This window comes from Anas platyrhynchos, chromosome Z (assembly GCF_047663525.1).
Source record: "Anas platyrhynchos isolate ZD024472 breed Pekin duck chromosome Z, IASCAAS_PekinDuck_T2T, whole genome shotgun sequence".
Taxonomy (NCBI): domain Eukaryota; kingdom Metazoa; phylum Chordata; class Aves; order Anseriformes; family Anatidae; genus Anas; species Anas platyrhynchos.
This window is the reverse complement of record NC_092621.1, coordinates 26943782-27232139: the sequence shown is the minus strand read 5'-3', so window position 1 is coordinate 27232139 and position 288358 is coordinate 26943782. Positions and strand designations below refer to the sequence as shown.

The 288358-nt window shown below is 41.0% G+C and overlaps 4 protein-coding genes across 10 annotated transcripts in view; 3 read left to right on the top strand and 1 right to left on the bottom strand.

The window, feature by feature from the left end:
* BTF3 (basic transcription factor 3) overlaps positions 1–4772 on the top strand; it is a 6171-nt gene extending 1399 nt beyond the window's left edge. Inside the window, exons 3-6 of the mRNA XM_027446669.3 lie at positions 1109–1222; positions 1422–1623; positions 4090–4146; positions 4682–4772. Coding sequence (XP_027302470.1) covers positions 1109–1222; positions 1422–1623; positions 4090–4146; positions 4682–4728 — 420 coding nt within the window. The 3' untranslated portion in view covers positions 4729–4772. The remainder of the gene's footprint in view (positions 1–1108; positions 1223–1421; positions 1624–4089; positions 4147–4681) is intronic.
* A 19300-nt stretch (positions 4773–24072) lies between these two features.
* On the bottom strand, positions 24073–32168 carry ANKRA2 (ankyrin repeat family A member 2). Its single transcript, XM_005011626.5, has 8 exons — positions 31718–32168; positions 29499–29657; positions 28059–28124; positions 26615–26712; positions 26321–26446; positions 25888–25954; positions 25716–25796; positions 24073–24632 (listed from the first exon to the last, which is right to left on the bottom strand). The coding sequence occupies exons 1-8, from the start codon at positions 32151–32153 to the stop codon at positions 24577–24579; spliced, it is 1089 nt and encodes a 362-aa protein (XP_005011683.3). The 5' UTR covers positions 32154–32168; the 3' UTR covers positions 24073–24576.
* A 14-nt stretch (positions 32169–32182) lies between these two features.
* Positions 32183–42174, top strand: UTP15 (UTP15 small subunit processome component). The gene is made up of 12 exons (XM_027446436.3): positions 32183–32399; positions 32647–32739; positions 32827–33011; positions 34154–34332; positions 34992–35117; positions 35729–35864; positions 36839–36923; positions 39270–39419; positions 39617–39718; positions 39921–40054; positions 40563–40621; positions 41145–42174. Exons 1-12 carry the CDS (start codon positions 32310–32312, stop codon positions 41366–41368), a joined length of 1563 nt encoding a protein of 520 aa, XP_027302237.1. The 5' UTR covers positions 32183–32309; the 3' UTR covers positions 41369–42174.
* A 5330-nt stretch (positions 42175–47504) lies between these two features.
* Positions 47505–180031, top strand: ARHGEF28 (Rho guanine nucleotide exchange factor 28). Of its 7 annotated transcripts, XM_038170830.2 has the most exons (38): positions 47533–47645; positions 56299–56342; positions 62075–62118; positions 83331–83478; positions 85353–85646; positions 96160–96343; positions 98227–98407; positions 102120–102192; positions 106291–106337; positions 107732–107792; positions 126015–126145; positions 128018–128319; positions 131162–131357; positions 132318–132429; positions 134040–134120; positions 135097–135136; positions 135374–135497; positions 136915–137047; positions 137405–137460; positions 138962–139013; positions 139463–139610; positions 139716–139834; positions 141423–141563; positions 142035–142285; positions 143201–143323; positions 143692–143809; positions 144705–144959; positions 145936–146012; positions 146713–146891; positions 147528–147622; positions 148465–148647; positions 152739–152858; positions 153661–153761; positions 157427–157465; positions 157555–157602; positions 159414–159893; positions 162628–162928; positions 178963–180031. In XM_038170830.2, the coding sequence occupies exons 3-38, from the start codon at positions 62086–62088 to the stop codon at positions 179121–179123; spliced, it is 5187 nt and encodes a 1728-aa protein (XP_038026758.1). In that variant the 5' UTR covers positions 47533–47645; positions 56299–56342; positions 62075–62085; the 3' UTR covers positions 179124–180031. The 7 variants fall into 7 exon arrangements, with proteins under 7 accessions (XP_071887240.1, XP_038026754.2, XP_071887241.1 ...); XM_072031139.1 differs by lacking the exon at positions 56299–56342 and having other exon boundaries at positions 47505–47645; positions 85353–85643; XM_038170826.2 differs by lacking the exon at positions 56299–56342 and having other exon boundaries at positions 47505–47645.
* The last annotated feature ends 108327 nt before the right edge of the window (positions 180032–288358 follow it).

Genomic DNA, 288358 nt, shown 5'->3' with positions numbered 1-288358 from the left:
AGCAGAGCAGATCACTAACTTGACAGTAGCAGGAAAGGAACATCACACTTCTAGACAAAAGGCTAAACTTCTGAGCTGTAATCCTCCAAGTTTTAGTTTCATGTGAATTTGTCAGTTGACGTTTTTGTAAAGATTTTAGCATCTAGCCAGTTTCTTAACTTCAGCCTCTTCACACTTAAAAGATACTGCAACCGTTTATTTATGCAGCAAGGCAGCACTGCATTTTCATGTTGTTACTATGTAGAACATAGGAAGCTGAAGTAGGAAGACTTAGTTTCACATGTTCCTAGCCATTTCTACCTTGGATTTTACTGAAGCTGTATGATTGTTCCAGCAAGTATTAGAATGACACTTTTCTTCTATTAGAATGACACTTTTATTCTTTTTCATAGGTATAAATGTCTTCTAATATGGGACAGTTATTTCCCTGGAGAAGCTTACAACTCTGTTTGTTGGGGAACTAAAGCTTTGTTTTTCTTTCTGAACAGAGGTGGTCTGAAATACTATGTGCAAGTATTTTTAAAAACATGTATTTATAAATATTTTGGCAAAATGAAAGTGTTCTTTAAATACGTATATGTAGGTCCATCAGATGAAGATGTGTATCTGGAATAAAAATTGAATTTTGGTCTGTTCTCATTCATACTCTCCTATGAGTGAGAAAATAATAATATATCGATAACTCGGTGTTCTCTGACTTCATGAAATTTTGGCTACAACTTGAGAACAGTGATCTAAAGATACCTTGAAAACAACTGAAGTCTGTACGCAGCCTTCAGTTTTAGGCCAGTGACAACAGATCATGATCAGCGTGCAGTTCTTCTCTTCTAAGTAGGATGCTGCAGAATCCCTATCAGAATTGTAAAGTTTCTCTGGCGATTTGTTTCCTAAAACATCACACTTCTCACAAGCATTTGGAGGTTGCATTATAGCAAGGGAGGGATTGCAGCAGTACAGTTGGAGAGGTGGAGTTGTGGACTGTAACACAGAAGTGGAACTTGATGTATGAAATTTGATTTGTAGATGGCTAATGAGTAATTATGTGGCCCTGGGGATTAGGGTTTATGAAGAATTGTTTCAACATTAATTTACATTTTTTTTTTGCAAGGGTACTGCCCGCAGAAAGAAGAAGGTTGTCCACAGAACAGCCACGGCAGATGATAAGAAACTTCAGTTTTCTTTGAAGAAACTGGGAGTGAACAATATTTCTGGTATTGAAGAGGTAATTCCTTCAAATGAAAAAGCACTTTTCAGTACAGATATGTTAAATGTCCCTTGCCAATTTAATTTTAATGCATTTTAAACCTGTCTGTAAATCATCAGTAACTCCTCATTGAGCTTTAGAAAATGCAGCTGGTTTCTAGTTAAATTGAAAAACCACACTAAACTTCTTGAAATAATGTTTGTTTGTTTTCTTGCAGGTAAATATGTTTACCAACCAAGGAACAGTCATTCACTTCAATAACCCTAAAGTTCAGGCATCTCTGGCTGCTAACACTTTCACTATCACTGGCCATGCTGAGACAAAACAGCTGACAGAAATGCTTCCTAGCATCTTAAATCAGCTTGGAGCTGACAGTCTGACCAGCCTGAGGAGATTGGCAGAAGCCTTGCCCAAGCAACGTAAGTTGAAACTTGAATGCATTCCATGCTGGCAGCTGACATGGACTTATTTATACAGCTGCAGTGAATTTCGGTGCACTCTTATTGTCTGCAAGCATATTATGACATAAAGAAGTAGAGCTCTTAGATTTTATTTATAGCTCAATTCCAGCAAAGAGCATAACCAAATAAAGCAGAGGCATTTGTTTCTCAGTGTATCTTGCAGCTGGTCTAGGACTAGAAAGCTGCAGCAAGACTTGATTTTGTGGTTTCCTTCCTGATGTGGCTACCATATTTTGACATACCTATCTCTTTAAAGCTAGATAGATCAATGACCATGGAAGGCTTTAAAAATATAAACTTCAAATGTTTATTTTGATGCATTGAATGGAAATACAAGTGGAGTGGAGGGACTGAAGTACAGACATGTTGCTTTTGCTTTGTACTGTCATAGGTGTGGTGAAGGTATTTCTTTTTGCATGGGCTTTCTGGTAGCTAAGAGGGAATTACACAATACTCACAAGAAAATACGTTGTAATTTGTGTGTGTAGAGTAGTTTAGGACTGGCATGAGCATTAAGCTACATATACCAACTTCTATTCCAGCCTTAAATTGGTAAAACAACTTGAACATCTGTTCCCGTGGGTTGTCTGGGAAAAGCAGAGGAAGGACTTAAGTGTGGTATTTGAAAAAGGTGATGCTGTCAGAGCTTGAGAGTTGGTAGTGTAAGACAGGCTTGTTGACCCTGTGTCCATATAGGGTCTTTCTGTGTCTTCTCAAACATATTAAGTCTGTTGCTTATAGAATGTGGAACATTGTAAACAGAAAATGCAAGAAGCTTATGATGTCCAGTTGCTGATATTAATGGACTTGATTGTTGCATTTATTTCTGTGTTTTGCTGCAAGCAAAGACAGCCTCTCTTTCCATTCCTCAAGTCGATACTGATTCACTCCAGTCTATTTCCCAGCAAAAAATAAAAAATTAAATTGTGCCACAAGTAGTCTTCAAGAGGAAATAAACCACTTATTTCCCCATGAAGCTCAGTTCCCTCCTTTGTAACGTTCTTTCTGTGGCTTCTTTGTGGTAGTAGTAGGACTCAAAAGAAGGAGAATCCGAAAGTCTTAAACTGATCCACTAAAGATTTGCTTCTCATAACAAGATGGGTATATTCTGCACAAGCTAAATTGGACAGTTTTAATAGTGGAGAAGCTTGTTAAAAGTGCTTGCTTTGCATGATCTGGTAAAAGGTAGTTTATTTCTGCTTTGGGTGGATGCCAGGGTAGTTGCACAAAACTTTCCATTCAGTATTGTCTGCTGGGGTTGGAAACCTGACATCAAAGAGTAAAGCATGTGCAGTGATCCCATTTGCAGGTGTTGAAGTGAACTTGGTTTGGTCTTGGGGATGAAAAGAAATTGCAGACAGTTCAGGAGGAAATAAAAGTTTGCTTTTGAAATGGATTACTTAACACTAAGGATGTACTCAAGCTATAATAGCTTTCTGCTGTTAAAAACAAAAGGATGATTAGCAGTGACCTTGTTACAAGCCCCTTCCAAGTAAATTTTACGTATTCACCTACTTACGTAGAAATGAGGGTACAGTAGTTTTGGTCATCTGGTATAAACTTGTCTTTTTCTTCATGCTTTTTTTTTTTTAAATCAGAAGGGTTAATTAGGAAAAAATGAAGTAGTGAAGAGTTTGATACAACTTAGCCTAGGTAGCACAGCTAAGAATAGCAGTAAAGGCAGTGGCACGAGCACCCAGGGACCTGAAATGCCTATTCTTAGCATTCTGCAACTGGAGTTTGAGAGATACTCATTGGTCTGCTTCAGTGGGCATGGTTAAGTCTCAGCAGCTCTGGCAAATATAATGAGAATAATAAAGATTCTGAATCATCAGAGAAGTGGACCAGAGCATGTGGTTACCTCAAACAAGTAAGGGTAAAATGGTGCATCTGGTTCCATATTCCTCTAATTTTTCCAGAGAACTGTAGTGTTTTTGTGTCTCTAGTCATCTGCATGTGCCTGCAGCTTCATAATTACACTATTGTTTTTCTTGAATGTCTTAAGATCATACGAAGGACTCAGATCTGTCCTTTTGCATGGAAATTGTTGATGTCATGAAATAGGTAAACTTTGAGAACTACTGAGTAGTCGGTGAACGAAGATGCTTTCAAGAGAAATTGGTAGAATAAGTCTTCGTGTCGCTGGAAATGACTACCATGCAAGGCACTCAATACATTTAGGTAAAAGTTGGTGTCAAGTAAACTATCATCTCTTTGAGCATGATCAGTAACAAAGGGAATGGTAACTTCTTAGGCTAGTTGTAGGTTTTTTTATTCAGCAGGGAAACTGTATAGAGCATTACAGCTTAACTTACACTCTTTTATAACGTTTAAAAATAAATAAGCAGAAAGCAGAACAACTTTGTAACTAGGGTGCTTATGGTGAGCTAGAATAACACTTTTTAAACTACTTGCTCTTTGCAGCTGTGGATGGAAAAGCACCACTTGCTACTGGTGAAGATGATGATGATGAAGTTCCAGGTAAGAACAAACATGAAACTGAGAAAAAGGAAGTGAGTTTTGCTGAGAGACAACTTATGTACCATAACATTTGGCCAAGGACAGTAGGATATTGACTGATTACTCTGTTTCATAATTCCTGTGGACAGGTTATTTCATTATTTTCAGATACCGTGCTAGATTAGATGAATAATTGGTTTGGGATAGCATTTTTGTCCTGTGCAGGAGTAATAGCTATGGCTGAGATAATTATTTAATCTTCAGTAAAAAGGCTGGGAGAGAACTACCTTTCCCGTATCACTTTGTTTAGTTGTGGGTACAAGTGAAGTTAAATGATTTTAGAATTGTGCTTTATAATGAACCACCTAAAACTTAGTTCTTAAGCAAGAAAATGAAGTCTGAAAAGCTCTTATGTTATTTGACTTGTGTTCTATAAGCTGTTGTTTGTTTTTTTTTAACCTCATAAGCACTTGATATGAAGTAGAACTTCAGAAAAAATACATTTGGCAAAGCAGAAGTGGTTCAAACTCTAATTTTGGTGTTTTTCTTTCTCCAGATCTTGTTGAAAACTTTGATGAAGCATCAAAGAATGAGGCAAACTGAACTAACTGTCACTTTCCGAATAAAGTTAAAACTTGAAAAAGCTACATGGAGCTGCTATTTTCTATTTTGACTGCTCTTGTTTGACTTCATTTTCTGATGATCTCAAGATCTATAATATTTGGAAACTCCTTCAACCTGCAGCTCCTTCTAGTTATTGCTTGTACACAATATTATTTTTGTGGCCTGGTTGAACAAACCTATGCTTTGAAATAGGATTGCTAATGAATCTATGCCTAGATACATTTTTGAGTAACTTGTATACAAGCAAAAACCTCATCTTTAATGAACTTTGGCATACAATAAAAAAAATACAAAATAAAATTTCTGGTCTGGCTTCTTGTCAGAAAAGCAGGAAAAGAATTATCTGTAAGTATTAAACTGTTATAAGAGGGCTTGTTTTTCTGCAGAGCATCTTCTTCATGGTGTTAGAAAAGTGGGTTCTAAAAATTTCTGTGCTTAAATTAGCATTTTGGACTTAAACAGAGATTCTTAAATAGTGCTTCTCTGGGTTCCAGAGAATGAGGTTTGTTTCTTGGTTATAAGGAAAAGTTCTTTAATTCCAGTATAACCTTTGCATAGATATTGCCCCCAGGAGTGAGGGTTCAACTTTACATTTGGGAGTCTTTGATGTTAATGATAGATCAGGTAACTTCTATAACAAAAACTAAGCTTCGGATAGAGGTTAGTGGTTGAGTGCTCTAAGGTTGTCTCTTTAGAGCAAATATTGCTGGAGGAGAAATTCATCCTGTCTTGTGCAGGATAAAATGCAGGACAAATTTTTTCATAAGAGATAGCCACAGCATCAAGTTTGCATTTTGCCTGAGAAAGGGTGGGGATGTCTGACTTGCCGAACATGTTTAGCGTGGTGTAAGTCAGCTATTGGGAAAGAGTGGAGGAACTTGTTCAAGCCATGCCGCTCTCTCAAATGGTTTGAACTGAGAGCAGTTGGATGCGAGCATGACACAGCTGGGTTAACAACAAAACACTTCCAGTTTACTTGTCTCAGTTTGCAAATAATTTATCAGTAATTTACACTTTGTTTAGAATTAATCCAAATGAGAAAGTGCATTAATTGAATTAATACTTGCCATGTGACATCTGTGGAAGTATGGGTGGTAGGTACACTCCCAATCAGGAAATACTGGTGTATCTTAAACATTCCTAAATGGTGACTAAAGACCAAGACTTAGTCAAAGTGTGTTCTTGTTTATAACAGACTCTAAATGGAATTAGTTTTCTTGATAATACTAATCTTAATGTCTCACACTGAAGTACTCAGCCCTGGACTGAATGTTGTCATTATTTCCTCTCAGTAAGGAGTTTAGTTATAGTCTTCCTAGTCTGTCATTAATTGCCAGAATCTGAAAATAGCTGTGTTAATGGTTCTCATTAGATTGAACTTATATGTAAGCATATTGTAATTGTGCCATTGGGGACTCCTGTGTATTCTTACTCAACAAAAACAGTTTCATATCTCCATTTCACATATCTTGCTTGCATTTCTATTGCCATTTTTCTTTGTCTTTCTCTTGAAACAGAGGTCTGTTTGTTCTCATAGCTTTTTTCAGGTAAAAACTTGTTCTAGTTCTGTCATGTTAAGCTTTGTAACAGCTAGATTCCAATGCAGTAGTGAGCATTACTGAAATTCTTCAATTTAGCAATGAATTTTCAGAAACATCATCATAATATATTCATAATATTGTCTTAAACTTATACCTTAAAGGCTCTCCTGTAGTCTAGAAATTAGTATCTTCCAATAGAAAAGCAATTCATTTTAGAAGATAGCTTAATACATAGTTTTACTGTGTGTGTGCATATATAAAAACAAACTTTGTATAATGGTTTTTAAAAGCGTTATTTTTAAAAGTCTACAGGATAGCGCTTGAGTTATTACAGGTTGCTTTTTTTTTTGGTTTTGTGAAGTTGAGGTGTGGTGTCTCCTAGGAAGTGTTCCAGTGAGAATTTCTTGTAGTCAGTAGCACACGTTTAAGAAACATGACCAAGAAAGATCTCTTGAGCTGTTTTAAAATGTCCACAACTTAGTAAGTCAGATACTGAAATCAATACCTGAGTAGTGTATTGCTTGCTGGTGGCGCAAGGAGTTCTTGCAGTTCACCCTTACTTCTGTGAAGTTTAGTGATGAGTGTTTTGAGTGTGGAAAATAATACAAATATTTAGCCTCTTCTAAAATGATTTCCTTCTACCTCTGCTTCATCAGTGTCAAATTTAGTATAAAGGTAAAAAACAAACAAACACCTTTTTGCCTGTGACTTGGCTGCTTGTTGTAACTCCTGGGTGTTGTACATCACACGGCTGTACACGACCTTACCCATACTAAAAACTGAAGTGGCACATTATAAGAGAGTATTGAGCACTGTGGGACAGGAAAGTTTTAAAGAAGAAATTGATTAAGCCTGCTAAGCTTTGCAGTTGTTCTCAAGAAAGCTTGTCCACAGTGTGGGAGAAGAAACTGAAAAACCTAGGTGTATGTTGGAGCCCATTAATATGTGCCAGTGGTACTCAGTCAAGGAAAACAATGTAATCAAACAAGGGATTAGTGAAAAATAAGTGTATTAGGTGTTATATGTGGGAGGTGAATGGGGAAAGTTTGTATTTTTCAAGGCTGGGGGAAAAATAATTGTGCTTGAGGAACCGGAATGTGGAAACTGATCATCCTATTTGTGAGAATGGATTCAAAGATGTAAAATTAGTGTTAATATTCAGTGCAGATCAAAGAACCAAAGGTAGACAGGGAAGTCCATATTGATGTTGATTAGGTTACAGCCTTAAATAATTGGCAAGTTGGTGGCATCTGTTTAGAAAGAGAGATTTTAAGCTTGGTGTTTCACAACCCTGACAAGTACTCTAGCAAGTCTCGGGCTTACAGAAACGTATGAAACGTGGCTCCTCGTTTTCCAAACCTAGTTTTCATCCCTCCTCAGATCCATAGTTTCTGTTGCATCCAGCACTTCGTGAGAGTTCATGAAAATGTTTTCCTTTTGATGTGATTGTTGAAATATCCTAACCTAGAGCAGACCAAGACCAGACCAGATGCTGGAATGAAGTATTTTTACAGAAATGGATCTTTCAGTGCAGCTGAATCAAGCTTACTTCATGGAGCTGAACATTGCATAGCATGAGGGAGTATCATGATTAGTTTGACTGTGAGTCAACCTCGAGAACTTTAAAGTGGGTGTATGTAGAAGCTTTGAGAGCCAGGGGTATAATTATTTCTGTGTATTCCAATTGACTGTACACTGTGGTCTCATGGTAGTAAAAGCTATTTGCATTCTCATCGTGAAAGTTTTCAACTGACCTCTTAATATTCTGCCTTCTGTCAGTTCATACATAGGTTATTTTAGTAGAGAAATGTTAATAGAAGAGAGTTTATGTAATACTGTACTGTCTTGCTATAATTTTTGTTTGCTTGTTTTCTTGAAAGAAATAGATTTAACAGGTGCAGCTTGTATATTGTCTTTATGTTGCAGTAGAAGTATTCTGGCAATGAAAAAGCCGTCCTAGCAAAGTTTGTGTAGTGCAAGTAACACTATATATATATTGATAATACTTCTACAGGAGGGTCACTGTCCAGCCTTCCGCGTTACTAATGCATCCAAACAAATCACTGGTTAATTAGCAGTGTAAGCAGTAATCAATGGTCATGCAATGCACAGTGATTTTGCTTCTGATATCCAATAACCAACATTTGCAACACTGAGGGACTTGATGTGATGTACAGGATACTGGGAGATACTAATGGACATTTCTGCTGCACTTGAAATCCTGATTCTGCACTTCTGTTGAATTGAGTGAGTAATACTGATTTTGTTTGGTTGGTTGTTTTAGGTACTGAAAAATGTTGATTTGGGTAGTGCTCTGCTCTCCCACTTAGAAGAAAACTGAAGTTGAGTTTAACAGGTTTTGTTTTTTTCTGGTTAGAAACATATACAATTGTTTATGGTGTTGCCCCTGAGCTAATAACATCTAGTGGGCTTAAACAGGAATCTAAAAAAAAAAAAAAAAAATCAGCCACATACATCTAAGTCTCCTGCTGAAAAAACAGTATGCAACTTGTGCCAAAGCTTGTGCTCAGCGCAGTGGTGTGGTTTTAAAATGATGCAATGAGATAAAGCTTTTAAATGCAAGGTTTGAAGGTGTTTAAAGCACCTACTGAAACATGGGGAAGTCTAGGTTTAAGCCACGGGCCCAGGAACTGCAGCTAGTCCTGCTATGCATCTTTCCTCTTCTAGTAACTGCATTAGACAATTGTAAAAGTAGATGTGTATGGCTTCAGGGTCAGATATTCTCTTAGTGTTTTGTGGGCTGCTGGTAGGATTAATACCTAAACTAATAATGAATTGAAGTGGAAAAAAAAAAATGAACAAATGTCACAGCAGAGAGGCAGGCATCTTGGATTGAAGTGTCTCTTACAAATGTTTACCCTGGGACAGGTGTCATCCAAAGCAGCAGCAAGGAATTAGTGTGATGTTTAACTTACTGTCCTTCTGTCTGCTTTGCGCTGCTTTGTGTTAGGAAATGGTGCAGTTCTTCATGGTTTGGGGAAGCTCCTCAGCAGTGTAATCATAGAGTAGAATTTTAACAAGCTGATTATGCAGTTGGGTTTTGCCTTTAGCATATTTTGGGGGCAGCATCTGGATAAACAATACCCATGCACATCTGTGGCATTTCATGCTCCAGTAACTTCTACCGAGGGGGATGATCTTCAAGGACTTTTATTATTATTTTCACTGTTCGTAGAAGTCAGAGTAGCCTAGAGGTGTTTTAGGATTCACTGAGTCGTCATCTTCCACCAGCATACAAAATGGAGACTTGTTTAGGTGTGACCTAGTGTGTGTCTACACCACTGGTGTCTAGACTGACATCTGTCAGGAGCTGTAGGCTAGATGAATTTTCATTGTCCTAAGCGTGTCAGCCCACTCATGTTCATAGAATAGTCACTCTACTCCCATTATATATGCTTCTCATATTTTAGCATAGCCCTAATTCAATTGCCTGTACTTTGAAAATAAAGTGCTATTATTTGTTTCAAAATATGGACTTCAGCTTTGTTTTCCAGCTTTATCCCATCTCTATGTCTTTCCTGTCTCATTAGGAGATACAGTATATTTGACAACTGTATCAGCAAGACTAAGTTAAACTACAAGGGGGACTTGAGATGTCAAAATACAGCTACTGAGGTAGAAAGATGCAACAGTATACTTTCTAGAAGTCTGTAGATGCTCTTGATATTGTCACATTTCAGCTGTGAGAAATAAAGCTGATTTTGCAGTGGAAAACTCTACTAACCTTGCATATTCAAAAGTGATTGTGCGGGCATGACAGTGGTATAGCAGTGGGGAGTATGTTAAGCAGGTAAAGGGAGCGCTCCACAAATAAGGAGGATACTATTCCACTGTTCCAAAATAAGGAGGATAGCTAAGAAAAACAGAATGGGCAGTGTGAAATCAGTAAAAACAAAAGTCATGGGTCCTCTAATCATGAGGGAAGGAGGAAAAAAAAAGGGGGAGGGGGATTAACAGTTGGTCAAATAAAATTGTGCATGTATAGTACAGAAAGGTGTCAAGTAGCTTGCGAACTTGTAGTGCTCAGCCAAAGAGGAAAGGGGAAGAAATCAGGTGTCAGGTAATGGGTAATATAAGGTTATGATATACTTCCTAGTTTGCGCTCCTGCTTGCAGAATGTCTGCCATTGCAATCACAAATAAAATAGCTTCGGAAGACTCTGTCTGAAAAATTGAGGTATTTCTCCCAGTGTCCCCTGGCTGGTGCCCACAGGGTGCCCAGGCCTGCTCAGGTCTAGGCTCTGCACTGCTGGCACGATGAGAGAGGGCTCTGGAAAGAGTGGGGAGCCTGGGCTGCTCCCTCTCCAACCTCACAGTGCTCTCAGCCGCTCTCAGCACATCTGTCACAGGAGAGGGGAGGACAGGCCCCAGCGCCAACCTCCTGCCACCATCTTCCTTGGCTTCTGGAGAAGGGCATTCATGACAGGGCCAAGATAGAAATCTTCCTCGGAGTAAGAGACCTCCCTCTGCACAGCCCAAAGCCTTGTGGCTGGATGGCCTGGTGCCGTTTCTGAAGCTCCCTGTGTGCTTCCAAGCCTGGGACACCTGAGGGGATGGGTAGTTCTGTGTGGGGAGCTGAGCAAAGCTCTGGGCACAGGAATCAGGTTATGATATATTGGGACCTCCTCCTTGCAGGATGCCTGCCATTGCAATCATGAATAGAATAGCTTCACAGAAGATTCCATCTGAAAAAAAAAAAAAAATTGAGATTTTTCTCACACATGTAAGCAGGCAAGCATTATACTTATCAACAAAACTCTTTTTAGAAACAATGGCAGTCTTGTTAGGTCTATGATCTTACCCATTATTCATGATAAATCTCATATCACAGATAGAGAATAGCTAGGAAACCTGTTTTTATGATGTGTTTGGAAGCAACTGTGCTTTGAGCCTGTAGGTTATAAAATCTTCACTGAGAGGATGATGAGGCCCTGGAACAGGTTGTCCGGTGAGGTTGTGGATGCCCCATCCCTGGAGGTGTTCAAGGCCAGGTTGGACAAGGCCCTGGGCAACCTGGTCTAGCGGGTGGCATCCCCTGCTCATGGCAGGGGGGTTGGAAACTAGATGGTCATTAAGGGCCCTTCCAAGCCATTCTACAATTCTATGAAAATGCTTAAGACAGCCTATGTCCATCTCAATGGTAAACCTAATGGTGATTTAGAACGGCTGAGTCAAGACATCAGATGGTATAATAGGTTTCCTGAAATACTTTTGAGACAGATGCTGGGATCTGTATGATACTAGCCTTTATGGTAGTATCCTTTATGGATACTGTATGGTACTAGCCTTTAAGCTGTGTTTTCCATTTATGAAATAGAAATGCTGATGTGCTAAAAATACTTGAGGGCTATGAAAAGCATGTCATGTTTCTGTATTTGCTGTGTTTTTATATAAACACTAAAAAAAATAAAAAAGCATGCAGTTGGTCTATGTGAAGAACCAAAACAATATTCCCAATGATGTGGGTCAGTATTTCTTTATTTACTTATTTTTAGAGGATTATTTATTATTTGGAGATTACTTAGGCTGCTTCTTGCAGAAAAAAAAAATGAAGTATATGATGCAGTCCCATAGCTCTAATCCCCCTTGTTGCTGTACCCAGCTTATATATTACTATCTGTTGAGCTCTGAAAGCTTCCCTGATCTGCTAGTTTTTGTGTGTATGGTTGACTCTATCAGTGTTCATCTGCTGAAGACTGACATGCTCTACAGTCCTATATGCATAAAGAACTGCTGGCTTAATTTGGTGACAAATCAACCTCAACAGAAAGATCTATTCAGACGTCATTCCTAAGGACTAACCCCTAACAATATCTTTGATCTTCAAAGCTCCCAGTGGCTGGATTTCTTATTCACCCAGTTATACATTCATTGCCAGACAGAGCAGTGTACTTCCTGAAAGCATATGTGCTGCACAGCAGGAGGTGCATGCAAGCGGAACTGTTATAACAATACTAATGATGATCAGTCTAGTGACGGGCTATGTCTGCACTCTGGTGATTTATACCATTGTTGTAAGAGAAAAAAAAAAATCTGGTCCACAATGGTCAGGACAAACTGCTGGAATGTCCCTAACAATCAGCTCCCTCATGAAAAATGCACAATAGATTTTAGTCTATGGCTGTAAATACAAATGGTCTTTCCCTCTGTCTTTCTTTTCTCCTTTTTCTGCCTGTTTCCCTTACTGTCTGCTTCTCTTTCTCTCTCTCTCTCATCCCTTAGTCTTTACAGTGTCATAAGAATATGCAGTTCTCATGCTAGGGATTATGTACCGCAGTGAATGTGAGTTTCTTGGAGTTAGGATGAATTTTCACGGTTGCCCTACTTCTGGCCTCTTTGTTCCAAGAAGTCATAAACCGGTTGAAAAAGCAGTAATTTTGGCCATTGTTCTGGCTGTGAGTTAAGTAGCATCATCAGGAGTTAAAGAAGTGAATTTCAAGTTTACTTAAAGTTTACAGGAAAATTGTAAGATTATGCTGCAGTAAAACAGCTCTGGAAATCCCAGACTGATGCTTGCCATAAATAAAGCTTTACTACATTATTTCTCAGCTGAGGAAGTGTAAGATTGAATGGCCAATCTCTGCCTCTTTGGAGCTAAGCAACAGTGTGTTTCTTTCTGCAGTAGTAGCATCTGCTGGCTTTTGTCTGAAAGAGAGTGCCACAGGGGAAAGTTTGCAGCACAGGTGGAGTTTGTCCCTGGAGCCACTGCGGGGAGCTGAGATCACCCATCATGGGTCTTGGAAAAGGTGGAGGGTTCTGTCTTGTCCTTGACTTTGCACTGTGGGTACCGGCTTTCTGGGTGGTATGAGGAGGAAGTGTGAGGTACTGATATTTTTTTATACCAGTGAAAAACTCACAGGCTGAAGGGAGATGAGGCATACCCTGAGAAGGTCTGGCAGGAGGTTGCTGCTCTCTGCTATCACAGAAATTCAAGTAGGGAATTCAAAGTACAAGATAGATGAACAAAGAAAGCGACAGAGGGGAACTAGTAACTGGCCCTGGAGAAAACGGGAACAGACAGAGGAGTGTTTTACAAAATGCTCGTCACATTTACATCCAAATAGTAATGCTAGCACTGTACTGAATTAACTGTTCGCTTGAATGAATCCTGTCTGGGTGGAGATGTGTAGCTGTAAAGTTATGTTCCTTTAGGAATCACCTTAAAACAACATATTAACTTCCTTTAACCAAACATTAACGATCTGGTTATGGTTGTTCTTCACTGTCTGTTCTTGGTTGTTTTTCAAAAGCAGATTTTTTCTAAGCTTTTAAAAAGTTGTGTGTAAAGTTCTATTTTTTTCCTTGGTAGGATTAATTCTTGTCTATACTATTAATCTTTAGGAACAGAAGTGCTTTCTTCTTCAGCTTTCATTTACCTCCCTGTTAGACAGATAAAGGCTGTCTTCAGTGTCAGGCTTCCAATCTACTGCAGCCAGCAGCAGCCATAAATGAATGTTAATTCTGATAAGTGTCCTCCTACCCACTGCACTGCTGACTGGAGTTCATCTGTTGTGCAGTCTCTCTGTTAAGTAGACCAGAATACTTTGCAATATCAAATGTGAATGAATGAGACAAAGCCTTGTGCAGCTCTGAACTGTTCTTTCTGTTATTACTACATCAAACTGTGCAAGGCAATCTGCTTTGTGAGGCACGGTTAATGACATCTATCATTACATGCTGCACATTCAATTTGGCAAAAAATAATTTCCTTGATCAGAAAAGACTTGTTTGCTAACACTTTGAAGTGCAGTATGTATCAATAAATTTCAAATGTAAAATACTGTAATGCTCCCATAAATAAAAATAAAAATATTACTTTGGCAAGTGATTTTTACAAAGTCAACATGCAGTTAGATTTTGATCTCAGAATTTTCAAAATCCTCAGGTCCAGTGGCATGCTGTGGCAAGGAAAAATAATGCTGTATCCAGACTCAAGTATGTTGTTCAAAGGTAATTCCTAGTGTCTTCTCCCTGCCATCAGTGGCTGCAAAAACCCTTCACTCAAAATTAGCAGGCTGATATTTCAAAATCTGGCTTGTGAAATACTGCTGGTTGTTCCCCACAGCACCTTCACAAGAGCCATAGAAAAATTCAATTCCACATTCATTGCTTTAGCAGCATAAGGTTGCACTATAGAAAGGGCTCTTAATGCAGGAAAAGAGTTTCTCAAAGACGATCATCTTCACCCTTTTACCCAGTTTTATGGGATGCTTAGTGATTATCTAACAGTTGTTTGAAATTCTACAGCAAAAAGAAGAAAGAAAAATTATATTTTACTGTCTTAATTCACATCTTTCCATCTTATCTGAAAACAAAACAAAACAAGAGCAACAACAACAAAAAAAAAAAAAAAAAAAAAAAAAAAAAACATTTTCTAGGATATACTTTCAGGTAATAGATAACCATTAGTCAATTTATTTTGCATAAACTCGGTATTGACTGCAGTTTAAGAAAAAATACAAAGCGGGTACTGAATATTTGTAATTTAGAAAAAATACTTCCTGTAACATAATAAAGAAAAAAAGTGGTTTTTTTGTTCCTTATGCATACTGAAACAGAATGTTTCTATTAAGGATGTCTTAGAAATTAAGCAGAAATGGCTCAGGTTATGGTATTCCAAGAAAACTGTTTGCATTATATATTTTCAGCAATCATGGAAGGTCATTTGTTTCTACACAGGCTTTTGAATCTCAGTATTTCTACCATGTAACTTTACAGTGCTTGCCACTTCATATTGCTTTAAAATTACTTATAGTACATTTTTTCTAGATTTAATAATTTCCCTCTGTTTTCAAAGTATGTTAGACTTACAGTTTATTTAATTTGATTAAATGATACCTAGATGTGTGATACAATAAAACTGGTATAAACCCTACATAAAAAGGTAGATAATAGTTAAACTTAGCAAGGATTTCACCAACACCTGCAGGTTGTTACAAGTTCTTGCTTCAAGTGTCTCCTTTAAATTTTGTTACACTTGAGATTTCAGCTTTCAGAAAAATGGGTATTCTGTTCTCTCACAAAAAAACAAAACCAAACAAACAAAAAAAACACATTGCAGATTTTAATTCTGACCTGATTTACATCTTTTACAGATCACACATTTCATTATATGGAAAAACTTGGCCACAAATTGAGGTTTAATCTATCTTGTGTTGTTGCTCTTTCCCCCTGCACATCTTCCTACTGTATATTCAGTCACTCTGAAATAAAAAAGCTACTATTTTGAATCCATAATTTCTCTGTTTCTGACCCAAAGAATGAGTCTGGATTACCCAAGCCATCCAGCTGGGGGCTTTGTTTGGGACTGCAGTACCAATACTGTAAGCAGTATTGATTTCTGTACGGAATTGACTTGCGGAAAACGGATTCCACAGTCAGTAAGATTGTACAGTAGGTGTGTTTATTCAGCGCTGGGCAGCACAAGGGGTAGTCCCACTAAAGTCATATGTATCTTGTCCTTTTAAGAACAGTCCTCCTTATCTCTGAGCCCTTGGTCACAGTCCAAACCATAAGGTTGGTTTGATCTACCTGGATACCTACCTGGGTAGCCTGCTCTGAGGAACCTGCTTTGGCAGGGTGGTTGGACCCAATGATCTTTTGAGGTCCCTTCCAACCCCTACAGTTCTGTTCTGTGATCTGGTTCTTGCGGTCCCAGGGGCTTCTGTTATCTGGAGGCCTAAGCGCAGCACAGGCACATTGCAAATGTAGCACATATTAAGCAATGAGTGTTGCCTACATATTCATTCTTAATCAATCACTCTCTAATTTCTAATCCCATGTTTCAGTCCCCCCTTTTCTGGAAAATCTAGTAATTCTTTTACTTAATACAAAAATTCTTCTTCCAAGTCTTTATGATATATGCCCCTCAATGCCTTGCCATGTATTTTCGTCAAGGAAGTTAATATCACCATTTGTTGTAACAATTTCCAATTCCAAGATCATTTCCTTCCTCCAATTCTGAGCTCACCTTAATAAGCATTCTGAGCTGTGCCTTAATGTGTATGACTGCTACCTTTTCAGGCAGCTGAACTACTTCCAATAATCTCATTATTTAGTCCGTATAGATGTTTATTTTCCAGATTCCATTACATCTTTGCAAGTGGTAACTGCATACACAGCATGTCACTTTCCGCTGATGATGTAGCTGCTTCCATATTTCCACATCATCAAAAGGAGTGTCCTTCAGATCTGGATGGCTGGAGCAGGTAGCTTCAATGGTCTCCAGGCAGTCATGGTATAGTGGCTACCCTTGGTTTCTACTGATTTCAGGAACCTTTGTGGGGAAAGCCAGTGACTGGGCCCATGTCCTATGCTGGTATTCCCAGGGCAATGTTCTGTTTCTCATGGGAGAAGAAGAAAAATGGTTTATTCACATCTGGAAGTCCCAGAGCTGGGGCTGACATGAGAGCCTTCTCCAGTTGGTCAAAGGCTCGCATGGCCTCCTTTGTCCATTGGAGGTCCCTGTTCCCATTTGCAATGAGCACATACAGCGGTTTTACAAGCAATCTGTAATTGTAGATCCACAATCTGCACCATCCTGTCATTCCCCAAAAGGTTCGTAGTTCTTTTATTGTCTCAGGTTTCAAGGTTTGACATGTTGCTTCTTTACAATCTTGCCCCAAGGTCCATTGTCCAGCACTAACCTCATAACCCTGGTAGCTCACCTTCTGCTTTACCACCTGAGCCTTCTTCTTCGATACCCTGTACCCCTGTAGTTGCAGAAACTTTAGGAGGCTTACCGTCCAGGCCACACGTGCTTCTTCTGTCTGGGTGGCTGTTAGGAGATCATCTGTGATCTACGTACTGCAACAGACTTCCTTTTCCTGATGGGGCTTCCCAGGTCTCCAAGTCCTTTGCAAGTTGTTCTCTGAACAAGGTGGGTGAGTTCTTAAAGCCCTGAGGCAACCTTGTCCATGTGAGCTGTGTTTTGTGCCCACTTCTTAGGGTTTTTCCAATCAAATGCAAAGATCTTCTGTCTGGCTTCATGGAGAGGGAGGCCAAAGAAGGCATCCTTCAGGTCTAAAATGGTAAACCAAGTCAGTTCTGGTGTTAAACATGTTAATCAATTATCGGGCTAATTCCTTCTCTTGCTTCCTTTTTCAAGAAGTACTGTTTAAATGCATTTTTTTGCCTTCCCTGGTACATTAGAAAATCATTCTCCACAAAACACTTGACTTAGGATTTCCTCACTAATTTCCTCTTTGGTCTCAATTGCTTTCAATATCAAACTCAACACTTCCACATGTCTTTGATCATTTACCTCCAGAATAATCTCCCCATTTTTAAATGAAATGGTTGCTTGTAATCTTTCCAATAAATCTCTCCCTATGAGTGACTCTGGGGAGCTGGGCATGTACAGGAACTTGTGAATGCCCCACTGTTTCCCATATTTGTATTTCAATGGTTTGCAGAAATATGCTATTTCAGATTGGCCAGTTGCCCCCTTCACTACAATGTCATCATCCCCCACTGATACCAATGCTTTATTTAAAACTAAATATGTTGCTCCCACATCTACCATAAGTTCCACCTCTTTTCCCTCCTTCCCCAGCTTCATTTTTATAATCTGCTTTTATAACCTTTTTATAATCTGCTGGGGTAGATTCCCCCAGTCCTCTTCAGTCATCTTTTGCATGCGCGACCACCACCTCCCTTCCCCAGTTCCCTTTTCCATTTCTTTTCTGTTCTGGGCATTCATTTTTCCAATTCAATTTCCAAATTTCTTACATAGGGCACATTGCACCTTGCCTAGCCTGGGCTGTTCCTGTCTGGGCCTCCTTTTTCCTTCTTCCTTAATAACTCCTATCAGCCTCTTCTGCATGTTTAATTTTGGAAGATAAACGTCCTCTCTCCTTCCAGATTGCTCCATGTGCATGCACCACACCAAAGGCATATTTAAAATCTGTCTAAATGTTAGTCAGTTCAAAAACTGTTATCAAGGTGATGATTTCCACCTTTGGGGCTGATGTTCGTTACCGCTTATCCTGTGAGGCAAAATCCTTGGTGGAGGAAGCTGCTGCCATCTATATACCAATCCTCCACATCTTCTAGGGGTATTTCCTTTAAGTCTGGTCAGCCGGAGTATACCATGTCCGTGGTCTTGATGCAATCATGAATGGGTAATCTGGAAAGTGTTATTAAGGAAAGAAGCTCCCTTAACCAACAAAAAATTCAAACCTCTCTCTTTGTTCCCTAGCTTTATTTCAACCAGTGGACCTGCTAAGGTAAATGTTCCAGGTCCCCGTCATTCCTGACTGTTATAACTTTATCCTGCAGCCTAAGACAATTTTTTTCTGGTATCACGGGCCAATTGCCCTAGAAAGAGGCTAGCCAACTGCCTCTGTTTTCTGAAGCCAGGTCCATTTTTTTTTTTTTTTTTTTCACTGCATTTCAAAGTTGGTCCAAAAATTCCATAGGGGTTTCTTTTGGACCTTGTTGGAATGAATTCTCCATTCCCAATTTAACCAGATTTTGGTATAACCGTTCATAATTTCCGGGGTGATTAGGGTCTCAGTGGGGGGTCGGTCAGGGGAATGCAATCATCAACAGTTCCCTGAGTGGTCCCACTGGCAATCTGAGTTCACACATGAACTCAGGTTGTTTTAAGAGTTAGCTGCTTTTCTGTTTCCATGACAGCTCTCTGGGACCCATCATGGTCCCTCTGCCCCAGAGGGCTCACACCCTTGATTTTGAGATCTCAGCCTCCGGTCGATGTGGAACTATTAACATTCCTACATCCTCTTTCCCTGCTCATTCAACTTCAAACAGCTCTGTCAAATACTACATGCCACACAACCTTTAACACCTTCAACAACCCTTTTAACACTTCCTTTATCTTTCTCCAGCCTGTAATTTTCTAATGCCAACACTAAAGTCTCAGTCTGAGGCCAACTTAATTCCATACATTTTCCCTCCAAGATGCTGAAACAACACGTCAATATACAACATTTCATCCTATTTTCCTTCTCTCCTCAAAAACAACAGTAATTGCAAGATAGTGTTATAGTCGATTGATCCATAAAGTGGCCATTTAGTTTATACAGTGGCCGCCATTGACTGCAATACTTAGTGAAAGCCCTCTTGCTTTCTGTGTCCCCCAGTTCTAACAATATCCTTCGAATGTGCCAATATGCACCCAAGGGAGCTTTCTTTAAAACGTCTCTTTTTTGGATATTACCCATTTCCTTGATTTCCCATTCCCTTTTATTTATTTATATTAGGTACTGTCCCTTGTTTCAATTTCCACGTAAAACTTATTAGTGCGGGTTTTTACTATCTTTTCCTAATCTTCTTCCCAAATATCCCAGTTCTCTGGGATTAAACTCTTCTTTCCACATACAAACTTTACTATTTCAGATTATTAATGAGCCCCATTCCAACCATAAATCCACAGGACTTTGGGAAAACAACTGAAGCACTCAGCCTTCTGTCTTCTAGACAAAAAAATACCACCTGTTATAAATGAAGATACAACTCAATCTGAATTTAGTAATATTTATAAAAGACAAGTAAACAGCGCTGGGTGTGTGGGGAGTCTACACTCTACCAACATGCACACATGAACATTGAACATTCTAAATATACAGAACATTGCTTTTACATACAAACCTGAGTATGTCTATACATACGTACAATCAGAAAAGGTAAAAGGCAAGTAAACATAAATATGGTAAAGTTTTCCGAATTATAGCAAGTGTTTAACAAACAATCCTTTAAGTCTATTACTATTAATGTCCATGTCCGGGGGAGCATTGTTAGAGTTGGTAATCCTGATTGAAGTGCTCCCATATCTTCCATGATTTAACAGTTTCCATTTTCCATTCCTTTTCTTGATTACAAACACTGGAGAACTCCAGAACAAGTCGGGGGAACAATATGTCTCGCTTTAGGTTGTATACTATTCTTCCCGGATTGAAGAAAAACATACCCATCTCCTCTTCAAGGACAATAGGGCCTAGGTCAAAAAGCACGTCTAGGTCAGCAGGGGATCATCCAATTGCATCTTCAGTGTTCGTACAGCTCTGCAAAGCTTCTGCTCTGCAAACTTCTGAGTCTGTGGACTGTGGAAGGACCAAGGCCCCACTATGCAACTCACTGTTCGATGTCATCTTCAAAACCAGGGGTTCTTATCGATGCAAGCCAGGTCTAGAAAGACTGCATCTACCTCATTTCAATTGTTAGGGGTAATCCAAGTGTTAGAAGACTGTGGAAACATTGTATTAATGGAGCTGTTACTCCAATAGGTTAAACAGAAGATAGAGAAACGTAGGCACTGTGGGGCTCATTTCCCAGAATTGTAGGGGTTGGAAGGGACGATCACAACTGAAACTGCAACTGAGTTGTTGATGAAGCTGTCGAACAAGATGGGACCCAGCACCGACCCCTGAGCTTGTCACAGGTCTCCAACCGGACTCTGCTTCACCGATCACCACCCTCTGAGCTCAGCCAGTCAGCCAGTTCTCAACCCACCTTACTGTCCGCTCTTCTGTACCACGCTTTGTCAGCTTTGTTAGCAGGATATCGTGGGAGACAGTAGCAAGAGCCTTTCGTTTTTGTTGTGTTGTTGTTGCTTGGTTTGGAGATTCACATCACGCTCCATGATAGAAAAGTTTAGCGCATCAGCATCCCACTGGGAAGACACAAAATGCACTCCCAAAGTCTTTCCCCATCTCCTTAGCACTGGAGGTGCCTTAAGAGGAGAGCGGTCATGGCTGGGCCCTTGCAACGCTAGTGAATTCTATGAAAAGTTGCATTCGGCTGAAAAGTAAGTGAATGACATGAACGTGATCTCAGTATTTGAACTAATGAGTTAAATGTCCACTCTTGCAAAAATACTCAAAGAAATAATCCAATAGGTTACGTGTAGTTAGGCAATCACAACTGAAACTGCAACAAAGTGCCGATGGTGAGAAACAAACAACAAAGCCGTTTCCTTCTCTGACAGCAGAACACCTTGCTCAGGGAAGACCCCCATGTGTCGCCTTCAGAAAGCCTTTGACACCCTCCACCTCGTGCTCCCATCAGCAGGTTGAAGAAGGTGAGAGGGAGCGGCTGACGGAAGACTGCTCTATCCAGAGCGTGGGGTCGACTGTGAAATTTTCCACTGAAATTGTGCCCATTTCTGAGGATTGTATTTCAAGGAACACACACACCGAGCAGAAAGCATCCAAGGAACCCAGGAAGTGATGCTAAGAAAGACCCTTCTTAGGATCAGACTTTTAGGAAACATGGTCTCTAAGGAAAGATTAAACATTGAATTAATGGACTAAGGCTTTAATGTCAAGAGCAGGCAGATCCGAGATGTGGAGAAGGATGCTGCAAGTAAAAAGCGAGCAAACTTCTCCCCAGGCCATAGATTTAGGACAAGGAAGAAAGGACTTCAGATGCAGCAAAGGGACTTTAGGCGTTACTGTGTGGTGCTTTTACTTGGGTGGGCAGCCAAGTTCCACCACAGCCGCTCTCTCACTCCCCCTCCTGAAAGGGAAAGGGAGGGAAAATACGATGCCAAGGGCTCAAGGGCTGAGATAAGGACGGGGAGATCACTCAGCAGGTATTGTGATGGGCAAACCAGACTCAGAGTAGAGAGACAGTAAGATTTTTACCCCTCGCTGGGTCAAAAGGCACGTCCAGGTCACCAGGGGGCAGAACAGCAAAGGCCTTCGATGGCTGTAGCAGCAGAGGGGCCCATGGCGTAGCAGTCGGATCAGTAAAGGAGCCCGCAGCTCCCTCACTGTCTGGCAAGCCACACGTGTCTGACTGTGGTCCCACAAGGCTCTTTAAGGCCTCAGGGACTGCTCGCCAGGTGCCGAGCAATCCCACTGCAACCTTGTCGTTTTTAGTTGCAGAGTCCCACACCTTGACCTCAGTTTGGTCTCATATTTCAGGCTCATAAACTGTCCGATCGTTAATAAGGAGAATAAGCTGTAAGGTTACCAGGACAGTCTTTGTTCCTAAGGACGTCTGATTCGCCATAATGTGCAACTGCTTACCAGCGAGGGGCAGTTGTGTGCACGGGTCCGCTTCTCTCAGCTCCAGCTTCTCTCCAGCTCCAGTGTGCCTGTTTCCAGTGACTTTCAGTACGAGCTTCTTTGAGCGGTTTGCTGAGTCTGGCCAAACCTGTCTTCATGAGGCAATTAATGTGCCTGTTCCCGTCCTGGTTTCCATTCTGCCAGCCTGTTCCTCTTTACTTCTTTTTCCTGCTCATTTGTTGATGTAACTTCATGTTGCCTTTCTTTTCCTTTTTTTTTTTTTTTTCCTCTCTTCTTTCTTGAGGGCAGGCTCGCTTATACCTGTCTCTCCACAGCAGTTCTTTTCAATACAACTTTTCATTGCTCAAACAACTTTAAATGTAACAACAACAGCAAACACCCAGCAACATCCATGCCTTAATGGCTGGAGAACAAGAGAACCATTTGGAGAACAAGAAACCCGAGACTGCATGGAGTCTCCTGAATCACCCTTCTTTGTTCCCTCTAAACTCTTTCATATTCCTGATGGCCTCGTCGTTAAGAGTCTAATGTTATCTCAACCATGGGGCTTTCCAACCCCCATGGCCACATTCCCCAATCTCCCCCTTCTTTATTAATACCAACCATTTCCTTGACACGAATTACCACTCCATATATGACATTTATATGCAGTAAAGAGTTACATGTGCATGAAGTTTCGCAATACGCCTATACATATTCATAACCTGTCCCTGCTTTGTATTAAAATTAGTTCTAAGGAGTCATTCCCATAAACTCCTCCCATCTGTGCTTGCACATTGTATTCTGGTGGTGGTATTCGGGGGGGATGAAGGTTGATGACTCTTCCTTGTCACCGCTAGTTGACCTCTGGTCTTTGCACAGACTCGGTTGCTCCTTGGCTCATCCATCCGCAGGACCAGTTTCTACCAGTTTCTTAAGAGAGCCTCACGCTCTTACTTGGTAAGTAAGACCTTGGTGACCCTTACTGACCTTGGTAAGGGGCCCAAGGCTTCTTGCTTTAGTTAATTTGCACAATGCACCACAGTTAGCAAAGACACTAAGTAGCATTCCAATTTAATGCTGTCAGTGCTCTATCACTACCTGATAAGATTCTCCTAACTCCCTCTCTCAGAATGATTTTTTGAACTGAAAATAAAACACAATGGGTATACTAGCTGTATTTTTACTATTGTAACTTACCTGGGTCCATTTACATCTTTTGAGCTGCTGGTGGAGAGCAATTTGAAGCTTGCACTTACTACACATAGACTAAGAAAGGAGGGGCTCAGAGGTGTATTTTTGCATACAGATACCAGACCTCTAGTGGACACAATGGCTAAATGCTTAGGTAAACATACGTGAACAACGCATGAGGGATGCACATGTATTGTCAGGGGGAAAACAAACTTCTGAAAAGTCTATTTCAAAAGCTTATCCATTATTTAAAATAACATATCCCATCTCGTTGTAGTTTTAAGTGCATGAGTCCCAGGAAATCAGTTAACATTGCCTGCTTTTTCAACTATTTTCAAAAAACATAGTTGCTGCAGCTACACTGGGGCATGCAACAGACCACACATCAGCTGAAGAAGGCTGGAATGCAGCACTTCGGGCTTTTGTTCCCACACTGTCTGCTGTTCAGCCCTTGCAGAAAGGATATTTAGGGGCTAGGTATTCTACGCTTGGATTTCCTTATATCAGCTAAATTTCTACCTAGATCACTCTGGACGAGTTGTTTCGAGAATACAAGAAGGCAGAGAGATGTGTTAAGAAATCGACCAGGAATCAAACTACCATCAAAGTCCTTCAATTTATTACTAACTTCTTAAAAATCATACAAAGACAAAGACAGACACAATAATACTAACTGAGGATCTTGAAAACCATCACAAGTGGGTACCACTAACAGTAAAGACATCTGTATTCTATGGCGATATATTGCAGTATCTAAATTATTGTTTTCTCATGAACACATATCAACGACAAGATCAGGTAGTACTCTTGGCACAGCACCACCCAATGCACTCTGTATGAACATTTACACGGTCAAACTTTTTTTTTTTCATGCAAGACAAACAATCTTTTCTTTCAAAGTTATATAAAATATTTTCAAGAAAAAGGATGACACCAAACATTTCTATGAAAGAAGAAGCATGTTTAAAAGCTTAACTAAAAACAGCACATAGTTTTACTGAGGTAAATTTACAAAACAAACAACCCTTGTCAATCATGACAGGGCTAAAAAGAAATCCAAATCTCCAAGACGAGAACTGACAGCCACAGAAGAGCCAGCTCTTATTCCTTGATGCTCTGTAGTAGCCTTAATAAATGTGACTCAATAACCTGTTGAACTAAAGCAGAGAAAAAGTCTGGTTAATCAGTGTTCAGTGTTTTTTCCAAGTCTTTAGGTACCTACTATTTTGTTTTAGGAGATGCTGACTTGTCCTCTACAAACATTTAATAAAAACAGACAGGAATAAATTCACTCTGAGAAGGGAGTTTGCATCCCTTCAGAAAATAAAAGCCTCATATAATTAAAAAACAATACACTCAGTAAGGCAGACAGTTTTGGAGGATGATGATCTGTTCTCTGGTTTAAATAGGCAGATAGCTACAGAAAGCAAATTTTAAAGCCTATACACGGAGAGTGGAAAATGAATGTTTACTTATTAGGAACTACTTCTGTGGAACATTTTGAGACTGAACTCTGGCAGACCTTCACAGTCCTACACCTAGATGTGTACAAGCCAGAAGTTACTGGCTTGTCCATAAGCACAGGGCTCTGCTTGGAGAAACTACACGTGCATCATTTTTGGGTTCGGTTCTAGATTCTGTAACAACAGACATTTCACAGCTTTCAAAATGAAGGCAGCATGAGTTAAAAACAACACAGTCCTTTCTCTGCCACTTTGTTTTCCAGAGCCAAGTAAGGTAGACTAATTCACTCACCCTCACACTATTACTGCCTGCTCTCACGATGAACTAGATGAACTAGAGCTAGAGCTAGTATGACAAGCACAGAAGGTTTTGCAAACTACATCACACCATACCAATCACACAGGGGTGAGTGGTACAGGAGGGCTGCAAGCTCTATTAGTATTGTCCTGTGCAACTCTGATTCCTTGTACAGAGTTCGGGAGCAGCTTAGTTCCTCATGCCTCAATCATGGTTGCAACAGCCCTACACACTGCTGTCAGTGCCCGCAGATGTAGATCCACACCAGTGACATATTCTCAGTAGGGACCTGGTTTTCTGAACCAGGAAGGAAAATCGCTCATTTTGTGCTGGTACATTTAAGTGTATTAAGGCTTTTAGGACAGGGATCTTCTTACGGCTGCATAAGGAATAAAACTCTATGAGGTTATTGCAGCAGCTGCATAAACAAGGAGTAGCAAAAAAATAAAAATCAAGGAATGTACATTTCCAATACTCACCACTGCGATAGCCCAAGGCTACAGCCAAATCCATGGAATTATAACCAGCATCTGTTTCAATAGTCGGATCAGCACCACTTTCTATGTAAAAAACGAAAAGAAAGTCAGATTTCTAACCATGCTAACTGACAGCACATCACTGCTGATAATTCAGTTTGGATAGGCTGCTTACCAAGAAGAATTTTTACACATTTCACATGATTCCCATGCACTGCATATAGCAGAGGTGTTCCTCCATTCTGCAAAAGCAGGAAAAAGCCTTAGACACTTAGCAACCAACTATTCTGCAACTTTAATTCCTCAGCAATCTAGCATACTTATCATACATATCAGAAACTTTTGGTCCTTTACAACTTCCATCTTTTTCATCTACTGGTTAGAATGTAAGCAAGGGTTCAGGATTAGCCTCACTCTCTTTTTACCAAGAAGCCATAACTAGTAGGGTTAATTTCTCTTTTGTTATCAAAAAGCATCCCATGTAAGTTTGGGGAATGTCAGATCTTTCAGATGAGGTAGAACAATTTTCAAACCCAAGCCAATGCTGTGCCCTGCTTCAAGTGTCTGACCAAAGTGCACACTGATGTAAATTCAGTCTAGAGACTTACCCAGTCATATTCGTTGACATCAACTCCACAGTCCAGCAGCATTTTCACAATATCTGTGTATCCTTTACTGCAAGCCAGTGAGAGGGCACTTTCTCGACCTTTTCCCAAAATCTGAGGATCTGCACCCTACAACAGTAATAAAAAGAAAAGCAAATGAACCAAATTTTTTGAAGTGACATTTTTACAGAGAACTTCATTTTAAAAGTTTTAAGCATACAGCAGCATTGACAAACTTAGAAAGGCAAAATAAAATACAAAGTAAATTAAGAAATTTAAGTGTGCTCTTTTCCTTACGTTCTGGAGGAGAAATTCCACCACTGCTATCTGCCCATGAGCTGCGGCCCACATCAGAGGGGTAAATCCTTCTTCATCCTTATGATTGATTACATTTTCTGTTTAAATAAAAATATGCAATTTATGAATCCCTCTCACTAATGCATTGTAGGAGCTGGTAGAATGAATGTATTGACATGTTCATTGTGAATGGACTGGTGTATAGCAGTGTGCCTTGAAAATTGTTGCCATCTTAAATTTAAAAACAAACGTCTATCCCAGAGGTGGTGCAAATATTGTTATTGAAGGAAAAAAAATCCAACTGACTGAAGTAAAATCTAAGGTTTTTTTTTTTTTTTAAAGTTCTGCAAATCAAGCTCTGTTTTTACTTAAAAGTATTACAAGTTGTCTGTAATATGGGCTTTATCTTTGGAGAGAAGTACTGCTTGAAAAACAAATACGTACTGTATTATCTGTACTATATTGTAGAAAGCACACTTTCGAGAGTCTTGTAAAGAATTATCTTGTAAAGTAATACAGACAGCAAAACCCCATTGCTCCCAAAGTTCATTTAATGAATTGTCTGTTTTATAGAAAACAATTAAGGTCTACTTAAAGAGCTGATGTAAGAAAAAAAGAATATATACATACATACGTATATATATATATACACATATATATATCAAGTAGGTGACTTTTTAAAAAAATATCTAAATAGTTTAAAAGTCCCATGTTTGCCATAGCACCATAATTTTAACCATTACCAACATTCCAGAATCAGTTTGCTTTCAATACAGATGACTCACTAGCAAAGTATATGGACTGAGTTACTTTAAACATGCTTTCTACAAATGTTTTAACAGAGATGGACTGAAAGAATAGCTGGTTAGTAATATCGGAATAAGAATATTCTATGAACAGTTTAATATATTATGAAGAATTTGAATTTTGTAAATGTATTATGGACTCACAGTTGTCACACTGAAGAATAATATACAACTTGGAATGAGTAGGGCTATTATATTGGAGGTGTGGTCCATATCTAAAATTACCAAACACACAGCTCTCTATGTTGATCAATAATATAGAATCAGAAAGCCCTGATTAATAGAACGTGTTTTAAATTATTTAAAAAAAGTTTACCTCTTTTGACAGAACCAACAGATTCTAATCCCTCATCTCCATAGGTCATGGAGATCATACAGTGGGAGAGCACGGGGAGGAAGGGATTCCTCAACTCCTATTGATATTAATGTTTCATTTTAAACCCAAATGATAGCAGTGGGTAAATAGAAGACTCATGTAAAACAACAGTCCACACCTACAAAGAAGAGGTATCTAAAAAATCCTTCAATTTGTACCATATTTGGAGATATCTTTAATACAGCTTTGGGGAAAAAGTGTGCAGCAGGTTGCACATGTGCCAAAGATAAAGAGGATGTTATTTAACCTTCCTTAGACTCACCTTGTTCAATGCGCGTGGCCAGATACAACATTTCTCCCTGAGCAGCCAGCTGGTGAACTGATAAAGCTACAAAAAGGGAAGCGAAATCAGGTGATATGCACACCAGTTTTCATTCTGCTGTTTGGAGCTGGGCATAATACCTCCATTGGCTTGAGCTGTATTTATCTTGTATTTAAGAGCATGGATGGATTTCATTTTATACTCTAAACTGGAATCACTATGTGAAAAACTAAGATGTTTCTGAAATGCCTCAAAGGTTTTGGTAATTTTTAATTAATGTACAAATTAATAGAGAAAATAGAGATGCTTCCTGTTAATAGAAAAAAAAAAAAACAAACAACAACACTAGAAAACAGAGATACTTCCTACAACAACTCCTGCAGGCAACATACTTCACTCTCTGTTGTTTGGTCAGCAACCCAAGATCATGTTAAGAACATTTATCAAATGAAAATAAGCATCTTTTGATAAATTAAGGCTGAGTGGTTTAGAAGTGGCATTTCTAACATCATTATTATAAGTGACATTTCTAACATCATTATTGTAAGAGGTCACAAGCTACCAGGAAACCTGTCATGATACCTGTTGATGTCCCTAACATGACTCTTATTCACTACAATGTTGAATAGATCAGACATTACAGAACTATGCACAAAACGACATCTACAGATACTTTTTTCTTAAATCCAAAGTACCAAGCATTAAAGGCAGCAGAATTCTTAAGGAGTTACAAAGAAATATTCTCTAATCCTACAGTTAATGCTGCACAGATGCATGGTTCTGACAATTATAAATACAGGCAGGTGTGAAAGGTGCTCAGGAGGAAACATATGCAATTTATCTGTCTTATATAGCAAGAAAACTAGCTAATGGTTACATAATACATAAATATTCAGTGTCCCTCTTTCTATTCACTGAATGAAAGTTTGATTTACTTCAGAAAGACTGACTATTTTACTCAGGCTGAGGCATATGATACAGTTCCAGATAAATTTTTCCCATGCAAACAGTTTTTTTTTTCTTTAAACATTGGTCTTGCTTAGTTTGAGAAAGATGTACAGTCAAGACTTAAAAATGATTTTAAAGGAAAGCAGTTCATAGGAGATTAAGTAGATTATGAGTGTAGTTTATAGAGAAAATGCTTGAAAGTCAAGAAAATCATAAATAACAGCTTGAAGCTTTTTCTGTACTTTTCAAACCAAGAATTGTATCCTTTCTGGAAAATACACCTCAGTCACAAATTCGGTACATATCGTATGTGCATTATTTTATGGCTGGAAGCCTGTAACACTAGACAAGATTATTTCAGTGTTTTCTTCCTATATTATAAATAACAACACACACACACACACAAAAAAAGGAAAAATGGAAAAAATCTGACAAGCATCTAACCTGCAGTTCACAAAATAATAATTAACAGTAAGACAGAAGGATACTTACAATTTACAAGCAGAGGTGTTGTAGAGACTTCGTTTCCCCTGTGTTTGTTAGTTAGGGTAGTTGATTGTTTTATTGGTGAGAAATGCTTAGTAGTTGATGGAGTATAAACGTGCCTTACTTGGATACCAGGGGAAGGAGAAGTATGGATGTTGCATTCAGCTACATTGAACAGAGAAAACAGACATTTTTTTTTTAATGCTAGGAAGGGAAAAAAAAGAAAGCCACAGATTCTAAACCAAAGTAGAAAACACCACTACCACAAGATCTTCCAAACCTACACTAAGGAAGCTTTGCGACATGTACTTTTTCCACCATGTATCATACAGGTTGATCAAAGGGCTGTTTTCATTTCTGGCATAAAGCAACATTGATAACCCATATGTTAAACACAGAGTAATTTCACCCAGAAACTATTTGTTGTCTAAGTAAGATAATTCTTTGCTTAGATTCCCAACACATCCAGCACAGATTTACCAGGCAGGATGGCTCCACTTCGCATTCAGTATTCTTACTAGCACTCTCCAGTACAAGGAAAACATGAATCCTGCAGTCACGAGCCACTCAGCTCAATACTCTACCTACTCATTGACCAGCGGACCCAACCTTCATTGGTTGGGTGGACCTTCACTGCATTTCTTCACTAAAACCTTTTCAACTCCTCTTGGATAAAACTGTGACTACATTACGGATGTCTTATGAACATTTATCCAGTAGGAACAAAGACTTTCCGAACTAGCTAGCAGAAAATGCAGAAGCAAGTCACCACTTAGAATTCAAAAATCACACAGTGCTGCTGTTTTAATCAGTACTGACTTTTCTAACTTTGTATCAGAATCTAATAGCAAGTTATTACAGAATAGATAGAGCATCTTGGCTTCCAATTCTTAAAACAATAGCTTTTGGTTTTGAGAAGTAGCTGAAAAGCCAAATAATTTTTAAGAAGCTAGATGACTGAATACTGGAAAGACATACTGAAGGATTAAATTTCAGTATTTGCTAAACTGATTTGAAACCAGTGTGCACCAGTAATCAGTGACTGCAAGCTAATTAACATGCACACTGAATACACACTATAGCGAACCTCTTGGTCATCAACCCAAGTGCAAGTTTCCAAATGGAACCAATTAGAAGTACAGGGTAGAAGGATGAAAATAAAATTACATTCTGTTTGCCTATCAAACAGCTACAGCTGAGGTTATCAAATTAAGAGACCTACCAGGGATTTTTGACCTGCGGTCTCTGGATCCGCAGGACTACTTCTAAAGGGTTCACAAATGTTACCTAAGAAAAAACAACCCTATTGCTGATGGGTCTAAATTTGCCGTTCAGGTCTGCAGCTCCACTAGAAAGCATTTAGGGCCTGCAAATCAAAAAAGTTTGAAAATTACAATGGCTGAACTGCAGCCAAACAACACAAATCAGAGAAATCATGAAAATCCACAATAGGTCTGTTTGTATTTGTTATAGGAAATGGATCAAATTTAGTATCATGAAAAAACAAATGACTAAGTGTCTGAAATATTAAAGCAAGCACTGCAAAAACATAATTATTAATACGTAATAGGAAGAAACTCTAATTCCTTTCTCTATTAACACGCTCAGCTATTCAAAAGTATGGATCAATTCTTACGAAGCTGGACAGCAGTGGTTAAATATCAGCTGCAGGGAACAGCCTACAGAATTACAGCACTGTTCACCTTCAAATACTGTGAAACTCAATCAGCAAGACAATTGCTACGAGAACAGGCTTTGTCTATCCATATTCATAAGACAGAGTCAACCGCATCACCTGCTATTTGGACATCACACCAGTGAAAAGACAAAATGTGGTCCAGAACACTACTGTAGTTGAAATGACCGCACAGTGCTTTTAGTAGTATTTTGTAAAGACGCACGTAGTCAAGAACGGGTAGTGTGTTATATGACTTTGTAACAGGGCTTGCTATCAGAAGAAGTAAGCTTGTTTTTATCATTTGCATCAGCTTTTAATAAATTAAAGGCTTTTTCTGCCGTTTTTTCAATTAAAAAATGGAACAAAATAAGCTTGGGAAAAATTAGCTTAGGGTAATAATTACTAAGACACGTATAAAAAATGGTAGCAGAACGGATCGTGGAAACTATCACACACACACACACATAGGCAGACACTGTTTCGAAACGCAGCACCCTGAGAGGATGCAAAGAGCCCGCACACAACAGCCGGCACGGCGCAGCTCCACCTTTAAACAGGACGGACGCCACTTCCAGGTCGGAGTTCACTTGGTCCTGGATGTTTTTGCTGTCCTCCTCGTTCAGAGACTTGACGAGCCGCGAGCAGACGTTCATGTCGAAGCGGCTGGGCAGGATGAACTTCATGCCCATGGCGACGCCCTGCGCCTGCCCTTCCTCCGCGCCGCCGTCCAGCGCCTGCTCCACCTTGATGTCCGCCATGGGCGCCAGGCTGTAGCCGCCGCCGCACTCCTCCACCACCAGCTGCGCCCCGGCGCCCGAGCTGCCGGAGGGGGCCGCCATGGCCCCGGCCAGGCGCCAGGCGCGGCGGCTCAGGCCATGCAGCTCTCCCGACAGCGCGCAGCGTGTCGCGACAGGCGCCCTGCGCCGGCGGAGGCGGGAAGGGAGGGAAGTGGCGCCACCCCGCGTGGCGCGCCGCGCTGCCATTGGCCCGCGGGAGGCGCGCGCCGATGACGCGCGCGGACACGGGGCGCGCCACCTCTCCGCGCGCTGCGAGCGGGGCGCGCGTGGCCGCGGCCCCGAGCCCCACACCGAGCCCCCGCCGAGCCTCGCCCCGCGCCTCGCCCCGCGCCTCGCCCCGCCATGGCCTCCTACAAGCCCGTGGTGGTGCCCGCCGTGCCCAAGCTGGGCGAGAAGGTGACGCAGGACACGCTGTACTGGCAGGGCTACAAGGTACGGCACGGCCGCTCCGCCAGCGGGCTGCCCGCGGGCTGGAAGAGGCTGCTGGGGTTATAAAAGGCGTAATGAGCGGGTCTGCTTTAGCACAAAGTGCAATAGAAAGTGCTAGAGGTGGCCCAGAAGAAGAGGGGCTTCGTGGGGCAGCGCTCACGGGTGGTTTGGTTGTAAATATCCTGATGGATTAAATGATTTAATTTTGATACTCACGTGTGTTTAATCATCTTTATTGCACCTCTTTTAGACGCCTGTTCAGATAAAAGAATTTGGTGCGGTAAATAAAATCGACTTCTCCCCGGTTCCTCCCTATAACTATGCTGTTACAGCCTCCTCAAGGGTAAGTCACTTTTTTTTTTTTTTTTTTCCCACATTGTTTCTCAGCTGCTGTCACATGAATGAGCTTACAGTTGCTTTACTTTTCCAGGTCCATATTTACGGTCGCTATTCTCAAGAACCGATCAAAACGTTCTCTCGCTTCAAAGATGCTGCCTACTGTGCCACGTACAGGGATGATGGCCAGCTTCTTGTTGCTGGCAGCGAGGAAGGCAGCATTCGGCTCTTTGATATTAGTGGAAAAGCACCTCTGAGGCAATTTGATGGCCATACGAAGTAAGGCAGTGTTTTGTTCTTGGCGTGCATAAGCTTGTCTGGTGTATTTGACTGCTGTCTGCTTTGCCTGTTGTTGAAAACCTGGGTAGTATTCATCTGTGCTGCTTGCAGCTTCTGCGACTTTTACTTAAAAGGAGATTTTAAAGCTGAATTCCAAATGAGAGTGGTGATATTAATTTTAGCTCTAAACGTGTGAGTTGGGCACATGGAAGACTAAATACATACTCTAATTAAGGCGAATGTTTGCTGGTACGTCGTGTAGACACATGGTAAGCAAATTTTATTTCATGCTGGGAGAAACAATTGTAAAAACTGGTTAGAAAAGCTGTGAAGAACTATGTGAGAAAGAGCAGGAATCACTTAAAAAAAAAAAAAAAAGAAAAAAAAAAAGGGAAGTGTATGCCCCTTGGTGGAGAAGAAGTTGGAGGAGGAATCCTGATCTTTCAGCCTGAAGAAGACAACAGTAATAATTAGATTAAACAGATTGCTGTATTCTGGAAGACCTAAAACTGCTTTATCTTTCTAGAATAAAAACAACAACAACCCTCCTTTACAGGAAAGCACCCATGCGGAACTTGAGATTGTGTTTCTACTTATCTGAGCTCTCTGGTTGCAGATAGGGTATTATCTTAAGTCCTAATCCCTAGGTTAATTTAATAAAATCTAAAGTGTCTGTGTTTCCTGTCACAGTCATTCTCTGTTGGGATGTTAAAATGATAATACTGATTTTGGTAGGGATTCCTAAAGGACAAGGAGAGTGTCCGACACCGTCTTACTTAAGGCTTACAACTTTAAATAGCTTAAAGCTTACAGTTTCAAAAGGACTGGGCTAGTACACAGGCCTCCAAGTAATAGACGCAGAATTTACAACTCTTGAATGAATGAACATCCAGTAGATCTGTAAAACTCTTAACGCAGATCATAGCAGTGCTCAGATTAGCATCTTGTGTGCAAGATCCTTTTCTGGCTGGAACTGTACAAGGTGAACTACTTTTAACTTCTGAAGTGAAGCATTTACTAATTTCCAATAGTAAATGCTTTGCACTTTCAGACGAGAGAGAATCCTTTCCTTCAGCAAGCTCTTTATTTGTGGAAATAAGAGTACACTTTTAACAATGGCTGTTGTGCACTTTGGTTTCCAGAGCTGTTCATGTGGTGGGCTTCCTCGCTGATAAATACCGGATATTTTCAGGTGGTGATGATTATTCATCAAATTTGTGGGATATTCCGAGTGCTACAGAAATTGTGTCATACACTGAACATACTGACTATGTGAGATGTGGCTGTGCAAGTAAATTGAATGGAGATGTCTTTATAACAGGTTTGATTTTATTTTTTATGCAATTTTTTTTTTTTTGGGGGGGGATAGAACTGAATTAAAAATACAGTAAATTTTTAATACAATAGCATGTATTTTATTTTAAACATCAATAATCTTCCTATTCAGGGCCTACTTTGTTGTTTCCTTGTTACTTGCTTTTCATAGTTAATGCTGGTGTTTGTAGGGAAACCAAACGTTTAACATCTTTTTGCTTTAGCCTGTTAAGCTTAATGGGGCTATTCTGACTTGCCTTTGAGAGCTGAAGATGCTGTGAATGCATCCTTTAGCTGGGAATGATGGAAGTGTTTTATCGGGGCACTGGAGAAGAGCACTATTTCCTCTGTAGTTTGTACAGCCTAAAACTTGCAGACTCAGAAATGAAATGCCTTATAAGAAGTTTTTAAGACCAGTTGCTTTTGTGTGTGTGTGTTTTTTTTTTTTTTTTTCTTCCTACCAGCAACTTTCTATTAATCTGACTAGAATTGGAGGCCTTATGCTGCCAGAAGGCTATAAATTAAGTAAGCCACTAGGCGTTTTAAATGCATGCTGTAAGACTGTTTCCATTTGTCTGGAGCTCTGTTAGATGGTAACACTTGGCCGGTTTACTTCCTGAAATACTTAAATTATGCAACTGAAGCTCTTTATGGTGGTGTTTGCAGGTTCCTATGATCACACTGTGAAGGTGTTTGATGCAAGAGCAAAAAGTAGTGTCATGACAATAGAACATGGCCACCCAGTGGAGAGTGTGCTTCTTTTCCCTTCAGGAGGGCTGCTAGTATCTGCAGGTACTTAAATAAAATCAACTTTGCTTTCTGCTGGGCCTAATTTGAGAAATCTTTCATCTGTCTCTTCCCTGTGTGATGCTTTAATTTGGCCAAGAAGTGGTAAGTATGTAAAAATTAGATTTCTTGAGGATCTTCCTTAGGAACCAGTGTTGACCTGAAGGTTGAAGGTAGGGATCTTATCTCTGATTTGCTTCTCTTGTGATTAGTTAAAAAATAGTAGTACACTTCTAATGATGCAATGCACTTTATTAGCCCAGTGCTGGCCTGAAGGAACGTATTTAAGAAATATTTTGCCTGCATCTTTCTCTAAATTATGCTTAGCAATGTTTTTTAGTCTCTTGCTATTGCATGAGAAGTCTCGCAATCCAGTAGTGTTTAAATCCTTTTTGTAAGGAATACATTGAACCATTCAGCTATGCCTGCAAAACCACCTGAAAAAGAACAGTCTTGTAATGTGTCTTGTCCCAGGGGATAGCCATGATGTATGGAGAGCACAAGCAGGTGCAGAAAACTCCATTACAAAGGATGCAATGTGTCATTTCTGTGAAAACTTTTTCAGAGAAGCATAAATGTGTGCGTGTCCAACTGTTTTGTGCGCTTCTTTCTCATAGGAGGACGTTATGTCAAAGTCTGGGATGTACTGAAAGGTGGACAATTGCTAGTTTCGCTTAAAAATCATCATAAAACTGTAACTTGTTTGTGCCTGAACAGCTCTGGACAAAGGTTGTTATCAGGATCCCTGGACAGGTTGGTATATTTTGTAACTTTGTTTTGCCTTTTTCTCCTTTTGTTTGTTAATTGCTTGGGGGGAACTTCTGAGTAAGCATTTGGTTTTTCGAACCTCTAAACTGACCTTTGCTCTCCCAATAAGAAAACTGTTCTTATTTTACTTCAACACAGTTCAATACTGGTTAGCGTTTACCTTTAAAAGGGACCATTTTTGGTGTATCTGTGTTGTTGCTTTTTGTCCCTCTTAAAGTGACTCTGTCAGTGGAAGGAATGTACCCAAGGCACAGAGGTGATTTTTTTTTTTTAAATGTTGCTGAGTTCAGTCATACAGTCTGTTGTCTCTGAGACATCAGAAGAATGAAGTGGTCTGAAGTGACAGTGGTCTGTTCTTACTCCCTGCCTTCCCTCTGTGCTGTACTTCCCAGGCTCCCTCGAGTGATGTGGGTGGTCACAGAGCATGAGCTATGAAGGGTTGCATTAACTATGTAGCTATGGATCATTCAATGCTTATAACACTAAAGTTCATACTTGTAAGATAGTGTTTAGTTTTCTCATTTGTTAAGGGTTTTCCACTTTCAAACAAATCATTAAAGGGCAGCTGGATGCAAAAATATCCATGGATTTAATTGCAGAAATGATCAGTAAATCTTCCATTTAAAACTAAGAACAAGTTTGAAGAAACACTGTCTTAGTGCTTCCTATTAAGTGTTGCTGAAGTCAAGGCTATGTCTGCCTTTGGTTTCCCTTTCTGCCCTTTTCACTGTTTTCATCTTTTTAGTATTAGGGTAAGTAATTCTTTCTTTTTCTTTTCTGAATCTTTTGCTAGAACCTTTCTGTTATTACAGGAGAGGTAATAACTGAGAAGCTTGCTAGTAGTCTGAAGAAAGCTTTGCTTAAATACTCAGTTTCTTTAAATGATCTCCTAGAAGCTGAGAGCGATGAAGTTTCTGTGAAGGCATTAGTAACAAGGCTTTGTCACTGTTCCTGTACAGGCATGTGAAGATTTACAGTACGACTTCCTACAAAGTAGTCCACAGCTTTAACTACGCAACATCTATCCTCAGTCTTGCGTTGTCAGTAAGTACTTTAGAAGTCTTTATAGGCAGCATAATTGTTGATAAGCTTCAAATCGCTGAAGTAATTGATTTTTGCTTTCATTGTCATTAGATGTTTCACAAGAATGCTGAACATATGAACTAGAATCACTGACTGTATTTCTCCTGGGTAAAAATTGCATTTAGAGGTTTAAAACATAACAGATTAAGATACCAGGTGTTACCTGTATTCAGATCTATACAAAATTGTGTGTTTATCAGGCACCATATATGGTGTTGGGGAAGTACACAGCTTAGAAGGGAAGTCCTTTATGATGAGTATACACATCTTCTGCTTTTCAGGCACCTTCTGAGTCTTCTTGTATGGCAGTGATAAAAGGAAAAAGTGGGTTATTTGTTCTTTGAGAGATCTAGAATAGGATAAACCTGTCTTAGAAGTTGTTGATGTTAGAGTGGTCTGAGGAAGAGAAGAGGAAAGGGCCTGGGGTACAGGCATAAATGAGGGTCTGCCAAACCAGCTGTCTGACTGTCTTGGGAACAGAAAACAAAGATGCTTATTTCTCCAAAGCGTTCCAATGGATAACTGACTGACTGGGCAAAAATTTGAAGGCCAGCACCTCTTTTTCTTAAAGCAGTACTGTCATGATGCAATCACCCTGCTATATAACCTGTAAAAGATACGTAAAAGGGACTGTGAAGGTCTTTGCTACTTTGCTGTTGTGATCTTCTGGAACCAAGGGGGAAGGGGGAGGGTTAAGGGTGACAGAAAATCTTCCTTCATGCCCTACTTTGTTCCCAAGAGAACTAGAGCTTGAATGATTTTGAAGTAGGTGAAGACTGTAGTGGTGCATATCTGTCACAGAACCACAGAAAACATATACTTCAAGCCTCTGCTGCAACTGCAAAACACATGCCATACCTGCAGTTTGGCATCTCTAAAGCTGTGTATATATCTTTTGAGACATTATCTTTTTGTTTCCTATTGACTAAACACCTTATTAAGCTTTAAATGATCATATGAGATCATAACACTGGCTATGCTGTGTCAAACCAAAGGCTGATCCAGCCCCAGATTCTGCTTCCAACTGTTGCCATTAGCAGATGTTTATGGAAAGCTGAAAGCAGGACAAATATGTAAGATAAATATGATGTTCTTCCAAACTCATTTTCAGATGAGAAGGTTGCTGATGAGAGCAATTTCTGTGCAACTCAAAGAATTCCTCTAGCATAAACCTGTTCAGTCTCCCCATTAGCTTGTACAAACTTTTAACCTTCAGTAAATTCCTAGACGAAGAGTTCCATGTCTCTTCACACAGCAGTTAGCAAGGGTGCCTCCTTTTGTTCCATTTGAACCTTCAGTACTGTCATATGATACCCTTAAGAAACACTAAGCAACTGATCTCCATCCATGCCTGTCACGATTCTGTAGGCTTCTATAATATGCCTCCTCAGCGGTCCTTTTCCCATGCTAAGGAGTTCTGTCTCAAATCAAGCCAACTTTTTATTCTCCTTATTTTTTTTTTATTTTTTTTCTACTCTGATTCTGCTTCTGATTTTTGAGAATATGACTTGCATAGGCTGTAAGATGTGGGCAAATTATGGATTTATTTAATGTCATCATGACCTATTTTTTATTTCTTATGTAGCAATTTCATTTGCTTTTTCTTAACATCTGTTGACCGTACAGCTAAAGTTTAAAGATCTCATATAGTTATCTACTATTACTAATGGGTCAGAACCCACTTTTATATACGTAAAGTCAGTATTTTTTCTCTCATGCGTTATTTAAAATTATGACCTTTATCATCAAATAAATTTAACCTTTTTATGTAGATAAAACAAATGGCACTGGCTGATGTTTTGAACAACTTTGTCTTGTTTCTGAAAATGCTACTGATCTGTGTTAGCTTTCTCATAGGTGGTGTTTATGTCTGCTGTATAGCATGTAGTATCCAAAGGCAGCTGTACACCATTTGAAAAAAAAAAAAAAAACACAACAAAACAAACACAACAAACCTATCTAAGATTATACTTGCCTGTGGTTTTGTGAGAAGGATGTTAATGTGTATTTGAATCTTGCTGAACTAGTCATGCTGTATACTTCTTTATATTCTTCTCTAATATACCTTATTATTAGAGGCTTATTAAATAGATAATGTTGCTTAGGATCATAGCTTTGAAGATGGTCCTTCAAGTACAGGGAGTTTGACAACAGAACCCCATAGACGTGGCTTCTAGCTTAAATCTTCCTACGATACTGTGATTTGAGTTTTATTATTACACATAAAAGCTGAAAACTGTGCACAGTAGTAATGCATGTGTTGTCAAATAAAAAACTAGGTTCCTAACTGTGATTTTTGCATTTTAGCCTGAAGATGAAACCATAGTTGTAGGCATGACCAACGGGGTGCTAAATGTTAAACACAGAAAACCTGAAGAAAGCAAAGAAAAGTCTCAAAAGAAGAGACAGCCAGCGTATAGAACCTATGTGAAAGGAAGAAATTACATGCCAAAACAGGTAAGGTGAAGTGAGGAAATGTATCTTGAAGCACTCAAGGTTTTCTTTTTTGTTTTTGTTTTTTTTTTGGTGTGCGCTAAGTTGAAGGGAGGCAAGACACAACGACATACAAGCTTGTCCATAGCAGTATGTTTACATTATATATCTATGCAAATTCATTGTGTCTGTCTTATTCTGAACTTGTATTTCAATTCTAGGAGGATTTCTTTGTCAGTAAGCCTGGAAAATGTGTTTTGAGGAAATACGACAAGCTATTGAAGGGCTTTCAGTCATCCAAGGCCCTTGATGCAGTATTGGAGGTAAGCCTTTGTTCTTGTCTCATCAAAGTAGTGTGCTGTCATTTAGAGTGGATTTTTCTTTTGGTGTATAACTAGAGAGCATTCAAACCGCGTGGGTTCCTTATGAGTCCTTTGTTCATTTTATTTTTTGCAAACTGATATCATCCCTGTTTTCTGTATGATGATGTTGCTTTGATGCTAAACTCTTCTACTGTCTGTCCAGCCACACATCAGGCTTTATACTCCTGAAGTTACGGTTGCAGTTATGCAGGAACTAAACCGCAGAGGAACACTAAGGAGTGCGCTTGCAGGCCGAGACGAGAAGCAAATTAGTCTCCTCCTTACCTTTGTGACAAGGTATTGTTTTACTGTACTTACTCTGACAACTTATTTTGAGACCCATATTTCTTACTAGCTTTTGCCACAGGGGCTCAGGAGATGATGTTTGTAGCACTGATTGAAATTTCCTGTGCCTTTTGCTTTCTCATGCCAGGGTTTGCAACTTTGGCTGTAGTACTGAAATAGTTTACATGTTAGCACAAAATGATTTTGCTGATATTATTAGAACCACCAAAAGAGACTATTTTGTCCCTTTGCCACACATTTTACCCTCAGTCTGTTACTTTTTGTCTTTTCAATGCAACCCATGTCTTAACGTACCTGAGGCTTTTGCCGGTCCTCCATTCCCTGCTGTCTTTGTGAAAAGAGGAGGGTAAATACCACATGTAGCTTTTTTGACTCATATCTCTGATCTGTGAAGTCTCTTCTCTAACAAAAATGTTGTCTGCATGCCAGTATGATAGAACTGCTTGTAGCTGTTTCATTTGGCAACACAGTACAATGATGATGTGTTCTAATTTTGCAGGCGTGTAATTGAACCTAGATTTACTCCAATACTGGTAACTGTTGCGGATATGATCACTGGTAAGTACCACACAGAGAAGACTCAAAGCCCAGCAGCTAGTTTGAAAATAAGGTGAAAAATGCTACCGTTTTTAGAAACTATGCCTACATAATTTGGTTTATAAACTCAATGGCGATGAACTGATCCAAAAAGAAATTTTGCTAGACAGCATTGATCCTGGAGACAGTATAAATCAGATACTGTCTGTGAGGTACTTCATGGTTTCTTAATTTTTTTTTTCTTAATTTTTTCTTCATGTTCCTGTACTTCTGTAGTACAAGTGACTTTGTCTTCTCCAGTGAGGTAAAAATAGAATTTGATATCATAAAAACTTCTTTTTCTGTTAGTTTGACTTATGTATTACTGTGGGTATGTACCAATAATTAACACTGTTTTTCAGAACACCAGCAAAGTTGTCTTACTTGTCTACAATGTTGGACTAGTGCCAGGTTCTTCAAATGCCTATCTAATTAGCCACTATAATTTTTACATCATTAATGTAAAAATTAAGATGTCTATCTTAAGTGACTCTCTTCTTTACAGATATTTATCAGCCTGTGCTTGGACAGTCAGCAGTTGTAGATAAACAATTCTTGAGGCTTCAGGAAGCCATAGGAAGAGAGATTGACTATCAAGAGGAACTACTAGAAGTTTTGGGAATGATGGATGCACTATTTGCCACTTTGACTAAGAAAAAAGCTACGTATCTAGAAGAGAACAAAAGTAATGGTCTTACAAAGACTCTGGATCAAGATACGTGTAACTAAGTGATGTGCACCACAACAAATTGTTACTAAAACTATATGGACTTGAAATAGATGACCTGTTCTACTGATAACTTTTTATACTAGTGACTTTCAAAATAAGCCCCTCTCTGCACAAGTTCTGTCTTGCAGGATGTGTTTTTGAAGAGGCCAATTTTAGAAGACAGAAGAAGAAGGACTTTTTCAAGATTCTCCATGATGTATTTTTTTGAACAACTAATGGATTTTAAACTTTTATTCCAAAGCTATTTAACTTTTAACAAGTGTATTGTGTATCCAGTACTAAGTCACAATTTGATTTTGGAAAAACAATCAATTTTTACTTTTTGTTTACCAGAAAATAATTACAAGTTTGTCTAATTTAAACATGTCATCATCCTCATTTAAGGTTAGTGTCCCATCTCAGGTACTTGGACACAGGAGTAAAACCATGTATGTATTTGATATAACTTGATAGTGTTGTATTTTCTTTCATTGCTTTGTCTGCACTTCAAACTTCCATAAATTCATAGAAAACAACAAATTAAGAAGAACTAGTACATGTAGGTGTTTTTTGTACAGTAGAAGAAATATGCTTCTATATTATTGGAAAAACGCATTTCTTTTTTTTAAAGAGTGTGTATGCTTAAGACTTCTAATTCTCAAGGATAAAGATAATCCTTGCATGTATGGGGAAGTGAATTCAAAATAAATGTAGTAAGTAAATAAATTGTACATCAATGAGGAAATCAGTGCAAGAGATTTTACTTAATTCTATAACTGTTGTTATACAATAGTCTAATTTTTTAAAGAATAAAATCATAAAATCACTTATGTTGGAGAAGACCCTTTTTCATCAAGTCCAACCATTGCCTAATGCTACCAGTTCCAGTAGTAAAACATGTCCCTGAGCGCTACATTCACACAAAGTTTGTATCAGTATTCTAGGGTAGTTTTTTTGTTGTTGTTTGTTTTAAACTTCACGTGAAGCTGAAGTAAGTTCGTACATTTTGGAGAGAAGGGTGTGCCAAAAGCCACACATGTTTAGGGTGATGTAAAGCTTCATTTGTAGTCTGTAGGCTGAAACTTACTGGGATACCATAAGAATTTCCCTCAAAAGGAATTTGTACGTGTCTGGCAGTTGGCAGTGAATTATGTTTATCAGTATAACTTGGGAAAATTTTCCAAGTTTAAGTATATTTAGGTAATATTTTTTGAGTTTTACCTAAAATCTTATTATTATCTTCAACCTGGAAAATGTAGAATAGTACCTGGTCTGCTGTAAAGTTAATATGTGACCAATATATCTTCCTGGCTACTGGGATTTGTTAGTTATATTTTGAAGGGCACAATGAGGAGCATGTTTATGCAAGCTTTAAACATTTCTCAATGCTTTTTTGTTTTCTTGGTGCTCACTTCACTAATTTTATCCTATTGCTGCTAATAGAGTTGAACTTTCTTTTGTCTTTTAGGAAATCTTACTTTTAATTGTGTGACTGAATCAGGCAGTATCTTTTAGAAGACTTAACAGAACATAAGAGTTCTGGGGTGAGAAGCTCTTCCTGGAGCCCCCTCCTTCCACATCTCTTCAGTAGTATCTGTGGAAGGTGGATGTTTCTCTTGACAGCCGAATTTTCCGTGACTTGAGGACCACAGCCCTTGACATCATTGTCTGAGTTTTTATTGATGATCTTCCTATCTGAATTATGCATTCATTGTACTGCCTTGAAGTTTGATGTGTGGCTTGCAGCAGCATAGTAAGGAGTTGCATTAAAATAGTGGATCAGTTTGATCTTGCAGTAATTTGATTAATCATGAGGTTTCCCATTCACGTTGTTCTGTCAAGTGAGCTTGCAGAGGTGGCATCTACACAAACAGAAATCTGATCAAAAGGTGGGAAAATACGCTATTTTAAGAGCTTCATTTCTAAGAAGATTACTAAAATCAAATTTTGAAGATTTTTAAACAAAAGGTCAAACGATTTTTTGTTACTTAAGTTGTGTCTTGAGTTCTGGATTCACTGCCTTTGTGTTGAAGGCTAGTATTTGTTCAGGTGAAAGCTAGTCTGCCTGTAAAACTTGCCTATTGTTCGTGACCCTGTTTGTTATGGAAAAATACGGTCTTCTTTCTCTACATTTGGTCGTTTTTTTTTTTGTATTGTTGTTTTTTTTCCATTAGGCCATTTTTTTTTCAGTACCTATGCAGCTCAGAGGAGTAAAAATAAGGCATATTACTATTAATAAGGAACCTGTTGACATTCTGCAGCAATAGCCTGTAGTAGAAGGGGCTGAATGATGCTCAGTATATTGTCTGTGAAGATCTTGGTAGTGGTGGTTGCTAAAAGGATGCTATGCAATCCATAATTAATTTGACACAGGAAACAGTAAAATGTGAAGGAGAAAGAGGAAAGCCAGTGGAAGTGTAGTATTAAAGTGAGTAATAAAGCAAGCAAATTCTGAATGTTTAATACTGTAGGTGTGAGGAGTTGGATATAAATGAAGATGAAAATATTTTTGCTCTGTACGTACGAGGTTGCATTCCTCCATGAGCAGTTGCGTGAGCTGTCATAGATTATTATTATTTTTTTTAATCTTTGTTACTGTCTCAGGGTATGTGCTCATTCCAGCCCTTCTCAAATTAAATAGGTTGCAGCTTACAGAGAAGTCACTTTTACTGACTCTCTGATGGAAATCTGGAGTTGAGACAGTGTAAATCAGACTGTGATGTGCAACTATAAGCAGAAAATTGCACATCTAGGTTCTAAGGTTTTGATGCAGAATAGGTTTATCTATACTGTCTGGTATTTTAACCTTCAGCCAGAGTTTTGGTTTTAGGTCTGAAATCTAATGAGTTCACTAAGAGCAGAAAAGGCTGAATTGTGTCAGGAAAGATTTTAAGTGCGTTAAAGCAGACTTGAGACATACCTTACTTAAAACAAAACAAAAATTGCCTCTTTGTAGGTTCCAAAAATATTTTTTTTTTGACCCTGCTCAGAGAGAGCAATCTCTTGCAGGTTGCAGAAGTACATCCGGATGGTGAGTTTGGCCTTGGTGTTGCCAGCAAATAGCCATCATTAGTCTTCAGGCTCTTTCATGTTTCTGCATCTAAAAACAAACAAAAAGGGTTTTAATGGCTCTAATGATGCTTGTGTAACACAGGCAATTCTTGCCAAATACTTGATTTAGATTTGCATGCCTACTTGAGCTCAGAGTTAGTGCAGGTTACAGTTGCAATGTTTCTGGTTGCCCTGGATAATCATCATCTACCTTTCACTGGCATTCCTTGGTTGGAGCCTGTAATGCACTCCAGTGAAATAATGCAAAACAAGAAGAAGTTTTTACAGAAAAAAAAAATGACATTGGATTTCATAGGATACTGCATTTCAGTATTTAAAACACGAATTTTGTACCTGCAGAGTTAACTTTTTAGGGAAGATCTCACACATTTTACACCTGAGAAAGAGAAGTAACACTAAAGAAAAAAGCCCCCTATTTAATTTTTGGTTTAAATTTCTCATTTAAAATCCCCTTTAAAAATGAAGGTAGAGAAAAAAACAACATGGTGTATAAGAACACTATGTTTTAAAGGTATTTGAGTGTATGTCTTGATTTTAATCCTTGCCTAGAGAGCAGTTTGTAGTTTCTGTGACATATTCTGAGGGAAGGTGATGTAAAATTAATTTACTTTTTTTCTTTCTTTCTTTTGAGAGTAGCTTTGCTTTCTGGAGCTTACTGTACCACAACTAACACCTCTTTAGGTCTTAAGACAAGGATTATTTCAGCGTTCTTATTTATGTAAGAATTTATTCATACTATAATATTAGAAGTTTGCATGGAGAAGTTTTTCCAAGCTACATGTATGTTACTTGGGAGGCAGAAGGGTATTATGTAGTAGTTGTGGTACAGTAGGGTCCAGAAACTGCCTCTCTGACTGTGCTTCCCATTTCGTAAAATTGTTTGTTGCATATGAATGCTAGGCATTCATTTAAATATCTATGTTCTTATTAATAAGTAATGTCAGGTCAAAGATTTGGCTTTAAACTTCTTTCTTTGCTTTAAACTTCATTTAGTAACTGATATGTAGAAATGATAGCATTAAAAACATTATCCTATGATGGAAAACAGCAAAAAGTTCACCTTGAACTTAAATTGCAAAACAGTCAAAAACCCTTGCCCACATTTATTCAAATATTGCAATGTGCCAATTTGTTTCCCATGTCACTGTTCTCAAGCAGGCCATTGTCTTCAAATACTTCTACAAATCGCAGATAATACTGATCTCTCTTTTACTACTGCAGCAGAAATAGGTCTGCACATCAAGAACTGAATAAATGTTAGTCAGTGATGTACAAGTCCTGGGCAATGGTTTTCACGCTGATGTCAGGACGCTCTGTGCAATCCAAAGAGAGTCTCCAAAGTCTGTGTGTTTTCCTCGCTTTGATACTTGGGTTGGTTAAGCAAAACTTGTCATATTGCATACGTATCTATGTACATACAACAAGCTTACCTAGATGCTTGTTTGCATGATGGAAATAGCCAGTGGATGTATCACCTTTGCAATTTCAGTTGTGGATTTGTTTTAGTAGGTGCATCACAGAAAGCTCCTGCTTCCTGGTTCTCTGAGCAGAAGTTTGTCAGGTATGTCATGATAAGCTACATGGAGAAAGGAAATGAGAAGTTTCAAATTTTGAAGACAGACGTACCGTGTAAAACTGTGAATCTTACTAAAAAACAGGGAAAAGCCAGATTTTACTGGCTTCTTTCTCTCTTACAGGGGGTTATCTTCGCTACCTATGCTCTGTTGCAGCAAATACATAATCTTTTAAAAAATACCTGCTGAGACTATCATTCATTTAGATAGGTGAATGAAAGCAAATTACAGAAGTAAGATTACATCGAGGGCATCTGGTAAAATGACAAAAAAAAAAAAAAAAAGAGAAAGTTGAATTTTTTTTATTATGAAATTTGAGTCTGGTGGTGATTTTGTGCTGCTAACTCGAAGCTTTCACTGTATTTACCAGCCTGGGTACAGCTTTTCTATTAGTTGAATATGAAACATACAACCCTTCTAGTATAAGATGAGGAAAATGTCAGCCTCAATTGTGTTACTGTTTCCTGTGCATGCTTTTTTGGTACTGTAAAACAAACAAGCAATCTGTGTTGATAGTTTAATGTGTTTACTATTCTCATTTCAAATTTTTTTATTTTTGTTTTAAAGGGAAATCAAAGTAATGGAAATACTGATCTGAGACAGGCTACAATGAGGGGTGTGTGTGTGTGTGTGTGTGCACAAGAGAGAAAGGTATGTTATTTGCTTCACCCTCTGCAGTGAAGCAAGGGGTAGGCCTGCATACGTGACCTCAAACTTTTTCTTTAGGCCTCAGAGAGGAGTCCTTACCCACTATACCCAGTGAATCTGGGGGAACAAACTGTCTTCTACTGTTGCCTTTTCCTAGCATTTACTCCACTCCTTGTTGAAATGCCAGCTTTTATTATTTATTTATTTGTTTATTTATTCATTCATTCCTTACTTCCAAAGAACAGCAGATCATGACACCTTTTTTTTTTTTTTTTTTTTTTTTTTTTTTTTTTTTGTTATTGCTGCTTTTTTGTTTGTTTATTGCTTGATTTATATTTGCGCTCATATTACTGCCTTTGGCCAAGGAGAGTTCAGAAGTCAGCGCACCTGCAATTATCCCTCCGGGTGTGGAAAAAGAGTGCAGGATATAAAACAAGCACAGCAGGAGCACGCTTCCATAGATGATACTCTCAGAGGACTTGTATAAGTGGTGCTTCAGACGATGCTTCCCAGCGAAACAATTCTCCGTGCACTGCTGACAGCACTTGCACGAGCTTTTTTCATCCCCACAGCACCGTGCAGAAGTGCTGCCGTTGCCCAGGCAGCATGCTGTCCCCCTGCCTGAACTCATTTCTCAGCTGCACGAGAAAACTGCGACCCGGCCCTGCCCCCAGCCCAAGCCTGGGGTACTCCGCGCCCCGTCCTGCCCCTGCCCGGGCTGTGCAGCACCGCCGCCCCCTTTGCGAGCACCGCTCAAACCACGACCCCCCCGCGGCTGGCAGCGTCCCACGGGCCGGGGCAGGGCCCCCGGGGGCTCCGCGGCCGGCAGAGGGCAGCGCTGCGCTCCGGGAGCCGCCCGGGGGCCGCCGGGGCCGCGCTGGGATCGCCCCCGACGGGGCGGCGAGGGCGGGGCGAGCCTGGACGCTGGCACCGGCACCGGCATCGGCACTGACACGGGCATCCCCTCCCCGTGCGGACCTCACTCCCCTCTCCTCGCGAGCAGGTAAGGCCGAGAGGGGGGACACCAGCCCTGGCACGGGGGCCCGCAGCCCCCGGCGGCACCTGCCGAGCGGCGACCCCCGGCAGCCCCCCGCTGCCACGGCGTTTGGCGGCCGGGACGCGGTGCCGTGGGAAAGGGGGGTGCTGAAGTCCCGGGGGGGGGAGACGGAGGTGCTTTTATACCCGTAACTATAACTAACTTTAACTGCATCTGTCGCACAATCTGTATCAGTAACTATATACAAGGCTACATCCGTAACCATACCCGTATCTATAACTGTATCTGTGACATCTGTATCTATATTATCCGTAGCTATAACATCTACGTCTTATATTATCTATAGCTGTAACTGCATCTATATCATCTATATATTTGTGTTTGTTCCTTACTTTGCCTGCAGAGCTGCTGGTGTTTTCTCAGCTCATGTCCTCTCTGAAGCCTTAGCCTCCCTGAGCCGGAGCAAAGGAGTTTTTTTTTTTTTTTTTTAAACTGTTTTAACTAAATATATAAAAGAATTGAAAGCTTTCCTAACAGCAAAAATCATAGAAACAGATTTTAAAATGCTTTTATGCAGTGTTTTGTTCTATGGCACAGTGTGTGCAGCTTAGAGCTGCATAATTTTCAACTTGAACGGTGGTTCTTATGCAAAAAAAAAAAAAAAAAAGTCTGAAAATCTTCTGCGTTCTTATGCATTTACTCCTACGTCTGCATTTTGGTGGTATACAAAAATGGAGGTAGTTTTCACAGATCGTTATAAGACATGCAAACATGATAAGAAGCCCAGCAGATGACATACTTTAGTTCTCTCTCTTTTATGGAAGTAATTTACTCTCTGCTGTGCTTTGCAGAAATAGGGCTTCAGGAGGCATTTGATTAAAAGGGACTTTTCCACATCGTTGAAAAATGAACTGTGTTCTGAAAATTTGGTATAAAAAAGTCATAACAAAATCTGGTTAAAAGACTCGTAAGTGTAGTATTTTTCTTTTTCCAGAGCAGTGTTTGAATATTGAATGCAATAAAGTAAGCAATCATGTTAGTAATATCTACCAGGAAACTCATCTGGCCTTCTCAGTTGACGTGTAAATTGGGCATTTCTGCCAACATTTTGTTACGTAATATCACACAGGAGTATTCTTTTTCTGGGTCTGAAGCTGCTGCTGTTTTTCCGGAGAAGTTCCTATTGTTTCCCCCAAGAATAGTTCCTTTGTGCGGCTGCTTCGGAAGGGTATGGTGTGTAAAATGGCTCACCGTCCTTTTGATCTGAATAACATGTTGAACAAGAATTTGTACCAGGATATAGGAAGGACAGCTCATGACTAATATGGTGACTCAGAAGATCCAGTTCCAATTTTTGGCTTTGCCAGCTGAAAGCCAAATCTCTGCATGTCTGTGTGTCAGTCAGTTGGCACCTGAACATGGAGATTTTCAGTTTATAGACTGGGGGAGATGTGGTAATCTTAGAGCACGTACATACATTCTCTGTGCCTCGTACAAGTAAGTGTTTCACCTGCTAGCATGCTACCTAGAAGAGCAGGCAGAAGTTTTATCGCAGTGAAAGTTTGTGGCCGAGTTCACTTCTGTAGCACCTTGGGTATTACTGCATCTATATACTGTATCTAGACCATCTTGTCATCAATCAATCTTGTCATCGTCTTGTCATCTTGGGGATGCTTTTTGATTTTTCCTCGATGCTGTTTGCTGAATTTTTTCAGAAATTACAGATTTTTAATTAATGTCGGACTGACTAGTTGAACTGTGTGACTTGTATCTTAAAGGCACCGTTAAGGTGGATGCTGTTAACATGTGGGTACTGCTAAACTACCTTAATGATTAAAGGAGAGCTGTGAAGTAGAGTACTCACCCTTCTGAAGGGTGAAGCCACTTATTTGAATATCAGAATATCTAATGACTTTTGACATCAAAAATGTCAACTCCCTCTCTATTTTTAATGGCTGTATTTTGTTGTGCTTTGCACAGCCTACGGACAACACATTTAGCCACATAATAATGTGAAGAAATTTTGCTAGCAGAATTGTTTGCACACTAGTTATGATATGGGCTAAGTAAAGAAAATTGTACCTTCATTGCTAATTTAGCAGGGGAAGCAGCTGGAAAGAAGGTCTGTGCAACAATATGCTGACTAAATTTGGCTGGAAAAGAGTCAGTAAACAGAGAGCTGTACCATGACAGTTTTATGTCTCATCTCAGCGTGTGGCCGTATTCTGGAGAAATCAGGGAGAAGACTTCCCAGCTGAATCTGTCAGCTTTGGAATTGAAATTGTGTTCTAAGTTTATGTGTATTGGTAGGAGAGTGGAACTTGTCTGAGCTTCAGGCTTTCACCTTCACACTTTCAAAGATGAAGGAAGAAGTAAGATTTTAGGAGCAAAAAAAACCTGCAGAGCTTGTGAATTTGAATAAACCTATTAAGATTTTCAGGCAATGATCTCTTTCACTTTCAATTTGAAGTTTGGACAAGGGGGAAGAGAACTGTATAGTTTCCAGGAAATACATTTAAATAAGCAGTTTGCCAGTGTTCAGTGTTACAGGGTGCTCCACATAGTTGAAAATATGAAAATATAGAGGTGAAGTCACCCAGACAAGCTTGAATTCTGCTCTGCAGAATTTGGATAATCAGAAAGCGGGACCATCTCATATCTCCAAAGAGAGCTGAGATGCACTCCGACTGTTTCTGAGTTCAATAAGCCGTGCTTTCAGGGCAGTTAATTTTAGCTGTTCGTGAATGTGGACGAGAAATTACAGGAGTATTGCTGTACACACAATGTGTTCCCCCTAACTTTGTTTGTTAGTTCTAGCACTTCAGTGGATGACCAGGAATGAGTGATGATGAAGCATTGCTGACAGCAGCATTGGAGCATGGATTTGGTGGCATTGGTAAAAATGAACACTTCTGATCCACTTTTCTACTACCTTCTCAGTGAACCACACAAGTGTAACTACACTGTGTAAACCCTTTAATGATATAATTAATATTATGACTTCACAGTAGAGAACCTAGAAGGTGGTGAACTCTAAAACCATTAAAACAAAATCAGTAGAAAGCAATTTTCTATGTCAAAACTGTCATTAAAGGAGTAGGGGAAGTGAGACAGATGTCTGTTTTTGTATTTTAGGGCCAATTTGTTTTTCTTTTTGTCTTTTGGAAATGTATAACCCAAGATTTCTAAAACCTAGAACTCTGTATTGGTTTTAGATGAAATGAAAATGCTACATTAAGAATGTTAATACAGGAATGCATAGAGAATAAACTTTGCCAACTTCAGGAACTAGCTGCTGTCAGAGAGGCACTTTTCTAGGGTAGTTTTTGTTGTAAAATCCAAATCATTCTTCAAAGTGTAAAAATTTGTGACTTTTTTTGGAGAGTCTTTAAATATTTTCTCTATGAAGAAGTACAGTAGCCGTAAGTGAGGTGATGTTCTTTGGAAGACTTAATACTCTTTTCATCTCCAATTGTTGAAAAGAGAGCTATTAAAAAAGGTGTTTAGCTGCATTTCTTCTATTCACATGTTTCAAGAGCAACTAATGTTTGGTGAAGTAATCAACATTAATGCAAGCAGCTTCATTATAAATTTATTAGGCAAGGGTTCATTTTACTTCTCAGTTTGAGTAGTGTTCAAAAAGAACTAAGAGAGTATGCTTGCAAAGTTTTTAACTGAGGATTTTGCTTTGTCTCCTCTCCACCCTCCTCATGCTATAGATCTTCATAAAAGCCAGGTGTCAGAATGAAAGATCAGTCAAAAAACTTGGCTACAAAGGTGCAAAAATTTGTATTTTGGAATGCAATATTTAGCATGGGTACAGTTTCAGCTTTCTACTTTTTTCCTGTCTTTTAATTCTTCCACTGTCTTTTAACCAGATTCAGAGCAAGGATCTGTACATAAAATGATGTTCTGTACTAAACTACATTTGATCTCTGTGCAGTGCATTTCCTGGTGCTTTAGAAGCAGCGAGTGAGCCTTTACCTGTGCATGTATAATGTAACTGGTGGAATCAGTAAGTAAAAAAATACAGTTTGGTTCAGTTGCCATATTTTTTGAGAGGAAGCAGTGGGATGAACATTATTAATGGAAACCAGCTGCTCCATGAACACCATACTAGAGTAGCACTGTTTTTAAAAAGTATTTAGATATGAAAAGTATAAACACTATGTAAAATTATTCATATCCATCTTAGAGGCTGTTTTTTGGGTTGATAGAGCACCTACCCCTATGGACTAATGAATTATACGTAACAGTAACACAGTGATAAAGGTGCTGTGTAACACAGCCATGCAGAGGAAGATAGCTAGGTGGAAGCCCTATTAAAATGCTTGTAAAAAGCGCAAAAAGTCTAGCAGCACAATGCACAAGGCTTTTTTGCTTAGAAAATAATGATGCATTTTCAAGCACCGTGAATTATAATTCTAGGGATTCCTGCTTACCTTCCAGTAGAGTCTGGGTGGCATCCACTCTTACTTTCTTGTTGCTCTACTTGATCAGAAATCAAGATTTAACGTGCTTGTTTTGATGGTAGTAATAAGACTGTAATTCTTAGTGTTAATAAACATGAGTTTAAATATGTGCTTCACATATACACAGGAAAAAAAAAAAAAAAAGAAAAGGAAAAAAAAGAGGAAGAATTGAATTCCAAGCCACCTATGAAGTATTACTGGAGGCTTATTTGACTTTCAGTCAGTTATATTGCAATACATGAATTGTCAGTAGTGATCTGGGGCACAGAAATGTGGGATGAAAAAAGCAAGGCAGCAGGAGAGCCCTAAGTTAAGTGAGGGTCACACCAGTGGTGGATCACAGAGAACCATCAGGGCGCGTGTCCTGTCTTCACTTTCTCTGATTCTTTCTCCCATTGTTATGCACTTCATTTACAGTGAAGAGGAGAAAGTTGAATTCTGAGTTGTAAGCCAGGTAGCTGTAGGATCAGTAGGTGGTATCTTCTGTTCAGGAAAATAGTGATGATACACAGTAGGTGCCAGGACAACCAAACAATAATGAAGGGCTGAAGGGTCACCTTGTCGGCTAGCAGAAATGCCTTTCCACTGAGATTCAGATAATGCTTTCCTTTATCTGATTTCTTTGGTGTGTGTAGAATGAGAAGTTTGATAACTGAAGTCTTTTCCATTAAAGTGCAGTTGAGTCAATGTACTAATGGAAAATAAAAACTTCAGGTATCTTCTTCTGGCCTTTTTAACATGTTTTGATAGTTGGGGAAACCATGCCTTAAAATGCTGAAATTTGTGATGTTGAAAGAAATAGAAGAGTCCTGTGATTAGCAACCAATAAATTAGATGTTGTGAGAGCAAGAGAAAGGTATAGGAGGGATTATTTATATATCTTGCACTTTGATAAAACCCACAATACTTGTTGATGTTCATTTCAATAAAGCTTAAGCTTGTCAGGAGACCAATAATAGCATTTGATAATAGGTTCAATGGACAGTGAAGATTAAAAAAAAAAAAAAAATAGGTAAACCATTTTATTTTCAAGATTTTTTTTTTTGTTGTTCTTTCTTGTATACTTACTTCTACTTGGCTGAAATGCTCACCACAGCAAATACTTCCAGTACATCTAATACTAAACTGAATCAACCTGGAAGCTAAAAAGGTATTTCTGTTTGTGTAGATGAATTCTGCTTCCTGCTGAAGTAGATGTGAGGTTGGTGTTTGTGGGCAATGCCTTAAACTGGAGCTGTTTGCCTGTTAGGTGCCCATCCCACTGGTTTCTGAGTCAGAAGCACATATGTTGGAAGAGTAGTTGAGGTTGTACTTTGTGGAATGATGTGTATCTGTTGTTTCCAGCTAGATGTGGAGTCTGTGCTTGCTGCTCAGGGTTGGATTCCTCCTCAGTTGTCTGTGTGATAGCCCTTGGCTGCTGGGGAAAGTGCTGTTTGGGGACCTGAGCTGCACTTGGAAGAGGCTTGGAGGAGATGAGTGGCAGGATTCCCTCCGGTCCCTCTCTCTGAAATGGAAATTGCAAAAGAGCAGCTCAGTAGCCAGAGCTGAGTATTTCCTCCCTACGTGCATCCTCTTCCTGCCACTCCCAGCTGCTTCCAGCAAGCAAACCAAGTTACAGTAAGCCCCAGATGGAGGAAAGACGTGAGACATTCGTATGAAACCTTCCTAATCAGCCAGCACTCTGAAGAGTGAGAGGAGCAGAACCGTCCACTCACTGTTGACAGTTACTGGTTTTTCTGCAGGAGGCAAAAAGGGCATCATTAGGGATGCTTTTGTCTCCAGGAAAAAACATTATAGGCTGGATTGTCAGGGGAGCTCATGTTGAAAATACTGAGCGTATTTCTGTGTGGTTCTAGTCAGCGTTCAGCATCCAGTGTTTTCTGAGTGCTGTACAGGAGAACACTGATTGCCTCCAATGACCTAAATCTCTGGGCTGTTTATCCACTCAGGATCGATACTGAGCTAGGAGCTTGGTGTTTCAGAATTACCAAGCTCCCACAGCATCCACAGTGGTCACAGCACTGAGCCTGCCAGAGTTCAAGAGGCATTTGGACAACAATCTCTGGTTCATGGCCTGATTTTTTGGTGGTCTTTTGGGGACCCAGGAGTTGGACTCAAAGATCCTTGTGGGTCCCTTCCAGCTCAGGACATTCTATGATTCTGTGATCCACAGGGTGACATAAACAAAGGGTGAAGGGAACTAAAATTGGGATAGCATCATATCTCCAGTGAGTTATGTTCGTATTAGCCAATAAAAAAGGCATTTATTGCATAGGTGATAATGGTAATTCCTGAAAGGAAGGGTGAAATTAAGCCTTTTTTGTGCACGCTTGCAGCACAATATGGAGACTAGGCTACAAAGATACCTGTTTTCCTCATCCTTTGCAGAGAAGGGTATAACATGCATCTCATGATGCTGTACAGCTCAAGCTAGTCATATGTCAGAAGTAATTCAGAGTAGGTCGAGTTCTGTTGGCATGGCATAATTATTTGATTGTGCTTATATTTTTTTTACAGAGGAGATGGCAGAGTTTAGTTTGGATGTGCTCCTTGAAAGAGGGAGGACCACTGCAGGTGAAGGGATTTTGTATACCATTATAGAGCAATGGTGCAAAAACATCTGGCTGGCATGTCTCTCATTCATTTCAGCCTACCATTAAATGATGCGTGTGGCAGTAATTGTGAGCTGGTGACAGGTCAGGGACAGAAGTCAATGTGCTTCACCTGTCCTGTAATGTGACACTTGCTAGAATCTCCATCTTAAATGCTCCTTGAAGACTTAATGCTATGGTTTTTTAGTTTCTATTGTAGATCTGCGTTCTTCTGTGCAAACAGAGCTGTGCTTCCAGTGCTGCTTTTCCCAAGGCAGCGTTCAGGATGCTGGTGCTGGAAACTGCAGAGCTTTGTCTCCGTCTGTTAAAGCGAGACACCTTGGAGACAGCTTCAGGATTCCTCCTGCCTTGGAACATAAGAAACCCGTCTGCCTGTGTCTAGCTGCTGACTAGGCTGGCTGGATTAAAGTTTCCCTGAGACCTTTTTCTTATGATATGAAAGTGCTGTTTTGCGTTTTTTTTTTTTTTCTCTCTCTCTCTCTCTCTCTCTTTTTTTTTTTTTTTTTCTGACTGAATGCTTGTGGCCAGTGATTTCTCTTTTGAAATTGCACTAAAGTCAAACCGCAAAAATGTAGGTACTTGTGAATATAGATGAATTGACAAGTACTGGGAGATGAGCATTAACAAACTCCATGGTTTAAATGAAATATGTGTGTATGTGTGTGTGATTTTTGTTTTTGATTGAAACTCTGCATTTAATTTTTGCAGCTTGTTGGAGGAGAACTTCTCAAATCCTATCTGACTCATAGCAGGCTGTACCTATGCATTAACGAGAAATGTGCTGCACAACCCTGTTGTTTTTGGAAACTGTTCAGCTGTAAAAACAAGGCCACATCTGAGCTGAGGCAGCCTCCTCTTAAGACAGGCTCTTTTTTTGTGGCCCGTTTCAGTGAGTGGAAGAAGGCTCGAGTGTAGCTGTTGAGCCCATCCTGCTGTTTTAAAGTGATGTAGTTGCTTCTGATATGCTTTTCTCATTTGCAAGGAATGGTATTTTTAGGGTATGAATTTTGAGGTTGTATTGTGTTTGAAATATAATAATAGAAATCAGTATTGCTATGATGGCTGTAATTATAGTAATTCCAGTGACTTACTGTGGCAGTAATTTGCTGTTCAGGGTATTTAAGGCAACCTGCCTTGGGCATAACTTCTGTGAAGTTTCTGAATACCAGCACTAGACATTTGGGATATTGGTGTGGAGTAAAAGGCTGCTACAACTTCATCTCTAGGTCAAATTCAAAATTCCTTTCTTTGCCTCCGGAGATAAGAAGGGCCCAGCACTTCATCTGCTGCCACTAGGAATGTCTCTGTGGCCAGGCTCTGCTGTCTGCTGACCTTTTTTTATTTTACTGTGCCAATCATGTGAAAAGCATGCAGCGTGTCCATGAAACCAGCCGCCCCTACTGCGGCATCATTGCACCAGCCTCTCCTCGCACCGGGGAAACTTTGGGCAACTGGGTGTCTGATAAGTTTACTATGCTTTCTTTTATTAACTCTGGAAGATGCAAATGGGATAGGGTGATATTGGTACCTTCTGATTTGTTGTGTAATAATTCTGCTGGTTTATTCTGTTCCCAGGTGCTGTGAAAATGGAGTTGAGCTGCACTGAAGTACCTCTTTATGTAAGTTCTACAATGTCAGGCTTCTGCCCTGAGAGTCGCTTTCTTTTGGGTAACAGCTCATTCAAACACAGAGTGAATGAAACCAAAAAACATTCTGTAGCTGTCTGCGACCTTAGGCAGTTGAATGTTGCTGTTGAAAGCAGGCATGTGTGGGGATGATGGTTTATAATACTGTAGCTCCATTCTCTGAAGTAAGTTTAAAATTATTTCTTCTTTAGGATAATTATTTTATTCTTCAGCATTCTCAATCTCAGTTTTCAAAACAGTTATTGTCTGTGAGGAGGTGGCACTCACTTTCTAGTTTCTCACAATTTACAGCTACTGTAAATAGCTGTACAATTATACAATTCTAAACTACCTTTCTCTCCAGTTCCTCAAAACACAAAATTGTACCTTATATATATATATGTATATAAGTTATAATAATAATGTTATAATAATAAGTTATATGTTATATAATAATATATAATAATAAGTTATATAAGTTATATAAGTATAATATATTAGTTTTATATATCTTATAAAACTAATATATATATATAAAACTAATAGATTGAAATTGGTAATCAAATGTATTTTTTTTCTGCAAAGTGTGAAAGTGTGAAGTGATTGGATATAATAAGTAGAGCTCAGAAGAGATCAAAAATGTGTTAAAAGATGTGAGGATATGCATTAGTTACATTTAATTTACTGGGATGTAATGATGGGAATTAAAACTCAGGCAACCTAGTAATTATTATTACTAAACCATGGCTTATCTTTTTTAGTTTGTTCTGCCATGGTTTTCAATGAGAATGGTAGTAGGGCTACTGAATGGTGTTGTATAGGGGAGTAGTGGGAGTGCACTGAATGGGAATGGAAAGAGTGGTGAAAGATGGAAATAAAACAATCATCTGATTGTTGTGATAAGATAGGGTCGAAAATGGAGGCAGGCATTAATAATCTGTACCCTGGAGTACTGAAAGAATTTAGGATTTTCTAAAACACCAAGAGTTTTCTTCATCTTTGTCAATTTAGGAGTGGGAACCTCAGGCTGTGGAAAATTAACTGCAGTGTCTGTAAAGGTGAGGTGGAGGTTTGTAAGAACTGCTCATGTTGTGTGCAAGGTCTCAACAATTTTTAACAGGAAGGATAATTAAGAATGTGGTGGTAATTGATATCACTTAACATAGTTTTATCAGAGGTAGCTGCATCAGACTAATCTGATATCTTCCTGTAATAGTTTAACTGATGGGCTAGACAAGGGCAGTGTAATAGGCTTAATCCCGCTGATTGAAATGAAACATTTGATGCCACGTCTCAGAGGAAATTATTCTGTCAGATGAAGGTGGAGACTAATACTGGTCCTATAATCCGGATAAGGATGTATGGATATGCTATGGGTTACGTTGCAGGAACACTCACCAGGATGGAGAGAAAGTTACTACAAGTGATACTCCCTAAGCATAAGATCTAAGGCCAGTTATGCTTAATATTTTGATTATACACTCGTGAGCCAGATGGAGGTTTGTGAGGTCTGTGCAAATCTGTGGACGTTATTGTATTGTTTAATGCTGAGGAGAATTCAGTTACTACATGGACAGATTGGACTTTCCTACCTCTTACTTACTCCAAAGATTGGACTTGCCTACCTCTTACTTACTCCAATTAATAAGAGCATTTGGATACTAATTGTGATAAATCTGTTATGAAGTAGGGGCTTATCAGGTGGAGGCAGAGGAGGTTGGGCTGTGTTAGTCACTTACAGAGTGACAGGGGTGAGAATGTGATTTTACCTGGGAATGCTCACTGTAAGCCTTGCACAAGTGAGAGCCTGTCCTGGACCTGAGTGTTGCTTCGGGACTTGCTGGTTGTGGTCTGCAGCCGCTCTGGTGAGTTAGCATCTGAAAGCGTTGCATCTTCACAATCCTACCCCTTACAATATTGTTCCTAATGTGAGTGCTCCTCAGCGCATCCGGGAAGATCAAAGAGGTCTGTCTATCTTGAGAAGTCCTTGAGTTAAGGTATTTCTTTTCTCTTAGTCAGATCCAATTACTTTGTCAGTTCTGGAAACTCCTTCCCACTGCTGCTGTCATTTGCATGACTTTGCTGGAGAACACAATCAAGTCAGCATTCACATTACCCTTTCCACTGAGATTCAGATAATGCTTTCCTTTATCTGATTTCTTTGGTGTGTGTAGAATGAGAAGTTTGATAACTGAAGTCTTTTCCATTAAAGTGCAGTTGAGTCAATGTACTAATGGAAAATAAAAACTTCAGGTATCTTCTTCTGGCCTTTTTAACATGTTTTGATAGTTGGGGAAACCATGCCTTAAAATGCTGAAATTTGTGATGTTGAAAGAAATAGAAGAGTCCTGTGATTAGCAACCAATAAATTAGATGTTGTGAGAGCAAGAGAAAGGTATAGGAGGGATTATTTATATATCTTGCACTTTGATAAAACCCACAATACTTGTTGATGTTCATTTCAATAAAGCTTAAGCTTGTCAGGAGACCAATAATAGCATTTGATAATAGGTTCAATGGACAGTGAAGATTAAAAAAAAAAAAAAAATAGGTAAACCATTTTATTTTCAAGATTTTTTTTTTTGTTGTTCTTTCTTGTATACTTACTTCTACTTGGCTGAAATGCTCACCACAGCAAATACTTCCAGTACATCTAATACTAAACTGAATCAACCTGGAAGCTAAAAAGGTATTTCTGTTTGTGTAGATGAATTCTGCTTCCTGCTGAAGTAGATGTGAGGTTGGTGTTTGTGGGCAATGCCTTAAACTGGAGCTGTTTGCCTGTTAGGTGCCCATCCCACTGGTTTCTGAGTCAGAAGCACATATGTTGGAAGAGTAGTTGAGGTTGTACTTTGTGGAATGATGTGTATCTGTTGTTTCCAGCTAGATGTGGAGTCTGTGCTTGCTGCTCAGGGTTGGATTCCTCCTCAGTTGTCTGTGTGATAGCCCTTGGCTGCTGGGGAAAGTGCTGTTTGGGGACCTGAGCTGCACTTGGAAGAGGCTTGGAGGAGATGAGTGGCAGGATTCCCTCCGGTCCCTCTCTCTGAAATGGAAATTGCAAAAGAGCAGCTCAGTAGCCAGAGCTGAGTATTTCCTCCCTACGTGCATCCTCTTCCTGCCACTCCCAGCTGCTTCCAGCAAGCAAACCAAGTTACAGTAAGCCCCAGATGGAGGAAAGACGTGAGACATTCGTATGAAACCTTCCTAATCAGCCAGCACTCTGAAGAGTGAGAGGAGCAGAACCGTCCACTCACTGTTGACAGTTACTGGTTTTTCTGCAGGAGGCAAAAAGGGCATCATTAGGGATGCTTTTGTCTCCAGGAAAAAACATTATAGGCTGGATTGTCAGGGGAGCTCATGTTGAAAATACTGAGCGTATTTCTGTGTGGTTCTAGTCAGCGTTCAGCATCCAGTGTTTTCTGAGTGCTGTACAGGAGAACACTGATTGCCTCCAATGACCTAAATCTCTGGGCTGTTTATCCACTCAGGATCGATACTGAGCTAGGAGCTTGGTGTTTCAGAATTACCAAGCTCCCACAGCATCCACAGTGGTCACAGCACTGAGCCTGCCAGAGTTCAAGAGGCATTTGGACAACAATCTCTGGTTCATGGCCTGATTTTTTGGTGGTCTTTTGGGGACCCAGGAGTTGGACTCAAAGATCCTTGTGGGTCCCTTCCAGCTCAGGACATTCTATGATTCTGTGATCCACAGGGTGACATAAACAAAGGGTGAAGGGAACTAAAATTGGGATAGCATCATATCTCCAGTGAGTTATGTTCGTATTAGCCAATAAAAAAGGCATTTATTGCATAGGTGATAATGGTAATTCCTGAAAGGAAGGGTGAAATTAAGCCTTTTTTGTGCACGCTTGCAGCACAATATGGAGACTAGGCTACAAAGATACCTGTTTTCCTCATCCTTTGCAGAGAAGGGTATAACATGCATCTCATGATGCTGTACAGCTCAAGCTAGTCATATGTCAGAAGTAATTCAGAGTAGGTCGAGTTCTGTTGGCATGGCATAATTATTTGATTGTGCTTATATTTTTTTTACAGAGGAGATGGCAGAGTTTAGTTTGGATGTGCTCCTTGAAAGAGGGAGGACCACTGCAGGTGAAGGGATTTTGTATACCATTATAGAGCAATGGTGCAAAAACATCTGGCTGGCATGTCTCTCATTCATTTCAGCCTACCATTAAATGATGCGTGTGGCAGTAATTGTGAGCTGGTGACAGGTCAGGGACAGAAGTCAATGTGCTTCACCTGTCCTGTAATGTGACACTTGCTAGAATCTCCATCTTAAATGCTCCTTGAAGACTTAATGCTATGGTTTTTTAGTTTCTATTGTAGATCTGCGTTCTTCTGTGCAAACAGAGCTGTGCTTCCAGTGCTGCTTTTCCCAAGGCAGCGTTCAGGATGCTGGTGCTGGAAACTGCAGAGCTTTGTCTCCGTCTGTTAAAGCGAGACACCTTGGAGACAGCTTCAGGATTCCTCCTGCCTTGGAACATAAGAAACCCGTCTGCCTGTGTCTAGCTGCTGACTAGGCTGGCTGGATTAAAGTTTCCCTGAGACCTTTTTCTTATGATATGAAAGTGCTGTTTTGCGTTTTTTTTTTTTTTTTCTCTCTCTCTCTCTCTCTCTTTTTTTTTTTTTTTTTCTGACTGAATGCTTGTGGCCAGTGATTTCTCTTTTGAAATTGCACTAAAGTCAAACCGCAAAAATGTAGGTACTTGTGAATATAGATGAATTGACAAGTACTGGGAGATGAGCATTAACAAACTCCATGGTTTAAATGAAATATGTGTGTATGTGTGTGTGATTTTTGTTTTTGATTGAAACTCTGCATTTAATTTTTGCAGCTTGTTGGAGGAGAACTTCTCAAATCCTATCTGACTCATAGCAGGCTGTACCTATGCATTAACGAGAAATGTGCTGCACAACCCTGTTGTTTTTGGAAACTGTTCAGCTGTAAAAACAAGGCCACATCTGAGCTGAGGCAGCCTCCTCTTAAGACAGGCTCTTTTTTTGTGGCCCGTTTCAGTGAGTGGAAGAAGGCTCGAGTGTAGCTGTTGAGCCCATCCTGCTGTTTTAAAGTGATGTAGTTGCTTCTGATATGCTTTTCTCATTTGCAAGGAATGGTATTTTTAGGGTATGAATTTTGAGGTTGTATTGTGTTTGAAATATAATAATAGAAATCAGTATTGCTATGATGGCTGTAATTATAGTAATTCCAGTGACTTACTGTGGCAGTAATTTGCTGTTCAGGGTATTTAAGGCAACCTGCCTTGGGCATAACTTCTGTGAAGTTTCTGAATACCAGCACTAGACATTTGGGATATTGGTGTGGAGTAAAAGGCTGCTACAACTTCATCTCTAGGTCAAATTCAAAATTCCTTTCTTTGCCTCCGGAGATAAGAAGGGCCCAGCACTTCATCTGCTGCCACTAGGAATGTCTCTGTGGCCAGGCTCTGCTGTCTGCTGACCTTTTTTTATTTTACTGTGCCAATCATGTGAAAAGCATGCAGCGTGTCCATGAAACCAGCCGCCCCTACTGCGGCATCATTGCACCAGCCTCTCCTCGCACCGGGGAAACTTTGGGCAACTGGGTGTCTGATAAGTTTACTATGCTTTCTTTTATTAACTCTGGAAGATGCAAATGGGATAGGGTGATATTGGTACCTTCTGATTTGTTGTGTAATAATTCTGCTGGTTTATTCTGTTCCCAGGTGCTGTGAAAATGGAGTTGAGCTGCACTGAAGTACCTCTTTATGTAAGTTCTACAATGTCAGGCTTCTGCCCTGAGAGTCGCTTTCTTTTGGGTAACAGCTCATTCAAACACAGAGTGAATGAAACCAAAAAACATTCTGTAGCTGTCTGCGACCTTAGGCAGTTGAATGTTGCTGTTGAAAGCAGGCATGTGTGGGGATGATGGTTTATAATACTGTAGCTCCATTCTCTGAAGTAAGTTTAAAATTATTTCTTCTTTAGGATAATTATTTTATTCTTCAGCATTCTCAATCTCAGTTTTCAAAACAGTTATTGTCTGTGAGGAGGTGGCACTCACTTTCTAGTTTCTCACAATTTACAGCTACTGTAAATAGCTGTACAATTATACAATTCTAAACTACCTTTCTCTCCAGTTCCTCAAAACACAAAATTGTACCTTATATATATATATGTATATAAGTTATAATAATAATGTTATAATAATAAGTTATATGTTATATAATAATATATAATAATAAGTTATATAAGTTATATAAGTATAATATATTAGTTTTATATATCTTATAAAACTAATATATATATATAAAACTAATAGATTGAAATTGGTAATCAAATGTATTTTTTTTCTGCAAAGTGTGAAAGTGTGAAGTGATTGGATATAATAAGTAGAGCTCAGAAGAGATCAAAAATGTGTTAAAAGATGTGAGGATATGCATTAGTTACATTTAATTTACTGGGATGTAATGATGGGAATTAAAACTCAGGCAACCTAGTAATTATTATTACTAAACCATGGCTTATCTTTTTTAGTTTGTTCTGCCATGGTTTTCAATGAGAATGGTAGTAGGGCTACTGAATGGTGTTGTATAGGGGAGTAGTGGGAGTGCACTGAATGGGAATGGAAAGAGTGGTGAAAGATGGAAATAAAACAATCATCTGATTGTTGTGATAAGATAGGGTCGAAAATGGAGGCAGGCATTAATAATCTGTACCCTGGAGTACTGAAAGAATTTAGGATTTTCTAAAACACCAAGAGTTTTCTTCATCTTTGTCAATTTAGGAGTGGGAACCTCAGGCTGTGGAAAATTAACTGCAGTGTCTGTAAAGGTGAGGTGGAGGTTTGTAAGAACTGCTCATGTTGTGTGCAAGGTCTCAACAATTTTTAACAGGAAGGATAATTAAGAATGTGGTGGTAATTGATATCACTTAACATAGTTTTATCAGAGGTAGCTGCATCAGACTAATCTGATATCTTCCTGTAATAGTTTAACTGATGGGCTAGACAAGGGCAGTGTAATAGGCTTAATCCCGCTGATTGAAATGAAACATTTGATGCCACGTCTCAGAGGAAATTATTCTGTCAGATGAAGGTGGAGACTAATACTGGTCCTATAATCCGGATAAGGATGTATGGATATGCTATGGGTTACGTTGCAGGAACACTCACCAGGATGGAGAGAAAGTTACTACAAGTGATACTCCCTAAGCATAAGATCTAAGGCCAGTTATGCTTAATATTTTGATTATACACTCGTGAGCCAGATGGAGGTTTGTGAGGTCTGTGCAAATCTGTGGACGTTATTGTATTGTTTAATGCTGAGGAGAATTCAGTTACTACATGGACAGATTGGACTTTCCTACCTCTTACTTACTCCAAAGATTGGACTTGCCTACCTCTTACTTACTCCAATTAATAAGAGCATTTGGATACTAATTGTGATAAATCTGTTATGAAGTAGGGGCTTATCAGGTGGAGGCAGAGGAGGTTGGGCTGTGTTAGTCACTTACAGAGTGACAGGGGTGAGAATGTGATTTTACCTGGGAATGCTCACTGTAAGCCTTGCACAAGTGAGAGCCTGTCCTGGACCTGAGTGTTGCTTCGGGACTTGCTGGTTGTGGTCTGCAGCCGCTCTGGTGAGTTAGCATCTGAAAGCGTTGCATCTTCACAATCCTACCCCTTACAATATTGTTCCTAATGTGAGTGCTCCTCAGCGCATCCGGGAAGATCAAAGAGGTCTGTCTATCTTGAGAAGTCCTTGAGTTAAGGTATTTCTTTTCTCTTAGTCAGATCCAATTACTTTGTCAGTTCTGGAAACTCCTTCCCACTGCTGCTGTCATTTGCATGACTTTGCTGGAGAACACAATCAAGTCAGCATTCACATTACCCATGAAAGACCTTTCTGATTTGAAGTTCCTTAGACATCATTAAGCAGTTTTCTGGCCAGCTGAGCTTAGCAAAAAATTGTTGAGTCTTTCATCCATTATAAAGGACAGAGAAAGCATCTCTTGGGGAGACAGGGAGCATGACAGATATTTGCATTGCAACAAATGCAGTTATTTCTGATGTGTTCCAGTCCTTTTTAAAGGGGATGGTGAAAATAGAAAATACGACATAATGACAGTTGCATGCTGTTCACATGCAACTTAAAAAATAATGGCAACATATGGTTATAACACATTATTTTCTGCAGAAGTAAGGTGAGTTTTAGTAGTAAGTATTTTTTGTTGTCAGAAAAATTTTTCAATTAAAGTGATCAAAAGGTAGGAACTAATCACAACCTTCCAGCCTCTACAAAAATGTGGGGTTTTGTTACTAGAGAGAGAGAGGGAGATCTACTGTATGCTAGGTCCAAAATTAGGATGCTTTTCACACTGTATTCAAATATACTTGGTATCTGTCTCAGGTGGATTTTATGCCATTCCTAATTCTGAAAATGTCTGTCTGAGAGGCTTGCATTTTGTGTAAAATTACCTTAGAATAACTATATTTCTGTGTTTATAATACAGTTGTTAATATTTTTAAAGATTACCTGCAAAATACTTTTTTGACTAGCTGTATTTGAGCAACTCTTACAAAGCTGGAGGATGCATACAGCACTGTTATTTCAAACCGTCCCACTGTGTCATTGTGGAATTTCTTCACAAATCTAACATAGCATGTGTAATCTTGTCAGGTGAGTGAGAGCTGTTTATTTTCTGTTGCATAAGAGGGAATGTATTCAGAAAGCTCAAGGACTTTGCTGGGTAATATGATTTTTGTGAAATATAATTTAAAATACTCTATGAAATTACTCCATTTCAAAACTGCATTATTTTGATACACTTCTCCTTGTATATAATTTTTGTAGCAGCAATACGATTAAAATCTAATTACAACACACATAAATGTCATGGTTTAAAAAATAAATGGTAATGAAGCAGAAAATTAAATATTTCAAGCACATGTTTTTCAGTTAATTTGAGGAGTCTGTTTCCGGCTTCTAGACAGCAAAATCCTGGTAACCACATCTTAAAATTAGTCTTTATAAACCCATCTGATCTTTAAGACTAGCCGAGTAGAAACTGATCCATCATCTGTGATGTCTCTTCTTTCAGTCCTAATAGTTTGTTGCTTCAAGAAGAACCAGAATTGAAATAGCCTTTTCCCTTCTCAATTGTGTTTTTTTAACTGATACAAATCAAATCAGATTTATCCAGTTCTTTCTGCAAGGATCTCAGCAAGATGAGTCTTTTCATTTTACAGCATAGGAAACACAGAATATGGAATAACCCTGTCCTGTCCTTAGACAGCCATCAGTTTCATTGTTGATGCTAAAAAAAAATATGTAAAAAGCAAATATTTGCTCTATAACACAATTCAGATATTAAAAAAATTAAAGATGGTAGTTGTTCCTCCTATTGAATGTTGATACTAGTGTGTAAAAACAAATCCCTCTAATGGAAATTCTTCCTTCTTATTTAATGGTAGGTGATTTCTTGTTGTTGTTGTTGGTTTTTTGTTTTTTGTTTTTTGTTTTTTTTTTTAAGAGAAGTATTATTGATCATCAGGGTTGATCTTTGACATTGGAAAAGGAATGTTTTGCTGCCATGGGGCAAGCAGACCGTGGGAGCAGTCAACTCTTGAGAGCAGAAGATGAGTGATCTCAGAAGTTTGTAAATTATTCTTTACTGAGAGCCCAGTAAATGTCTCCCTTGGGAGTAACAGACAGAAACAGAGAGATGTAGAGTCACAGAGGGTATTCACAGCAGTTCCCTATAGATGACAGAGGGGCCTCATCTTCCAAGGCAATGCTGGAGGCTACGTATCCATTCTTGGAATCATAGAATATCATAGAAAAATTAAGGTTAGAAAAGACCTTCAAGGTCATCTGATCCAACCATCACCCTACTACCACTATCACCCACTAAACCATGTCCCTACACACCACGTCCAACCTTTCCTTGAACACCTGGGAACTCCACCGTCTCCCTGGGCAAACCGGTCCAATGCCTGACCACACTTTCTAAGAAATGTATCCTAATTGTTTTAATTGTTGTGCTCGTTGTTCAGTTATTTATTTGGTGAAGAGTAGGGACATGACATTTCAATTTTTCCACACACCAGGAACATCACCTGAATGCCAGGACTTTTCAACTATGATGGAGAGAGGCTTGGCAACTACATCAGCCAATTCCCTCAGGACCCTGGGATTCATGTCATCAGGTCCCACAGACTTATGCCTGTTTAGATTCAACAGGTGGTCTCAAACCTGCTCTTCACTTACAGTGGGTGGGACTTTGCTCCCCCAGCCTCCATCTACGGGTTCAGGGAAATGAAAGACTTGGGAGGCCCACCTACCAGTGCAGACAGAGGCAAAGAAGTTGTTGAGTGCCTCAGCCTTCTCCATGTCTGTTGTTGCCAATTACTCACATACAGAAACTCACTTCTAATATAAGAAATTAGCCACCTATAATCACTTACATGCTACTGGCTGAGGTGGATCCACATCCATTGATTCCTCCACATCTTCTGGTGGAACCTGCTCCATGGGCTCCATGGTGTTTGGCAAAAGGACGAGCCAGTCCTTGCTTGGGACTGCCCACACGGGATGCCTTGCATCTGGAATGTTTTCAGGCCAGGGTGCCGAACCAGGGGGTCGTCCAGGTCCAGGTCGCCTAGGTCCCATGCCACCATCTGGTTCATTTCCATGCATGGATTTGACACTGCCGTCTGTTTTGTGGCCATGGCTGGGTCCCACACAGTATTCTGGACGATAGGCACACCTCTGCTCCCCGTGGCTGTCTGCCTGATGCTCCTGCCATCAGCCCTCACCACCATTGCACCACTGGTTAGGCCCATGCCCCCTGTCGCTGTATGGCTGAGGGGGCAGCCTGTTCCCTGCATTGTTGTGGTGCCAGTGGTACTGCTTATACGTGTCTCTGGGCTGGGTGCCAGACGTCCCCTCGTCAGTGAGTGGTGGGCCAGCTGCAGGGGTCCTGCTTTATAGGGCCTGCAGCAAAGGCACAGCAGTGGTGGCCACTGTGACCACAGCAAGGCTGTGTGGTGGAGAGGCCCACACATGGCCAAGGATGGCTGTGTTGGAGGCGGCCTGGAAGATGCCCTCACGTGGACAAGGAGGAGCACTAGGGGGGCTGAGGGCCCCTTTTGTGGGGCTGGCTCCTCCAGGTCATTTGGCTTGCCAGAGAGAAAGGCTGCCCCTCGGCCACAGGGAATGTCCTCCACCTCTCATCCTGTGCCCTGTGTTTATTTTTAACACTGTTTTTTTTTTTTTGGTAATTAAAATTAATTTATGGAAAAGAACAGAAGCACAGTACATCTTCAGCCCTAATGCCCATGTGCACTTTGTGCTCTGAGTGAAGAATTTTTTCCTCACATCACATTTAATCTAAATCTCCCCTCCATTTGTTCAGAGCCATTATTCCTTGTTCCATCATTATACTCCCTGATACAGTCCTTCTCCACTTTATTTTAGGCCACTGTTATGGGTTAGGTTAGGTGGCAAAACTGCAGGACCTTGCAAATTGCATCCTTATCTACCATGTTCCACACGACTTTTGCCAGCTCAGGTTCTAGCCTCTCATCAGTCTTAGATTGATCTCTCTGAGTGTCCTCTTCTCCAGGCTGAACAGCCCCAGCTCTCTCAGCTGGGAGAGGTGCTCCAGTCCCCTCATCATCTAGGTGTGCCTTTGCTGCATTCTGTCCAGTATGCCCATGTCTGGAGACAGCACTGCAGGTGTGTACTGTGGCTTCACCCCTCACCACTGCTTGAGTAGAGGGGAAGGATCACCTCCCTTGACCCAATGGCGATACTTTGCTTAATGAAGCCCTGGATAACATCAGCCTTCTTTGCAACAAGAATGTCTGTTTGGGTTTGGTTCTCAAACTGTAGCAGCTTCTCTGTTGAACTGTAGGTTGCATGGAGGGAGGCACGGTTATATATTTGCTGATGTATCAGTGCTCTTACAAAGGTTGAGGGTTGAGTGGTTTTCCCTCTGACTGGATCAGGTGTGCCTGAGGTTAGGACATAGTGTCAAGCTGCTTGAAGCTGCAGAGCATATTGGTGCCTTCAGGTTGTCCCACTTCGGAGTGAATCAGTGGTTCTCTTTGCCTGGTCTGTGCTGCAGAGTGATGAGTGTGTGAAGTTTTCCAGTCACCCTCCTCCATGTCTCTCCCCACCTTCCCCCCCCTCCCCAGCATTTTTTCTTGTATCAGTCTTTAGAGTTCATGTGGTCAAATGTATTCTTTGCTTGTCCTGCTCTTTGCATGTTTTGTTTGGGTTGGTGATTTGCTTTTGGTGGTGTGATGTGGGCTTGATTCTATTTTCCATTGCTGTCATAATGTCAGTGCCTGTTAACTTTTTTCTTTGGAGGTCACAAATATTCTTTTGTGGTCAGGAAATGTTGTTCAACTTCATCAGCTCAGACCATCTTTTGTAAAGGTAAGTGCACTGAAGTGCACTGAAGTGCACTTACCTTTACAAACCTAACAAAGGTGTGATAAAACACAATCCAGTCCAGGTTTCTCAGATCCTAACTTAGTGGTAGGATGGGGCAGCATCCTAACTCTGTAGCCTTTAGCCACTTAGATGTTAAAGATGTCTGTATGAAGAACATTTTCCTGTGTTTTGCTTTGCTTTGTTTGCTTTGCTTTGAAAAGTGAAAACTGCTTCTAATGCAAACTGTTTGAGGCATATTCATGACTCAAGTGTATCCCATCTTATTTATGGTGCAAAAGACAGGAGTGCAGCTGCTTTAGATGCAGGCACATCGAGCAGCTGCTTCAGACCATGGCTGGGCAGAGCTGTGCATTGGCAGCTGAGCATAAATGTGGTCCCCAGCAGCTGTGCGTCCAGCTTTGCTCCCTGGTACGCACTCTCACAGGGTAGCAGGAGGTACTCCAGCAGCAACTTGGTGGCCTCAGCTGGCCTTCCAGCTGGACCTGCCCTGAGCAAGTGGAAATGACTGTGTGGCTTCCTTGCTGCTGGTTGCTGGCAGCCTCCCTGCATTAAATGCTGCCCAGGAGCTGCAAAACTGGAAATTAAGTGCTGGTTTGGGCAAGACAGAAGCTGGCAGCTTTTTTACTGCATGTGATATACTAGTAGCCTATCCCTACAAAGGCATGCCTGATTACAGCCTACCTCCATTAATTATCCCTTGGATCTCTTCTATTTCCTTCCGTTATTACGTAACAATTTTAAAGTTCTTGTGGTCTTGTTACCTTTTTCATAGGAAATGCCCTCCTTCTAGGAGTGTTTGTGCAAACACCTGGGCTACCGTCGGGCTTGTTAGCATCTTCACTGTTTTCTTAATTAGTGATATTTTTGTTCCTCCAGGATGTGCAGGCATAATTGTCTGGGATCTGAATGAAAGCACAACTGCTTTTTCACAGGCACCTTGGTAATTGAAGGTGTCTGAGTAAGTAATAGGACAAAGTGAAATAACGGAGTTATTTCATACCCTAGGGGCCCAAAGAACAACAACAGCAAATTCCTGGACTAAATTTTAAGGTTCTTCAAAGCAATGAGCGCTGTATTTATTGACAATTTAACTGCTTGGGTTTCTATGTGAAGGAAATACGATGAGACAGAATTCATTCTAAAAGGTTGTAGCCAACGATCAAGCGAATTTCCAACCATTGAATAAAGACACAAGCCAGTAGACATTGGCTAAAGAATGAAGCAAGGGAGCTCTCTCCAGCTAGTTATTAGTGGTCATCCTTCCTTCCACCTTGTTTTCTGTGGCCTTTGTGCACCCACTGTTATACTGTCTGCACAGCAGTGGCACGGAGGGGAAAAATAATTGTGGATTTTCATACTGTACACTTCACGTAAAATACTTCCAGGACAGTTTCAGAATATGAATGCCTGACATACAGCTAAGTAAATTAAAGACAAAAGTTTTAGGTTAGGGATCAAAGTCCTCTCAAAAGAGTAGAGAGCAGAGTGGTAGAAAGTCTAGTTTGAAAAGAGTATATCCAGGAAATGGATTAATTTAGTGCTCTGTCAGGAACTTCTGTTTGTCTGTGCCGTTTTTACCTCAGTGGTGAAATTTTTCTGTAATGCTTGCTGTTGGTTGTCGTTGCTCCAGCTAAAGGCAACGATAAAGTACACTCTAATATTCACACAACCCTGAATACTTTTGACATTTTTCAGCTCTGCTCTGCGCTCCATGCAAAACATGATTAAATAAACACTGTTTTCATTTTTACTCTAGCAGTATGTCCAGGAATAATTTGAGCGTATCTTCTGTTGGAAAATTTTCAGAGGTCCGTAGGCAGAGGGACTATAAAAACACTTAGTAAGGCAGTTAAAAAGTTGTGAATCATCTTGTTTGTCAGGAAGGAATTCTGTATAGTTTTATAATGTACATCATTTGTGTGCCTGGTTACAGCCAGAAGGACAAATGGGCTGTGATTATTATCTTCTCTACGAATGCATGGGTCTCATCTGTGTGAGAGTTGGGAAACAGAATTAATATAAATCATTCAACAGTGTATTCTGTTTTTGAAATGTGATTGATGTGAAGGTCAAACTAGTATGGGATTCCAGTGCGTTTTTGCATGGTGGAAGTGGAAAGCAGCAGTAAGCCTCACATATAGCTCCCATAGTGAGCAGTTGGTCATCTGCCTTGCCAAACTCCATGTCTTCCTTGTCCTTCCCAGCTGAACTAAAAGGAGTTGAGTGGGAAGGAGGTCTGGGAAGGGATAGAGTTTCCCACAGTGGATAGAGTACAGATTTTTTTTTATTACTATTATCTTTTTCTGCCCTTGCAATGTGTTCAGTCTCTTCTGGCCAGCAATGTGGGGAAAGAAGCCCACTTCTGCCCCATCTTGCCATCTTCTGCTTTCAAGTTCCTTGCTATGGGAGGAGAGAGGTTTTTCGTTGCAGTGGTGTTGTCCACATCTGGGCCATGGTCTGTGTGTTCAACCAGGCTGAAATCACTGTCCTGTTAGACGGTGACTTTGAAACGCAACAGAGTAATGTGGTTTAAAATGTAAATGTCTGTCAGGCTTCCAGCGTGTGTTTGCTCATGCACAGTGCTGTGTTTGCTGGCCTGGTCCAGCACAGAGTCAGTGGGTGTTTTGTTGCTGACCCCTATGGGAGCCTGGTCAGGTCTGTCGTGGGCGGCTTGCTTGGGGTGCTCACAAAAGAGCCTGCACAGTGGTTGGTCTGTGCTTGGATGCGTAGCTGCTGCCACAATGAGACTCAGGAAATACATGTAAAACAATGAGATCTATTTTAAAATGTATGGAGGAAAAGAGTGGGTATTTCAAAGCACGTTCATCAGCAGTCAGATCATTTTTGTGCCCATACTGTACTTTTCTCCTTCCATTTTTTTGTCCATGGTCAGTCCTTAAATTATGATTTTTCTAATCAGGGACCTGCATGCATTTGTGTATTGTCTGCAAGAGTAGAGCCCTGATGTCACACAGGACATGAGAATAATAACTAATCCAATTTATTTATTTTAAATTGAGCCAATTAAAAGAGGTAACTCCCTTGTTTCAGTTAACAGTTACTTGTCAGAATGGATGTTCATTTTTTATTAATGTCCCTTGTTGTGGAAGGTTTCTGACCTCTGTATGTGAACAGCTCAGTCTGAGTGTTCTTAATTCCTGTATATGATTTTAAACACAAACATAAATTGTGTTGCCATTGACATCAACATACTGAATGATATTTTTAACAACTAACCAGCAAGACTGTTAATACATGTTTTGGCACTGTGTATTGCTTGAAAAGCTTTTTTTTTTTTTTTTTTTCTTTTTTCTTTTTTCTTTTTCTTTGTAAAAAGGCATCCAACCTATTTTTATTAGTATCCAGCAATTCCAGAATGAGATGATGTGTTCTCTACTTGTGTTTTTTACTTTGCTATATGGGAGACTGAAAACTTTTATCCACCTTACCTGTTATCACACTTTTGATTCAGCATTAAACACAGCCTTAAGGTTGCTAGTGACAGATTCAGAAAATCACAGCCACGTGATGCAGAGTCCTGATCTGATATAAATTTGCTCTGCTGGTACAGACTGTTTAAACACATGGGCAGGTTAGCTCTGTACCAGCGGTCAGATGAGGTGTTGACTGTTTTCCTGCTGCTAACATGCAGCAGGCATAAAAAGCACAAACACGGTGTAAGCTGTGTATTGTGTGCTCTCACTGTTTCGACAAAAGTGAGATTTTATGTCCATGTCTGTTGTGGGTCAGACCAGTGTTGGCTGGATGTAGCTCATGGCAACTCATAAATGTTCAGCCCTGTGTTTAGATGATAGATTAATGTCATTTCAGGCTTGTCTTTAAATAGATTGAAAGAAGCAGCTTATCACTTATGAGCTACAATGAGGGAAAAATTACTGGATGCTTTCTCTTCTGAATCATTCTATTCATCTTTATGATTTGCAAAGTCAGTTGGGGGTTTTCTTGCTTTTGGCTAAATTTTGAGTTTCTGCAGCCAAGCCATGGGGGAATCCAGCCACATACTTGTGATCCTATAAAGTCCTTGAATTTCTGAGCTGGGCACCAAGAATATATTCATTCCTGAAATGGCTGATTGTTCAGGTTATGCTAGATTTATTTGCCTCTTGATCTTCCTTTCCCCAGGGCCCAAGCCTTGCAGTTCCCAACACAAAACTTGTTTTTTTTGCGATTGGCCATGAAGAAGGTCACTATCTAAACTAGGGAGGCAGCAGAAGGTGTATCTTAATTTGGAGCACCAGCTGTGGGAAAATACCCGTGTATGCAAGTTCAAAGACCCCCACAACAGCCAATGTGCTTCAGTTTGTCACTGAGAGAGGAGGATTGCAATAAGGAGGATTGCACACACAATTTAAAGACTGATCATCTGTTAAAGCCTAACAAAATAAAACATGAACTTTCATTTCCCCTCCTATTCAAAATAATTAAAAAAACATCCCGCTTCAGAGGCATTAACAGGCTAGAACTCAACTTAGGCGTGAAAACACTGGTACTGAAGGCTCTGCTCCATTTAGTGCAGTCTTCTGTTACATTGCTGGCCATTACGTTTCACCCAGTTACTATGTACGAAGGCCAAAGACTTATAAGGCCAAACATCTCAGCTCTTGAAAAAGCCAAAGCATGTGCTGGTTGTAGAACGGTAGAGGCCAAGCAGAGCATTGCTTGGGTGGGAAGATGTTCCATGTTTGCACCAACCTAGTGCAAACTGACAGTCTGCAGGGTGCTTTTAGGACATGTGAAACAAACCCCATCATTTAGAAGTAACTGCAGTAGAGCTGGTCCTGCCCTGATGTGCGGAGTCAGACCTTTCAGGATCTCTTCCAGCTCCCTGACCCTATCCCCCCCACCCCTGCCTTTTTTTTTTTTTTTTTTTTTTGGTTTTTGTTTGCTTTGAGGAGCATACTTCTGTCATCTGTTTGGAAATACTATAATGTTTTTTTGTTGTTGTTGTTTAGTTTTTTCCATTTTATTTGTATGTGTGACCCCTGGTTGCTAAGCAGCTGATGAGGTGGCAATAGCTGCAGCAAACACTTACCTTCCCTTTCAAAAAGGCACTGCATCACTACCAAAATGGTGAACTTGCTCATACTCCATATCGAAAGAGGGCAGGGAATAAATCTTCATTAAGGAATTTTCCTGATAAGTATTTTCTCCTCAAGGTTGACCTTCAACCTTGCTGGAAGCATCCTTCAGGCTCGATTCAGAGACCCAAGTGGTCACTGAGCCACTTTCTCCTTGCTCTTTTGGCAAGATCTAAGAGCTGCCTCGATTGCCAGTTGGTGGGCTTCCCTTTTTCTGTCTTGCCTAAGAGTGAAGCTGGGGCAGATATTTCTTAATTGTGATTGGAGTTTCTGTGGAAATGCTTTCTCTGCATTTCTCAAAAGCTACCTCATGCTGAAAAGGAGCTTAAAAACACTCGGTGTGTAAAAGTCCTGTTGTTTCAAGTATTTCCTGTTCACACGTGCAAATGCTGAAGACTGATTTTTTTTTTTTTTTTTTTTCTGCAGTGAATGAGAGAGGTTCTTGTAGTGCTGGTGGAGTTTTGCCATTTTGTATAAGCAGAGGACATGGCTCTTCTCAAAGCACCTTTATGTACATATTTAATTTTAATAAAAATATCAGTGTGAAGGCTTTTAGGCAATGTGTAATACTGTTTTGACTATGACCATACCATCACATCGCATCTCCGGTCTACGTGGAATTAGACTTGTGCTATTATTCTGGATATAAAAGATATGAATTATTTTGGTTGCTTATTTTGCCAAATTGTTAATCTGGGAAAAAACAGCTATTTTTGTTTAAGATGTTATTAGCTATTCAGTTAGAGTGTTAATGGTTATACAGAAATGTTCAGCTTTTATCTCTGATTTTGTTTTGTACTTTGTTGCTCTTTTCCTTCCTTGGGAGTAATTGCTGTTTCATTGTGTATGTAGCCTTGAATCCCATGGCATTCTTTTAAAATATAAAATGTGCTTTCTTAAACAAGTCCATCACAATATTTACTGCAGTCTGGCTACAAGGACTGCCCAGTGAATATTACAGTCATATCACTGAATGTTAGAGAGGCATCTTTACAACTTTGTCCTTGTTATTAATGACTTAAGTAATTTATTTCGTGTTAAACAACCTTATTGTGTTAACAATTTCTCTACTGTTGCTTTGTCATCTTTTGTGTAGGCTTGTTGATTGTTGCAGCTAAGCTTTATTATAAAGGTCATTAAAATGCTCAGGGAAACTGTCATGCCACTCCTCTTATCTAACACAAGTGAAATATATTTAACAATTCACCTTCAAATAGCAAGATCTTAATTGAGTTTTTTGAACATTGATTAAATGTTTTAATATGCTTGCTGTGGTCAGATAAAGCAAACCTTACACTCTTGCAAGGCCTGTGTAAAGATGAGAAAAGTAGTGAGAAAATTCTCCTGCCTCTTTCATGCTGTAGTGTTTTAAGTTACATTAACAGGATTTTCTCTTCCGGCCTTAAATTTGGTGCATGAATGTGAGGTCTCATCTTACGACTGATAAATTAAACAACAGTTTCAACGCACTTGCTATAATTATCTGAAATCACAGAATTACACAATCACAGAATCACAGAATCGTCTAGGTTGGAAGAGACCTCAAGATCACTGAGTCCAACCTCTGACCTTACACTAACCAGTCCTCCACTAAACCATATCACTAAGCTCTACATCTAAATGTGTTTTAAAGACCTCCAGGGATGGTGACTCCACCACTTCCCTGGGCAGCCCATTCCAATGCCTAACAACCCTTTCGGTAAAGAAGTTCTTCCTAACATCCAACCTAAGCCTTCTCTGGTGCAACTTTAGCCCATTCCCCCTCATCCTGTTGCCAGGCACATAGGAGAATAGACCAACTCCCACCTCACTACAGCCTCCTTTAAGGTATCTGTAGAGAGCAATAAGGTCACCCCTGAGCCTCCTTTTCTCCAGGATGAACAATCCCATCTCCCTCAGCTGTTCCTCGTAAGACTTGTTCTCCAGACCCCTCACCAGCATCATTGCCCTTCTCTGGACTCACTCGAGCATCTCCGTGTCCTTGTAGCGAGGGGCCCAAAACTGAACACAGTACTTGAGGTGCAGATAAAATAAATAAATACAATTCTGAAATAACATTGTCTGTGAGCCTAACTTAGAGTTTATACTGGAATGCACTGTTTAGTATGCATATCTATGTTAAATTGTAGTGGCAGCTTTACATAGAGGGCAAATGCTCCATTATTGCTAGCAATGCTTAGGGATTTGCATTTACTTCAGAATGTCAGAACTTGCATTTTTGGATCAAAAAGGCACCGTGTTTTACCACTGTGCACAGATATTTTCCTGGAACCATCAAGCTGCATATATGGGGTATACTTATACTGTTATATTTACAGATAATATCCTTGAAAGTGTTGTGTTGTGTTCATGCAGGATTTCTGCAGCTATTATGTTGCTCATATAGCTTGATAAAAATATTTTTAGCGTACTTTACGATGTATGCTAAGTGCATGTCACAATGGAATTAATTATTTCCATGGTAAAAATCTGTTGGGAACATAGACTTCCCCAGGCTGGGGGTAGAAGAATTGGGATCAGTTTGTACATTTTCAGTTACCCGGTGCAGTGGGCCGGGCCTGGCAGACCACTAGAGGCGTTTTTGCATTGCACCAGCTTTGCTGTGGCAGGTTGCTAGTGAAGACAGTGATGTTACCTAAATTAATTCAAAAAAGGAAGAAGTTCTGTTCAGGTTAAGGGCCACTGATTTATCAGGAGGCAGGGTGATCAGATGCACTAGAAGCGTCACCATCCTGCCCTGCCTGCCTAGGCCTTGAGGGTTTGGTACCTCCATTTCCCTCTGCTTCTCTCGCTGGGATGGTGGCATGGTTCTTCCATGCACCCTGCATGCAGAACATAGTCAGAACCCATCCCTATCAGCTCTCAAGCACCCTAGAGAAGCCAGATAAAATGTATGTCCAAAAAAAAAGCCTGTTTGGTTACATTGAAAAACTGCTTAGAACTATAAATCGTGTTAAAAACACAAACCTTCCTAATCTCTTTCTTGGCACCAGTACCAGTGCAGCCTTTTCACTGGTTATAAGAGGTATGTTTTTCTTCATGGATCCCAAAGATGTCAAACCTGCCAAACAACAGCTTGGTCACAGGTTTAATGTGCTTGGAGTAGGATTGTCATCTCTTTTAATACCCCCACAGCTGCTGCCCCACCTCCCTGATTGCATTCTGTGCCCAGGGCCTGCAAAATTTGGGGTGCAGCTTTTTTTTTTTTTTTTAATTTAATTTAATTTATTTCAGGTTTTGCAGTGATACTCTTGGCTGTCATTGAATCAGTGGCAAAACTCCTTTTGGCTTATATTGATGGAGAGTTTCTCAAGTGCTCTTTAAAGAAAATGGCTTGCACCCAAAGTTTCTTAGTCTTAAGAAGCTCTTTAGGGAAAATAGCCCTTTCTTCTGTGCAATTTTTAGTTGAAAGCCCTTCTCTTTGACTGATGCTGAAGGTATTGAATCTGCTGCGAGTGGGGCACGTTTGGGGGAGCTCATAGAAGCAGGAGCTTCTGGCCCTTGCCCATAGGGACTTTCTGCCAGATGCTGCATCTCTGAGGGTTTGGAAGGGCCTCATCTTCTCCAGTCTCATGATGCATGTGGCATTTTCTGGAGCTCTGGTTCCGAACACCAGTTCCTTTCTACTCTTTGAACATTTTAATATTTTTATTCTTGATCCATGCTGTAGGAAGGTGGTCTGTGCCTCTCTAATTTTGAACTTGAGATAACTGGGATACTGCAATGTACTCTACATGAAGTTCTTTTCTTCTTCTTATTATTTTTTTTTTAAATGAAGGTCCATGCAGCACTTTAGGTGGTTGACCAGAAGTTTATCTGCAGTGGTCTGCAATGACTTTTGTGGTACATTTTGCAGTTGAATATGTTGTGTCTGTCTGAAGTTCTTGGCTGTTACAAGCATAGATGATATTTGAAAGATCTCCTGCTGCTGTGTGGTGGCTAGGTAAAGTTGAGGTTCTTGTTTAGAGTGTAAATCTAAGTAATACACTGTCAGGTTGGTCTCAACAAACACCCTTTGACTTTAAAATTTGCTTCCTGTACAAGTCTGCCAGAATCAACACTGTATGAACTTGAAGGCAAGAACCTTCCCCAGCATTTTTGTGAGAAACAAGTCATGACCAGGGGCTGTGTTTATTTCCTGAAATGGTAAAGGGGGCACATCCTTCCCTTTGCTTTTATTGAAAGAGGATTTAACAATCTTAGATCCATGTGGAGGCTGAGAATCATCCTTAGGCTTACCTATGCATGGAAATAAACCTGTAACTTCCTCTTATGTTTCTCCAAGTCCATCTGAATATAAATAGGCTTGTTAGGGAAAGTAAACAATGGGAGAGAGGTTGAATTGTCATTAGACAATGAACTGGTGAAAATAATGTCAAAGGCAAAGCTTCCTAGCCACTGGTAGGTTCTCAGGAACGTGGCCCAGAGAAGTCCTCTGCTTCCACGCTTTCACAGCTGCCTTGTATTCAGGCCACTTTGCTGGTGGCAGTGTGCCTTATAGTTTTGGTTTTAACACCAAAAGGATAACCATTAAGCTTAAATTGGTTCTCTATTTAGAAACACACACTGTTCTGAAAGAAATATGCCAGTAGGATGTGTTTTCAGCTAAATTGTGTGGAAGAGGCTCAGAACAAACATGGCCTTCCAGGAGCACATGGTCATGTGTACACCATCCTTACTTACTTACTTACTTACTTACTTACTTTATTTATTTATTTATTTATTTAGTTAGTTAGTTAGTTGGTTTTGCTCTGTTTGTTAATATTTAAATTAGGCCTCAATTGCCTACTTTTAGGTGCTGATAACCCTAATATTAATCTCTTCATACTTCAGCAGTGGGTCAATTGTAGAGGTTTGTGCACTATAGAGAAGTACACAAGAAAAGGTAATTGGCAGTATTACCTTGCAAAATGGAATGGGGAGCAGTGGAGCAAGCACTTTTGCTGGAGGCAGTAGCAGTGCTACCAAACAAATGTTTTCTGAGAGTGTAGGAATTTCTTGTGGGACTCATGGCATTGTGCCGTGCTGTTGTTTACTTAGGAAAGATCTGTGCAAGTAGCTCCTGCTCTTCCACTGCAGCCTGCTCCTGGGTCTGGGCTGGGCACGTTACCCCCCCCCCCCCCCCCCCCCCCCCCCCCGAGGGACTGGGGAAGGCATTGCCTCTGCAGGGGTGGGTGTACTGGAAAGGTGTAAACTATCCTTCAGGTTTAAGCTAGTAGCATAAGCCTTTCTCTCAAAAGGCTAAGAGCTCTGGGCTTCTGCCTAGTTGAGCTTACATTGTATGTGCAGTGAGGCTGACAGAAATCAAGCTGGTACATGTTTCTGAAGCTGTTTGCATCGTTCTAAAACTGTGCATTAACAACTGCTGCAAAAAATAATAATCTGAGGTAGTTGTAGCACTGAAATGTTGTTTAATTTAATATGTATATGTATGTTGGTAGTCCTTCCAGGCTGTTTTTATGTGGCCTAGGACATCCTAAGTTTTTGGTTTTGTTTTGTTTTGTTTTTCCTAATGAAGTTGTCTGAATTAGTCTCCAACAAGTGGCTTCCCCAGACTTTGAGGTGATCAGTAAAGTGAGTTTACTGCTTACTGGGAGTGACAGCTCCAATAAAGCAGTGGCTTGCCTGTAAACAGAGATGAGTACATGGCAAAATCAACGCTCATGAATGTCTGGATTTAAATACAGCTAAAGGCAAGGCCAAACATCTAAAAACTGAGTGTAAAGAGCTAAATGAACTGGCATTTTCACCTTATCTCCTCTTCTTCCTTTTCCACCTGCAAAGACTGCATATTGGTGTGGCTTGGGAGCTGGATGCATCTTTCCTCCTTTTCCGGATGCAGGAGGCTAATCCCTTTCTCTGACTGTTTCTACCTGGAAGTTTTCTAGACTTGACTGCAGATGATCTTTGCTTGAGGAGAAAATACAAAACAAAACAAAAGGTTCTGGTGACAAAGTTGGCTTTACTCAGAGGAAATGAACAACATTCTAGTTGTGGTGCTCTCTCACTGCAATTCAAAGAGTAAGGCACATTTAATGTGTTCATGGGCATATACTGAGACACCTCTTGTAGCAACAATAATATCATCCTCAATATTCAATAGTATTGATAATTGGAGGCATTCTGTTTTTTCTGTGTGCAATTAATGAACCTCTGCCAGCAAAGGCTGGAGGAAAGTGGAGGAGAAAAGTGGTCATAGGAGTTGAGAAGACTGTTAAAATAAACACATTTGTGCCAGCAGAGCAAATGGATGCAGCCGTGGGTGCGGTCATCTCCATCCGTCACATCTGTTTGTGACATTGTCTAGCTGCATTACGGCATCTTTTTCTCTTTTTTTTTTCTGTAGTGTGTGTATATTCAGAGATACAATTGTATGTATGCTACATATACAACATGTATGATAATTATATTAACAGTATAATAATTTTATTTGAATGTATATATAAAAAAAAGATTTTGCAAATGTAGGAAAGAAGTTGATCAAACACTGTATGTAAGCTTTCTAGTTCCAGCCAGTCCCATGAACTCTATTTCCTCTGCAGCATAGACACGTCTGATGCTTTTGGTGGAAATACTGCTTTACTGTCAAACCTGTCATTAAATAGACGTAATTGTGCACTAAGGGTAGCTGGAGTTAAGGAGAAGATGCTTAAATATTCAGGTTTAAATGTGGTATTAACTACATTTTGAAGGCTGTAGCTCAGAAGAGAGGATGAGGAGGGCAGAAGTGAGAAGAGAGGGTAAAGAGAGGGCAGGCAGCAGCTTGGCAGGCACGGGGCATGGCTGGATGGGACAAGTGCTGTGCCAAGCAGTGAAGGGACAGGAAAGGATGAAAGGGCAGGCATGAACTCCAGAAGTCCAGTGGCAACAGGATGCAGTTGCACAAGGTTTTCAGAGGGTGAGAAGGGGAGATGATATAAATGTCCCAGGGATGTTTTGGAGATGAGTAGGTGAGAAGAAAAGAGGTACTTCAAAGCTAGAGAAAAAAAACACTTAGTGGCTTGATCAACTAATGGAAACTGATACATATTTTAGTGGAGGCAACTGAGGAGTATGGAATTAAGGAGTATGATATAAGGAAGTCTATAGGTGCAGTTAGTTAGTATAGGATGCAGTTTGGAAGTGCTGGAGATTATGATAGGAACTTATGTTTAGTGAAGTAATTGCCTCTGATACCAGGTGTGGTAATCATCCAGCATCAGAAAGCATGCAGACTTCTATTGAGCTGTGAAGGTTCTTTTATCTTTGAGTTTTCTCTCGTATTATATGGTTTAACCCTCCTTTTTTTGAATTGCACGGAATTTTCAAAATGAAGCACTTAATTGTTTGGGCAGATACAAGATAGCTGCCAATTTGCCTTTCTTCTGTAATTTTTTCCTTAAGTTATTAGCAGTTTCTTCCTCTGAAGGGTTGTAAGGTAGGGCTTATGAAAAAAACTGTTATCATATACACTTGAGCTTTGCACTGTATTTTCCCTTTTGCTTTTCCCCTCCGCCCTTTAGAAGACAAGGAGTTGTGAAATTGTTCCTCACATCTGTATATTAGGCAATGTGATCAGCGTTTCTGAATTTCTGAAGTTGTTCCTCTATCTTCACTGAGTCTAAATTGACTTTTTTTTTTTTTTTTTTTTTTTTTAAGGAGCAGTGTAAGACAACAGTTACAATTTAAAGTTGATTTTTTTTTTTTTTTTTCTAAGAGTTGGTTTATAAAATGAGAAGTACTGCCACAAAAATATCTCCAGTGTTCTTGCAGTTGTGCAGTGTGAAAGCTGGCTGCCTATGTAGTACATAGGGGTCAGCCTTGGGGGTCCAGAGGATTCAGAGGTGGTTTGTGAGTGATGGCCCATGTGGAAGAAACTCCGCTGTGCTCCCCTGCACCAGGCTGCTGGCAGCAAAGCCCATACTGGAGCAGTCCTTGGAGCTATCTGAGATATTTCAGGGACATACCCTGTTCCTGTCTCCCCAGAATAGCCATCCATAGCATTACTCAACCAATAAAAAGACCCATTCACAACTAACATAAAAAGATGAAAAAATGATAGTTAAAAAAAAAAAAAAGGATATAAGTTACAAATAATAATAGAAAAAAGACCAGTTCTGTGTATAACTGTGAAAAAGAGAAGCAGGAGAAAACACTTGGCAGTTACAGTAACACTTCAGGCTAATAACAAGAGATAAGCATCAATTTCTGGGGATGACAGACATGTCTGCTCTCAGTGCTAGTCTCCTGAAGTTGTTTACATCTAATCTTGCCAGAAAATCCTATTTAAGGAAGATGTTGTGTGTCTGAAACTAGATTCTGCCTCTTTAGCTCTAGCTCAATAGACACGCTTGTGTTTAAGAGGAAAACAAACGCAGGATTTGTGTTGTTATGAGTGACAAGAAGGATGTCCTTGGGGAAGGCAGTCAAAGATGTGACTTTGCAGGGGTCTGGCAAGGGTCTCACTGCATGTGGACCAAGAGAAATGGCCTGCAGTCCTGCGGACACTTGAGGTTGTGGAGATGGTGAAACACCCCAGTACTTCTTTTTTCTAACTTGATCACAAATTATCCAGCATGTTTACACAAAGAGGCTCATTTATTATATAATGAAAAGGAGCACAGCTGTATTTTTCAGCAATGGAAATTTCTATGCTACCATGTTATGCTTTGGTGCAGGCTTTTACCATACTTCTCATGGACCTGATGGAGCGCATGTCACAGCAGCTATTCAGAGTAGCAAGGGCACATGTGTCTTTTGGAAGTGTGAAATGATGAGATATTCTTCTGCGGTGTGTTTTCCTGAAACACCAGTTCAGATAATGCTTGGGCAAATCCAGTCTTACTTCGAGCAACCGTGGCAGCCAGGAACCATGTTGGAGCAAGCTGTCCTCCTCTTTGAGGAAATGCAACTTCATCTAAATTTCCTCCCTTGAACATGCCAGACACTTGTTATTGTTTGCTGCTTCTCAGATCCCTTTCCTGTTCTTTTTTGAAGCCATTGTATGGCAGACTTTTCTTGGCTGGTTGCTTTCTGTTTACTATAAGAAAACAAAACAAAACAAAAAACAACACACATGGGCAGGCATTTTTTTCTTTCTTTTAACACAAAGAATACTTTGTAAATAGCAAAATCCTCAGATTCATTGATTTACTTGCTCTGAGGCATTTTTAATTAAAAGTCATATATTTGCACAAGTCAGGATGAAAGGAGTATGCTAAAAAGCGTTGTTTAAAGACAAATTTTTAAATCACCTTACAGGCATAAACACAGCATTATTTTCAAAGGGGAAGTAGAAAATTTCAGATTTGTTATTGGATCACAGATTGTATAATAGAGTTGGAAAGGTTATAAAAAGTTTGCACTGGAAGTATATATTCATGTGTGTGTTGAAAATGAGAAACCTATTGGATATTTATGAAAACATATTCATTTTTCAGGGACAGGTGACTATAAATGCAAAATTTGAGAAAGGCATTTACCTGCCAGAAGATGCTGAATTTTACTTTGTTTATGACGGATCCATGAAGAGGCACATAATGTTTGCTGCGAGGATAAGTGACAATGCTCTTCAGTCCCTAGTTCCAGGTGAGCGTTACTCGGTTTTATTTCTGATCTCTTTGCTATACTGCAGCCCCATTTTGAAGTTGGACATAACTGGATGATTTGGGTAACTCTGTTTTATGGCTCTGTAGTGGAGGAAATGTAGGCATTGAATGATGGTCCTTAGGATACAGCCTGAGTTTAACTGGCCATAAGTTATGCTGCCCTCCATAGCCATCTGTACCTGCATGGTGTCAGACATAGACAATGCTACAGGCAGGGCTTTCCTGGGTGTACACATAGTAGGGTGTGTAGGAAAATGCATCTTCAGGCATGTCATCGATTTTAGTCTGACTTGATTCTATTCAACAGTTGCATCCTACTAGAGTTTGCCTCTGGGAATTGTAATGCCTACAAAACTCACGTTTTTGTCTGGGCTTTCCCTGAAGGCAGCAGTCAACCCAGCTTGCAGTACCCAGGTGGTGGTGGCTTGGGGTGGTTGAAGCTCTGCTTGAGCCATGGGGAGAACCATCTGCAGGTGCCTTGCTGCAAGTAGAGGGGGGTTGAGCTCCCTCACAGCTGGCGTTGTCTCTCTTGGCCTTGGCATTTTCCCTCTTGCTGATGTAATATAAACCCTGACTGTTGTTGTTATCGTCTGCTTTGTGACCTTTTCATTCGTGGAGTAGGTGGCTATAAACATGATGTACCTAGGCAGTAAGTTCCACTTGTTATTTGTTCTTGTTTTCTAAAGGACGTTTAGAATTTGAGAGTAACCAGTGAGTATAAAAAGGGAAAGTTTGATGCTGTTACATGGTGGCTGCTTTAGTCTGTAAATGCTAAAAGATTGTCATGAAATACCATGGGAGAAAACGCAGTGCTAGACTTATCCCAGGGTAGCAAGGTTATTTTTCTGAGATGCCTGAAATGACACTACTAAATGATTACTTCTCAGCTAGGATAAAAACAGGAGGCTACAGGCAATGCTTAATCCTCTGTCTGCTCTCAACAGGGGCCATTAGCCGATGAAAATAAAAGGCGAAGTTAAAATATGGCTCTGGTGTAGTTACTGTTGGTTCATAGTGGCCAAATTAAATATAAGGGAATGCAGAGCACTTCCAAAACAACTGCAGATGTGGTAAGCACATGCTTCTGCAGATATAAGACTGCATATAAACTTGTAGTTATTGGGAGGCTATTGTAGGAAATTTAGATTGGCACCCATAGTATGTCATGGCAGCTCTCCAGTAAGACGTGTGAGTACAGGGTGCACACCTTACGGATGTGTGACATTTATCCTCACCTGGTTGGCAAAGAAAGAGGAAAGGTGGGGTGGGATTTTTAAGTGGCAAATTCCCTTAGACTTCAACAGTCATGGTTGTAAATTAGGCAGTTGATACAACATTGAATCAAGCCTGCCAAAAGTATGAAATGTGCATTTGTTAAAAGCATCTAGGTTTTGGCCTGCATGGAGATGCTGGGTAGATAAAAAAATGTGTGTTAATAAATAGATGTGATGTATTCCTCAGAGTTCATGTTGCATGCTACTGTGACATTCTTTTTATGGGTGTCTCTTGTAATTCTTATCCAGGTACCTTCATGGTTTTGATTTTTGGTGTTTAGTACTGAGATGGTTACCTCTTCTTTCTCTTGTAGTTGAAGAACCTTCATATAGAAAGACTGCTTTAAAAATGCACTATATCAGTATAACTGGAGGACTGGCAGTTCATAATCTAGTCAAATCCAAGTTCATCAACAGAAATGCTTGGTGGGTGCCTGACAATAAGTAGGTGTAACTAGAGGGAAGAAGAAAGTAATTCTGGATGAGTAGTCACCGCTCTTATAGGATGAGAAAAGAGGAAAAACTAATTAATTTTCTGAGCATATATAATTTTAATGATTAATTTACATTATGATTTTAGGCCATGGATGCCAGGAAGAAGTTTCTGTCTCTGTGTTAATGTACACAAGAGGATACTCACCTGTGGTGCTCGGCAGCTGTCCTGTCACCTACAGAGAGAACCTGACTTGCAAACTGTCTCGTTTTCTGGTCAATCACACAGAATGCATCACTGCCACTAGTCACAAGGTTTTACTGGATAAGTTTGGGCTAACAATAAAAGAGCTGCAGTCCCTGGATAATGATTTGACAATGGCCATTGCTCATGAAGAATTGCCATCAACGTGGAACATCCTTGGAAGCTACTCAGAAGGTGGTAAGATTTTATTTCAGGTTGGAAGGCTTCTAGTGGTGACTTCCTGCATAGGTCAGAGCAGAGTCTCTCAGCGTTTTATTGAAGGTTTCCAACCCTTCTGCTTTATTTTGTGATTATGATGAAAAGTTGTTTGAGAAGGGTACTCAGAGATTTGGTGTGCACCCAGAAGTTTTAAAAATAATTGTGGCTATTGTAACTCAGTCTCTCCAGAAGATTTTTGTACTTTGACTCACTGTTAAAATAGCTTTTATAAAAAGACTCTGCTTTTACAAGATTAAAGGGTTGTCTCTTAAAAAGAATTGTAGTAGTAATTGTAGTAGTAGAGTATCTCTACCGTGATTCCAACCAAGTGAAGCGTTTTAATTGTGCAGACAAAAAGGAGATGAAGTATACAGTCATAAAACAGAATAATGTGTTACTGTAGGCATTTGGATATGTAGAGTAACCATACTGTTTATCATAGTTCTGTAAGTATTTATGCTTTACTTAGAACTATGATTATTCTCAGGGGAGAGTATCATTAACCAAGTTTTGAATTTTTTTTTTTTTTTTTTTTTAATAGAAAGTGGAATGAAAATATACATGAAACCTTACATTAGGGTATGCTATTGAAAAATTTTGTAACAAAATCAGGTGAAATTTGCCTGGCTTCATGTTTCATTGCAAACACAAAGCTGTAGTTACTTTTTGCTGAAGAGTGTAATTTTTTTTGCAGACTGAGTTGATTTATAGCTGAGGTTGGAAACAGTGTTAAACTTGATGGCTTCACATGTTTTTCATTGAAAATTTGGTACTTTTGGCTGTTTTCCTCTTAGTACTTTAAATTGCTAAAATTTGGAGGACAGGCAGTTTCCATATGAGCCAAACTGAAGGAGAGATTCATGCAAGCTTTTGGGAACTGAAAACACAATGCTTAGCCCATTTCTCTGGGTGAGGATTTTTCCCTGTCTTAAATCTTTCTAATTCTTAATGACAGTCAGCTTGAAATCCGCTACTGCCTTCCTCAGGAGAAGGATAATTTTTGTCTGTCTGCTGTAAATAGCTCTTTCAAGAGATGTAAAAACAAATACCAAGGCTCATTCAAATATTGGCTAGACATTGGATTTACTTGTTTCATTTTCATGTGTAGTAAATATTTGTTCACATCGCTCAAATTCTGGAATGACTGTTTTGTAGCAGTGAAGATCTTGATTCAAAGTCTGAAGAAATCAGCTGTAGTTTTTTCACAGATTTCGCTAAGCTTTTCATCAAAACCAGCTGAAGCCCAGTCCAGAAGTAACAGCAGGACACCAGAGCTAGTGAGAGATGCTTGGCCAAATCTAGATGCCTACCTGTTTGCCTGAAACTCGGTGAAGTTTCTGCTGTGTGTGTTGTGAGTCTGGGGGATCAGAGACCAGCACAGCCAGTACCAGGCAGAGCTCTGCCAGGGCAGCTGCTACCCAAATCGCAAATTTTTAGTTTTGCTAGCTGTCAATTTTGAGGTGTACCGCAGCATTTATACATTAAATTGCTCAGACTCAGTGGTCATTCATGCCTCTTGTGGGGAGTGTGTGTCTAACCAGGAATCATAGAATCACAGAACAGCTTGGGGTGGAAGGGACCTTAAGGAGCACCCAGTCCCAACCCCTCTGCCATGGGCAGGGACACCTCCCACAGACCAGGTTGCCCAAAGCCCCATCCAGCCTGGCCTTGAACACTTCCAGGGATGGGGCATCTACAGCTTCTCTGGGCAGCCTGTGCCAGGGCCTCACCAACCACCCAAGAATTTCCTCCTAACACCTAATCTAAATATCCCCTCTTTTAGTTTAAAACCATTCCCCTTATTCTGTCATTTATCTGCCAGAGCAAAAAGTTGCTTTCCCTCTTTTTTTATAAGCCCCCTTTAAGTACTGAAAAGCTGCAATAAAGTTGCCCTGGAGCATTCTCTTCTTTAGGCAGAACAGCCCTGGCTCTCTTAGTCATAGGAGAGGTGCTCCAGCCCTCCAAACAACTTCATGGCCCTCCTCTGGACCAACTGTAACACACCCACATCCTTCTTGTGCTGGGGGCCCCAGACTTGGATACAGCACTCCAGGTGGGGTCTCACAAGGGCAGAGCAGAGGGGGACAATCACCTCCCTCCACATGCTGTCTTTCTGGGCTGCAGTCATGCACTGCTGGCTCATGCTGAGCCTTTTGCCCACCAGAACCCCCAAGTCCTTCTCTGCAGGGCTGCTCTCAGTGGGTTCTTCTCCCTGTCTGTGCTCATGTCTGGGATTGCCCTGACCTAGCTGCAGTACTCTCCATTGATGTGTGCAGGTCACATCTGCATTCATACCTCAGGCACTGCTTTAAATGGGGATCTTCTCCCTGCTTTCAAGGCAGTGCCGGTGTTACATCTGGGTGGTTGGCTCTCTCCTCTCCAGAGTGACAAAGTCCTTGTAAGGGGTGTCCCTGCTGGGCAGGAAGGCAAAGGCTGGCAACCCTTGTTGACTGAGGGCTCCCAAAAGGTTTCTGGCTAGCTTTTCCTTCAGCCCAAGGGTGGACTGTCATTCCCTCTGTCTCTCCCTCCACTCCTTATGTAGTGTAGTTCTGCCCTCTGTCAGTTTGTGAGGCAACAATAAAATGTGTTGCTGCCAGTGCTATGGAAAGAATGTGTTGATACAGCAAAGAAAACTGAGGCTGAACCAGGACAAGATGGATCCTGGCCTTTGAGGGGAGTTTTCTGTGCCTCTGTTAAGACAGATAGGTGGTGGAGAGCCTTCCATACCCAGAGAAGTCCTGACTCTAGGCCTTTTGGGACAGAAGTCTATGGAGTCCTTTAAATGCATCACTTGCAAGTGATCTCAGAGTGTATGTAGTCAACTCGATAGGAGAGCAGCTTACCCACAGTAAGTGAGTATTCAGCATTTTACTTTAAAAGTCTCTACATAGTTCTTCCATTTTTTTTCTCCTGTGTTTTCTGTTCATGAGGCCCATCTCTTTTAGTCTCTTCTAATTAATTTGTACAATTCTTCTTCATCTCCTGTATCTTTTCTCTTTCTTTTCTGAAAGCATATTTTTTTTTTGTCTCACAGCCATATTCTCTTTCACCTGAGCCTGAGAAGCAATGACTTACATTCTAACCCACTTGTTGTCTCCGTACCAGTATTTTTGTCCCAGTGCCAAGAAGCTGAGCAAAGCCATGGGTTGATTGCATGTTGCAGAGGGAGCCCTGTGCATGCAGGGGAAGGAGAGGGAGGGATAAGGAACTAGACTGTGGAAGGAGGGCCTTGGACAGGTGAGAGGAAGAGGAGAAGGAGGTTCTTCCTGTTCCACCATGAAGTAATGAAAGGCTGCCCCAGCACCTTGCTTCTTCCCTGACACCACCTGAAAAAGATCGAACTGGGGGAGAAATATGGGAGCTAAAAAGAAGGGGAGACCCTTTCTCCGTCCTTGATGTCCCTGAAACTCCTTGTCGTGAAGGTCTGCTTAGTGTCTTGACACGTGACAGTGTCAGGATGTTCATTTTAGTATCAGTATTATGAAAGATTTTGGGTGGTATCATTCATCACTAGTTAGGATCTCATGCCTGTGAGACTAAATTGCTGCTGATTCTGTCATTTTTCAGGCCTGTTGGGCTATTTTTATTAGAAAAAAATTACTTTTGAGTGACACATGGCTTGAGAAAATTGTTGCACCATCTGGTGTTTTTGGATCTCTTTCATTTTTTATGAGGATTTAGAGATGTATGGGTTGATGGAAAGATGGAAGAATAATTTATTCATAGGAGCTATGGTATTTGGAAAAAGTGTTTGTATTCCCTTTATAAGGCATAAAAAGTACTGGATAAAGAGAGAGACTGGATTGTCTAGGGAGCATTGCAAATAATTCAGGAATTTAGTGCAGTTGCACAGGTCAGAACTTGTTATCCACATTATTTAAAGTTCAACAAAGGAAACAAGAAAGCACGAACCTTCTGGTAATCCTCACTTGTAATAAGTGCCTGTTAGACAGCTATGTCAGAAAACGCGTGCTCACAAAAAAGGGTCAGATGGTCTGATCACCTGGCCCACAGCCAGTTTGCTGCCAGGGGAAATTGAGGACCCAGTGGAGGTGCTGTGCTTGGACACGTACTCCTTGGTGGGTTTGAAGAAAGGGGAAAGAGGGACAGGAGTGGAGAAGCTGCTTATTTGCTAATTGTACTTTCGTAATGGACATTTTCATTCTGAAAACTGGATTGCTCAATTTAGGAAGCTAAACTGTAATAAATATTAACCCAATTAATTTGTTAAGGTTGGTCAGAAAAGGAGAATCCTCTCACAGTTTTTATGTTCAGATAAAAAAAAAGATGAAAAGAAGAGATGGATTCATTTGGATGAGAAATGCTCTATGATAACCTTCAGAGGATGTCTCTGTGCTTCCTGTAGTAGGGTCAGCTTAGGGCAGTCTTTCAGGGCTGGCAGCCCCATCAGACATGGACACAGCATCCTCTCCGCACCTCTTACCTCCTTGGCATGCTCAGGCTTTTGTCCCCTGGCTGTCAGAATGGGCGCGCAAGTGCAGGAGCGTGGACTCTGCAAGGCATCTGCATTACACACAGGTGGCTGAGGGTGTCTCAGTTTGCTTTAAGGGCATTGCTGGGAGGCTGAGGTCAGGTTGTCTGGCTGACATAACTGTGCTGGTAGTGAAACAAGAACGTTTCCTGCCAGCTTTGTCACTACTACATTTTTTTTCTTGAGGAAGAGTGCTCTTTTACGTTTGAGGCTATTAGTAGAAGCAATAAAATTACACTCTGAATTATGAAAATTAGCTGTGGCTCATAGAGAACAGAACAGTGTCTATACTTGTTTAATTCTCTTTCAGAAACAAAGAGAATTTTCATTTTATTTCATAAATGCTCTGTAATTGTTTTCTAGGAATAGGTCTTGTGGAATTGTGAGAAAAATCTCAATAATTTTCTTCAGACAGGATCTTCTCTGAAGCTATTTTATTCGTGATTGCAATGGCAAGCGTCCTGCCAATTAGGAGAGCATTTTAGTAAACAAATCATAGCCTTTTATTCCCTATTACCTGACATCTGATCACCTCCCCTGTTTCCTCATTGCCTGAGTACTACAGGTTCCCAAGTTCCTCAATGCTCCTCTATACCATATATTTACAATTCTTTTTTTTTTTTCAACCCTTTAATTTCACCTTTTTCCTTTTTTTCCCCTTTCTTATGTTTTGAGAACCTGAGAACTTTGTTTTACCATTCTCAAACTGCTCATCCTGTTTTTCTCAAGCTTCTATCTTATTTTGGAACAGTGAGGCCTTCTTCTGTTCACTTATCTGCTTAGCATTTCTCCTTATTATGACTACAGCTACCTTGGAATATAGAAGATTAGTTCTCTACTGCAAAAACACAACTTAGTTTCTCACAGAATGACTTGAAGTATCCAACTTCACTGCTTTATAGGCTGCTTTTGGGGAACGCTGTTCTGTTTTCTGTTGCATTTTTGACATTTTCATTTCCCTTCCCTGCTCACTTTCACTGTAAATCCTGTTACTGTTTCTACTTGGTGCTAATTATGGTCCTGCTATGCTACATGCACTCAAACATGTCTCAGTGTCAGGCTGGTGGCTGCTGGTTGGGTTTGGCCAAACCAAGAGCAGCAGATGTGCCTGACTGTTGTAACCCACCTCCTGGGCTTGGGCCAGCTCTGTCTGAAGTAGGTTGAAGGGTATCGGAATAGACTGGAATAGTTACAGCTGGAAGGGGTCTACACAGATCACCAAATCCAGCAGTTTAATCGATAAAGGTACCCTACAGAAGGGCAGATGACGTGAGGAATAGAAAAAGGGGATATTCCAGTTAGTAAGTAGAAAGGGGTTAGGTTTCAGAACAGCACTGACTTCATGCCTCACTGCTGTGTGTTCACAAAACCATTTGCCATGTGAGATCAGCACGTATGTATGTTTCTGCAGTAGTGGGGTGCACAGAAGACTTCTTTATAAACTCGTACCTAGGGGAAAATTAAAAAAAAAATTAAGAGTAATACATAAAAGAACGAAGCCAGGAAAAACTGGAATTTGTCAGACTGTTTTGATGTCTCCCTCTGCTTTTCAAGTCACAAGTCTTGAGTTTTCGTTCTCCTTCCAGGAAATGAATGAGATTCATAGCCCAGAAAGGGCTTAGTCATTTCTGTCAGAGAGAAATATTTGTTTTTAGTTTATTGTTTTGGACGTAGGAAGAGATTCAGGTGCAAGGAAGAACAAAGGGATTTATTTAATGTTTAAAACAGATTGTGTTGGCTCAGCTCAGTGTAACTCAAACAGGGTGTTTTGGCTGGAGAACCGGGATGCGATGCAAAACAACGTCCTGATAGTGCATATCCTTTACAGCACCACCTGCTTGTGGTATCTAACCTTGTATGAATCAGCCAGCAGTGCATCTTTCAAATGTTAGTAATTGTTTTTTTGTGTGTCTTGATGGAAAATGGTATTTTATACCACTTAAATATGAATTTGTTGAAGAAATCTTATGTTTTCATTGTTTCCTGGTTTTCTTTTTTCTTCCGTTTTTTTTTTTTTTTTTTTGGTTTGGTTTGGTTTGTTTTTTTTTTGGCTGCTGAATGAAGTTCAATGAATTATGTTGTGTTTTTTTTTTTCACCACATCTTTATTTTTGTTTCTTGATGTGGTATTTTTATTTATTGTTGCATTTGTTTTGCCATTTTGCCACATTACAAATCTTCCTCAAGGGAAGAGTAAATGAAAATGAAAAAATATGGGAAAATGCCATTTGTTCCCTGCCATTGAGGAGCCAGAAGAGGAAGAGCAAAAGAGAAGAATTGAGACTGGAAGCTGTTCTTATGAAAAAAGTGGCTAAAAAAATCAGAACTTTACTTTTTTTTTTTTTTTCTTTTTCCCTTTGGTATTGCTAATCATAAATAGAACCATAGCAGAATGCAGAATTTGGATGGACAGGATTGCTGGAGGTGGTTCTGCCCCCTGCTCGTGGCTAGCATCAGAGTTGGATCAGGTTGCTCAATTTCAATTTTTGAGTACCTCCAAAGGACAGAGGGGTCCGTAACCCCTCCGGGTAGCCTGTCCCAATGTTTGACCATCCTTTTGGTGAAAAATATTTTCGTTGTATTGAAAGAACTCATTTACCTTCCTATTTATCTTGCAGACCTTAAGCTTTATATTTCAGATTTTAGTATCCTGAAGGTGTTAGTAATCACCATCAGGTTTTGCCTGCTCCTAGGCAAGCCAGATGGGAGTAGTAGGAGAGTAGCCCAGCAAAGACCCTTTGGAGTTGAAGATTGCAGAGGGATCTAAGTACTGTTTCTAACTAAGTGCTAGTGAAATCAGCTGGTTGAACTGCCAGGCTGGTTCTGCTACAACATGCTTATAAGGTAGCCATGAGCAAACTGAGTCTAGTGTTAGATGAAGGTCATTGGGTTGGACAGGTAAAAATTAGTTACCAGAATATTTGTGGTGAGATAACAGAAGATATTATTGTAAATCATGTTTTAAGACCGCAGAGATTAATAAGTGTTATTTAAGTTAATTTTAAAACTAGGTTATTTTGTGGTAGACTTATTCACCCTACATTGTTTTTAAGATTCGGCCTCCAGAAATGTAACTTTATTTGCTGCAGTGTCAGAGCTTGGGGTAGGCTACTGCCTAGGCTACTCCTTATGGGAGTCTTCCTAAGGGCTCCCTTTTTTACTGAGCAGAAAAGTCCTAATCATATTTTGCCCAGTGTAAATTTATCTGTGGTTTGTGTGTGCGTGCACTTTTTTGTTTGTTTGTTTGTTTGTTTTATTAATTACAGTGTTACAATAGACACTGAAACCCAGTGACCCAAGGCCAAAGTTTTAATCAGGCAGTGGAGTTCAGAGTATAGTTTGTCCTTCTATTTCTGTCTTTAATCTGAGGGTTGGGGTGTGGTTAATATATAATCAGATGCTTAGTGTACTTAATACTGGTTAAAACATTTGCATGTGTTTTAATTAGATGGTCTTATGCACTGGTTGCTTATTTAGAAAATAATGGCCAAATTTGAATCATCCAGAGTCCTACTATGATGTCTAAAGTGGGACTTCAGCAGAATTTAAGAGCTCAAGAGCAAGGAGCACTTCTGAAAGCTTATGCTTTAGTGAATATTTTAGTCTGGAAATGCATAATATGGCCTTGGGACTGTGTTTTATACCACAAAATTTCCTGGGCATCTCCAGGAAACTCTAACTCTTTGGTGTAAATATAAGCATGCCAGACATGGAAACACTGATGTCTGGTTCCCAGCCATGCTCTGTTGCTGTAGAGTCAGGCTGCTGCTTTTGTGGTCTCCTCCTGCCCTGCATCCCTTGAATTTCCTTCTGCATAGTTGGTGAGCCACTTTCAATTACTCGTTAATGGAGCAGACAGGCTGTGCTTCCATCTGAAGGGGGTGACCTGAAGAAGTGTGAAGATGTGGGTCTACATCCCATCTGGCCAAGGAGGAAGTCGAATGGAGGTCTTCCATTTCTGAAGTGGCACATCATCCTTTGTTTCACTGTTTGAAGCTGTGATTTGGAGTGAGATTCTAATGATCTGTATTGCCTGTGGGCTGACTTTAGCCAGCCACGTGCATGGGTTTCTGTGAAGCTTCTCTCTGAGGCTCTCATCTTCACTTGTCTTAGTGAGTCATCCAGACCCTGCAGGACCAGGTGATTCATTTTTAGGCATATGTGTCCTAGATTTTGCTCTGAATTCTCAACCAGCATCAGCTGGCTATTGCTAGATATGCTGGCACCCATATCATCAGCTCTGTGCACCCACATCAGCACAGCTCTGTGTGCATTACATGCAAAGCCCCACACAGGCAGGGGCCATGTGCAGCAGCCATCCCTTGCTGTACCTGGGACAGGCTGCAGAGGAGACAGTGGCCCTGGCCTTAGCTATGCAGCAGTGCTGAGGGATGAAGCAGAGAACATTTTCCCCAAGAGCAGAAAGGAGAGAGAAGGGAGTTTCTAATGCTACCTCCTCCTGGTTATTCTTGAGCTTGTCTGTGTGGAAGATAAGCAAAAGGAGCCAAGTTCTTCACTGATGCTCTTCTGATAAACCTTTTCCTCCCACTTTTTCTTTCTTCTGACATATCTTGTAGTTTCCCTTCTGGAAACATAGCTGTTTATGCAGTGTGTTTCAGACTAGGTGGACTGAAAAGAGGTCAGAGGCTTTGAAAGCCTGGGCTAGCATGTGTGGGCTTGCAGATGGCACTAGAGCTAGGATAGGTCTCTCCTTGGAAAAAATGGGTGTGTTGGTGGTCCCTAGATAAGATAAGAAACAGATTTTGTTTTATGGTTATTCTATATATTTTAAATGCTGCTGTTTGTATTTTGCACAGCTGATGTAAAAAAAAAAAAAAGCCTAAACACAATTTTCTGCCGTGATTTGTTGTCTGTGCAAGCTCAAAAATATATTGATTTTAGGAAAAAGTGCTAGATTTGATATATGGAAAAGTTCCTTGGTATATTTTCAATATCAAAATGTGTAATTATTGCATCTCACAACTACCGTTAGTTTCAGCCCAGCCATAAGTATTACATATAGCTGGGGCCCCAAGTCAGCAGCCCAGTCCCAAGTCAGTGCTTGTGAAAACACCCTAATATTTAGCTTCATACCAAAATACGGATGTAAGGAATATGTTTAGTAGCACTTGAGCTAATATTCATTTATTGCCCTTAAACTAGAGGCTTTGTGTTTGAAAATGTATGTAGACAGATAAATCTTGCTTTGAATAAAGTCAAGCAAATGGCTCAAGTGAATGACAATCAGCATCACATGATTTAGTCCATGTTGTCTATTGCTTTATTTTAAGGTTCAGCCTCAGTTGAACTTGATGATTGTGTTAAAAAGTAAAGAGGAGAAATTGGTGGATGAGGCCACCTTTCATAAAAAGTGACACAAGAACTATTGACAAAAGAACTATTGACAAGACAAGTGACACAAGAACTGCATGCTTTACCCACAGGTGTGATAGCTTATGTCACACTGCACCACTACGGATGTCTTAGCACGCTGTTAAGCAGGCTTCCCTGAAAAATCACAAACTCTAATTACAGTAAAATAAAATAAAATAAATACTTAGCCATGCTGTCATGTTTTGTGTTGCTGAGGCTGTGCACAGCAGCTGGGAAATTACCTCAGCTATCTTCTGTATTACATATTGGGACATCCCTTGTGCTGAATGCTATACTATACATGAAGAAAGAAGTATTGAAATCATGTAATTCAAAGTGTTTTCTTTACCTCCTGGACTTAGATGGTATTTGTATATCCTGGGTTAGCTCTACAGATACAATTAAGCACTGAACTCTATTGATTTCAGTGAAAGATGGATAAATAATACTTCCTAATAATACTAATAAATAATACTGCCTAATAAATAATACTGCCTAAATACTTCCATGGGTCTGAACCTGAGCTGAGCTATTGCTTCAGTGTAAAAAAAGTTTCATTTGATGTTTCTAAGCCAACAAAATACCAGTTTTGGTAGTTATGATTTTATTTGTTTATTGTGTTTTTCAGAACCTACACAGAAGGAAACTCTTCTCCATCTTGTGATGAAATTAGGCTTGATTGAACTCTCCCAGTTCTTAGCAGCCCAGCCTGGAGGGTCGGTGGCATTAACATTACCTAATGCGGATGGAGCAACACCATTAGATTTGGCTGTACAAAACGGGCACTCCAAACTTGTTGAGGTCTTCACAAAGTGAGTATAATGGTTTGTTGTTTCTCCTGAAAAACTCTTCATCTGTTAAGGGATGTGGGAAGTAATTTTTTTCTCAAAAGACTTGCCTATGATTCTATCTTGTGTTGGTTTCTGTTACTTCTTATCTTTATTACCACTTCAAGTGGCACTTATTTACAAGTAAAGCAAGATTATGATGTGTATCCTTCATTGCATTTGCAAATCCATTAATAGTGTTAGTATCAACAATGCACTTGTGTGATTTTAAGCTATTGTCATGATTCAGTTAGGGATTATTATTATTTTTTTCCTTCAGGCTGTTGTGTAAATAGCATCTGATGTTAATTTGTAGCCTTATGAGTTTGTATTCTGGCATTTCATAATTTTGGATTAATGAGAGAGGTAAAAGGAAATCATTAAATAACAAGTACTCCTTTTCCGGGACTTGTTAGAGAACACACCTGTCTGACAGGAGTTTGTTGTGGTTTAACCTGGCAGGCAGCACAGCGACACGCAGCCATTCACTCATTTCCCTGCAGTGGAATGGGAGAGAGAATCAGAAAAAAAAAAGGTAAAACGCTTGGGCTGTGGTAAAAACAGTTTAATAGGACAGAAAAGGAAGGGAACATAATAATAGTAATTAAATATGTGCATAAAATGAGTTTTGTGCAATGCAGTCACTCACCACCTGCTGACTGATGCCCAGCCAGACCCAGAGCAGTGACAGACCCCCAGGCCCTCTCTCCCTGTTCCTATTGCCTAGTATGATGCCATGTGGTATGGGACACCCCTCTGGCCCCCTAGGGCCAGCTGTCCTGGCTGTGTCTCCTCCCAGCTTCTTGTGCACCCCCAGCCTCCTCGCTGGGAGGGCAGCATGGGAAGCTGAAAAGGCCTTGGCTTAGCTGGGCCCAAACCTGCTGCTAACAAGTAAGGGCATCCCTTAAAATGCACATGGGGGGGCACACAGGTGCAGAGACATGACTTTCACAAAGGCCTTGGGTGACTTTGTGGCTTTTGTAAAGTCTCAGGTTGTAATCAAGGGAGAGGGTAGAACCCCCAGCACTGCAGTGATGACTGTGTTTTCGCCAGACTTCCTCCAGGCTGACAGATGACTTCAAGGACAAGTGCTTTCTGGCACACCTCAGCTGTCGAGAGCTTCCCTTGCACTGACCTGCAGTTCTGCCTGATGTGTGTGTCTCTCAGTGCGAAATGCTCAGTGCCAGGAGCCCTTCTTACTGCTGGTTTTCTTTGCAAATATGGGGAAATATGCCAGAATTTGAATGCTTTACATTTTTTTTTTTCTTAGTGAGGCTCGCTCAGTCCCAGTTCAGTGCAGTGTATAGCTAATGTGAGAATTATGCACATTTCAGTTTGTCTGAAGAAAATACATGAAAGAGCAGTATGGTACACTATGTTATGAATTGTTTGTAATGTCCAAACAATGCTGTACTCCCTTGAGACACTTTCTGTTTTACTCTCTGTGATGGGATAACAAATCTGCTAGCTGCCAATCATGTCCTACTGCTATATATGGCAACAGTAACAGGAAAAGGTACTACTGCTAATTGACAGCAATTAGGAGAAATAGGTATTGTCACAGCTTGCTCTCACGGCCTTGTTTTATTAGTGACTAACCACTCACCACTTCTAGAGCAGTCTTTGTTTTTTCCATGCCAATCGCTAGAAGTTTCCTAGTCCTGAAAGGAGCCCTTGGTAAGTATTTGTTTGCCCAGCTGTGTTTTCAGTGGATGTTTCAAGCTTTTTTTGCCTCAGGATTTTGCAGTGAGTGTGCTGGGATGCTGGCGGGCCATACTGCAGGGGAGTGGGAACGGTGCTGCGATTGTATTTTCACCCTAGCTGCGCACAGAGCATCTGCCCTGGCTCAAGGAGTGTGTTCTTTCCAGTTCCCAGGGCAGCCGCTCACCTGAAATTTCCAGAGCGGAGATCGGCAAGGATGCCTGCATGCGCTTTGTTCGTTCGTCATCGGCCCTGACGCTGACATTTGACCACACTGCAAAACATTTGCTGGAGTCGGACGTGAGGCTCTTCAGAAGGTACTTCATGAACAGACCCCTGCTCTGCAAGGTGGGTGCCAGCCCAGCTCAGGGCGCTCACAGGTTGTCTTCACACATTTCTTGCTGTGGGCTCTTCAATCTGGATTGTTTTTTTTTGAATAGCCTTCTAGCTGAAGCTGCCTGTTTCACCCATGGCTAGCGTAATGAAGGATTACTGCTGTGGGCTTCCAGGGTGTGTAAATGCAGCTCACCGTGTATATGAAGCTGGAGAGAGTGAGAGATTTTGAGAACTTTATCAAAGTTTTGTTTACACCCCAAATTGTTTTTGGTTTGCTCTGGACTTCCTGGTGAATATCTCCCCCTGAAATCTCTGTCTCTTCGATTACATTGCCATTGTATTCATGTTGGTACTTTGAAATATTTAATTTAGGTCCATTTTTCTTTGTACCAGTGTAAAGCCTGTGAGCCCTTACCATGTACTGTGAGAAAAATCTCAGTATTTTTTTTCGGACAGGATTTTTTGTGAAGCTGTTTTATTTGCAATTGCAATGGCAGACATCCTGTCAATCAGGAGCGCATTTTAGTAAACAAATCATATCCTTTTGTTCCCTATTACCCATTGCCTGATCACCTCATTGCCCGAGTACTACAGGTTCACAAGCTACTCAACTCTCCTCTATACCATATAAGTACATTTTTTTTCTTCAACCCATTAATTTCTCCCTTTTCCTTCTTTTTTTTTCCCTTTTTTTTTTTTTTTCCATTTTTATGTTTTGAGAACCTGTGGTCTTTGTTTTACTGCTCTCAAACTGCTCATCCAGTTTTTCTCAAGCTTTTATCTTATTTTGGAACAGTGAGGCCTTCTACTGTCCACTTATCTAGTTAGCATTTCTCCTTATTATGACTACACAACTACCTTGGAATACAGAAGATTAGTTCTCTACTGCAAAAACACAACTTAGTTTCTCACAGGACCAAGCCCAGTGTATTATACACAGCAAGAACGTACAGATTATGGACTTTTGCTGTGGAGGAATTTATGGTGCACTGGGTCTTATTTTGCTGTAAGGTGTCTGGAGCACTACTGTGATAACTTCAGGACAAGCTTAAAATTAAGTAAACTAAGGAGGTTAGGAGTTGGAAACCTGAGTTTTTAAATAGCAGTGCAGGTGCTCACCTATAATTTTGGATTGAGACTGCATGTCTCAATCATAGTTCTAGCTCATGACATAAAATTAGTGAGCTGAAAAGACACTGAAAATAGTCAGGCTTTTCTCTTTTTCTGGTCTTAAAGTTTAGCTTTCCTTTTCCTTGTTTAATTTCAGCATTCCTTATTTTCCTTGAGTCACTTTTGTTATATTATACATGTTCTTAGAACATAAGCTACTCGTTAACACAAAAACTTAAAGGTGTGATTTTTTTGTACAGCTCTTGTGTATAATCTTGTGTGTTTACTGCCAAGATTTTGATTTGCTCCCATACAAAAAAAAAAAGTTACTCTGTATTTGTAGCGTGCAGAATACCTACAGTTTGTGTGGTTTTCCCATGGAAACGGTAGTAAACCCAGTGGCAAAACCAAGACAGTAATGAGGAATGCATTGTTATTTATATTGTTGGCTTTTTCTTAAACTCATCAAATCCATGTTCTTCTTGTGATATTGGAAATGGAATAAGAAAATGTGCGATGTTAGATGTTTGCACAGCTTTTAGAAACAAAAACTCTCTGAGGTAGCAAAATTCTGTACTTTAAGAAAAAAGCCCATCAGCTTTCAGTTGTGCTTTTCCCTTTTGCTCATTCCTGTAGTTGCAGCAGTCTAAATACTTCTTTGTGTGGACCCTATGTCCATCCCAGCATCAGTGTTGTACTTCTTTTATTAAAACATAAATAAGTCAGAATAATTAGGAAGGTCACAGTGTTTGATTAACTTTCGATAGACCAGGTGCCATCCTGAAATGTCTGTGGGGAGGCAATAAAACTGTCATGTTTAGACTATGTATTATATCCAAAAGATAAAGTAAAATTATTTTTTCTTCTGTTATAAATGACTTGCAGCCCTTAGCTGGATCCAAAGCATAAGGTGGGTGTCAGAGATTTCTAGATATGTAGTTGTTTAAAATAGAGCTAGAATTTACTGCTGTACTTAATCATTCAGCCCCAAGACTGTAAATCTAGTTTATTGTATTTTGAGACTGTATAAATGCCCACATTGTTATTTTCAGTTTGAGTCAGAAAAAGACATGGACTAAACAGAAAGAGCTTGTGTTGATTATGGTGGCAAGCAGCACTGGATTTGTGTGTGTGAAATGGATGGCTAAGGGAGCAGCAGAAGCTAATTTTCTGTTTATTCACACCAACAAAACCTGATCTTTCTCATTTATGTTTTTCACTCCCTAGCTGTGGCTTCACTTTTCCTTGCAAGTCTAAAAGAGCAATGGAAAAGTTAAAGCAAACAAGATTGTTAGTAAGCTTGAGTTACTTGTGCAGTAATCTTGCCTTCACTGGAAACCCTCAGGGGCTGTGCAATTCAAAAAAGATTAAACCCACAAGTTTAAACTTCTTTGAGGCAGAAATGGCCCCATGGAGGTAGCAGCATACATCAGTGAGGCTGCAGGGAGCACATGTGGGTTGGCGAGGGCATAGGGAGAAAGCAGTGGAAAGGTGAGCTTCTTGGGGTTTGTCTTGCACCTCCAGCAGAGCTGTAACCAGTGGGTAGAGGTGATTGAGGTGATCGGTTTGCTGGAGACACACAGAAGAAGCATCCTCCACAAGAGAAGAAGAAAGCCATGGACTGACATCCACACATCAAATGGTGTCAGGGTTTAAAAAAAAAAAAAAAGAGGGCAAAACAGAGTAATTGTCCAAAATGAGTAAGATAATTTACATTTTAAAAATAACTTTGTAGCCTGGTGTTGGATAGATTTTGTAATTTCTCAAGGAGGAGCTGACTACAAGGGCTTACTTCTGACAGGTAGCTGTAGGAGTAGGAAAGCGTGGGAGCTGAGAAGAATGTAACTGGGCCTACCAAGGGGGAGAAAGAGCTGGAATGATAGCTATGTGGCTTTCGGAGCAATTTGGGTGCAAAATTCAGACATCAAAATAATTCAGTGTCACCTCTAACTTTCTTTCTTGAAGTTAAATTACCATGCCGTTATCTGCTTGCTGTTCTGAGAGATGACATATACATGGGAATCCTAGCTATAGATGGAAAGATTAAAAACAGTAAAATTGTAGGTGAAAGTAACTACTCAAAATGAGACAGTCTCTCCTCCATTCCCTTTTCTTACATTCTTTGAATGTAATTGATAAAGTAAGTGACTGGACCTGACCACCCCGCTTTCATTGACAGTGGAGCAATGCCTGCTGTGTGTGTGCCTGAGCGAAGGGTCAGATCAGCAAGGGGTACATGGACTCCTGCTTGCAGGCTGGGTTTGCTATGTAGTCATTGTTTAGTCCTGATTTAGGCTCTTTGTATTTCTTATCAGTAAAAATTGCTCTTTATAGGCATGCTGACAAGGTTAACCAGGCTTCTGGACAGAGCCACTCTAGCTAACTGCTGTGCTGCCTTTCTCATAGAGAAGGAAGTTACTGTAAGCAGAGGGTAATTTTCCTCTTGAGAGAGGGAAACTGATAAAATATTCTGTAGAACCTCTATCAAGCGTTTTTAGTATCATGTATAATTTATTTGTTTGCTAGTCTTTGCTTTTGTTTGTAAATTTTTATCTAAATGTCATGGACATCAAATACAGTTACTGTGATTTTGATATGTATTTCTTTTTTATAGAGTATTAATTCAAACCAAGTTGAGACACTGGAAGGTCCAAAAATGCCCTGCAGTATGACAAGCTCTGTAGAAGGTACAGTTTCTTATTCCATAATGTTAAACTCTCTAAAAGTTCTGGAAAGTTGGCATAGATTCATATACTGTTTATTTATTCAGGAAGATCATGTTACATATGACATTAGAAACCTGTAAGTAGGCAACAGTGGAATACACAAATCATACACTGTGAGAGATTTGTAAATCATTATACTCCCTACAGAGCATTGTTTTTCCAGTGTAAAATTGAAATTGTTCAAAAAATATTATGGCATGCATAGTGACTGGAAAGGCCTTAATCAACTTTATTGCAAAAGCCAGAAAAATGTCAGTAGTTTCCAGGAGAGGGCAGTGTTTAACTGAATGAACACTGCAGCCTGAAAATGCCGGTAAAATGAATCAAATTAGCAAAGATCTGAGTGGATTACAAAAGTGTAACTTCTTGTGCGAACAGTTTTGGGATCCAGGCCAAAAGTCTTCATGTGGCAAAACTCCCATGTATTTCTATTAAACATTCAATGTGCTGTTGGGTGGTTTACCTCCATGAGGGTTGCAGGACTGTACTTTCTAATCAGAGCTCTTTCATTGCCAAGATGCATCTTTGTATGCACCTTAGAGCTGAAAAGAAAATCACAAAGACATTCCTAAGCATCAGTATGGAAGTTGGGATATTTGACGTATGATCGTTAGGAATTAATTAAAAGTTTTTATCCATTTGCTTATGAGGCTGGTGCTGTTTGTTGAGATTAAGTGTCTTGCTAAGAACAGTGGGCGCTCTGAGAGTGTCTGGTCAGGCTAAGTGGCTGCAATGGTGGCAGCCCTGCTGAGAGCAGCATGAATATGAGCACTTGCATGAACCTTTGGCAGGCCCTGGACCGGGCTGGACTATATTTCCAGGTGGCATCAACTAGAAGTTTTCAGGGAATAGATAAATCAGTGAAACAGTGTAGGTCACAGGTAAAAAGGTAGGTTACTGCTGGTTAGTGTTGGAAAAGGAACTTCACATCTAATATCTCCAGCAGTGTTCAGGCAGCTATTGTCATGCCAGTGGAAGGTAAATTTGCGGAGAAACAACAAACAGCTGTTAGCAGTTGCAAACTATACATCTGTTATTGCAACTGTAAACAGCAGTTTCCTTTACACGGTATGTGGATGGCTTTGATGATGCAGCATGCACATTGACTCAGTATGTTCCTCTGAGGGCCATACTCTGACCAGCATGATCTCTGTACTTCATGGATAGAAAATGAACGGCATGGCATGGTAACACCATATGTAGCACTAGCTAGGGCAATACAACTTCTAGGTGATAACTACTTTGATGTTTTCACCAAAGGCACTTTTTGTTTGGCCTGACTTGGGGCAAGCAGTTAATGAACATCAGTGGGTATTGATTGCCCCAAGAGAGAATCATGAGTTCAGGACGGACTGCATTCTGGTTGGATTTTGGTTGCAGGGCTTCTTGTTTGGGATACTGGTTGTAAAGATGCTCATATAGAACATATATCATGTCAAGATCTACAAAGATGTTTGAACACCTACCTATTTGCATTTTCAGTGGAAGCTATGTAGTTTTGTGCCTTTATAGATCAGAGTTGTTTTGTGCCTGATTTGGATTTAAAAAAAAAACACCTCATTTTAGACAAGAGAAGTATGCCACATTTTAATAGTATCCAATAAACCACACAAACCACTGTGAAACTGGTTTGGTAGTGTCAAACAAATCAGTAGCAAGCTGATCAGACTTGCACTTTTGCATTCTGCGTTGTCTACATGTATACATGGGGAGCCCTTAATTATTATTTTCACATAGATGGGCAGCAGTTTTTTTTTCTTTTTTTTAATTTCACATCTTTTGATATTCTCCCCAGTTACAACATTTCTATCAGCCAGGATTATTTTTTTTTTCCCACCACCTACCACCAAATCCAGATGTTGAAAATTCATTAATGATCAGTACTGGTTACTTGTAGTCTGTGTTATGCTCTCCAGCACTCCATCGGCAGGCATTCAGGAGACTAAAATAATTTTATTTTTTTGTAGATCTAATTAAAATAATTACCTCTACAACTAAAACTAATATGAAACGATTAACGGAATGTTTTTTACTGTGTTCTCAGTTGCATTTAGTGAACTCCTTTGCAAAATGGCTGCTGAGCTTAGGATATAAATTTGGTGCATTAATGTCATGAAAGGATCCCCCCTCAGATTTCAGAGCTGCTGCCATTTAGCGAACAAATAACTACTCCTTTCAGGGTGGGCCTAAAGTCAAGATCAGCAGTCCTTTAAAACACAATGCTTTCAGAAACCCTGAGCTTTTATCTACAAAAGGTTGCTATAGCAGTATGTTGCTTGTTGTGAAATGCAATCAAGTGAAAGTAGTGGGTCAGTGTAAGGTGATACTACTAGCTTAGCAGTGAATCTCTCAAAGCAACTTCATTAAATTAAAATACATGGAGTGATACACTATCCGGTAAGGATGAAGAACAAAAGGTGAAGTAGATGGTATTTTGGTTAATTCAGTAGTTTGTGCTTTTTCTCTGTTTTCTGACTGTGAAATTCCATGTCTGTAAGTAGACTGAATGCTGTTATCTGGAGGTATAAGCCATTTGCTTCTGCAAAATAACTGTTAGCTATAGAGGAAACAGCTTTTCTTCTGAGAATTGGAAGACTGGATGATGATAATAATTGCATCTCAGTATTGTAAAGAAAAATCTGGAAGAACATTGGACATTCATTTTCTGGAAGTGACATTTCAAAAATGCCACTTCTCCCACTTAAGCTTTTAAAGTAAGTTACTGTGATCAGAGTGACAAAAACAAAACAAAACAACTGTGAAGGGACAGGGAGAGCTTGAGACAGAGCCAGCAATTGGCATGGAGAAGCAGGCAGTGCTTCATGCTACTGGCAGGTGTCGGGGAGCTAGGGTGGCCCATGCATGTCAGCCCTGTGTGAGGATGGATGCAGACACACCTCATGCACAGGACTCTGTCAGTGTTGGAATGCAAGGGAAGACAAATGCAAGGTATGTATTTGACTGTTGCAGCAGGTTCGTTACACAAGGTGAAATAATTAAGAATTAGCAGCTGAGATACTGATCAGCATGAACCCAGGCCTTTGCAGTTCTGACTCACACCAGCATCCAGAGGCTGTGCAGAGCTCAGAGATCACAGGTGCTCTGATTGCACTGGGCTTGTGACTTCCCTTTCCTTCCCTTCCCTTCTTGGAAATACTTGGAATACTAGGAAAGGAGTGAGTTGCCACATAACCTACCATTCTTCAAGGCGCTTCCCTAAACCACCCTATATCAGCTGCTGAGTCATGCTTAGTTTAATGATTTGCTGGAAATGGGGAATTGAGAGGGATTTGTGTAGGTGACAGCAGACTTGAACCTCAATTTGAAAGATTCAGTCAAAAAAACCCCACATACCAGCATAACTATGGTGGTATAATTGTTATTGTTTAAAATATACTTAGTAAATAATAATGTTCCTGGAAGCCTAGGTGATTCTGGTGTTCATTTGCATTCCTGTAGCCAGATTACTTCTCTTTGCTGTTTCACAATAGTGCTGGAGGCTGTTTGGGCAAAACTTGCAAAGTGTCATGTGTATGCTGTGTCCTTTCCCACAGTTCTGAGAAGAAACTGTAAAAGAGAGAGTGACATAAATTCCTTTTTTTCCCTTCTATGTGTGTGTGTTTGTGTGAAGATGTGAGGTCTCATTTTGGAAAATACAAGAGACCTCTTTCAGGGAAAGAAACAGATCCCAAATGCTCTGCAGAGTTGGTGCAAAGCACAGAACAAGAAACAGTGGTGTTTGAACACTTTGGCGGCTCATCAGCATTTGACCGACAAGTCACCATGTTTTCCTAGCCTTTGGTTTCAATAGCTTGTTCATAACTGTCCCATGACAATAACATAGCACTTGTTGTGCATCTAGCCTGCCTGCTGCCCACAGGAATGCTGTTTTGAGGGGATGCATGGGCTGCACAAGTCCATTGTTTTGGCTTGCCTGCATGTTTGTGTGCTCATTGTTCCCCCTCCTATCTGAAAAAGAAGAGAGACCAGCAGCAGAAGCCAAAGCAGATCCAAACTGCATTCGCTTGCTCTTAAAGGCAGGAATCTTTGCTTTTGCAGGTCCTATGAACTTGACATCTGATGAATTGTCCCAGGATGATATGAAGGTACAGATTTCTCCTTATACAAATAGCTAAGCTCCCTGTAGGCTCGGGGGCAGCAACCTTTGCGTGGCTATCTGAGGATCTCTCAGAGCTAACAAATAAGGTGACTAATGCCTGCCAGCCAACATTTCCTGTCCATTCCTATCCTGTGGGAATAGCTATGTGTGCAGATGATTATCATTTGAAGGAACCTGTTATGTGGTTGTGGGCCGGGAAGCTGGGTCACAGAAGCAAGCTCTGCTTTTGGACCAGAAAACTCTTGTGTTTGTGGCCATCCTGAGTGCCTTCAGGCAGCCTGCAGCTCAGCTGCTGGTCTGTGAGGTCAAAACCTGTCTCCTGTGAGCACCTGCTTCATCCTTGGGATGGCATGGTCTGCTACACCTGAAGGAGACTCCTTGGTTAACTGTGAGTTTTCAACTGGGAAAAAATGCTTGCTGTAGAAAAGATAACAGTTCCCATTGTCTTTTACATGGAGGTCTCAAACAGCTTTTGTGGAGGAAAAATATTTTTGAGAAATCACATTCTGGTTTTCTTTCTTTCTTTTTTTTTTATTGACACCTTTTTAAGCCAGAAGTTTATATTTGATTATTAACTTAAGTGGGTGTGAAGTTAAATTATTTAGGTTGACAGAAACAAAATCTGGTGAATCTGGTAAAGGTATTATCTTTTGCATAGTTAGTGACTTTTGATTTTAAATAACATTTGAATTTTGGGAACGTTGTTAGGCTGCCACTGCTATTATATCCTGATTTTGAATGTGCTCACCCCCTTAGTTCTTTTAAGTGCCAGCTCTAAAGAAGATTGACCATTCCTTTGAGATTGCAATCTGTGTCATCTCAAAATTATATCTCTGCAGTGTGCATGAATTTCTGAGTCTATGCTGATAATGTCTGTTGGGGCAGACTGTGGTAGCTCACAAATCATGCTGTGGGGTAGAAGTCTCTGGTACTGTGTTGACTGTTTCTTGTTTTGTGGTGGGGAAAGTCTGTTGTTCACTTTATAGAGAATGAGCTGGCTTATACTACTGCTATAGGCATGAACAGCTCAGGCATGAGAGGAGCCCTCTCAGAAATGTCTCTTTCCTCCCAAGCGCTCTACTGGCTACTCTGGGCACAGTTAAACTTCTTAAGGAAGAAAACTGAAGTTTGCATGGGAAGAGAGTTTGATCTCTTCTTTGACTATGAATTTGAGTCCACCGGGTCAGCCTTATAATTCATTTTCGTATCAGTCTGGGAGAGGAATTCTCTATCCGTTGCCTTCATTAAAATGACTAAAATGAAGTGACTGCTGCTTGATTTTATTTGAACTGAATTCAGAAAGCCTGAAGCACAGCTTGTAACTAAGCACAAATGTAACTATTAATCATAGAAGATCTAGCTAAAGTTTTCTGTTTCTAGCCTTTCCGAGATGCTGTGGTTCCTTCTAATGAAAATGAAGATCATGTCCTCTTGGGCATAGGTAAGAAATAATTAATCATTTTGATTTCCAGAAAGCTGTTGGTATGTATTCTGATGCCACAAGGCAGTGTCTTTTAAAAATGTAAATATCATTGATATTGCAACATAGCTTGGCAAAAGATCAAATGAGTTATGTCTATGTCAAAGGGAGAACCTCTTTCAAAATGCTTCTAGTGTACATACACAGTGCATCCAACAGTATCATGTTATCCTAGGATTTTTCAGCAGAATACAAACTGTTGTATGAATAAGAATCTTGAAAACGATTTCTGATTGTTTCTGATTTTCTGATCGATTTCCAGCGTATGTGACTGTAGATTAAATGAAGCAAGTGGAAATGTTTAGATGTAACAGTGCAAAGTGCATTGTAGGGCCAGAAGGAGAATATAGCCAACTACATTAAGACAGTGAATTTAGAGAATGAAAATCAAATGGAAAGGTGAGTATTGTCAAGTTTAGGGAAAGCTCCAAGTGGAAAGTGCAACCATGGTTGCATACAAAGCAGAGCAAGGAGGAGAAAGACAACAAGTAGCTGAGCTCTGCCTGTGGGAACTGCTGTGCCAGGCAAAGGCTTGCCTGTGGTCCAGTGCTGAGCTCAGGATGGCGGAGCCCAGATGGCTGCATTCAGACCACTTGTGTGCAGGTTCTGGTGGCTGCAAAACCACGAGTTGCTCTGAGTGTGTGCAAAGGGGGGGGAAGTGCATGCATGAATGCAGGCATTATATGTTAGGGAGAAATGAGCTGGCGTAAACTCAGAGACATGGTTGTAAGATAAGAAAGCAGCAGATTATTTTAATAATCTCTCATTAAAATCATCATCTAGTTCTCAATTTTTCTAGTTGTTGTTGGGTCAAATGCCTGTACTGAAGCAAATCTAAATGCTTGTCTTGCTCTGCCATCCAAGCAATATGGGAGCTGCATAAGGAAATTGGGACTAGTAGCAAAAATATTAATATGCATGGTTATACTGGCTTTAATACTTTTGTGCATAGCACAGAATAGCAGTCCTTGTCTTGCACAAAAATGCAGTGCATGTGCTTGCAATGTTACTTCCCACATGATCAAATCGTTTCTGTCAAGGAAGACCAAAGTGTTGGGCTGTGTCTCAATGTAGGAGGGTGTGGAGCCATTGGGGAGTGATTATGGTTTGCTAATCTGAAGCCACATCTGCTCCAGTCTAAGCTCCAGTTACACCATCTGGAATGAGCAGAAGGTAGCTGAAAAGCTGCATAGTGGAAATTCTCCACCCTGAAATTATAGCTGATATTTTTTTTCTTACCCCTGAAATGAGTTTTCCTTCTAAGTCATCATTTGCATAGGGCTGGATGTGACAGCAGGAACAGAAGCCAGGCCCTCTGGCTTCAGAACAGTTCCCTCTCCTCTCTGAAGCTTGGATGGGCAGCTGCCAGCAGATCCTGGGTCCCCTGCAAGAAGCAAGCAAGAGACTTTGGCTGTGGTTCATACAGCTAGCTAGGAATGGTAGATTCTTAAAGGAGCTTCCAGGTGAAAAAATGGTGTACTTGCATACAGCTTGGAACAAGATTTAGGTGCTTAATATTTGATTTTAGCTTATTTTCTTAGGCATTTTATTCATTTACAATAATAAATTATAAATACGTAGATAAATGTGTACATGCACATATCATATACATGTGAACATATAAAGCTTTTGTCCTGAGCACATGCTTAGCTTATATTAAAATCAGAAATATTACCTATTGTACCTCCTGTCTGAAAATGAACCTTCTCTCTCTTCACTAAACTGTAATTACCATGTAATGCATCTAAGAGGTTGACTTACATGTGGAGAAGCTGCAGTGAAGTCTATTCTACTTGTTTTAGAACAGACTTCAGTAAATCACTGTAACTGAAAATGTGCTCGCTCTGTGAAGACTGGAGCATGGTCTCACTACTATGTGGGTCTTGAGCTCTCCTCACCCATCTCCCATCTCTGACTACTGAACTCAGCTGAAATTCAGCTTGTAGTGCTGACATTTGACGGGTTTTTGCTATTGACCTCAGCAGAGCCTGGAAGGCCTCCCATCAGCATTTTGTGTGAGAGGTGATGGGGTTGAAGTGCAAGCTGGGGTTTAAGGGTGCTCTTGGATGTGCACTAAAAGGTGGAGGTAGGGAGGGAAAGGGATGAAATTAGGGTTTAGTGACAACCAAAAATTTATAAGTTGGCTTAAGCTGGTTTTATGGGTTTCTTTGAATATAAAAAACAGTATATGTTCTAACCTGACTCACACAACCATATTGCTAAATGTCAGTTTTATTACCCTGAATTGTTTTAAACTACTTTTAAAAAAATAATTGTTTGCCTGGCATTGTTTTTAAATGGCAACTCTTTTGGCAGGAAGAGCACACAGTGGGGAATAAGAGGAGAAATGGAAATGGTTGTCAGTGGGGGAGAGGAAGAGGGAAAACAGCTAGGGGGAGTTGAGTGAAGAAGAATGAATAGAAACAAGCAAACTCTGGAATCTCACTAGGAAGTTGGATGTGTAAATCAAAGAGGACTTCTAAGAGCAAAAACACCAGTACTCTTTGAATGGGTTTCTTTGAATGGGATGTAAGTTATTCTGCTTCTGCATCTCACTCTTTTTCCACGTGGTTTGAAAAGCTTTTCCAAAATTTGGTCTAGGCATGGTGGGTCCCGGAGGGCTTCTCCTGTTCATGCAGTCTGTCTTCCCTCCACCCTGCCATTTCAAATGTATTGACTGATGTGGTTCTTTCTCCTCACCTAACAAAGTTCTGGGAGTATCTTGCAAGGGTGCTCACAGCAGTCAGTAGGGTGCTAAAAGGATGCCAACTCTTCTTGCTCCTTGTCTTCATCTTTGGTTTGGGACCTGGCTGCCTCAGGCACTGTTTGATTCTCAAAGTTCAATTCCAAAAATTGTTCCCCTTGGCCTCTGCTGAGTAAGAGGCACCACATCGTCCAGAATTGAGGGACAGGCCCTGGGGTCCCACCCTGATGTGTACTGGGGAGGTGAGGAACACACATGGGAAGCCATGTGAACTACATATGATTTTTCTTTGGGTGAAGTGGGTTTGTCATATTCAAGAATTTTAAAAACAGGAGTAAACTGTGGGGCACAAGAGAAAGCTAAACCAGGACGAACAGTGGATGGCGTAGAGACACCTGAATTCAGTGATAATCACACCTGGCAGTCTTCTTTCCTCCACTGATCTCTCTCTCTCTCTCAGAAGTTGCTAAAGATGTATTTTGTGTTTTAAAAAAATAGAACACAAAGGCTTTTTTCAGTGAAAGAAACACACTGGAAAGATTGAGAGAGGAAAAACAATATCCAGTTGGGGAGAGTGAATGAAAGAAACAAAAAGAGAAGCAAGAAAATAAAGGATTTTATTTTTTTTTTCTGTCAATATTAAGCTTATGTATTATTGCCAAGCATTGTCATCCTCAAGAGTCAGCAGCCCTGTACTTTCTGGGAGAGAGTCTAGGAGGTGACAGCTGAATGCTGTTACTGTCGGGCATGTGACGGTGTTAGCAGGGCATGTGTTTTTAAAGAGTTATAATTCCTTCCTGTTTTGTATAGCTGGTTTGGAAAGAGGATGTTCACAAGGCCATTTATAAAGCTGCAAAAGTTTCTCTTTTCCAACAAGAAAAATCTAACCTCCAGTTTTTCTTCCAAGGAAATATAACTTCAGGAAGGCAGGATGATGATAAATTTTCAAAATATTTTCCCTGTTCTCCTAGTTACAGTGCCAGTGACCTACTGGTGTCTGCCTAATCTAGTCTGTTTGCTCTGCCAGTGGTGAAAGGGTATTGCAAGCCAGGTTTTGCACTTTGAGAGATAAAAATACTGATGCCAAATTTTGGCGGTTCTCCATATGTGATCAGGCAGCTGTGAAACGTTTTTAGTAGAGTCTGTCCTTTGATTTTCATGGTTCCACAGAAATCCTAGTTTAACCGCAGATCAGTTTAAGGAACAGAACACAATGATCTTCTTCTCTGTGTAAACCAGAAGGGCTGCACTGTAATCTGCAGAGAATCTGGTTTCAATGTTGCTGTTTTGTTCTTTTTTCAATTAGATTTCCTTACTGTGGTTGGTAAGACTTAAAAAGTTTTTTGTTTTGCTTAAATACAAAAAAGCATGGCTCTACTGTCTAGAGTCCCTCCTTGACACAGTTTTTGCTGGGTCTGTAAAATGATTGATTCTTCTACTGATTGGGGTTAACTTTTTCACTCGTTTTTTTTTTTTTTTTTTTTTTTTTTCTTTCAATGGGGAGAAGAATATTTACATTTGGAACTATTCTGAGTCAACTGTACCTGTTTTGAGATTGGAACCACAGGAGGTAATTTTATGGTTATTGACAGATAAAAGTGAAAGTTGTATGTCGTGTTGCCTATTCGAGACAGTTACAAGAATCCTATGATTAATGCTAGGCAGATCTTTTGTGTTTGCAGTCCTTGCATGGCAGCACCCAATCCGGTCTTCCCCTTTTCTGTGCTTGGGGAGAAGCTGGGTGATCTGGCCCTTGTATCTGCAGACCTTTACTTCAGTTTCTGTTCTGTTATGGATTTACAACATGACCTTGGGCATGCCAATTATCTTTTCCCTGTATCTGTTATTCATCAGAAGTAAGGGAGACCATGAAGAATAAGATGAGAAAGAGGCACTGCAATACTTAAATGATTGGAGATGTACTGAAGAAGTTCAGGAAGATGGATTTGCAGTGGAAGGAGGCTTTTTTTTTTTTTTTTAAAGACAGTTTTTTTTTGGAAATGTGACGGGTTTGAAAATTGCAGAGAAAAATACTAGCTGAAGAAAACTGCAGAGTTATTGATGCAGCTGTCTTTTAATGACTGTGGCATTTATACTGTGCCCTTTTTCACTGAAGTTCTCAGATCTTTATGGTGCTTCTTTTACTGAGCAAAACCTTTGCGTAGTTCCTTGCACCTTGCAGAACAGACACTTAACCTGGATCTGGTCTGTCAGAACCCTTCCAGAAACAACCTTTAAACAACATATAGCTGATTTTTTGTTGTTGTTTGTTGCGTTAGATAAAACATTTTCATGTTTGTTTAAACTGTCTATAAACAACTGAGTGTTGAAGATAGCTGAATAGTTGAGAGCTAGAGAAGATGTGGGAAGGAAAATCTTCCTGGGATGTAAGCCTCAACTGAGCTTAATTAAAAAGCTGTGGAGAAATCTGGAAGAAGAAGCATTAAGCAGTAAAACAAGCTTGTTCTTGTTTCTTGGAGTTTCCTCCACTCTTCATTTTCTGAGACATTATAATTCAAGTTAACCTCAAAAGGAAGACAGAAAGAAAAATGAACAAGCTACAAACATGTGCTGTCTGGCTTCCCAGAACTTGTCCTCCTCCTCTGCCTAAAATCCAAAACAAATTTGCTCAACAAAATAATCCTTCAAAAAGAGGCTCTTTTTTCTGATGTTTAAATAAGCTCTTTTGCCTGTCTTCTGCCCAGTCTCATTTCACACTAACGTAAATAAACAATCTGGGATATATCTAATGTCAAGCTACTCTTTAAATATGAAATGTATTCCAGAACTATATTGTGAAGAGAACAGTTGCAGTCTTGAAAATGCACAAATGATCACATTTCTCAGCTTTCCTCCTCCTTGAGAAGCAGCCCTTCCCTTGAAATCTTCCCTGAAACATGGAAAATTGAATGTTTAATGAATCGGGTCTTTGGTGAACTTTTTGGCTGCTCAGGTTGCCAGTGTAATTGTAGACTCAACAACCAAGTCATTGGCAAAACTTCAGTATGAGTGAGGTCCAATTCAAACTTTGGTGTGCTTTCATGTACGGCCACGTGTGTTGTCTGCATTACTGGGACTTGCACAGGACTTGTGGAGCAGAAACCAGGAAGAAATTTCTGTTTATCCTAGCCCTTAATTCTCAAGCATTTGCAAATAAACTCAGGAGACCTTTTCATCAAGATATGAGACAAACAGCAATGAGCTTTCTGTCCACAGTTGGACTGCATATCCCAGCTACCCTTTTGATGTGAGTAGATGCCGGACAAGGAGAGCATTTAGTCAAATTATTTCACTATGTACGTTGCTGGAACTGCTTAGTGGTTGTTTCAGGAGTCAGGGCATACTGACCGCTGTCACATGAAAGTAGTATTAATGAGCTTGTTACCCAAACTGAAATTGTTATCCTAAACAACCAGGTGAATATATACATATATATATATATTTAAAAAAAGAAAGCATATCTTATCAATATATATATTATCTACATATATATTATATACATATCAATATATATTATTATTACACACACATATAAAATATATATTGTATATTGCAGATATTTTATACATACGTATATATATATATATATATATTTTTTTTTTTTTTAAAAAAAAAAAAGGAAAGCATATCCAGTGAGTCATGAACCAGATTTCAGAAAGCTCTGGATCTGAAGAACACTGTGAAACCATAATATCAGTACAGTAAACTGGCCAATGTTGTAGCATTTGGGACAAAGCCTCAAATAATGCTTTTTGTCCAGTGGCTCTTTGCAGCTAGAATGACTCAGGGTTGAGCAGAGGTAGTGCTTTGCCTCAGTTTTGTAAGCTCTGAGCTCTTCTTCATCCCAGTCTCTTGGGTGTTATCCAGAGATTTTGCAGTACTAGTATTGTTTATGCAAACCTGGTTCCCTTATATTCTTAAAGGTGAATTGCTCCTTTAGTTTAGCAAAGAAATACAAAGCAGTTGCTTTTCAAAGGGAAGATAAGTATTACCAGTAGATCTTTGTGGAATGATGCACCTTTCATTGACTGTCATAAACATGGTATTTTTAACATGAAAACATTATTCTCATTAAATCCATTCTAACTGAAGTTGTCTTTGTTGTTTCAAAGAAAAAATGTGCAGAACAGCCTTAAAAATACTTTTATAATTCACATTGTAATTAAAAATACACCTGCAAGTGAGTAGCTGAAGAGTTAGATAAAAAATGTAGATGTTATGGCCTCCTTCAGTCTGGATCATTTACGACACTGTGAGTCTATGTGCACTGTCTGGAGTTAGTAAAAGGATATATCCCTGGGGAAATAAATGCAATGGAACATAAAAATGCTTGGGCTGGCAATCTAGCTTAAAGTGAACTAGAATGCAGTGCACACAAACTGGCTCTGCTTCTTCTGTCGTCTGCTGTGACTTGAGTGCTTCAGTAAACTCTTATTTGTGTACAACAGCATTTTTAGAGACAGGTCAGGTGGCCTGCCACTCTTGCTGGGGTCTCTGTGAAGCTGTAGCATCTTGGTTCATCGTCAGACTACTGCGCAAGAAATTGCACAAATAAATAAAAGAAAAAATCAACCCAAATTTATAGCACCACATCTTTATTTTTATGTTTTATTTATGAAAGGTGGAGAATGCTTGCAAGTATTTCATGTAGGAGATGAGAGAACTGAGGGCTCAGGGCCATTTAACCTTATCTCAGGATTTAGCTGGCTTTGATACTTACCTTCACCTAGGGCTTTTCTAGTAGAGAAAAATCTGCCTCTGTAAATGGTGGTGAGAGGAAGAGGCTCAATAGTGATAAACACTGATGATCTTTCACAAGACTGTTGCTAGCACTAACCTTTAGCATTGGTGGGGTTGAAACAGTGAAAAGCATGTGTGTTTGCTGACAAATGTGTGCAGTACAGGAAGGTTGCAATTCCCACTTCCTCTCCAGTACTTTTCCCATTCCCTGCAGTATTCCCCTTGACGGTGACGTGGGACAGGGAGTTTTGCATGCAGTTTCAATGAAAGAGACAGGTTCTACCAAATACTGTCAAAATTTGGGCAGTGATGATGGCCAGTGAATGCTGCCTGAATCTTTTTGTGATCCACTGCTATGCAGTTTAAATTCCAAGTTGTTTTGTTGCTAGTGGGAGACCTTCTCAGATCTCCTCTGCTTGTGCACAAGGAAAGGAAATAAATACATCATAAAAGACAGTTCTCCAAACTGAATGAATGAATCATCCATTGGGAGCTCAGCAGTAAGACAGATCATAAAAACGAATTGGGGAGGTCATCTGCCAAGATCTTAAGGATCTGGACTTTGTTCTGTGTTTTTCAGTGTATTCATCAATGATTTGGGAAAGGGAGATGGTGAGAAGAGGGATGTGGCAAAGTTTTCTGACAATTCCAGTATAAACTTCTATAAAAAAGACCCAGGTGTTTGGCAGAGAAGAGAGGTGGTAAAGATTTTTTATATTTTTTTCATGACAAGCTGTCTTATGGGAACTGTGATGCTGTCACTGGCAGTGATCTTCACAATCACCATATAATTGCTGTGGGCAGGTGGAAAGAACATTTGGGTTGGGGTGTGCTTGGTGTGTGGGAACTGGCTGGTAGCACTTTGCTTTCAGTCACCTTTAATTCACATTTGCTGAATTTTCAAAACAGCGATTACTGTCAGGTAATGTAGATATTTTGTCCAGGTACATTGGCAGGTCCTTTCTGTGACCTTAGACAAACAGTGGAGTGAAGATGGTAGAAAAGTCACATGGACCTGTGGGTCACAGAGGTTGGTGGAGAAAAGCATGTAGCCTTTTCTATGCTATCTTTCCTTGTAAAAGTCTTCTCCACAGTTTTGGGAAATGAACTCTGCTGGTCCTGGGACAGAATGAAGCTGGCGGAAATCAACTTTGTCCCTAATGTTGGTGAGGACTGCTCAGAGCAAACCGGGGAGGGCATTTCTGTCAAAACCATTGCTCATGCAGTTCTCAACACCCACACCCTATGTAGACCATCACCAGTCCTGTTTCTGGGGTCATTAGCCCTGTAGATCTGTTCTCCATCTGGGAACGGGGCACCTAACTCAAAGGGATCTTCTCTTTCTGGCCTGCCAGGGAGCTAACTACCAGCTATGGGGCTGGTTCAGCAGTGTTTCAGGAGAGGGAGACTACATCCCCCACACCACTTCACTATGAGGCTGTCCTCTAAGTGCCTTGGGGAGGTGATGGTGCTGTTCCATGGAAACTGTAAATGTTGGTGACATTCCTGTACTTCCTTCCGTCTTGCCACGAGCAGAGGGAGCGGTCAGACAATAGACAATAGACTGTAATATCTCTGAAAAACATTTATATCGTATGGGTGTGTTTTGGCAAGCGTTAGGTGAAAGAATTTAAAGCATTGCATTAGTATTTATCAAAAGCATTAGCCTTAGGTAATGCACACAAAAAACATTTGTTCTTTATCTTCACATCTATACGTTGGTATACATAATTGAAAACATTTTACATGGAAAGTAAGGTTAATATTTTCCAGCTAGAAAGCACCTTTTATCTTATAAGCTGCCAATTCTCTATGCCAGCTGCATGCAAATACCACTGCTGAAATGCTGCCACTTTGGAAATGATGAGTGGGAGGTGAGATGTAGATTGGATCATCCCCCAAAGTGCAAGAATGGGGAGAAAAATATTTTTAGCCATAGATTGGAAGGCAAAGCAAAACCCGTCTTCATGGCAGAAAAGCAGCATGAGGTCTTCTGAAGAAAGGACTTCTACAAGCCAGAAAAAAAAAAAAATCTTTCATAGGGCCTGAACAAAGCAAATAATGTGACTGGTATTCAATTAGCCCTTCAGAAATAGTTGGTTAAGGTTGATAATTTATCTGCATTTTCAGAATGCAATTGACAAATTCTCATGCAAAATTCTGTTCAGGGGAGATTGCAGCAAGCATGTAAAAAGCCTAAGATTTGCCCAAGAAATAGAGAATAAATAGCAGCAGTAAATGATCAGGTCTTTATCACAGCAGAAGTTTAAAAGCTGGATTCTCCAAGAATTATGTAATAGGATTGCAGTTTAAAAATTACTTAACAGTCCTCAATTACTCATTTATGTTTGGAGGTTCTAAATTAACACTGCTAGTTTAAGGGCAGGCAATAGCTGAAACAGTCAGTGAAAGCATTTATGAAACATACAGAGGTCATTCAGAAAAGTAAATATCTTGGCATATAAAATAGTTTATTGCCATTTAATACATCAGCTGCATGTCCACGCTGTGAGAGTTTTGTTCAGTTCTCATTGTTTCTCTCTGGACTAACTATAGATAAAACAGATAAAAGGAAGACCTGTGGAAGTGAAGAAGTATGTTTTTCTTGATCATATAAAGTTGAGTGAAAAAGTCAGAATTGGCCAATGTAGAGAAAAGGAAAACAAAAACAAAAAAAACATTCCTTATCACGAATGAAAGAGTAATTGCCTAAATTGAAAGTTGAGGAATTCTAAAGCCAGTGTAAAACTTATAGTGCTCTTTAAATATGAACACCAGTTTGCCCACAGAGCACTGCCCTGAGTACGTCTGAAATTGAGGCTTGTATTCAGGTTGTCATTAAATATATCTGGTGATAAAGAGAGCTTGGCTAGGGAAAGATGTTGTGTACAGGGAAAATCTTTTGTGTTGGAGCAGCTGGAAAGACATTTCCTAAGCAAACAAGTTACCCAGTAAATATGCTCCATCCTTTCCTCTTTTTTTCGTTTAACTGTGGCCACAACTGGTGAGTGGGGGCAGGCCGGGGTGCAGGTGCGCAGGAGAATGTCCGCCCCTGCGTTCCCGTGGGCCCAGGGGATCCATCAGTGCCGCTCGAACCTGACATTCCAGCGAGCGGAGATGTTTTGAAGTGGATGCTTAAACCGTGGATTTATATCCTCCCTGTATTTTCAGTTATCCATTGTCTGCTGTGATTCCCTGGGGCTGTTAATTATATATATAAATCAAACAAAGTCAATAGGAGTGTCTAATATTTAAAGTGAAAGTCTAAGGCTTCCAGCGTCTGGGGCAAATTACTCTTTACAGGCCTAACAAAGCTGGCAGGACTTCAGTTAAGGGAAGGGCAGAACAATGATCTGCTTCAATTGTGTTTTATGTAATTTGTGCACTTTATGAAGTGCTCATATAATAATTATTTTATCCCTGAAAACCTGATAGATACTTTTATAATGAGCTTTGAATTAAATTTGCATTTGAATCGCATGATCTTCTTTCAACAAATACATTGTTATCTCCGACTGCAATGTGGATTGAGGAATCACTTGAAACATAATACAGAAGTAGCGCTGCAGACCTCAGCAGCCTGAAAAATAATTGAAGTGAAGTAAGGAATGTTAACAAGCTCAAATGTCATCATCTTCCAAAAACTGACATTTAAGCTGATCCACATTCCCTCTCCTCCTTTATGTGGAACACAAAAACGCATGCATTGTGGGGTAACTAAAAGAAATGTTTGGCGGAGCTGGTTAAGAAACAGTGGACATGTTATTTTTGTATTAGCTCTTGTATAGCCACATTCGAGCCTGTTTAAAAAATGTAGTTTGTGTAGTGTAAAGATGTTGGGGGAAGGGATAATGAGTTCCTACTGAATACTAATTGCCTGTGAGTTGTTCAGGGAGACTGTATAAGAATGGAGGATTTGTTGTAAATTAGTCACTAGCTGTATTGTGCATTGCTATGAGGTTAGCCTAGTGCTGTAAAGGTGCCAGCTCTACAAAATCCTTATGATTCACTGTCTCACTTGGTGACTGTGTGATGGAGAAAACACTATTCAGACTAAATATTATTGGAAAGAGAGCTCCTCTAATGACATTGTAATCTTTCTGTATAACACTTAAGCTTTACGCTCATTTGAGCTAGAAAGATGGGAGCGACAGGCTTTTGAGTGGGTTATCTCTGCTTTCCAGCTGCAACATCCCAAGGTCTGCCAAAGTCAAAAACACTGAGAGGGGAGGCATTTCTCCGCAGTTATAAAGGGTCCAGCAGATAGACTAGTTTTCTTAGTTTACTGTTAATCTTTTGCTTCTTCGCTCTCAGCCTTTTGCTTGTCCTCAGTTTGAGACTCTTGTAAATCCTAGCTTTAACGTGGAAATGAAGCTTTGAAAAACCTTACACTGGTTTGTTTACTTTTGAGACATATTTTCTCATTCCTTACTCAGCTCCTATTGTTTTCATTTACATCAAAATGGAAAGGTGAGTTAATGATTCATTGGCACACAATGACCTTTCAAATAGCTCTGGACCACGATGCAACAGCTCCACTCGAAGCTCTCATACTTTAACCTCCTTGCTTCTGCCTTAATATTTGCAGCCTGATCTGTCTACATGCCTGGACGCCTGAAGAGAGCAAACATTTACAGCTTTTCCCTCCCCTGTGTTTAGTGGGCAATTTGATCCTTCTTTGTCCATTCCTTTATTTTACATCACTCTTAGACTTGACTTGCAATTGAGAACAACAAAGTGCAACTTTGAGAATCTGCTCTCTGCTTATTGAGCAAAAAAATGGACTCAGACTCTGATTCACCTTTTAATTACTCTTGGCCTTCCCTACCTAAAATGCGGATTCGAAGAAGGGCATCCAAACAAGGTAGAAAAAGCTGTCTTCTTTTAAATGACTCTTGCTTACTTGCTCTGCCTCTTTTTTGTTGTCTGGTTGTGTGCAGGTGGCTATCGACAGCTGTAATGAGGCAGATTTTCTTCCTTTTTGTCAAAAGTCTACCTCACTGTTAGTTATGCTTTTGTAAATAATGTTATTGAAAATTGTTGAGGAAAAAAGTGTTTTCTCCAAATTATGTACTGTTCTTTAAAATTGTTTTAATTTCTTTACTCTCTCAGGACTTATTTTCTTCAGGCTGTATGTGTTGCTCTCACTAAGCAGTTCTGGTGCCATGGGAGCTTGCAGAACGGCACTGCTGCAGCTACGCAAAGTTCTGCTAGCTACAGTTGTTTTCACTTAAGGGGAATTCTGTAACTCAAATATGTCTCAACAGCTAACAAGAGAACCTTTACAATTATGTACAGAAATATTATCAGAACGAAGAGGGAACTCTTTTGCTTTCTGTAAAAGAAAGAGATGGCAGGGTCAGTCATTCTCTGCACAGATACTGGTGCAGTTAGATATTGTCTGTCTTTGTGGAGAAGCCTCTGACAGGGAAGCATTATAAATTGTCAGTATGAGAAAAGGAGTTTTAAGGAGATGGAAAGGCACTGAGCAGAAAATTTGTGTTAGGAAGAATTATCACTAAAAGCCTTAACAAGGAAATATATTTTTTCCTGCTTTTAGAAGCAAAGAAAAGAGGATGAGTGGAAAAAATGTACTTTATATTTCCTTTCATAGTTTTTTTTTTGTTTGTTTCAGAAAGGGAAAAGAACAAATAAGAGAATCAAGATCCGTCAGTGTCATTAAAGTCAGTGAGTGAGGAGAATCATGTTGTTTACACAGGCTCAGACTTTGACCTTAACTTTTAGAGCAAAAAACGTGTACAGAATGCACTTTTTAACGTACACAGCAATTTATGAACCTTTTATTTGTGGGGAAATCTGTTATTTCCCAAGTGCAGAGGAGTTTTTGTAATGTGTATGGATGTGTACACAATCTGTAAAGAAGATGAAAAGGATTGCAAATTGTGTAGTGTGCAGTCTGTGTCTCTCATGAGTACTTGATTTATTTGTATATGTTGAAGCTATTCACCCATCCTCCATGGCACTTTGATTGTTCTTTATTTTACCTTGAGACAGCATTATTATTCTTAGATATTTTATGTGTTACAGAGCATTGTATACACTCCTGATGTTTTCATGTTATAGTGTTGCATCTTGCTTCCTGTCTCTTTGAATAACATACCAACACATGTGGCTTGTGTGCACAGGTGATTGACTATGTTGTGTTTCTGGAGCAAGAAGATGCTCCGGGTGCACCTGTGTGTTCCAGTGGTCGATTCCAAGTGTCTGGGGTGTTGAAATCCCGGCAGCAAGTAAGGTGGGAGAAGCACCTCTAGGAGGGGATGAGCTCTTCTCCACTTTGCTCCGGGACAGCTGTGTTGGTCGCTTCCTTTCCAAGCAGAACGTGACCTGTTTTCACATGGCCAGGTGTGGGACATGGTGCCTTGCAGCTGCGTTTCCATCACGTACAGCTTTGGGTCTCAGTGAACAAGGGACCCTGAGAGCTGTCTGGAGGCAGTGTGGGATTCTTCCTCCCCACCCCAAAAGTCATGAAGAGTTATGTACCTGTGTTGGGTGCTTCGGCTGATCTGGGCAATAAATGTCAGCTTCCTTCCTTCTTCCCCAAGCCCATTGTTGGTTTCACGGTCTGGGGTTTCTCTTCCCGGGAGGTAGTGAAGCTCTGCAGACTTCTGGTGGGAAATTCAAAAGCTGAAATTCTTGAATGCTACTTTGCATTATGTACATCAGTGTTTTCAAATTTTAAGTTTCTCACCCCAAGTTCATCATTTGTCCCTGCTTGGAGACCTCTCAGGCTTCACAAGACAGAGCACACTAAGAAACCAAGCATACTCTGTTTTGGAAATGTAGTTTTTGCATTTTGGTGTTGTACAAACTTATTTTTGCCTTTATACTCATTGATTTACTGCGAACAGCTACAGTACCTGCTTCAGAGAGGGTGGTGAGGGCTGTGAATCCCATGGTGGATGAGGTTGCTCTCTTCTTATCCAGGTTTAGGTGACAAAAATCAAAGGTGATGATTAAAAAGTGCCTTATCGTCTGTTTTTCTTAGTGGCTACTGTAGCATCACGTCTGGAACATCCTGGATAAGATTTCTAGCATACAGCTGCCTGATTGTGTTTCCCATATACATCATGGAGACAGTGCTTTAGTTTTCCGCTCCACAGATTCAGGACACTTAAATGTCACATTCAGGCTTGTGACAACAGCACCTCAAAGCCTACCTCACTTTATGCACAGTGCAGTGCTGTTCTCATGTGCTTGTTTAATTTTACTCCCAGGAGTGGTTGCATTGTCTGAATGGAGCACTAAGACTCCCCAGGCTAGGAATGAAGACACCCGGTTGAAAGTAATCATACAGTCCACATCTCCAAATATGCATATTGCTTTTTCGGTGCCTTGTCAGGAATTTGTGGACTTCTGTGAAATTCAGGTGACCACCTCTGGATTTAGAGGAACATTACCATAGTCCTGCATGACCCATGCATTTAGTTATCTGCATTTCTTCTCTGACTTCATACCTCTCTTACTTCCAGTTACACATTAACCCCTATTTGGACTGCTGGGGGTAAATGTGATGAGCTGTCTGAAAACTATTCATTGCATCTAGAGAGGGGAATTTGTAATTTCTTTCCTGGCTCTCAGCTTGGTCACACTGATGTACTTCACTTCCCTTTTACTATGTGCCTTCTCAGAAAATTTAAGTTTTGATTTTTGTGGTAAAAGTCAGTATTACGAATTTGGTCATAATACTGGTTTGGACCATTTTCCAAAACAGGTCATTCAAGGCTATACATCTTCTTATGCCAGTATTAAGCATGTTTTAAATTACTGCCATGATGATCATGTGTTTTCTAAAGTTAAAAGTATTTTCACGAGCTTTTGTGCCTGTTAAAATGTGCAGCTTTTGCTGAATAACTTTGATGACAACATGACATAACAAAAGATGTAGAGAACTTGTGCCTAGTCATTTGGTGGTCCATGTCTTTTATTTTATCCATGCTTGGAGATTATCCTTCCAAGCACTGTGGCTTTTGCTCACCTGCATCTAAACAATGCATACATCTTACATACATCTTACCAGGCAGATGGCAGAGATCCACATGCTCGGTTAAAGGGAGACATGCCTTTATTTTATTCCCTTTTGGTGGCTGTGGCACAGTATACAGTCAGAGCATTCAGCTCTGAGAAGGAGGATCAGCTTGGTGAGGCATGCTTGCTGGGTTGTTTCAGCAGCAGAGGGCTGGGGCTATTCTGTGTCATATTTAGGTCGTGTTTTCCTTAATAAGCATCCTGAAGTCCATTACCAACACTTTTCAGAGCTAGATCTCTTTGGGACACCTTCATTGCCAAAAGAGATGCCAGTCTTAATGTAATGTCTCTTCATACACCGTGCTGGAATTTGCATCTGCAATGGGAATAACAACGCCTTTGACTGGGTAGGGTGGGGGATATTTATGAGATACTGTGTTTGAAAGTACACTTAATCAATACTCCTAACCTTTCAAATAACAACAACAAAAGGCCATTCTGGGCTTTAACACTGTCACCAAGTGCAGTGAACTATTACTACCTGCTGTCATTTTAAACTGGTGAAAGGTATTGATGGCCCCTGTAAGACTGATGATGACTCATAACTGTTCATTATGCAGGCTGTTAGCATAACAATTAGCGGGGCTCCAGGAATTCAGTGCATGATGTGGAAATTCCTTATGGTTTTGTCCCCCTTTAAACTAAGCTGGCCTTTCCAGTAGAAATAAGTTACTTGTAATTAATAATGCGCTCCCCTGCATTCAGCAAAGTCTTGAAATGCTTTTCTGGTTAACACAGTTAGTGCAACGTGGTCATCACTTCATGTATGTTTGAAATCTGAGGGCGAAGTGGGTAAGGAAGTTCAGTGGAATCGTGCTGCATCACAAAGCCTCAAATACCCTGCTTTCTTTCACCTTTTCACTTAAAACTCTGGTGAATATTTAGAGGCATGTTTAACAGCAGACTGGTTGGGGGTATATAATTGAACCTCCTTCAGCCAAGCACAGGAGCCAAATGCCACCCTTCCAGCTGTACCCAGCAGGCTCATACCTGGGGGAGGCAGTGGAGACAGTGAATGCACAAGAGGCAATGTAGAGCTTAATATGTTTTTCTTCAGTGGTTGTTGGTTTAAGATCAGCATTCGGAAAACTTTGCTTGCTACAAGAAAGCACTGCCTGTTTTGCCAAATCACATTTCCTTATGATTTTAGCTGCCAAAGTCTGATGAATTGCTGTAGAAAACAATGGTTTACACTATTTATAAACAAAGACTTCAGGATTTTGGCAGACATAAGGAAATGGTTTGTAGCTTTAGCAAGTCTCAAGATGGCAGTCACTAAAATCATGTTAAAAATCCTACAGGAGGGAAGAAGCAAAATGAGAGATATAAGGATGTTTTTAATGGTATGAGATCCCACAAAGCCTGCCAGGACTAGAAACAAAATAGTTCATAGTGTGCCATTTCTAAATGGGAATTTCCAGTTTTCTCTAAGTATAGAGCTTACTGTTCATGGGCTTTTATGAGATAGGATCTTAAAATTAAATAAAAGCTGTGGTGTAGTGTTGCATTTTTGGCCATTGTCCAGGATTTTTTTTTTAAGGAATTAATGTCCCAGATCTTGTCAAGCGTAGTTTCTAATCCAGTGTTTTGTAACTCTTCTTGCAATCTGATGGCCATAGGCACGGTGTCTTCCAGAAGCAGTTCTAGAAATATATCTTATATACCTGTTTTCACACTCTATAGAACTGGACTGGCTCCCACTTTGTGAAACTTTGCTCCTTCTACAATCAGAAGATACTATGAGGCATTGATGACCAGATCAGGTGCTAGGTTGGTGCATGCTCCTCATACTCAAAAGCAGCTTCAAGAGATCTGTGCCAACAGGACAGATTGACAGTTTCTATAGCACTTGGTTGGGTTTTCTGCTGCTCAGAACTCTGAAATACTGAGTCAGCACACACAGCTTTCAGTAATATCTGCAGTCACGAACACACTATAGAAATATAAGTCCTGAAATTCTGATAAAGATTGTTTGCTGTTGAAACTGGTTGTTTATCTTTTTCAGTATCTTTTCAAAAGCAGATCAGGTACAGTCTTCATCCCAAACATTGTGTTCACAGATCAAACCTTAATTGATTTCTGTCACCCTGTAAAGACACTATCAGTAGTATTTTGTTTATCTCTATCTTAAAATTTTGTTGCTGTTTGTTTGTCTGCTTGTTTTAATAACAGTAATTTACTTCACTGGTTTAAGATTATGTTGCTCCCAGCAGGCAGAATGCTTTGTCAAAGTCATTATTTGGCTGCAAATGGACTGTATTCTGTTCGTATAATGCATCTGATGTTAGATATTTAACATATAGGCCAGAATCCTACATATTTCATCCCAGCCCATAAATCTTGTCCTATTTACTGCGGTTATACTTCTGCAGCCACAGACTGTACAAAGTTCTAGCTTGGTAGGAAAATTGGAAGGTGTTCCTAGCCAAGCTGCAGGAACACTTACTTTTTATGAATCATTTTGTGGTATCTTTTGTAGTTTTGTTGGCTATAGGTTTCTAGAAACATATACCAAGTGTTAGGCAATTAAGAAATTGGCAGATGTTTGAGAGGCCACGCAAACATTTCTCAAATTGTAATCTTAAGATTTGGTGCTTAATAGTTAAACTTCTCAATTTTTTATGACATTACATAAAAAAGAAAATGGTTTGAGAAATAATTGCCTATTTTCCACAATTTATTTTTTCCAGAGCAGAGACATCCTACCTTTGATGTTCTTAGGAAGCTCAAAACTCCACCTACTTTCTTTGCTGCTGCCAGACATTCTGCCATGTTGAATGGAGGAGACGAAATATATGCAAACTGCATGGTAGTAGACCAAGTAAGTTTATGTTTGAACTTCATGGAAAGGTGAGAAGCTGAAGTCAGTGCCTTAGAGTTGATGCAGATTAGTATTCACATTTCTTATCAATTTATTAGCAGCACTGGAGGTTAGAGAGCATGCAGACCAAACTGTATTTTAGATCAGTGCATTGCACCTGAAATACCTCCTCATGGTCACACTTCTGTATCATAACCTGGGGAAGGGGGACTAATCCAATCTTAGTCACTGTGTGTAGTTGAACAGCTGCAAAATTTTGGCAGCATGAGGCTGTGTTTTAGTGAAGGCTGAAGTGATCTATTTGTTTATAATGTACTATGAGCTTTGACTTGGGTGAAAGTTTCAATATAGGAGTAAGAAATGATAATATCGTAATGTTAGAAAAAGGCTGAGATTTTGAGGTGTGATTTCTTTCTCTTGCTTTCTCTTTTTTTCTTCATGCCTTTGTGCCTTCCTCTCTCCCTCTCCCTCTCCCCATTCAAGCACTACATACGTTGCAGTCCTATGACTGCTGAGGCAGAAGTTTCTGTCAGATGTCAGTATGTTCAAAATGCACCTAAAGTTACTGAGAGATGCATGAAATAATGACCTAGGAGTGAGTAAATAGCAGGGTACTCTTTATGAATATCAGTGAATCCTTGATTTTAATAATACTGTGGTGGTAAGGACAGAGCTGTAGAAATGCAGATGTTACCCGAGTATATTGCTGGTGGGACCTTCAGTTTGGATTACTACCCTTTCACAGCTCAACGTGTAGCCACTTTAACTTTATCAAACTGCTGACTGGGGCAAAATTCTCCTTTAAGCACTGCTCTGCCAGCATCACTGACCCACTCTGTGGTTGTGTGGAGTGGAAACACTGCCTGCACAGTGATAACTTCGGAGGGAGGAGCAGCTGTAAAACCTGGGAGAATAATTTTTCATTTATGCATCTCATTTGCACAGCACAAGAGAACTACCTTTGATTGCAAATATGGACCGCTGTAAAAATGTCAGCAGTTCTTTCCATCTCTTATGAAACATTGTTATGAATGGGATAATACATCTCAAATGGGGATGGAGAGAAGGTAATCAATCATCTGAAAAAAGAGGACTTTGGAAACACTTCCACTCCATTCCTTCTTGCTTATACAGGTGCTTTTGGAAGGTTGTCTTCACTGGCTTTTCAATATTATTCTGCATCTATCTAGACAGCAGTAGTGTCTAACTAAAAGACTGACAACAAACTGAATTGAATATCTTATGTAGATTTGACAGAGAATTTCAACCTTAGTTTCATAAAGAATTAAGCGTTTGTAAACAGGGTCTAAATCCTAATCCCTGTTCCTGAGAAAACAGTTTCTAGCTGCATTCTTGGTTTTGTGCCAGAGAAAGGATGCCTCATGGCTTGCAACTGCTTAATGACAAAAAAAGAAAGATTCCTTTCTCATCCTTATGTGGAGAACCTCAGTTTCAGGTCATGCATTTTTATCTCAAAGGTCAGGGAACCAGTATGGAAAAAATAAAAGTGTGCGTAATGTATAGGCTGATTTTTCCAAATTAAATTGCATAGTTTAAATTTTCTTCCATATGTTCCCCACTAATGTATTATGCATATTTTTTGATTGACTTCAAGATTTTTGGTTACTATCAATTACTGTCAATCCATTACTACTGTCATGCAAAACAGCAGCACAAGGTCTAGAACTTCTTAGCCATATAATTTATCTTCAGTTCATGTAGTATAAAAAGACCTATAAATTCACATGCTACAAAAAGTAACAGAGGAAAAAAAAAATGAAATAACCATAGAATGGCAAACTAACTTGGTCCTTGTTCCCTGACAAGATATCTTGTTACTACATTTTATTAGCATTTGCTTTTCCTCTGCAGGTTGGGGATTCAAAGATGAACTACATTCATGGAGATGGTGTCAGCAGTGAAACATGTTTGAATTCCACCAACTCAGCATCAGTGGCAAAGAGCTCTTCGACTCTGTCTCTGGAAGAGAATGACCAATATAGATGTGATCCCAATGAAAGAAATCAAATGTCAGTAAAAAACAGAAAAAATGTAGGTTTAAGGCATACTGTTTTACCTTCTGATCTGTATGGACCAGATTCCACACAAGACATTCCATATAAGACATTAATTAAGAAGAGAGGTCGACTTTATGCTGACATGAAAGAAAAAAGGTATGGAATTGACTCAATAATATGGCCAGAGTAAGAATTGTTTACAATAATCTTTTATTTTATAAGATGAGGCAGAATCTGAAGTAATAAATATTTTTGGCAGGGTAAAATCACTGTTTTCATTAACTGATATTTAAATTGTCTTAATGATCTGTTTTTATATGATAGTTATGAAGACTTTTATCTATATTTTATTTACAAACAAAAGGTGTCTTCTAAGCAGATTAATTTTTAATGCAAATTTTATATATCTTTAACCTTTTTTCTTGTAATAATACAAAGAAAATTTCTTGTAATATACAAAAAAGAAATCAGCTTTTCACCGTAAGTTTCCATTATGGTGTTTTTGTCAGAAATTGCAATTTCACCCTGAGTTTTTCTCACTTTTTGTCATTATTTGGGAATAGTTTGACTATTTGTCATTAAGGGAATAGTTCAAAATCCATTGAATTCTGTAGGAGTCTTTTCTTTCTTGGCACTGATATGTGGAAGGAACAGCATATTCATGAATTCATATGCTTTTTAACCTCAAAATACATAGTACACAGTACAGTTCATGTTTCTGATAGGTTCAGACTTTTCTGCTCTTGTGCTGATACAAAAAGTGTGAAGCCAGCAGAGCCAGTTCTCTGAGGACTCTCCGTTAAATGGCTTTAGGTTATGCTGGTTATGCTGGGAACTGACTGGCTTCAGGAATGCAGAGAGAACTTTGAAGAAGAAATGATAATTCTTGCTTTTAGCAATTGGTTAATACCCTAAGGAAAACCAAACCAAAAAAAAAAACAACAAACAACAAACCAAAACAAACCAAACCAACAAAAATCAACCAACCAAAAATAAACAAACAAAAACCAACCAAACAACAAAACAACAACAAAAATGCTGTATTGCTGCTCTGGGTAGAAGAGACCTGAAGTCCATTCCTTCTTATGCAGAAGTAAATTTGAATTTGTATTCCACTTTTCAGGAGTGTTTGGACTAACTGGACCTAGGGCACCATATCTATGTAAAAACACTTGGAAAGGGAGCAGTAGAGGCTATTCATCATTGTTGATCAATATGATTCAAAGTGATCAATAACATTTTCTCTGTCATAGTCTTGCTTTCCTTAAGCAACTATAAAATCCCACTGGGAGGAATGTTTTGCCACGGATAAGGCAACAAATATTAGACTAAAAGTTGATCTTTCTCAGACCTTTCTGTTTTACTAGCTATGGGGATAAAATACACACTACCATAAATAATCTTCTTCTGCCTTTCTGACATAAACATTCTTTCTCCTATACTTGTTTAGTTATTCCTAACTTTGTAAGACTGAGGTCAGGTAGCTATATATAAGCTTTAAGAGCTTATATGAATTTTCAGAGAGATGTGATTGACCTTGATGTATCCACAGTGTAAATGGTTCAAATATTGTGCATAAAATGAGAAAAATCAGTATGTAATTTCAGTGGCATCTTCCTTGAAGGATCTGGGGTGATGTGGCAAGTTAATTAGTAGATCTTTAAAACATCTTTTTATGTCAGAAAAAAATCCTGGCTAAGGTACCCCTAGTAAGACATGCACTGCTTGCCTATTGACATAGACATGTATTGCTTTTCCAGTTTTAAAACATGACAAGAACTGATAATACGGTTGAATAACATTTCTGAGAAATCACATACGATATTATTTGGAAACATTGTGAAAGACGGTCTTCAGAAATGTAATAAGGAAGTAATTTTGGATTGTATTGATAGATTCCTCCTTTGGCAAACTGAATTGTAGTGGTGTGGGAAGGAGTTACTGTGCTAATATTTCTGGTAGAAACTCTGGCTATTTAGAAATACCACACATAACTTAAAGTTTTATGTTGTAAGGCTGGAATGTTATTGCAAGCAGTCAACCAGTCTTTCCAGTAGCACTGATGAAGAGACCATGAACTCACATGTGCAGCCAGTGTGACCCGACGTGGGAGACCCCTTGCAGCCTGATGCTGCTGAGAAGTCTTATTGTCCTATTCTGTACAGGAACCCCTGCCAATCAAATTATCTAGATGTTCGATATATTGATTTAGCCAGAGATTTTTGAATATGTTTATAGAATCACAGTAGAGCTTGGGTTGGAAGGAACCTTAAAGACTGTCTAGTTCAACTTTCTGACATAGGCAGGGACACCTTCCACTACAGTACATTGCCCAAAGTCCTGTCCAACCTGGGCTCAAACACCTCCAGGGATGGGGCATCCACAGCTTCTCTGAGCAACCTCTTCTAGTGCCTCACCACCTACATATGTTTTTAAATGTATATATTTTGAAATTAATCTCATAAACTATTTCAGACCCTCCTTCAGATCTCTGTTTTCTTTTCCATCCCCCATCAATTCACAGGTGTAGAAAAGACTTCTGTGAGTAGCCGCATGGTATGGTTTACATAAACACACATGCACACATAGGCACACAGCAAAATCCACACGTCTATGTATCTTCCTGCTGAGATCTGAGCTAGTTGTCTTGGTTCTTCTTATTGTTTATGTAGATTGGCAGGTACTTGTGTGGAACAAAATATCTCCTTTTAAGGGAGATAACTATCATGGTTCTGAATATCATCCTCCAGAGGTGGCTAAATGTGGTGGGAATCTGGGTGACTTGGACAATGCAAATATCTGTACTGCAGATCCACTGGGTTAGGTCAGAAAGTCCTGTGCAAAGTGACCAGGTGATGGGAAAAATGTGAGGGTACTCAAGAGTGTGACTTGGGTTGTCATTTATCAGAGTATGCAGACGTATCATTGCTTTGTGGCATTAAGGTTGAGACTGATTCATAAAATCCGTGAGACTTAAAGACTTTCTTGTCTGCTTCAGTTCAAGCCTTGATGACCTTGAAGTAGACAGCGGAAATGATGGTGTTTTGGACAGACCCCACATTTCCTCCCTTCCCCTCGGCCCTTCAGATGTGAAGGCTTGCAGCAGAGATGGATTAGACTCTTCTGAGATGAGCAGTGATTTTAATATCAACCAGACAGAATTGCTTTCCTTATCCACCAGTCTGCAAACCAAGGTATGTGATACTGTTTTGATGTGGATTGTCATCCTTTTAAGTTAGTCACTGAAAACATACAAGCGACTCCTGAAATCTGAAAGTGAAAATTCGCTTCCCAGGTGGAAGTCACAGCTGCTAGTCTCTCCAGAGAACAGCCTGGACAGGGGTGTGGAGCAGGAGCTCCATGGTTGTGGCCAGGTTTGTCAGCAGCACAGGGAAAGGGTCACCAGAGACTGCCTTCACCTTTGGAAAAGCATCATTTATCAGAACTGTTTCAGAGGAAATAGATCAGGTTCAGTGAATAAGCATTTTCCAACCAAAATATATTGAGTTAGAAAATGTTTAACCAGCTGTAGTTATGTGAAAGGGTAACAGCTTTGTAAAGAATAAATCCAGTCTGCTGCCTACCATAAAACAATTGCTAGACTCATGGAGGGTCAGCTGGGTTTTGTACAAGGACCAGTGCAGATCTGTCCTCCAGGTTACGGTTTCCTAAAGTATTCTGGCTACATTTGTTTTCGTTAGACCTTGGTGCCATTTCTGTCAATATCTGACACATATACAGAGTTATTCTATATTCATAGAGATTCTTTATATTTTATTAGGCAGGCTACTTGTGAAACTGTAGTTTTATCTGACCTTCAGTAAATAACCACATGAAGGGAGAAAAGAAGTCCAGCAAGAGCTGAATTCTGTTAGGGAGGCTTTTAAATGCAGTATAAGCAGTTTAGGAATAGCCTGTCTTGAAATTTAAATGATGTATCAAAAATCAGAGGGGGTTCCTTTCAAGCCATATCATTGACATAGTTGGAGTTCATAGTTCAAGCTGTACTTGAATTTAAGACTTTAATGAAGCCAAGTAAATATATGTGTGTGGTCAACTGTCTCTTTTAGAAATGTTGCCACTGATTTATTTTGGTTCCATTGCTGGCAAATTTCAAACTGATACAGGTTCTCATTTGCTGCAATTTGTTGTAGGAATGCTCACTTTCTGGAATTCGGTCACGCTCCTATTCCTGCTCCTCACCAAAAGATGTATTAGGAAGACCTTACATTCCTCAGGACTTCACAGTTGGTGATTCAAATGAAGGTCAGTGCCAGCTCTGCTCCTGCTTTTCATCTGCACCCATGTTTGCCTGCTTCAGACCCAGTGCTGATGTCTTTACTCAGGCCCGTTGTGTCCCCTCGGTACCTGTGTGCACAAGGTCCATGCACTCATAGACCTCACTAGTGCCCGTGAATGAAGGCTTTGGTTGCCCTCAGGTTCCTGTACCATCTTCCCTTGCTTTTCTCCCATGTACTACCTCCTCATGCCGTCCCCCAGTACAGCAGCGGATTCTTAGGAGGACATGTGAACTGGGACAGCGAGAGCGTTAGTCAGAAAAGGTAATGCAGACACTAATCTTCTTTTCCAAAGAGCCTTACCCTAACCTCCTGCTGTGTGCCCAACAGAGACTTAAAGAAGGCTAAAGATGATGCGGAAGCAGAGTTGGAGAAGGCGAGTGGCCTCAGTTTCCCTTAGATCCTGGCGAATCTCTAAAATTGGTGGTTTTGTGGTCTTTTTCATAATCAGAACCCACTCTCTCCTTCAAGCAAAGTTGGAGGTGTCTCGAGGGGGATTCATGCATATGGCATCTGCATGCTGTTCAAGCTGAGGGTTGGGCTCAGCCTGTTTCTGATCAGATTGAGCTGTCAGATTTATGAGTGAACAGGTGTTTTCCCACGGAAAAATTCTGTAAGAACATCACATTCTATTCCGGTGTTGTCAAAACGACTTTTCTGCTTAACCTGTAATGTCTTACAAATTGTTTCTAACATGCTTTATTCTGAGTAAGATTTCATGTCCCCTTGAAATGAGTACTGTGTGCTGCAGCATGTAGTTGTGCTGCATTTTGTCACGCCGCTTACGTATTTGCAACCATTTGTATCCTACAGATTAGTGAAAAGTCTTTGAAAATGCAGGGCAGAAGGAAATAAGTAAAGTATGTCACAGAAGCAGAGGATGGCTGATAAGCAGAACCTTGTAATGTGTGTGCTTAGAGTTAAAACCAAGTCCCTTTGACCTTGTTGCCAAAGGGACCGTTGGTGTCACAGAACATTAAGTTTCATCCAGACACCCTTACCTGCTCCAACCTGATCTGGGCTTGAGCCCACATCCTGTCCATTCTCTCCTCCCTTCCCCCTAGGACTGTCAGTGCTAGACATTTCCCTGTGTTGTTGGAAACCTTCTCCTTCTCCTTCTCCTTTGGAAAAAAGCCGCTCTGCAGCCCAGACTGCAAAAGTAGCGTGCTCTGCACTCACCAACTGCTGGGAGCAAGGGCCATGGATGAGAGGACTAACTCATCCTGGCCTCTGCAGGCTACAGAGGGGCTGTGTCTAGGTCCATTTGGGTGTCTGCCTGCTGGAAACCTGCCCCTTCTGCCCAGCTGCCAGCTCATGAGGCATCTCACTCAGGGCCTGGCTGTGCCAGAGGGAGGCACTGCTGACCCTGTACATGGCAATGAGGTGTAAGCCAAAGAGAGGATTGCACGATGGCAATAGGCTGGTCTTTCTCACACCAAATATGATGAAAAAATGGGAAATCCCCATCTATTTCTGAGGGAAGCTTTCTGATATGCTCAGGTTTAAAACAGCTGCCTGTTTTTATTCAAGAAGGTATTACCAGGCCATAACAGTAAAGGATTTGTCCCTGCTCTGTAGATGGTGTGCTCATGAACAGTGGTCGATCCCTCCTTCAGGCTCTTACACTCTCTAAGTCAGTGTCTCTGCTCCACCCCTGTAGTAAGTACCACGACAACCCCACGGCGCTGTTTTGCATGAAGCTGCCTTCATCTTCCTTGGGCACCATGGCCTTCGTGTCTTCAGAAAGCATCCTGCTGCACAGGTTTTGTTTGGCAGCTAACTGAGATGCTGTTTTGGTCTCGCTGCTTCTTTGACTCTAGCTCTCGCTAACCTGAACTACATGTTTGTCTGAAGATGTGCTGATTCAGTGGAGCATGTTTAAGTTTGTATGTAACCTTAAACATGGCACAGTCTGATGCTTCAGGTTAGCTGTTTAAGTATCTTTCTGATACTTTTCAAGTAATCTCTGCAAAACTAAATTACTTCTCATATGGAAATAGTAGAGGAAATTCTAATTTATCAAAACAACCCAGCTTACCTATCTATCTATCTACTTATTTATTTATTTTTGTTTTCTAGGTAGTTAGCTGCAAAGTGTCTCCTTGAGACCTCTGCACTCTTTCCAGGGTGTAAACGTTTAAAAAGTGACATGGTCTGTGCAGTACATAGGCTAGTGCTGTTCCTCTTTAGGAAAAGTTTTTTTTTTTTTTTTAATAGTGTTCTAGATAAAGCTGCATTAAACAGGCAATTGTGAATGTTAGAAGAATATCATGAAGATATATTATGACAGATCTGCTAAAAAGCAAAATGGAGTATGAATGATTCAAGTCTGGGTTGTTAAGAAAAAAATATATATTTTTTTATTTTTTCTTAAGACTGTTTGTAGAGGCTGGCATTTGCTGATACCTGTCTATCTCAGTTCTATCAGGTTCCACCAGCTAACCGCAGCCCAGTCAGCAGTGGCGTTACCCTAGAAAAAGCTGCTTCTAATGTACCTATTTGTTTTTGCTTCCCTAATTTTAAAATGACATTGCAAGTGCTTAATGACGAGCTTACGGCCCGGTGGAGGTCGCGTGTTTCCCGTGAACGTGGTGTCTTCCCAGCCTGATGTTGGTTACCTGCTTGTGTCTTGCAGAGCGAGCGTACAGCCTGCCCGAGCACTCCCGGGAGAAAAGGTAGGATGCTCGTCGGGCACGGGTCCCCAGGAGCCGGGAGCGGGTCTGTGCAAGCGTGCTGCCACCTAGGGAGCCGAGCGGGGAAAAAATAAATAAAGTGTTTATCATCTTTGTAATAATGAGAACTAAAACCAGAATTAAACGCTGTAGCTGTAAATGTCAGATGAAGCAACTCCCATCTAGGTTCTGCTCTGTTTCCCACTGGGATGAGTTGTTTTTGCTGGTCTGTGTTTCTAGGATTCAGGAGGAGGAATGGGATAAGTATATAGTTCCTTCAAAAGCAGAGCCTGAAAAATGTAAAGTGAGTCGGACTTTCAGCTTTCTAATGAACAGAATGACTAGCTCGCGGAATAAGTGCAAGGTAATTTGAGATTTATGTCTATATTATTATCTATAATTATGTCACTGTGATTAAATTAATTGTAGATGAGAATCTAAATTTTTATGTAGACATAGCTTGTTCTTTATTGCAAAAAACATGTAATAGGAAGAAACATAAGTCTTTAGCTTTTAATTTTAAAACATATGCAGAATACCCTCAAAAGGCCTTCATATTAGAAAAACAGCTTTCCTTTTAAATGATAGCATTAGCAAAACAACATCAACTGGTGCCGGTGCCATTTTTTAATGTTATCAATAATTTCATTTTACTGTTTAGCCAAAGTTGAAATGTCTTTAGAAATACCTTTAAGAAATAATTTTCTCTGATAAATAAAATTAAAAATATATTCCTATTCTTGTAATCATTCTCAATAAGTGCTCAAGTCTGTAGCATGGGCACTTAGTCATTGTACATGGGCACTTAATCAGTTGAATTTCCTTTATTTGAAGTTAATGGTACTTCTTGTATGAGTAAATGCTGCTTAGCATCAAAAAGAGGTGCAGATTCAAGGCCTGTTTGGTCAAACACACGTGTTATGAAAGGTAGATGACAATATTTGTGGTTTAATCTTGAGACACCTGAAGTGTAGATGAATGGCATCAATTAAAAGATTGAGGGGTGGATTTGGCCTGTGGGTTGTTTCAGCAGTTTTGCAGGCTTTCTAATGCACACTGCTGTGCCCCAGGATATCCTAACATATGTGGGTATGAAGATGGTTAGCAAACTACTGCTGGGGTGAGATCTTCGCACAAGGCAGAGCTGGCTGTGAACATATATGTCCAGTCCAGCAGCCATACATGAACGTGTTTCTGTGTGGTCTCCTAAAGGATGACTACCAGAAGTGCTCAGAGGAATGTATGCTCACACCAACAGAAGTACTGTAAAAATAGTCAAAAATTATTAAATCCATTAACACTTATTGAAAATAGGTTATTTCCAATGTCATTTAATATCTGAAGACAGTTTGCATAAGATTATGTGAATACAGCTTTAACTGCACAGGCATGAGTTTGCCTGTACTCCTCAAGAAGATGCAAACAAACAAACAAACAAAAATATTTTTTGTATGTGGCAAGTCAATAAGACTTCTTAAATTTTGTTTTCCGGCCCTTTCTTTTTTGCAGGTTTTTAAATGCCAGTCTTCCTTGTGATAATGCTTTCTCGCCTAGCTGCCAGTGAAATTAATGCCTTCATCGTTTTAGAACTTTAACAATGTCAGATGTAATAATATATTACAGTATTATAAGTCTTCCAGAACAAGGAATGAATGCTTTAAGATCCTTTGCTCTTAAGAGAATGCTGTAGTGTTTTTAAGGTTGAATAATTTTATCTTCTTTCCTAATGTTCTTCTCCCCCCCCCCCTTTTTTTTTCTCGTCTGTGCTGTTGGGGATGAAGACAAAAAATAAAGATACCAAAGATAAAGAGAAACTGAACAGACATAATTTTATAAATGGGACTTTCTCAGGAGTTATGCCATGTATGGCCTGCGAAAAGGCTCTCCTAGGAAAGGAGTCTCTTCAGTGCTCTTGTAAGTAGCTGCTGGCTTTTGTGTGTGAATTTGCAGTGCTCTGAAACCTGCTTTGGAGATCCTGGTTCAGTGTTTTATGTCAAAAAGAAACCTTGCCTAGATTTGGAAGTACCTACTTCATGTAGTGGGCTGAGGTTGGCAGGGGAGAAGGAGGTAAGGACAGCAGATGAAAACTTCAGAAGGGACCACAGTCATCTCCAGGCAGAGACTTCTTCCGGCTGTAGCATCACAGCAGCCTCAAGTATACTTTAGTAAGGGGATCTGAATGAGGAAAAGTGATGAAGCCTCAGAATAACATCATCTGCAGGCTGAGGACCCTGTTCAGGATCAGGCTTTGAAATGTACCTTCTCTTTCAGATTGCAACATGATTGTCCATAAAAGCTGTAAGGAGTGTGCTCCTGTTTGCACCAAGGTAACTTCCTACACCACACTGTTCTCTTTAGAGAATATTTGCTTTCCAAGGGGTTTAGAAACAAAGTGAAGAAAAAGCAGAAAGCACGGGAAGCCTTTGCGGACCTAATGTCTATATATGTATGCAAAGCATTACAAGGGCATTAAAGTGTCTAATGTGAGCAACACAGCAAGCTCTGTGCTTGAACCCGAATTTCTAGAAGAGGGTCAAAAATAAGTTTAAAGTGTTATTTGTATTTTTTAGGAACTGCAAGGGCAAGTTGGGAAACGGTGTGCCTGGAGGGTACACAATGGGATTAAAAAGAAAGGCTTCCCAAAGTCATGGACATCCCTTTTGCAGAAATGAGGTCCTATATGTGTGTAATAATGGAAAGCAGTGATGGTGGGGACTTCAGGAGGTGACCTAGTCCATCTTGTTACTCTGGGGCAAGCTGACCTTTAGCTAACAATTTTGGCAGATGTTTTTCTGATGTGCTCTGGAAAATCTCTCATGGAGGAGACTCCACAGCCTGTCTAGGCACTCACCCCCAGCGTTCAGCTGCCACTGCAGACAGAGAAAACTCAGGGCTAGAGAATATACAGGCTGCTTCCCTTTAAGTAGGTATTCAGATATGGTGAAGTTATCATAAGAAATATGTCACTTTCAAAAATAGATGTGTAAGGTTATTGCCCGCATGGAATAAAACGGGTCTAGCAAAGAAGTGTGCCACAGTGATGCAGGTCATTCTTCAAATCACTGGAGTGTGCCTTTGTGGTGTAGCGGGGTTTTGCATCATGGTGGCTTGCAGGAAGAATATTTCCACACAGAGTCTTCAGGGTAAACAAGGCTTAAACTGGATGTAAAACAGGTATTTTTATTTGTTTTGTTTATAGCTCTCATGGTATAGCACACATTTCTGGCCAACTAGAGGACACTAGGAGAGCTGAACTGGCAATTTTATTTATTGGGACTGACAGGTTATTTGTCAAGAGGAGACAACAGCCTTTCCCCACCATTCTTGTTGACTCATCTCAACAAGAATGAGATACAGAAAACATTCACTGAACCACCTCAGGTGAAATACATGTCTAAGCACAACAGCCTTTCATGACAGGTTTTGCAAAGCACTTTTTGGAAGGATGGTTGATTCTGCCTCTTGACACCTAGCCCAGACTTCCTCAGGCAGTATCCTGCCACAAGTATTTCATGTATATTTGAATATAAAGCCCTGAAGATGATCGCCTTTTCTTGCAGCCTTCATGGCAATATTGATACATAAAAAGCAGCTTATAGTAGCTCAGTAATTCTCTTTGGTATAAATAGATTCAGTTTTGTGTTGTACAAATAAAGTTTTATTTTGACTTAGGTTTATTTGATATTTTTTGAAATTAGGAACATCATTTAGGACCATTTTCTTGAAGCCCTTTTGTGTGATGTTACATGTAAGCGAATTACTAACTTGACTATTCAGTGTGCTGTCAGCTGTGATTTCATTGTTATTTCAAAAATAATTCTTTTTCAGAAATCCCAGGAGAGGTACCATAACAAAAGCAAGCCCCAAGCTGGTGTAGCAAGTAAGTATTTTTATAGGATAAGATGTGTAAACGTGGCACTTCAAAGTTAAGCCTCCTTGAAAAAATCAGGGGAATGACAACAGAAACTGTCCTTCATCATTCATGGGAATGGAAATCAGAAGTAGCTAGTTCTGTCTTGTGCTTTTGAGTATGTCACTCACCATATGCATAGATATTTGGGTCTTCTGGTGTTCAAGTTGCAATGTGAGAGCATGTATGATTAGATATTGTTTTCTTATCAATAGTAACCACACTGGAGCTATTCCACTTTGCTGGGAGACTTATCTTTATATTCTGTGGTAGAATATTACAGTCTTGCACCATGTCTGGGAGGACATTCCTGGTACCTGGTATGGGTCTGTAAGAAAACCAGATAGCATTTTAGTTTAACTATGTTATTAATATATGCTATGCATTTTCAAAATGCTATTTTGTGCTTTGCTTCATAGATTCACGGCTTGGAGATATTCCACAGCCTGTGCTGTCCTCAGTGCGTCCTTCTTCCTCTGTGCCTATTGGACTGTCTGCTGGGTGGAGGGAAGCCTTGCCACAGTCCCACTTGTTGTCCAAAAGTGTTCCCAGTGCCAGTTCTGAAAGGTAGAGGGTAGCCACCAAGATTCTTTGCTAAATATATCATTCAGCATTTCTGGGAAAATTGCATCCATTAAATATTTTTTTTTTCCTTTTCCCCTGCTATGGAAGATCTATGCCATTTCCTGAGGAAGACTCTGAGACTAGTACCTGGAGGTCCAAGTCGCGTTCTGAGGAGATGTTACAGGCATTAGGGAGCTTTTCTTCAACAGATACATTTATGATGGAAGGTGAGAAGTATTATACAAATGTTGCCTTTTATAACCTATATTCAAAGAGCAAAATAGGTCATTATTTTTAATTAATTATTTTAACATTATTTATTATTAATTTAATATCACTTAATTATTATCATTATTCCTATATAATTAGTTGATACAGGAAGGTGCTTATAAAAGACAAGCAACCTATTTTTGCTAGTTAAAACTGAGTCCTTCATTAAAGTGATACAAACAGACACAATAGTCTTAAAATACAGCTTTTTCTTTCTTCCTGGTAACTAACTCTTTGAAAACTTTTAGAATATTTTTGTATGGTGTTGCCACTGGAAAAAAATAGGGTAAATATATTTGGCATCCTTGCAGAAAAAATATACTTTCTGCACTCACCTAATTGTTTCTATTGTCAACATACATTGGAAAATATAAACCTACATCCTTTCTGTTTCCCCAGTAGCCTCCAGTCTTGCCCTTGTGGCCTAGAAGGCCAATGGTGTCCTGGGGTATATTTGGAAGATTGTTTCCAGCAGGCTGAGGGAGGTGATCTTCCCCTTTACTCAGCCCTGGTGAGGCCACACCTGGAGTATTGTGTCCAGTTCTGGGCTCCCCAGTACAAGAAGGACATGGAGCTACTGGATCGAGTTCAGAGGAGGGCTACGAAGATGATGAGAGGTCTGGAACAGCTGTCATATGAGGACAGGCTGAGAGAACTGGGCCTGTTTAGCCTGGAAAAGAGAAGGCTGAGGGGAGGCCTCATCAATGAGTATAAATATTTGAGGGGAGGGTGTTGAGCAGATGGAGCCAGTCTCTTTTCTGTTGTGCCCAGTGACCGGACAAGAGGCAATGGGCACAAACTGAAGCAAAGGAAGTTCTGGCTGAATATGAGAGGGCATTTCTTTACTGAGAGGGTGACAGAGCACTGGCTCAGGTTGCCCAGAGAGGTTGTGGAGTCTCCTCTGGAGATGTTCAAAACCTCTCTGGATGCCTGTGCAGTGTGCTCTAGGTGATTCTGCTTGGCAGGGGGGTTGGACTTGGTGGTATTCAGAGGTCTCTTCCAACCTCAGTCATTCTATGATTCCAAATCTTATCTCCCACTGGAAAACTGCCCTCCAAAATGGATACACATCCTTGTGAGGTGAACAGATATAGGCATTTTCTGTAGGTAGGTGAGAGGCTAAATTTCAAAGATGAAGGGAATCCTTTCACAAAAGGTAGTGTGGTTATGCTATGCAGGACATCTGCAAAATGAATAGTGATCCTCCAAAATCACAGATACTTTCGAAAGTGATGGATTTTATTTTTAAATTTGAAAGGTTTCTTCAAGTGAAAAAGGGTAAAAGGATTTAATCTGAGAAGATTTTCTTTGTTTGTTCTTCTCCCCTGCTGTCACATTTGCATTTCAATACTACAGTAATGCTATTGACATCTGGCAAGCATTTCTGTTATAAAACCAATAGCCAGCATTTGCAGAAGTTGCTTAAACTTAATTCCTATGATTTGATGATTTGTCCTCTTTATTTACAAATAGATGTGTGTGTGCAAAGGAGTGTCCCTTAACATTCATACAGCTGGTATATATGAGTTATACATTTTCCCACAGATTATGTGGATTCGTCTCAGTGGACTGACCTCAGCTCAGATGCAAGAGAATTTGAAGCGGAGTCCTGGAGTCTTGTGGTGGACCCAGCATTCTATCACAAGCAAGAAAAGGATGTCATCAAGAGGCAGGACGTCATTTTTGGTCAGTATATCAAAGCTTCGTGTAAGTTTGGAAACAACTGGGTGTAGAAAATGCACTAGGGAACCTGACATTTTATGTCTGGAAGAATGAATGGCTCAATTTAGAATAATAAGGCTCAAAGAACATTTTTGTCACAGATTATGACTTATTCTAGAGCTAAGGAAATGTTGGAGCGTACAGTTTACCAAAGACATGCCTACCCTGTTCACGGGATGGTTGAGGTTGGAAGAGACCTCATCCAGTTCCCATTTTAATCAGTTGCTATCCTAGCATGGTCAGTGGGGTACAACTGAGAAAGCTGCACTAGAGCTTGATATATTAAGTCTTCTCACTGGCATAATCTATTAGGTTTGAGGCTTGCAAAGGAAAATTGATTATGTGTGATATATGATATATAATATAATATATCACAGAAGGTGTCTAAAATGTTCAGGTGATTACTACGCTAAGCTGTTTTCTTTTATGCCGCAGAGCTGGGGCAAACAGAAGTGCATCACATCCATACCCTGCTCATTATGTCTGAAATATTCAGGAAGGGAATGAAAGAAGAACTACAGCTGGACCACAACACAGTGAATAAGATATTCCCCTGCTTAGATGAGCTCCTGGAGATCCACAAGAAATTCTTCTTCAGAATGAGAGAGAGACGGCAGGAATCATGTGAAGTGGGGAATGACCGTAATTTTGTAATCAGTAGAATTGGAGACATCCTTGTGCAACAGGTAGAGACATCAGCTCTGTTAATCCTTCACATACTCAGGGTTCTCAAATATGATTTACTGAGTTTGAAACTTTTTTTGGGGATGAGAAGAGGGCTAATGTTGCCTTATTAAATTCAATGTCCCCTTAAGGTTATGGCAGGGTGAAATAGCAATGAGAGAAAATAATTACTGACAGGTAACTGATAACAGGTGGATGAACTTGTACATGCATGGTACAAGTGACAAAGAAAGTGATGAATTTGAGATTCTGTTCATGATAAAAAGCTGCTCCCATGGATTGCTCAAACAGTAGCAATGGATTCGTTTTGTTAACAGCTAAGCAGAAGTGTGAATAATTGATCATGGAAAACAAACTATCCTTTCATTTCTTCATTTCATAAAGTGGTCTGGTGTGGTGTATCTCAGGTTGCTGCACATTAGAGGAGGGGTCGTCACATGTGCTTATGATAGCTGTAGTACTGCTAGCTAACTCTGCTTGCTTGCTGCCAGCAGTTTGGTTCCTTGCAATGAGTGCAGCTTTTCACCTTTTGGCAGTCAGTTCTCACCCTGCCGAACTAAAGAAGCTGAACTGTTGATATCTGTTTTATAAGTGATGGGGAGATCAGATGAATGCAAATAAGCCTTAAAGGGATCACATTTGCAAAGGAAGCAGTGTTATACTAGTTGGTCTAGCCATTATTTGCAGGATTGTCACGCTTGTGCCCTCTACAGCTTACCTTCCTCTCCTTACTCCTAAAATGGCTAGCCCATTTTTTGTTCTGTGGTGACAGACCCTGTTAGTGACATTCAGAGAACTTGACAAACAAGTAGCATAGAAGTTAGAGGTTCTGAGTATGTACAGAATATATTAATCCTTGGTATATACTTCTGTGTTAGTTGCGATGTTGAGCATGATTTAATTATTAATTTCTTCAGTTTTCAGAGGAAAATGCAACCAAAATGAAGAAAATATATGGTGAATTTTGCAGCCATCAGAAAGAAGCTGTTAGTCTCTTCAAAGAGTTGCAGCAAAACAAGAAATTCCACAATTTTATTAAGGTATGTTTCCACATGAATGTGATCCCTATGTAGCCTTTATTTAAAATTTAAGGATCAAAGTTATATTCAGTATCTCTCTTTTAGTAGTTAATAAAAACGTCAAGTTTTTTTCATTCTTAATGAGTGAGCTGATAAATTACAGTTTTCTTTCAAATATATGAAAGCTTTGGCATTCAGTGTATATCACATACGTGTTTCTGTTGTAGCATACCTCATCCCTCAGGGCAACAAATCTTCCTTGGGGATGGTTCAGGTAACCCAGCATTTCATTTCAGTTTAGTCTAGCATGTTGAGATCATATTTCTTATTAGTCAGTTGGTGCTTTGATAAGCATTTACTACTTAAGGTATGTATTTGTGTCTGTACAGCTGAGGAACAGCAACCTGTTGGCACGACGCCGAGGAATCCCTGAGTGCATTCTGCTTGTCACTCAGCGAATCACCAAATACCCTGTTCTGGTTGAAAGGATATTGCTGTACACAAAAGGTGAATAAAAGCTGAGTGTTGCTTCACGTCTGTAATCATAGTGCATTTCTAATGTAAGGAATATGCACTGATACAATTTATAAAAAGAATGAAATTCACTGTTCTGTAGAGAAACACAGCAATGTAAGTAACTACTGTTCAGGCAAATATCACCTAAAGTGTGAGTCTAGTATACATAGTCTTTGCCAAGGCTAGGATGTGAAAATTTCCAGGATTCCAGTGAGGTAAGTCCTAGAAGTCCAGTAGAACATGTTTTAGCAAAAGATCTTGAATAGAGGATGTGAATTAATTCAGGCAAGTATGTGCATGTTCTTCAAAATGAGATACAGTGGAGGATCTTGTAAAGTTAGGCAAATTATTGTTTGGCTTTTCAAACAAAAGTTTGAATAACCCTGCAATTTTGTAGAATATGTTAGAAATGCTAGAAGCTTACAGATATTACCCTCAAAATGGGTAATAAGTGAATATTGCAGAAAGTTTTTATACAATATTTCTATATTGTAGAAAGTTGCAAAATTTCCTTGGAAACTGTCTTTGAAATCCTTGAAATCCTATTTTAATTTCTTTTTAACTCTTAACCAGAAGAGTAATATATGATTTTACTTAGTAAAAAAAAAAAAAAAGAGATGCTAACAGCTCATAAATATGTCAGAAATATTCAATGTTTAGTTTTGACTGATGAATAAATCTGAGGCACCCGTCATCTTTTAACAGGCAAACCAAAGGCAGATATCTCTAGTATTTCTAGTAAGTTGATTACTGCGTTCAAGTTAAAATGACATATTTATCAATTTAAGCCTTGCATCATGTTGATTAGTTCCAAGAAAGTAAGGAATAATACTTTCTATTGAATATGTCAGCTATTATCATGTTGTTTATTTTTTGTTTCCTACAGAAGGAACAGAAGAACATAAAGACCTGTGTAAAGCCCTTCATTTAATTAAGGACATAATTGCAGCAGTAGATTTAAAAGTTAATGAATATGAGAAAAAGCAAAAGCTGTTGGAAATTCTCAGTCGGACTGACAACAAAACATACACAAAGCTGAAGAGCGGCTATGTTTTTAGGAAGCAGGACTTACTGAGAAAAGAGAGTATACTTCTTCATGAAGGTTTAGTGTACTGGAAAACAGCTACGGGTCGTTTCAAAGGTATTTCAAAGGCATCCTAGCAGTAAAGTCCTCTAACTCTTTATTTGCAAGTAACATATAATGATTGTTTGGTTTAAGAATGAAAGTACTTTGTTACACTGCATTGCAAACACAAATTTTTGGGTGAATGGTATTGAGAATATTGTTGGAAGAATAGTTCCAAAAGCTGCCATGTTTTATAGGTAATCCCCTGTATATTTAAAATGACAAGTTTGCCTTCAGTGCCTGGGAAACTGTACATTTTGTACATTCTACTGTTAGTTGCATTTTTTCTTCCAGACGCTTCTTTTAGTTCCCACAGTTCGCAGCTTCATCCCATGAAGTAGCTTCTTGACTTACATATTACATATATTCTTCACAGCATTGACTACTGAAAATAAGGCATTAAAATTACATGCGGTTCTTCAGTGGTACTGGTACACAGACAGTGAAAAAGAAAACATGGAAGCAAATATGGCCAGAGCCCAGTTTTTACATTCAAGTTCACAGTCTGATTTTCACTTTAATCATATGTTGGGATTGTCTTTTTTTTTAAACTTACTAATCTTTGTTTTAAGATTTATAAAGCTATCTCCTCACTATTACTCCAGAAATGCTTTCATACTGTGCTGCTACAGGCAAAACAAAATTTGTGTGAGTTGTTCTTTGCCAGGTTGCCTGTCAGTGGCCTGGGAAATGTGGGGGGATGTTTGAGTGAGGGTTTCTGCTTTCCATGGGACAGTGCTCCAGCACTGTGCTGCAGGAGGGTGAATAGTAGAAAGTGGGGTCTTTCCCAGGAGGCACAAAGTGATGTCTTGCAGTTGCTTTGTGCAGACCATAGGGCAATCCAGCTATTTCCTGTTTAGTTTACTGTAGGATTATGTGGGAGACTTATTGAACAGGATTTCTTCCTTTTTAAAGTATAAAAGAAGAAATTAAGTATAGTGTTAAGTATAACCTTTCAATTAAAAAAATCTTTTACTTTTCTCATTTTAAGACACCTTAGCTCTGCTTCTAACTGATGTGCTGCTGTTCTTACAAGAAAAAGATCAAAAATACATCTTTGCAGCTGTTGTAAGTATATTACCAGACTTTTGAATATATACATTACATTTTTGTTTGTGTATTTCTCAAATGTGAGGACCCTTTCTAGGTTATTCTCAAATATTGTTTAATTTCTTTAATCCTGGTAGTATATTCAGAACAGTAATGTACCAGTATATGGAAAACATGGTTTATTTTCAAAATTAAGAAATCTCGGGGAGGAAGAAGGATAAAACAACAGAATGATGTTTAGCGATGTGCCTCATCTGGTTATGAGGATGGGAAGCAGAGCAGGCTCTTTCAATTATCTAAAATAAATTTTAACTTCTGGTTCTGTTAAACAAAACAGAAGAATAATTTGACTGCAAATGTAGTAGTAAATACGCATAAAATATATGAAAGGTCATGGACTGAAGTTCCCAAACTTATTATAAATACTATATAAATACAGTGTGTCAGTATCATTGATCCCCTGGGATTTATTTTTTAGCACATACACAATGCTTTACTTGTTTGTGAATACTGTAAGGTATTTAACAAAAATAGTTTAAAAAGATGTCTGAATACTCATCTTTCGCAGCCATATACTTGGTGAGAACATGCATAGGCTGAGTTTAACAGTAGGAGAATTAGTTCAGTTAATTTAAAAATATGCCTTATTATAAAAGTATGGTATTTTATGAGAAACCCATTTATTTTTTTTTTAATATACTGTGACTGTTTCCCCCAGGACCGGAAGCCTTCAGTTATCTGTCTTCAGAAACTCATAGTAAGAGAAGTAGCCAATGAAGAAAGGGGGATGTTTCTGATCAGCGCTTCATCTTCAGGACCTGAAATGTATGAGATTCATACCAGCTCCAAAGAGGAACGTAACAGCTGGATGAGGCATATTCAAGATGCAGTGGAAAGGTAGAGAAAAAGGCTTTTGGTTTTCACCTTGGCAGTCCAAAGCAGATAGGAGGTCATTTGGGTATTTGTTGCAGCGTGCTCTCTCTTCTGCACTGCACTGGATCTCTGGATCTATCCTATGAGGCTGGGTTCACAAACACCAAAACCTCACCATCACTTCTGCCAAACTACCCGTTTTCTTCTGTTTTACCACTGAACCTACAGACCTTTCTTGCTCCCCATCAGATGTCCTCACCTGTCATTTTAGGCTTCTCTCACCTTTCCTTTTGGCACTGGATGCTTTCTTGAGTTCTGCAAGTGTCCATACATCCATTCTGGATAAATCCCCAATTACACCTTGGTATTAGTTCCTTAGGAATGTCAGGGAAAGCATTGCTCCATGTGGGAGCTGCAAACCTGCAGGAGGGCCAGCCACCCACTCACTGCATGATGTAACCTTATCAGGATTGAAAGGAATCCTTCAGTCTTGTTCATACCCAGTTACTGCTTTTTAAAGAAGTAGGCAAATGGCATGCTGCTGGATTGGAACAAAAGTTGATGTTGATGTTGTGCGATTTATTATGAATGCAAGGCTGTACTGAAGATAATTATAAATGTTCAGATTTTGCTTTATCCACCTTTGTTTCATCTCTAAAGATGTCCAGAGGAAAAAAAGGGAAGAAAAATGAATGAATCTGATGAGGACAGACGTATTGCTGAGGCCAAAGCATCCAGAATTCAGAAATATCAAGGTGCGGTACCTTTCCTGCCACTCTGAGACCTCCCATGTCCTGAGAGTTTAGGATGAAGGAATAACATTCACGTGTTGGCTGATGCACTCAGAATGGCTTAATATGCAGAGTCACAGCACAGAAAGCTAGGGTTGCCTGATTGCATATGGGAGTTGCCTGAAAAAGAACCATTTTTTTCCAAGTACTTTATATTTTTACTACATTACTGTGAGTACAAAAGAAAAGGTAAAATGGCTTATTTCAGAATAAGCACTAAATTTTGCAGATTAGCATCAAGGTCAGATAGATTCCTATTTGTGGAAGTACCTCAAACCTCCAGTAACTACTTTTCTACTTGTTTATGGCAGTACACCTTTGCTGCTTTTATTTCTGTCTAAAAATATCACTAATTAAGACAAATTTCACTTCCTTGTTTCCTGTACACCTAATTTCCACATCTTTAAGTGCTGTAAGGAGAGAAATTTCACCAGTGTCCTTCCTGGAGAGAGACACAGGGAAGGGCATCCTCCACTGAGAGCAGATGTTCTTTGATGTTGAGACAGTGAATTAGCCAAGTGCTTTTCCAGCATTGCTTATTGTGAGTGTAGCAGGAGATAGCTGAGTGCTCCAGAACGCCGGCAAGGCCACCTCATCAGGATAGGGCAGTTGCCTGGTCCTTTGTCAGGCAGGACAGACTATGGGATGAATTTGGGTCTTAGCCACTTGCAAAAGGTATCGTGTAGGTCTGTTGCCTAGCTCATCAGCAGTGTCTGTGTGGTGTAAGCATTAGAAGTGTGAATGTCCAAAGTGCTTTGCCTGCAGGTTAAAAAAATATTAATATGCTACTCAATTTTTGTTGACAGAATCACTGAGTAACCAGGACCAGCAAATCTGCAGCTGCTTGGAAGACAAGTTGCGTACCTATGCGGAACTGGTAGATATGATTGGGTTAAAGGATGTTCATGTAGAGCCTCACCTCCTTATCAAACTGGATTTTGGAGAAACTCCACAGGCTGTTTCACTGCTGGCAGCAGCACTCAGAGAAGGTGAGTTTGTATGGGAATAGTGGTTTCTGCCCTCTCCAAATGGGATTTCCAGGTAACATTTTACATTTCCAAGTAACAAAATACAGCCATGTTGGCTTGCGTTGCAATTCTACCAAGTCTCAAGAGCTGGCAGTGTCAAAACTTGGCAAATGATGCTGAGGAAAAGTCTCTTGAGTTTATACAGGTCAGGTGCATAAGATGGTATCTGCCAGACTGTGACATAAGGGATATGTTTAGTGCATAACATCGTATGTAAGCAGGCTGGACCGTGGTGTTAGGTTGTATCCAAGGAGTGTTTCCTTAACTGGACTCCTTGCAGTACAGCCTGGTGAAGAAGATCATGGGATACAGTGTGATACTGCATCTGGTCCCTTACCCTCACCTGCCTAGGTTGATTTGATGATAGGTCTGGATCATGTAGGGTCATATACAAACCAAACTGCAGATGGTATTGGCAGATTTGCCAAGACGCACCTGCCATTAGAGGAGCTGTGTTTTTCTGCATAATATCTAGCAGGGGCTGGATAGCCTTGTGCCTACAGTGCTGTCCTCTGAAGTAAGGAAGACTGGTTTTGGTGATGTCTTGTATAGCTGGAGGTTTAGCCACATTCCTTTTAAACTTAGCTTAAAAGAGTCCTGATAAACTGAGCCATATCCAACATAGGGGTATGCTCTGAGAAGTACTACAAGATTATAGCATCACATAGACTGACATCTGTGAGCAAATAACCAGCTGTCAACCCTAACAGCAAAGGTTGACCTCCATCATCATTATGAAGCCAGAGAATAAGTTTGTTGATAGACTTTGTCTTTAGATAAAGAATATAAGGTAGTGATGCCATAATAGATGTGATTTTATCTAAAACAGCAGCCTATACTGACACAGCTAATTCTGCCCACTTTTAGTTTTCACTTTCTTTCATGATACTCGTACTGTTGATGATGTCTTTTCAGCCCACTGTAATGAATTTACAGCAATGTGTGGAGGATTATTTTCCAGAACACAAATAGTAAGTCCCTGAGCTAATAACAGACTCTCTAGCAGTAAAACACTACTCAGAGTAGAGAAGGATAGAATTAGGAAATGCTTAGGCGAATTGGATATATTCAAATCCATGGGAAAGATGGAATAAATCCAAGTATGCTCTGGGAGCTGGCCAATATCTTTGTGAGGATGCTTTCTATCATCTTCAAAGGGTCAAGGTGACCAGGAGATGTTCCTGATGACTTGAAGAACACAAACAGCATTACACTGTTCTTCAAGAAGGAAGATAAAGGGAACTACAAAGCAGTCAGCCTCAGCTTAGCCTCTGGGAAGATGATGGAGGAAATACTCAAAGAAGCCTTTTCAAAACATGTGAAGAGGTGACTGGCAACAGCCAGTATGTATTCATTGAGGGCAAATTGACTAACTTGATGGTTTTTATGATGAGCAGAGATCAGCGCATGTTTTTACCTTTATATCTGCAAGGCAGTCAATGTGGCCTGCACTGGTTGTAGTATCCTTACAGCCACGTTGGTGATGTAAGGACTGCATAACTGGTTGGAAAATTGGCTGGCTTGCTGGGCTCAGAGGATTTTGATCTGCAGTACAGTGTCCAGCTGGCAACGTGTTATTAAGGGAGAGGGAATCCCTAATAGGGAGTTAGGGATGGATATTGAGACCAGTACTTTTCAGCATATTATTAGTGAAGTAGCAAAGGAATTGAGTAAACTCTTGGCAAATTAATGACTGACAGCAAATGAGGAGGAGTGATTAACGTGCTGAAGATACCTCAACAGAGTGGGAAAATGTGCTGAGAAACCTCAACAAAATGACAGAGACAATGCAAAGTTCTGCATCTGGGATGGAGCAATCCGTGTATTGGTAGAGGCTGCATACTGGCTGGATAGAAAATAGCTTTGCAGAAGTGCACCTGGGAGTCTAGTGAACAGCAAGTTGACCATGAACCAGCAATGTGCCCCTGGGGCAAAGAAGGCCAGCAGGCTTGTGGGCTGCTGCAATAGAAGTGTTGCCAGCAGGTTGAGGGAGGTGGTCCTTCCTCTACACACCTGTGGTGGGAAGTATCTTGAATTCTGTGTCCAGTGGTGGGACATGGACATACCGGAGAGAGTCCAGTGAAGGGCATGAAGAATGTGATGTTTGAGGAGGGGCTGCAAAAGCTAAGCCTTGAAATAAGAAGGCTTGGTGGATCTTACAACTGTCTGCAACCAGATAAAAGGACTATAACAGAGAAGCTGAAGAAGAGCAGAGAAGCCATTATCTATCATATTTGAGAAGCCCTGGAAGTCTGGTGAATTTCTCACTGCCTGCAAGAGGAGAAACAAAACCCCCATTTTTAAAAAGGGGAAAAAGGAAGACCAAAGAACCACAGGTTAGTCAGTCTCACCTCTGTGCCTAGCAAGATCACAGAGCAGATCCTCCTGGAAACTATGCTAAGTCACATGGAAAATGAGATGATTGGTGACAGCCAACATGGCTTCACTAAGGACAGATCATGCCTGACAAACCTGGTGGCCTTTTATAATGGGGTTAAACATTGGTGGATAGGGGAAGAGTAACTGACATCATCTGCCTGGAGTTGTGCAAAGTATTTGACACTGTCCCCCACAATGTCCTTGTCTCTAAATTGGAGAGGCATGGATTTGATGGATGTACCACTTGGTAGGTAAGGAATTGGCTGGATGGTCACGCTCAAAGGACTGTGGCCAACAGCTCAATGTCCAAGTGGAGAGAGTAACAAGTGGTGTTCCTCAGGGGTTGATATGGGGACCTGTGCTATTTAACATCTTTGTTGGTGACATGGACATTGGGATTGAGTGCACCCCTCAGAGAGTTTGTTGATGACACTTTTTGCTGAAGCTGTGTGGTGCAGTTGACACACTGGAGGAAAAGGTTGGACCTGGACAGGTTCCTAAAGATGGACCTGGAAAGGCTCAAGAGTTGGGCCTGTGTGAACTTCATGAGGTTCAACAAGGCCAAGTCCTGCATCTGGGACGGGACAATCCCAAGCAAAAGTATGGGCTGTGCAGAGGGCAGCTCTGAGAGGAAGGACCTGGGGTTATTGGTTGATGAGAAGCTCAACATGGGCTGGCAATGTGCTATCACATCCCAGAAAGCCAGCTGTATCCTGGGCTACATCAAAAAAAGACATGGCCAGCAGGGTGGAGGAGGTATTCTCTCCCTCTCTACTCTGCTCTCATGAGACCCCACCTGGACTACTGCATTCAGGTCTGGGGCCCCCAGCACAAGGAGGTCATGCGTCTGTTGGAGAGAGTCCAGAGGGGATAGTAAAGGGGATCTACAAGGATAGTAAATGGGCTAGAGCACCTCTCCTATGAAAAAAAGCTGAGAGAGTTGGGTTTGTTCAGCCTAAAGAAGGTAAGGCTCTGGGGAGACCTTATAGTGGCCTTCCAGTAAAGGGGACCTACAGGTAAGCTGGGGAGGGACTCTTTGTCAGGGAATGTTTTAATAGGACAAGGGGTAGAGGCTTTAAACTAAAAGAGTAGATTTAGATTAGATATAAGGAGAAAATTATTTGCTGTGAGAGTGGTGAGGCACTGCAACAGGTTGCCCAGAGAAGCTGTGGATGCCCCATCCCTGAAGTTCAAGGCCAGGCTGGATGGGGTTTTGGGCAACCTGGTCTGGTAGGAGGTGTCCCTGCCCATGGCAGGGGGAGTGGAACAGGGTGATCTTTAGTGTCTCTTCCAACCCAAACAATTCTGTAATTCTATGAAGCTGAACTCTTGGAGGTGCATGGGGATAGGACAGGAGGCAGCAGGCACAGGTTGGAACATGGAGAATTCCAATAAAATAAAAGGAAAAAATTATATTACTGTGGGAATGGTCAAAAACTGGAGCAAGTCTCTCAGAGAGGTTGTGAACTCTCAGTCCCTCGATACTTTAAAAGCTTGCTTGTAGAAAGCTCTGAGTGACCCAATTTTGTTGACCAGAAGTTTTGACTAGATGGCTTCTGAAAATCCCTTCCAGACTAACTTATTCTACGACTTGTTGTCATTTATTTATGCATAAAGGAGCTATTTAAAGGGCTATTTAAAGGGCCTCTAACTGTTCATGTTTTCCTCTCTAGCTGAAAGTCTCCGTGTTGCTGTCACATCCTCACAAGTGAGTGAATCAGAGGAAAGTCCTGAAGAATTAAATCTGAAGCATGAACTTAGTGCCAATGAAATCTTGGAATCTTCCCCTGGTGGTGAGTAAAATTTGATGTTTCTATGTATTCTGATTGCTGAAGTAATTGATACAGGATTGTTTTTTTGGAAAGCTGTCTCAGTCTATGAGACAATAATAATAATCAACAGAAAAAAAATGTAACAAAAGTTGTCTTTGGACAAATGCTCCGATAGTGTAAACTGTCATATAACTTCATTAACGCAAACAGATTGTTTGCATCCACTGCATCTTTTCCTTATCATATGTCTGTAATCAGCATTATTGAGTCTGATTTGTGTAATTTCATACATAATGTATACATGATTTCTAGTCTTTGTTGCTCAGCTCCACAGCAAATGTATGTTGCAGTGTAGCCCGTTTCCTGGGTACTAATTTTTGTCTGAAGGCCCGAAAGCCAGCTCATAAGTAGGATTGATATTGCAATAATTTCAGCTATAAAAAGTATAACATGATTTTCTTGCAACAGCAACAACAAAAATAAATAAACACACACACACACACACACACACACACACACACATACACACAAATTAAGTCCTGTAAAAGCCATTGCTGCAGAGTATTTTTAGTGATATGGCTGTGTTTATATCTTAGGTTTCATAATTTAAATACTACTGATTTTTTATGGTAGGAAAAACAGATTGTCCCAGCCATGCCATCCTGACTTTGAAACTTGTTTTTCCTCAGCCTAAAATTCTAGAGCATTAGGTATTTTCAGCATCCTGTGTATAGCTGTGAAAAAAATGTGCCCTTTGTTTCTGCAGTCAGAATATGCTTTGATACAGCTTTCTCTTGCATCCTGTTGTGGTCTTATTTGTTAGATGCAGAAATGAAGGAAGTTGAAGAATCATCTGACGTCGACCTCAGTGAAGGCACATTTCCTGTTGATAAGGAAATGTCAGATGACAATGTAGAGTATAAGGTAGCGTAACTGATTTCTGTTCCTGTGTTGTGTTTATGACTGTGGGCACTGGGAATGTAACTGCTGTCCAAATGTTTAAAGGAAGTCTAAAGACTGTTCCAAAACCTAAAGCATGGGATAGGCACATTTCATCCAAGTCCAGATAATTCAATTTAATAGAGGTCACTGCAATTAATGATGAATTAAAAAAAAATCATTAAAAAAATCATTTATTGACAGGCTTACAGATTGGTGGGTGTGATAGCAGCCACAATGCTTTTGTATGGGACACTTAAGACCCTGGTTCTCCACTGTCATCATTCAATACATCCATCTCTGTGGAGTTGATAGTATTCCCTCTACTCTCTCCTCCTATTCACAGGATGTTGAGTCTCCTGCAATGACAGAGACCTCAGCTAATGCAAGGAAGGCTTATGCATTGGAAGAGCTTCATCCTCAAAACAAGCATATAAAATAGGATGGATTGTCTTACACCAGCTTGCTTCAGAATTTTGAATTAGAAAAAAATGGAGCAATTAAAAAATAGAAGTGAAGCAGCACATTTTTCAAAGTCCTGTAACTCTTAAGCAAATCTGGGGAAAAAAACAAAAAAACACACCACAGAATGAAAAGTCAGTTCTGGGCAGAATTATAAATGGCAAATTTATGGTAGCAGCAGGGAGTGTTACAGCAAGAGCAGTATGAATTCATATGTGCAAATAAACCGAACTGTAATTGTGTAGACCTTAGATGGAGGGACAGAACCACAAAAGGAATAAAAGGGAGAGACGAGAACAGAAGATGCATGGCACGAAATGGAAAACAAAGTTTGCTAGAAAAGTAGATGCTTAGCATTATGGTGATGTCTGCATCAGATCTAAAAGAGGAGTTGTGTGCCTGAAACCTTGGATGTTTTTTCTAGCTCTTTCTGTAAGACTCTTACTAAAACACTCGTTTCCCTTTAAACCTTACCTCATGTTCATGTTCATTAAACCTCACCTCATGTTCAGCTTTATGTCATCTTGTCTACCAGACTGCTGTTTAGGAGAGTGGAAAGAAAAGTGTAGGGTAGGGACAATTCCAAGTGAGGGGTCACAGAAGTTAGATGAAATTAAATAAAATAATAAAAGGTTCAGGGGCATAGGTCTACCCTGTTAAAAGTTTCAGTAGTTTCACATGAAAAAAATGCCATTGGGGTTACAGAGAAGACAGAGCCAGACTTTTCTCAGAGGCGCACAGCAACATGATGAGCATCAAAGATTACAAGTTGAAGCAAGGGAAATTCTGATTGCATATAAGAGGAAAAAAATCACCACGAAGAAGGTAATCAAGCAGGAACAGGTTGTACAGAGAGGCACTGGGGTCTCTGTCCTTGACAGTTTCCAGGATTTGACTGCAGAAGGCCCTGAGCAACCCCACCTAACCCACCTAGAGGTTTTCCAGCAAGCCATCATAGTTCCTTATTCCAGTTTAGCCTGTTATATGGGCAACAGTCATGTCACATCTTACTGTGTCAGAATCAGATTCACCAGGAGGTGGCAGAATGTGCAAACAGAACAGGAAAGGCAAGGGCTTTCTAAGGCAGAGTGTGCTCACCAGCCTGCCTTTAGATGCTGTGTGCACTGCCTTAAGGTTGTGGAATGGCAGCACTGGTATCAGACCAGCTAGCCTGGGAAGAGAGCCAGAAAGCCAGACTGAAGGCGCCTAGCTCTGGGATTAGGTGCTGATCGAGCAGCAGGAGGAGTGTTGTGCGCTCCTCCTGGGATGCCAAGCGGGTGCTAGTGGGAGGCAGTCTCCATCTCATCCCCCTGCTCCAGCGTTGTAATTTTATCTCCAGCTGGCTGCCTGAGGACTGGCAGCCTGCACTGGGGTCTGAACATCTGCTGCTCGTCACTCTTAACAAAGGTGTAGAGTGGCAGGGAGATGGTGGTGGACAAGTAAAACGGCTGAATATGTTGGTTCAGACATAACTAGACTTAAAGGACTTGTGCTGAAGCTGTAGTGGTGCAGCTACAATGCTATTGTTTCCCTGGGTAGCTTTGACCATACCTTCCTTGGGCTCACTCCCTAGTCACAGAATCCCAGGATAGGTGATGTTAGCAGGCCTCTCTGGAGCTCATCTGGTCCAACCCCCTGCTCAAACAGGGACACCCACAGCAGGGTGCCCAGGACCATGCCCAGACTATGGCCAGTCCTCAAGTGGTGCTGCCTAGCTGCATTAAAGAGTCCACAGGCACTTGGGCTGGCCACAGGCTACCTCATAGCCATGCCAAAGCTAGCCAGGCCTTGAATCCCCCTGTAAACCTCCTTTGTTAAATTAAACAGGGCTTAAAAGAATGAAACAAAGTGTAGAGTTGATCGCACACGTCTGTTCAATGAATGGGCCCTCTTTCATACACTCACTCTTCCTCACCCCACCTGCATCTTCTTCTCTTCTCTCTTCATCCCTTCTTCACCCTCCTCTTCCTCCCTGTCTGCAGCTTGTGTTGGCAGCCCAGAGCAGGAGGGCCAAGCTCCTGTGTGTCTGCCCCAGTGCTACAGAGGCATCCCTGCTGTGTCCTCTGTGTCTTGCGGCAGGGCAAGTGGTTGGGTTCATGGCTGCAGTAGGAAGCGGAGGAGGTGAAGGTGTGGGGAGGAAAATACTGAAGGGAGATAATGAGTGGGAATGCAAGCTGTGGAGGAAATGCAGCAGCTGGTGCTCCTTTTTCCTGAACTTCATCTTCATTGTGAGTTCTGTTTTGGGGCCTGGCCTTTTTCGTCTTCATTTCCAGTTATTGCAGCGAAATGGAGCAGCTGCTGTGCTCTCTGTGATGGGAAATGAGGCTCAGTAGACAACTTAAGAGAATTACAGAAAGAACAAATATTCCCCAAGCCCTCCTCCACTTCCCTAAAAAAAAAATTACAGAAATCATACAGGAAGTCTTTCCAGTGTAGCCTCAGGAGGGATTGTGTTTTATTTCTCCACTGTTTCACCTTATCTTTCTCAGAGGAGCTGTTTTTCATGCAGAAAGGATTATGGGTGGCTTCACCCCATAAATTAAAAAAGCTTCTTAGGAAAAAGAGGATAGGGTGGAAAGTGCAAAGTGGCTGAGCCTCATCTGAAAGCAGCAAGCCTAGCTGCTGTGGATGGTTGTCACTATGCCAGTAGATTTCCAAAGGTACAGCAGGCACACAGCCCTAGCTCTGTGCCTCACTGCTCACTGAAGGCACTCACCATAACCCACTAATGTAACTGCTGTCAGCTTCTTACTCTATTAATGCCTTGATTTCTGAAGAGTCTTGAGCTGTTTCATCCTACTAGAAGTAATCTAAACCCACTCTGCTGTATATACAGAAGTCTGGTTACTGTATTTCAAAACTGTCAGGTAAACAAAGAGTGAATGGAAATGTCTCTTCTGTGTAGCATTAGTCACAAGAGGATTAAAATTGTGGATGAAATATTTTTGTTTTTACAGTTGTGCTTAGGATCTCTAGTGATTTCCACGGAAACTACAGTGTTGATGAATTATTAGTCTTCATAGATTATAGCTTCTGTCTTTTTTCACATACCCACGAGAGAGTTTGACTCAGCACTGCATATATTAGCAATATGAATGTCTCCACTAGTAAAAAAAAAAAAAAATTACCTATATGATACAATTGTAAAATTAAGAACTACTTTTTAAAGCAACATGTGTTTATTTTAGGAAGGAAGTATGAGTTTCCCAGGATCTACAGGGACAGAGGTGAGTTTATTTAAACCCTAGACAGAATATAGTAACTATTTAGTTAATAGTGGACAAAGCTTTGAAAATCCTTCTCTTTTGTTTTCTAGATTGTACAAACAGTCCAGAATCTAACTCGTCTCTTGTACAGCATACAGGTGACTATTCCACTGTTAACTTTGTAGAGTAATTAGTCTTGGTAATTTACTTCTAAAGGTTTGTTTTCATCTCGCACTATTTTTAGACATTATGTCAGTGGATACTTATCTCTACTGACTTTTGCACAAGCTGTCACATGATATATTTTTATTTTACATCAGTGATGTTTCTTTTAAGAACTGAATAATGCTTGCTTGGAGATTACTTCCCTCCCAAAAAGGTTGCATGTACGGTCAAAAGTCTAGGGAGGAAGTAAAATGATGGCTTGAGCTGAGCTGATTACATTTCATGTACAGATTTTTGAAATTATAATTAAAAATATTGAAAAAATGTAAGTATTTTGCTTAGAATATTCTGCTGGCAACTGCTAAAACACACCTCTGACACTTAGGTGACCAGTTAACCCACTGAAGATATTTCAACCTCCGTTGATTATTGTGTGTATTCTATAGGGTCTTAGTCTAAAGCTTCTGCCTCTTCCATGCTGTGTTTGAATATTTTCACTTCTTTTCACTCAGGTGCAATTTGAAGATTAATTTTGAAATGTTTCATTTAACTTCTAAACTTTCTTGACATTAGCATGCTTCTTAACAATTCTGGAAACTTTAGGCTTAGAAATTAAGTGGATTGAAGCAAAGCAAAAGCAAAATAAAAGGCCTGTAAATCAGGCAAAATGTTGGAAAAAATGAAAAACAAATAGCTTAATACCAGTGGCAGTAAAGTAAAGGGATCATGCCTTATTGTCCAGACCATGAAAATTGCATAAGCTGTCAGTATAGGTGCAAAGAAACAAACAGAGCATACTGTCCTTGCCCTGTTTACAAATCACTGGAACTGACCCAGTATTGGGGGAAGAGCCAAAAAAAGCGGGAAAATTTAAAAAGTCTTTAGCTTTATGAAATGTGCAGTTGGTTGTAGATGGCATGGAGTAACGGGGCTGATGGAATTCTCTGGGAATATCTGCTCAAGTAGATTCCCATGTCAGTTCCTGAGGACAGGCAGTGCACTAAGTGCCTCAGTAGACCTAGGCCTTTCTTGCTTTCTTTTGTATTTGAATCCCAGCAATTTTTTTGTGCTACTGAAGGATGTCACAATCTTTAATGCAAGCAATGTCACAACATCCTTGTAAGGGATGCCCTGTTGTGTTCTTGGTTGTAAAAGAAGGTACTGAAACATCAAAACTGAAATAATGACTATATGGCAGATTTCAGCTGGCACAGGTATCTTGGTCTTCTGCATGTAGAAGTAAGGTCCTGATGACCTGGCTCTGTTGGCAGGTGCCTGTAGGTCTGATGTTGATAGGACTGAACTGTTGCAGGTTAGCAAGGTGACCCTTAGGTCCTGAATGAGATGCACTGGAAATCATACGTTTTTCTCTGCCTAAGCCACATCTGTATTAGGAATACTTTGTCAAGTGCAGCATTCCCTAGACCAATGCTTTAATGCCCTCTTAAACCATGAAAGATTATTTTTCCTATGTGTCTTAACATCATCTGACAGAACAGAACTACAGCTGTAACATAAACGTTGTATATAGTAAAACCAAGTGCAAACCGTAAGCCTCATTAAAAGTGCTTGAAATGGTTGAGTGCTTTTAGAAACATTTCTTGGTATAGGCGTGAACACGGAGTTCTTTGCTTGCATGAGGAGTAACCTCCCCAGAAGCAAACTAGTAGTAAAAGTAACTTCCCCAGAAGCATTTAGCACTGAAATAAAGGGAGCATGAAGCATTTTTATAAAATGCTGAAGTACAGAAATGGATTAATGTTAATATTTAAACATTTGTGTCTGATTTTGTTGTGGTGTCTAGGCAGCATTAAATATCCAGGACAGCCACAAAGAACTCTACAGGTTACTTCTGCAAGAGAATGAGAAGATGGGCCGGGGGCATGGTTCCTGGATCACCCTCCTCATGGAACAAGAGAAATGCCGGAGCTCAGAAAAACAAAGGGAGGAGCTGGCAAACGTAGACAAACTCAAGCAGCAGTTCCAGCAGGAGCAGCAGCGCTGGCTGCGTGAATGCGAGCAGTGGGAGCGGGAGCAGGAGCTGAGGGAGGGCTCGCTGGAGCAGCGGGAGCGGGCCTGTGTCTGCCAGGAGGAGCTGCTGGAGAGGAGCCGGCAGGAGCTGGCGCTGCAGCTGCAGGAGTACCAGCAGAGCCTGGAGAGGCTGCGGGAGGGCCAGAAAATGGTGGACAGAGAGAGAGACAGAGTGAAAATGCAGAAGAAGCTCCTCTGGCGCTGGAAGCATGGTAGTCAAAGCAGCCTGCTTTCAGCTACAGGGAGCTATGAGGTACGTGTTTCCATGCCTTAATGACATCCCCAGCTGCAGAGCTGTAGAGATGTTCCTCGATGAATGGACCACTATGCCAGGGTGTCCGCTGCTTGGTAATATCCAAGGGCTTTCTTTTAATGTTGGAGCCCTGTGGGAGCCACACTTTGGGTACTACATTGAGGAGATGGGAACTGGAAGTGTGAGAATTGTGTTTTATTCTACTTTACTGCTGGCAAGATACCTTCTGGCAAGATACACTCTGCCTCTTGCTTCTTGTAGAATGCTTGAGGCATGCAGCACTGTCAGTGAAGGGTCAGCCACCCTCCTTGTTCCTGGACAGCAGCACTGTCTCCAGCAAGGAACAGAGGCTCCTCCAGGAGCGGCCCTGATTCCCATGATGTTCTATCGGGCCTTGCACTGTCCATCTGGCTTCTCTGAAACAAGCAACTCCTGAGTGAATGAGGTTGGTGTGTGGCTCCGGCCTCAACAGTATAATTGGTTATACTGTTGGTCATTATTAGATGGTAATTATTAGGTGATGCTCTTTAAAGCAGCTCTGATGCTGCTTAAGTGCTAGTATCGAAAATGGTTAAATTCTTCTTGAAGTTGAGGGTGCAGGAAAAGAAGCTGGCTTTGCACTCAGCTTTTGGGTGTTAACCTGCCAGGTGTGCCCTGGCCGCCCAGTCCCTCCACCAGTGAGCAAAGTTTTGGTTTCCATTGCTGTTCTCTAAAGCACCTGTAAATCAAAACAAATCACCTGGATTCAAAGCCCACTGACCCAAATGGCTTTCTTCCCCTCAGGTTTTCATTTTCACAAGAAAAAATGTAGAGCCATTCTTCAGGCCATCACCTCCCTAGCTTTTCAGCTGGCAGCTGACCCATAACAGGCAGTGACCATTCAGTGTCTAAGCCTGAGCCTGAATGAGGAGATGAAGGATTGGCCTCTGACCTCTTCCTTTTCATCCAGCTTTTGTGAGCATGGTGTGAACACAACTTATCCCTATATGCTTGCCCAGCCCAAACAATGAAGGCACTGTGTATTAGTACAGATTGTGTTAAAAGTTTGACTTATTTGGCAATGCTTAAGAAGTGGATGATAAAACAAAAGCTGAACTTGCCCATCAGCTCTAATTAGTGAGACTTTTGAAGTCTTCTGAGGAGAGGAAATTGAAGGATGACAGCTGGATTCAGGGATGGCCAGGGTGCCACAGACAGAGGCAGAATAATGAAATCCTGAGTGTCAAAGAGCCACAGGTTTTAAGTAATTCTTAACCTACTATTTAATGTGTAATGCCATTTCACTTGTGTTTTTATTTCAAGTAAACTATATGACCTGAATGTACTCCAGTCCTTGGGCTTGTCTCTGTCCTGCATTTTCCAATGCCACACACTGCAGCAGCAGCAGAACCAGGACTGGGCATTTACCAGCCAGCCTTTCCTCCTAGACCATTATGTTTGCCATCACTCTGAGCCTAGCTATTTTTGGATGGCCAGACGTTGCAGCCAATTCTACTGCTACTCCTTCTGTTGGTGCACCCAGTCTTGATAACACGCCTGCAGGGTGTTGCAGGCTGCAGGAAATGCATTTGCATCTCCCAGGAGCCACATGTACTTGCTGAACACCATCTGCAGTCTCCAGTAGGGTGGTTGCAGTCCTCTTCTCTATGATTACACCATGTGAAATGGTACCTTATTGAGCCATAGAGCAAAATATTAATTCCCTAAAAGAAGTCAGCTAACCTTGGTACATCTCAGGTACTGGGTCTTTGTGTTTCGCTATTTTGCAGTTATTACTGATTCTTTCTGTGTTTTGGGAGTAGCCAAAGCAAAATATACTCAATTACTGATGTATATTCCTGTACACGTGGCCAATTTAGCATTTTCTGATGTTAGCTTCTGCGAAACTAAGTGACTGTGTGGTATGAATCCTCATTCTGTCCAGCATTTAACTTAAGGTACCCTGGTATAAGGGTGTGGTGGTTTTACCGTGCTGGGCAGCTAAACCCCACAACCGCTCTCTCACTCCCCCTCCTTTTGATGAGGAGGAGGAGAAGTAAAGCAAAGAACAACTCACGGGTTGAGATAAGGATAATTTAATTAAAGGGAAATAATAATAATAATTAAATAAAGATTATTATGAACTAAACAATTTAACTAAGGGGAAATAAAAAGGGAAAGGGGAAAAGGGAGGGGAAAAGGGAAAAATAAAAAGAAGAGAGGAAAACAAACAAATAAAATAAATGAAGGCTATATGGAAGTGCAGAGGAAAGAAATTACTCTCTACTTCCCACAAATAAGCAATGATTGACCACGTCCTTGAAGCAGGGCCTCAATGCACGTAGCCGGTGTTCGAGAGGAGGACTGACATTTTCCCAACGAGAGCCCACCCCTCCCCTCTTCTTCCTGTTTCCACTTTTTATTGCTGAGTGTGACATCACATGGTATGGAATATCCCTTTGGTTGGTTTAGGTCAGCTGCCCTGGTGATGTTTCTTTTCTCACTTTTTGCCCACCCCCTAGGAGGGTTAGAGAGAGGCCCGATGCTGTGCCAGTGCTGCTCAGCAGTAGACACAACACTGGTGTGATACCACTGCTGTTCCAGCTGCAAGTGCAGAGCACAGCACTGTATGGGCTGCTGCAGGGAAAGTTAACATCCCAGCCAGACCCAGTACAAAGGGTTCTTCTGTGCTGGACAAAATTGAAAATGCTGTTATTTATTTATTTATTTGTTTTGTTTTGTTTTCCTTTTGCAGATAATGGGACATAATCAGTCGGATCGCTTTCTTCGTGAACATTCATTCTACTTAAATGACACTGTAGTATGTGTGTCTCTAAGCAGCCTCAACAGATCAGATTCTTCTCTTGTCTATAAAGATGGTGTGTATGGGTTGAACATCTCAAACTCTGATATAGCACGGACTGTTGAAAATCAGGTGGACCTCAGAACAAACACTTCTTGTCAGCCAGCGTTGACCAATGAACTGTGCAAACCCACTGGCCCTTCCCAGCAGATGCCTTTTTGCTGCAAAAACAACAAGGATGCCTTTAATAATGGTAATTAGCACTTTATTTAGTTAACAAGTAGTATGGGCAGTTTGCCACCTCTCAGGATGAATAGTCCTAGGGAGGAAAGCAGCTTGGTAGTGGCAGAAGCAATCGATTTTGCTAAAACAGTTGCATGCCATTTTGCAATATTATTGAGGGTAGATGAGAAAATGAGCAGCATAGAACACAAATACAGAAATCTTTTGCAAAAAAAAAATATATCCTTCTCTGTGTCTGTATAGAGCTATTCAGTGTGTTGGTCTCTGCAAATCATTTCCTCATGTTTTTTTTTTTTTTTTTTTTTTGCTATTTTTTCAGGGGGACTGAAGTTAGTCTTAGTGGTTTAGCGGCTGTTTTAGGACACAGCTACACTACTAGATGATTTCTGGTTAGAACAGCTTTTAATTTACTATATTGAAATGGTAATCTCTGGTCAAAGACCTTCCTTTTCCCTTCACTGGGAATGAACTGAAAATATCTTGTAAGGCTCGTGGTAGTTGCAGAAAGAAAATTACATCACTTTTAAGGGCTAATATAATCTTTAACAATAAGCAGCCATGTGATTTGAAAGTAACTTTTACTGCATTACCTTTCCTTACTTATATATTTTGCCAGAACGCCACAAGACTGGTTAATTGCATGGTAGTTACTAACTGTGGCTAGCAAAATGAGTGGAAAAATGGCACCTATCTGAGCATTGCATTGCATTGAAAATTCCCTGAGTGGCTTAAAGCCATGCTAATGAGAAACACTAAACTATCTGTTTTTAGTTTCTCGTGTTTCACAGTGCTAGTTTTGATCTTTTGTGGTATCTTTGTTCATTATAGTGACAGTTGCAGAACGGCTTGTAAAAACACAACATCGAGGAATCATAGGGGACAATGGTGCACTTTTGGTGTAACAGACGAAATGGTCTGTCGGGGCTTTCCTTGCACAGTCATGAGATCCAGGTGGCACATGACAAGTCAGCACTGCAGCAGCACACAAGCCGCCCTCTTTCTGCAGCTGGCAGTGCAGGATGTCTTCAGTCCCCACGCCTGCTGCATGCAGCTCAGATCACAATAAGACCAGTGGGCAGCAGAACTAGGTAGGATCAGAAGGTTAAATCGTATATGGGTACAATTTATTATTATTATTTTTTTAGTATTCTTAGGTCAAATCTCGAAGTTGTTCAAATGGAAAAGTCCTTGGTTAAGGAAGTTGTTACTTAGGACTCCTAGTAATGTGTTAATCAGGCATGTGCTATACAGTCTTAGTATAACAACATTGTCCTGAGTACACAGATTGCTAAAAAAAACATTTTATATTCAAAGGTATGGCTGACTATTCTCATCACCACAATCAGCAAACCAAGCTGATTAGCAAAAGAGATTAATATTTCTAAAAATGCCTAAATAATTAGCCTGGTGAAACTTGTTCTAGTTTGACTGAAGCTGTCATTTTAGTAATAGGTTAGCTAAGCTAGTGCAAAGTTGAAAAGGAATACATACGTGGGTTTAAACCTTTCAAAAGTGGATTAGCTTGCACTGGCAAATGTTCAGATGCAAGCTAACCAGGATACTCTAATTTAAGCCCACATGAGAGCGTCTGGTTTAATTAAACTGGCTTGCACCAGTGTAATTGCACTGATCCTAAGATAAGCTGGTGGAGCTTCTCTGTGTAAAGATGCCCTTCACCTGCAATGGGCTGACAGTAGGCCAGCGTGGTGTTCAGCTGCTGTCACGGCATCTCATGGAGACATCCTGATCTTGCTGTGGAAACAGGGCACCAGTACAGCCCCAGCCGCCTGGGACCAGCAGTAGCTACAAAACCTGCCCAAGAGGGAAAGCAGTAGGTTAGCTGAAATCTCTCTGCTGAAGCCATGTCTGTAAAAACTGCAGCTAATGCCTTGATAAAGTCACAAAGCACTGTTGGCAAGGCAGTGCAGCAAATCCTCGTGGCATCCTGGTGGTGCAGATGGTGTTGTGAAGCTCTCAGCATGCTGGTAGAGCAGGCAGGGAGGGAGCCTCCCCCCAGAGAGATGTGCCATCACATTCCATAGTCACATTTGTGACTCGGAGGGTGACAAGTATTTTATTCTCTGATCATGCAGTGCATGAGTCTGTATGATTTGGGCTTGCTTCTGTCATGCATTAGGAGCCACCGTACAGGGAGCAGGGAATGAGAAGAACGCTTCATCCCCCTGAAAGACAGATGGCATCCGTAGCCCCAGCAAATGGCCCCCCACATCAAAATTAAGTGAATCACTCATTCCTAAGCAATGAGAATCAAGTTGAATAGTACGAACATTTCATAACTAGAAAGCAAATTCCTTTCTGTTATTTTTTGGCCATGCTTTTTCCCCAGAGAGTTTAGCAGTTTAAGAAGTGCCTTGTGCCTCTTTTTCCTGACTCCTCTGCAAGATAAAGTCAGTTTTGACTGCTGTGAAAGAAAACCAGCAAGGATACAATGAAAGAAGCACTAGAAAGAATTTGAAAGTTAGCTGAAACTTTTCGTATTTTTATACTGATGAAATGTCATGACATTTTTCTGTATTCTTCAGCCAGCTTTCTATATAAAGTCTTATAATCATCTTTCCAAAAGCAGTCCTAAATAGTAAGTTAAAAAAGAATTAAGGAAAAAAAAATACTGAGTATGCTTTACTGGGAATAGCCATGTAGCAGCTACATACATAGCTTGCGTATATTAAGTTTGTGTGCCCAGTACACAAAAGGAACTTGTTGGTTTTGAATAATTTTCATAGAATTATTAGGCATCCTGTAAGAAGGCTGGTCTGTCAAAAAAATTAAATTATTTAATGAGAAATACCACCTGAACATGTTGTCAAGGAGTTAGTCATGCTGCATTATACTGTAAGTTAAATACTGTGCAGTTTAGCTTCATAAATATACCCAAATGGAAGTAGCTACATTCCTCCAGTGCATAATTTTCCATTCATATTTTCTAAGGTAAGACATATGTCTCTTCACATTGCTAACATCATGATTATATATCATTGTTTTATGTGTATGGGAGGGAACTTTACTAAAGACCTTGGGGCAAGTTCCCACAAAGCTGAAACTGGCACGAGTACACTCACTAGAAAAGAAAGGTGTGTCAGTCAACAGGAGGAAAATATGATTGAAAGAAAAACGTGTTAATGCTTTACACTAATGGTTATGAAATTATCTGCATGAAAGAAGACAAGTACTTTGGCTAATTAGGAATCAGGGGAAGTATAGGTTTTGTGTCAGACTAGACTGAGAATTGAATAAATTACATCTTGCATTTAATTGACATGTCGGGTTGACTACCTGGAGCAATGCCTAAGGATCTACCTATGGATTCACCTCTTTGATTTAAGAAATCAATGCAATTTTAATTCTTTTAAGCTTTGAAGTGAACAACATTGCAGTACCTAGTACTGCTTTTTATTTTTTCACATTTTATTTATTTACTTATTTATTATTCATAAGTCGTACCTACAAGAATAGAGTTGAAAAGTGGAACATCTGGAAAACTGCACTGAAACTTGATTATCGAAGATTTTTCCCAAACATTTGCAGTGTTAGCATGAAGGATCTTTATACATGGTGTAGTGAAAAATGCGGTTTAAATCTTAATGGGGAACATAGAAAACACTATGATTTCCATAAACATCCAAATTAAAAAAAAAAAAAAAGGGAGAAAAAAATAGGGCTATATTTGAATAAAACGTTTTTAATTTTTTGAGAGACAGTAATTTGTACATATATGCATATAAGCAAATGAGATAGTTTGATTTTGGCAAAACTATCCATTTACAGTGGTTTTCATCAAAGAAAGTGGTTTCTAGAGTTGTAAAATATTTAATTCACTATAGAAAAAGCAAAACCACAAACCAATCACAGAAACAATGTTTAGTGTCCTGTAACTTCATTTGTTTTCTTTATCCTTCATAAGAAATTCTTTTCCTGTTCCTAAAGGCAGATTGTGCTAGAGGTGATTGCTGTGTTGGGCCTGGTCTTAAAATTGAGAATGAGATTAATTTGTTTTATTTTCCCATTGATAATATCTGTTATGAGGTTTAGAATGACACATTGTTTTTTGGCTACCTTAACATTGTTTATGGCCTAATGGCATTGTATAGAAGTATCTGCATATGTTTACATCAGGGAAGATGAGAATGGTGCTGCATGGGCCTGGCTCTTCACTCATTGCATAAGGCAAGTCTGTTGATGTCAGTACAGTTATACAATGTAAAACTGATGCAAATGTGATAAAAATCACATGAAATATGCTTTGTACTATAGTGCTAAAAGTCATCTGAAAACATACATGCTGTTTCCCCATGGTTCCAAGTCAGCACCGGATTTTGGCAAGGGCTGGAGCTCGGTAACGCAGGGCAGACACCGCTGCCAGCACTAGGGGTGGTTAATGGGATATTTAGGACTTTGTTGAATAAGATGGCTTTCATCAGTGGGAACTTGTTAAATAATGACTTACTCTAACAAAAAAGGTCATCACAGTTCTGTATATATGACCATTGTCATTTAATTTCTTTAATGGTACTGCTGTGTGAGCTCTTTTTGAGTGCATTTGACCCACTCATCTTCTGAACTGAAATGTAATTGTACCTTGCACAGTACACGCTTTACTGGTCCCCAGTTTAAACATCATCCTTTGTAGCCAACAGCAAACCAGTCCCGTATCACCTGTAGAATGGTACGGAAGGATGCTGTTCTGCCTATTTTGAGTTTTATTTTTCTGTTGTGCTTCACAACATTTCTAACAGTGATTTTTTTTTGCTTTGCATGGAATATGAATTCTTTCCATTCTTTTATTTTTTCCATTCTTTTACTTAAGAAGTGGAAATGGTGGAAATCTCTTAAAAGCAGAAGATACCTGACTATGGAGCTCCAGGATTGTCAGGGAGCCTCCTGTGCAGATGTGATATGTTGAGCTACTTTAAATTTGCTGTCTCTTTTAATTGAGTAGATGTCAAATTAGGAACATCCATTTAATTCTAAATTTAATAGTGCCCTTTGTATCCTGCTTATTCGTTCTGCTTTTAGCATGGGTGGCTGCATAGGTAAGCAGACAACCTGTTCAGTGCCCAACATAAGTTATTATGAGAATAAATTGAAACGGGAAGATAAAAGAATATGTAACTGAATATCAGCATCCATCGCTCCTGGGTTCAAAATTACATCAATTTAATAGAACAACTTGCTGTAACTGATAGCAGTAATTTTGTCTCCTTTTCGTATCACAGAACACTGAGTTTTGTGCTCTGCCATAAGACATCAGTGTCTGTGGGATACTTGGTGGAAGTGAATCACAGGGGAAGTATTTTTTCCTCTTGGGAATAACACTGCCATTTGTTTAAAGCAGATGGCAAAAGGGATTAAATCACATGGCAGTGTGATACCAAAGCAAAAAATATGTCGTTATATGTCATCCGCAATTAGTATATTTCAAGTAACACTTGCTTTTCAGCTCTGCAACGTTAGGGTTTTGTTCTTCTGTTACTAATTTTCTCTTCTCAAAATACTTCTTGTTTCTGAACGTAACCACAGTAGATTCAGTGGTATTGCATAACCTCTTAATTAAGGCAGTTAATGATGTACTGTTTTTGTTTTGTACGCTAATGTAAGTACAGAATTTCCTGTGCAATGCCTGTCTGATTTTATTCTTTCTAATATCTTCCCACATTCATTAGGAGGGAAGTGTAAAATAGTGCCATGTCTTCAAAGTTATGAATGGAATGTAAAGATTGTCCATCCTCTCTTTTGGGGTACTGCTGGAATTGGTATAAATGTGCACATTGCACTGAGAGGTGCCTTGCCTGCAGACTTCATAAGCAACAGAATGATGGCCAAATTTTTCTCAGCTTGCTTGTATTTATGATTCCAGCAATTTCAGTAGAGTGTTTTTTGAATTCAGTGGAATTACTGGCATTAGTGAGTTCAGAATGGTGTGGACTGTCATCTTTTATATGCAGATTTATTCTTTACTTAAGCAAGGTTGTTCCAGTGGATCAGGGTTACAGAGAACTGTAGGGGGGAGAGAAGCAAGTTTTGAAACAAGACACAGGGAGTCATTTGCCAAAGGACTGCTCCTTTTGGTCTCTGGTCAGGCAGCTCCAGCTCAGGGTTGTGCAGAGCTGTGACTTCAGCAGTAAGTCCAAAGGGAAAGAGGTGATCCCTGAGGAGAAGCACAAAACAATTGTTAATTGTCTGATGTCAGGAAGAATCCTTGGGAGGTCCATGTTTTCCGTAGGTAATGTGAGCTGTGGGTGGAGACCTGGTTGGGTGCCCTTCATTAGTACATTAAAAATGTTTTGTATATGGTTTATTATTGCAGTTACAACCTGAAATAGATTAAGAAGTATGAATAAATAATCCATCCTAATGGCTGGGAGAAGCAGTTTATGGATGATCGAATTTTGCAAGATACTGAGTATGCAAACACACCCAAGAAAATCATGTAGCTGAATATCTGTCTGGCTTATTTTGAAAAGGACAATCTCATTTTAATTATTTAGTATAATACTTTACATATTCCAGGAAATGGCCTGTAGCATGTTGTGTAAAAGTAATGAAGTCTCAGTAATATGAAACCACCTTAGCAGCATCTGCTGTTAAATATTTATTGAGAAACTGGCGAAGATTGTCTGTCTGTCTGTCTTTTATTGGCACCAATTATAAGAGCATCCAGTTGCCTTCCACATAAATTATATTGGCACTAGCCAAATTGCTAGGGGAGATTTAATGGAGTATCTTGTTCTGCCTCCCCAAATGCTACAGAAAATTTTCCATTGGGTGTAAATTTTTGGTGGGGCAGTAGAAAGGAGGAGCCTTGATGCTAGTATGGAAGTTGTTTTTTAGTTTAATCAAATAAGATCTCCAGTGGTAACCTGCTGAGATTCCTTGAGTATTCTCTTGAAGTGTTATTTAGAGCTGGAACATAAATGCCACAAAAATCAATGTGATTTGGATATATTTGCTTAGGGTCTACCATACAAAAAATCAAAGAAACCCATGCACTTTGAAAAGTCATTGGATATATTCTGTGTTAAAGAATACATGACAGACAAGGCATCTTGTAGATTTGGCAAAGACGAAAAGCATTTTTTTTTAATTGAGAATGGCAGGATAGTTGTTGCTGACAGCAGTAACTGCAGAGAAGATGTCTGCTCTGCAAAGAAACTTGCCATTATAACACAGCAGAGGGATTGGAAGGGGGAGAAAGTCCTGAGAAAGGCTTCTGCGTTAAAGATGGGCAGTTTTAACCTGCCTCCCAAAATGAACGGAGGAAAGTATTTTAAAATACAGCATCACTTCTTCCTGCTGGGGGGAAACAGCCTGGTCTCTGTAGCAGTGGGATGGGACCAAGGCAGAGCTGCAGCATGAAGGGAATGGATGGGAAGGCACTGAAGAGAGCTAGACTAAAGCAGATCTGGGTCTACTGAGGTGGTTCTGTGTGACTAGAGATGAGCAAAACCTGTGGCAAAGGCAAAGTGGAAGGAGGTGGTGATTAATTCAGGCTTACAAGTAAGGCCAGAGTTGCCCATACCAGCGATAAGTGGGAGCAGAAAAAAAGAAAAGTGGACCCAAGTACTTCCAGTTTCTTTGAGAAAAGCACTTGGCTGACAGGATGAAAGCATGCATTTTTTTGATAATGGTGCCTTGGGCTTTGATGTATGGTCTTCCCTATAGCTTATAGGCAAACTGTTTTCACAGCAGTTGGATGTCCACAGAGTGGTTAGCAAACAATTAAAAAGGGCGACTATTTCAAAATATTTGATCACACCCTAAAACTTCCTCTGCTTACAAAGCGAAACTTGTGGAATGTTTAGCTGTTCAATTCTTTATGTTTTTTAATTGACTGCAAGAAATAAACGTCACAGTCTACAGTTCCAAACAACCAGATTTAAAACAGATAAAAGTGGTTGACTCAATCTGCAGTCAAAAATTAGTGAATATTTCCCTGTCTTTTGAGTTCAGTGGAGTGCAGTTATCTCTGTGACCATCAGATAAGAGGGTTTTTTCAGATACTTACTTGTAGCAATGCCCATATTTTTTCCTGTATTAATCAATAAGGAGGAGCTTCTATTAAAGGTTAAAATTACCATGCAATTGATTTGAAACAGGTGCTTTGCCGTATTTTTGCTTATGCAGCAACTCCATATATTGGCTTAGTATTCTTGTACCACTTACTCCGTTTTGATCTTGTCAGCTTTTATGAGTGAGAAATGATGGAGCTGGTCTGTTGTTGGGAAACCGCTGTATAAAGCCAAGGTGCTTAGGAGGTGGTTTGAGAGTGTTTTATAAATGACCTGCTCCTTCATTTGTGCCCTCCTGTTTCTTCAGGAAAATATTTACTAAATTCCAGATCTTAGTCCTTTGCATTGTACCTTGAGAGAGTGGTCAAAAGCTGGGGACAAAACTGATTGTTTTCCAGGGACTTTGATTAAATGTTCATTTCAAAGCAAACTTGTAGTTTAAAACAAAACAAAACACAACACAACACCATAAAATATGAAGTGAGGTTAATCAGCACAGTAATGCCTACCTGTGGTAACAGACAGCTCTGGAGAATAGTTTTGATGTGTAAATGTCCCATTTTGTTTCAAAGGGAGTAAATTTGTGCCAGAGACTCTGTTTTTTCAGGGTTAATGCTTTTTCTTTGGGAGGGAAGGAGAGCAAGCTGCATGACAATGTTTTATTATTGGGGTGCAAAGTGGGGAGGCTGGCAAGGAAGGCAGGGGGGTCTGCTTACCAGCAGCAGAGAAGTGAGCTGGTTTCATCAGTTGTTAAATCTCTGGGAATTGAACTTTCCATTTCTCCAGCAAGCACTCAGGCTGGAGCTTTCATCACTGGCTGCAGTTTTTTGTGGCTTCAGTTTGCTGGTTGGATGTCTTCTGCAGATCATGGGACGGGGGGAGTAGCTGCAGCTTGCCTTGGATACTTGCATTAGGCTCCTGAAGGAGGAGGCTCCAGGTGTTTACCTGTTGCTGCTCGCTTTTATGATCATTTGGGTGGATGGCTCTGCCTCTGGAGAGGCGCTGAGGGCTGCGCGGAGTGGTGGCTCTGCACAGGCAGCTGGTACCGTTCTTTGTGATCCTCTGCAGGAAGGGTGTTCTTGGGGTTTTACGGTTATTTTCTCTTGATCATTTGAGTGCAGCTGTGTTTAATGAGCTGGAAAAGAAGTAGGTCAATAAAACATGTGTTCATTGTTAGCAGAATACCTGTTGGACCATGTGTGTGTCTGTAATTGACCATCTAAAGCTTCAAAGCTTAGCACAAAGAAAGCTTAATAGGGAATTCATACCTAAATAAATTAATATTAAGCAGAAGCAGAGTGCTGGCAGGCAGCATGCCCTGCCAAGGTGAGACTGTGGGTATTTAAAACACAGACAAGTTATGATTAAGTTAAGACCTATTTTTAAGTCTCTCATTGATATACATTAAAAAACAGCATGCCAAAAATAGTTTAGAAGCTGTGCACTTTAAAGCTAACACAACTGATACTGTAGCCATGTAAGTAGGTTAAAATTTTAAATTATTTTGACCTAGGTTAGGGCATGCTATGAATTTGATGTTAGAGAGGTATCATTGACAGTGAGCATGAGATGTTTTTTAAATTTTTTCTTTGATATCATCCATGTTAGAAATAGTGTTTGCTGAGCTTTAATAAAAGAAGAGGGTTGCATTATCATATGACTTCAAAATCTGATAAGACAGGTATCAGATAACTGAGTTGGAACCATTATGAAGCTTTATGAAAAAGCATTTTCAGTTGAATAATGTGAATTTCTTCCTGGCCAACAGTTTGGTCCAAATTGTCTAGACCAAACTTCTCTAAAGAATTATGAGGCAAACCCAAAAAAGCGACTCACATTATTATATTGAACTCAAGAGCTAAAACAAAGAGCAGAAAGACATGGAATAAAGACATTTTGAGCAAATTTACCATGATCTAAAATCCAAAGAACAGACATGAAGAAAAGGGTACATGGCATACCGTCATCATAGGCTTTACGTTCTTTCTGTTCTGTGTCTCCTAACAACAACAAACACATGGAACCATAATCTTATGAGTTTAATTAACCTAGGTTCTGTTATGACCTGATTGATCACCTGCTTTTTGTGAAAAGACCTCTTATTCTTGGAAGTGCTTGTTTGCCACTGTTTCCTCTGGTTGGGCTGGTTACAAGTAAATAACAGCATCAACATTATCAGGTTGGTTTCTTGCCTTAGTTGGTTAAGGAATGGATTATGCTCCTCTTTCCATGGTTAGCTTCAAGATCAAAATGTTTTCCTGGCATTTTGCTGGGGCTCGGTGTCCTGGTTATTCCCTCCATGGGCAAAGGGCTGTGTTGCCCCAGCACATCTGACGTTGCCACATGTTGTTCGCTTCCCCCTACCAACTAGTAGGCTCACAAACAACTGAACTCCCAATAATGGGAGATCCATTGCAAGTCTATCAATACAATATCTGTCACAATAGTCTCTATCAACTGAAAATGCAATCAAAACTGATCACAGTGCCTTTTGCTGGGAGGAAAGGGAGCAAAGCTGAGATGCTCAGAGGTGCCTGGGAAATCAGCTCTTGCAAAGGAATCTGCACGAAAATCACGGGGCGCATCCTTAGAGACAAACAGCTGCCCAAGGTTTGCTGGTGGGGACTTTCAGTGGAGCTTACGGGAGTTAGGCTGCCATTTGCTATTGAATTGTGATGGCAATTGAGAGCCTGTCTCCCTTGGATTCCTTTGAATATCCCAGACCCGGTAGACTTAGCACTGTTTTTTAGGTGTCTGCCCATGCTTTGCATTATGCATGAGTGCCGGCGGGGGGGATTAAATACAGCAACTCTGCCATTTCATATAGCTCTGGCCTGAAGTTGATGTGTCAGCTGTCAGTCCAGATGAACGTGGTATAAAAACTGGTATCAGATATTAGAAATAAATGGTCAAACTAAAAACTAATTCTGTCTACCCCCTCGGGAAATAATGGCTTTAAGAATCTTTAACATGTTCACTGCTGGAAGTGGAGTAAATCTCTCTTTCTGTACAAAGATAGCCAACATGTGACACAGATCTCTGAAAGTCACAGCAAAGTCATTGAGTGTGTATGTGCTGTTTATGCAGTCCATGTAGTGTTTCCTCTTTCCTCTTTTTCTTTTTTCCTTTTTTCTTTCTTTTTCCTTTTTTTTTTTTCCTTTCATTTCTTTTTCCACTCTTTTCTTTCTTTCATTATTTTTTTCTTTCTCTTTTCTACTATTTTTTTCCTCTCTTTTTGGAAAGCCCTGAGTATCCAATCTGGCCTGACCTTAGAGATGACCCAGCTTTGGGCAGGAGGTTGAACCAGAGACCTTTTCAGATCCTTTCCAACTTAAATTATACTACAATACTGAAAATTTGGGATCAGAGCTGGAGGAGAAAGGGCTATTAGAAACATAGACACTTGAGGGTTTTGTTCCCTGGAGTATTTCCTAATGCTTGGTTAAGTGCCAGGCGATCTTCCCATTCTTTCTGTCACCATCACTGTGGGCACTTCAGGGTTACCTGCAGAGGTCTTATTCTCCGGGGAAAGAGAGGTGAAGGAGAAAATCTGTGGCATTTATTTGATGTGGAAATGATTACATCCTATGACAACAGTCAGAAGGTGAGAATCAGTGTGACTAATGAGTTGTTTACTTGGCTTTTGTACCACCACCAGCCCCCAGCCCCGGATAACGGGCTATGTTTGTTTTGGTACGTATTGATCTCAGATTTTGCAAATTCCTTTGCTTTGTCTTTCACCTTCTGAGTGGTTTATTCTATGCCACTAATCCTGTCTCTTGGTGTTTCAGGAAGGGTAGGATAAGGTAGTTAGGATGCGTAATGCCACTTTTATTTCATTTCCCGTACAAGATTAGCATGCTTTTAGGCAGGAGCCCTCGGTTCTCTGAATTTGGGACCAGACCCTGGGGGCAGAACCGAGGTCCTCCTAGAAAATCCCATGTAAGCTGGTCCCACAGGCTGAAAGCCTACAGTATGGCCCTTACTGCTATATTCAGGTTGCCTAGAAATGTATTTTGGAGGCTTAAAATGTTTGTCTACCTTTGCCTGATAACTAGCTTCATTGCACTGTATCAATGCTCATGGAAAATGAGGAGTGGGGGGATTCATTTTTAACATTTGGTTTGGCAGTAAGAAATGTTCATGAGACAATCTGTAATTCCTTCCAGAATCCTGCTGAAACAGCCTCCACCTACTTTTGAGAAAATTGGGGGTGAGAGGAAGTAGGGAATATGTTTTGTTTGTTTATTTATTTATTTTAAATTATTATTATTAATTTAAATAAAATTACCTTGACTGAGGGAAAAAAAAAAAGAGGAAAAGCTGGACGTAAATGATGCTTATTGTTGAAGTGCTACTAGAGAGCATCTAATACCTGGCTTCTAGCTTCACTGAAGCACATCCTGCTTTGCTGGGGAGTTTGGCCAGCCCTAGAGTGAATGAACAGATTTTTCTGGTGTTTGTTTTTGCCTGGCTGGTCAGGAGGGGTGCAGGCAGCATCGCTTTTGGTGATGTAGGCACTGGTCTGGTGGGCGCGCTGTTGAGCCGAGCACAGTCAGCCCTAGCATCACCCCCACGGCAGCGCGGAAGAAAGGAGTAAATAAATGCTAAACGTAAGAGAGAGAAGATTGCAAAGCTCATTTTGTGTCTAATGTTGTCAGGGGAATTAAGATCGCGACGGAGGAGGCTCTTAAAAAGGCAGATGGTCCTTATTGACCTAGCTCTAAATCCTTTCCGAGCCCTGACTGTCTGTCACAGCGCTGCAGAGAGGAGCCCGGGACTGGAGCTGGTGCAATGTTCATGGGTGTCCCTGTGCTGCCTCTGCCAGCCTGGCTGCCTGCACAGTGCTGGAGAGTTTCTGGGCAGCCCCTTCCCAGCAGCAGCTCCCTTTGCCTGCTGTCCTCTGCCTTGCTCTTTGCATGGACTCAGGATAAATGGCTTGTTTTCCTGATTTTTTTTTATACTTTTATTTTTTGGGGCATCCTTAGTCCTTGAGACTCTTCACTAGCCAGGAGGTGATGCTTCCAAGCCTGGCTCTTCCTTCTTTTGGAGGAGCATTTTTAAAGAGCTGTCTGCCTGGGGCCAAGGGCAGCTCATCTGCCCCATGCTGCAGGGGAGCTAGGGAAGCCTTTTTGGCAGCTGGCATTGCTCTGCACCCTGTGCAGACAGCCCATGCTGTCTGGCACCTGGGTCACCCTACAGCAAGCCCCCTTTCCCTGTTCTCCCTCCTTCTGAGGCTTATCACTTACTCCAGTCTCTTTTCCCCCTGTCCCCAAGCAGCTGGTCCCCCAGCACGTTGCTCTGCTCAGGCTGGCTGGTCTCCATTCAGGCAGCCACCAGCAGGGCACCTGGCAGGCTGGGGACCTCGGCCCAGGGACGTTCTGTGTTTCTGTGGGGCAAAGCCTGTGCTGAGTGCCACCCAAAAACCTGCCCCTTCTTTCATCTGCCAGGTTGAGCAGGTCTTTCCTACTCTGTCAAACTGCTGTCACCCCCAGTGGTGGCAGGGCTGGAGTCTCCTGGATGGTCTCCTGCTGCTCAGGTTCTCAGGGTGCAAAGGATTAGAGAATAAATAAAGAGAATAATAATAAAAATTAAAAAAAAATCAAAACAACAACAAAAACACAACAGCTAAACTAGCAGCAAATCACTTATTTCAACAGTGACAGCATCTGATTTGTTTTTCCAGAATGCTGTCAGTTTTCACTGCATAGATCTGTTGCTTAGTGTTGTACCCGTTAATGAGAAATGGTTTGGAAACAGCTACTATTTTAATTGGTGAAGCAATTACTGTTTAGTTTTGATGGTAGAAAATAACTGTGTAAGGTGTTTCTCTTTCTTTTCTAGGTTTCTTCAAATTTGTAATTAGGCTTCTCCAATTATGTACTTCATAAACTTTGGAAACAGATCTTTCAAATAAGTGCTTACTGTATGATATTCTTATGCACATAACTTTGTCAAGATGAGTGGACTCGCAGGACTTAAAAGGAATATTAATGTGGGCAAAATTACCCAGAAACATACGTGTTCAGAGGCTGAGGACCTTTTACTCTTTTTACTGAATAAATAGAAGCAAACTCTCCAGCTTGCATAAAGACAAGCAGATGTAGGGTATTTCTGGTTTCTTGAATCTGAGCCTGCAAATCATAATCTTCTTCTAATATGGCTATTACAAAGAAATAAATGCAAATGTCAACTAACAGAGCAGGACTGTTCAAGTAAGGGAGTCCAATCCTTCTGTGTTAGATATTGCAAATCCAGAGTCAAGACTTATTCTGAATCTTAACTGAGGCAAAAACTTCATCCTTTAAATCCAGTGTAAAAGAGTAAAAGAAAGGGAATTTGGACATCATTTTACTACAACCCCAGCATGACCAAGCACTGCTTGTACGTAAATACCTCGCCCTGGCACCCACCCTGAAATCTCAGCAGATGGTATGGTGTGCCTGCAGCTTGCACCGGGTGTGAAACACCAAAGCCTGTTTGCTCCCCTTAGCTGGGTAAATATCAAAGCAGAGAACACGCTGAAGGCAGAGGCAGTGATATGACATGTTCCCACATGCCTGTCCTGTAATCTTCTCCCACCACTCTAAACGCTGGAGAGCCTGGGCTTTGCAGGGTGCCAGGAAACTTGTTTTTCTGTAAACTCAATGAACAAGACTGGTGAGAGCTGTGTGCATCACAGAAGTGCCAGTTGTGGGCAGGTGACATTGTAAATTGCCACCATTTAGAGTGACACTGTGTAAAAAAAACAAGTATATCCTTTAAAATTGATTTTCATTGCACACGTGTGAGAAGGGGTAGAGACCAGGGCAGGCACAAAATGGCATGAATGAATGACAGAAAGCCCAAAGGCCCCCAGAGCTGGGATTGCTTGCTTCTGGTGTTAACCGTGGTGACGGTGGCAGGGGTCCCAACCTCTGCTGCTTCTTGTGGAGTTTTACCAGACGTAAGAAAGAGGTGTTAACCCTGTTTAGGTAGTAGGGGCTGGTTGGGCTGAGATTGCAGTAAAAAGAATGGACCAAATATTGCAGCATGGCCATTGCAGACTTTTTTCATACCAAGTATGATGATACATGCTCCCTTCTCATGCATCTTGTTTCTATGGCAAATGCTGATTTGTAGGAATGAAGATGTAGAAGAGCCAACTACAGTGGTGTGGTTCCTGATGTCCTAAAGTGGTACAAACATTGGACTGGGAAAGAAAATACAGCGTATCTATCTATCTATCTATCTATCTATCTATCTATCTATTTATTGTAATAACCCATAAATCATTGCAACAGCCTTCAAAGCTCTGCTGGGGGAAAAAAAAAAGTGGCTGGTTCACTGCATTTGCAGGAGAAAATTAGGAAGAAAACAAATGAAAAGTCTTTGTGAAGTAATTTTGTAGCATTTGGTTACAAGTACTATCTCCACAGCTAAAAGACTGAGACAAGAATAGAGTAGGTGTTTTGCCCAAAGAAGCACAGATAAAACTGGCAGAAAAAGCTGACTGGTTATAAAGCTATTACATACTGCAAGTGCAAGTCTGGTAGACTTTTACCTGGGCTTTGCTCACTTGATTCTTTTGCGTACATGAAAAGAAGAATTGCAAATAAAATTCTGTGTAATGATGGAAACTGTATTAATTTTACAATTGGATTATCTTGCTAATAAAGGTACCAGTTATGTACTGTACGTTTCCCTCCAGCACAACTCTGACAGCATTTATGCCTTTCCATTAGTGTGTGTCTGGTTGGCAAAGTAAGGGTAAAAATGTATTTTATTGTAAAAGAGTGGAACTGATCCTTGGATGGCAATGGAAAGACTTGAACAGATTTCTGTCAATTTTGGCAACCTACCTCTCACCAGGCTTTTGTATAGCTCAATAGTAAGAAATGTTTTCCTTTTTAGACAGACACAAGATAGGACATGGTACTTCAGCACACTGCTAATTAAAAGTCAAAATTTGCTCTTAACGATTGCATGGGTATGGAATAAGATGTATTGTCACGTGTCCTTCTTTTCTGTGTTACAGATCTAAATGCCTCACAAACCCAGGGTCCCCAAACAAGTGGTCTGAGCCATGGATCCATCCAGACACCACGGGTTGAAGCACTGCTGCCGAACCACCAGCCTGAGAGCCTGCAGGACATGAAGAGTGGAGACACAGGAGAAGAGAAGATTGTTTACCTCTGATGGCTCATTTTCTAATCTTTGTAGCACTTTAGAAATATATTTGTGTTTGCTTTTCTAAATGTCTGTAGTTGCTCTCTGTATGACCAAGTGGCTCTAAGGATAGTATTTAATACTCAGTGCAAGATTTTCCCAATTATGTATACAACAATTAAGTTATTTTGAAGTCTTTAAAAAAATAATTTATGATTCTATTTCAAGTGTTTTGCAAGAAGTGGGTAGCAGGTAACATTTTGGAATTGCAAAGACACCGTTATGAGCTGTGAATTCAACTGTTGCTTTTCTCATGAGCCCTCTTTTTAAAAGAGCAAACTAAGAGAATTGGGCCTGCTATTTGTGATTCCAGGGTATGAATCAGCAACCCTCTAACAGTCGTGATGTTACATGAGAAGAGGGCAGTGTAATAATAATAGCTATAATCTCTCCTGAAATGTGCTATGTACATTAACTGTTGGGTCATTTTCCTTATCCCTTGGCTCAGAAGTTGCTCAGAGGAGGGTGATTGTGGTCTCAATACAATTGCTAGTAAGTGTTTTTCAGGTCCCAGACCTTATCATCATTTTGGTACTGTCGCCAGGTTCTGTGTAGAGATGCTGTAAGTCAGTTTTCTATTGTATTGGAACTGTACCTCATGTCAGTAAGTGCCCTTATACATTAAAATTTACCAGATGAAGCCTCATTGAACAACAGAAAAGAGAGGGGAAAAACTGTAGGTTTTTCATTTAACCAATCCCTTTGGAAACTTTTCTGCTTTTCTACATGGAACCAACTTGCTTCCTGCTTTCAGGTTTACAGGATCATCAGGCTGTTAGGCAGTAAGCAACTGGGACCTGTTTTATGCCTTTTTGTCTTTAAGTAATCTTTGTACACTTTAATTGAATCAATTAAATGCTCTACGTCTTTCTGCAAAACTGTCATGTTGATGATTGCTGCGTCCTCCAAAGAAGTTTGAAAACAGAAGGAAAAAAATTAACATAAAATCTCCTTGCCCAACTACTGCATTGGTGCAGTGCAACCAAAGCTGTGCTGCAGGCACCTTGGTTGGCAAAACCAAAGCCATGCCTATTTGAGTAGGTGTGTCCTGCAGTGGTGCAGCAGGAGCACTATGGATGTGCCCCAAGCATCATAGGGTTTCCATTTTACCCTAAGCTTTGCATTGTGCAAAATCTCTTGCAAGGAGCAGAAGTTTGGATGGTGGTGGTTGTGGAGGCTTCTCATCCAGGGTTGGTAGGCTAATGGGGATATTAAAAAAAAAAAAAAAGCAGTGCTTTCCGAGTTGCTTCTCACTGGATTACCAGGCTGTCTGTTTGGCTGGTGTCTTGGGCTAATAACTGGGTGACTGATGTTCTTGATAAGTAGGTGCTGCTTGCCTGTTGGTATTAATTGTTTTCCCATGTCATTGTGGAAAGATTGGGCCTGCAGAGGTATTTTCCAGTTTCTATTTCCAGCCTTCAAGACTCCTGCTCACCTGACAGCACTTCTTTGCCATCTTCATGTAAGAGGAAAAAAACAATTTTCTAGAATTTCAGAGTGTTCGATGTGCTTTAAATTTCACAATTAGACTACAATTAAAATGGGAGTACAGCTTCTTGATAGGGATCCTACAGACCAAACCTTCACTGTTTTACCAGTCAGCAGTGAACCTGGATAGCCATCTGGACACCTTTTTGGTAAATTTCTGAATAACCACCCCAGTTCCTAGAATGTATTATGTCTCAGCATATGCATATTGCCCAGCAACTGGTGGGAGACTGGGAAAAACTACGAAGTTTGCTCCACAATTGCTCACTCTGCTTTTTATTATGCCTTTGCTGCAACATCTGGTACTGGTTACTGTCAAATCCAGGCTGCTGGATGGATAGCTGCTGTCCCAACCTGGTGTGGGAATTCCCACGTAAGTGTCTCTTGCAAATGGGAGAGGAAGAGGATTCTGCTTCTCTCATCAGTTTTAATTGAGGCGCTGGGAGTCAGAAAGTGGCTAGCCAGGACTTAAACTGTTGGGCAAATTCCTCAAGTCCCCTATCAGGCAGCATCTTATTTTGCTCACCTGTGTTTACAGTAAAACTTAAGGCACTTGAGGAAAGCAAAGACAGGAAACAGGTGGTCTCTAGATTTAGGTATTTTAATTGTAGAAAATGTTTAAACTATAGGCCAGTATGGTCTCGGCAGGTGCTCTTTGTAATAAGATGTATTATGCACCCCTGAACTCTGTCCATTATTCAGGCATTTGTTAATACTCAGAATTTAAATGCAGTCCCTTTAAGACAGCTATTTTAGCAGGTTGAGTTTTTGTCTTTATCAGGCATGTATTAACGATTCCTCCTATTTATTTATTTTTTTAATTAGAAAAATGTATTTAGAAATACTTCTTTCCCTCACCTTCATTATATTATTTTGAAGTGGGTATATTTGTATGGCCTGTTATATTTATTTTTAACTCCTCCTGTGTGTTTTCTTTTTAGCTATGCTTGTCAAGACGTCTTGACTCTGAAAGCTCAAAATTGAATTTAGTCATTCACTTCAGTGTTGACATGAAAAGAAGCAGTTGCTGCTCTGTAAATCTCCACTGCACTGGGTGTTTCCCTTTGTTCCTTTTGTTTTTATTAGAATTCTTCCATCATTTAACAAAGTAGGGTTTCTTCATCGCTATACTTAGACTTTGTCCAGCACTTTCTCCTTAATATCATTGCATGCTAGTAGAGCTGCCATATCTAACAGCTTTGGAAGATTTTTAATGGAAAGTCTCAACTAAACTTTGTACAGCAAGTCTATGAAGATGATAAAGAAAAAAAAAAAAAAAACAACAGTAATGAAGGGCTCAAGCTTTTGGTGCCTTAGACTTATGCGTTCCATCATCTACAAGATGAGGCCAGAATAGAGTGAGCACTTCACTTGGCTGCTGTTAAGAGTGTTAAGGTAAACAGCACACTCAGCTGCATTTTTTAGAGACTTTTCACAAAGCTTGTCTATGCACAGGTGTAATTTCAAATGACTAAATTAAATACAGATTAGGCTCTCAGCAAAACTCCACAAAGTTTATTTACAAGGATAATTAAAAAAAAAAAAAAAAATCTGTTAATGTTTACCACATAAGGAACATGAATCATTTTACTTACTGTGCCCTGTGGGCTGCATTAATTTATATGCCATCCATTTAGGTTAAAAATAACAACAACAAAACTAGTAAAACTTTTCTCTGCATCTCAATTAAGTCAGTGTAGATTCTGCAGTAAAGTGCTGTAACACTGGTAAAATCATGTTCACAGAGTTGTTCATTCAGTAAAAATAAGCGAGGCTGTGCTGTGGCTGGTAACATTCTTAGAAATGTCACTGATTGGATTCTGAATGCAAAAGAAAGTTGCAGATGAGGCAGTTCTCCATATGTATTTGATGACAAATGGGAAAATAGCACGACTACTCAGATACCTTTTAATGAATATCTTGTTTGAAAAGAATTCCAGCCCCAAATCCTTCCAGAGCAAAGCCTTTACTGTGCCCAGTTCGTATCTGAGGTTACAGCACAGGTTATGGGGCATCAGCATACTCTAAGAGGTTGGATGTCCACTCTTTCTGTTACTGAATAGCAGTCACTTTGTGACTTTTTTACCAAGGTACATGGTTGTGTTTGTTGTTTTCTTGTCCCTGGAAAATGACCTGTATTTAGATGCACCGCAGAAGAAGCTGTGAATATTCTCAGTAATCTTAGTCATGACAACTACATGTCAACCCCCAAAAAGGTTTTCACGTCTCACCTGGTGCCCAGTTTTGAGATGTGACCATAAGGATGTCTTAAATTCAGTGGCTTGAATTTTTGCATAAAGGATTCCTTTATCAGGCTGATGTGAATCTACATTTTCATTTCTTCAATTTAACGGAGAAATCTCAAAGGGTAAATTTACTGGCAGTTGCCTGCCAGTTTTCTCATTAATACAGCCCTTTGCTCTGCAAAAAATGCATCATAAAATGGACGGATAGGCTTTGTGGTATCAGGTGGTCACCAAAGACTCAGAGGATGATGGAGGAATTTGCAATTCTTCTGTGCACCATGGTGGTGAAATGCACTAAGCATGTCATCTGGGAATGTCAACGTTTTTCACTGACATGTAGAGTAGTATTGGTGGCAGCTCTATCCAGGTCAGTAGATGGCTCACAAATTCAGCTGTGAAGAAGTGTCTTCCTGTTCTCCCAGTTGACTCAGACTCAGTCTCTGGTAAAAACATTCCCATCCCTTACACACAAGGTCTCTGTCCCAGGGAAGTCTGCAGGTCCCACCGAGTTCTGAGGTTGGGATTCAAAATACTACAGGAAGAAACAGAGACAAAAGAAAAGAAAAATGAAAAAGGCACTCGGTGTAGAGAATGCAGGAGGAGTGTCCCTTACCTGTGGGATGTTTTCTAAACTCCTTTATGGAACAAGCTTTTCCACTTGGAAAAAAAAATAATAAAGCAAAACCACACACACAAAACATACATCAGCAATTATTGCACTGCTTATTGTTTGTGAGCCTGATAATCTGAGAACTGGTTACATGCCATGTTTCTGAAAACCAGTGCCAGATGGAATGAGAATCAGATATCTGCAGAAGTGACAGTGAGGCATACAAGCAGAAACAATTTCACCTATAGAGGCTGTTTAGCAGAAACAAAGAAACTTTCCTACCAACTTACTATAAAATCATCAAATCATGACTACAGGAATTATGCAGAGGTGGGAGCCTTTCACCCTCCCAGGGTACCACTGCTCACCACAAAGCCCTGCACAATGAATTATCCCATGAACTGAAGACAGCTTGTCAAGACAGCACTAATCCCCTGCCCTCCTAAGTGAGTGCAACGACAGGACTGTGGGTTCAGCCAGCCCATCAAGCACATTCAGATAAAGCTGTAGATCTACTTCTGCTCCTCTTCATTAGTGGAAAAAAAAAAAAAATGGTGTCACTCCTCGTTGAAGTTAAATAATGTCAGACCTGAAGTCAATTTTGCCTTTTCTCCTATCAGCACACAGTTGTCCTAGCAATGCTGAAGGGGTTGTTATGGGCAGGTTAGAAACACCTAATTGAAGCAAATATCCTCAGTCAAGCACAATCTAAATACAAAGGCAGCCAAGAGGACAGAAATAGCTTTCAGAGCAGTTACTGAGGGTCTCCTATTTTCAGTCAGTGGAGGGTAACCATTTTCACCCTCTGGGGCCTCTCTGCAGCTTTTGATGCTGTTTACTATGTGTTACTGATGCCCCCTATGTGTAAGGAGCAGGGTTTCAGAGTGATGTACTGAAATTGTCAGTAGAAATGAGAACATCAGAGGGAGTCAAATTGCCTCTCTGCTGATGGTGCTTTCTTTTGCAGACTCCCATGTGACCAGCCGTGGTCTGATTTAAAACATGTGTACAGCCACTGGGTGAGTTGACAATGTGGCCTGGACTTCATAAAATTATCTCCAAGTGCCTGATTCTGGAGTAATACTGAAACAGCTCATATCTCAATGAAGGCTGGACAGCAGCAATGCTGCAAACAAAGGAAGGACTTTGACACTCCAAAGCTGAGAAGTGACTCATGTGAAATACACATCAACTCCATTATTTACTTTGAGATCTGGGAGTGCTTTTAGATGCTCTATGAACAAAAGTTTGCACATAGCTTTATTTGTGAGAGCGATTCCCTTCCTTCTTCTGGACTGTTAGCAGACTGTCCCACCATGGAAATAATGCCCCAGCTTCAGCTAGCCCTCATTTGATACCTACTTTGATATCTATCTTGTATTTGATATAAACTACATCCACACAAAATTTCTGGGCAGTAAGTCATTAGAGTACAGGAAACCACATTGCTGTTGTTGAGTGCTGTGGCACATTTCTTTAGCACATCAGACTACCTTCCAGTTGCTGTCTAGGCTTCCTATACAAAGGGTTATCTAGGTGAGTTTCTTTCATTTTAAATCCTAAGTAAATATCTAAAACTCCAGGGTGGTTCATCATACATCACATGACTGATGCTTTTCTACTTCTGGAACTGTGGTAATTTTTACCATAAGGTGAAAGTCACTGGTGCATGAAGCAAACCTTGCATGTGGCTGATCCACAGATGGCGAACAAACTCCCTGAGAAACTAAAGGTGAGCATCAGCACTCCTGGCTGCACATACAGACTGGGCGATGAGACGCTGGAGAGTAGCCTAGAAGAGAGGGATCTGGGGGTCGTGGTAGACAACAAGTTGAATATGAGCCGGCAGTGTGCCCTGGCAGCCAGGAGGGCCAACTGTGTCCTGGGGTGCATCAAGCACGGCATCGCTAGTAGGTCAAGGGTGGTGATTGTCCCGCTCTACTCTGCGCTGGTGCGGCCTCACCTCGAGTACTGTGTGCAGTTCTGGGCACCACAGTATAAAAAGGACATGAAACTGTTGGAGAGTGTCCAGAGGAGGACTACGAAGATGGTGAAAGGCCTGGAGGGGAAGATGTACGAGGAACGGCTGAGGGCACTGGGCCTGTTCAGCCTGGAGAAGAGGAGGCTGAGGGGAGACCTCATCGCAGTCTACAACTTCCTCGTAAGGGGGTGTCGAGAGGCAGGAGACCTTTTCTCCATTAACACCAGCGACAGGACCCGCGGGAACGGAGTTAAGCTGAGGCAGGGGAAGTTTAGGCTTGACATCAGGAGGGGGTTCTTCACAGAGAGAGTGGTTGCACACTGGAACAGGCTCCCCAGGGAAGTGGTCACTGCACCGAGCCTGTCTGAATTTAAGAAGAGATTGGACTGTGCACTTAGTCACATGGTCTGAACTTTTGGGTAGACCTGTGCGGTGTCAAGAGTTGGACTTGATGATCCTTAAGGGTCCCTTCCAACTCAGGATATTCTATGATTCTACGATCAGTGTTACAGGTGAGCTACAAGGTATGTTCATCTGCTCCATAATGGAAACAGTGGATGTGGAGGGAAAAGTTCCAGCCCTGGGGATGTCACAGGGCTGACAGTTGGCATGTTGGTAATCCAAAAACCTAGTTGAGGGAGGAACTAACCATTCATCTGAAGCCAACACCACCAAGTCAGGCACACTCAACCCTGATTTGCTTCACAGCAGAGTGACAGGGCCCCAGAGGAGACCCTGAATTGGACGGGTCTCCCACCTGTTTGGCTGTCATCTCTCTGGTACATACACTGAGTTTGGCTGGTTGTATACGGGTTGTGAAAGGTGGCTTGCAGCACTGGAATACCACTGTTGGTATGTAAAACTGAATGCTGACTGCTAAAGGGTATTTCACAATATGAAGTAATTATTGACAAATGGTAACACTCCTCAGCTGTTTTATTGGAAGTTTCGGTTTGCATAGTAGAAGTGACTTAATTTCTAATTCTAACTCCAGCTGTTTCAATTCTATTTATAGCATAACTCTTCAAAAGATCAGGATAACAACTTTCAAAGACAATATATCAGCATTGTGGGAGGCCGCCAAAGAGAGGCAAAGCAGTTTAATTTATTTGCAAGGGCTTAGTCACTTTTGCTTGTCCCTCAGGCAGGACTGCATTGTAGTCCTACAAACAAAAGGCCCAATGAGATGACTGGGGCTTCAAAATGCTTCTCAGATATTCTGAACACACCTAAAACAGCACGGTTTACAGATACCAAACTCAAATTACTCTTCCTTCTGGTAAATTTGGATCTCAGAACATCTGAGCAACTGAAATTCCCCAGAATTCAGTCCTTCCATCTATAATTTCAATTAAATGTAACTCAATTAGTGTTCACCACTTAATTTCCCAATTGCCTTCTGATAAGCAGAAACATTTCCCTAAACATCGCTCAGATGTTTCCAACCTATTATTTCTGCTACTTCTGTCAGCGATTCTCGGGTAATTACAGAGATAGGCCTGAACATAAAAGAGAACCAAAGACCTTCAGATATTTGGAACATGCAGACCTGAATCAAAACTTGAAAGACTCAGATAAACTGCTCCACTCAATGTGATGTTTTTCAAACTTACATTGTGTAATGTCAGTCAAAGTGACAGAGACTCAAAAATAAGTAATCAAGGAAATAACACATTGAAAGAAATGGTGGCGACAGATCCTTCTGTATAGTGTTCAGGAAGTTACTGATAAAAAGAAAAATCATAAAGGAATTCCATGAAATTACCTTATAACAATAATTTATTATTATTTAATTGGGCTTAATTGGGGGTTCTGTTAGTTGATATTTAGTATATAGTTAAAGTATGGGGTAGCTCTAGACTAAGTCAGTGTTGGAAATGAAGCTGAACATGGTGGACTGGGTGTGATACACCTCAGGATTTCACGGCCAGGTAGCAGGAAGGATCATCTTTTTCTGTGGAAGCTTTTGCAGTTCATTAACTGTCAGAGGAGGGGTGTGAGATTGCACTGTCTTGTCCCACCGGAGCTGCTAAACTGTTGTGGAGGTGCCAGATTTGCCCCTAGGTCCAGTCCTACACTGCAATCACCCTCCTGGCACAAAATCTGGATGCTCTGGGCCCTTTCCAGCAGGCATCAGGCCTAGGCTTCTCTACCCAAGGCCTCTACCAAGTGAGCTGGCCTGTGAGCTTGTCCCGCAGCTGCAATGCTGAAGATGGATTCTCCATGCCACAGGAGTCTCCTCCATGCTAAAATGGGGGGAGGAGGAAGACCGTAATTTTTGTACTACAGAGTAGCTGTGCATTGCACACATCACATAAACAGGTTCTCTGTTATATTGCCTATTCAGTCACTGTTTAAAGGCATTTGACAAGGATATGAAGCAGTAAAATGCTGTCTGAAATGCAACATCTCTGTGAAAGCTCAAAATTCATTTCAGTTTTTACAAAGCAACAGGGGTCAAGTATGGTTATAATAACTAACAACATGTGTCTTGTTTAATCTTCAAAGCAAATTTTACCTTTAGAGGTCCACAATTTACTCAGTAAACATTGTTTCTCTTACATCAAAAGGAAACAATAATTAGATTATCCTTGCACTCAGATTAACATTTAGTCTGTACATACCTTCAGAGCAACTTAGCTGTCTATGTACAATAGCAAAATCATCCTTTTAAACTCTGTGTGTATGCTGTCAGTGTTTAAAGTTTTAATTTAATACCCAGAGGAAAGATACAGCAGTATATGAGATGCAAATTTACAGAGGTTTTCCAAGCCTATGTGCCCTCCATACAGTTGACACTGGTGCACAGTTGTGGCCTGAAGCCACCTGCTCCTGCTGCCTTCTTCTCATTTTACCTGAAATCCTTCTAAAATCACTTGTCTGATTCCTTCCTTCCTTCCTTCCTTCCTTCCTTCCTTCCTTCCTTCCTTCCTTCCTTCCTTCCTTCCTTCCTTCCTTCCTTCCTTCCTTCCTTCCTTCCTTCCTTCCTTCCTTCCTTCCTTCCTTCCTTCCTTCCTTCCTTCCTTCCTTCCTTCCTTCCTTCCTTCCTTCCTTCCTTCCTTCCTTCCTTCCTTCCCTCCTTCCTTCCCTCCTTCCTTCCTTCCTTCCTTCCTCCCTCCCTCCCTCCCTCCTTCCCTCCTTCCTTCCTTCCTTCCTCCCTTCCTTCCTTCCTTCCTTCCTTCCTTCCTTCCTTCCTTCCTTCCTTCCTTCCTTCCTTCCTTCCTTCCTTCCTTCCTTCCTTCCTTCCTTCCTTCCTTCCTTCCTTCCTTCCTTCCTTCCTTCCTTCCTTCCTTCCTTCCTTCCTTCCTTCCTTCCTTCCTTCCTTCCTTCCTTCCTTCCTTCCTTCCTTCCTTCCTTCCTTCCTTCCTTCCTTCCTTCCTTCCTTCCTTCCTTCCTTCCTTCCTTCCTTCCTTCCTTCCTTCCTTCCTTCCTTCCTTCCTTCCTTCCTTCCTTCCTTCCTTCCTTCCTTCCTTCCTTCCTTCCTTCCTTCCTTCCTTCCTTCCTTCCTTCCTTCCTTCCTTCCTTCCTTCCTTCCTTCCTTCCTTCCTTCTTTTCCATGGGCATAATTTTGTGAGTACATGGTTGTTGTTATGTGACAAAAACTGCCAAGTGTGGTTATGACCCCATGCAGCACCCTGCTCCAGCCCCACTAATGAAGGTCATAGTTTGAAGGGCTCCTTTTTCCTCTGCTATTGGAGGGCCCCATGCTACTTCTGTCCCTGAGGAGGCAGCTTTCTGGGAATGAGCAGGGTGGAAAACATCAGGGACAGCTCGTGTTTCCCTCTGTGGTGTTGGCCTAAGTGTTTTTATCCAAATATCCTGCTGTTTGGGTTTCTGCTGTTTATGGGAGAGGTTGGGTTGGCAATGGGTCACTCTTGGCCCTTGGCCATCAGGACTGCCTTCACCAGGGGACTGATATGAGCTTTTCACTCCCAGAAAGAAGAGTCCTGAGGTCTGGCTGGCAGAGCAGTCCAATAACATCGTCGTGGAGATATCCAGCCTGGTGCCTTGCTCAACATAGCTAGAGAGGATGTGGCTTTGGCCACATCTCAGTTGAGAATGGGTCTTCCTTTGCCAAACCAATCATCAAAATACGCAACTCTTCCTTTAGCTCTAACAGTCACTGTTATTCCAGCATCCCTTGAGGCTTAAATAATGAGGAGTGCGATGTTGCCAAAACACATACTTGGAAACTAGGCTGATAAGATACCAGGACTGGAGAGATAGGAAATACACCAAGGAAATACTTTTTTTTCCTATTGATATTTTCATTATTGACTTTATGATAGCAGTTGCAGGAGTAGGGTTGAAAAATATTCCTATTCATTTTTCTGAACACCAAGATATTCTTTAAAACATAAACAAAAAGTGGTAATGGGCTTCTTTCTAGGCTTTGAAAAAGAGTATGTCTGCTTTCATGTGACTTAGCTTTGAACACCATTATACATTTTAATGAGGTAATGCACGAGGAAGGGTCAAGTAGAACAAGGACTCATTCTGTTCCCATCAACACCAACACTACGTTGCTAACACAGAAGTAATTCGATGGCCATAATTTGAATAAAATATGTAGTGTAAGATTCTCTATTGAATATTCCAAGTCGGGAGAGTCTGTTAAGCATCGTTGCCATGGGGACCACATGAAGGTTGGATTAATTAAGGCCTGAGCAGATGCTGTGGAGTATGTAGTGTCATTTGTGCTTTCTACTTGCAGTTAATATGCGTCTGCATTGGTGTGGTGTTTTTTGTTTGTTTGTTTGTTTTTTGAGGGGGGGTGGGGAAGGAAAGAAACAAAGGAAGAGAGAACTATCCAACTATCCACCTTAATTTATGTTTTACAACTTTTCAGGTAAAATGAATTACTGGTATACAACAATTGATGCCCCTCTACATGCTGAAATAGAGATTAAAGGAAAAAAAAAAAAGACTAAGAATCAGCATCTATCTGGGTCATCATTTCACATGAAAATGCTATAACTAAGGACAAAAGCTGCCCTACCTCTTCCTACAAAATTCAGGAATTCAGAAGAGCCAATTCACCTGTGAAATAGATTAAAGTTGAAGAATAGCATTTAATGATAGCCTAAAATGTTCAAACATAAAGCTTTTAGGGGCATTTATATGCATAAATTATGCAATCAGAGACAGAAGAGGAAGCTTGTACATGTGCTTGTACATCTAAAGTTTAGGTGTCTTGCTGTTTTACTGACATCTGTGGGGTATTGCTAAGCTCAAAATGCACAGCAAAACATCATTTCCAAACCTTATTTCTCTCCCTCTGCTCACTGAGTTTTGTTCTATTGCTATAGCAGGGCTTTGAGATCATTAAATTGTTTCCTCTTTGCCGGACAGTGAGGGAGCAATGCCCAATCATATACCAGTGCTTCAGGAAATGCTCTAGGTTTCATAGAGACTGTTATTTGTGAAAATAGGAACTCGTAGGAACAGCACACTACAGAGAGAGAGGTAGATGTGGTGGTGGATATCTGCTCTCCCACCACTGTTCCTGTTCTCCCCCTGACTTTTCATTGGGAGATGGACAGTTTCCAATTTTTGAAGCCTCATCCAAAAGCATGTGGAAGGAAAAAATCTATAAGCTAACCACTGGGAAAACAACAACAACAAAAACACCATAACTCGAACTTGCATATTTGAACCATTAGGAAGTGGCAATGCAGTGCTCTGGAGTAGCTATGGCTGATTTGTGAAGAGCTGGTTGTGTTGGGACCACAGATGGTTGAAAATGAAATGTGAAAAAATGCTCCCAGTGTTTTATAAGGGCATTTTGTTGAAAAAGAAAAATGGGCATCTCAGAACTGCACACATTCTCTACAGTGGAAGAAACGTCTTTGCAACGTTTCCAAGTGAAATTTTGTAGAAGGCTGAGAGCTTCCTGTTTTAAGGGGACAAATGTCCGGTTTTATTGATAAGAAAATATGTTGCTGCAACTCCTAGTTTCAAGACAAAATTGGACATTTTCATTTAAAGAGGTAGAAGGCAATCACAAGGATATTAACTTGCTGAGAGCTATTAAATAAAATATTTCCATGGCACAATTCTCATCCTGGATCCTATTTTTAAAAATGAATTTCTAAGCACTTTTGGCAAAATTTCATACTCCAGTCTTCTGCTCTTGTAACAATCAGGTACTTGAAATTCTTATTTTTGAAGTAGAATTATTTGCAGTGTAAAGCTCTCTGAATCATCTGTATGATCAATGAAAAGTGACAGATTTTTTTTCCAGATTTTGGGAAATAACAGCCAGTCTAATGAATGCTGAAGCATGTCTCTTTACCAGGTGCTCAATCCTCTCTTTCTCTTTCCAATTTGCCTGCTAGATCTGCTGCATTTTCCTCTCATTTCTTAATATTCAAGGATTATCTCAGATGCTCTCCTGGGAAATGTGGCTTCCTTAAGGTTATGGAAATAATTAGAAAAGATTACAGCCTGCTTTTTGAATGAGTCTAGATTTATTTCTGTTTTTCTTGTTGCTAATGAGAGCTTTGCTTGTTCTTACTTAGATTTAGAAAACTTTTTCTGCAGAAAGAAAAGTACAATCTAATCCATAATACGAAAAAATAAATCTTTGAGAGAAAGCTGAAAAATCAACAGAAATGGTTGAATAGTTCTGATGAAATGAATAAAACAAAATTAAACATAGATAACCTTTTAAATAGTAAAGACTGAAATGGACTGAAGGTATTAACTCACCTTCTATGTCACTGGGAAATTAAATGTACCATCGAGCAGGAGTGTCCCCAGATTTGTGATGAAATTCAAAACATTTGAATGAAACCTGTGCAGTTTCTTTAAGTACATGTAGATTTAACTACATGCTCTCCTTAAACAAGTAGAATACTTTCCCCTAGAACATACTTTCCTAACATTGGACTTCTGACTTTCCTTATATAGGTAGTTTCTAAATGTGTATTTGGTTACCAGCTACTTGATTTCAATTTAGATACTTTCTTAGTTTTAGGTAGATGCCTAAATCCCTTTTTTAACCCCAGTCCCTACTCCTTAACTATATGCATCCTTATGTTGCTGGCTAATCTTACAACCATTTCCCATCTTTTTCTGTTAAGAGGTTTTTTTTTTTTTTTTTTTTTTTTTTGTTTTTTTTTTTTTTTTTTACTAATACACAACAAAATGTTGCTATGCTTTTACATCATTTAAATGAAAATTTTCCTACAGTTCCTTATTAGATCACCTTCCCCACATACCTTTTTCCCTTTCTGATGTCCTCAGTTGTCTGTCTTACTGTAATTTCAAATTATTCTTGAAATAGTCTTTTTTATCTGAATAGTCTAATAGTCTTTTCTATCTGAAGGTTAATGGATTATGGCTACACAGTTAATGGATTACGGCTACACCAACCAACGCTATTAAGAGCCTTCAGCTAAATATAAATCAACTAGCTTGGACACTATACAAAATATAGCTGTGACAACCTTAGGCTCTGCATATGTTAAACTCCTTGGCAGGGAAAATTACCTCTAGTGTGTGCCATACAGCTGTGTCTAAGATGTTTCTGGTATCTGAGCTAATTTCTTGAAACCGAGTTTGGATACTGTTAAGGTGATTTGCATCTTCAACGTCAAAGCCTGTTTAGTGCTAAAACTTTATAGAACAGGAGAGGGACAGAAATTTATGTTTTGCATCTTTTGCTTTAATTTATTTTTCTAGCAACTTCTTACTGAACATATTACTTGACTTCTTTAGCAAAGTGTTCAGTATTGCCTCTCCTATCACTCTTGAAACCAAATTGCGTGGGTATTTGTCAGCAATGACGAATGTAAATTCTTGCCTCTGGGCTTAAATGATGCTAGAGCTGGGCTCTGGGGGATCCAGCAGCAGGGGAAATCCTACTGCATTTGAAGAAAGAGTTTTCCACTATGTTGGGGTGGGAGGGAACACAAGCCAGGACATGTGCAGAGAGGCTGTGGCAGCTCCATCCTTGGAAATTTTCTAAAATGTGACTCACCAAGAACCCTAGCAACCCAATTTAATGTTGAAGTAATCCTGATTTGAGAAAACGGTTGGGCCAAACACTTCTAGAGGTCTCCTTCAACTTAAATTACCCTCTGATATTGTAGAAATTACTATTGCATCTATCTTGTCCCACCCTGTCTACCAGCCTATACAAGCTTTATTGTCTCCATTGTTCTGCTACTGTCTTGGCATACAATTTGGGTTTCACCACCACCTTCATTCTGGTCTGTTAGAAGACATATAACCAGGATTTATTGCTGTGAACAGAAAGTTTGTATTTTATTTCCAAATTCTATGCTGTTGTGGCTTTGGCTGAGATAGAGTTAATTTTCTTTGTAGAAGTTCATATGACACTGTGTTTTGATAAAACAGTGGTGATAACACACCGATGTTTTAGTTGTTCCTGAGTGGTGTTTATGCTAAGCCAAGAACTTTTCAGCTCCTCATGCTGCCCTGCCAGCAAGGAGGCTGGGGGTGCACAAGGAGCTGGGAGGGAACACTGCCAGGACAACTGGCCCTAGGGAGCCAGAGGGGTGTCCCATGCCACATGGTGTCATGCTGGGCAATAAAAGCTGGGTAAAGAAGGAGAAATAGGAGGATGTTTGGAGTCCTTGTGTTTGTCTTCCCAAAAAAACATTACATGTGGTGAGCTCTACTTCCCTGGAAGTGGCTGAACACCTGCCTGCTGATGGGAAACAGCGAATGGATTCCTTGTTTTGCTTTGCTTGCATGTGCAGCTTTTGTTTCACCTAGTAAACTGGCCTTATCTCAACCCACAAGTTCTTGCACTTTTATCTTTCCAAATCTCTTCCCCCATCCCACCTGGGGAGGGCAAGGGAGCAGCTGTGGTGCTCAGCTGTCTGCCAGGGCTAAACCACAACAGCCCTTTTGGTGCCCAACATGGGACACAAAGGGTTTGAGGTGATGACAGATTAGATTGCAATGTGCAGTGTGCTAGACCAAATTTATATATGCTACAGCCATTGAGCTGCTAATTGGCAGGCTCCCGTGCTTGTCACAATGCCTGTTTCCCTTTTTATGCTATTGTCCAGTGCTTGTAGTGGCTGCTTTTGCCTCTGCCATTTGCTCTACCCCTTATGATCTTGCTTTGCTGTGCCTGGAAACATTTTGCTAACAGCTGTGACCATGTGCCCAGGCTGGCAGATGGCCAGGGCATCGCTGCTGTTCCTGTGTGGCCCTAGTGGACAGGCTGGGGCTTCAGGGTGAACTCAAGTCAGAGGGGTGGAGACCTGTGGGTGAGCCCACGTGGGAGATGTACACCCCAAAGTATCTCTGGCCGTGGAGAAGTCCCAGTTGAGCAAGTGCAGCTTGAAGCATCTGTGGCTGTGGAGATGTCCGTGCCACAGCAGGTGCACCTTGCAGTGTCCATGCCCGTGGATAAGGCCATGACAGAATGCACCTCAAACTGTCTGTGGCCGTGGGTGAGAGCACAACACAGGAGGTGTCTGAAGGGACCCCTAAAGGTCCCACGTCACCATGCCAGAGCAGGTACACCTTGAGCTGTGGCTGTGGACAAGGCCATGTTGCAGTGGGTAGGCCTCTGAAGAGGCTGTGGCTCCTGGGTAAGGTTGTGCCGGAGCAGGTGCACCTCTAAGGGACTGTGGGCAGTGGACAAACTCAGGCTGAAGCCGGGGTGAGGAGAGGTGTTCATTGCAATGTCAACCCCTATGGCTTGGTCCAAAGGCACAAAGGGTAGAGATTGTAGTGGATATGCCTTCAAACTGCTGCAACCCATGATTTGAGCTGCATTTTATAGGGTGCGCTATAGGAGGAACCCTCTGCTGCTAGCCAGGCCAGGGACAAGGGGAGGAGCTCATTGCAATGTGGAACCCTGCAGCCTGGTCGGAGGGGACCAAGGGTGGAGATTGTGATGGATACACCTTAAAATTGTTGTAACCCATTCAACCCAATATGAGTCACATGTTATAGGAAGTCCTATAGCAGGAACCACTCAAACCAATGGAGGATGTCTCACAAGAAGCAGTGCAAGTGCAACAGTGAACCAACTTGAGCTGGCCTTGGTGCCCAGTAACTCCATGCAGCACACCACCTCTCCTGTCCTGAGTGGTCACCACAACAGGTAGAATCCAAGTCATGGACTGAAAGAACTCAGAAGACGTTTTATGAAAATTTTAAGGGCATATCATGGGGGTGGTCCATAGACTAAGGGAATGATAACTGTGTATGAATGGAGGGTTGGTGATTAGTGAGAGTGCATTGGAAAGCATGGGACCTGATGTAAGTGGTATGGACAAAAGAGTGGATACTGTAATGGTTTTGTCTTGTATAGAGTGAATTTTCTTTGCAGAGGTTCATATGATGTTGTGTTTTGGATTTTTGATTAAAATAGTGATGATAACATACTGATGTTTTAGTTGTTGCAGAGCAGTACTTACACAAAACCAAGGAATTTTCTGCTTCTCTGACAGCTCTACCAGTGAAGGTGTGCAAAGAGCTGGGAGGGGACACAGACAAGACAGCTGGCCCAAGTGGGCCAAAGGGATGTCCTGTACCTTGTGATGTCATGGTCAGCAACAAAAGCTGTGGGAAAGAAGGAGGAAGGAGGTTATGTTTGGAGTGATGGTTCTTCCCAACAAGGAGTTCTGGATGATGAGCCCTGCTTTCCTGGAATTGGCTGAACACCTGTCTGCTGATCAGAACTAGCAAATTAATTCCCTGTTTTGCTTTGCTTGAGCACGTGGCTTTTGCTTTAGCTAGTAATCTGCCTTACTCTCAACCCATGAGTTCTTACACCTTTCCGATTCCCTCCACCATCCCACCTAGGGAGAGTGAGTGAGTGGCTGTGGTGCTCAGCTGCCTGTCAGGGCTAAACCACAACAGATACCATGAAATTACACAGAATCACTTTCTATCAATACTATTCTAGTAGTCACTGTTCTTTACCCTGCTTTTTTACTATACAGTTATTGCTCTCTGAAAAAGAAGATAGTAGGTACTGTGTTACCTTAAGCACAACACTGAAAGGGAATTTTGCTTCTCTGGAGTATTTTTGTTTCATCTTCAATGTAGCCGATCTTCTGCAGGCTGTAGGTTCAGGAGATGGGCTGAAATATTTTTGCTTAAAATATTCTTCTTGGACTGGAGAACACAAGTCTTGGCTTCACATGCTGTCTAGAAATAATACCTGAGGCAATTGAGGATCTGAAGCACGATAAACATCAGTCCACATTGTGTCAGCTGTTTATCAAAGCTACAGAATAAAGTCCTAGCTAACACAGAATTTCATGCTGAAAACCTGTGATCTTACTAGGTATTTTTGCACACAAACCTGTGATATATTCTCAAAGTAATTTGTATCTCTTTTTTATAATTTAAATCCTACTAATTATTTTTTAAAATGCAGAGGATTGAATTTCAGGTTCTTTCACTTGCAGTGGTGGGTAGTTTGAGGTTACTTTATTTATTTATTTATTTATTTATTTATTTATTTATTTATTTATTTATTTATTTATTTATTTATTTATTTTGCAAGCTTTTTAGAAGTCCATTGAAAGAAATTGGAAGACTTGCATTGGCTTCAATGGGCTCAAGCCAAACACTGTTATGAGCATTTGGGAGAGGTGCCAGCCAGACACACAGGTGTTCCTTTATTTACTGGGGACAGAAGCACTCGTGGTGCACAAACCACTGCCAGAACACATGGTGTGTAACCTGCAGCAGTGACCAAGAGGGCACGGGCATTTTGTTCCCTCATTGACCTCAGAGAGGCTGCCTCTCAGAAGCTGTGTTGAGATTGCTAGCTCCCATCTGGAGCTGGCAGAAGGGGTTGTAATTCTGTTATTTAATAACCAGACAGGCAGTGTGCAAGGTGCTTCCTTCTCAAAGAGCACAGAGCATTGGGCTAGCACTGCTGGGTCTGGTTCAGAAAGGCAGAGTCTGAAAGATGAATCCAGCACCATGCAGCAGAGAGAATGCCAAATCCTGCAAGCTGAGTGTCAAGGCATCATTTGGGGAGAAATTTGGAGATTCCATCTGCCATGGTGTGTGCCTTCTACACTGGGAGTTAGCTGGGAGATACCCCCAAGCATGTGAGCATTGGTGTATGATGTTAGGGGTAAAGGGCATGCTGCCAAAGTCTCCAGCTTTGGGGATCTGCTTTGTTCTTAGCTGGCGATTTAAGAGCAGGCTGTAGGAGTGGATACAGCTGCTTTGTAAACAACAGAAGAGAGGAAATAATGAGCTTTCTGACAGACTGAGAGCAATTAATAAAATTTCTTGGAAAATCGGACTACCTCTTATCTTTCCGGGTATAAAGAGCAGGATGTCAGTCAGGGCTGCAGTGACTTGAGATGATGTATTATTTGATATTTTCAATATACTTTTTCTCATTAACCATGAAAGTGTTTTTTTTTTGTTGTTGTTGTTGGTGGTGGTGGTGGAGGTTTGTTTTTTTCAGCCTTGCTTAATGAAAGGGCCCTGTCTGAGAGGGACATGTCTGGCACCTGTCTCATCTGAGGATGATGTAACCATTATGATCAGTTTCTTAAACGTCACTCCTTCTTTTGATATTCCTGTACTGGGATCTGAGCTACTTTCCCTGTTGACAACCAGAAAAAATGATATGCAATACAAAAGCAAATGACAAACTTTGAAGATTCATTGGAGCCTGGCCAACATAGGTGCTCCCCTCTCCTCTCCAAGCCCAAGTGGATCAAAGATGTAAGCAAGGGAGAAGGATGGGAAAGTGGTTTAGTTCTGGGGCCTCATTCAACCTTCTGCATGGTAGAAGGAAAACACGGAGCTCATGTTTTCTGTGTCTGCAGCAGGACAGGGAAGGGAGGTGTTCCTGACCTGCTGTGGTCATTTGCAACGTGATGGTATTCACACCACCTGCATATGCTCCCTGCATGAAGTTGGAGCTGTGATCAATCCCACCTCAGGTTGCAGTTACCCAGAGATCTTGCTGCAGGGGTGAACTAGTTGCACCTGCAGGAGTTAAGCAGGATTATTTGTTTTAGAGGTGGAAGTCGACGAGATGTAGTAAATGTGCTATGTACTAAACCATGCAAAGATGAAGTTTTCAGCTGTACCCGTGGTCAGTCTTGGAGTGCAGATTGCCTTCATCACATGGTTGAGCAGCCAAGCCTTTCCAAGAATGGAGACACTGTATGCTGTAGCATACTTGCTGTATGCTAGAAAACCAAGGCCCCAGGAAAGTTGTAATAGAATTGCCAAGGCCACCAAAGAGCCAGATTTTTTTTGATAGCCAGAAATTCTTCTGGGACATGCTTGCTGCATGGATTTCCCAGGACTCTTCTATCACAGCCTAGCTTTTTGGCATGTTAGATTGCAGTAATTTTTCAGGAAGCACACAGATAAGCATATTTCCCCACACTCTGGGAAACAATGAATTCAAAGTCCAGACGGAGGAAGTGCAGCTGTGTCATTTCACAAAATCAGGTGCAGTTTAACTTACATAGAGGGAATACATATAAACAAACAAAAAAAATAGAAAAAAGTGGGCTTGCAGCCAACATCAGGCCTCCTGCAACTCCACCAGCTGCAAGGGTTTTAACCTGTTACTTGCAGAAGAGAGTTGACACTTCTGACTGTATTATTCTCCATTCTGGTAATTCAGATCAGTATTGCACGGGGTCAGCTGGTCCTGCTGGCTGAGAGGGGACACGAGAATTCAGATGCATTGCTCTATCTATTTATCTATTAATCAAATTCTAACTACACCTGTATTTGCTTGTCTGAACATATTTCACTGTGCAGCTGTGCGACTAGAGTCCTGATTATGTCAGTGTAAGCTTTTAACTGTATCTCTGACCTCAGTGAATTCATCACAGAATCACGGAATGGCTGAGGTTGGAAAGGACCTCAGGAAGTCATCTGGTCTGACCTCCCTGCCCTGGCAGAGCCACCTAGGGCACATTGCCCAGGACTGTCTCCAAATGGCTTTGAAGATTTCCAAGGAGATAGACTCCACAGCCTCTCTGGGCAAACTGTTCCAGTGCTCAGCCACCTGCACAGCAGAGAATTGCTTCCTGATGTTCAGGAAGAAATTCCTGTGTTACAGTTCATGGCCATTGTCTCTTGCCCTGTCACTGGGCACTAATCTAAAGAGCCTGACTGTCCTCTTTTCACCCTTCCTCAGAGAATTTACATATGCACTGAAAAGATCCACCCTGAGCTCCTCTTTTCCAGTCTGAATGGTCCCAGCTCTCTCAGCCTCTCCATAGGAACATTGCTCCAGTCCCTTCATCACCTCTGTGGTCCTTCGCTGGACTTTCTCCAGTGTGTCCATGTCTCTCTTGCACAGGGGAGCCCAGAACTGGACCCAGTACTCCAGGTGTGAATGCCCACCTACATCTCTGGAGATTAGAGTAAGTTTTTTTCCTCGCTAATTTACCAGTTCTCAAGCTACCTCCTGTCACCCAATGTGGAAGGCATGCAACAGCAGACTAGTGTCTCAGCAGACAGCCATGCTGCTTTCGCTCAGTAAGACATCGCTTGGGGAATTTATCTCAGGATGCGGAAAAAAATAAAATAAAATAATGGTGATTGTTTCTGTTTCAGCAGTTCTTAGTTTTGTTGCCTTTGAACTGTGCCTGGAAACAAATACCTTTCTTCTTTATTTTCCTCTTGGGACTGTCAGGAGATCTGCTTTCAGGTGGTTTAATGAGAAACAAGCCTCTGTCAACAATGTTTAAGGAGCATGATTAATTGCTTGAGTCAAGGGCTGCAGCATACCTCCATCTAATATCTACAAAACCAGGAGTCAGGGCCAGGGCTATGTACTCTCAGCAGTGGAGCTGTTCCTGGACACAAAGAAAGAAAAAAAAAGCACAGGTTACCCTCCTACCCAACCCCAAAACCTAAGCTGTGACACTGCCAACAGGGAATTTCTGCCCCATTTAGGCCCCATACTCACAAACCTTTTGCAGATTTGACATCTGGATATTTCTTTGCCTTGCAGAGTTGGGGCTGTAGCTGTATTTTTAATGTCCAAGGGAGTGTGCACTGAGTGCTTTGCAGCAGCCTACCCGCAAGGAAGCAAAAAGCAGCTTAGAAATCCCACCTGCACAGAGAGGAGATGGGGTCCTTCTCAATTCTTCCAGCTCATCTGAAAGACAAGGGGGATGAGGCTCAGGTCAAGGACTGTTTTGTTTGTGTGTTCAGAGATGAGCTGACTAAATTCATGGTTCCTGATCACTGAGATACAAGGATGTGTTTCTGCTTGGGACTGGAATCATTTATGTTCACTACACCAGGGCTTGGCACAGCCCTACAAAATGCAGGTGCAGTGAAGAAGCCTAGCACCAGTTTTCCCTCCTCACCAGTGTAACTCAGTGTGAGACTCAGAAATCCTGGAAAATATTAATTGCAGTTTGATCATTATAAGGTCTTTAGGGCATTTTTTTTTTTTTTCTGCTACAGTTGTCTTGTTAATGCATAATTTTCTTGATATCTCTGAGGTGGGGAGATCTTGTGAAAGCCTTGGGAAGTGTCCTTGATAATTCAGAGGAGTCTTTCCTCCAGGCACCAGCTCTGCTAAATCCATAATGATGACTCTGCATATGACAGAAGCTGAGTCAAATGTGCTGGGATATATTGGCAGAGTTTGGTCAATTTTCTGACCAATCTTCTTGCAACATGTGTGCTTGCCCCACATCTCTGTGTTTTCTTTCCATATAGGTGCAGCAGTCTTTAAATCCATGTATTAGTTCTACTCATCTCATGGCAACATTGCAAAATAGCTTAGTGCTTGTGTTTAATTGCTGGTCTAGAAAATGAATGGCTGGTTATGATATTCCTAGGTAAAGACTGTAGTGGCCCATAGATTGTCAGCAGTGTCCAAGTCCTTGCCAATGCCTGAAAGAGAACATTAATGCTTTGAGTTGGGTGGGCTCCTCAATTTACACACCAGATTCAAGCCCCTCAAGCCAGGCCAGCTTTGTTCCAGCCCAAGGAAGTAAGTGCTGAAAGCAGAAGTGGCCCTTTCTGTGCTATCTGGGGAGCTGGGATTTATTCAGAGCAGCACTTTCTGAAAAAGAGGAACTCTCAGACAAGACGGGTAGACTGAGAAGATTGTATTTCACCCCAGGAAAAACTGGAGAGATAAGTCTAGGGCAAAATTTCTGCCCTACATATGGTTAAACCAGCACAAGGGACCAGGACATGAGTTTTTACTTTTACCATACTCATGTTTTGTTTTTTAAGGCTGGCTGGAAGTAATTCAGTTGTTGTCACCACACATATCTCTGCTTAAGAAAAAAAAAAGACAGCAGTAAGTCTGCAAAAGTTCACTGATACTCACATCTGATTGCTGAACAGCCAGAATACCATGGTGCTTAAAATGAATCATCTTGGTCAGCTTGAACCATGGAAATGTGCTGAAAAATGACTACAAAAAGGGCAACATATTATCTCTTGCCAGTACTGTCATTTACAGCAGGGACAGTTACAAGGAAAATGGAAAAGATGGGAACTGATGCAGAGTAAGAAGGTGAAGAAAAAGCAAACACTTGGTCAGAAGAAACAATGTACCCAGTACATTGTGTGTCTCAGTTTTGCTGGGTTAACTGATCCTTGTGCCTTACTGCATATTTTAAAATTTACTGCAAATGCTACTGCAACAGGCAGCAAGTTGTTCAGAGCCAGCTACAGAGTTTGCTTCATCCACAGGACATTCATTCTTAGGAGTTAGGCCAGCAGCAATGCTTGTTATTTACTTATATGTGATTTCCCTCACCTGGATTTATCATATATGGAGTTATTTATGCTTTGGGGAACAGTAGGTCTGGCTATAAAACATGTCACATCAGATTGGTGAGGTTTTACACTAATTCTCTTCTTTCACTGCTCATGGGCTACAGAAAGCTCAGATCAAATCCATGAATATATATATTATTTCTGTATGAATTATGTCCCCTGTAAATGCTATGGCATGCTTACAAAGCTTTGATTACTCATCCCACCCCAAGCTGAGAAAATGCTGATCCCTGCAGAAAAAAAAAGAGAAGACTTTGAAGTCTACCAACATTGGCATGTCATAGAGTGAATGAACCTGAAAGGGAAGTACAAGTCCTTACTTCTGATATAGTAAAAGGCTGGCATGTTCCTACAGATTTTTTCTTTCAGATGGCATCAGTTGCTCTCTGGCAACGTGAAGCTTGTCTGGCACTGCAAGGTAGTTATAGCCATCCCGTGCAGTGCTAGGACTGCACCCATCACCTCCACGGATGCCTTCCCATCTTCACACTCTTAATCCGGGAAATCAGCGAACTGCAGGGCAGATGATGTATGAACCTGTAAGGGCAGATCTGCAAGCAGTGTGAAATGGCACATCTCCAGCAGAGTGGAGACAGGAGTTATGCTGATTTACACTCTTTGAGACTCTAGCCCAAGGTAATGGCATGCTCTCTTCTGACTTCAATAGGAACAGGCGCTGGTGTTGGGAGCAAGGCTTCTTTCCACTAGTCCTCTAACTCAGCTGTAACACAAAGTACAAGGGAAAGGAGCATCAAAAGCTGCCTCAACAGCAGCGGTTGGATTTAAACAACATGCACACCTTTAATGTTCCTAAGAGCCAGGTTTCAGATGTGTGAGTGCAGTTTTTGTCCGATGCCAAGAAAACAGATGTGCAAGTTGTTTCCTAATAGCCACAGGCAGCGTCACACAGCGAATGCAGCATCTCCCAGAGCTGGGTGCCTGCCTCGGCATGTGATGGAAAGGTGGGAGGAAATCGTCTGGGTATGTGCATTCCTTGTGGTAAGGTAAATTTAGCCCTTCGATGCCCGTGACTAACAAATACCAAGCATTTAAGGTCTCCAAATTATAAAATCACAGCACTTGAAGTGTGCTGATAAGCTTTTACAAAGCTTGTAGAGTTTGGATGGAAAGGTAACACTGCAGGACTCAGAGAAAAAAAAAATGTGGCAAATAGGGATGTACCATAGATGTTATATTTTGGAATTGAGGAACAGAAAAAATACCTCTCAGAGGCACTAGGAATGCACATATTTTGTGGTTCTGACTATTCTATGTGTCAATAATAAAATAAAGTAACCTCTCTCTGCAAGTTGTTCTGAGTTTTGTAATTGCTGTGAAAGTAATGTGAGAGCATCTGACAGCACTGCCTGCTGACATGGAGCAGCAGGAGGACAGTGTGCTCAGAGCATCCTCGTAGACCATTAAACTACTTTTTTTTTTCCTTTCATTTTAAGGAAATGTCTCAACACTAGTGATGGAACTAGAACATCCTTCTCTGATTCAGTTGTAATTTGCCATCCTCTAATTACTGAGTATGGTAGTCATCCTTCAGAGGATGGTCCTGCTGCCTTATCAATATTCTGTTATTCTGTGCTGCATTGTGCAGCTCTGCTGTTGGCTTCTTGTTTCTCCCTACCTATTTTTGCATTTCCTGCCAGGAACATAGATTTAACCCTATCAACTCTGTGATGTTTGCTGAGCTACAGCTGTGCAGCAGAACAACCTCCTTCAGTTTAAAACGTCTTTAAAACACTTTCCTTTCCATGATGTCCCACAAAAACATGACAGCTGCTGGTGTGCCAGATCAGTGTATGTGATGTTTATCAACACTACTTTGTTGCTTTTCTGTACCCAGCACTTATTATATGTCCTTTGTCTGTTGCCTTTATATTAAATTTGTTGGGTCTTTGGGACAAGCTTTGTCTTTGTTAGCTGTGCCCAACAAACTCTCATTACAGTATTGCAGATTACAAGTGCTCCATAACACACATAACAAATAATCACAGAGTAATATTAACAATGCAGTTGAAGTGTGTGTATCTAATTTGTACATCAAACTCACAGTAAAAATATTTGTTTATCTATACTTGCATAAGAGACGATGTATGTTTGACTGAAAATGATTTCTGAAAAAAGGCTGGTTAATGCAGAGAGTTGTGTCATGTTAACAGGTATATGGGCAATAACATCTCATCTCAGCACAAGAGGAAGGTTAAGTGCTTTCCCTTTGCCTTCTTTCACAGTCAACAAACCAACAAACAAAAAACTTTATGTATATTCACAAATCAAAAATACTCCTGATGTGTTCCAGATCATATCTTATAAATATCTAATAAATAATAATTTAAAAAAGAATCCCACACAAATAGCAGATAAAGAGCATTACAGAGGCTTCAGTATTTTTCACTGATAATAGACAACAGGTTGAGGTTCCTGTAACAGTGTCTTTCAGCTAGCTGTGGTACAGAGCTGTAATATCTAAGTCTGACTCCGATAGAGTCTCAAGGACCCCTTAGGAAAGGGAATCTGTCTTTGGGGATATTTTGTCATTTTTCTAATGAACTCTGATCTCTTGTACTTTATTTTGTAAGTAAATTCAATAGTGTCTTTACAGAGTTTCTGTAAAGGCTATCTGTATCTGCATGTCTGGTTGTTCCTCTCTGTCCCAGGCCTCAAAAAGGTATTTTGTAGGACAGGAATGCTCAGCTTTTTGGGAGAGGATGTGCTTACACTCAGACAAGAGCCTCAGGAACCAGGACTGGACTTGAGGAACAGAGATGAGGAACAGGGCTGGTGGACAGATGGTGCGCTGTGGTTGTAATCCCCAGGGTTAAAAGGTAGGTGCCTAGATGTGAGCTAGAGCCCAGATATTGACAGCCCCTTGGGAAACATCAGCTGTATCTCCTAATAGCTAGGGGCTGAAAATTAATGACATTTGGGCAGACGCCATCACAGCTGCAATGTTCCTTGCAAAGCTGAATCCTGACCAGCCTCATTCATAAATCTGGTTACTTCAGGGGCATGAACAGCTCTCCCTCTTCTACATAAGCAAACTGGTATTTTCAAACAATCACAACTGCTTGTGTTCTTGCCCTGCCACACCACAGCATAACCAGAAGTAGATTAATGTGCACAAGTCAAGTGGACACTTGTGAAGAAGCAGACTGTGCTGCTGTTCAGCAGCTGTCATCAGCCAGTGGCACCCTGAAAGAGAGAGGAGACCACAAAGCAATGCTCATTGAAGGAGAGAGGTGAATGGGGTGTCAGCATCCTCCACAACTTCCTTTCATGGCCTTCCTCCTGGGGCCACCTTCTCAGAGCTGCCACATCAGGTGGATGCTCTGCAAAGGACCATGTCTTTCCATGTCCATCTCATAGCCCTGTGTACTCTTCTCGGAGCCCTGATGAGGGAGTCAGCTCTTCTGCAAAACAGATTAATTATGAACCTTTAGAACCTGGCACTCTGCAGTTCTTCCATCCTTGTGGTTTTGGTTGGTTTGGCTTTTTCTCCCTTAAGTCTCATTTAAAATATCTTCATGGGTGATAGGAAAGCAACTCACACATATCTGTTGTAACCCAGATCGTCTAAAGGCTTGAGCAGGGCTTACAGAGAAATAGTACAATGAAGGTGTCTCATAAGAGACTTTCAAGTGAATAATAATTTTGATTAAACACAGAGATCACATCCCACCCCCTTACCAATCAGTCTGCTTTAGTTCTGAAAAATAGTACAGACTCAAAGATTTCTTTTAAAAGTACTGCAGTGCCCTTGTTTAGGTAAGAATCCTTTTATTTATTTATTTCTCTGTTTGTTCATGTTTCTGTTTTTTTCTCTTTTTCTTTTTCCTTTTTTTTTTTTTTTTTTTCCCAGTGTGTTTCATCAAGGCCTTACTGTACTCATGATTCATTTTTAAAATTTCCCCTCAACAAATTACTACAGCTCCAGGATTCCTGAACAAATGAGAGTAATCACTCACTCTATTTAAATGTTTCATATTTTATTAGACACTGCATGCAATCTTCAGAGTGGAGATTTCATGCAAAGCCCTCCATATCTTCGTATAAATCTCAGGCACACATGACTGGTTCGATCAGGGCAGACATTTATTTCCCTCACAGCTTTTGTGATGCAGTGATGGCACTGTTGGTCACTTGAGCTGGCAGCTGCCATGGATGGCCACACCTGCACACAAGGCTGAGGGGAAGGAAGACAGCATGAAATCATGCAGCACGAACAATGGCCAGCTCTTTGTACCATGTTGGAGGTTGTAAAAAGAGACTTGGAGAGGATCAAAAAAGTGCAGACTTTTGCAACATATCCTGGTATCCGTGGCAGCCCTCAGCTGAAGTTTGAACACCTCTAAAGGAAAACTTAATTTCCTCATCCAGGGATCAGCTGTCCAGGTTAAACAAAATTGCCAATGTAAGTCTCAGAAAGCTGTCAGGAAGTCAAACGTATGTCATAAAATTATATCACTGGAAAGGTTTTATGGTTTCAGCTTTCAAAATCTGAGGTGTCATTAGTAAATTTACAGGAGTACTTCAGACAGCTGTTTTCAGTGTAGAAGCATAAATTATTGAAAGGTCCAAAAGAACTAGCTCAGAAATAAACTGAGTAAGAGCCCACAGCCAGCAACTGATGAAGGAAGAAGAGAGAGTAATGTTAACTATAAATGCCTTATCTCCTGCGTTGGTCCTGGAGGACTTGCACAGGAGTCACTGGGAAGTGATGCTGCTGATGCGGAGGGAATGAGGCTCTTCACCACTTTTACTTATCTCTTTGGATGTGTGGTTTTATTTTATTTATTTATTGATTGATTTTCAGTCCTATTTTTCTTCTTTCATCCCCTGGGTAGAAATTAAAAAAGAAGAAACATTGTAAAAGCCACAGGAAATATATATTTATTGAAACCCTGATCTCCAGAGAGAGATAGAGGAAACCATGAAACCATGCAAGTTGCCCTGTAAAAATAAATAAATAAATAAATAAATAAATAAATAAATAAATAAATAAAGGAATAATGATTTAATAAGTTGGAACAGGAAGTTCAACAATAAAAATAAAAAGGAGCCACAACTCCACAACTATAAAATTCAGAACTAAAACAAAGAAAGAAACCACATGAAATACCTATTCACAAAAGGAAGCACAAAGGAAGAAATAAAAAGGGGGAAAAAAAAAAAAGAAGAAAAAAACAACCAAACAAACAAACAACCATAAAGGAGATATATTAAAAATGACCTTAAACATAATGTTGAATCTATATCACCACACTATGCTTGGAATCCATATTTTAAGACAACAGCATGTTAAATGACAAATATTATCTTGGAAACCCGAGCTAGAGCTGTGTACTTGGACAGCTACATCCACACCATTGGTCCTGAGGTTCTGTGCTAGTGAGAGGATGAGTGCTTTCCTCTTCATGCATTGCTGAAGTTCCCAGTCCTTTGAGGTGGAGTAGACAGTCATTTTTTAATTACCATGGGTGGCTTGAGTAGCAGGTTGCCAGTCCTGTTAACAAGCTGGTTTCCCATGACACGACAGCATATCCCTGAGGACAGGGCTGAAGCGTCCTCAGGGGGCTGTGTGATGGTAGGCACAGTGTACCACCTCGCTAAGAGTGCAATGTATGTGCTTTTATATCCCTGTATATAACACACACAGACATATATGTGTGTACATGTATGTGTGTATATATAAATATATATACATATATATGTACAAAATGTTATATTCTTGACCTTCTTGATGCTTAATGCAATTTGTGTTAATTGAAAATCATATTACACGGTTCATTTTAATTTTTGTTTGAAGCTTAGCGGCTCTCTTGAGATGAGCCATACCTTCTCAGGAGACACCACAGAGCTACTGGGTACCCCTGGCTGTTGCATACCTCAGCAGCTATCGGATCTTGTCCTCTGAGTGCCCTGACCTATGCTCTGCCTGGTGACTGGAGGGGAAGCCACATCGCGGAGACGTGGCACAGGGGCCCCCTAGGTGCCACCACACCTGGGGGTGGCAGGGAACAAAGCCTGGTTACCTCCATTGCTCACTCCTTCATAGGCTTTCAACCTGAGGAAGCAGTTTCTAAAGTCAGTTGCATAATCAGACAAAGGGAAAAAATGAGTCATTTCACAGCTGAAATGCATGCATACCATTGTCACTGCTAGTAAACACACCTCAGATACAGAGAGAGGCCAGTGTTGGGAAAGTTGCTGGCTCAGCAAATAGTGAAAAAAATGCAAATTCTAACAGTTCATCCTCTTTTGAAGCATTTGAAAAATATGTTTTGGGCAGATGTATCTTTTGTGAGAGAGTGTTTTAATAAAGCCTGCAGCTTTGCTGTTCTCCCCCTCTGCTTTTCTAAGCAGGTTGTGACCCAGTCTGGCATGTTTCTTTCTGTGGGACAAGCACCCGAAACCAGGATATTGTATTGGAAACCTGAGCTTCCTTACACAACAACACTGTATAAGCTTTTCCAGAAGAATAAAAAGGTAGTGAAAGTAAGGCAGTATAAATGATATGGTGAATGCACAGGTGCCTTTTTTCCTCTAGGTCTGTATTACAACACATGCACAGACAATAAATTGTGTTAAAGCACATTATCAAGTTTGAAATATCAATTAATTAAAAATGTAGGAAATGCCAGAATGAAGATTTCCTATACACTTTTACCTCTGTTGCTTTTGTACCTTACGCAGCATGATATGGTTTTAAGAAGACAACATATAAATTTTCCCATAGACCTATACCTCATTAAGTACGCAGGGCAGATGAGTCCCCTTAGTGAGCAATTATTCTGTGCTTTATTCCATCCTTGATATTTAATATGAGGCTTTATATCTTATTTATTACTCATCTGTGTAAATCCTGCTATGAGGATGAAGTTATTAACTGCTTTATAGGCTTTTCTCTGGTGCTTACCATTATGAAGCCTGAGTGTTTCACAAACAATAATGGATATGTCCTCCCACTAGCTCTGCAGGATGATGTTATCTCCATCTTAGAGCCAGCAAGTTGAAGCACAGAATGATTAAGGTCAAACGTATTCCCCAAGTTTAGGTTCTTAGTTTTGAGTACTCAAAATAGAAGAACACTGATAGCCAGAGTCTTTTATGTTGCAGAGCATTGCTCGAAGGAAGAACAGTTGTTTCATGTTTGAGGCTGGTCTATCCTGCATACTGTATGCTATTGAAAAAAATGTATTGTGACTGTGTACCTGAGGTTTGTACAACACTGTAATTGCTGTCCACCTAGCTAGATCTGGCTTGTGGAGTGTTACTTCACGTCCACTGCTTTTGGGTTAGGTTTGTGGTTTGTTTTTTGCCCCCTTAGGAGAAGAATGAAATTTTTGAGTGCATGGTAGAGGACAAACAATCAGTACTTGAAGCTTAGGATTTAGACCCTGAGGCACTGATCCCAGCTCTGCTTTGGAGTCAGGGCTTTTTGGCTGAACTGAAGCTCTGTCTTTGCTCAGTCTATCTATATTGCAGCAGTCTACAAACAAGGCCAAGAAAAAATAAAAATACCTAAGCAAGAAAACCACTTTTCAAGTTAAAGGACAGCATTGGCATGAGAACAAATGGTAACAAACTTCCCACAAACACATGCAGGCTGTAATTTAAAGGAAAACACTTCAACATCAGAGAAATATGCCGTAGACTTCTAAGAAGGCGGCAATGGGCAAAGAAAGGTGTTTTTAAGATGCAGCTGGGTAAGATCATGGAAGGAAAAACATATATATTGCCTCTGAGAACTGGCTTCCCTTTCACTCCTGTGAACACTTGTCCCTTTTTCCTGCCTCAGCCAAAGCAGGTTCCTTGGTCTCATCAGGCCCCTTTTGTCCCAGTCAGGGTGAGGAGAGGCACTGGAGCACTCACAACACAGCTGGGAGGAGGTAGAGTTTTTTGGCATATTTCCCAATATTTGCCAAAATATACCAATATTTGGTATATTTCTAGCTTTCTGAACCAGAGTTCCTGGTCGCAGCAGGCAAAGTGGAGAGTGCTCTTTGTTCCTTTGCCAGACACAGTCACTCAGCCACTGAAGGTGGATGGGCTGGGAACTACTGACCCAGGAGCTCTGCCGGCGTGTGCTCACTGCCGTGTGTGCAGAGCAAGTCGTGTGTGAATAGCTTCCAAAATTTCAGCTGATAAAATCAGGGTCTCCACTCAATAGGGATGATTTCTTAGGCTTACATTCTGGACAAATTTTGGAATGTTTTCATGGGATAACAGAAGGCAGGTGCATAAAGTGAAAGCAGTTTTATTCAGCTTGCCAAATATTTCTCAAACATAACAGGACACCCCAAGATGTTCAGAGTAAAGGCCACTGGAATACTTTTGAATAAAAATAAAGCAACATATCTTCCCTAGTTTGGTATTCCTAAGTGTCTGAACTGTTTTTTTGTTTGTTTGTTTGTTTTCTTTTTTCTTTTTTCTTTTTTCTTTCCTCTCCGTCTCTAGAAAGCAATACTACAGAAGCACAATGCAAACATCTGGCACACATAAAAATCAGACCAAGCTGTCAACATTTGGTGTTTAAGGAGCCAAATACCATGTCTAAAAATGGAAAGTGTCCAGTATCTTTAAGAATTAGCTGCATTACCAGCCCTCCCTGTAATATTTTATTTCACCTCTCTAGAGCATGTTGTGAGTGCTTGGTGTCCTTGCTGCAAGTCCTGTCATGCTACTGCACACCAGGAAGCTACCTCTTCTCTGCATGATTAAGACACTGAACTGTGAATAATCACCTGCGTTTAATTTTTGGGGTGTACTCTAGCTGCTGGGGTTCACTGGCTGTGCACTAGATCAGACCTGTGTGTGCACAGAGCAAAATGTGTGTGTGTGTGTGTGTGTGTGTGTGTATGCAGGTGCGAGTGCATGTGTGTGCACAGGTCCTGGAGGTGCTCACCCCATGACTGATTTCACTTTGTGACCATGACTGCATCCTGATATTCAATGAGATTCAAGGCAAATGATTTGTCTTTCTGGCCTACTGCTGCACAAATGGGCAGGGGAGCAGCATCATTCAAGGATGTGGGATCACTGCTAAGCTGAGGACATGTATATCAGCTGGTGCTTGTTCATCTGGTGGTCAGGTGAAGGACAAGGCCCAGTGCCTGTCTGCATGGCAACAGCTCTTTGAGACAGGGGCAGGGCAGCTGCCCAATGCAGGTCTAGGGCAGGTGCCGTGGGGTAAAACAGCCACAGACCTGAGATGTTGGGGAACAGGTGGGCAGGGAGGAGTAGTACCATGCAAATAAACCCCTGCAAGGTGGTGGTGTCCCAGGCTTCATGCATGTTGTAGAAAACCTTTCAAAAACATGCTTCCCACTTTCAAATACCAAGCAGTGAGAGCCAAGTGGTAAGAGCATTCACCCAGGAGAGAAGTTGTTTCATACTTTCTCCATGGAGGCATGAACCCTCATCCCCCACATCTCATGAGTGCTCCAGCCCATGCCCATGTTGTAGGCTATGGGGAGAGTGGTGGTGCATTCATTCTCTCCCCAGAGTCAGCAAGGCAAAGAAGCTGAGCTTTACTGGATCTGGCTCTGAGCCATATTGCAGATTCTGACCAGGTAGTAACCGGGAGAGGAGTCTTTGACAATATCCTCTAAATGCCTTTTTAAGATAAAAATCAATTTTTTTCCTCAAGCAGAATAAATTACTGAGCTTTGTTCCTGGCATAGTGAATATAAGAATAGCCTGGCCATAGTCTCAATCTATAAACCTATAGCAAATGAGAAAAAGAATTGCTTTAAAGTAGATTTTTATAAAGAATCTGCTTGGGATGGCCTGAAATGAAAGGGAATTGCTTTATCTAATCTTGCCAGGAAAAGCATTCGAGCACAGAGGAGAATGAAAGTGAATGCTTGACCTTTCTTGGAGGCCAGTTTCCACATGGGGTCAGGCAGAAAGACAGCACCTGATGATGGCTGAAGATAAATCCAGGATAAAATATGGAACAGACTGAGAGTTCAGGCTTTGTGGTTTATTCTTGGGCCTTATCACTGCTGAAGGAAAATTGAAGTGATTATATAGCACTTTGAACTTAATGGAAAGAAGAAAGATAATGAATGGCTGATTGCATCTCTTCTTGCAGCCATTCAAGTACAGGCCATTGCCCATTACACAGTTGCCAAGGCAGCATTAGCTGGCAGCTGGATAGCTCAGGACCCCCCTCTCTAGCCTTCCCTGGTAAAGATTAACCACATCACCTCACTTGCCTTCATCTTCAGGGCAGGCCAGAGCAAAAAGTGCTGCAGGTGGCTTCAGCACTTCTCCTGTTGCCCTCAGCCCAGGTCCAGACTAGGCAGTAATGACAGCAGTGGGCTCTCACAGGGGCTGGGCAACCTGGCTCATGTGGATGTTTGAGAAATCCTCCTACACTTTTGTAAGAAAAAGTTGTGTTCCCCCAAGGTTCCCAACGAGTAAAATTACCCAAAATTACCACTTTGCTCTGTCTTCAGAAGACTCATACAGTGTTGAGTTCTGACTCATGATGCTGAACGCTCCTGCTTGACATGAACCTCCAGAGATATGTGCAGTGTCCTGAATCTGGGCCAGGGCAATCCCAAGCACCAATACAGTCTGGGTGAGGAGTGGACTGAGAGAAGACTTGAGGAAAAGAACCTGGGGGTTTTGGTTGACAATAAGCTCAACATGAGCCAACAGTGTGCACTTGCAGCCCAGAAAGCCAACCGTACCCTGGGCTGCATCAAAAGCAGCATGACCAGCAGGTTGAGGGAGGGGATTCTGCTCCTCTGCTCTGCTCTCACAAGACCCTGCCTGAAGTGCTGGATTCAGCTCTGGGCCCCAAAACCAGAAGGATGCAGACCTGTTGGAGAGAGTCCAGAGGAGAGTCACAAATATTATCAAAGGGCTGAAGCACATCTATCAAGACACACTGAGGGAGGTGGGGTTGTTCAACCTGGAGAATCGTAGACTCTGGGGTGACCTACAGGAAAGCTGGGGAGGGACTCTTTGTCAGGGAGTGTAGTGATAGGACAAGGAGTAGTGGCTTTAAACTAAAACATGGTAGGTTTTAGATATAAGGAAGAGATTCTTCACTCAGAGGGTGGTGAGGCACCAGAACAGGTTGCCCAGAGAAGCTTGTGGATTTCTCACCCTCAGGAGTGTTCAAGGCCAGGTTGGATACAATCTTTGAGCAATCTGATCTGGTGGGAGGTGTCAACACCATGGCATGGGGTTGGAACTGGGTGATCATTAAGGTCCCTTCCAACCCAAACCATTCTGTGATTCTATGTACTTGATGGATGGCCCGAGGTCTTGAAGGAGGTCGTCTGCCTGGAAAACTGTTGCAAGGACATGGATAGGGATGAGGGCAATGAATTTTAGCCACTATTAAGAATGAAATAAGTTGTCACTCAGGTTATGCAGCTTTTATTAATTCAGACCAAATGGACAATAAAATTACCATGGTGGAGCTTTAAAAGTAATAACGAAATTATTGTGGAGTGGAGAGACAAAGAAAAGGATACTTGTGCTATGGTGGCTTTGTGACCATGATCAAATCACTGCAAATTCCATTCTTGTATTTCCCCTGTAGGGTCAGCTCAATGACTAATAATGTTACCTATCACTGCTTGTAGCTCAGGCTCCATCGCAAGCATTAGCTTGGAGCCACCAAACACCATGGACATCCTGCAGGCTTGCCTGCAAGATGTCCTGGCAATAAACAGCTCTTACCAATTCTCAGGGGTTGTGTGAGTGCTTCTTTTTGGGGAGAATGGGCTAAAGTAGCCCCAGAGGAGGGTTGGGTATTAGGAAGAACTTCTTTACCAAAAGGGTTGTCAGGCATTGGGATGGGCTGCCCAGAGAAGTGGTGGAGTCACCGCCCCTAGGGGTGTTGAAAAGATGTTTAGATGTAGAGCTCAGTGATCTGGTTTAGTGGGGGACTTGTTAGTGTTAGGTCAGAGGTTGGGCTAGATGATCTTGGAGGTCTCTTCCAACCTAGGTGATTCTGTGACTCTGTGACTCTGTGACATTAATTACATCTCTGCAGAAAATGCTTTAGCTGGCCACGAGAGGTCTCCTCCATTGCTCTATGGAAAGATTGTGAATGTCCACTGGAAAATACTGCCCTAGTGGGAGATTACTAAACCAAAGCTTGCACTGGACTCCAGGTCACTAAGAGCAAAAATATGCATGATCCAGACAATAGGGAATAGCATAACTTTGTGCTGGAGCTGGCAGAACACTTACAGTAAAGCAGATGCCTGGATATATATAAGATGCCTGGATATATATAAGAGCTTATCATGCACAGCAACAGCAAAAGTTTGAGCTTGTCAAACAGAAAGAGTAAGTGTGAATGCCCTTAGTTTCACACAAGAAGCTAACAAATAGATTTTTCTTCCTAACATTTGGTTGGACAGTTGGTAAAAGACTAGACCTGGACCTGATCTACAGGTCAGCAATGTCCTCTTGCTGTCTGTTCCAAAAGAAGGGCACAAAATATTCTTGCACTGCTTTTCATTTAAAAATAGCTAAATTCAGGGGACTACTGAGAAGTCTTTTATTCTTCCACTTAAGAAATATATCAAAGAGAGAGAAAGATTTCTGGCCTGTATATAGGTTAATTACCTGCTCAGCCACAGGAATCAGGTACTTTTATGTGAATCAACCAACCAGGAAGAGGCAGAAGAGGCAAAATTCCCCCTCATTCAGAAATAGAAAAATTACTTCCAAGTGGTACATTCTTGGTCTGCTCCCAAAAATACTGACATAAATGGAAGCTTGCTTTGATGAAAAAAAAAAAAAAGAGTGCCTGGGAACAGTTTAGATACACTGATACTCTCTTTGCAGGGACCATGATACCATTTTATTTGTACATTTACAGTATAGCTAGGTTTCTTATAGGCATGTTTCTCATTAAATTCAACTGGTGGCATGTGCTAAAACTTAGAAACTTAGTTTCAGTGTATGAGATCAGCCTACACCTACCTCAGTCCAAAGTCCCACACTCACAGGCCCCCCAAAATTGCCTGCTGTCCTTCACAACTCCTCCTACATCTGTCCTCCACATCCCCCAGATCCTCCCTTCTAACCTGTTGTGTCCTCACCAGCGGGCAGCTGGGGGCTGGCGTCCAGGTGAGATGTGCCAGCTGGGGGCTGGAATGGAAGCCCTGAATACATGCTTTCAGTGGTGAAATTCATCTTCTCCTCCAATACATTACTGATTTAAAGAAAACTAGAAATTAAAACTTCTCACAGTCACATACAATTATAACTGCAGCAACCTCCAGAGTTGAAAGATGGCCCAAGAGCAAGGTTTTTTGTTTCCTTAGGAGACTATGCTAAATAGCAGTAAAAATAACCACTTTGTCTGCTTTTCAGAGGTGAGCTACCAAATACAAGTGTCCGTCATGAATTTTAGTTATAAATAGATGGCAGTTCTTTTAAAAAGGTGGAAAAGAAATATATACATGCATGTGCATGTGTATGCATAAGTGAGTAGGAACAAATGATGGAATAGTTTCAACAGTGAGCTTAGGCATGAAGACAAAAAAAAAATAAAAATGGAGGGAAGCTGAAAATAAAGTCCTAGTTCTGACTTTTTCTGGATTTTATGAAAAAAAAATAAAAAAAAAAAATGGTGCAGATCTAGATTTAAAAGTCCTGCTTCAATAATAAACCTGAGTTGGTTCACAGTGCCTGGAAACCCTGATGTGTAGAAAACCTCAGACAGAAGCTGGAAGTCACAGCACTAAAACTGACTCATGATAACCTTCTAGGTCTGACAGTTACACTTGTACTTCCAGACAACATTCACAGATCTTGACCCCCAGGAACCAATACTTACTATCTTTCCTGAAAAAAAATCATGTGTTTGTGAAACTGTCATGTCCCTGAGCCCTGTTAAGTTAGGCAATGTGTTATAAACACCAGAGGTGTTTCAGGGTGTTGTTCAGTGGAGCAAGAGCCTCACCTCCCTCATCAGAAGAGTCAGAGAAGACACAAGAGCTTGGATGGTGAAAACAACCTCACAAGTGTTGCAGGGTGAAAAGTTGAAGGAGGAGAGATGAAAGACACTGTTTCCTTCTCTGATGGCACCTTTGCAATGCCGGGTACATCTACCCACACAAGAAGGGTTGTGACCGATTTGTTCCCACCCTGAGCTTTGACTCAGACTCTCCCCACAGTATGACACCTTTGAAGCTGCTGCCAGTTTCTGCTTGAAGAGCTGTTGGACTGCCTTTGCTACTGCTTTTCCCTATGAAACATTTTGAGGTGGGCCATCTTCAATCAAGCTCAGAAGCTTGATTGTCTTGAAAAGCTCTATTGCCTTGAAAAACACCCTCCAGAGCAGCCATGCTTCTTTCCCCATCCCAACCCACGTCAGGGGCTGCCAGCAGAGGATACCTGTGGGTAGCTTGTATCAGAGGTGAGTGCAGAGGGCTCACTTGCTGGGGGTGTTTGAGTGCAGGGATCCCACATGCCCAGAAAGCTGGTTTTAGCTGCACTTTTCTCTGGGACCATTGCATCTGGCACATCGTGGGGTAGCCAGGGCTGCTCTCTGGCCTCAGAGTATTTATAACACTTCCCTCCCTCCCCTGCAGTGCTCCACCTTAGCATTTCCCTTTGTTAAATACTTCAGCTCCTTCTATCCTGCTGATGCATCCAAAGAGCTCAAAATTATTTGGCAGTAAGGAGTTAGCTTGGCTTACCTCCTTCTTTCTTTGTATTTGACTTATTCCCAGACCTACAGGACTATTCCTGGTTTATCTATGCATGCAGAGCCCTGGTACAGAAACAGGAAAATGAGTAGGTGTGTGGCAAACAAGCTCCTGCACCAAACTGGCATTCCTAACTATTGTGTCAACTCATTTTCCAATGGGAGGGTAATGAAAAGTGAAGCATTGAAGCTAATGAAAAACTTCAGCTTGAGAAATGAAGTCCTTAAAGATGATCTTTAAGGGTCTCTTCTAACCCATTCCATTATATGAGTGTTGTCAACTGAATAGCAATGATAATCTTTGTGTTTTTGCTACATGATGATAATCACTTCTCAGGGGAAGTCAAAAGAGAAGTATGAATGAATTATTTTTGCTGTGGGATTTGGGAGATTTTCTGGCATTTGTATGCTCTATTTTCTAATCTTGAAGGTAGTTGTTTACTTTTATTTTCCTGCCTATTTAAAGCAAGCAAGAGGGAAAGCAACGTCTGAACTATTTGGCACTCATAACATACATGGCTCCATTGGCTCCATCTGATCACAAAGGTTATAAGCTCCACCAACTGCACCAGACCTTGTAAATTTTGTAAGTTAAATGAAGAGATTGCGTTTGCTAAACATGAAAAAATTCTATCATATTTGCCAGTGGAGCTATTAAACCCTTTGACATACAGCTGTTTGGCCTGAAGACTCTCACAGGCAAGCTGATCTTCACTCTCTGCCTTTCCTTTTGCCAGGTACATCTGAAGCTCAAAGGAGCCTAATTCCCCTTGACCTGGATATTTACATGCTCAGGTCTGCATGGTAGGATTTGTCCCATGTGGTTTTAGCTCTCCAACAGCAAGGTATGTCATCTGAGCTGGTTGTCCAACTCTACCTGTAACCAGCAGAGATACCTTTGAAGGCATCTACCATCTGTCTCTTTTCACTGACTAGGGGTGTAGCTGGAGAACTAGCTTCTACCTCATCCCTCACATTCATCAGGTGAGGTGAGATCCACCCAAAGGGCTGAACCCAGGACCTCAGCCATCACCAATGCAGTTTAGATAATGGTATTTGAGGGCTTGAGCCACAGTGATCCCACCCAAACACTTGGTATCTGAGAGGCCATAGGCACCTACATTTCCCCAGTACATAGGTGCTTCTTAACTGGGCCCAGAGGGATACAGTCTTGGTTGAGGTGGCCAAATCAGTGTGGTGGTTTTGCCTTAGTAGGCAGCTGAACTGCTCTCTCACTCCCCCTTCTCAGAAGAGGTGGGAAAGAAGAAAAGAAAAAAAAAATACACATGAGTTGAGATAAGAATAATTTAATTGAAGGGAAAATAACTATTAAAGTAAAATTGTAAATGCTTTGTGGAAGCACAGTGAGAGAGGAAAGTAATTACTTTCTACTTCCCATCCATGACCAATGCTTGACCACATCCCAGAAGCAGGGCCTCAGTATGCTTAACCACTGTTTGGGAGGACAGAGATTTTCATAAAGAGCGCCTGCCCCTCCCTTCTTCCACCTTTTCCACCTTTTATTGCTGAGTGTGACATCATATGCTATGGAGTAACCCTTTGGTTGGTTTGGATTGGCTGCCCTGGTGATGTCCCCTCCCCACCTCTTACACGCCCCAAGCCTGCTGGCTCTTGGTGGTGTTGGAGGGAGTCCTGATGAGGTGCCAGTACTATGCAGCAATAGACACAACACTGGAGTGATACCAGTGCTGTTCTACCTACAGGTGCAGAGCCCAGCACTGTGTGGGCTGCTGCAGGAAAAGTTAACTCCATCCCAGCCAGACCCAGTACAAAGGGCACCCATTTCACACACCAATGCCAATCCCTAGAGGCTTGCGACACAAGCTCATTTTAGCACATGATTTTATGCACAAACACACATACATTTCTCTTCCATGTCTTTTAAGGTATTACCATGTATTTATAACAAAGGTCATATGGCAGGCTGCATTCCTGTTGCCAGGAAAGGGCACACTTTTTGTGTTTACTTTTATGGCTATTTATTCAAATTTCTTGAGGGAAAAAAGCTCATACTATATGCCCTTCCAGACTACCTTTCTCTCAGTCACGTCCTGTTATTGTCCCTCTTGGTCAATACACGGTCTCACAAATACTCAGTTCTCAGATGCTCATTGTCATGGTTTTAATTGGAGGGGTGGATTGTCTCCATATCTTAGACTTGCCTGCAGCTCACAGGTTTGGACATTCTCTTATGTGAGACATAATAAATTAGTCTTGAACTTTCCAGGCCGAGAAGGGTACTGGCCTCACCTCATCCATTACCTGTTCAAGTCCTCTAGACATTGAACTATTATTTCAAAAACTCCCTTAAAGTCTCTTTAACTCAGTTTCTTTGAATAAGAAGGCATACCTGTTGATCTAGCCCTTAATGTAGGACTGATATCTCCTAGTTTTTGCCCTCTGTAAGTTAGGTCTCTGGTTACCTGTACTCAGAAGGTTGTTTCAGGTACCTAAATCCAGGCATGATGACAGATCTCAAAACAACCTTTCTGATTACTGCATCCTTTTGTCTTATAGGTGTCTCTCAACATCTTTCTGAGTTTGCAGGACAGGAAGTCCAGACCTGATAGAAAGCAGGAGAGGTCTTACCAGGGACGGAGATGGATCTTCAGGTTTACATCTTCCCAGAGATTTCTGAGGAAACTTGGATTAGGAGATGAGGGCTGATCCTTACCAAACGTGTGCAAGGATACTGGTTTTTGAATCCCAAATGCACATTGGGCTATACAGTCTACTGAGCCAAGAGGTCAGTATTTCAAGTGTGCTAGTGTTCTTCATTTGCTATGCAAGTAGAACTCCCCCCATCTCCTTACACAGAGGAGAATTTCCAGCTGAGCTGCTTCCCATATATCTCTTTCTCAAATGTGAGTTACAATTCTTGTTCTCAGTATTCAAAATAACATCTGATTGGTGTGTTGCACAAAGCTGTGAACACTTTCCTATGTCTACTGGAAGCACTTTTCCTAATAAATTCGATGATCACATTTGCACATAGACAAGTACACTCTTTGCTGGGTTAAAAACTGGCTGGAAGTCTGGGCCCAGAAAGTGGTGGTGAATGAGTCGTGTTCCCCAGGGGTAGGTGTTGGGGCCCATCATGCTTGATATCTTTATTGATTATTTGGATGAGGGGATTGAGTGCACATTCAGTATGTCTGCAGATGATACCAAGTTGGGAGGAACTGTTGATCTACTGGAGGGTAGGAAGGCCCTGCAGAGGAACCTGGACATGCTAGATTGATGGGCAGGGGCCAGTGGCATGGGGTTCAACATGGAGCAGAGTGGTTGGAAAGCTGTGCAGAGGAAAAGGATCTGGGGGTGATGGTTGATGCTCACCTGAACATGAGCCAGCAGTGTGCACAGGTGGCCAAGAAGGCCAACAGCATCCTGGCTTGTATCAGGAATAGTGTAGCCAGCAGGAAAAGTGATTGTCCCCCTGTAGTCAGCTCTGGTGAGTACACGAGTGCTGTGTTCAGCTTTGAGTCCCTCACTACAAGAAGGACATTGAGGCCCTGAAGTGTGTCCAGAGAAGGGCTATGAAGCTGGTGAAGGGCCTGGAACACAAGTCCTATGGGGAGCTGCTGAGGGAACTGGGGTTGTTTAGCCTGGAGAAGAGGAGGCTCAGGGGAGACCTTATTGCTGTCTACAACTACCTGAAAGGAAGGTGTGGGGAGCTCAGGGTCAGCATCTTCTCACAGGTACCTAGTGATAGCACTAGAGGGAATGGCCTCAAGTTGCACCAGGGGATGTTCAGCTGGAAATGAGGAGACATTTCTTCTCAAAAAGAGTGCTTAGGCACGGGAATGGTTTGCCCAGGGAGGTTGTGGAGTCACCATCCCTGGGGGTGTTTAAGGAAAGGTTGGATGTGGGCATGTTTTAGTGGATAATATTGGTGGTAGAGAAACAGTTGGACCATATGATCTTGGAGGTCTTTTCCAACCTTAATGATTTTATTATTCTGTGATTCTCTGATTTTGTACAGGCATATCTCCCTGGTGACCCACAGTAATTCCTGTGAGCAGGTAAAATTCCCAGTTCTACCTCCTTCTCTGCCATTTCCAATTTATGAATCCCCAGAGTACTTCAGAAATCTTCCCATTAGTTGCTAAAGGCATGATCTTGAAAACTGGTATTAAATTTCACTCTTTTAATGTTACTTCAGACTCACAGGTTATCTGTTTCTACCTGTACTATGTTCAGATGTCTTTCCATGCCAAGGTGTCTCTGACATGTGGCTAATCAGCAAATTTCATTACCGTGCACCTACTTTTTCAACCACAGTCCTTACTAGGAACAGCTAAAATTTTTTCCAATTCAGAGAGAATGCTAAGGGCTCTCTTTCAGCACAACCTTCTGTAATTTAGACATTAAAGCCATTTCTTACCTTTTTATAGTAGTTTGTGTGCTTTTCCATTCTTTTCCCCTAATTTGAACTAATGATTTCCAATATTGCAAATGCTTCCCTGATGTTCAGACACCTTTGTTTGATAAAGCTGTGAGCTTTACTGTAGAATAAAGGTGTTAGGCTGACCTGGTATTCCCTAGCTGTCAGGCCCAATCTGTTGTTGTTTCTTAAATTTTCAGTTGATCACCATCTCATTAATTGTTCCTTTCCTTTAAAATTTGCCTTGTGCTCTTGCATACTATTGCAATCAAGCTAAAGCGTCTCTATATGCAAACTCACTCAGTTAATTGTGGTTACTATATTTACTGCTCCCAAGTCATGTGGGTCCCCCTCCATCATGGCTCGACAAAATTACTCAGAGTTGCTGCCAGGTCTTGGAAAGTCCTGCCACATCCAGTTTTCAGAGTTTTGCCTCTCCCTTGAGGAGGTATTTTCAATTTCCTGACACCATATCATATCTGTCCTGTTTTTCTCCAGATTTTAATGTTCTCACAGAAAACCAAATCAGTTTCATTTAATGTTTTCACACACCTACAACAGATCTAATCCTCCCTGTATAAAAACATCACTTTTTTCCCCTTTAAAATCTTTTTGTTTCAATAGCTAAATAACTTTTTATGATTTCCTTTTAATATTACCATTTAATTTCCTCATCAAACTTCTAACTTGGTTTGACTTTTGGCAATGTTTACCCCAGCCTCGTGCTTCCTGGCCTACAAAATGAAGTTTTCTTTGCTGATTAGCTCCTTCCTTCTTTCCAAACAGATGCTGTGCTGGACTTCCTAGTGCAGTCCATCCATTTCAATCCGCAGCCATTTCCTGCAGGTTTTTGTCCCTCCCTGTGATGCAAATTGCAGAGAGCTCCTTCCTTGCAGCTTTTAGTGAAAATAAATTCCAAATCTTCTTCAGCTGAAGTACCTTATATATAACTCCTTGGCTTGACTGGCTTCACTATCCAGTTCTCTCACCTCCTGAAACCTGTGCTTTCAAAACCAAAACCCTCACCTACTTGTTTTTGCATATGCCTCTGTTTCATCTAAAATGAATCAACTTGGTTTGGCTAATGGCTCAATTGAGTTCTGAAATTAATGTTAGTCTTTCCACTGGCTGCAGAAACTTGGATCTGTCCTGTTTAAATGTTCTCCAGGGCTGAGGGTGTAAACACAGTATTACAGACCATGGTTTCAGCTGGTTTAAATTGCTAAAGCTCTTCTGGACTCTGGCCAGTCAAGTGGAGTCTCCCTTGTCTAAGAAGCTGAAGTTTTCATCAGAGTGTTCTGGAAGCAACTGCTGCCTCTTAAATTACTAAGAAAAGATATTTTTGCCATCTTTCCACAGATGAAACTGCAATAAAATCTATATACTCACACTGTTTAGAATAGTCTCCCAATTAATTTACTGTACCTGTCATAATATATTATCATTGCCTTCCATGTGCATTACCTCATTTGAGAGCCTCTTCTGTTGTATATAGCAAATGGCAGAAAAAAATTAATGTGATACAAATAACCTTTGGATTGATTTAACTCTGCATGCCCAGACTCTCCCTGTCCTCCTACTTGCAGAGATGGGAAGTTAGCATTCAGATGGCATCAGCTGTAATGAGAGAGGGAGACCAGCGGCAATCTTCAAAATCTCCGGTAAGTTAAGCAGAGCTGGCTACAAAGGGGCAAGAGGCTAATTATCATATCAAAGTTTGACTAAGTGGTAGCACACTGAATTGGACAGCGAGATTACATGCTTTAAGAACGTTAGATCTTCATCGCTTCTTCCCCCCCATTAAACTCTATCACATTCCTATCGCCGGGCATGCCTGCAGGCAGGCTGGATGAGAGGAGAGGAGGACTGGGAAGACAAGGGGACTGTAGCTGTGTAAGCAAAATGCACCCGTTACCTCTAAGGGCATTTTGTATCTTGAGGTGAAGTAATATATTTCCGTAAGGTAAAGGGTGAAGTTGTTCAACACAAGCTAATAATAAGAGAGTCCATAATGGCTTTCTGCCACCCACCAGCCAAAGTTAATATTGTCTGATAGCATGCTATTACTCAGCCAGTGATAATAGAGCATTAGCTGGTGCTGAATAACTGCTCGCATTGACTTGCTTTGAAGTATTTGCATGGGTAACTCCTGTGTACCAGGCTTTAAACAAATGGAGGTGTGAATTCCAGTATTGGCCTTGTCCTTTCCTTCCTACATCTCTTCGCTTTTGCCTGCCCTAAAATACATAACAACCTTATCATGGGCTGCTCGGTTCATTGTAACAGGTAGAATAAGAAAGCAAACATGAGTCTCAGGAGTTGCCTACCCAGTGCAGGAACACAGGTCAGCAAACATTAGCCTGAGAAAAAGCCACTTCATTTGACAGGTATTATAGACCACAGACAGAGAAAAAGAAAAAAAGAGAAAAAAAAAAAAAAAAAAAAGAAAGAAAGAAAGAAAAAAGGCCCCTCTTTCTATTTTTAACTCTCTTTCTGACATGGTGCTTACTTCAGGCTGACAGCAAGCCCAGCTGTCAGACTGTGCTGAGGTGGTGGAGGAACACTCCCACCTCATAGGGGCTGTGGGAGAGTAGGAGGAAGACAGAGGCACCAATGTGAGGGTAAAATGGAGGAAGAAGTGAGTCTATTATAGGCAGGAACAGCAGCGGATTCCTGCTCTTGGTATCAGCATGCTTCACATGGATACTGTCCTACTCATGAATGAGCTGAGGCTGAGATGAAGACAAATGTCCAAGTCTGAAAATGTGCTCATTTTGCTTTTTTTCTTCAATCCAAATCTCTCCTCCCATAGAATATTGAATCCAACTCTATGTTAGGTTAGTGCCACTCAAACCACTTGGGCCACTCTAATGGCAAGATAAAATCTCAGTGGCCCAGTCTTAGCTTATGCAGTCTCTCTGGCTTGCAAGTCACACATAGTTTTCTAAACACTGAAAAAAATCAAAATAAGTAGGAGTGTCACCAAAACTCAAACACTTCTTAATCCTCTGCATTTTATACTGCTCTCATTTCTGACATGGACTATACATTATTATTAGACTTACTAAGAAAACAAACAAAAAACCTCACCCTCATTTTCTGTTTAGTGTGCAAAACACAGTTTCCTCTTTAGAGGAAAAACCCAACTCCTAGATGCATACACGCAACGATGAAAAAAAAAATCATCACAGTTTATATTTGTGTTATACTAATTTTTTTCCTCTTTCTTCCTTCCTTCCTTCCTTCCTTCCTTCCTTCCTTCCTTCCTTCCTTCCTTCCTTCCTTCCTTCCTTCCTTCCTTCCTTCCTTCCTTCCTTCCTTCCTTCCTTTCCTTTCCTTTCCTTTCCTTTCCTTTCCTTTCCTTTCCTTTCCTTTCCTTTCCTTTCCTTTCCTTTCCTTTCCTTTCCTTTCCTTTCCTTTCCTTTCCTTTCCTTTCCTTTCCTTTCCTTTCCTTTCCTTTCCTTTCCTTTCCTTTCCTTTCCTTTCCTTTCCTTTCCTTTCCTTTCCTTTCCTTTCCTTTCCTTTCCTTTCCTTTCCTTTCCTTTCCTTTCCTTTCCTTTCCTTTCCTTTCCTTTCCTTTCCTTTCCTTTCCTTTCCTTTCCTTTCCTTTCCTTTCCTTTCCTTTCCTTTCCTTTCCTTTCCTTTCCTTTCCTTTCCTTTCCTTTCCTTCCCTTTCCTTTCCTTCCCTTTCCTTTCCTTCCCTTTCCTTTCCTTCCCTTTCCTTTCCTTCCCTTTCCTTTCCTTCCCTTTCCTTTCCTTCCCTTCCTTTCCTTCCCTTCCCTTTCCTTCCCTTCCCTTTCCTTCCCTTCCCTTTCCTTCCCTTCCCTTTCCTTCCCTTCCCTTTCCTTCCCTTCCCTTTCCTTCCCTTCCCTTTCCTTCCCTTTCCTTTCCTTCCCTTTCCTTTCCTTCCCTTTCCTTTCCTTCCCTTTCCTTTCCTTCCCTTTCCTTTCCTTTCCTTTCCTTTCCTTTCCTTTCCTTTCCTTCCCTTTCCTTTCCTTCCCTTTCCTTCCCTTTCCTTTCCTTTCCTTTCCTTTCCTTTCCTTTCCTTTCCTTTCCTTTCCTTTCCTTTCCTTTCCTTTCCTTTCCTTTCCTTTCCTTTCCTTTCCTTTCCTTTCCTTTCCTTTCCTTTCCTTTCCTTTCCTTTCCTCCCTCCCTCCCTCCCTCCTTTCTTTCTTTCTTTCTTTCTTTCTTTCTTTCTTTCTTTCTTTCTTTCTTTCTTTCTTTCTTTCTTTCTTTCTTTCTTTCTTTCTTTCTTTCTTTCTTTCTTTCTTTCTTTCTTTCTTTCTTTCTTTCTTTCTTTCTTTCTTTCTTTCTTTCTTTCTTTCTTTCTTTCTTTCTTTCTTTCTTTCTTTCTTTCTTTCTTTCTTTCTTTCTTTCTTTCTTTCTTTCTTTCTTTCTTTCTTTCTTTCTTTCTTTCTTTCTTTCTTTCTTTCTTTCTTTCTTTCTTTCTTTCTTTCTTTCTTTCTTTCTTTCTTTCTTTCTTTCTTTCTTTCTTTCTTTCTTTCTTTCTTTCTTTCTTTCTTTCTTTCTTTCTTTCTTTCTTTCTTTCTTTCTTTCTTTCTTTCTTTCTTTCTTTCTTTCTTTCTTTCTTTCTTTCTAGTGCATAGCAAACTTTAGTCTGCTCACATGGATTTACTTTTCACAGTCAGCTTTTGCAGACTCTGCAGAGGTGTCCCACAGATTCCCTAGGGTTTCTGGGTCTTTTAGGGTAAAAACTGTTGAGGTTTCAGTGCACTGTGGTTCTGGACACTATATGCAGCAGCATTAAAAAGCATTATTTGCAGCATTAAAAAGCTGAATTCTACACAAATAGCTTCTCTGGGTGGGGAAACCTCATTTAAAAGCTAAGAAGGCAATTGTAGTTGAAAGTTAAGGGTTTATTTTCTATTTTTTTTTCCTCACCAGGAGACAATGTGGGAAAATGGAGAAAGTGATATCATTAAGGTTTATTGAACTTAGATAATTTAGACTAGTGGGAAAGTCTGACAAAATCTAACTAATGTGCTGGTTTTATGAGTTTGGCTACATGAGGTATTTAGGGGGTTGCTAGTGTGTAAAAAGAGAAAGGAGGAATTTAAAAGCCTAATAGCTATTCTACACTTGCATCCATTCTGCACTCCTTCCCTGCAATGCCATTTAATCGGCATGTAGCTTATGCATGTAGTATTCGTGTATAGTTTATAGTATGCATCCAGTTTAATCTGATGATTTTATGCCATTTAGCTTAATCCTGTTTGGAAATGCCAGCAGAAGACACTGGATCTAGTATTGTGCTGCCTGTCTCACTACTGTGCATTTTTTCTACTGTTTTTCATCCATAATAAATCAAATTTTCAATTTCGCATGTGGGGTGCCAGCATCATTGTCAGAGGCACACATCTCACCAGGAGAACAAATGCAGCTCCCAACCTGAAGGTTCACCATGGGATGAGGGTTGCATGGTGCCACCCCAAAAACTTTGGGATGAGGTTCCCCTCCAGCCAGCTTCAGGAGGCAGCAAGCCCTGGCTTTGCCATTGCGGAGTTGGACAGCCTGTGAGCAGCTGCCTGACTGTCCTTTCCAATCAGATAAGTGCTCATGGTTAGCAGAGAGATGAAAAATTTGGGATGCTTCTCGCACAGTCAGCAAACAGACCCTCCTTGTTGCACAATTCACACTCAGAAGTAGCTGTTGGAGCAAGAAGTTACAGCACTGTAAGGTAGTGTGTGCTTGAAGTACAATAGCTACGAACTCATTGCATGCTCCTTCATGGTGATTCTCTCTAAAAATGGGAGGTCTCTTCTCACTCTGGGGAATGGAGCGATTCTCTGCAGGCATGGAAAGCTACCTGGGTTCTCGTGTGGATGCGATGGCAGCCTGACATCTTGTAACCAATCTCTGATACGCTTTCTTGGCCTTTTCCTATAGTTTACTGTGTTTCCAACATGCTGCTTTGCCAGGGTACATTTCTTTGTGGAAACTTCCAGTTATTGGCCTGGATCTTGATTGTTGTCTCAAACTGGTATTCCAGTGCCTCGTATTGATGAGCATCTATGGCAGCACAGACAGAGGTATTTTGTAAGAACAAATATTTAAATGAAGGCATTCACTCATGTCGAATGATTTGTCTTATAAAGGTTTGGCTTGATATTTTATGTTTTTCTTCCTTACAGGAAAGAGTATTATCGCTCCCTAAAATTTACCATGTGCCTATTCCTAGTGCGGGAAACACTGCATCTGAAAGCAGTAATGTACCAAGTTTTCCTATCCATCTTCTTAATACCCCTATCCTTATCCATAGGTCAGGGATACAGGGATACAGGATTTCCCTTGGAAAGTGTTGGCCTTTACAGCAGACCAGTTTCTGACTGTATTGAGAACAATTTAGATGGAAAAAAATCATGCACACTTTTTCTTCTTCTGATACCTGATACATTGCCTCTTTCTGATGATTATTGACTTCGTGGGCTTTTTTATTTCTTATTCTTTTTTACAAGCACATAAAAAAGCTTACCGAGATCTGCAGTCCCTAAGCTGGACACTGCAAATAAGTCAATGAGAAAGAAGCCCTTCTGTGATGATTGTCATGTTTTTGTCCCTCAAGCTCACCGCTAGAGATGAGCACTGAGCACACAGAATTGAGGGCAAGTTTAATTTCTGACATTGTGGTGCTTGCTGCTGTGGTTGGGCCTGGCTGGTTAATCCCACTGACGCTGACGTGATGTCAGACACAGGGGAATGAAGGATTCACATTTACTTACAGCTGTTGACAAGTCTTTGGTGAGATCTCAGCTATGGAGGGGGTAGAAGAGATCAGTCCAGGAATGAATATTGCTGAGCTGAACCCTAAGAACATACATGTGACTGCCTGAGAACTGCTTACACACTTGGGCTGTACAAGGATCTCTCTCCATTGTATATAATGTCTTCTTTGAAGTCAAGGAAATCCCATTAGCAGAGAACAAGTGTGAGATCAGAATCAAACACCAGAGAGTTGTGATCTTCCTACTGCTAAGAGGCAAGAATAGGGATTTCATTCTTCAGAGATTGCTGCTGTGCAAGCTGACATGTTTGCTTTGCATAATTATGCTTGACTACAGCCATGCAGAGGGAAGGGAGTGGTGGTGTTCAGTGCAGACACATACAAGAGCTGAGGGCATGCGCCTGCAGAGCACTGATAGCAGAATAATGCTGTTTGGCAGAACAGTGAATATGCAGCAGCAAAACTCTTAATCTCACTCACAGGCACCTTGAAAGGCATTGGCGCAGTGGGTTCTGGAAATGTAAAGTATCATTACTCTAAATTTCTTTCCTGTTCTCAGACCAAGCACTCAAATATGCCAGAGTACCTATATTAAGCTAAGAAATACCACATGAAAATGAGAGTCACGTTTTAATGTTTTATTCGTGCCTGGATTGGGAGAGGATGTAGAGAAAATGTGTCACATGGGAATGCACAAGTGAGAATCAAAGCGGCAATGGCACAGTCTGAGACTGGGCATGGAAGGGCCTGTGCAGCACTGCCTGAGCAGCCCATTTGAAAACAGCAGCTCTGGGATGTCCAGGGGCCTCCTTACCCATTTTCCGGGATCGACTCCTGAATCCTCCACCACCCTGCTCTAGCACAGACAGCTCCTGGCAGGTTTCCCTCATCTACACCCAGTGTGGGAGGCAAGAGAACTTCGGGCCAAGGGAGCATATTTTCCAGACATTTTGTAACTCTGCTCTGGGGATTCCCAGTTCCTGACAGCTCTTGTCCCTTTCCTTAGCCATCAAGTCAAATTTGACAGCTAAGAGATTTGGTGGAGAGCTTTGGTCTGCCTGTTTTTTTTTTTTTTTTTTTTTTTTTTTTTTTTGTTTTTGTTTTTGTTTTTGTTTTTGTTTTTGTTTTTTTTTTCCTCTTTCCCATTTCTCTTTCTCCCCAGAATCTCAAGAAAGCAGAGAGATTCTCTGCCTTTTCAGGTGACCAGGGCCAATCCAAACACCTGGTAATGGCTTCCTCAGCTGAATCTCCATCCCGGCAGAACCACAGCTGCTACCTGACATTGTTCCAGAGGGATCAAGCTCTCTGCTTGCAGGATGGTGCTAATGTTGTTAGGAGCACTGCACAGACCTCTCCACCTCACTGCAGATAGTTTTTCTGTCAACATGGGCAGCTGATAAAGATTAGATCATCTTCCAGATCATCCCAGGACTCTCTGGGGCTCTGGCCAAAATAGGCCTGTTTCCAGAGCCACCTGACCATAAAGAGCTTTTAAAAAGCCATTTCTTGTCCCTGGGTTTTGCTGGGGGACAGAGAGTGTGCTTTAAGCCAAAGCATCTCCTTGCACAGGCATTAGGAGGGGGTCTTGTTTTGTTATTCTAGTAGAGTGATGCAGGATTGAAGTTATGCTAAAAAAAGTTCATATTTTTCTGAATCATGCCCTGCATTTTGCCACTTCTGAACAAAACAGTTGTCCTGACCCTTGCACCTTAGCTGAACCCTGACGTCCCGTGGGGCAGATACCTGCCATTACCACCTGTCTTTGCTGCTGCTATAGCTGGTGCCTTTCTAGCAGCCAGTGGAAATACTGAAGGGGCTAAGGTGTGAAAAGTGAGAGCATTAAATGTGCCTGCGAGCATCACAGTGCATCAGCAAGCTGAGCGAGCTCGCTGGGACTGCATGTGCAGCACAAAGCCATCTTTCAGTGAGGCAAGGGCTGCCTGTGTGGTGCTGACATCTCCTGTTATTTACAGGCCAAGGGCTTTGTTTAGTAAAAGCCACAGTAAGGAAACAACAGCTCATGTTGAGAGAGAGACACTGGCCAGAGATGATGGGCTGTATCGAATTTGGCACTGGCTTGCAGGGTTTTTAATAAGGAGGGATGGCAGGGGCTGGCTGTCATTCTGTCTCATTTTCTTGAAGCACGGCTCCGTGTAAATGATTGCAGGAGGAGGTATTGATTTACTCCTTCTGTTTCCATCCTGAAATATTAGGTCAGTGGGACGGCTTTCACTGCAATTTATGATCCCTCAAAAGAAGATAAAAATGTGATTTTAAACAAACAAACAAACAAACAAACAAGTCAGGGGAAAGGGAAGACCTTAGGTGATGAGGGACAGGCATGCCATCTCTCTGTTACCTTCTCCTTCCTTACAGACAGACATGTACCACAGTCCAATTGTGGTCCTTAGAGTAATGAGTAATGGTTACATTCAGACACAGAACTCAGTTCTCATTATTTAGGGTTTGTTTTTTTTTTACACTTGTATAAACCCAGGAAGTTTCCTTGTTATGAGGTCAGTGACCTGACAAACTAGTGAGAAAGATTTTGCCTTTAGCAAAAAATATTGTTTTTTTGACTAGGCTGAAGGGGCTCCATGTCAGCACACTCTCACCCAACATTTTCACCCTCCCATGCAAATCCTGGATGTCAAGAGGAAGGACTCAGCATGTCCTGCTTCTCTCTGTCTGCCCATTTGCTTGGAAGTCCCTAGAGTATCTCATAGGTATTTTTTTTTCCTGCTGTGAAGAGTCTTTCTAGCTAGTACAAGTGATAATTGAAAACAACACTGGTATTTTCATAAAAGGGTTGACATGAAAAAGTCAAATCCACCATCCAAACTACTTGATTGAACTTGATTTCCTTCTACAATTAAAACAGGAGATGCTCTGCAGGCATGTAGATAGGGATGGTATTTTAATGATATCTGCTATGATTAGCTGCAGAGATAATAATGAGCTCCTGGTCCTAACGACACTGGTGTAATTTTCACTTTGTGAAGTATCTTTGTTTCTTACCTGCATTATGAAGAAATGCACAATAAACATAAAGAAGAAAATCTGCTTCCTGTCCTGAAGATGTTCCAGTAAAGTTTCTTCATAAATCAGCGACAGAGCAGAGAGAAGAAACCCAGTCACTCTACTGCTTTGTGGCTCTGGCTACAGCAGTCTGACATTGTGTTTTCTCTGAGCTCTCTGTGGATAGAATCAGATCCTTCTCATAGTCATTGCAACACAATATGGCACAAATCTCAAGGTAGTGTCAAATAATAGTATTGTAAGATTTCACATGGATCGGTGGTTCCCCAGATTTCTGCATGAAGAATCAAGATTCTTCCAAGGACATCAGACATTTTTAAAGCCTATTTAAGCTACCGGATCTGTGGTTTTGCAGACCAGCTGTAGACCACCCAAAGTGGTTTTCCTCAAGTCCATGTTCTAGGAACACTTTTGTTAACCCTACGGCATGTAAAAGTCTCTTTCTTCACTTCCTTATTTGAATAAGAGACAACATTTACCCAAGGTACCCGTTGTGTGAGTATTACAAAGATATCATTTGTCCCTACATTGTGCAGTGCTTTGGAAACAGGTGCTATATTACTTGAGTACTACCATTATTTCATACAAAGGACAGATTCAGGTGAAGTTTATAGTGGGAGAGTTTAATGTGCATGTATTCAATATATATGAAGTGGAATGTGAATGGAGGTTTGTGGAAAACTCTTGTTTCCTTGAAGTATTCAGGACAAGAGTGGGAACTGTAAAACTGGAGTAAATGAATATAAATGGAGCAAGTGTAATATTTACAGACACAGCCTGCTGTTGAATACAGTATGCAATGATCTCACACCACTATATCCAGCAGCTCAATTTACACCATTTTTTTGTAGCACAACTCAGATTCTAGAACAATTGGAACAGCGAAGGTCCTTGTGCTGTACCAAGAGTGCTGTGGAGCCCAGCAAGCTGTTTGCTCTTTGTTGTGACTCTCTGTAGACCACATGGAATTATGATAATTGTAATACAATATGGCAGAAATAGCAAATGCTGTAAAATTCCTTCTGTCAGACTATTTCACTGGGATTCATTTTCTAAATCTGCTGTTTAGGTCTAATGGGCAAGAAATACCAACTTTTTTCCTTTAATTTGAAGATTTCAAAGGAAAAGTTATTGTAGTGACACCAGGGTTGTAAATATCCCAGCATGAACTTTCCTACAGAGGTTAAAACATGTAGGGGAGTGTTCCTTCCAGAAAGTAACATGGCATTTGTGTCTCCCAGATGAGACACAGACCTTGTAGAGCTCTTGTAGAGTTGTAATCACAGTGATACTGGGATGTGAAGATTTACCTAGTGCCTGTCTTTTTCCAAAAATCAGCTAGCCACACAAGGCCAGGATTGATTAACTTCTATGCATGTGTGCGGGAAAAAGTGAATACAGAAAGGACTTTGTCCTTGCATGTATATCCATAGTGTTTGCCACAGATGAAGCTTTGGTATCTCCAAAGTCTGAGCACTGTTTGTCTTTAGTATTATATAAAATCAAGATTAAAAAAAAAAAAAAAAAGCCATATCTCAGCTGTAGGATGTAGTTAGTAGAAAGGGCACCACCTAAAGGATAGTTCAGAACCTAATTTAATTCTGCATTAATAATATCATTGCTCAATCCTGTGGGAGTGCTACAGGTCCTGTGCAAGCTCCCATTTTATGTAGGGATATGCCTTAAGGGAGGACACCAGGTTTTCATCAAAGGAATCCATATTTGGATACGGTTATTCTGCTGAAGCCTGTATAAATAACATTCTAACTATTAAGTAGTATTAGTAATGTACCTGGAAATTTTAGGTTTTAATTACCACTTTGAATATTCATATGGGTGCTGATGGGGAAGCTGCTGAAAATCCAGCAGCTCACATGGAATGAATGATGTGATCTGATTTGTGCTGTGAAAACAATTACAACCTTGCACCTGCAGTGCCATCTGGAAAGGACACAAGGACGAGGTACTGGGGCTCTTCCATTTTGCATCAGTATTTGGAGAAGTTCAGAAAGCTCATCTTCCTTGTGGAGCTGGAAGTGACAATATGACCCTCCGAGGTCAGGGGATAGGGTCATGAAGAGCACCAGCTTCTAAGCTGCAGTGGCATTTCACCATCCACAAGGTCAGGTGACTGATACTATTTAAAAAACAATATAAAGGTCAGCAACGCCATGGTAATGTGAGCTTTAGGTACATGGAGAAGTGAGACATGGGTGTGTTTTCCTTTGTTCTATTAATAAACACTGAATGTCTTTGAATTAAACATTTCCTCATACCATGCAGCAATGCCAGGAAGAAGCTATGCTGCTGGCCAACCTTAAACATCAAAGTGAAGGTGTCATAGCTTTAATTGCAGGTAAAACAGACAGCTGGTGATGAGATGTTGCCTACTTTGAAGATAACAGTGAAAATCAGCTTTTTTTGTTAAGTCAACACCCTCCGCCTTACCTCCTCATGATTCTAGTTGAGGTGGCAAAAGGGATAGGCAGGAGCCTTCTGCTCTGACAGCTACATCTGAACATAGCCCTCTCTTCCTCCCCTCAAAGATAAGGAAGATGCTGTACTATAGGTGTTGGAACAACAAATTCAGCTTTCCTGCCTCTGGGTTTGGGTTGCTGCAAAGAAATAAGCTATTTGGTTCCCCAAAGAGAAGAAACACCGTGTAATCTTATGTTTTATGACAGAAAGCTGTTTAGAACTTTTTTCTAAGCACAGAGCTTAACTGAGAGACAACTTTGATCAATTAAACCTAGAGGGAGAGATTTAAAAACAGCTGAAGAAATCCAACCAATCTATATGAAATTTTTAGAAGAAACAACTAGTGATAGTGAGTTATTAACATCACTGGCAGGATTAGCTATTGATTACAAGAGAATTAACTACTGACACAAAGTCAGTTAAACATGGAAAGCCCATGCTGCTTATTTACTTCAGATTTAACTTACATTCAAAAAATGCAATCAAAATTCTTTCTACTATTTAGGTATTAGATTTTACCCTTCTGCTAGACTATTATGACTAGCAGGTAAATACTGCAGGTTCCAAACAGGCTCACACACATCCGAACTATCATAATCCCCAAGGTGGGCACATTTCAAAGATTAGAAGAAATTATCTTCAAAGGATAAACAAGGAAAATCACTGTCTAGAGGCAGTGAACAGCACTTTTGTTGAACTAGTATTTTGCTCCTCAAAACTGCTTTGAAAAACAAACCTTTATTTTTTAGATTCTAGTTACATTTTAGAGAACAACTCAAAATGGAGGTCATAGATTTATGTTTTCAGCCACAGTTTGTTCCATAGCATCCTGCACTTCTGCTGCAGTGTTATTAGAGTCGATTACTGTACAGAAATTTTGTCTGGACAACATTTCCTAGTTGCGAACAGATTCCATTAATGATCTGATGCAGTTCTTGTGAAGACAGGGTTAACATCTGCATTAATACTAGTTCAGCTGGAGTGTCATATACTTAGTTCTTCTACTGCATACTGTAAGCACTAGTTGAGCACTTGAGAAGTACCTTTTTACACTGAAGTTAACAGCAGAGATGTACCTCTACCTATTTTAGAAACATCTCCTGCAGGTAACGTATAGGTAGTTTGGAAAATATCCTCTGGTCTTCACTTTGCACAGACCCTCAGATCTCACATGCAGGCTTCTCACATAATAATGCCTTCCACAAACTCTGGTGGAGAGGTCAGATTACAATTGTGTGTAGTTAATTTACTTGCAAAGTCTGCAGCACAGATAAATCTGTATCAGAGCCTGAAATGAGTGATGTAAGTGATCACAGTGTATTAGGCTGTGCTGGGAGATTTAAACAAAGGCTTTCTAAAATGAAAAATGCATATTTTAGTTTTTTACTTTCCATTACAAATTTCTAATGATTCGTTAATTCTGTTTATTTTAACTGTTGGCTGAGTCCTTGAGATTGAAATACTCTGTGCAAGCCTGGAACAGTAAGAGCAGCAGCCCAAGCCTAAATCCTGACAATGTCCAGTAGTTTGCATGATTTATATTAGCTATGTGGCATTTACTGCAAATGTAAGAAGACAAGGCTTGCTCCACGGTAACTTAAAACTGCCATTGACTTACAGTGGATCTATATGATCAGACCAAAGGTTGTTGAATAGAAAGTTATACCGTAATTCATATTGAAACAAGCCAGATATTAATGTTTCAGAAAAGATTATATAAATGGAAAAGGAAAAGATATATAAATGTAATGTCCATGTAATTATGGCTTTTGCCAGACTCAGGTGTCCTAAAAGAGCATCTTCAATGGTACTTCATCTCTACTCACTTACTGGATTACTCTATCTGAAACTGAATGAAACAGAAGGTTATAGAAAACAAAAACAAAAACAAAAAATCAAAACCAAAACAAAACAACAAAACAATTTAGTGGTCCTTTTTAGAAATTAGCACAGCTGAAATATCTTGCTTTGTCTGGTGATACCAATGTACCTGAAAGTGATAATGTGTGGTTGTCACCTCCAAACAGCAGCTTCAGTTTTCAGTTTTGGTGAAGTGCATCTTATGGTCTCTTATGCAAGGTTGAGCCCTGGAGAATTACACATGACTGCTATACCTGATGGCAGTCCTCTGGGGGCTCTTTTACAATTAGATACATTTTCAAATGAACCCAAACAAAGAAATAAGGCAATTTGCTGATCTGCTGCAATGCCTTTCTTGAAATAAATGGAACAGATGCCACCTTAGGGCCTGAGTTTTATTAATTGCTTTATAAAGCATGCTTTTCTTTTTAAAATACACTCTCTGCATTGGCCTGCTGACCCTGGGAGTTCAAACCTTATTATTCCAGTTTAAACACTTGCCAGTGCTGAGACGGTTAACAAAGCTAAAGCCTCTCCCAGCTGAACACCAGATTCCCTGGGGAATCCAATCAGGCTACTTTATTCTGGTCTTTTAAAAAGTCAGGTCAAATAGCTGTTTGAATTGTAATGATCTCCATGTGAATTCTGGTTTTGATAGCAATTACTGATATCCTCTTAACTTCCAGACAGACATACTAATCGCATTTATTCTTTCATATGCAGTGCAATGCTGCTGCTTCCGATAAAGTCTTACTCATGCTCACACTGGGTAAACCAAATAAATGTGATATCCATGAACTCTGCTAGTTCAGTGGAACTGATGTCTAGTGTCCTGCAACATTACTAGAACCTTCAAGACTTGTGACTGGACAGTTGGTTAAAAGGTGTTGGCTACATCCAGGAGGCTGCAGTTTGCAAAGACCCACAAAGAGCTCTTTAGCCATTTCAGCTGCAATTTCCAGTTTCCCTAGGCATGTTGTGATGAGCAATGTCACAGAAGGATCTCAGTACAGTTACAGCAAACGCAGAGGGCTTCTCAACAGTGTGTAGCAGTGAGAGGCATAAGGGCTTTGCTCTCTTCCTTTTTTTTTTTTTTTTTTTTTTTTTCTTTTTTAAATTTATTATTGGATTCTTTTTCATATCATTCCATAAGATATGAAAAAGCCAGCCAGCCAGCCAAGTGATAGAGGATGAATAGTGAGTGGGCATTCAGAGTGTGACACTGTTTTCACTCCCCAGATCAAACTCAAGCCTCAAAACCACTCAAAATTCATGTAAATCATTATGGTCATGTTTGTTCCCAGAAAGGTTAAATTTTGCTCACTTAAAAAAAATAATAAAAAATCTATCTGTCTGTTATAATATTTCCTTTGGCAGTAGTCACCATAGTAACGTTGTGCTAGCCAGGCAACTAATCATCTGCAAACAATGGGAATTGGTGTCTTTCTTTACTCAAGAAATTCTGCAAATTAACTATAATTCCAGAAATATTTTAAAGGATAAAAATACACATATGTTTCTCTTTTTCCTGTTCAATGAGTTTGCACTTTGCCCAAATAATTTCTGGAAGAACTATTCTGTTATCTCTTCTAAGAAGCATCTTCACTAGGCCTGCTGGGCTGATTTTCACCCCAGCTCTTTCAAAACAATGTCAATAAATATCTGCTTCAAATTAAGTAGTTGCTTACATGCTTTACCAAACCAGGTCCTGAACAAGACTGATCATGGATAAAGATCTACTGGAGGAACAGGGCAGGTATGAAGCTCTCAGGTCGACATCGTAGAAGTGTGGTGCGATAAGCTGGAGAACAGCTGTGCATCTGAAAAAAGCCACTCCTCACTAGAAACTGACAGAGTAATTGAAGAGTCACGTATTAGTCCTTACTATACTGGGGGCATTACTGCTCCTGGGATATTTGCTGTACTCACCTGCTTGGAAGGAATGATCCAGAGCAATCATGCATTGCTTTAAACAGCTGCACCCAGTTGCATGAAAAGTTTTACTAGGCACTACCTTTACTAGTAATGAAATGCCTCATTTGGGGAACGGTGTTAGCATTTTCCATAGTGTTCTGGAGAAAAAGTCTAGCCAAGGACATAGAGATGTACCCTGAGACCACTGAGAGTGTTGATAATAAATTCATAGGAATGTTTATGCTGAATGTTTCCCTAATCCGCGGTGCTGCGATACCTTACTTGGAGTGAATTCAGTGTAATTCAAGAAATGTGGAGACAGAGAGCAAAATATATTTTAGTGCTCTGTTGTTTAATTTACAGTGATCTCACAGATGTTTAATGTGCTGAAGGACCAAGAAAGCAAAAATCCCGTACAGAAGCATATCTTGAAAGGCTTTATAAGACCGAGTCAGTGTCTGTTAAATGTCATTCCTGCTGCCAGGGCACATTGGCATTGGCACAGGAAGGATGCAAATGCTACATTTCCTCTTCCCAGAGCAGTGCAGACATAACTCACCTCTTCTCTGATGGTCAGTAGGCACTGTCTGGTGCCTGGTCATTTCTTCAGCCAATGCATATGATGCTGCACCTCCCCTTGCAGCCCTGGCCCTGACAGACCGTGCACTTCAAAAGATGTCCCTGATTCACTATAATACATGACCCAAATGCAGACAAGATCATAATCTCATCTTTTCAACTGGGGCTGTTACATGCTCTGTATGCCCCACTTCCACCCACCAAAGGTCTGCAGCTCAGGATTCAGGGGTAGGAGGAGTGCAGCGCATCCTGCCAGCCATCTGTGGTACAAGCTGCGCCTCGTCTCTGCCAGGGTTTTGAACAAGAGTTTTACTTATGCCACCCTTAAAAAAAACAAAACAAACAAACTAGAGAGAGAGAGAATTTAATAGTCCCCGGTCTTTTTACTGGTGTACCAATAAATTTTGTCTTCTAAGTTAGTCAGTATGGGAACAGCAGAGTAGTCTGGACACCCATTTCAGCAGTCATGGATTTCTGTCCTGAAGATTTTGTTCAAATTAAGGCAACTTATTTCTCACCCAGCCGTCTGTGCTGAATAACAGCAGCAGATGGAGAGAAGAAAATCTGGATTTTTCTGCTTTCAAGGAACCACAAAAGCTAATGAGGTAATGTTAATTGTTCTGTGGCTGTAGCTGAAAGAGGTCCCTGCACAGCAAGTATATTGCTTCCTCTTTCTCTTGAGTGTGAAGAGAACAGACTATGAAAGAAATGCAGCTGAGTCATTATGTTAGGGAGTGATAAATCTGATGTTCTTGTGCAAAAGTATATACCAGGCTACAAGGTTAAGGAACAATTACTTTTACACCTTTCTATTACAATAGGTTACACCACCATAAGTGTTGCTAGAATTAAGAAAATAGCTCACATGCACACATATATAATATGTGTGTGTGTATATATATTTCAGATGGCCTTAGTATATTTTAGGTATTTAAAAAGTAATTAATACATCTTCTCAGAGCATCAGCGGCATTAAGTCTTAATTCTCTGCCAACACTTCACTTGCAGTAATTTGTCTGTGAGGTGCAGTATTCCAGCCAAACACAGCAGTGAATGTTATTTTAGTGATTAAAAACTTAATTTCCATAATCATTTTGGTGTCCTTGCTTTTTACTGTGCACACGTGAGAGGCAGACCTTTACCTTCTCCAAGGATCAGACAAAACTTGTGATACGGTGAATAATTAAGACCGATAGGTATGGGTAAAGTAAAGTTTCCTTCTACATTCTGTCATTTTCTGATCTCTTTGGAGGCACGGAGCTTTATAATGGATGAAGCTTTCACCATTAATAAGCGTTTTCTCAGTTGTTTCCTAAAGAGCCATTCATTAGATTAACAAAACAACAGTTACCAGCTAATAAAGGTCCTCTCAGCTCAACTTGAGAGAAAGACATGCTAATGCCCCCGGGCAAAATGCCATTGAAACCGTAATGTCAGAGCTGGTCACAAAGACTTTGACCTGTAATTGTGTCCAGAGAGTTCAAAAGCGTGAGAGTTTCCACGGAAGGAGCAGGGGAACAGATCTGCCGGTGCATTCAGCGCCTGCAATTAGGCTTTCAAAAGAGCGAGCAGGCACCCACCAGCTCCCGTGAAAAGCATCCTTCCAGCTGGGTCAGGATTTCACCTTCGGGAGCTGAAGATGAATTTTGGAGGCCCGATGCTCCTGAGCCATTCTCACGTGCGCCTGCGGTGCCTTCCCTCGCGCTGCTCCCCGGGGGATGCGGGGAAAGCAAATTAGGGATGGGAAAAGAGTTAGCTCCTTCCTGCCTGCATGCAGCCGCAAAGAATAATGGCCCAGTATGTTTCGGGTTTCCTCAGTGCTGAAGGGTATATGGCATTTCTTATCATCTGGGGATTTAAGCCCCGGGGGTTAAGGCTAACGGTTCCCATGGAAGAAACACTGAATTTGCATCCAAAATTCAAACCAAATCGAACATTAGAAATGTTTTAGCATATATTAGGCAAATGATCTTGAAGTCCTCCACTGTACACAATACCTTTCATCTTGAAAATCCAGTCAATTTCAGCATGAACGTGGCATCGCAGCAGTGCTACAGCAGGTTTAGGGAAACAAACAAACAAACAAACAACAACAAAAAAAAACAGGCTTAAACACAAGGGCAGAAGGGAGGATGAGAGAAACTGGTGCTCAATTACAGCTCAGCCCGAGGACTTCCACTTGCACTGCAGGTACCAAACAACATGACTTGAAGTAAAAGTTTAGTGCTGCTTTTTGTGAAAGCTGACATTCCAAAAGCTGTCAGCCCCATGTAGAGATAATGGTCCTATATAAACTTCAAGAAGAAAGAGACAGCTATCAAACTACTTCCTGCAGTAAGAAACCTAATCCAACTGGGTCTGTATTCTACCACTGTTTCATATACATTACCTATTTTGCTAAGCCTCTATCCCCATATCCATCATGTGAAATTACAATTGATATAGTTACATTCAACTTCACTTCTCGTGTTTGTATTTTCTTTACCTGGCTATCTGGACTACTGCTTCTCCTGTTGAAGAAGTGAGTTGTTAAAACTCCACATTTTCTTCTTATGCAATTTGCAGCACTGAACAAAGATCTGCTGAGTGGTTTCTTTCATTGTGCTGCTTGCTGTCTCCTATCTTACCACAGATAAACCTGGCCTCCCAGCAGTAATCTCTGGATAGGATACATTATTGTCCCACTGCTGTGTGTGGTAGACAGGGCTGCCACAATTACAGCTCATCACAGTGGTGGGTTGCTAGAAGAAGAAGCATTAGAAATACAAATCATAGTTCATGTGCTTTTCCATCTGTAATGTTTCCAAATAATGCAATTGAAAACGTCTCTGTTCTGTCTTAGACTGCAAGATACTGCAGAAAGACCACAGGCAGCCACCTTCTCTCATAGTCTCTCAAGATTTTGGACAGTATGGTGTCTGTTCTTTGTTCCCAGGTTTGTTAGCAATGTGTCTCGGTAGCTACACCTGGGTATTTAGCATTATGATCTACAGCTTAGCAATCTACTAAGACCACAGAAAAGAAGGGAAAATGTGTGTATTAATATTAAAAATTACAGCATTTCTGAGTGCTTTACAGAATTGCAACAAGGATTTGCGTTTAACAAGGCACTCTCTAGTTCCTTTGAAAATCCTTTGTTGACTGTGAATTTTGGAGGAAAGAAATGCTAGATCTTGGTCATGATATGCACTAAAAAACAAAGGCATAAAAAAGGAGAAGTCTTATATTTTCCAAATCTGTACTGGGAAGTGATGAAAGTGGACATGCTCCAGCATGCTGCATCACAGTCCATATGTAGAAGTCCTGACAATGAAAAGCTTGCATAAAACTTATACTATTCTAAGTGCAGAACCAAACTTGGATGCAGATTTCATTTTCTCCCTATATTCTTGCCACTCTGAAATGCTCTGGAAGTTTTTGCCCCAATCCTCTTCCCTACCGGTCCGTGATTCTAATATACACACAAACAACTTTCATAGGATTTGTCAGCAATAAAAACAGAGCATATTTTATGTGGTGTGCCAGATGGTGCTTGTGAAGACTGGACTCACAGGAGGTTCCTAATTAAACTTGAAACCTAGGGATGAGAAACGGCAGGCACAGTCTGGTAGGTGCCCAGAGAGTGGACACACTGGCAGCCTGCCTAACGACCTTTTTGAGCGTACCCTCACACCCATCCTCAGGGAACTCATAATGACAAGAGGCAGTTAATTTAAAGCTAATTGAGAAATCTCTTTCCAGCCCTCACACAATAAAGCAAGGTGCCAGACCTCAGCTGGCATTTGCACCCCAGCAGGAAGAAAATGGTCGGAATGGGGCTGCAAAAGCTGCCACCTCATTCTCACTCCAGGCAGACAAAGAAACCGAACCCTTGAACCAGTACCTCAACCCATAAATAAGAACTGACAAGTGTTTGTGTGTTTTGGGGGAGGGGTGTGTGTGTACTTGCAGCTAGGAATATAGATGAATCCTGTATCTCCAAGAAGGCAGCTTCTTTAGCAGTAAGCTTCTAGTTTTTATATAGCAGTCAAGGACTACACTTCTACTGCAAGTGAGCAGATGCCTGACAGTTCAAGGCAACAGAGAATGTGGGAAGCTAGAACTAGCCACAAATGAGGAATGCTTCCACACAATACTATAACCTGCAAAACAAATGCTCTAAAGGCAGACTCTGCAGTGAGGGGTAACACTAGCAGCTTATGGGGAGGAGAGGTTAGGATAAAGCAAAGCATCTGCAGAGCTGTGAGTGCTCATCTGATTTTGGCTGTCCAGGTGTTGTTCACAACTGCTGCTTTGCTTTGCCATGGAGCAGGTAGAGGTTGTCAGCTATAGCTCCTCACCTGCAGTACAGATATCTGAATGTGATGGTTTCACCCTGATGGGCAGCTGAACTCCACCACAACCACTCTCTCACTCCCTCTCCTGAAAGGAGCAGAGGGAGAAAATACAATGGAAAAGGGCTGAAGGGTTGAGATAAGGACAGGGAGATCTCTCACCAATTACTGTCACAGGCAAAACAGACTCCGTGTAGGAAGATTAATATAATTTATTGCCTATTACTAGCAGACTACAGCAGTGAGAGACTAAAAGCAAACTAAAAACATCTTTCCCTCATCCACCTGATTCTACCTCCTCCAACTTAGCAACACTGGGGAATAGCGAATGTGGGCTACTGTCCATCTGTAACACTTCATTTCTTTCCCTGCTCCCCGTGGGGTCCCTCCCACGGGATGCCGTCCTTCACAAACTGACCTGTGGGGGCTGCCCACAGGCAGCAGCTCTTCAAGCACTGCTGCCACACGGCTCCATACCACAGGGTCCATCCATCCCCCAGGAGCAAACTGCTCCAGCACGGGTCCCCCACGGGTGGGGGCAGCTCCCCCCAGACCCCCTGCTCCTGTGTGGGCTCCTCTCCATGGGCTGCAGCTCCGGCCTGGGGCCTGCTCCTGCGGGGGCTCTCCATGGGCCGCAGCCTCCTCCAGGCCACATCCACCTGCTCCACCGGGGGCTCCTCCACCCATGGGGGGGCTGCAGCGTGGAGATCTGCTCCATGTGGGACCCATGGGCTGCAGGGGGACAGCCTGCTCCACCAGAGGCCTCTCCACAGGCCACAGGGGAACTGCTGCTGCCTGCCTGCAGCACCTCCTGCCCTCCTGCTGCACTCACCTGGGGGCTGCAGGGCTGCTTCTCGCTCCTCTCTCCCAGCTGCTATCTTACAAAGTTTTTTTTTTTCACCTTTGTTAACTTTGCTCTCCCAGAGGCCTAACCAGAGTTGCTCATGGCTTGGACCTGGCCAGTGGTGAGTCTCTCCTGGAGCCAGCTGGAGCTGGTGCTGGTCTCATATGGGGCAGCTGCTGGGCTCTACCCACAGAGGCCACACTGCAGCACCCCTGCTAAGAAAACCTTGCCACATGAACCCAACACACTGAGGTAGCTCTTAGGATGCTGAATACATTGGTCCCACCCTTCCACAATGCTGCAATCCCAAGCTTTGGTGGATCAGTCCTCAGCCTCCCATCAAAAACCAACTTACCAGTTGGGTCTCTGAAAACCCAAGTCCTCCACAAAAGACCAGCTAGAACAGGTGGACAGAATCAAAGGGACAACTCAGGGACTGGTAATGACACCCTTTCCCCCATAAACAGATTATGAGCCTCGTGGAAACACCTGAGCCACAAAGAGAAGGTTGTTTAAAAGGCCTGTGGACATTTGCTCATATTGCAGGGTAGTTTATGATCCTGTAAGGACACACTGTGTCCTTTCTGTGTCTCTTGTATGCCAGTGAATGCCTTTCCGCCTTGGCCTTTCCCCAGTTTTGTCCAACACCAGATCTCACTACTACATTGAACAAACTTTTTTATTTTTTTGGAATGAAGAAGTCTCCAAAGATACTAAATGTACTAAAAGAATTTCCATATCCTGACAAATAGTTGGTTTCTTGATCACGTCTGAGAACTGATTTGACCAAAGGTTTTGTAACACTACTGATTCCCAAACATAAGTGCAGAATGTGTTACAAAAGGGACTTTTGTCACAAGTTTTAGAAGGATGGCAAAATGTGATCTGTATCCCTGCCTCTTGGTACAGAGCAGTGGCACCTGCTGAAGGTTAGGTGTACTTGAGCTAGAGTCACCAGTGCTTACTACAGTAGAGAAATGTAAGTACATCGTCTGTCCTGACCGAGAGTGTAGCTTCTTATTATACTGAAGTTGATTTAAGAGATCTCCACCTTTTCCTGCCTCTGGCTGCTCATTCCAATCCCCAAATAACACTTGGTCACATTCCCTGTGGGGATGGTGAATCTGTAGGACCTCACTCTATGCCAGGTCAGAGACTTGACTGAACCTTGCAGCCCCCTTTTTGTTTGCTTGTTTTGGAGAACACAATGCAGAGCAACACTTTGAGAGGGGGATTTATCACTCTTCCTAAGGAAGCCAAAGCTTTCCAGCTCGTAAGTGAGCCTCAGCTACTGCACACAGATAAAAGGGCTGGAATTGTTTGAGCTCCATCTGCTTTCATTGGCTGCAGTGCTGCCTCTCTGTTTCCACCGAGCTATAGTCTGGACACCAAGTGTTTTATAAACTGTGAAGAGTAATCCAAGAAGTAGGTGAATGTACTCCCATCCTTATTTTCCCCAGACCCATTCCTTGGCTAATGCTGCAACATTATAGAGTTATAGGTGTCCTATAAATACATTATTACTACAGATATTCCTACAGAAGTGCACTGTAAAATATGCAGTGGTGATTTGTAATCTTTGTGAAATTGAGCAAGAGAGAGGAATAGCTTAATTTCTTGGAAGCTCATAAATCCTTAAGAACACAGTGAAGAGGATTTGCAATGTTAGTAGATTCATCAAATTCATATTCTAACAGAGGAAAGTAAATTAGCCATGAAAGCAATATTGCAGACCTGAAAAAGAGCCTGTCTCATCAGAGAGCTGTAGAAGTGAAGAGCAAACTAATCTGCAGGGTGCAGAAAGTGTGAGATTAGTTCAGCAGAACAGGAAGACTTAATTAAAGACATATACAAACGAAATTGCAAAGCATGTATTATTCTGCTTTTGAAGAGCTTGGGAAAGACAACCATTAGCAGAAGGTGGGAAAGAATGCATGAAAGCTGGGGAACAGCAAGGACTGCCAGTCACTGGCAATGATGAGGGCTGATTGCTCCTCCAGGGAAGGCTGAGACAGGGTGGAGTCAGTTTAGGGTGGAAAAAGGCAACTGAGGTAAAAGAGTCTGCTCTTACCTCAATATTAGCTTGATCACTGTCCCCATAGGACCTATGCAGCTCTCCCAAGGCTGAAGAAAGGGGGGTATAACAAAATGTATCAGAAGAACACTTGGATCCAAGAAGAGAAAATTATCAAAGGTCATATTATTTTCTTAGCAACAGAAACGTGAGCTCATTTGTTTCAGTTCTCCCAAGAGTATTATTTGCTCCCTACAATAAAAGGAACTGATTCGTGCATTCAGAGAATGCAAAGGTTTAGCAGTTATTTTTTCCTGGTCCCCTAGGATCTTGTTTTGCAGTTATTTGTAATGATGACTTTCTGGACACTTACGTTATGACTGCTGTGACAGCATCACAACAATATGCATACACTGAATACGCAGAGGGTGTCAGCTCTTCATTTTGTGTCATTTTACTAGCCGTATTTTACAATTCAGTAGGCCTCCTTCATTATGAGGAGCTCAGCTGTTTTCTGAAATGAATGTCATCTTCAAGCCCTCCAGCTACAAGGACCAGAGCAAACACCCTGCCAATGAATGTTCCTCCAAATTTCCTGTGCGTAATGGAACAGCACGTGCCAGGTTAGCCACATTTTGGGGTGTGGTCCTTTTTGTGCCCTGCCAGCTCTATTCACTGTTTAGAAGGTGGAATGTCCTGTAGGTCATCAATACTGTGTCCTTTCTAGAGAGCTGATGGGAAGCTCTCTGGAGGTTCAGCTCCCTGTTGGACACTGCTGGTCATTCCTGCACAGGAAGCAGTCTGTGGGGAGCCTCCTTGTACAAATTCTTCCTTACTTTACAGTAAGTGACTAGCTAAGCTCACTAATTTAACTCAAATAGTTCTTCAGATGTTATTCAGTTTCAGGAAGAAAAGAACTATGTCGTTGCTGTGTTAGTGATGAAAGAAAATGCTTGGTGGTAGCCAAGACAGAAATCTTTTTAGAGTGAAATGAGATGTCTTGTTTTAGAAACAAAAGCTCACAGCTATTTGCTTGAGCTGTGAAGAACAACCCACCCAGAATGGGGAGTGGAGCATATAAATGAAATATTAAGAATACATCAGCTATAGAAAATGAAGTGTTGCATACATGAGTCAAATTATTGAACATGAGTAGATGGACTGAATGGCTAACTGATGGGGAAATTAGCTGGTTTTATTTATTTATTTATTTATTTATTTATTTATTCTCCTCAGGAAAGTAAATTAGATTTCTGTACATTTTCATTCTCTAAATGTGTTGGACCCTAATAATCTTAGCTTACCCAATATATAAAAGGTTTTGTTCTCAATCTGTTATGTTAACTTGTTGGCACTGTTTTCAGTTCAATAGATTCTATTCATTTAAGCCTGGCAGATCAAAATGGGTTGTGTTTTGTCTGGCTGCCAGAATTCACCTTAAGCTGATGCTAATAGTGGTTGTAAAATTGATGTGTCTGTGTGTACGTGCATGAATATAAATGACATCAAGAAGAATAAATACACAGCTAGATCAAAAAAATGAAAGTACTTTTTGAAAACATCTCAGATGAAGCCAAAGGGAGTTTGTAGTGATGATTAACAGTTTGAGGAGATTGTGCACCATGTGTCAAGCAGAGGAAATGTGGAAAGGGAGTAAAATTACAGCATCAGTCTCTGTAAGGAGCTGGCAAATACTGGGAAGGAGGAAAATTTATGCCAGCCCTGTGGGCATGGTCTGCCCAAAGGGCACCAGGAAATGCTGATTTCCTGCTGGGCAAGTCCCAGCTACTCTGCCTAGGTCTGGCATCATGCCCAAGCACAAGCAGCTTGTGCAGGGATGCAGCAGGCTCAAAGGCGGCAAGCTGGGCATGGAAATACCCACCAGACACTCAGAGGAAGAGTGTGTTTTGGTGCTCTATTCATCCTCTCCCTCCTCCTCCTGCTCCTTCTCTTTCAGTCTGCCTGACACAATCACCTCCAGCCTCAGGCTCATCTCACACACATCAAAACAAAGTCCTGCACCCAATGAGTTCAGTTTCAGCATCTCCAGTGGCTCATGTGCTTGAAAATGTTTGAATTTCCTGTCAGTGTGGGTGCTGCCAGAAAATTTCTTTCACTTTTTTTTTTCTACACTGATAATTAAGACAGCATGGTGGTTCTTTGTAAAAAGGCAGCTTTCAAGATTCTCAGCAGACGAACAATAGAAATTGTACAGATGGTGCCCTGCAGATTTCAGTTCTTGCAGTGTTCATCAAAATATTTAAGGCATTCAAGCCTATTTTCTGTCTATATATGGCCCCTTTTTATTTCCAGATGCTTCTGTGAAAATTTACAAACAACAAATTATAATCTTAATAAATACTGATACAGACTTATTTTTAAGGCTTTTTGTTTGTTTGTTTGTTAACAGTATGAAATAATTTTTTACTTTTTCTAATATTGCTATTAATTTTTTGTGTCACAGTTCAGAACTGAATATTTTCTGACCAGAAGACCTCCGTTCAAATATCATATGCTGCACTCCATTTTATCCATTGCAAAAAAAACCCCACATCATGAATAAAAATTGCCACTTCATGTCATCAATGAACTAAAAAGAGATCAACCTGCCATAATTATGAGGGGAAAAGGAAACCTACCTGAGGTTTCACTACAAGGCAGACTCGGGTGTTATTCTGAAGTGGTTGAAATAGGTGGTTAGAGAGAGAAATTAGTGCACACAGTAGAAGTGTGTGACATAGGATGTAATGATGTCCTAAAATAAGAATGAAAATCATTTCTGTTCCTCTTCATTATAAGGCAGCATTTGGATGAGACTGTGTGAAGCTGATGTAGCTTAGAGCTCAGATCTGAGGCTGAATTAAGACTAGGGCTTAGTCCTGTCAAAATTTCAAAATCTATACTGTCAGATTTCATCCCAAAATAAAAATACCATGAAAATTGCTGAAGCTGTGCGAACTTCACCATCTTGAGAAGTAGCAAGTATCTTATGCTCTCTTCCTTTTTGGTCTGTATCTAAATGAGAGATATACAAAAAGATTAAACTGAAGCAATAAAGTCAGGAATTTCTGATCTCAATCCAGGCATATTGTATAGGCATGGAATGGGAAGACAATGGGGAGAGGAGAAGAGGAACTGTATGGAATAATTTTTGAAAAGTGGACTTGTTTGAGAACACTGTGACATCTGTGAAGTTCAGCACCACATCTGGATTTTCCCCACATTAGATGTTTTCTGGCTGGTGTAGATCTAGAATTGTGGATCAGAACATTCCTCAAGGTTAAAAGATTTGTTTTGTTTCAGTAAAGATGGCCTATAATAGTACAAAATGCTATATGGGTATAGAGGTGCATGTGCTTGTGCACATTTATGCATAGAAAAAAAGACAACAACAAAACCAACAATAGTAGATATATGGACATTAATGACATTTTATATAGAATATTTTGGACATAAGAACAACATAAATTAAGCCTACTACTTTTAAAATATTTCCCATCTTTATACAGTAATTCTAAAAAATATAACTTAGCTCAGAATCATTTGTATACCAGCAAACTGAACATGAGTGCTGCTGGAAGCAGTGGAGAAGAGATGAGAGAAGAAGATCTCAAAAAATTAACAAAAAATTTCAGGTGGCTACACAGGTATAATTATGGAGTTACGACACACACAGAGACTATATTGTTGCTTATAAAAAAAAAAAAAAAAAGGTATTTTTGCTCTTTATTTCCCACAACTTTTGATGTAGGCAGAACAATAACCTCCACACAGATAGATAATTGCTTTTGCCAAAAGCTCTGAGGGCAATGTCATCTCCTAATGACACTCAACTGTCAGTTCATAGATGTTATCATAAAATTAATTAAGTTCCTTATGAGACACCCTTAATGTTAATTTTGATGGCTGTCTTATGATTGGCTATTGAAATCTTTATTGTGCTGGTGTGATGAGGTCTCAGCCAGGCTGCATGAGGAGCACTTTTGCCGTGGGCTAGCTGCCCATCTCCAAGACAAGGCACCTTGAGAAGGTCAGGACCACCAAAGGCTGCCGAAGTTGTGATGCCCTTAGCTCCACCAACAGAGGACTTCATTAGGATGAAATTTGTATGTTTGCTGGATTTCTTTTCATGAGGTCATTATATAGTTGATGGTGTGAAAGTTTAGGAGACAGGCTGTCTGTTTTTACCCCTCAAAGGGATTAACATTGAAATATCATGGCCTGAAAACAAACAAACAAAACACACACACAAACAAACAAACAAAAAAAGCAGCCAGTGAATGAAGGACAGGAGTGCTGGGAAGAAGCAGTGGAGGCAGGTAGCCTTTTTCCCACCCATCCATACCCTTAACCTAATTTCTCCAAAGCGCAAAGTGCTTGCAGCTCTTTTTTTCCTTCAATAGCAAGAGGCTCTGAAAGGAAAGAAAAGCAAGCAAATGTGGTTTTCCACATGTCAGGCATTGGGTATGGCTACACTGTGAAATATAGGATGGCAGGACCAGCACGAGGGACGCCTGAGCGTGCAGGGGAAGCACTACATGGTGCAGGCTCAGCTGTGCATGGCTGGAACTCATGAGAATCATCAAGACTGAAGATCATCACATTACAACAAGCCCTAATTTTTGTCAGACACTACCATGTTAGGCTATCGCTATGTGAACCTCACCCTAGCTGATGTTTGAGAAAGAGCTCCAGCACTTCTGCTGTTGGTGCAGTGCCTGCCCATGCTCCCCAAAACTGCCTGTCCCTGTCCCCTGGGGCTTCCAGTGAGAAGCCCCCCATAGGGCAGGGTTACCTGCTCTATGCTGAACATCCCTACAAACGGTTAATTGCAAATAGCAGAGTGTTAGATCCAATTCTGTGGGGCTTCAGGGCCACACAATAACAAGATTAAACTGTTAGTTAAAGGCTGTCCTGTGGTTTATATCTCAGCTTTGTGTAGCACCTGGGGTGCTCTCCAGATTATAATTTAAAAAAATTTCTTAACACATAATTCCCTTTCTGTCTAGCTACAACATATCTCACCATCAGGTTGCTTCACAGAATACTCCTTATGGCCCTCAGTCTGTTAAAAGTGATACAAATATTTGTTTTCTTGTACATAGTCTGATTTTCCATTGCCAACATGTGGTGGCTTTCACAGCCCACTGGAAGTTTCTGAATGAGCAGAATACCACAACCAACCTGAAAGCTGAGCAGAAGACCATAGCCAACCTGAAAACCAAGAAGCAGCTGCCTATTTAATCATACAGTTTGCAGGACAAAGGTGAATAATAAAGTATTTGTGTGAGCAGCGGCTTACACTGTCCAGAAGAGTGGGTGCAGAAGGCACCCATGTGAGGGGTTGCAAGGAGTGCACTGAGCACTGCAATAGAAGGTGAAGGTGCATCACTCCAGGTGGAGGGGATGTGGCAGAAAAGGCTTTGCTTGGCATTGGGGAAAGAAGCAAGGGCTCTGTTTGTGTGACTGGGTGCAAGGGGGAGGGCAATATATCACACATGTCCTGTACAAGGAAGCTGCTTCATCCTTATCCTGGAGAAACAAAATTTATTTCTTTTCTGTGGCTCAGAGGCCATCCCTGCTATCGCTAGTGCATTACAATTTAGTGACAGCAGTGTGAGAGTGAGGTCTAGCCGCAGTATAACAAAATGTCATCTTTCCTTTGTCAGTGCTACTCTCAAGTTGAAGATGCTTATGACAGCTATTGGTCTCATTTGTGATCAGGCAAGATGAGAGAGAGAGTTGCAGAGTTATTTTTGTAGAGATCCAACCAGGAAGGAAAAGGACAGCTCCTATTTCATTGTCCTTCCCTAGTACACAGTGGTGTTAATGAGCAGCCTGGGCTCCCTATTGAGACCTTCATTTTTGAACTCTGACTTTTCATTTCATGGAGAGTCCCTGCAGCTCACTTTCCCCTTCGCTATTGTGGCATTTTTTCCCCCTAAAATTAGAATATTAATTGAAATCTGAATTAGAATCTGATTGCAATCTAAATTGAACAGGGGAACTGTGACTCTCCAGTTTTCTGCAATCATAAAATTACATGGCTGAGAAAGCTAAATCTAATTGTATTATTATTATTATTATTTAAAATCTCTTCTTCCTTCTGCACTTAGCTTGTATTCTAATAAGCCCAAAGTCAGGAGGCATTTCTAATCAAACCGACAGAATTTCATGTCTGATTATGGATGCATATTTGTAAGAAGAAATAATCTGGGAAACAACTGGGGATGGAGAAGCATTTCTAAATGATATGTATCTAATTTCTCCCAGCTGATAGCATTTTCAGCATTTCTTGGCTCTGCTAGATTTGTATTCAGTGTACAGCTTCAAACTCCAGTGGCCCGAGAGAATGCATTACTGTTTCTGCAACAGAGCAGTAAAAATGTCAGCAATGGGTTTGATATTCACTACTATAAACAGTGCTTCATGAGGAAGCCCCAGTGATGTTGGGCTGGTTCCAGACATCGGTTCAGTGAATCGTTTAGTCTCCTGCCTGGTTTAAGCACACAAGTAGTCTTACTAAGATCACGGAGAAAAATGTGCTGGAGAAAATCCATAAGAAGGTCTTCAGGAGTCTGGACATGAGGGCTCATTTTTCAGCAGCTGCTGGATATTGTAAGGTGTGAAAGACAGTCACTTTACAAAGACTCCCTTATGTGTGATTTTGGTTTTATAGCTTGATTGTGGACTGGGTAGTGTTGGCAACAAGATTCCTCTTGGTTTCGTTGATAGTGGATGAAGGCTGAGCTCCTCATCCAAAGCTCTTGATGCTGAAAAAACTTTTGTCACCATCAGCCTGTAGACTAAGACCAATCCTCTTTTGCCCCGGTAATTAATCTGAGGTGCTGATTTGGGCAGCTTAGAGATTCTTGACTGTTTCTTTGAACATTAGAAATGGTGAGATAGGCACCCCTAAAGGCTACTGAGCCTGCAGCTGGGACAAATCCCCCTCCACCAATGCTTGTCTCTCTTTCCTGGGGTGGTTGGGACAGCTGTGTACCTTGCTCAGGCACTTTGGTTTATGGGCATATCTCTAGGATGAGTGTGGATCTCTCTGGGAAATCATCATTTTCACTTGTTGTGTCAGTAGGAGCTCAGAGAGTTTGAAGATTTAGAAAAGATGTACAGAGTTCTCCTAGAAGAAACTATGCCTAATATCTACATGGGATACAATGAGGATTACTCAGACAGGTTCTTCAGTAATTTTTCAGCTATCAGGTTGGAGAAAAATTGCAATTGCCAGTAAGCCATATGTTCCTGTCAAGAAAAATTGTCAGTTCCTTGTCATTTGTATGCAAATTTGTTTTAGTCTGATTTTGCCACATTACACATGATCACACAAACAAAACCAAAATAACAAAAGTGTTAAAAACTGGTCTGTATAAAAATATTGCCAGTGAGCTGTCCACATCAGGTGAGGTCCTCCCTTGATGCAGGTTACGGATCCACAGAGCAACCTGCTGCCTGCTTCGAAGTAGAGAGTGCTGCCAGAACTGTTCCTTTCCTGAGCAAACCTGCCGGTGGTCACAGACTCCAGCTTACTCCCAATTGTTGTTCCACATGGCTCTAAATTGGCTGCTTTAGGCAAAGGTCACATTGTGGTATCAATTACTTGCTACTACCTGGAAAATTAAATTTCATGCCCTGCAGTAGGTCTGCTTTCTTCTTTGCTGTGATTGGCAACTGTTTCCCTGTTGGTAACTAGAATAGCTCATTTACTCAAAGTGATTAAAACCCAGAAGCTCACTGATTTGGAAGGGCAACTTCAGGTTGCTGGCATAACCCAGAGAGATCTTGCACAGATGCATGTAGCTGAGCAGAACAAAAGTTGCTTCTTGCGCTTTACAAGGCCTCTTCAGGACTTGTATTGTTTGTGATGTATGCCATGTCAGTCCTTGTCTTGTCATCCCACTGGTGCTTAGCTAACACACTGGGTATATTTCCTGCAGATTAATTATGTTTCCTGCAGGTATAAAATGAAAACCAGAGGAAATTAATGTGCTAAGAAAATACTTAATTTTAAATAATAAGACATCAAAGTCTTGTTAATATTACTTATTTTTTAAGTTAAACACTTTTTTTTTTTTTCTTGAAGATCAATTGTCAAATCTTCTCTGTCTTTTAGAAGCCTCTTAAGAGCTTCTTAAACAGCTGGTTTGCATTTCAGCAGATCTTAGCACTATTTCCAACATTCAGAAAGCTGGGTCTTCATTTATTCTCAGAAATTGTTTCCTTCCCAGAGAATGTATTATGTCATTGATTTTAAAATGTAACTACTAATCAAAGTAAAGGGAAATTTCTGCTTCAAAATTCTTTATGTACTATAGGCAGCAACAGGGATTAAAAGTAGGTGCACAGGAGTGAGGCTGATGCTTCTCCATCTGTCTCAAAAATGTTGGTTTAAGTTTTTCCTTATACATTTCCTTGAGATATGAGTAACTGTTTCAGTCTACTGATGGCCAGGTATTGGAAAGAAAATAATTGTGAAGAGAATAAGGAATTACTCATTATTCATTATTATTTGGATGAATTTGGCTTATTTTAAAATAATTAACAGTTGCTATGGCAATAGATTTTTGCTGATCCAACTACTCCAGGACCACCTCAAATTCAGATTAGAGATAGTTCACACAAGCATGGTGTGTGATGACCACCATGGAAGCCAGCAGTCTCAAGAGGTATTGCAGGGTCCTTCTTTGGAGGACACATATTTTGGTGCAACATGGAGCAACTAAAAGCGTTTATGCCAGGCACAAACCCTCCAGTGATGGCAGCAGGATCGGAAGCATTTGATGTGGCAGCTAGTTAGTGCTTGGTTAACTAGAAGATGTGGGAGAATGAGAACCAGTGTTCCTGCTAGCAGCCAAGAAGTCTACTTTCTGCTTGGCTTTGAATTCAGACCAAAGTGCCAAATTGCTTCCCATGCACATTTTAGTCCTGCCTGTGGTACTGCCAGCATGGTCAGTGTTGCACTACAAGTTTGCTAAGTAGAATCATAGAATCATAGAATCATAGAATATCCTGAGTTGGAAGGGACCCTTAAGGATCATCAAGTCCAACTCTTGACACCGCACAGGTCTACCCAAAAGTTCAGACCATGTGACTAAGTGCACAGTCCAATCTCTTCTTAAATTCAGTCAGGCTCGGTGCAGTGACCACTTCCCTGGGGAGCCTGTTCCAGTGTGCAACCACCCTCTCTGTGAAGAACCCCCTCCTGATGTCAAGCCTAAATTTCCCCTGCCTCAGCTGGGGATGTATCCCTACCCACAAAGTTTATAATACAGAGATATGGTCTAAAGATGCTGGAAGTCACTTTTTCTATAAAAATATAAGTGTACCTCCAAAGGGTAGCTGTGCTGCAAGCACTGGATGCTGAAGGCTGTCAGTGACCTGTTGGAAGCTAGTGATGCACACTTTCCGTTTCATAAGGCTGCACTCTTGCCTGCTTTCTGTATACAGAGGAAGCAATCACACCTCAGCGTGGTGCCTATCTGTACAATGCTTAAATTTGGATATTTAATTTTGCAAGTGTGGTACAGAGCCACCAGCCTCAATAGCAGCCATGAAGCAGCTCTCAGGCAAGGAATGGTCAGAGTGGTTAAAGCTTTATACCTCCTCCCACAGGCTACACTAATCTGGTGGACTCCACAATGGCCACATCCCTGCAAGGCTCTGCTGTAAGTATGGCCCTCTCCAGCCCTATGCTCAGAGGGAGGGGATGCAGGCACACGTGTTGTCACCCCTCCTGGGCCTTCCCATGAAGTGATGGAGCTCAGTGTCAGTTCAGGGTCTCTCCAAAACAGCAAAATTTAGGACTGCTGGTCAAGCATTTGCACAATGCTGAAGATAAAAAACAGCTGCAAATCAAGTGTTATCCTAGTTGTAAGGAGATAACATTTGTCCTTTGAAAGCAGTTTTTTTCCTTGTAGAAAACATTTGTACGTGCTTTCTTGGATGGCAGGTGAAATCCACCTTCTGCCTTCATATTTTGAACTTCTTCACAAGATCAGAAATGTGTCTGGCACACACCTGTTACAAAGACTTTTACCTAGAATAACACCTTAATATTGGCTACTAAAGCATTGAGTGCCAGAGGCAGGCTCTGTCAGTGGGAATGCAATGAGTTGCTAGCAGTTTGTCACTACACATTCATAGCCTGGAAGGAATTTGCAGGTCACAAAGAAATGCCATAGCTCTGGCCCCAAGAAGGTGAGGCAAACGTCCCTCCTCTCTCCATTCAGTAAGGCCATCCTCCTGGCACTCCCAGGGGTTATCTCATCCAGTAAGGCTTGTCATTCCCTGTTATTCTGTGGGTATTGGCTCTGACAATGCCAAAGCACAACCACTCACATAGCAATTTGGCAGCTTCTCCACTGATGCTCAGTAACCTCCAAACCATGAAGCATCCCTAGTGTCACATACACTGCATGCTGCCAGAGTGCCATGACTGAGATATACCACGTCAGAAAATAACAGGATGAATAACAATACCATTTAGGCATAATGTGTTAAACTGCGTTAATTTAATTTAGATGGTCAGAAAACAGACAGATAAAGCAAATTCCAAAGTGTATTTGGATTTTAAGTCTTTGCTGCAGCTTCTACCACATCTCATTAAAGATTTAAATAAACAGACAATATTTGTTTTCTCTGTAGGATGAAATGACTAAGACGTCTTGCAAAGTGTGGGCTGACACTTTGGCAGTACTTCTCTAACATTTCATAAATGTTACCAAAGTGAATGCCTGAAAACCTGTGGGCATCTGTCGATCACTCCATGATGCTTCTTCTCATCTCAACTTTTCTATTAGTTAATGAGAAAACCTCCAGCAAAACTGAAGTAAGTGAGACTTTACGAAAGAATCCAAACAAGAACTATAAATTCAGCACTTTTCTGCCATTGAGCATTTCTAGTATCATAAATCCAGCTTCACATCTGGAAATGGGTTCTTCAGAGTTCATTGGTTATTCATCTAAGGGGAGGTTTCCAGTGGCACAGAGGGGATTTAGGCCATCAGTAGGAGGTAGGTGCTGAATTCCCCTTTGTGCCTTTGAAAAGTTTTCCCAATAATGTCTCTGATGGGGAAAACTGGTATAGCAGCCTGATTGCATGCAATCTGCTAGGATATTCAGGGAACTTCCAATGTTTTTAAAGTCCCAAGAAGAATTTCAAGTGGAAAAAGAATTCTTAAATTGTGCATCCTAAATATTTAAGAACAAGGATTGTGCTCATTACCAGGGGGAGGCAGCAAAATACTTCAATAATTTCTTTCAATTGTAGTCTTATTCATAGTCTCCTATATCAAGAGCAGGTATTGACAGGCATCCTGTGGTTTTATTTTTTCCAGTCCTTCTTTCAATCTGTCTTTCTGCCCCCTCTTTCTAGCTGAAAGTCAAGACCCACAGCTGGAGGAAATAAAATGGTTATATTGCAGCACTTTAAAATTAGCATGGTTCAATTTCAGCTCAGAACTAATGGAGCTCTCTGCAGAAGGCATTGAAGCTCTTGCTCTGCACGTCTGTTGCCCTTATAATGGAAAGAACATAAGCAGCTGCTGTAAAAAAAAAATATGAAATGAAATAAAAATCTGAAAAATCTACCTTCTGTCTCTTCCCTGTATTCAGCAGCTAGCATTCATCCTAGCATGGTAGTGAAAGGCGATTCCATCTCCTCAGAATCACTTTATCAAGTAGCTTCAGGTTGTCCTTAATCACCTTATTATTTTTCTCTTTCAAAGTTTAGATTAAATGATTTAACAATGCCCATGTGATTTCCCTGTAAAAAAATGTGGAATTGGTGTCCATATGCTGCAAGTTAGGATACACCAGACTGGGAAAGTTGAACATACTTGTTCCACTGCAGCAATAACAACAACCTCCCTTCCTTCCCCCCTTTCCTCTGCCCCTTGCCAAACTCTCTTCTCCAAAACCACATAACCATATGGCCAGGGTAATAAAACATCAAGGCCTCAGTCACAATAGCAGTCCCAATAAAAAAAGCCAAGGTAGAAGCCTTCTCAAGGCTTAACCTTCATTTACAGCGGATCCCTGGAGTGTCTAGCTCTCTAGCTTTTAAATGCTGCTCATATCCCCCATAAAAAATGTTTCCTATTTAAATAATAAAAGATTTACTGCATGAACATCCTTCTCCCACACCCCTGGATTACACCTCCCCAGGGACAAAACACCGGCTGGGCTGGGTAAAACACCTGCCTTATTAACATCGTTCATCAGGGAGCAACGTGGTGGAGCCTGACAGCGTGCAAAAGCACAGCTCCTCTTTGTAGCCAAAAGAGCCCCCGTGGAGCCAAGCAGCCCTCAGTTAGGAGGAACAGGTGCTTCTTCCCCCATATGTTGCTTTTCTACCTTAGGATAGCAGCAGTCAGGAGAGAGGTGTCCTCTCTGATGTCGTCCTGGTGCCAGTAATGCCAGCTGAAAGCATCACTGGATCCGAGGAGGTTGGCTCATCCTCCTAGCCCAGGTGTGGATTGAGGATGCTCCTCAGCACCTTGCAGCTGCACTGCGCTCTTCCCCAGGCAGGGCAACAACCTTCCTTGGGATGTACAGAAGTTGCTGTCTGGTATACCTTACCTCTGGTATACATGAAGCCTCATGAAATGCATGTGGTGTCTGCCTTAGGTGGTGTTTTGGGTCACCCGACATTTTATTCTGCTGCAGACGCCCTCTGTTACAGAGGGAATGGATACAGTTAAGTACCCCAGTGATTAAGATGCCCAGATGGCCTATACAGCTCAAACCCTTGTTTCAGACTACCTGCAGAGCAAAGGTGGACACTTATATTTTCAAGGTGTGCTTTATATCACTGTAGGCTATAAATGCATACTATATATAAATGCTCATGAAAGCAAATATTATACTCTCGTTGTGCATCCAAAGGAGCGAGGGTCATATGCAGAGCATTTACAACATTTTTGCTTTAACCCAGGTCTGAGCACAAAGAGGGACCTCCAAAACTACCAGGAGGACTGCAGAAAATCTATGTTTTTAGATGTTGGTATGAAATTCTATCTCTACTGAGACTTACTCACTACTGCTTTAAAAGACAAATTTTCCACTAAAAATGCATTTTAATGATAAAGTGTGTTTTTTTTTTTTTTTTTTTTTTTTTCCCCCACAGTGTATTGCTGATTGTGTTATTTAGTCAACAAAATCCTCTGGAAATCTGTAACATGATTCAATAAAAATTGAGTTTTAATTGCAGGCTTATTTTGAAAACTTCCGGCAATGAAGCTCACCAGTACGGTTATAATCTTCCCCCTCATTCCCTTTACTGTAGGCAGCTTTTGCTATTTTTGCACTGCAGTAGCATTTGCTGACATTTCCATGGGGATGTCATATATTAGGTAGCACTCCAGGCTTTGGTTAGCAACACATGATACATCTTGAAGCAGTTAAATTCCTCATGCCATTTTGGAGTTAAAATCCTGTTTCATTTAAAAACTGGACTTCTGGCTGGCAACTTGTCTGGTATAGTGGGTGGCAGGTCACTACAATTTGAAATGGCCAGGACAGGGTAGGAAACCATGAAAAATTGAGCAATTATAATGCAGGTCAAGGTTTATTATGGGGTGGCATGGTTTCAGTTTGGCACTGAAGCATGGCAACAAGGCTACTAGGCATTTTTGTTATCTGCCATTTGCAAGCAATATTTGTGGAGGGAGAAATGGGAAATGTAAGAAACCAAAACAACTAGCTTGACGAGCTAGCTGCTTACAAAGCAACACCCCCCCCTCCCCCCCCCCCCCACCCGACACACACACATGCCCTCCCCTCCCTGTTTTAAGGAAATTATTGTTAACCTAAAGGTTGGAATAAAAGCCTCCATATGAAACTTTGAGAAGAGTGTGCTGTTTGCCAAACTGCAGAATTGTAGATCAAAGGTGCTTGAACTGATTTATACAATTTTTTGGAAAATAAAAAATGCACATCTGGCTTGAGAACCAGTCTGCCAAGTTTTAACCTAATGAACTTTGAAATCAGCCTCCTACTAGCAATCCTCAAGACCCAGGTTTCTAGTAGAGGTGCTGGACAGTCATTTATGGCCAAAAGGCGCTTGTATAATGACAATGTTCTGTGCTAGCACCTAATTGACAGACTCCTGATGCAAGTGTTTCGTGCTAACAAAACTGTTTTTAATTTGTCCCCCATCATTTATATCAGCTGGCACATGAAGTCTGGATGTTAAATTTCTATCACATCAGAACAAGCTTATGTGTCCCTAAGTACAGCTGTAGAACACACATCAACAGCAATCTGTTTGCACAGAACAGCTCTTCGCTTATTGTCCCATTCCTTTTGCTTTATGATGCAGACCCCAAATTGGTTGAAAACTTAGAAGAAAGCTTTTGCTGAAGCTGGTGTTTGTTGGAAACACCCTTTTATTCTGTGTTTTCCTGATTGCCAGATGGGAGGAACTCTGACAGTCTGCAAGAAATAAAAGAGCCTTGCTATGTTCAGCCCAGAGAGCTGAAGCACACAGAGCCAGACACTCATGAAGAAATAAAAATTTCTTGCCATGACTGTATGACTGTAGGACAAAGCGTATTAAATAAACCCCTTTTAAAAAAACCCTCATGATCCGAACATCCTCTTTTGACTAGATTTCTTGATGAAACGTAGTGGCAGCCATGGTAAAAAGAGTTTAGAAAAAACTACTGACACTAGTTGAAGCTTGCAAATGTCCACTCAGAAAAGAAGGCATTTGTGTGCACAAAGCTCCTTTGCAACAAGGTAGGTGAAGATGTACATACCCAAACATCTAATTGATGAATGCTTCTCCTGTGTACCAGTAAAGCTTCTTTGGAAATGTCTTTTAATGAAAACCACTTATCTCAACTCTGGCAGACTTCAAGTGTGAAGTTACTTAAGCCTCAGCAACATGTGTTTTGGACCCAAAGGAGTGATGGCACACACAGAATTGCTATAATTAAGTTATTACTTTTATTGCTTCTTTGCCGTTCTTAAGGCTTTAAATGTCTACCTCCTGGCACATTTGTTACTAAAACTCTCTATAGTCCTACGTAACCATATTTCTGAATTTAAAGAAGTTAAAATTATCCCAGTTCAGCTTAGGCACCTAGTTTGAGACAAGATGGCAAGCACTTGAGACTTCTTTCATTGTATCTGCTAGATTTCCAGTGACTCTAAAGATCAGATCCCCTCAGCCAGATCCTCTAATGGATTTTAGCCCAGGTGCAGGTATCTGTTTCTGGAGACATGAATATAAATGCATTAAACCCATGTGACTCCCATTCCCTGCCACTGCTACAGAAACGGTGTTGTAGGAAGGATCACAAAGTGACTGGAAACAGTCCTCGTGTTGATGGGAAGGGTCCACCAATGTGGAGTCCTTGTGCTCTTCAACCTCTCTCAGTGCTTCAGCTCTGTAGTGATCAATTCCCTCAGGTGTTCCCACCTTACTCTCTTTTGATAGACCCTATGTCTAAGAATTCTCACAGGCAGAAGGGCTAGAAAATGAGATAATAATGCTCTCCTAGAAGCACTGTGCACTGAAATCATTGTGGTTTCCTTCAGTAGACCACCTAGAGTTTGTTCATAGCATTACACAATGCTGAGTTAGTGTGAGAGAGAAGCCAGGATGAAAACACTGAAAAGGAAGCTGATTACACACACTTCAGTGTGTGTAATGCAGGTATACCATTCACACTTTATTATCACATCCTTTGCAGGCACTGTGTATTGAAATGTGTCACTGACCTCTGTGTGGACACTACAGCATATTCTGGCCAATGGTCTGCTGGCCAGTTCCTGTTCAGGTGATGCTTTCCTCTGACATGTGACCTTTACATCCACAAAAACAGAAAACAGATATCTAGGCAGCCAATGCATGTGGGTGGAAAAGCTGGAGGGAGGCATCTCTCATTGTCAGCAGAGATGTTCTCTCTCTCTCTCTCTCTCTCTCTCTTTTTTTCTTTTTTAACACAAAAGAGGAAATGAAGACAAAAAGAGTGCCAGGAAAAAGGGTCCAAAATATGTTACAGTTATACCATTCTGACTGCAGTAATGTATTTATGGTAGCGATTTCCAGATTTTAATAGTTTTCAGCAGAACAAATTCAGTTAAAAAAACTACTGTAACTTAAGCCAATGACATTCTTGTAAAAACTCCTGTTGTTAATCCATATTGTTTTTTCATGAAGCATTGTTGTCCCAGTTTATATTTTGCATACCCCAGTGCTAAGATTAACATTTTTTAATTTATGCTTTTGCCTTTAAATCAATTTCAAAGCCTGAAACACAGCTGAACAATCTGGGAAGAGGTCTGTGGGAACATATTTGCCAAATCTCTGCATGGGGTATAGATGCACAATTCTTATTTACAGGTAATGTGCTTTCTCTTCTCTGCAGAGAACCATGCCTGGTAAATTACGTTCAGGTTTTGTTGAGGGAAAACAACTGAGTTTCATGATCACTTAAAGTGGCAATGATGCAACAGCTGGCTATAGTCAGAATAACTCAAATCCTTTGCTTCTCTCGTCAGATATTTATACTAAAAATACAATCCTTTACCTCCTTTTATCAAAGTTTTGAAGTTGGTTGGCCACTAAGTTGCCAAATACATGTGAAAATGAAAGAAGAAAAAAAAAATAATAATAATAAAAAGATGTCCTAAAAAGAGAAAGAAAGCAATTCTGCTGCAGGCATGCCCAGCTTAGCATAACTAACATATTAGTGTCATAGAGCAGTATTTCCTCCTGTATATACTGGCACTTACTGTGATGAACAGTACTCTCTGTGCTTTGAGTATTGCTAGCTGTAAGATATTATTAGATAAGACAGGGGGTGCTCATGTCAGGTATAAAACCTTCCTTGTTCCATACAGATCTACAAGACCAGCTCCTTTCAACTTCAGTCACTCAACAGATTTTATGTTTAACTTTTAGATATAGATAAAAATTGCAATATATATATATTGCATTAACATATAAATAAATATTGCAATAGGTATCACAGAAATCTGAAAGGCTGTATCCTGATGCACACTGCAGTACATATCCTACAGTGTCAATTGAGGCTGAGCCCCCAAAGTGCTCCCAGATGTACCAAAAACATGTGGAAATTTCTCAGAGAATTTATGGTTCACCAACAGACAAAAGAGGCAGATACTCTGTAGGTGCAGACTAGGGGGAGATGTAGTAACAATAATCTGGAAATCTACCTCCACAATTTCTCTAAGCATTATAAGAGAGAATGACAGCAAGAAGAGGGCTGGTGAGACTGGTCATCATTTTTAGAAACAATTATGAACAGCTGTAGCAAGCAGCAGTAACATATTCTTCAAGGGAAAACTGTTCCCATCTTTCAACAAATACTGTTTCTGAAGTCACTGAAATTAAGCATCTGCAACAACTGTGGCCATCATTTTCCAGCTAGTGCTGAACCCGTTCATGTCCACAGGGCACTGACCTGCTTAAAATCATCTCCATTTAATCTTCTACTCAAACTGACTCCTCAAAATGGAGACTACCAGCATAGTCAAGACGGGTATTGAGTAATCTCTCACTCTTTCAGTCCTCGCCTTCTCCAGCCTTCACTCACAACTGGGTCTTTCACATCCCTTGCTATGTTGTGTCTGATTCAGACTGGAAGCCATCCATGCTCCAGACCTGCCCCTTTTTAATTATCTGTAAAGCAACATGCACACCTCTGGCTTTTTTAACAACAACAATTAGATTGCTGGATAAACTGACCATCTGGCATTTTAAAGAGTAACAAGAGATTTAGGGCTGGAATTATACAATTTGCTTTTAGGCAGCCCCCTGCCTGAGCTGCTGCTGATAGCAACCTTAAAATTTACAGTGACACTGTCTCACAGCAGAAGGTACTTATCGATGCTTTCCAGAGCTTTAGGTGGACCTGCGCCAGCCTGCCTTGGAGACACACACTTCCCTTTGTGAATATCCTGAGGCTCAGGGCTTTCTAGGGCTGGCTATGGGGTCATTGCCCATCCCTTACTTGCAAGGAATCCCTCAGCCTCCTGGTATGGAGAGGTAGGAAATATTCTCCCAAGCAGCTGCAGCATTTTGGAAGCCCATCTCATATGAGTTGCATGTATGAGTGGTGGCTGGGGATGCAGAGTGGATGGGGATAAAGAGCATGTCTCAGCCCTCTCCTCTTTGACCTGCAGAGCATGTTGCCATTTCTTCATGTTTCAAATGTTCATGAAAGAGATGTTTGAATGGAAATGTTCACTACAATGCACATGGCACTGGAAATACCTGCTTCAGGAAATTCCACCCTGTGTCTATAAATGAGCATCTCCCAAGATGAATTCCCATAAATATCTGGAAAATGTCACCATCAACTTAGAGTTAAGTCAAGATGTGAACCTTGGCTGACCTGCTTGTGTAGTTCCCTGTAATCCCTCACTTCCTCACAAAGCTGGGTGAATGGTCTGAGAAACCCATGGATCTCTCGGTAAATCATAAACCCACTGGGTTGTGAGTTGGGGGATTTGAGTAACAGATTTCAGGAAGTAGTGAGCAATAATGATGCTCTGGGATGTTTCATCATTTTCCATCCACAGAAGAGCTTATACATGTTGTCTGTGACTTCCCCTGTGGATTTGAATTTCCTCCTTGGAAGGAAGTGAACTAACTCACTGTTTAATTCCTGAGTGATATTAATTAAAATAGTATTTTAAATAATAGTGTTAGTGATGTGAGAATTGCTATATCTACAGTAAAGAAATAAGTTGTCCATACAAATAAAAGTCAGATATGTTTAAGAGATAATCCAGTAGATATATATTTTCTGCAAATATGGTTATACTCTTTCACTCTGTCACCTGGCACATCTTTTCCTATACCTGAAAACTGCAAATGGCTGGCCACATTTAAAGGATATGGGATGTCCAGAAAGATATGCAAGGCTGGATGTGCTGTGACACCCTATGTATGTTATTGCCTGAAATGTCTGCACAGATTTAGTCTGTAGTTACCTGCTGCTTGCACCCCAGACCCCCAGGTACTCCAGTTGTTAAGGAACAAAGACAAACACAGAGGAACACAGAACATCTCTGAAGGTTTGTTAACAAACTGAGGCATTTTTCAGGCACATATTTAACCAAAACCCAGGCAAAGAGACTGTGAGAGAGTGTCCTTTGAAATTATATCTAGACTGCCTTGAAGGAAGAGAAGGACAGTGTAGAGTCTGAGCTAGCTTTAAATTAACAGACTCAGAGCTGATAATAGCCTTGTCACAGCAGCTCAGAGCTCCATGCTGGCTAATCTACCCTGCTGTAGTGCAATCAAGATGCATAACAATCATCTGAAATACATGTAGTATTTACCTTCCAAAAGGCTCTCTGAGCTATTCCCATCTGGTTCAGCATCACTCTGGCCAATGGATGCTTTCCCACCACCTTCCTTTGAGCAGTATAAGAGGGCACTGGGGAAGAACTTGGGACTTGTACCTTCAGTGCTCACAGCTAATTAGAAAGGGTCTGCTGCAGCTTTTCATCCCTGCACTAAGGCAGGGTTATTTCTGAGGAACAGTGAGTAGTCCTGCCAAAATCACACATCTGCAGTGCGAGAATTGTCTGGGGCCTCCTCTACAGCTCAGGAGAGAGTAACACATACAATAAATGATGTGGAGAATAACAGATAGATGACAACTGACTGCAGAAACATAAAGGGATGTGCTAAAGGAATATCTATCATGCTTCTCACTTAATGAGGTTATAACAAGAGGCAATGGATTTAAGATGCAGCTGGGAAAATCTGTCATTATTATGGTCCAGCATTTACAAAGCTTGATGTCTGATGTTAAGCTCCTAAATCTACTTTCAGGTATTTAAAGAGAAACTGTTCAGGTTTTCAGAGGTGATGAAAAGTTGCCTTCCCAGTCCCCCTTTTTTACTATACCGAGAGCAATTCATCCTAATAAGAAAACTTTCAAAATCATCAAAACCTTCTGTCCTAAAGACAATTCTCTCCCTTACACTGATAACAAGTTTTTCTGCCAACATTGTCTCATTGAAGTAACTTGAGTCCTTTTTAAACACCTGGGCCAATTTATTTTTTAATTGGACAGATTCTCCTGGCTTCCGTGGCACCCTCTGACACAGGACTACAATCATTTGGTGACACAACACCCTCTGCTCTACCATTAAATTGCACTTTGAAACTCAGTGAAGTTGAGGGCTGTAAAACTCCCACATTTATAAAGGTGCATCTCATAACAATGTGTGTACAGTCAGCATGTGCTGCCAGATCTTTAGGAACACTAAGCAAAAGCACAGGAAAGTTGTATTTTGCTGGGAGGTGAATAAGATCCATAGATGTATAAATTAAAAAGACATTCTGAGGTTAAAAAACATGCAAACATTCACCCAGTGTTTTTGCCTGATATAAACACTGCTGGGCGGCCTTGGCTCCAGATCATACTGAGCAGGGTGACCTGTGAAAAAAAGAGCAGCTTTTTTTGTCAAAAGGTAGATGACTCACTACCTTGGACCTCCAGAGGCCACACTTCTCAGCTGAAAAGCCCCTCTTGTCTTGCCTGAATCTGTATTTTAACACAGAAGAAGAAGTTAATACCAGTATGTATTTAAAATGGTGAGATTTATTTGTATCATGCAGTATGAATAGGGAGAGTCATCTGCAGAATTTGTAAATGAGAAAGCACAGGTTTGATTTGCTTCTTGGAAAGTTTTATCCCCAGTACTGCAAATTGCTCTGCTGCCCTTGTTGCTTCTGCTAACCCTGAGAAAGGCATCCACTGCTGCCTTATTGCCTGTGGGTTCTAGCCCTGCAGGCCAAGCACTTCCACTCTTGCATGCTTTTTACTTGAGAGCCTTGGGAGGTGTTTACCTTCATCCCATACATCCCCTGCCAACAAGATTTCAGCAGACAAAGTGGAAAACAAAAACTCTGGAGAGGCTCTCTCTTGCAAGGGTTTATACAGTGCCTATGATTTGTTTTTTGAGCTCCTCTGGAAATCCTTGAGGAGCTGTTCCACTCCCACTCTAGCCAGCCTCTAGCTTTTTATGCACCCCCATCTCTGCTCTCCCTTTTGAACAAAAGCAAATCATGTACCCAATGCTCTGTGTGTGGCAGAAATGCTGGATTTGGGGAGTTTGTGATACTGGGGTTAAATTCCTTGTTCTGCTCCTTGTGTGACTCTGGGCCAGATATCCACAGTCTGAAGGTTTTTATGAGCTTGAAGATACACATCTCTGCTGAGAAAAATGCCTGGCTAGGGATTTCTGGATAATCTCACCAGGAAACTATCAGCCACTTTGGGGGCTGAAATGCCTTTTTAAATGCCAGTCTTTAAGTCTGTGTGCTTCAGTTCCTTTTACGAGGACAATTGCAGCAATGGTTGTAAAACCCTCAGACACTCCATAATGAGTGCCACATAATGGGAAGCAGTCTAGCTTTGTTCCCTTACATGTGTAAGAAAGAGAGGAAGTATTTTTTGCTATATTTTGGATATGTTGAGTGTCCTTGCTGTTAAAGAGACGATTTGTATGAAGGGCTGGGAGATTATAACAAACAGAGCAGAGGTGAGACTACGAACCTGAGGCTTTGCAGCACTGCTGCAAACCCCATTTCCAAACAGATGAACAGTGCAAGGTGCATTGTCAGCACCTGTCTGACCATACATCATCTCTTCCAGAGGCAGGCACAGTGGCCAGGTGCTCCTGTAGAGGGAGCTTGCTGTCTCGCCTGCCTGGAATTGCTCCATAAATATCTACTCATTATATAAACTGACAAATAAATAAAAAGCAAGGAGTGCATCATCTTCATCCCTCTGTCCTCACTGAGTGTTGCAGCCTGCCTCTGCCAGCAGAGGCCAATACTGATGATTAAAGCAATGAGCTCAAGCACCGCATACCCATCCATGAGAAATCTGGTCCCATGGCCGGATGTCTTCAGTCATTCGTAACTTGCAGGCAATGCACTTTGCCATCCTGATGTTTAGCGCCTACTAAATAAGTACAAGGAAAGCCTTTGCGATAACTGTGAAGTGCTCCAAAACAAATGTTAAAGCAATTCTGCTTGTAGACCTAAACCATATTTTATTGCTTATAATTACATTTTTATTAAAGGAATGAGTTCCTGGTTTTAGTATCCTGTTCAGTCTAGTCTTTCATTTTACCAGCCTCATTAATCGATTTTAATGAGTGCTATAAAAAGAGAAAATTCTATTTATAGAGATTAATGTAGACACAGAAAATAAGTTAGGAAAACATATACCTACTCTGGCCTTGAAGTAAGAAAATGTACTATCTTAAGCAACATGCACATATTTACTACAAGCAAAAGAAGGACAAGCAAATGTTTATTGCTTCTATCAGCACTAATGCAGAGTCCCTTTGGTTATTTCTTTAATCCAAACAGCTTCCTGGTAGATCCAAGATGTGAGGCCTTTCTGTAATGACTTGGCAAGAGAAAGGGTCCAGAACTTCTCTGCAAACACAATTAAGTTGTCAAAGACAAGTCCCGTATTTGAATTAAAACTATAAATCTTTCATCTGCACCTACTCTACATCAAATAGCAGGAAAAGAGGCCCTCCCATCTAACAGTCTTAATTACCAGAGCTCTGCAGCCTTTAAGCATGACAGAGCCAATGATAGCTGACCTTGTGCTCCAGCCCCTGAGTGGGATCAGTGTGATAAATGAGAATCCCTGTCTGAAATATCACAGCAAAAGGAGCAGCCCAAGATGGCAAATTAAGTGCCTAACACGCTGTTGAAGCTACATAAATATATAATATTGCCCTTTGCTTTGATCCGCTTGTCCAGCAATAAGCAGTATGTTGAAGGCTTCAGTATAAACAAGTCAAGCTTTGCCTAAGAAAAAACAGCCCTTGCCACCTCCTTTCCCACACAGCTTCATGGAGGGGCAGTGGCTCTTCCCCTCTCCAGTGTCACTGCTGGCTCTGTTGTGTGGAGTAGCAAGGACCTTGGGTTTGATAGGCTATGTGTCCCCACAGCCCAGAGTAGGCAAGATAACTGTGGATCTCCAGAGAGGAGTTATGAGGCTTTGTTTCCTTTTCATGGTATGCAGGTATTGGGTGAGTCACATGCTGGATGCTACGTTGTATTAGAGGAGCAGTTCCCACACTGTGTGCTGTGGGTGGCGAGCGGTCCTCAGGGTCTGGGTGAGGTTTTCTCTTCAATTCTGAATGTTTCCATCTCAGACTTGTGAAGGAAGGTCACGGTGGTCCATGAGAAATGCTTACAGTAGTTTGTTGGCCCGAAACTTGGTGAATTCATGTCTCAAGGCAAGGCCACATTTCCTGGCATCATCTCTGAAAAAACAGTGTTTCTGATGTGCTGATGTAACCTCTTTGTTCTTCTGAGACATTCCTGAAACTTGCTCTCTAATCACTGTATTGACTGCTACCGAACATTTCCTTCGTGACCTTACTTTTATTTTCTCTTCATTTATTAAGCCTCCACAGATTATTTGCTCCAATAATAGCTCATGTTGGCTCTGTTATTAACAGAACAAAATATTACATTCAAAAAACTCCACAATAAATACCCTTTTGACTTTCTTTCTTTCTTTCTTTCTTTCTTTCTTTCTTTCTTTCTTTCTTTCTTTCTTTCTTTCTTTCTTTCTTTCTTTCTTTCTTTCTTTCTTTCTTTCTTTCTTTCTTTCTTTCTTTCTTTCTTTCTTTCTTTCTTTCTTTCTTTCTTTCTTTCTTTCTTTCTTTCTTTCTTTCTTTCTTCCTTCCTTCCTTCCTTCCTTCCTTCCTTCCTTCCTTCCTTCCTTCCTTCCTTCCTTCCTTCCTTCCTTCCTTCCTTCCTTCCTTCCTTCCTTCCTTCCTTCCTTCCTTCCCTCCTTCCCTCCTTCCCTCCTTCCTTCCTTCCCTCCTTCCTTCCTTCCCTCCTTCCTTCCTTCCCTCCTTCCTTCCTTCCCTCCTTCCTTCCTTCCTTCCTTCTTCTGCAAAACCACTTCACAGGAAGGGTATCACAGATTTGCAGGTTTGCAGTATTATCATGCTCTAAAAATCTGGTTGTGAAAAAGTTCTGCAGCAAAAGTTGCATTCTAGTACTGACTTCAAACAATACTTTCCTGAGCAAGGTCCACATTTTCCAATTTTGTGAACGCTACATTTCCTAGCACATAATATATCCATGCAGGTAAGTCAGCTATGCTCGATATTACAATCTTACTGTATTAGGTTTGTATGAAAAATAGAATACAGTGTTTTGTATTATACAAAAATATGTATCTATACATATATACACACGTATATACAATCATATATATACTTCTTTTTCTATATTTATATTTATTCATTTAACAAAGAAAAAAAATCGTCTCATGCATGGTAGTGACTATACTTGCACAAAAGCAAAGTGAAATTCCTAACACTACCAAATTAAAGCAACAATGAAAATAAAGAATTTTAACCCAGGAGAAAAATGATTCGGTCTGCATGGCTGCCAAACCACACCCACAAGCACTATCCTTATGTCAAAAGGGAATTATTCAGCATAAGAATGGGGGTGGGTTGGGGGGCTGGGGGGCTGAGTGATGGCAAAGTCTGTGTTCTCAGATCTGTGTCCATCACATACATGTATTTCTCAGGAGGTGCCTGTTCACCTGCTATGTGTTTAGGCAGTGGTGAGTGAGGGCCTGTTGGTTACTCTAGAGCTGTCCTAGAGGGAGGCATCTCCTGATGGATGCTACATCTCCACAGCCAGAGGTTAAAAGTGCAATAGAGACTGTGAGATTCAAAGAATATAGCCAGAACTACTTGCTTTGAGGAAAAATGATGTGACTGTGTTTTAGGGCTATAGAGAGACCAATCTTTCCCCTCCAGTGTAATTAGCGGAGATGCTTCATTAGCTTGACAAGCAGAAGGGTGTGGTGGGAATGAAAAACCCCTGATGGGAACACAGCCTTCCTGAATGCCTGGGAGGCCTGCCACTGACTTTATCAGAGACTGAATTTCACCCTGTGAGCTTGTATTCTCTTGATACAGAACATGAATAATAAGGATGGGAATGGAGTCTGCTAAGCAGCATATTGCCAAAAAGGGACACAATCCTATTATAAGCAATCCACTTCTGGCAGGAGAATAATTACTATGGAATTTAAAACAGGAAGTTGTTATTAACTGCACATTTCAGAGCAATATTACACTAAATACAATTAAGAAAAAAAAAAAAAAAAAAAAAGTGCAAAATAAGTGCCCCAGATCCTTGGGCCTACAAATGAGTAGAGACCCAATTTACTCTAATCCCCCAGTGGAGTAATATAAGTTTGCATTAACTCAAGTGATTGCTGTGTGACCTACCCATGCAACATTCCCAGGACATAAAGCTTTCCCTGCTAAGCACAGTCTCGCTTTCCTCTGTACTGTGAAGGATATTTTATATAGGCTTTCTATAGGGTTCCCTCAATGTTTAAGACTCAAGGGGCAAAACAGGTGAAGAAGTGTAACTAGTTGCTTTGAAAGCAACTAGCAAAGTCCATACAGAGGGTGAAAATGTCTCTGAAGCTGTTCTGTATAAACCAGCCTCTAGCATGCCTCAAACTCTGTGTATATGCACACTCTCGTCTGTGCTTCTTGTCCACACTGCCCCTGCATGCTGGTTAGCAGAGTCTACCTGTTGTGCATGGACACAATCAACAATTTATATATGCAGATGATACTGCTTCTGTACAGTTGTAAAGGGAAGCTGAGCTGCCTGGGGACTGCATTCCCATGCACACAGTTATGAAGAGGGTTGAGATATCACAGTTACCCTCAGCAGAGCTTTCATGCGATGTCTTTACCCAGAACAAATTTGATGACAGGTGCATTATGAATATTTCTGAGGTTATGAATATGCATGTGTCTGACTTTACAAATAGTTGGAGCTACCCTGAACACGAATCATTTCACAGTATGTGTTTCATGAGGATGAAAAGTGTTCTCCAACATAAAGGAAACGTCTCTCCCAACTGTAGCTCTGGGCTATTTAATGTATTTTGCACAGCATTCGGAAGTTTTTCACACATATTGCTGGTAAACTGCCATTCTCCCTTTCTGTTTGTCTTAGGGAAAAATACTGATATAGTTGTAATTATTAGAGTTCATAATTGCTCCATAGAATATGAAAAATGGTAGTGGTAAGTCTGGGCACTGAAAAGTTACAGAGAGAATGTGAGATAAGGAAACCTGAGAAGACTGCAGAAAGGGGCTGGCACTCATAAAAGTGCACGCTTTACTGCAGTTTGACTGCAGTCTGTGCTCCTCTTTAGTTTCCATGTGAAAGAATATTATTAAGAAAGAAACCGGAGAAGGGCTAATTTGTCTGTTATTTCAACCCTCCCCTATGCAAGCCTGCACATGTTAAGCATTTGAACAGGGGCCAGGACTTGAATCCAGACACTCCTCCCTGGGCAGTACAAGACAAGGTGGAGGCCGTGCTGGTGGGGTGCTGGACTTTGGTTTCCCCCTTCTTCTCCACCCCCCATGGCAGCTGGCCAGGTGTCGGGCATCATCCCGACCTCCAGTCTCAGCAGCTGGCATGGTACAAGTAACAGGCTTGTGATAATCCAGCCAACATTAGCTGAAACATTGAGGGATTGCTGATCAACTTGTTTGTTGGGTGTGAGGTGCCAGTAACTTCCAGCTGCCGAGGGGAGCAGCAGAAATGGGATCTGGGCTCAGGGTGTAGAAAGAAAATGTGCTGCCACACATGGGATGGACAGCCCTGAGGAATTTAAAGTGCTGCACTAGAATACTGAAAGAAAATTTTGATAAAATATGGTGTTAGAAAGCCAGTGTAGCAAGCCTATAGTTCAGGCAGTCTAGAAGTCCTTCAAAAGGCAAGAAGAGGATACCTTAGCTTGTGTGAATAGCTGGCATGCAGCACAGAGACCTGCCACTGCCAGTCGTGGTGGATGGAACAAGAAGTTCTGGCCTGTGCTAAAGCATCCTATTTTCTCAGGGTAAAATGAATAGAATAAAGGTATAAACATTGATGACTTACACAAACATCCAAGAAAAACCTTTGGAAGCAGGGAGCAGGAGAAAGAAGGGTTAAAAAATAAGCAGATCTTACTTATCTTTTTCTTCAAACTGTCTGTGCCTGAAATTGGAAACCCAGGCACACCATCACAAGGATATTACTGTGATGTTTCCATTTGGAACAGAAGGTAGGAACCTTATAGAAGTAGGATTGTGTGCACACAATTTCCAGCTTATTCTGTATGCTCAGGAGATACTTAAAATTTGGCTGCACATCAGAAAAGCAGTCAAGCTGTACAAGAAAACCTTTTAAGTTTCACTCAGCACTGTATGCTGTTGCATTCAGTGCCCTGGGAAGAGGTTTTATTAGAGCTACATACTTAGTAGAGCAAAGTTTATGTCACTTCTTGTCTTTCACTCTGATCATTGTGGAAAAGGCCCTGGGGACATACTCCTCTCCTGGTTCCCCAAAGTTGCAGATGTCTGACAGAGTGGGAAATTTTGAATTCAGCAATGAATTGAATCCTAGTCTTTCTTGGGCTTCTACTTGATTCCTGATGGAGATCACGTGTCTGAAAGGGTATTGTCTATAAATTAGAAAAGGCACTAATGAGCCAAATGCAGCACTGGGTAAGGCTCAGAGTAACTCTTTATCACTCCAACTTCCACAGCTGCACCAAACAACTACAGAAAGCACTCTGGGCAACAGAAATCTTAGCGAGTGAAGGGAAAATGACAAGTTACCTGGCTCTGTGCTCAAAAAGATGAGTTACACCAGCAGCCTTGTTTGGCCTCTGTTCTTAGTGAGACCCATCTGTTCTGAGGAAGCCGAGAACATTTCAAGTAAAAGCATTTGTAATCTCAAAAACTCCTTTACACTTTTAGGGCAAAATGTCAGATTTTACTGTAACAGATCTCTGTCCCCAGGGTCAGAATTTGAGCCTACCTAAAGGACGCTAGTCATCTCATACAAAATGCCCATAACTCAACAATTTTTACCCTAAACAATTGATGGATGCAATTGCATCCAGGTGGAGTGGGCAGATCACCCGTGATTTTCCTTTTCCATTACTTTTTGCTTATGAATGTCTTCTAGAAACTAAAAAATCATTTGGTACTGAAAAAACCCTCAGAGACAGCTGGTAGTTAGATCTGGAAATGGATGATAAAAATATCTGTATTTCTGCTGGCTGTGCTTGAAAACTATTCAAAAGTTTATTTGTTTGCATTCTAGTGTTATGTTAATCTAATTTACAATGTTATGTTTTTAACAACAATTGAGTCTTGGATACCACCTAAGTGATTAGATGCTATCTAATCAGAGCACGGTAGCAACAGCTATGTCAGTGTGCCAAGGAGCCTTTTTTGGTCTGCAAGAGTAAATTCAGCACATTGTTGCTCCAAGGTTTTCTATCAAGACATGAAGAATAACATTTCTTTGTTTTCTTCCCTGGGCAAAACAGATATAAATCAATACAAGAACATTGCAAAAGCTGAAAAGAATACAGCTTATAAAAAGTAAAGGATGATAACATTGGAAATAATCAATCCCATCCGCTGGGCATTCCCACTGTCATGGTTCCGCTTGAGTGGGCAGCCGAGCTCCACCACAGCCGCTCTCTCACTCCCCCTCCTCAAAGAGGAACGGGGAGAAAATACAATGAAAAGGGCTCAAAGGTTGAGATAAGGATGAGAAAATCACTCAGTAATTATTGTAATGGGCAAAATAGACTCTGCATAGGGAGATAGTAAGATTTATTGCTTATTACTAACAAGCTAGAGAAGTGAGAAACAAAGGAAAGAAACCAAAAGCACCTTCCCCCCCCCCAACCACCCTCTTCCTCCTCCTCCCCCTGAGCAGCGCAGGGGAACGGGGCAATGGGGGTTATGGTCAGTCTACAGCGCTTCTCTGCCGCTCCTTCTCAGTCACTCCCTGTGCTGTGGGGTCCCACCCACGGGATGCAGTCCTTGATGAACTGATCCGGCGTGGGCTTCCCACAGGCAGCAGCTGTTCCAAAACTGCTCCAGATATGGGTCCGTACCACGGGGTCCATCCCTCAGGAGAAAACTGCTCCAACCTGGCTCCCCTACGGGCAGCAGCTCCTGCCAGGTCACCTGCTCCTGCGTGGGCTCCTCTCCACGGGCTACAGGTCCGGCCCGGAATCTGCTCCGGCAGGGGTCTTCCACAGGCAGCAGGGCCACCTGCTCCACCATGGTCTCCTCCACGGGATGCAGCGTGGAACCCTGCTCCACCATGGTACTCCATGGGCTGCAGGGGGACACCCTGCTTCACCATGGTCCTCACCACAGGCTGCAGGGGATTTCTGCTCCAGCGCCTAGAGCACCTCTCCCCCTCCTTCTTCACTGACCTTGGTGCCTGCAAGGCTGTTCCTCACTCCTCTCACTCTCCCAGTTGCTGTGTATCGCAGCATTTTTTTCCCTGTCTTAAATCTGCTCTCACAGAGGCGCAAAACAACACCGCTTATTGGCTCACCTGTGGTCAGCAGTGGGGTCCTTACCAAACATGGGGCAGCTTCTAGATCCTTCTCACAGAAACCACCCCTATGGCCCCCTGCTACCAAAACCTTGCCACGTAAACCCACTACACCCACCAAGGACTCAGAATGGCTTCTGCTGTTCTCACTAGAGCTGGGTCCCATCTGATGCTACTGAGGGATACAATAGTGGAGCTCTACAGCAGCTAGGCTTTACTGTGGGAAACGGACTTTAACACTATCAGGAAACAGAGAAGCTACAGTAAAACAAAATGCTTCTGGTAAAAACACAAAGTGTAGGCCCATGTGTCATTGCAGGGCAAATTAGAAGGTGAATTTACAGTATATCTGCTGACCCTCTATAATTATTTGTCTATTAGCTCTTAATCCTCAAATGTGAGGGAAGCATACTTCTTTTCCACTGAAAGATAAGCAACCTGCAATTATCTGCCTTCCACCATGGAAAGCCACCACACTGGCATTTCCTGGGTGGTGTTCTGGTGCTCTCTTCATGCACACACTTCTTAGCCCTATGACCTCCTCATGTATCAGTACCCTAAATCTACCCATAGTCTTGTGCTGAGTTTTCAAGATATTCCAGTATTGTGTAGAGTAAAATTACAGTTTCTAGTCTGTTCTGTCCCCTCATGTTATTCTGAATCATTTAATCCTGTAACTGGGCACTAATGGAGTGAGGCAATCCTGGGGATACTCATTAAAGCAGGCACTTTATAAACAGTATTCTACTAGGCACCACAAGGTACTGACCATTTGTCATGCCTTAGCAGGCAAATTCATGTCAAATTCCCAGAGGACAGAAGCTAGAGCCCCTTGAGCAAGCAGAGAAACCTTCTTTCTCAACCTGTCAAGGTCTTCCATGGTCTGGGTGAGGGGATTAGGGGAGAGCTGTGCTTTCTGCAGACCATCTCAGGTTCATTCCCTAACTTCCAGCCAAGCGTTACTGACTGGTGGGGTAGTAGGATGAGAATAAAGAGCTATCTCTGCTCCTGACACAAGCCAACCTACTGCTTCTCTGAATATGTCTCCAGCCTGTGTTCCCCAGCTGCTCTCTCACTTGTCTTGTTTTCCCTCTGACTGCCAAAGAGAAGTGAAATAAGTTTTAAGAACAAGTATATACTGCGGTAAAAGATTATATATATATATATCAATCATGTTTACAAATATATAAACAATAGTAGGAGGGCCAAGGAGAATCTTCATCCTTTACTGGACACGGTTGGGAACATGACTGCTGAGGATAAGAAGGCTGAGCTTCTCATTGCCTTCTTTACATCTGTTTGTAACAGTGAGACCAGTTATCCTCAGGGTACCCAGTCCCCAGACCTTGAAGTCTAGAATAAGAAGCAGAATAAACCCCCCATGATTCAGGTGGAAACAGTTAGAGACCTGCTGCTTCACCTGGATTGTCACAAGTCCATTGGGCCAGATGGGATCTGAGGGTGCTGAGGGAGTTGATGTGACTGCTGAGCTGCTTTCCAACATCTATCAGTGGTTATGGTCAACCAGAGAGATTTCTGATGACTGGAGGTTTGGTAATGTGACACCCACCTATAAAAAAGGCCATAAGGCAGACCCAGGGAACTACAGGCCTGTCAGCCCGACCTCAGTGCCAGGAAAGGTGATGGAACAGGTCATGAGTGCAATCACACAACATGTGCAAGACAACCAGGGGAATCAGGCCCAGACACTATGGGTTCATGAAAGACATGTCCTGCCTGACCAACCTCATCTCCTTCTATGACCAGGTGACTTGCCTGGTGGGTAAGGGATAGCCTGCTGATGTAGCCTACCTAGACTTCAGCAAAGTCTTTGACATGATCTTCCACAGTCTTCTCCTGGAGAAGCTGCAGCCCATGACTTGGAAAGGCACACTCTTTGCTGTGTTAAAAACTGGCTGGACAGCTGGTCCCAGAGAGTGGTGGTGAATGGAGTTAAATCCAGCTGGAGACTGACTGGTCACCAGTGGACATCAAGGCCCTGGAGTGTGTCCAGGGAAGGGCTATGAAGCTGGTGAAGGGCCACAAGTCCTGTGAGGAGTGGCTGAGGGAACTGGGGTTGTTTAGTCTGGAGAAGAGGAGGCTCAGGGGAGACCTTATTGCTCTCTAAAACTACCTGAAAGGAAGGTGTAGGGAGCTGGGGGTCGGCCTCTTCTCACAGGTAACTAGTGATAGGACTAGAGGGAATGGCCTCAAGTTGCACCAGGGGAGGTTTAGGTTGGAAATTAGGAGACACCTCTTCTTAGAGAGAGTGGTTAGGCATGTGAATGGGTTGCCCAGGGAGGTGGTGGAGTCACTATTCCTGGTGGCTGTAGTGGGTTTATGAGGCAAGGTTTTGGTAGGGGGGGCTGCAGGGGTGGCTTCTCTGAGAGGAAACCAGATGTTGTCCTGTGTTAGATAGGACCAGTTTCAGCTAGCTCCAAAGGAACCCACCACTGCTCAGAGCCAAGCCAATAAGTGATGTTTGTGACTCTGGGAGAGCATATTTAAGAAAACAAAACAAAACAAAACAAAAACTGCTGCACAACAGCATCTGGGAGAGTGAGGAGGTGAAGAGTGAGTGAAGCAGGAGGGCAGGAGGTGCACCAAGCAGGCAGCAGCAGTTCCCCTGCGGCCTGTGCAGGGAGAGGCCCCTGGTGGTGCAGGCTGTCCCCCTGCAGCCCATGGGTCCCACATGGAGCAGATCTCCACGCAGCAGCCCCCCCATGGGTGGAGGAGCCCCCGGTGGAGCAGGTGGATGTGGCCTGGAGGAGGCTGCGGCCCATGGAGAGCCCCCGCAGGAGCAAGCCCCGGGCCGGAGCTGCAGCCCATGGAGAGGAGCCCACGCAGGAGCAGGGGATCTGGGGGGAGCTGCCGCCCACCCGTGAAGGACCCATGCTGGAGCAGTTTGCTCCTGGGGCATGGATGGACCCTGTGGTATGGAGCCGTGTGGGAGCAGTGCTTGGAGAGCTGCTGCCTGTGGGCAGCCCCCACAGGTCCAGTTCAGGAAGGGAGGGACCCCACGGGGAGCAGGGGCAGAGAGTGATTGTGAAGGAGCGGTGTAGACGAAATGCTGAAGACTGAAGACCCATTTACCCATTCCCCTGTGCCACTTGGGGAGGGAGGAAGAGGGTGGATGGGGGAAGGTGTTTCTTTCCTGTGTTTCTCATTTCTTTAGCTTGTTAGCAATAGGTGATACATTTTACTAATCTCCCCACGCTGAGTCTGCTTTGCCTGTGACAGTACTTTTTGAGTGATCTATCTGTCTTTATCTCAACCTTTGCACCCCTTGCATTGTATTTTCCTTCCCTTTCCCTTTGGGGAGGGGGAGTAAGGAAGTGATTGTGGTGGAGCTCGGCTGCCTACCTGAGTAAAAACACCCAAGGGGTGTTTAAGGAAAGGTTGGGCATGGTGCTTAGGGACTTGGTTTAGTGGGTAGTATTGGTGGTACAGGGACGGTTGGACCAGGTGATCTTGGAGGTCTTTTCCAACAGTAATGAGTCTATGATTCTATGATTATATTTCCCTGTGAGGGGATGATGTGTATTGAAAGAAGAAAGAAAAAGAAAAAGAAAAACAAAAAACCTCTTCCTCCTTTGTTGAACAATGGCTAAACTCATAGCTTGTCTGCGGGTAAAGACAATCCCAAAGGAGGGTTTTGCTTTTTCATTTGGAGCTAAGTATAGCTTAGCTTAAACCAAAATGACATAATCCAAACAAGAAAAGCTTGATTTCCACTAAGTATCTAGTCTCAGCAACTTGTTTGTAGCATGCTATCAAGTACAGGACAGAGTGTGGGCATATTACAACACAGGACAATTCTGTGAAATCTAAAGATTGATAGTGAAGGACTTTTACCCAGAAATTTCTCACATGCTGAGACTTCCTCTTCGATGTATCATATGCCTTACAAAAACTCAGCATTTCCCAAAAATAACATTCAGTCATGAGACAGAAAATTTGCTCTTTTAAAACAAAAATGCAGATTAGAGTGACCAGGCAGCTTGCTAGAAGACAGAACATTGCTCTTACACAAGCAATTTTTTCCTCAATGCATTGTGAGTGAAATCAAGAGATCTTTACCTGGATTATGCACAGGTGCCTCCTGAAAACTCATCTCAGGACTAACTTGATTACTTGCACTATTAACACTATGAAATCCCAAAGAAAATTAATACAAACTTTCTAAAATGCAGCCGCTTTTCTTTTCAGAAAGTGACAGATCTGTATTCCTACAAGGAACTTGCATTTCTGATTGTATAAGAAATTAAAGTTTAACAGTTCTGGAGTGTATGATGGCTGAATTGCATACTGTCAGCCTGAACTTAAATTCTGCAGTAGGTGCATAAATTTCTCTGAAGCATCACACTAGCCAGAACGTCTTCACACCCTGGCTTCTTCGTCTAGCCACCTCAACTGAGATAAATAACAGAATATCTAAACTGACTCTCTTAGTTTCCCTTTTTCTTCTGAACAAAAACCTCTTCTTATCTGACAATGTTTTACTGCTGACAATGCACTTTTGGAGAATTGTTTTCTATTTTGAGTGAAGATGTAAGGCTTTGTTTCCAATAGTGCTTTTTGTTTTGTTTTGTTTTGTTTTCCCTCTCTCTCTCCTCTGACTCTTCTATTTTTGATAATCTCTTTGTTTTAGACATACCTCTTGCTGGGAATAACTCTTGAGTTGTGCTTCTGGCTTGGGAGCTTCTACTGCCCCCACTTGTTATCTGAGTAAAACTCTGTGAAGATTTTTCCTGTACCCTATTGTTCACTGCAGGATAAGAGAGTTTATTGCTTCATTACAGTTTCCAAGATAAATTCTTTCTATGCTGTCTAATTCCAATAGTGTTTCTGTGACAGAACTCCTGCAATTATAGAATATGGAATAAGAAGAAAAAGATAATGAGAAACAAACACTAAGTCCCAGGTGGACTGCAAAGTGATTTCAGCATCACACTGATATTTATGCCTACCACAAAACAAAAACAAAAACAAAAACAAACAAAAAAACTTGAAAACTCGGACCACAGTCTTTGGCTCCCCTTCTGTAATTCTGAAAATTCAAGTTTTGTATATAACTGTGCTGTTACATATCTTTCTGCATGTCAACACATTGTCTTGTCTGGGTATGAAGGAACAGGTATATTTTGCAGAAGAGCGTTATTTACATGTGAGTCCTCACAGTTTTATGGATAGATAGGATTAGGCAGACATATAGGCAAGGATAAATGATTTACCTAGAAGCAAAGTCATTTAAAAGTGATGTGCTTACTAGGATTCAGAATAGGCACACACATGGAATAGACCACTACATTTTTTCCATATGAGCAGTAAGGAAATATAGTTAATTCTTCATCTTTTGAAAGAGATGGGCTTGCACTGGAGACTAAAATGGAGATTTGAGAACTTGTGATCGTTAAGAGTCTCACGGTGATCTATCATATGTAGAGTCTAGTTGAGCCAAAACCCTTCTATCAGCTTGAGTAATTCACTTTTGACTACTGAAAATCCCACTGCAGCCTCAAATTGAGGTCTTGGATATCCTTCTACTCTCACATCACATTGAATTCTCTTTGCACTAGGCAAGGATGAAAAGAAACATTTAATTTAATTTTATTTTTAATTCTAGGTATGACACCCTACATGGGGTGAAGAGTTCTGATTTTAATGTTTTTTATGTTATTGTTTTCTTTGCTTATTTTGTAAAACCAAATGAAAAAGCAGAGAAATTTCACATCTGGATTTCGCTATAGACAGTGAATCAAATTTCAGGGTGACTCAGATACAAGGTTTTAGCTATATAAGACACTGAGTGAGACAGTGGTGTTTTTGCAATAGATGGATAGATAGATAGATAGATAGATAGATAGATAGATAGATAGAATAGTGCCTTAACAATCTTCTGACCAGGAACAGTTTGATCTTTTCTAACCCAACTCATCAAAGCTTGGGTCAGCTTACAATTTGAAGAAGTTAAAGAACAGCAAGGACCATGGGCATGGAAGACCTGTAAATGGTAAGTTTAAAGACAATAAAGTCAGAGTGCAACACAGGAAAGGCAAGGTTATCTGAAATTCAGGAAACTTCTAATTCAGAACTCTTCTATTTCAGGTGTAGTGCCACAAACCATATATTAAGATTGCTTCTTCTGTCCAGAAATTTGAGAAATATTGTCAGCCCATTTCATACCACAGATAATTCTGGTCATGACTAGTAAGTACCAGGATATATAACAATGAAAAAGTGGTAAAACTTTTCAGTGATCTGTTTCCACTCTTTAGAAAGCTTTAGTCTAATTTTGAGATTGAGACTAAAAAGTGGAAAACAGTCTTTTTTGTACTTCATCCTAGCATACTGCCTTAATTCAAAGAGTGCTTTACTGCAAAATGGATGCCTTATGCAAGTTATTATTTGGCCTCAAATAGAAAATCCAGAATGTCAGACTAATAACCAGACCCTGAAATGGTCAATCCCCTAAATGAATCTAAAAAGCCAGATCATAGAGCAGTTGACTCTTTAGTTAAAAGTGAAAGATGTGATATTTCCGCAGCTCTTTCCAGATGCTCATCTGTTTCATGGAGACCTCATGTGCTGTTGACATGTCTGTTTCCAAATTAGTTTTAACTGGAACCTTTGGGAGATAGTTTGTATCTAAAGAAGTGGACATTAGTATATAATGCATAAAAAACGAAACTTAAAATAATCAGTACTTTAAAGCTGCCAGCCAAACATTTAAACCATTGTGGTCGTCTGAGCAACTGTTTTCTTGTTTTTAGAGAGTTGTAATATCATAGAATGATTTGGGTAGAAAAGGAACTTTTTTTTTAGATCATCTAGTTCAAATGTCCCTGCCATGGGCAGAGATACCTTCCGTTAGATCAGTAGACCTAGTTTTACCCAAAGCCCCATCCAGTATGCCTTAAACACTTCCAGGGATGGAACATCCACAATTTCTCTTGGCAACCTGTTCCACTGTCTCATCACCCTCACAGTGAAAAATTTCTTCCTTATATCTACTCTAAGCCTACACTTTTTTAGTTTAAAACCACTATCCACTGTGCTCTCACTACACCACCGATAAGAGAGTACCTCCCCAACTTTCCTGTAGGTTGTCTTTAAACACTGGAAGGCTGCTATCAGGTCTGACATGGAGTCTTCTTTTCTCTGGGCTAAAAATACCCCACCTTTCTCAGCCTTTCTTCATAGGAGACATGCTCCAGCCCTCTAATCAGCTTCATGGCCTTCCTCTGGACCTGCTGTAACCAGTCCATGTCTTTCTTATGCTGAAGGCCCCAGATCAGAACTCAGTACTCCAGGAAGTGTCTTGCAAGAATGGAGTAGAGGACAATCACCCACCAAGCTACAGGTCTTTGGATGAGCCCAGGATATGATTGGCTTTCTAGGCTGCAGGTAGACATTTCCAGTTCATAACAAACTTTTCATTCACCAGTATTCCCAAGTCATTCTTCTCAGGGCTGCTCTCTATCTGGTTATTGCCCAGCCTGCATTCATAGTTGGGATTGCCACAACCCAGGTGCACGTGGCCTTGTTGAACTACAAGTTGTTTGCATAGGCCAAACTCTTGAGCCCATCAAGATCCCTCAGGATGGCATCCTTTCCCTCCAGTGTGTAAACCACACTACTTAGCTTGGTATCATCTGCAACCTTGCTGAGGATACACTCAATGCCACTCTCCACGTTGCCAACAAAGATGGCAAATAGTACTGGTCCCAATACAGACACCTGAGGAACACTGCTTGTCACTGGTCTCTACCTGGACCCATTGACTGCAACTCTTTGGGTGTGATTATCAAGTCAATTCTGAGTGGTCCATCTATCAAATCCATGTCTCTTCAAGTTTGAGAGAAGGATATGTTGGACAGTGTCAAATGCTTTGCATCACTACAGGTAAATGAAATCAGTTTCTCTTCCTTTATCCACCAATGTTGTAACCCTCTTGTAGAAGGCTGCCAAATCTGTAAGGCATGATTTGCACTTAGTGAAGCCATGTTAGTTATGCAGAGCTACAGACTGGGAGAGGAATGGTTGGAAAGCTGCCAGGCGGAAAAGGACCTGGGAGTATTGGTTGATAGTTGGCTGAATATGAGCCAGCAGTGTGCTCAGGTGGACAAGAAGGCCAACAGCATCCTGGCTTGTATAAGAAACAGTGTGGCCAGCAGGGCTAGGGAGGTGATCATCCCCCTGTACTCAGCTCTGGTGAGGCCGCACCTCGAGTACTGTGTTCAGTTTTGGGCCCCTCGCTACAAGAAGGACATCGAGGTGCTCGAGCGAGTCCAGAGAAGGGCAACGAAACTGGTGAGGGGTCTGGAGAACAAGTCCTACGAAGAGCAGCTGAGGGAGCTGGGCTTGTTCAGCCTGGAGAAGAGGAGGCTCAGGGGCGACCTTATCGCTCTCTATAGGTACCTTAAAGGAGGCTGTAGCGAGGTGGGGGTTGGTCTGTTCTCCCACGTGCCTGGTGACAGGATGAAGGGGAATGGGCTAAAGTTGTGCCAGGGGAGGTTTAGGTTAGATGTTAGGAAGAACTTCTTTACCGAAAGGGTTGTTAGGCATTGGAATGGGCTGCCCAGGGAAGTGGTGGAGTCACCATCCCTGGAGGTCTTTAAAAGACGTTTAGATGTAGAGCTTAGGGATATGGTTTAGTGGAGGACTCGTTGGTGTTAGGTCAGAGGTTGGACTCGATGATCTTGAGGTCTCTTCCAACCTAGAAGTTCTGTGATTCTGTGATGTCTCTGTTCTCAATGTGCCCTAGCATAGCTTCTAGGAGGATCTCATCCATGATCTTGCCAGGCACAAAGCTGAGTCCAACTGGCCTGGGTCTTCCTTTTTCCCTTTTGAAAAATGGGGGTTATGTTTTATTTTTTCCAGTTTGGGGGAACATCACTGAACTTCCCAAATATGATGGATAGTGGTTTAGCGACTTAATCCACCAATTCCCCCAGGACCTGAGGATGCATCTCATCAGATCCCACGGACTTGTACACCTTCAGGTTCTTGATCTCCCCCTACAGTGTATGGTTCATCATTCTTACATTCCCTGCCTTGGCCTTCTGGGACGTGGGCTATGTGGCTAGAGCTCTTGCCAGTGAAGACTGAGGCAAAAAAGCCATTAAGTACCACAGATTTCTCCATATCCTAGATAACCAGGTCTCACATCTCCTTCCAGAGAGGGTCAATTTTCCTACTCTTCCTTTTATCATTACCACAACACTATAAGCTTTTCTTGTTTTATTTGGCATTTCTGGCCAATTTTAATTCCCCCATGAGGACCAGTGCTTGTGAACATGAGGCTGATCTTACCTGTCTATAGAGGGCCCCATCTGCTCAGTCTTCCTGGTCAGGTGGCCTATAGCAGACCACTATTATAATGTCACCTGTCCCTGCCCTCCCTTTAATCCCTCCATCTGCTCCTCATCCATCTCCAGGTGGAACTCCATTCACTCCAGCTCGTCACTGACATACATGTAGATAGTGACATCCTCTCCTTGTCTACCCTGCCTGTCCTTCCTAAAGAACCCATATCCTTCCATTTCAACATTCCAGTCTTGGGAACCACCCCACCACATCTCTCTGATGCCAATGAGATCATAGCTCTGCAGGCATGCACATATTTCTAATGCCTCTTGTTTATTCCCAATGCATACTCTGTGCATTTGTGTACAGGCATTTATGTCAGGCACTGCTGAAGCTGCCCTACTGGCTGGAGTGACTGGGATTCCTTTGTGCTTCTCTTCATGGGCTCTCTCGTTGACTTTTGATCCCTTTTCTGGTTTTGGGCATTGATTGCTGGCACTGGCTGGTAGGAGTTGGATGGATTATGGTTCCCCTCCTCTGGCAACTTTAGTTTAAAGTCCTCTTTACCAGCTTGGCAACCCTGCAGCCAAAGACATTCTTCCCCTCCTCTGAATAATGGACTTCATCAGTCCCCAGTGACCAGGTTTCTCAAAGCAAGTCTCATGGTCTAAAAAGCCAGATCCCCGGCTATAACACCAGTCCTACAATGATGCATTTCTGGATTTGAGTGGTCCTTTCAATGCCTTTTTCTTTGACAAGTAGGATCACAGAGACCATCTGTGCTCCAGAGCCTGTTACAGCTGTTCCAAGGGCTCTGCAGTTCTTCATGATATGCTTCAGTGTGCTCTTGATAGAGTTGTTGGTGCACACATGAAGTAACAGCAGTGGACAGTAGTGAGCTGTACAAGGCTTGGTAGTTTCTTGGCAACATCCCTAATATGAACCCCCAGTAGGCAACACACCTCTCTTGGGTCAGGTTAACAAATGGGTGCCTCCATACTTCACAGGAGAGAGTCATGTACAACTATCACCCATTGCTTTGTCTTGGTTGAGCTGGCTGTTACACAGGGAGCAGATTGGGCTGGCTTAATCAGGGCCAGCATCCTCCCTGAAGTGATGGGTCCTTCCTGGTCAGTCCACAGAGCAGTGAGGTGGTCCTGCAATGGCTACTCAGGCTTCAGGGGAAGTCTTTTTTCTTCCTATTGCTCCTTGCTGTTGCAGGTTTTCATTCTTTTCCATTGTTGGCATGCCTCCCTTCTGTGTGCGCTTGTGGAGGAGTTTTTGATGTTTTGGCTGTAAGCCTACTACAGACTGCACTTGGAACCAGCTATCTTACTCCTCCTCAGCCTCTCTGGTGCTGTGCAGCCTTCTCACCACCCCTGGCAGCTCAGCCACCTACTGCAGGATGTTCTCCACCTGGGCACACCTTCTGCAGGCAGGTCTGCTGCCTGTCCCTGTGCCAGGAGAAAGGTCCTGCCTGTAGTCTGAAGTCTGCACTGCAACTTCTCCATTCAGCAGCTTCATCTGGGCAGAGGCATTGTCCACTGCTAGGACAGATGGTGCAGGCCCTCCAGCTGGAGCTGCAGTCTCTTCACTTTCAGACAAGTGCCCACCTTTCTGCCTTGAGGGTCAGGTGGGGTGAGTATCCTTCACCAGTGGAAGTGGGCACAGAATGGTCTCGGTCTCTGGGTTATATGTATACCAACTGTCCCACTTGACCAGTGGGGTGGCCCTCCTTCAAAGCAGAACTTACTGCCGTGCCATGCCCTGGCTGATATACCACACCCTGCTTGCCTGCCCTGTGCTCAGTGCTCCTGGCCACTCATACTCCCTAGGAATATCTTCAGTGTGAAGCGGTGAGTGGAGGGTAGCCGCAGATAATGTTTTAACAGGCAACCTTAAAACAGAAAGATACTCTGAAACTGAGAGTTTTAGATAACTACAGAGGAAGGTCAGAATATTTTTATTTTTGAAAGAAGTTTCCAAGCCTTTACGAGGTAATGTCTACCTTGCCTAATAGGACTAAATTACTTCAAATGTATGTTTGGGAACTCAAGGCTATGGTAATGTAAAACCGTGATCCATATATCCAACACAGAAGATCTCACCTAACCTGAGATTTTTAATATAAAATTAATTTTCCACCAGTCCCAGGAATTTTGAGTACACATAGGCAGTAGATTTAAGTAGATTTAAGAATTCAAGTATATTCCATGTGAATTGTGCTGCATGTGCTGTATGACATTAGAGTTGTGACAATATGGTGAGAGTGGATAAGTCATTCTACTCAAATGTAGAGCATTTGTGCTGAAAGAAGCTCGCACTGTCAGTGATCCAGCATTCAACAGAAAGAAGTCTCCTTTCCCACGGGCTCTTTACACAAAGCACAAGTATTACAACAGAAAAGGTGATGGGTTCACCCCCCTCTGCTTCCCATGTCCCAAGGCATGGTGGCCTTCTGAGTGACAGGAGACACAGACCCTAGTACCAAAGAGTTATTTGACTCTGAGATCTCTTACATTCCATCTGGAAAGCAGAAGCTGGATCTCAAAGCATGCATGTCAAAGAGAAATGACTCAAATCTAAGCAGTGAGGCCCCCCCATCTATCTTAGAGTTTTGTCATTTACTCAGTGGCTAATTCATGCTATTGCCAGATATACTAATTTATTACTTCCATACTTCCTCTTACGCAATGCCTCCAATCCAGATTTCATATATAGGAAATGTGTTTAAATTATATAGGATTAGGGTGAATATATGGCAACCTAAATGTGGTTCAGTTTATCATTTATAGCTCTTCTTACCAGGATTCTTGAATTTTCATGAGATTCTAGTAAGCCATGCACTTGCTTATATAGATGTTATGGAGGATATCAAAAAATAAAATGAGGAAAAAAACATACAAGCAGAAGTGATGGCTAACTTGGCCAAACTCATCATCCTTCCAGGTCCAATTTCCTCATTTTTAAGAACTGAAACTTCGTGAGTAGAGGTATTTGCAAACATTATTTCTAATCTTGTGCTCCTAAAGTTTTGTCAGACATGTATCATTTTTTATATAAAGGTGTAACAACTTTTCTTTACTGCTTGCACCTGAATCCTGCAGTTCACAGAAGCCATACAAGCACAAACACCTAGTTTATTTGCATATCATTTCAATCACAGTGATGTCAGGGTCTGGACCCAGTTTCCACAGGCTCTGCTTGTATGCTTTTATCAAGCAGTGTCCAAACACCTCATGATACAAATACGCAGCACATTTATTATTTTTTTTAAGTTATGATATCAATGTTTTTGTAGTTGTTGTTTTTTTGTTTTTCAGTGATCTGCCATCACAGTGTTTGCAAAGGAAATAAAATACCAAGATTAGTGCAAATAATTTTTAATGAATGGCTGAATTTTTAATGAATGGCAGCACATTTATTATTTTTTTTAAGTTATGATATCAATGTTTTTGTAGTTGTTGTTTTTTTGTTTTTCAGTGATCTGCCATCACAGTGTTTGCATAGGAAATAAAATACCAAGATTAGTGCAAATAATTTTTAATGAATGGCTGAATTTGATGTGGTTTAAAAAGTTTGTGGACACAAAAGAGGGTGAAATACACTTTTGTGGAATTATTTTTGCATTCAGTTCTACTTCATGTAGTCCTATATGGCTGTGTCAGAAATTCATCACTGAATTCTAATTTCTAACTAGTCTAAATTATTTTGAAGTTATTTTTCTAAAGATTATATGCTATGACAATTATTGTATTTCCTATTCATCATTAGGCTGACAATTTTATGTGCAGTGAGCTTCATGCTATGATTTATGTCACTGTCAGACTTAGGAAACCAACTGCCTCAAACTGAATTATCTATAAACAAAATGTTGTAAATTCTGAGTGAACATTTGCAATTGTTTCCCTTTTATTAGCTGCACAAACCTATTATACACCTGGCACACAAATCATTTGTAATGTGCTGTTAAATGTATTTATTAAAGATTCACCCTTGTTTTTAGCAGTGATCTTCAGCAAATCCAATAGATGAAGCATTCAAAATAAACAGAAAAGGCCTTCAGAATAGCATTGACTTTGACCTCATATAAAATCATTTTGGATTCTTCAGGCTGGAAACAAGCATTTTGTTACAGAAGCTGATAATTCCCTGCTGCAAACTTATGCTAGCAATTTCGTTCAGATGTGTCCTCACTTGAATACTCTCCTCAATTATACTGCTGCTTCATGAAGCCCATATTGCCTCCTGAAAGGTCTCTCTCATTCAGATACTGTCATACATTAGGTATCAGGAAAGTAGGCAAAATCATGTGGTTTACACATGCTCATAATGATATGCCCCAAGTGTGTCAGCTGGTACCATCTGTGGTGCCTGGAGCAGCGTCTGGGAGACTGTGACAACTCAATTGCAGGCTGGAGGTTTTGAAAAACGGTGGATAATTA

Coding starts and splice junctions, on each gene's coding strand:
- UTP15 (XM_027446436.3), top strand. CDS start 32,310: ATGGCCTCCTACAAGCCCGTGGTGGTGCCCGCCGTGCCCAAGCTGGGC. Junction 32,400..32,646: donor TGTACTGGCAGGGCTACAAG/GTACGGCACGGC, acceptor CACCTCTTTTAG/ACGCCTGTTCAGATAAAAGA. Junction 32,740..32,826: donor CTGTTACAGCCTCCTCAAGG/GTAAGTCACTTT, acceptor TTACTTTTCCAG/GTCCATATTTACGGTCGCTA.
- ANKRA2 (XM_005011626.5), bottom strand. CDS start 32,153: ATGGCAGCGCGGCGCGCCACGCGGGGTGGCGCCACTTCCCTCCCTTCC. Junction 29,658..31,717: donor GGCGTCCGTCCTGTTTAAAG/GTGGAGCTGCGC, acceptor TGTTCAATGTAG/CTGAATGCAACATCCATACT. Junction 25,955..26,320: donor ATGTCAACGAATATGACTGG/GTAAGTCTCTAG, acceptor CTGCTTTTGCAG/AATGGAGGAACACCTCTGCT.
- ARHGEF28 (XM_038170826.2), top strand. CDS start 62,086: ATGGAGTTGAGCTGCACTGAAGTACCTCTTTAT. Junction 85,647..96,159: donor TGGAAGCTACTCAGAAGGTG/GTAAGATTTTAT, acceptor TGTGTTTTTCAG/AACCTACACAGAAGGAAACT. Junction 134,121..135,096: donor GTCTCTGCTCCACCCCTGTA/GTAAGTACCACG, acceptor TGTGTCTTGCAG/AGCGAGCGTACAGCCTGCCC.